The 288,358-nt window shown below is 44.8% G+C and overlaps 1 protein-coding gene across 1 annotated transcript; it reads left to right on the top strand.

Moving 5' to 3' along the window:
* Positions 1 to 50,308: 50,308 nt before the first annotated feature.
* Positions 50,309 to 219,185, top strand: LOC143928262 (flavin-containing monooxygenase 5-like). The gene is made up of 9 exons (XM_077453026.1): positions 50,309 to 50,450; positions 87,705 to 87,870; positions 116,465 to 116,653; positions 119,449 to 119,611; positions 125,818 to 125,960; positions 159,046 to 159,242; positions 190,500 to 190,855; positions 216,594 to 216,666; positions 218,552 to 219,185. The coding sequence occupies exons 2-9, from the start codon at positions 87,739 to 87,741 to the stop codon at positions 218,895 to 218,897; spliced, it is 1,599 nt and encodes a 532-aa protein (XP_077309152.1). The 5' UTR covers positions 50,309 to 50,450; positions 87,705 to 87,738; the 3' UTR covers positions 218,898 to 219,185.
* Positions 219,186 to 288,358: the final 69,173 nt, after the last annotated feature.

Raw genomic sequence — 288,358 nt, 5'->3', positions numbered from 1 at the left:
CTTACAGCTCCACTCCATACAAAGAACGGAGCTGTCGATGTCACATACGGTTTTCGTTTAGCTCACGAATTCCGGAAGTAACCTGTCAATTTAAACAACAATGCTCCCGCCCGTAGTTATTCTACGGGCGGAAGCTAATCGGCGCTTTAGATTGCGCACAAGGCGGGTTACAAGCCCGCAAATGAAGCGCCACATCTGCAATCTTGTGATTTCATCGACATGGAGCTTTCCATAGTGCACTGCGTCCGGCGCCCGGACACAGTGCATTTAGTTAAATTATTTTTTTTTTAATTTTTGGGGATTTTTTTTTTCTTAAAGGGCAGTTTTAAAAAAAAAAAAATTTTTGGGGTTTCCACAGGAGGGGGGCGGTGCCCGAGCACCCCCTATGGACGGACCGCTGCTGCTCCAACAACCACGCAACACTATCATTAGCTCTGTCAAATGGAGAGACCGCTCGCTCCCCCCGGGCCTAAGCTTAATGAGAGCGATCCGCAACTCCACCCTTAAACCAATACTCCTGAAAGGATGAAGTCCCAAGATGGGGCATTTCTGTTGAAAAATAACCTCTCTGTCACAAGGGTCCTGAAAACACACAAAAAAAAGAGGGGGCGGGAGGGGAAAGGGGGGACCAAATGCCGCAGAACACCATCTCTAAGCAGACATATATCTCTACATAATATTACAACTGAACAGCCATATATTGTACTAGAACTCTAGGCAGGTGGAGGAGGAGGGCACCTAGCGAGCCGGAACTGAGTCATGAACAGGGTGACCTGCACCTGTCTCCAGCCTGTTGCTGGAGGTTGAGTCGAGGCCTTTGGAGGTCTGCCAGATGAGTTTACCGCTGGACTATTGTTGCTGGAGGCCAGGACAAATGCTAGCCAATTGGGTAGTGACATCAGTGGCAGCCCAAGAGAGTTGAGGAAGGCGGGAACATCTGTGGAGTGCCGAAGGGTGTATGTACGGCCTCCCTTATGTACGATCAAATGAAAAGGATGACCCTACTTATGTGTGATTCCCTGTTCGCCGAATTTCTCCAGCAAAGCTTTTATGCAGTGGTGCATCTGTAAGGTCCTCCGAGAAACATCTGACAGGAGAGTAACCTGGGCTCCGTCAAAGTCAATATGCCCTCTGTGCCAGGCCCGTTGAAGAATGTCCTCTTTGATAGAGTAGTTGTGTAAGCAGCAAAGGACATCTCTAGGTCTGTCTTCCGATGCGTTTCTGGGGCCGAGGGTTCTGTGGACTCTGTCGATGGCAATAGGTGCCTCCATCGGGCGCTTCAAGCAGTCATTAAATATGGCAGTCACAGTCAGCTTGAGGTCTGCTTGCCGGATGGCCTCTGGCAAACTGTGAATCCTTATATAGACATGTATGCAGCTGTATTGAAAAGGAAGCTTAGAACATACATGACAGGGTGCAAGGAACTTAGGGGATATAACAGGTTAAGGTTAGAGGGGGTGGTTAGAATGTAGCAGTACTTACCCTATTGGAGGATGGTTACAGATGGGAGGAGTGTGGCAATTCATTCCATGTGCTGGGGTGGAGCAAAGGCAGCAGTTGGGGGTCAGCAAGCGACGAGAAACGTTCCCTCCCTCCATAATAACAGGTTAGGTTTGTTGGGCTGGATTGTAGCAGGGGATGGTGGCGAACGAAAAGGGATCACAGGCTCAAAAGTAATAAGGGGTCGTCAGGGACCAGCAGCCAATTACTTGATTTTTTGTAGCTGGAATATTTTGAATGTTTGAAAATTGTTAAAGAAATATTTAAAATAAAATTGTTTTTTTTTATTGGTTTTGTTAATAAAGGCCGTTAAGGTCATTTATATCCAAGCAGGTGTCCATGTATTCATTTAGTACAACAGTAAGTGCATGCATGTATTGGTGGGGCAGCAAGGTATCTGGCTACCCTAGTCATGCGCCTACGGTTACGATTTTCCAGATCATCCAATAATAAGTGTAGCTATGCGATTTGGTCTGTCACCTCCTCATGTGTAACTTGTAAGGCAGTGACATCTTGGCAGAGGGTTGCAGTGTCGGATTCCATTGAGGTAACTCGTGTAGTCACATTTACCACTGTTTGTTTAATTCCCCCGATTTCTCCGCAGAGTGCTGCCTCCATTCTGGCTGCTACAGAGTCTAGGTCATCTCTGGTGGGCAGTTTTTGTAAGAGCGCCCATAGTGCCTGCTCTCCATTAAATATGGATGGGGGCTAATGTAATCGCAGAGTCAGGAGCGGCACTCATTGAAGCTTGTAATTATTGTGAGAGGGGCAGAGGCACAATGAGTGATAAGCTCTGTTGCTGGGAGGGCTGGGTACCCTGTGAAGCCCACTGTAAAGAGCCACTGGGTTCCCCTCCAGGGCTGCCAAGAGATGTAAGGGACAGAGAATGGGGAAGACAGGGGGAGAGGTTGCTAGATGGGAAGAATGGTAGCATGTCATTACCACGCTCCTGTCTCTCGCCTCCTCCTGCAGGCGAATCAGGCTCTGTCCTCGTGGCTGACACTGACGCCATCTTGATTGGATCCAGGGTTGATTCCGCTGGCTGTTTCGGTATAAGGAACTATTCCATATGAGCTCTGGGGCATACAACACAAAGGAGTAGCCTTCCCAGCTATGTAGGTAGTGCTGTGAAGCCAAAATACTCGATAAAGCTGTGTGGGTGGTCGTTAAGGAGATGCGATCCGGGAGCCCTGGGAAGATACGGCTTCACTCCTCCATGCCGAGACCACGTCCCCATCAGGATGGTTTCCAATGAGAATAGCCAGGGGCTCCATCAGGAGGTTAAAAATCAAGGATGATAACGGACACACTTGTCTAGTTCCATTTGATATGGTAAAAGGCGTGGATAGAACTCCAGATACTCTGGATGATGGCTTGGAGTACAGGGCCATTATGGCTGTAAAGATATTGCCATCAAATCCAAATGACCACAACACCCTGGCCAGGTATAGCCAGGCCCGCTGTTAGAAATCATGGGACCCCGTACAGCCTACCCGACTGGGCCCCCTTTAACCCCGCCCTTGACCCCATCCTAGGCTCCTCACCTGACCCAACCTCTGCAGATTTGTCACCGTTTACATATGCACATGTGTTCCTTATTGTGCATGAATACAGGGGGACAGAGGCAGTTTAATAATGTTTTCAATTTAATTTTATTACAAAAAAAATGTACACTGTATCTTTCATTTGTATCTCTTTTATGAACAACATCCCTTCTGATAGCATAGGGCAGTGACAGGTCATCCTTCTGGAGAGGTCTGGGGTCTATTAGACCCCAAATCTCTCCTCTGGCCTCCAAAGCAGTTGATCAAACAAATATCGATTTGATCAGATGTTTGTTTAAGCCAGTAATGGCTTGCTTATATGAGACCATGTAAGTAGGAAGCACATCATCAGCTCCTCTCACTGTGTCCCAGGAACTGGATGTTGCTGCCCACATCCTTAATGGGACCCTGCTGCCTGCGTGAGTATCAAAATGCTGATAATCATGACCTGCTATGCTGTGTGTCAGTGTGTAAGCCTACCTGCGTGAGACAGTGAGGATTCTATCTGCTGTTCTCCACTTACTCTGCAGTGCAGGTCCAGCCACGCTGTCCTCCAGGTTCTTGCTCCCTCTCATCCACTGAGCCACCTGTCGCCTCACCTCAGTCTCGGCAGTCGGCATGGGAGGCGGAACTAAGTGGAGCCTCGTATTATCACTCCGCCAGGGAAGGCAGTGGGCAGTGGCAGCCGGATCTATTTAACTAGCAGAGCAATATGCGGTGAAGCTTTATGTACATGCGCCCGAAAAAGGAGAAATAGTCCAAGCGCTGTGCTCACCCTCTGGGCCCCTCTGTAGAACAGATGGGGCCCAGCAAAATGTAATTACAACCCCCCCCCCTTTCTCTAAGCAAGTATTAGTGGGGGAGAACTTAGTTTAGAAAGCTCTAGTTTTTAATTTGAAGAAATTAACTGTAAAGCTGACCGGGCCCCCCTGTGGAGCTGATGGGGGCGGGCCCAGTACAACAGGGCTGGCTGTACTGCCCTATCAGCGGCCCTGGGTATAGCCAGTGTATTTACTCAAAGGCCTTCTCTACATCTAGCGTCAGAAGCAGAGAAGGCCTGTTTCAGCCATGTGAATGATATTCACTAGTCTTCGAGTGGCATCCAAAGTTTGTCTGTTTTGGGTAAAACTCATTTGATCAGGGTGAATGAGTGTAGGTAGAATGGTGACGAGGTGCACAGCTACCAGCTTAGCATATAGCTTTAAGTCAATGTTTAAAAGCAAGATTGGTCTGAAGTTTGCAGGTGTGTCTGGGTCCTTCCCTGGTTTTGGCAGAGTAATAATTAATGCTTCCAACATTTCAGGAGGAAAAGAGGCAGAGGCTGCGGCGGAAACAAAAATTTGGAGTAAGTGTGGGGATAGAAGAGTCATAAATTCCCTGTAATATTCCCCACTGAAGCCAGCAGGCCCTGGTGATTTATTAGAAGGAAGTGATTTTATGGCTTTATGGATTTCTGATATTGTAAAAGGCTGGTTTAGAGACTGGAGCTGGTTAGGTGACAGTTTGGGTATATCTATTGAGGTAAGGAATTTGTTAATTACTTTGGGGTTTGGTTGGTGTGTATCGGGGTCGTCTTTTAAGTTATACAGAGCCCTGTAGTAGAAACTAAAAGTATCTGCTATCTTTTGTGGGTGATATTCTCTTTGTTTGGTGCCTGGGTGAATTATGTGGGGTATTTTAGTTCTATATCTGTGTCCTTTAAGGTGCTGCTCTAGGAGTTTACCAGTTCTATTACCATGCGCATAATTCATTATTAATCATCGTGATGCTTTTTCAAAATTGTCTAGTAGTAACAATCTGAAGTCCTGCCTAAGTTGTGTTAATTTTTTGGATAGAATCGGTGTAGTTGTAATTTTATTTTGAGCTTCTATGATTGAAATTTCTTTTGTAAGTTTTTCTAACCGCTTTAGCCTCTGCCTCTTTGCTCTAGCTCCTAATTGTACCAATATGCCCCTCATGAATGCCTTATGGACGTTCCACAGGATAAAGGGGTCTTGAACCAAGCCCACATTGTTAGAAAAAAACTCTTCTAATTGAGTTCGGAGAATTGTCTTTGGCTCTTCCTGCAATAAGTGAGGCCGCGTACACACGGGCGGACTGTTCGCTCAACTTTGTCCGCTGAACAGTGTTTCAGCGGAAAGTCCGCTCGTGTGTGGGCTTCAGCGGACAGTTTCAGCGGACTGTTTGACGGACAAAGTTTTTCGGAAATCCCGAAAAACTGTCCGCTGTAACTTGGTTTGAGCGGACAGTCCGCTCGTGTGTAGGCTTGTTCGTCAAACTAAGTTCCGCGCATACTCAGAAAGAATTTACAGGGCGGAAGCGCTCGGTCTTGTAAAACTAGTGTTCGTATTGAAGCTAGCATATTCGTCATGCTGCTAATTTTGTGTTTTTTTAATATAGCCCGTTCTTTTCTTCTTCGTAATGCAAGAAAAGTGAAGTAGCTTTGCTGCTTATATTCACACAGAGTTATACCACATGTTTTTATTCATCCTCATCCTATGATTAATCTTCCAATTATAGAAAAAATATATTCCAAATTAAAAAAAAAAAAAAAAATAGAATTTATCTATTACTATATATTTTTGGAACTACTATTGTCATTTTTTTTTTTTTGGGGGGGGGGGGGGGTTTGAAACAAGATGGACTTGCATTTTTTTTGGCCAAGCAGGACTATGCAAGTAGAGATAGATAGATAGATAGATAGATAGATAGATAGATACCCAAACGAGCATTTTAGCTTACACATGATTGCATGTTCAAAATCAGCAGAGCTTCCCCTCATTTCAAATGTTAAGCCTCAAATTTACAGCGACTGCACTTCCAAGTGCACTTGCAGTGCTTTAAAAATTGCACTTGAAGTTAGCATATTTACATGAACGTGTGTTTTGTAAATAACCCCCAGAGTCTTTTGACATGTATCTGCCTACTCACAAATAAACTTTGTTTTTTAAGCCAAAATTATCAAAAAATATTAAAAAAAATAAAAAATAAAAAAAACATACAAGATTTTTTTGAAATAATAAATTTTTATTTTTCCTCAGAACAAACATAAATCAAGAGGGAGGCAACACTGGAGACAATTTTGACGTTTGTGAAGCCTTTTGTCCCCCAGGCACACATCAAGTGAGTGGCCACCAAAATTCCAAACCTGCGTAGCATGTAAATAGGGAGCACAACCAGGTCCTAGAATCCCAAAGACCAGGAACAGCAGCAGATGAGATCTATGTCCCCAGACTGTGGTACTACAACAGCCTGCGTCTTCTTTCAGAGCAGACTGAAGCCAGGCAGTCACATGCGACTCTTCCCTCTAGCCTTCCCTCCACGCGTCGCTGGAGGCTGTGCCTCTGGTGGTGGAGTTGTGGTAGGAGGAGGAGGAGGAGGAGGAGGAGGAGCAGTAGGGTCTGTGTTGTAAAGCTTAGTGGTGGGTGTGAGCTCACCCTTCAGACCCCGTTGGATGGCATCAAAAAAGATTGCTTCACACAAGTTTCGCTGTGGTTTGTCCATTTCTTGTAGCTTACTAGCCAGATAAGTGGCATAGGCCTCCTCCGGATTGGGGGGTTTTGACAAAATTTGTGTGGCTTGGCGTATAAGCACCAAGGACTCCTCCTCTGTACGGCTCATCCTCCTGGGCCTTTTGCTGGCTAGGCGGAGGGGAGGGACCTGGCTTTCCGTCCGACTCCTGCTGGGCCCAGCTAGCTCTTGTGTGTGGCTGGTCCCGGCCTCCTCCTCCATACCACTGGTCCCGGCCTCCTCCTGGGTGAGCTCATCCTGTGTAAAAAAACAAAGAAATCAATAACTAAAATATGTCTATATTTAGAAATCATCAATCACTAACAATTTTACAGTTCTCACTTGCAAATACATTTGTCTAGGGAAGCCCGGAAACGCAGGCTAGACGTAGGTGCAGGGCTGGCATGACAAATGCGAGGTAGCCCCTTATAGGGTTAAACTGAAGAATAGAAAGAGGGAGGGGTGGAGCGGCAGGAGAGAGAGAGGAGAGGGCGGAGCGCCATATAAGGAGGGGGAGGAGCTGCAACAGGAAGCGTGGGTCACAAGTGTGGAAGTTGCCTGGCTGGAGGACGCACAGGTACAGCGCGGGCTACACGGCGGCATTGCGGGCGGGACGGGTGGTATTTTTGGCTGCCAGGGACTTCGGGAGGACATTGCCTACGATGGGGGACATGGAGGAGCTTTTTGAGCGGCTCCGTGCGGCGGCGGGAGCGCGAGGGACAGACTGGCTGCAGGAGCAGGTGGCGGCCATTACACGTGCGGCGGCGGGGGGGCCTGTAGAGGGGGGGGATGCCACACCACGCGCTCGGCGGTCCAGGCCACCGGAGCGCTTCTCTCCTGGCCCCTCCACCAGAGTCCAGCGCCCTACCAGGAGCCCGATAGCGGACCCGCCGGCCCCCCCCGCGAAACGGTCATCTGCGGGGGCTAGGGGGGGGTCCGGGCGGAATCCTTTTCATGGGCGGGGCTCGGGGAGTGGGGGTTTGGAGCCTGCGGTCACCCCCTCCCCACCGGCGCGGTCAGTTGACGGAAGGAGCACGGTCCCCCTTGCGGCCGCGGTGCTGCCGCCGCACGGGGAGACACGGCGGAGGAGTTCCAGAGCCACACCTGCGCGTAAGCTACCAGACGCGGCGGGCAGGTCGGAGAGGAGTGGAAGCGGAGCCCTGAGGGTGGACGGGAACAGGCCTACGGGGCCCGCACGGGTGCGCAGTGCGGGTGCCTTGCTCGGCAGGATGGTTGGTCGGGCCTATTGCAACGACGGAGCGTCTACCAGCAACGCTGCTACACCCCCGGGCTGCCCAGCGGCCGGAGGGTCTGCGACGCCTATGCCATCCGCGGCAGATGTGCGTTCCGAGGGGGAGCTGTCGGGTTCCGAAGAGGAGGTCCTTGGTCGAGTGGAGACGGCTGGAGGTTCCGGAGGGTCGGCTGACGGGAGGGGACCCACGCAGCCAGGTAAGGGGCTTCACTTTCATGCTAATGTTTTGCCTGATGATGTGGGGTGTCTGTCAGGGGGAGTGGTTGGGAGCGGGGCGTGGGGCCGCGCGGGGGTGGTGCCGCGGGAGGCGGGCGGGTTGCCTGCCTCCGGCGGGACCCAGGAATCGTTGCAGGCGTTGTTGGGGGGTTTGAAGGATCTGCTGCAGAGGTTTGCTGACGGGGCTTCTGGGGGCCCCCCGCAGGTGGCGCCTTGGGTGGGTGGTCTGGGGTCTGGGTCCAGTTCGGGTTCACTTCTGGGGGGTGGGGTGCCCCAGGGAGGGGGTGCCTTACTAGGGCCAGGGGATGGGGCATTCGGGTCGCTGGCTTTGGGCTCGCCCTCAGGGTTGCAGGCGCCGGTGGCCGGGACTGTGGAGGTAAGTTCGCAACAGGAAACGCCGGTGGCGGGAGCATCCTCGGTAAGTATGGGGGAGGAGGTGGCAGCGAAAGAGGCCGCGGCTCGGGTTGATTTGGTTCGGCTTGCCGACGCGGCTAAGTGTGAGGTTTATGTCTGTTATGAGGGGCCGTTGGGGGCGCATCTCAAGCAGGAGGTAAGGGACAAGATCAAGAAGGGTGAGTATGTGGAGATCTTTTCGTTGCTTCCCCTGGAGAAGTTCAATTTGGACAGGGTCAAGCCTGATAGCTCTAAGAAGGACGATGAGGAGAAGAGGCGGTATCGGCTGATACCGCGGACCTTCCCTAATTGGCTGCAGGCGTTTGCCATTTTGGCCAGCGTGATTGGCGAGACAGCGCCGGAGCACTGCTCGGCTCTGTTTTGTTACATGGACGCTATCGGGGAAGCGCATAGGGTGTATGGGGGTACGGCTTGGCTGCGGTACGACGAGCAGTTTCGGCAGCGGCGGGCGGTGCGGCCTGATATTCGGTGGGACCACAAGGATATCAGCCTTTGGATGCGGTTGATGGCGTCGGCGCGGACGCCTTCGCAGTTTTTTCAGGGGGGGGCCGGGGGTACCCCCGCCTCTGGACTTCCGGCCGGTAAAAAGATGGGCGTGTGCTGGCAATTTAACGAAGGGGCCTGCAAGTTCGGGGGGTCCTGTCGATTTAAACATGAGTGTTCCGGTTGCGGAGGCACTCACTCCCTCTCCCGTTGTTTTAAGAGGGGCAAGCGTACTGGGGACCCTGCGTTCAAGGGGAGCAACCCCGGTGAGGGTGGAAAGGATGCGTCCTTTTCTAAATAGGTATCCGGACAAGGGGGCTGCGCGGGTGCTGGGGGAGGGGTTTGCGGTGGGTTTTCGGATTCCGTGTTCGCTGGAAGTGGCTCCCCCGGTGGCTAGGAACTTGAGGTCCGCCTTGCGGCATCCGGGGGTGGTCAGCGACAAATTGGCTAAGGAGGTTTCCTTGGGGAGGATGTGTGGACCGTTCGTGGAGCAGCCTTTGCCGGTCTTGGTGGTGTCGCCGTTGGGGGTGGTGCCTAAGAAGGAACCCAACAAGTTCCGGCTTATCCATCATCTGTCCTTCCCAAAAGGGGGGTCGGTGAACGATGCTATCGATCCCGAGGCCTGCACGGTTTCTTACACGTCGTTCGATGCGGCGGTAGGCTGGGTGCGGCGGTACGGTAAGGGGGCCCTTATGGCAAAGTCTGACATTGAGGCGGCGTTTCGGCTGTTGCCCGTGCACCCGGAGAGCTTTTGGCTCTTGGGGTGTTATTGGCAGGAACGGTTTTACGTGGACAAGTGCTTGCCCATGGGCTGTTCCGTGTCCTGTGCCTTGTTTGAACTGTTTAGTTCATTCTTGGAATGGGTGGTACGCGATGTGTCGGGCTGGGCGTCGGTGATTCATTACCTCGATGACTTTCTGGTCGTGGGCCCCCCGTCCTCCAATGTGTGTGCGATCCTTTTGGCCACGTTGCAACACATTGCGGATCGCTTTGGGGTGCCGTTGGCGGCCGATAAAACGGAGGGGCCGGCCACGGTCTTGAGTTTTTTGGGCATTGAAATAGACACGGAGGTTATGGAGTGCCGCTTGCCGGACGACAAAGTCGAGGGACTGAGGCAGGAGCTGCGGGAGTTGGTCGGCGTGCGGAAAGTGCAACTGCGGAAATTGCAGTCGGTCCTGGGTAAGTTAAATTTTGCCTGCCGGATCATTCCGATGGGGCGGATATTTTGCCGCCGGCTGTCGGGGGCTACGGCGGGTGTCCTGGTTCCAACCCACTTCATTCGGTTGACACGGGATCTTAGGGAGGACTTGCGGATTTGGCAGACTTTTTTGGAAGACTTCAATGGACGGTCGGTGTGGATGAAAGGGCCGGTGAGTAATTTTGACGTGGAGTTGGTGACGGATGCGGCGGGGTCCGCGGGCTATGGGGCCTTTTTTCGGGGACAGTGGAGCGCAGAGGCGTGGCCCAGGTCGTGGGTGGAGGCGGGGTATGCGAAGAACCTGGTGCTGCTGGAATTGTTTCCGGTGGTGCTGGCGATGGAGCTTTGGGGGGGGTCGTGCAGGGATCTGAAGATCAGGTTGCACTGTGACAACATGGGAGTGGTGCAGGTGATCAATCGGATGTCGGCTTCCTCGCAGCCGGTGATCCGGCTGCTGCGCCACCTGGTGCTGCGGTGTTTGCAGGCTAACATATTTTGTATGCCGTTCATGTGCCTGGGGTGGACAATAACGTGGCTGATGCCTTATCTCGATTCCAGTGGGAGAGGTTTCGGGCGTTGGCTCCGGAGGCGGCGAGAGATGGGATCCCCTGCCCGGGGTGGCTCTGGGAGGTTGCGTTGGACTCGCCACGGACTGGATCAGGAGGTCGGTGAGCAAGGCGACCTGGGCGGCGTACTGTAAAGTATGGAAGGAATGGCTGGATTTTACACGGCTAGCGGACGCTGAGCTGGGTGGGAGTGGTGAGCAGGGGCTTTTGGTGTTGTGCTTTGTGGCTAGGGTGATGGAACGCGCGGGGCGGTGTCCTTGATTGAGCGCAAGCTTACGGCACTGGCGTTTTGGTTTAAGTTGCGGGGGGAAGTTGATCACACGAAGGATTTTTGGGTCAAGCAGGCGGTTAAGGGGTACAAAAAGGGCAATCCGCGGAGGGATATGCGGAGGCCGGTGACCTTCCAGGTTCTACAGGTTGTCTGCGGGCGCTTGGGGGAACAGTGCACTTCGGGTTACGAGGTGCGGTTGTTCCGAGCGGCTTTTTCGTTGGCCTTCTTTGGGGCTTTTCGGGTTGGGGAATTGGTCAGTCCTGCTAAGACGGTTGGGGGGGGTTTGTTGGGTCAGGATGTGACCTTGGGGGCTGATAGGGTGCGTTTGCGCCTGCGTAGGTCCAAGACAGATCAGACTGGGATTGGGGTGGATGTATGGTTGTTTGAGCTGCCGGGGTCGGGGTTATGCCCAGTGAGGGTGGTTTCGGAGTTCCTGAGGGTTCGGCCGCAAGGGGCGGGCCCGTTGCTGGTGCATCAAGACGGCACCTTTTTATCCCGTTTTCAATTTGTGGCGGTGTTTCGGAGGTGTCTGCGGGCTGGGGGTTTGGATTGCACTCAGTTCGCCTCCCACTCCTTCCGCATCGGGGCAGCCACTGAGGCGGCCAGGTGCGGGTTGGACGAGGCGGTGGTCAAGAGGATTGGGCGCTGGGAATCTCGGCGTTTTCGGTCGTACGTGCGACCACATCTGACGTAAGGGGTGTTCAGGGTTTGGGTTCATGTTTTGTAGCAGGCGGGGGGGGGTGGATGTTTTGGTGGGGTCGTGGTTGGGATTGGTATAGTTGCTCTAGTGTTTTTGTTTTTCCTTTCAGATGGAGGTCGCGAACGCCTCGTCTGGATATTGGGGCACTCCTATGTTTTTTGGGGTGCCAGGAGAGCAGATGTCAGGCCGGAGGGAAGGCAGCTGGGGATTTCCCGGGGGGAGGCGAGTGTACGTTGGTTGGGGATTCCTGGGCTTAAATGGAACAGGGTGGTGCCGGAATTTCTTCGGTACGCCAGGCTAGATAGGCCCCCGGATGTGTTGGTGCTGCATGTGGGGGGTAACGATTTGGGGGCCCGGTCTACCAGGGACATTGTGTCCGATGTAAAACGGGATTTTCTCATGCTTCGGAGAGATTTTCCGAGCATGGTGGTGATCTGGTCGGACATCGTTGCACGGACCGCGTGGCGTATGGCTCGCTCTGTGGTTCGAATTAATAAGGCTAGAATTAAGGTTAATAAGGCCCTGGGGAGGTTTGTGTCCCGGAATGGGGGGTTGGTGATACGGCACACGGAGTTGGAGGTAAATGTGGGCATGTACCTCAGGGGGGATGGTGTGCATCTCACGGCGGTGGGTACTGACCTGTGGACTCTGGGAGTGCAGGAGGGGATTGAGCGGGCTCTTCGGGTGTGGAGGGGCCCTTAAGGCTAAGGGGTCATCCTTGCGGGCTGTGGCGGTGTCTTTGGTCTTTGACGGGGTAAAACAAATTAGGTGATGGAACGGTGTGGGGGGCTCATAGGTCGTATGTGCCCCTTTTGGTGTATCCCAGCGGAAGGGTAGGCTGGGATACGGGTTTGGTTACACTGCGGGAAGGTGGGGTTGTCTCCGGGCTGTTAAACGACCGGAGGCCTTGTATGGTACAAATTTGGTCCCGCAGTGGGTTTTTGGTTTTGGAAAATAGTAACGTTAAATGGAACCGAGGTACCGTCAAAGACCAAACGACTGGGAGTTGTAATTGCTGTTGCAATATGTATATAAGTATGTTTCTATTATAACATTAAAGTTATTTATTTTATTTTGGTTAAAGTTCTGGTTAAATAAAAGGCTGCTATGGCCAATTTATACTCCAAAACTCCGGTGTGGTCTATTTATTGGGAATGGGAAAAGGTAAAAGGGTATTGATACAGGTATGGGTAAGAAAACTTACGGAAGGGGTAATTACCGAATGCATAGGTCAAGGGAAGCCCGGAAACGCAGGCTAGACGTAGGTGCAGGGCTGGCATGACAAATGCGAGGTAGCCCCTTATAGGGTTAAACTGAAGAATAGAAAGAGGGAGGGGTGGAGCGGCAGGAGAGAGAGAGGAGAGGGCGGAGCGCCATATAAGGAGGGGGAGGAGCTGCAACAGGAAGCGTGGGTCACAAGTGTGGAAGTTGCCCACCCACCCGCCCCTTTTATTTTGAGTTATTGTACTGTTGTTTTCCGATTGCTGTCGGGTTTCTCATTTTTCTTGCAGGTTCGGTGGTGGAGGTCGTCATAGCAGTGGAAGGCGGTGTCTTTGGTCTTTGACGGGGTAAAACAAATTAGGTGATGGAACGGTGTGGGGGGCTCATAGGTCGTATGTGCCCCTTTTGGTGTATCCCAGCGGAAGGGTAGGCTGGGATACGGGTTTGGTTACACTGCGGGAAGGTGGGGTTGTCTCCGGGCTGTTAAACGACCGGAGGCCTTGTATGGTACAAATTTGGTCCCGCAGTGGGTTTTTGGTTTTGGAAAATAGTAACGTTAAATGGAACCGAGGTACCGTCAAAGACCAAACGACTGGGAGTTGTAATTGCTGTTGCAATATGTATATAAGTATGTTTCTATTATAACATTAAAGTTATTTATTTTATTTTGGTTAAAGTTCTGGTTAAATAAAAGGCTGCTATGGCCAATTTATACTCCAAAACTCCGGTGTGGTCTATTTATTGGGAATGGGAAAAGGTAAAAGGGTATTGATACAGGTATGGGTAAGAAAACTTACGGAAGGGGTAATTACCGAATGCATAGGTCATGAAATACAAAAGGCTATCATTTTGACACCATCATTTTTCCATCAGTTCACCAAGATTTGAGCCACATTTGTGTAAACTACTGTATCCTTCTATCTAATTTAATTTGTGATGAAATCCTAGATTTGGAAGCAATTCAAACATTGGACTTGACATCATTAATATTTGAGCAATCCAAACTTTAGAAAATAAAATATACCTGGCTCCAGCTGGGCGCATCAACTTCGTCCAGCAAGGAAGGGTCTGGATCTTCCAGGGATGGCTCACCTGAGGTGGAGGGAAGGGTGGAGGGACGGGTAGACGGAAGAGTTGAAAGTGACTGCCTGGCTTCTGACGTGTCATCCAGAAAACGCAGCCTGTCATAATACCACAGCTTAGGTACATAGACCTGACCTGCTGCTGATCCTGATGTTTGGGACTCTAGGATCTTTCTTTGCTCCCGCCTATACCCGCTATGCAGGTTCTTAATTTTGGCGTTCACAAAGTCAGTGTCTGCCTGGGGGACTCGGGTTTCCACAAACGCCAAAACTGTCTCCAGTGTCTTCTTCCGGGCAGCACGGCTTGAATATTGGGGGTGTTTTGAATCCCAAAGATTGCTGTGCGACTCCACTAAATCGAGAAATGTTGAGAGGAAGGCCTCCTCCTTAAAGGGGTCTGCAGTATACCTTTGCATTTTCTGAAAAAAAAGAAAAGAAAAAAAAAGTCAGACCAAATGCACACACGCTACCCCCCACACACACACTACCCCCCCCCCCCCCCACACACACACACAAACACACACACACACTACACACACACTACTGCCCCATACACATACACACACACACACACACACACACACACCACACACACACCACACACACACACACACTACCCCTCCCACACACACACACACACTACCCCCCCCCCCCCCACACACACACACACACACACACACACACACTACCCCTCCCACACACACACTACCCCTCCCACACACACACACACACACTACCCCCCCCCCCCCCCCCACACACACACACACACTACCCCTCCCACACACACACACACACACTACCCCCCCCCCCCCACACACACACACACACACACACTACCCCTCCCACACACACACTACCCCTCCCACACACACACACACACTACCCCCACCCCCCCCCACCCCCCTATACACCCACCTCCACCCCCACACTACCACACAAAACACCAACCCCACTCAACCACCAACCCACATAAAAATCAATTAAACATCAATAAGAATAAAATTCAATATGCACATCCCTAACGCAGGCTTTAAATTAAACGAAAATAAAACGATAACTATCTTACCATCGCGTATAGCACTCACTGCTTCCGTTCGGACAAGCGTACGGCCTCGTGGTAACGCTTTATATACAGCGCATGCGCTCAGGCTTCGCCTGCGTCGTCCGCCCCTGACGTTTCTTGTGACCGTGTTTCCCCGCCCCTTTTACCCTCGTTCCGCTGTGGGTGAATGATAGGAGAAAATGGCGGACGCAAATTCTATGAGCAGCGTGAGCAGCGCGGAGGAAAGCCATGGGCCCCATGCTTCCGGAGCAAGGAGGAGATATAAGGCCACCAATATGGCCTTTGAAGAGATGGTGGAGATGGTGGCTATCTTAAAAGGGAGGATTATGATAGGGAACATGGCCCGTACCCCAAACCTAATGTTCGGAAAAGCGCCATCTTGGATGAGGTAGTCACAACCTTGGAGACCAAATTTGGGGTACGAAGAGGCAAGGACCAGCTCCGGAAACGATGGTCCGACATCAAGTCCAGGGAGCCGGACCAATATTACCGCATCAAAAAGGTCATGAAAAAAAGTGAGTAAACTCCGCGTTTCTCGTGACTGTCGGACATAATCGTTCGTGTAGGCATTGAAAATCTGGCGGATTTGATCGTAATCGTTCGTGTAGATAGTGTATGTAAATCTGGCGGATTTTATCGTAATCGTTCGTGTAGGTAGTGTATGAAAACTGGCGGATTTGATCGTAATCGTTCGTGTAGATAGTGTATGTAAATCTGGCGGATTTTATCGTAATCGTTTGTGTAGGTAGTGTATGAAAACTGGCGGATTTGATCGTAATCGTTCGTGTAGGTAGTGTATGTAAATCTGGCGGATTTTATCGTAATCGTTCGTGTAGGTAGTTTATGTAAATCTGGCGGATTTGATCGTTCGTGTAGTTAATAGTTCATGTAATGAGCGCATATGGTTGTTCGTATATGTGGGCGTAAATAGCATGAATTTGTGTATGGTGTAAATTTATCTGGTGTTGGATTAGATTTTAATTAGTTATTATTTTTTTTGTATTGTTCATGATAAACTGAATTGTCACGCTCAGTTTATAGGATATAAATTTTTACTAAAGTTTCATAAATTTATTCAGTGCAATGTAGACTCAATTAAAAAAATGAGATAGATAGATAAAATGCTGGTTCAACATCTGGACTAGGAAACTTTTATAAGTGTAGTTTGGGCCATCATAGAACATTTTTGACATAATCACACACAGGTACTCCAGGCGATGATTCGAGTGTGTCCGTCTTTGAAACTTGGACAAAAGATATACAGTATCACAGTTTGGTTAAAGGCTAGGTTTACATTGCTGCAATGTACGAGATCAAATGTGATTTGCACCGCACTGCAGTGCAAATCACATGTGATCTCTGTGTGATGCGATTTCAGCCATGCATATAGTATGGCTGAATTTGCATCGCATCCGGACCAAACTTGTACATGGCCCTTTTTTTAGTCCACAGCCGAATCGGATCACATGGGTCTTCACACCATGTGGTCCGATTCCTGTCTGAGTTTAAAGATTGCACTGTGAAATGAGAACTAATTTGGAGGTGTCAATAAAACTTTACACTGATACTCCCAGCAGGTCACATAGGGCAGTGTGAACTGCGCATGCGATGCGTGAAACCACAGTAGATTTGCAGCGTTCGCACATCGCAGCAGTCTGAACACAGCCTAACTAAAAAAAAGTAATTTTAAGGATGTATTAAACTAGGATCTTGTAATAACCAGCTAATAATTTTACACCACTTCAAACCAATGTTTCATATTCAAATTTCTGAACTCAAATATCACTATGCTTAAAAGTTTTTTTTTTTTTTTTTCTTCATTCTCATAGGGGAACAAAGACTCAGACAAGAGGCGGAGCAGCCCAGGACCCCCCGACCTCGTCAGCCTGATTGGGCACTTAGCCCCAGCCCCGCATCAGTATTGGAGCTGCCCAGCCCAGTGTCCGAGAGGGAGCAGCCAAGCTCGGTATCCTCCGCTGGACCAAGCTCCGTAGCTCCACTGGATGAGCCCAGCCCAGGGCTAGATGTGGAGGAGGAAGAGCAGGTGGAGTTACACACCCCACAAAGTGAAAGTGAGTGTCTGACAACCCAGCTTAAGGTAAACAATTAATGGCTGTATATTTAAACCAATTTTTTATCTACACATGTTTTTAGGTGATGATCTGGTTGTGGTAGGAGAAGCCGCGGAGCCATTTTCAGCAGACAGTGCCCACAGGCTGATAGGGCAGATCATGGCCTGGAATGCCAGGATCGATTTAATGGAGAGCAACATCCAGGCCATGCAACAACAAATCCTGGCCATACAACAGCAGCTGGTCCCTATGAGGCAGGAAATGAAGAACATGATCGATGTTTTAGGGAGAATCTAAGCCCCTTTTCCCCTAAAACACAATCGATCATGTTCTTCATTTCCTTGCCAAAAAGTTTTTAATGTTTTTACAAGATTTTTAGAGGCCAAATTTTGAAGATGCACACGGTGTGTCAACATGTGCTATGTGCCATCAGAGGATCGCAATGGACGCATTTGGTGTTTGCAAACCCTTCCTCATTCTAGTTGTGAGAGGAAGGGATTGCACACACCAAACACGTCCATTGATCACTCATGATGGTACATAGCACATGTTGACATTACCAATTTTTGGTGTGCATCTTCAAAATTTGGCTTTACCCCTTGTTTTATGTAAATAGTTAAAAATCTGATTGAATTTTTTTATTTTTGTGATAATTGTATTTTTGATATATCTATATATTTCTATGTTTACCAAAAAAGAAAAAAAAAAAAAAAAAAAAGAATTTATAAAAAAACAATTTCCCCAAAAAAAAAAAAAAGAATTTATAAAAAAAAAAAAAATGACACAAAAAACAAAAAAAAGATCTAAATAAGAGGCACTGGTTGGAATGTGCACTATTAAAAAATCAAAAAAAAAAGATGTGTGTGTGTGTGTCTACTTCTTTCAATACTCAATACCAGTTTGGGAAGTCATTTTGTGTTTTCTGTCACAAAGGGCCTTATTTCCTATTGTCAAAAATCACTTTGCTATACAAATGCACTAGGACAGGAATATGCAATTAGTGGAAATCCAGCTGTTGCAGAACTACAAGTCCCATGAAGCATAGCAAGACTGACAGCCACAAGCATGAGACCCAGAGGCATGATTGACTTGTAGTTTTGCACTAGCCGGAGGTTGGCCAATTGCATATCCCTGAATTAGGACAATGTAGGATACAAGCAACGTGAAAAGCAAACAAGAACCAAACTTCAAAATTTGAACAGACAAGACATATTTCAAGAAAAATACATTTTTATTGGTCAGCTGGCATTGGAATAGCCCCCCTACCATTAAAATAGCTGACATAGCGGTCACGCACCTCACGTGCTGTTTGGGGGGCTAAGCCAGGAAGGGCAGGATCCAGCCCTGTCAGTTCTGGAAGCCTGAGTCCGGCCTCAGGCCCAATAGGCTGCAGGTACTGGTTACCTGAAAATTTCCTTAGAAAATTGTGCAGAATGCAGCAGCACAGAATAACATAGTTCAGTTTATATTCTGCCAGGTTGATGGCTGTCAGTAACAGACGGAACCGGCTGGCCATAATGCCAAAGGCACTCTCCACAACCCTTCTTGCTCTGGCCAGCCGGTAATTAAAAATCCTCCTCTCCGGGGTGAGGGTCCTTTGGGGGAAGGGTCTCATAAGATGTTCACTCAGACCGAACGCTTCATCAGCCAGAAAAACAAACGGGAGCCCCTCCACATTCTCGGCATCTGGTGGCAAGTCCAGGCCACCAGTGGTAAGACGGTGGCAGAACTCGGTCTGCCTAAAGACTCCTCCGTCAGACATCCGGCCGTTCTTCCCCACATCCACATAAAGAAAGTCACATTGTGCCGACACCACCGCCATTAGCACCACACTATGGAACCCCTTATAATTCCAATAGTAGGACCCCGAATGGGGTGGGGGCACAATCCTCACATGTTTCCCGTCGAAGGCCCCTCCGCAGTTGGGGAAGTCCCAACGGGCAGCGAACTGGGAAGCCACAGTCTGCCATTCCTGTGGCGTGGAAGGAAGCTGGGGAGTCAAACACATGAAACAAAAAAAAATTTGTCATTAAATAAAAACAATTCATAACAAATAAAATTCAAAAACATTTTGGAACAACAGTTAAACAGAAATATTGCAAATTTGTTTTCTGGCAAAAAAAAAAAAAAAAGTAGGCGGACCAATTCACAGATTAATCAGCCCTCTGATGAACCAGGGGACATAAATTAGGTGGGTAAGTGGGGTGGGGGGACTAATTAATAAGTATCCAACACCTGCAAGCAATTTGAGTGGGGTGGGGGGACTAATTACTAAGTATACAACACCTGCAAGCAATTTGAGTGGGGTGGGGGGACTAATTACTAAGTATACAACACCTGCAAGCAATTTGAGTGGGGTGGGGGGACTAATTACTAAGTATACAACACCTGCAAGCAATTTGAGTGGGGTGGGGGGACTAATTACTAAGTATACAACACCTGCAAGCAATTTGAGTGGGGTGGGGGCAGCGAACGGACAAATTAAGCTGAAGTCTGAAAAGCGCGAATCGTCTCTAACCAAACTTCTACTAACGCAAAGTCAGCAGAAGGAGCCCAAAGGGTGCTTTGCTGTGTCTTGGACTTCCTATTTCTAGTCCCGTCGTACGTGACGTACATCATCGCGCACGGTTTCAGCGGACTGTTCGTTCGTCGTGTGTGGCCAAGTCCGTCCATGCTAATTTTGAGCGGACTGTTGCGCCAGCGTGACCAATTCTCGCATATGTCTTTACTCCGTGAGATCCGTGAGAATAATCCTGATGATTTCAGGAATTATCTCAGGATGACGGACCCCGTTTTTCACCGTCTGCTGGCTTTGCTGACCCCTTATATCAGCAGGCAGGATACCTGCATGCGGCAAGCCATCACTCCGGAGCAGAGGCTCGTCACCACGTTGCGCTACTTGGCGACAGGGAGAAGCCTTCAGGACCTCAAGTTCTCGACAGGCATCTCCCCCCAGGCTCTGGGGATCATTATTCCAGAGACCTGTTCTGCCATTATTCGGGTCCTGCAGAAGGAATATATGAAGGTAAGTTTGTTCTTTTAATATTGCATTATATGCATTATATGCATTGTATGTTTGTATTCATTTCATCATGACTTTTAATATCCATGACAGGAATATGATGTGAATGTCCCCTTTATATGAATGCATGCATTTTTTTTTTTTTTTTTTAAATGGGTTTTTTATATATATATATATATTTTTTTTTTTTTGTGTCATTTTTTTTAGCTTTTTACCTTTTTTGTGTCTCACATGCATATTTGCTTTCATTAACGTCCTCAGCATTCAATCCTGGGCCCCATATACACCCACAGCCGAGACTGTTTGTTTTTCTCTATAATTCATATTGTCAGCTCCATTGTACTATTTTACTTGCCCCCCCACCCTTTGTATACTCTTTGTATACACCCTGTGTGTGTAGAGAGAGAGAGAGAGAGAGAGAGAGAGAGATAGAGATATAGAGATATATAGAGATATAGAGATATATAGATATATAGATATATATAGAGATATAGAGATATATAGAGATATATAGAGATATATAGAGATATATAGAGATATATATAGATATATAGAGATATATAGAGATATATAGATATATAGATATATAGATATGGATTGTCAACTCATTAATTATTCCCCCCACTCAAATTGGTTGCAGGTGTTGGATACTTAGTAATTAGTCCCCCCACCCCACTCAAATTGCTTGCAGGTGTTGTATACTTAGTAATTAGTCCCCCCACCCCACTCAAATTGCTTGCAGGTGTTGTATACTTAGTAATTAGTCCCCCCACCCCACTCAAATTGCTTGCAGGTGTTGTATACTTAGTAATTAGTCCCCCCACCCCACTCAAATTGCTTGCAGGTGTTGTATACTTAGTAATTAGTCCCCCCACCCCACTCAAATTGCTTGCAGGTGTTGTATACTTAGTAATTAGTCCCCCCACCCCACTCAAATTGCTTGCAGGTGTTGTATACTTAGTAATTAGTCCCCCCACCCCACTCAAATTGCTTGCAGGTGTTGGATACTTATTAATTAGTCCCTCCACCCCACTTACCCACCTAATTTATGTCCCCTGGTCCATCAGAGGGCTGATTAATCTGTGAATTGGTCCGCCTACTTTTTTTTTTTGGCAGAAAACAAATTTGCAATATTTCTGTTTAACTGTTGTTCCAAAATGTTTTTGAATTTTATTTGTTATGAATTGTTTTTATTTAATGACTAATTTTTTTTTGTTTCATGTGTTTGACTCCCCAGCTTCCTTCCACGCCACAGGAATGGCAGACTGTGGCTTCCCAGTTCGCTGCCCGTTGGGACTTCCCCAACTGCGGAGGGGCCATCGACGGGAAACATGTGAGGATTGTGCCCCCACCCCATTCGGGGTCCTACTATTGGAATTATAAGGGGTTCCATAGTGGCTGGCCAGAGCAAGAAGGGTTGTGGAGAGTGCCTTTGGCATTATGGCCAGCCGGTTCCGTCTGTTACTGACAGCCATCAACCTGGCAGAATATAAACTGAACTATGTTATTCTGTGCTGCTGCATTCTGCACAATTTTCTAAGGAAATTTTCAGGTAACCAGTACCTGCAGCCTATTGGGCCTGAGGCCGGACTCAGGCTTCCAGAACTGACAGGGCTGGATCATGCCCTTTCTGGCTTAGCCCCCCAAACAGCACGTGAGGTGCGTGACCGCTATGTCAGCTATTTTAATGGTAGGGGGGCTATTCCAATGCCAGCTGACCAATAAAAATGTATTTTTCTTGAAATATGTCTTGTCTGTTCAAATTTTGAAGTTTGGTTCTTGTTTGCTTTTCACGTTGCTTGTATCCTACATTGTCCTAATTCAGGGATATGCAATTGGCCAACCTCCGGCTGGTGCAAAACTACAAGTCAATCATGCCTCTGGGTCTCATGCTTGTGGCTGTCAGTCTTGCTATGCTTCATGGGACTTGTAGCTCTGCAACAGCTGGATTTCCACTAATTGCATATTCCTGTCCTAGTGCATTTGTATAGCAAAGTGGTTTTTGACAATAGGAAATAAGGCCCTTTGTGACAGAAAACACAAAATGACTTCCCAAACTGGTATTGAGTATTGAAAGAAGTAGACACACACACACACACATCTTTTTTTTTTGATTTTTTAATAGTGCACATTCCAACCAGTGCCTCTTATTTAGATCTTTTTTTGTTTTTTGTGTCATTTTTTTTTTTTTTTTATAAATTCTTTTTTTTTTTTTTTTTTTTTGGGAAATTGTTTTTTTATAAATTCTTTTTTTTTTTTTTTGTTTCTTTTTTGGTAAACATAGAAATATATAGATATATCAAAAATACAATTATCACAAAAATAAAAAAATAAAATCAGATTTTTAACTTTTTACATAAAACAAGGGGTAAAGCCAAATTTTGAAGATGCACACCAAAAATTGGTAATGTCAACATGTGCTATGTACCATCATGAGTGATCAATGGACGTGTTTGGTGTGTGCAATCCCTTCCTCTCACATACTAGAATGAGGAAGGGTTTGCAAACACCAAATGCGTCCATTGCGATCCTCTGATGGCACATAGCACATGTTGACACACCGTGTGCATCTTCAAAATTTGGCCTCTAAAAATCTTGTAAAAACATTAAAAACTTTTTGGCAAGGAAATGAAGAACATGATCGATTGTGTTTTAGGGGAAAAGGGGCTTAGATTCTCCCTAAAACATCGATCATGTTCTTCATTTCCTGCCTCATAGGGACCAGCTGCTGTTGTATGGCCAGGATTTGTTGTTGCATGGCCTGGATGTTGCTCTCCATTAAATCGATCCTGGCATTCCAGGCCATGATCTGCCCTATCAGCCTCTGGGCACTGTCCGCTGAAAATGGCTCCGCGGCTTCTCCTACCACAATCAGATCATCACCTAAAAACATGTGTAGATAAAAAATTGGTTAAAATATACAGCCATTAATTGTTTACCTTAAGCTGGGTTGTCAGACACTCACTTTCACTTTGTGGGGTGTGTAACTCAACCTGCTCTTCCTCCTCCACATCTAGCCCTGGGCTGGGCTCATCCAGTGGAGCTACGGAGCTTGGTCCAGCGGAGGATACCGAGCTTGGCTGCTCCCTCTCGGACACTGGGCTGGGCAGCTCCAATACTGATGCGGGGCTGGGGCTAAGTGCCCAATCAGGCTGGCGAGGTCGGGGGGTCCTGGGCTGCTCCGCCTCTTGTCTGAGTCTTTGTTCCCCTATGAGAATGAAGAAAAAAAAAAAATACTTTTAAGCATAGTGATATTTGAGTTCAGAAATTTGAATATGAAACATTGGTTTGAAGTGGTGTAAAATTATTAGCTGGTTATTACAAGATCCTAGTTTAATACATCCTTAAAATGACTTTTTTTTAGTTAGGCTGTGTTCAGACTGCTGCGATGTGCGAACGCTGCAAATCTACTGTGGTTTCACGCATCGCATGCGCAGTTCGCACTGCCCTATGTGACCTGCTGGGAGTATCAGTGTAAAGTTTTATTGACACCTCCAAATTAGTTCTCATTTCACAGTGCAATCTTTAAACTCGGACAGGAATCGGACCACATGGTGTGAAGACCCATGTGATCCGATTCGGCTGTGGACTAAAAAAAGGGCCATGTACAAGTTTGGTCCGGATGCGATGCAAATTCAGCCATACTATATGTATGGCTGAAATCGCATCACACAGAGATCACATGTGATTTGCACTGCAGTGCGGTGCAAATCACATTTGATCTCGTACATTGCAGCAATGTGAACCTAGCCTTTAACCAAACTGTGATACTGTATATCTTTTGTCCAAGTTTCACAGACGGACACACTCGAATCAACGCCAGGAGTACCTGTGTGTGATTATGTCAAAAATGTTCTATGATGGCCCAAACTACACATATAAAAGTTTCCTAGTCCAGATGTTGAACCAGCATTTTATCTATCTATCTCATTTTTTTTAATTGAGTCTATATTGCACTGAATAAATTTATGAAACTTTAGTAAAAATTTATATCCTATAAACTGAGCGTGACAATTCAGTTTATCATGAACAATACAAAAAAAATAATAACTAATTAAAATCTAATCCAACACCAGATAAATTTACACCATACACAAATTCATGCTATTTACGCCCACATATACGAACAACCATATGCGCTCATTACATGAACTATTAACTACACGAACGATCAAATCCGCCAGATTTACATAAACTACCTACACGAACAATTACGATAATATCCGCCAGATTTACATACACTACCTACACGAACGATTACGATAAAATCCGCCAGTTTTCATACACTACCTACACGAACGATTACGATAAAATCCGCCAGATTTACATACACTATTTACACGAACGATTACGATCAAATCCGCCAGATTTTCAATGCCTACGCGAACGATTATGTCCGACAGTCACGAGAAACGCGGAGTTTACTCACTTTTTTTCATGACCTTTTTGATGCGGTAATATTGGTCCGGCTCCCTGGACTTGATGTCGGACCATCGTTTCCGGAGCTGGTCCTTGCCTCTTCGTACCCCAAATTTGGTCTCCAAGGTTGTGACTACCTCATCCAAGATGGCGCTTTTCCGGACATTAGGTTTGGGGTACGGGCCATGTTCCCCATCATAATCCTCCCTTTTTAAGATAGCCACCATGTCCACCATCTCTTCAAAGGCCATATTGGTGGCCTTATATCTCCTCCTTGCTCCGGAAGCATGGGGCCCATGGCTTTCCTCCGCGCTGCTCAAGCTGCTCATAGAATTTGCGTCCGCCATTTTCTCCTATCATTCACCCACAGCGGAACGAGGGTAAAAGGGGCGGGGAAACACGGTCACAAGGAACGTCAGGGGCGGGCGACGCAGGCGGAGCCTGAGCGCATGCGCTGTATATAAAGCGTTACCACGAGGCCGTACGCTTGTCCGAACGGAAGCAGCGAGTGCTACACGCGACGGTAAGATAGTTATCGTTTTATTTTCGTTTAATTTAAAGCCTGCGTTAGGGATGTGCATATTGAATTTTATTCTTATTGATGTTTAATTGATTTTTATGTGGGTTGGTGGTTGAGTGGGGTTGGTGTTTTGTGTGGTAGTGTGGGGGTGGAGGTGGGTGTATAGGGGGGTGGGGGGGGGGGGTGGGGGTAGTGTGTGTGTGGGAGGGGTAGTGTGTGTGTGTGTGTGTGTGTGTGTGTGTGTGTGTGTGGGGGGGGGGGGTAGTGTGTGTGTGTGTGTGTAGGAGGGGTAGTGTGTGTGTGGGAGGGGTAGTGTGTGTGTGTGTGTGTGTGTGTGTGTGTGGGGGGGGGGTAGTGTGTGTGTGTGTGTGGGAGGGGTAGTGTGTGTGTGGGAGGGGTAGTGTGTGTGTGTGTGTGTGTGTGTGTGTGTGGGGGGGGGGTAGTGTGTGTGTGTGTGTGGGAGGGGTAGTGTGTGTGTGGGAGGGGTAGTGTGTGTGTGGTGTGTGTGTGTGTGGTGTGTGTGTGTGTGTGTGTGTGTGTGTGTGTATGTGTATGGGGCAGTAGTGTGTGTGTAGTGTGTGTGTGTGTGTGTGGGGGGGGGGGGTAGTGTGTGTAGTAGTGTGTGTCTCGCCTACATTGTCACAATATAGTGTGCATTTGGTCTGACTTTTTTTTTTTTTTTTCAGAAAATGCAAAGGTATACTGCAGACCCCTTTAAGGAGGAGGCCTTCCTCTCAACATTTCTCGATTTAGTGGAGTCGCACAGCAATCTTTGGGATTCAAAACACCCCCAATATTCAAGCCGTGCTGCCCAGAAGAAGACACTGGAGACAGTTTTGGCGTTTGTGAAAACCCGAGTCCCCCAGGCAGACACTGACTTTGTGAACGCCAAAATTAAGAACCTGCGTAGCGGGTATAGGCGGGAGCAAAGAAAGATCCTAGAGTCCCAAACATCAGGATCAGCAGCAGGTCAGGTCTATGTACCTAAGCTGTGGTAATATGACAGGCTGCGTTTTCTGGATGACACGTCAGAAGCCAGGCCGTCACTTTCAACTCTTCCGTCTACCCTTCCCTCCACCCTTCCCTCCACCTCAGGTGAGCCATCCCTGGAAGATCCAGACCCTTCCTTGCTGGACGAAGTTGATGCGCCCAGCTGGAGCCAGGTATATTTTACTTTCTAAAGTTTGGATTGCTCAAATATTAATGATGTCAAGTTCAATGTTTGAATTGCTTCCAAATCTAGGATTTCATCACAAATTAAATTAGATAGAAGGATACAGTAGTTTACACAAATGTGGCTCAAATCTTGGTGAACTGATGGAAAAATGATGGTGTCAAAATGATAGCCTTTTGTATTTCAAGACAAATGTATTTGCAAGTGAGAACTGTAAAATTGTTAGTGATTGATGATTTCTAAATATAGACATATTTTAGTTATTGATTTCTTTGTTTTTTTACACAGGATGAGCTCACCCAGGAGGAGGCCGGGACCAGTGGTATGGAGGAGGAGGCCGGGACCAGCCACACACAAGAGCTAGCTGGGCCCAGCAGGAGTCGGACGGAAAGCCAGGTCCCTCCCCTCCGCCTAGCCAGCAAAAGGCCCAGGAGGATGAGCCGTACAGAGGAGGAGTCCTTGGTGCTTATACGCCAAGCCACACAAATTTTGTCAAAACCCCCCAATCCGGAGGAGGCCTATGCCACTTATCTGGCTAGTAGGCTACAAGAAATGGACAAACCACAGCGAAACTTGTGTGAAGCAATCTTTTTTGATGCCATCCAACGGGGTCTGAAGGGTGAGCTCACACCCACCACTAAGCTTTACAACACAGACCCTACTGCTCCTCCTCCTCCTCCTCCTCCTCCTCCTCCTCCTACCACAACTCCACCACCAGAGGCACAGCCTCCAGCGACGCGTGGAGGGAAGGCTAGAGGGAAGAGTCGCATGTGACTGCCTGGCTTCAGTCTGCTCTGAAAGAAGACGCAGGCTGTTGTAGTACCACAGTCTGGGGACATAGATCTCATCTGCTGCTGTTCCTGGTCTTTGGGATTCTAGGACCTGGTTGTGCTCCCTATTTACATGCTACGCAGGTTTGGAATTTTGGTGGCCACTCACTTGATGTGTGCCTGGGGGACAAAAGGCTTCACAAACGTCAAAATTGTCTCCAGTGTTGCCTCCCTCTTGATTTATGTTTGTTCTGAGGAAAAATAAAAATTTATTATTTCAAAAAAATCTTGTATGTTTTTTTTATTTTATTTTTTTTAAAATATTTTTTGATAATTTTGGCTTAAAAAGCAAAGTTTATTTGTGAGTAGGCAGATACATGTCAAAAGACTCTTGGGGTTATTTACAAAACACACGTTCATGTAAATATGCTAACTTCAAGTGCAATTTTTAAAGCACTGCAAGTGCACTTGGAAGTGCAGTCGCTGTAAATTTGAGGCTTAACATTTGAAATGAGGGGAAGCTCTGCTGATTTTGAACATGCAATCATGTTTAAGCTAAAATGCTGGTTTGGGTATCTATCTATCTATCTATCTATCTATCTATCTATCTATCTATCTATCTATCTATCTATCTATCTATCTATCTATCTATCTATCTCTACTTGCATAGTCCTGCTTGGCCAAAAAAAATGCAAGTCCATCTTGTTTCAAACCCCCCCCCCCACAAAAAAAAAAAAAAAAATGACAATAGTAGTTCCAGAAATATATAGTAATAGATAAATTCTATTTTTTTTTTTTTTTTAAGAAATAAATATATATATATATATATATATATATATATATATATATATATATATATATATATATATATATATATAAATTTTTTTATTTTTTTATTTTATATATTTTTTTTTAAGATAGACACATATATATATAATTTCTTTTTTTTTTTATAGGGTTTTTTTTTGTTTTTTTTTAAATTTGGAATATATTTTTTCTATAATTGGAAGATTAATCATAGGATGAGGATGAATAAAAACATGTGGTATAACTCTGTGTGAATATAAGCAGCAAAGCTACTTCACTTTTCTTGCATTACGAAGAAGAAAAGAACGGGCTATATTAAAAAAACACAAAATTAGCAGCATGACGAATATGCTAGCTTCAATACGAACACTAGTTTTACAAGACCGAGCGCTTCCGCCCTGTAAATTCTTTCTGAGTATGCGCGGAACTTAGTTTGACGAACAAGCCTACACACGAGCGGACTGTCCGCTCAAACCAAGTTTCAGCGGACAGTTTTTCGGGATTTCCGAAAAACTTTGTCCGTCAAACAGTCCGCTGAAACTGTCCGCTGAAGCCCACACACGAGCGGACTGTCCGCTGAAACACTGTTCAGCGGACAAAGTTGAGTGAACAGTCCGCCCGTGTGTACGCGGCCTCTGACGAACAAAGTTGAGCGAACAGTCCCCGCGTGTGTACGCGGCCTGAGGGTTTATTCACCATATTGGTTTCTGTCTGGTAGATGACAGGTCTGCTATAGACAGGATAATAGAGGCATGGTCAGACCATGTTATCGTGTTGATGGTGGCAGATTTAATTTGGAGTAGTACTCATTGGTCTATTAAGAATAGGTCAATTCTAGTATTAACTTGATGAGGTGGAGAGAAGTAGGTGTAATCATTTTCCCTGGTGTGTATTGTAAGCAAGGCCATGCATCATATAGATTGTGGTTGTGAATAGAAGGAAGCAGCTTGGAGGTATGACGGTTAAGTTGGGACGTGGAATCCAGTGATGGGTCTGGTGTGACATTAAAGTCTCCACAGATCACCAACAGACCTTTGAGGTGGTTTTGGACCTTTTTCATTAGTTTGTTGAAAAAGCGAATCTGGTGTTTAGATCACAAGTAAGTATTAGAAATCTGCCTTGTGGATCTTTTATTTCCTCATGAAACTTGAACGTTATTGTGTCTCTGATGGCTATCTATAAGAACTCCCTTGGTTTTTGTGTCTGTGTTTGCAGTGAAGATAAAAGGGTAATTCTTATGTGTATATTATGTGTATGTGTATCTTTATGTGTTTATGTGTTAATTTGGAGCCCATGAAGTGAAATGAGTCTCTTGTGCACAGAAGATTTCACTATTATGCAGTAGAGCTTCTTTCCAGAGACTTAGGCTTTGCTGGGTGGTTAAGCCCTTTGGCATTAATAGATAAACCATTAAGTGCCATCTTTTGCAGGAAGTATGAATGCTAGGGTTCTATAAGAATCCTTTGTTGAGATTTGTGCTCTATATCCATCATAAGTAAACATGGTAATATATTCTCTATGTATAGTGTGATTACTGACCATACCTCCATAGGTTGTCCGAGGGGAAGATCCACCTTGGTAGTTTGTGGTTGTAGCCGACCGGTGTCAACATCCCAAAAAGCAGAAGAGAAAATTGGAAAAATAACCAAAAAAAACACAATAAAACAAATATGACAAGTTTGAGGCACCTAACATGGTTCAACAAGTAGAACGGGTGCAGGGCACCTATGGGCAGCTAATTGCTGCTAGATTATAATGGGGGCTTAGTTCAACCTGACCATCCCTGGCCTCACTTCCTCAGGACTAGGGAGCTAATAGGAACCCTCCAGTCCTATTCACGAGTGCGATTTCACATTTTTGGCAGACTTCCTTCCACTCACACATGACTTGCCGCTGTGTGCTGGTATTGGGGTTATCGCCATCCTGTTTCGGGAGAATACCCCATTCTTGCAGGAGAGCAATTCCCTTGTCCAGGGAAGATATAACATAAGTGTGGTTTTCTCCGGTTACAGTGATTTTTGTTGGGTATGCCCATCTGTATGAGATTTTGTGGTTTCTTAACACTTTGGTTACTGTATTCAGATTTTTCCTTTTTTGGATCGTGTATTGTGAGAGATCCACAAAGAATTGTAAGTTCTGGTACTATATAAACAGAGAAAATGCGGCGCAAAAAGCAAAAAATATAAACGCATTTAAAGTAACGCATTCATGTGTAAAAGTCCAAAACAGGTACTGAAAGTTCAGTGAATCCACAACAGATCTCCCTCCACCTCATTCAGCAGAGATAAGGATAGTAGGGGTCCCATCACCATCACCCAACACGACAGACCCTTACCATCAGTGCAATGATAATGCACAAATAGAAAAAGCCGCTTTGCTCCACTACTCCTCACAAGCAGTACACTGGAACCAGAAATCTCTCCAATCATGAACAGGTATTAAGATTCCCATGCAGTTCAGCAGTCATGTGGATAGAGGAAAATAACAACGCTCATTGCGCAGATATCTTAAAAAACAATGCTCAATTTATTAAGAAAAAACAATTCCACTCATATTTACTGTAAGTTGATTAAAATAGGCAAAACAACTGAAGCGTCCAGCGCTTCAGTGATAGTCGCTGTAGTGCAGTCTGTCCAGGTCCTACGTTAAGCCAGGCTCTGCCCAACGTTTCGTCACTCAAAGTGCATCATCAGGGGCATGGCTAAAGCGTCTATAGAGACAAAGTTAAATAGACAGACAGACACGGAACAGGAAGTGCCCTGCGTTCCACACATCAAACAGGAAAAACCAGCAAGACAGGAAGTGATCTCAGTCAAGAGTCACAGTTGTTTAACCGCAAAGAAAAACCCCAAAAATAATAAAAAAATGAATAAAAAAACAAGGTACCATAAGTACTTAGTGATAAACTTAACACATGCCCCATAAAAATAAAGGCGTCATGTATAAAGTTCTTTTAAATTGCTTAAAGTGGGATTCCACCCTAAAGTGGAACCTCCGCTGATCGGAAACCCCCCCCCCCCCCTCCGGTGTCACAATTGACACCTTTCAGGGGGGAGGGGGGTGGAGATACCTGTCAAAGACAGGTATTTTCACCCACTTCCGGGCATAGACTCCCACGGGAGTCTACGCCATTTCCTGCCCTGCCGCGCTGTCTGCTGGGACACACACGGGTCCCAGTGACAGCGCAGAGATTTCCTATTGCGCGGCGCAGCTCGCGCATGCGCAGTAGGGAACCGGGAAGTGAAGCCGATTCGCTTTACTTCCTGATTCCCTCACCTCGAATGGCGGCGGCAGCAGCCGAGGCCCGAGCGGTCGATCGGCCTCGGCTGCCGGCATCGCTGGAACCCGGGACAGGTGAGTGTGCATTTATTAAAAGTCAGCAGTAGTGATGGACGAACTTCCGACGGGACGTTTCGCGAACGCGAAACGCGAACGGACACAAACGTTCGCGAAAACGACCGTTCGCCGCGGGCTCCATTGACTTCAATGGGAGGCGAATTTCGCAAACCTTTAGGTCGAATTTGCGGCCACGGGGTAATTATTAGGGGGTAGCACGTAGTCCCACCACCTGGACAATAGCATAATACATGTATGAGGTGAATTTGGGATCGATAACTACAAGCATTTTTTTTTTATTTGGGAAATTGTTCTGACAATTCAGGACTATGGAGCTAATGAAGGCAATGGAGGAGAGGGAAGGTCAGGGACCAGGGTAGGCAAACAAGAGGGTGCAGGAGATACAGAGCACTGACAGCAGCACCGTAATACAGAGCACTGACATCAGCACCGTGACATACAGCGCTGACAGCAGCTCCGTGACATACAGCGCTGACAGCAGCTCCGTGACATACAGCGCTGACAGCAGCTCCGTGACATACAGCGCTGACAGCAGCTCCGTGACATACAGCGCTGACAGCAGCTCCGTGACATACAGCGCTGACAGCAGCACCGTGACATACAGCGCTGACAGCAGCTCCGTGACATACAGCGCTGACAGCAGCTCCGTGACATACAGCGCTGACAGCAGCTCCGTGACATACAGCACTGACAGCAGCTCCGTGACATACAGCGCTGACAGCAGCTCCGTGACATACAGCGCTGACAGCAGCACCGTGACATACAGCGCTGACAGCAGCTCCGTGACATACAGCGCTGACAGCAGCTCCGTGACATACAGCGCTGACAGCAGCTCCGTGACATACAGCGCTGACAGCAGCTCCGTGACATACAGCGCTGACAGCAGCTCCGTGACATACAGCGCTGACAGCAGCTCCGTGACATACAGCGCTGACAGCAGCTCCGTGACATACAGCGCTGACAGCAGCTCCGTGACATACAGCGCTGACAGCAGCTCCGTTACATACAGCGCTGACAGCAGCTCCGTGACATACAGCGCTGACAGCAGCACCGTAAGCAGCCCCAGGAGGAAGTCAGCACAGCACAGGGATGGTGTGATCCCCTCATAATAAGAACCCCCAGGAGGAAGTCAGCACAGCACAGGGATGGTGGGAGCCCCTCATAATAAGAACACCCAGGAGGAAGTCAGCACAGCACAGGGATGGTGGGAACCCCTCATAATAAGCAGCCCCAGTAGAAATATGACACCGCTCAACCTCTTCAAAGAGGAGGGTAGGGGCATATAGTACGGTGTGCTTTTTTGGGTCAGGGAAGTGAGCCAAATGAATTAAGAAGGTCTGTGTGCTTGATTCCAAAAATTGTTTATAGACATATACATGGTCTACTGATCACATGTGTTGAATTCCTCCGAGATCCATGCCTCATTCATTTTTAGAAATGTGAGGTAGTTAACACTGTGGTGAGCTAGGCGAGTACGCTTATCGGTCACAATCCCCCCTGCTGCGCTGAACGTCCTTTCGGACAGGACACTGGATGAGGGGCAAGCCAACAGTTCGATTGCAAATTGGGCAAGCTCTGGCCAGAGGTCAAGCCTGCCCACCCAGTAGTCTAGGGGTTCATCACTCCTCAGAGCGTCCACATCGGCCGTTAACCCAATGTAGTCGGACACCTGACGGTCTAGGCGTTCCCTGATGCTGGATCCGGATGACACCTGTCGATGGGTCGGCTGAAAGAATGACCTCATATCCGAAGTCACCAACACATCTTCAAACCGGCCTCTTCTTGCAGGCGCTGTTGGATTGGTACCCGCAAATCCTTCTCTGGGAGTGGGAATTGCTCCTCTGCCAGCGCACGCAAAAGCAGAATGCAGCATTTCTCGAAGCAAGGCCTGGAAGTGCTGCATTCTGACAGCCCTCTGCGACGGCGGTAACATTTCCGCCATTTTGTGTTTGTACCGGGGGTCTAAGTACGTTGCCACCCAGTACTGGTCCTTGACCCTCATGCTTTTTATACGGGGGTCCCTATTAAAACACTGGAGCATGAAGGCCCCCATTTGCACTAAAGTGGAAGCGGTGTGGTGGCCTGGCTCCTGCTCATCATCCAGGATAATGTCGTCCTCTTCATTCTCCTCTCCCCATCCTCGCACAACAGGGATCCCAGAAAGGTTTAAAGCATGCTCTTCTTGCTCCTGCTCATCCGCCCCGGCACCATCCTCCTCTGACTCCTCATCAGACTCCTGTTGTTGACTTGTCTCAGATAGAGTAGCCCCCCCTGGGAATTCATCCAGCATTGCGACTTCCTCATCTTCCCGCTCCTGCTCCTCCACAGCCTGATCAATGACACGACGCAATGCACGCTCCAGAAAGAAGGCATAAGGTACCATGTCACTGATGGCGCCATGGCTGCGACTGACCAGTTTGGTGATCTCCTCAAATGGCCGCAGAAGTCTGCATGTGTCGCGCATGAGCAGCCACTGGCGCGGTGAAAAAAAACCCAGCTCCCCAGAACCGTTTCTTTCGCAGAGTTCATACAGGTAGACGTTAACTGCACGTTTCTGCTGGAGCAGCCTATCAAGCATATAGAAGGTTGAGTTCCATCGCGTCGGGCAATCGCAAATAAGACGTCTGACCGGCAGATGGTGTCGCCGCTGAATGTCAGCAAGGCGAGCCATGGCCGTGTAAGATCTTCTGAAATGGGCCGAGATTTTCCTTGCCTGCCGCAAGATGTCCTGGACCCCAGGGTATTTGACAAGGAATCGCTGCACGACCAAGTTTAAGACGTGTGCCATGCACGGCACGTGCGTGATTTTGCCCTGTTTCAATGCGCTAAGCAGATTGGCACCGTTGTCACACACCACTTTACCAACTGTCAAATTGAGCGGTGTTAGCCACTCATCTGCCTGTGAACGCAAAGCTGAAAGGAGTGCCGGGCCAGTGTGGCTCTTTGCTTCCAGGCACAACAGACGCAGCACGGCATGGCAACGTCTCACCTGGCATGTGGAATAGGTTCTGGGGAGCTTGGGCGGTGCAGTGGAAGAGACGCTAGCAGCGGAAAAGGAGGAGGCAGCTGAGGAGGAGAGGGAGGAGGATGGAGTAGGAGGAGGAGAAGAAGAGTCAGGCCTGCATGCAATCCGTGGCGGTAAAACCAAATCTACACGGGTGCCACGGGTTACATGCTTGACGGCCGTCAGAAGGTTCACCCAGTGGGCAGTAAAACTGATATACCTTCCCTGCCCGTGTTTGCTAGACCACGTGTCTGTGGTCAGATGTATCTTGGCACCGACACTGTGTGCCAGAGATACATTCACTTGCCGCTGAACATGGCCATATAGCTCTGGGATGCCCTTCTCTGAGAAATACTTCCTTCCTGGGACCTTCCATTGTGGTGTTCCAATGGCCACAAATTTGCGAAAGGCCTCCGAGTCCACCAGTTTATATGGCAGTAGTTGGCGGGCTATGAGTTCTGACAAGCCAGCCGCCAACCGTTGGGCAAGAGGGTTATCCGGCGTCATCATTTTTTTACGCTCAAACATTAGGCCCACGGAAGCCTGCCTTTTTGCAGAAAAATGTGAGCTTGGCGTGATGGAAGGTGGAGTGGAGGACAATTGTGAGGAGAGAGGAGAAGGAGAAGTAGAAGACGAGGCTGGACGGTGAGAGCCTGCAGTGTGGCTTTGTGTGTTCCGTTGCTCCCACTGGGCTCGGTGATGGCTGCTCATGTGCCTTCTTAAGGCGGTCGTCCCTAGGTGAGTATTGGGCTTACCGCGACTAACGCGTTGACTGCAAAGATTGCAGATGGCAACGCTATTGTCAGCAGCGGACACGTTAAAAAAAGCCCACACTGCGGAGCCATGTGCCGGTGTCCTGGGAGCGCCAGATGTGACCGTACATGGTCGATGACTCGCTCCTGATACATTTGCAGTCTGCTTTGTCCCTGCTGTGCAATGTAAGTCATTGCTGCTTCTCCTCCCTATCTGCTGGTCCATATCTCCCTCTGAACTCCCCTCCTCTTCCTCTCTTGTGGGCACCCACGTGACATCACTAGACACGTCATCATCAACGTCACCTTCCCCACCGCTATAAGTAGAGTAGGCAGCAACACCGGGGACCAACCTCCTCCTTGGGCTGATCTGGGTACTGGCGTCAGACTGCTGAGTAGCGCTTGTTGCTACCTCCTCTTCCTGATCCAATACCAAGAGTGGCTGCGCATCAGAAATGTCCTCTTGATATGGATCGGAAAATAATTCCAGTGACTCAAGCGGAAGGTATGTGGTGGTGGTGGTGGTGGTCGTGTTGTTGGTGGTAGTGTCTTTGGGGGTGCACATAGCAGAGAGTGAAGAAGAGGGTGCAGATCGAGAGGATGAGGAGGGTGCAGAAGAGTAAGGCTGAGCGAGCCACTCAACCAAGTCTGGTGCATCCTTTAAAGTAATTGAACGCACCTTCTGCAACTTCCCACTTTGGCTCAAGCCTGTTGCTCCTGCCCTACCCCTACCACCCCTGCGGAAGGGCCTGCCTCTTCCTCTGCATGTCATTTTTTAAATGACCCTGTGACAAAACTCTTAGTCCCTATACCGCTGAAGGACTGCTGCAGTATAGGTGAGCGGTCAGCAGTGGTGCACGTCAACCCTATCTATTGTGGACCTATAGCGGTCCTTACAGAACAGCAGACTGTACCGCACTCAAGCCTATGTACCGTAGCACCCTATACCAAGTTACCAGTCCTTATAAGAACTTTTGTGGACCAAGCAGGTTGTGTATTAGTGTTTAGCAGACTGTACGTCAGTCCCTATACCGCTGAAGGACTGCTGCAGTATAGGGCAGCGGTCAGCAGTGGTGCACGTCAACCCTATCTATTGTGGACCGATAGCGGTCCTTACAGAACAGCAGACTGTACCGCACTCAAGCCTATGTACCGTAGCACCCTATACCAAGTTACCAGTCCTTATAAGAACTTTTGTGGACCAAGCAGGTTGTGTATTAGTGTTTAGCAGACTGTACGTCAGTCCCTATACCGCTGAAGGACTGCTGCAGTATAGGGCAGCGGTCAGCAGTGGTGCACGTCAACCCTATCTATTGTGGACCGATAGCGGTCCTTACAGAACAGCAGACTGTACCGCACTCAAGCCTATGTACCGTAGCACCCTATACCAAGTTACCAGTCCTTATAAGAACTTTTGTGGAACAAGCAGGTTGTGTGTTAGTGATTAGCAGACTGTACGTCAGTCCCTATACCGCTGAAGGACTGCTGCAGTATAGGTGAGCGGTCAGCAGTGGTGCACGTCAACCCTATCTATTGTGGACCGATAGCGGTCCTTACAGAACAGCAGACTGTACCGCACTCAAGCCTATGTACCGTAGCACCCTATACCAAGTTACCAGTCCTTATAAGAACTTTTGTGGACCAAGCAGGTTGTGTATTAGTGTTTAGCAGACTGTACGTCAGTCCCTATACCGCTGAAGGACTGCTGCAGTATAGGGCAGCGGTCAGCAGTGGTGCACGTCAACCCTATCTATTGTGGACCGATAGCGGTCCTTACAGAACAGCAGACTGTACCGCACTCAAGCCTATGTACCGTAGCACCCTATACCAAGTTACCAGTCCTTATAAGAACTTTTGTGGACCAAGCAGGTTGTGTATTAGTGTTTAGCAGACTGTACGTCAGTCCCTATACCGCTGAAGGACTGCTGCAGTATAGGGCAGCGGTCAGCAGTGGTGCACGTCAACCCTATCTATTGTGGACCGATAGCGGTCCTTACAGAACAGCAGACTGTACCGCACTCAAGCCTATGTACCGTAGCACCCTATACCAAGTTACCAGTCCTTATAAGAACTTTTGTGGACCAAGCAGGTTGTGTATTAGTGTTTAGCAGACTGTACGTCAGTCCCTATACCGCTGAAGGACTGCTGCAGTATAGGGCAGCGGTCAGCAGTGGTGCACGTCAACCCTATCTATTGTGGACCGATAGCGGTCCTTACAGAACAGCAGACTGTACCGCACTCAAGCCTATGTACCGTAGCACCCTATACCAAGTTACCAGTCCTTATAAGAACTTTTGTGGAACAAGCAGGTTGTGTGTTAGTGATTAGCAGACTGTACGTCAGTCCCTATACCAATGAAGGACTGCTGCAGTATAGGGCAGCGGTCAGCAGTAGTGCACGGCAACCCTATGTATTGTGGACCGATAGCGGTCCTTACAGAACAGCAGACTGTACTGCACTCAGGCCTATGTACCGTAGCACCCTATACCAAGTTACCAGTCCTTATAAAAACTTTTGTGGACCAAGCAGGTTGTGTGTTAGTGTTTAGCAGACTGTGCGTCAGTCCCTATACCGCTGAAGGACTGCTGCAGTATAGGGCAGCGGTCAGCAGTAGTGCACGGCAACCCTATGTATTGTGGACCGATAGCGGTCCTTACAGAACAGCAGACTGTAACGCACTCAGGCCTATGTACCGTAGCACCCTATACCAAGTTACCAGTCCTTATAAGAACTTTTGTGGACCAAGCAGGTTGTGTGTTAGTGATTAGCAGACTGTACGTCAGTCCCTATACCAATGAAGGACTGCTGCAGTATAGGGCAGCGGTCAGCAGTAGTGCACGGCAACCCTATGTATTGTGGACCGATAGCGGTCCTTACAGAACAGCAGACTGTACCGCACCCAAGCCTATGTACCGTAGCACCCTAGACAGACCAAGTTACCAGTCCTGATAAAGAGCTTTGTGGAACAAGTGAGTTGTGAATGATTAGCAGACTGCAGCAGAAGGGCAGCAGTCAAGTATAATATTCTTTCTATATTTGGAAGAAAGAATATTATACGTGTACAAGCCTATTACCGTACCACTGATACCAGTCCTGAAAAGAACCTTTGTGGAACTAATAGTAACAGCAAGTCTTTAAAATTATCCTCACTGCCTGACACACTGCTTCCTGCCTGTCCCTATACAAATTGGCAAAAAAGAGTAGGCTGGAACGATTAGCTGGAACAGCTCTTTTGTGGACCTGATAGTAACAGCTAATGATGATGATGATGATGATGATGAAGAAAGACTAATCTGGCTGAGCTGTCCCTAAAATAGCAGCATACAGCGCTCTGTCCCTTTATCTAAACTGACAAAAGAAACTCAGGCTGCTGACCTAACACCTATACCAGTCCTGAAAAGAACTTTTGTGTACCAAATAGCTAGCGTTTTCTCTGTCCCTACTCCACACAGGATCCTTTCCCTACAGTGACAGAAGAAAGAATGTAAAATGGCCACCGGATCGGGTGTATTTATAGGTTAGGGGGAATGTCCAAGTGTCCATGAGCTGTCATGTCTCAATTGGTTGTCCTGTAACACATGATAAACGTGTCACGAAAGGTTAAAGTTCTTGTATACATTAAACACGTAAGTCCGCCGGGGCGAACGACGGAAAAAGGCGTTCGAACCCGCGGACGGCGAAAGTCGGAAATTCGCCGCGAAACGACCGCCGGGCGAACCGTTCGGCCATCACTAGTCAGCAGCTGTAGTATTTATAGCTGCTGGCTTTTAATATTTTTTTTTGGGCGGAATCCCTCTTTAAAAACTTTGTCAAAACAACCAGATTAGCATGGGATATAGACTGACCACAGAACAGCGACATCTTGTGGTGAAATAGCAAATTCATACACAAAACATTAATCACCAACAGATTATATATACAAACAGAGCATATAAAAAGATGGGAATATTCCACTAAAACAATATGAACACAAAATAAGTACGTCAAGAAATTATACATACTACAAAAGAAAATCCGAAAAAATAATGAATATAAAGAGGAAAAAATAATAAAAATGATACTGAGAAGAAAAATAAATAAATAAATGTACAAGAATAATAATACATAATAATAAACAATGCAACTAAAGTGAACACCATAATAATGAGAAAAAACCAACAGGGCTAATATAGACAGAATCCATTAATAACATTCCATCACACATGGAAAAAATTCAGCTATTATTGATAAAGGCATTTTGATCCCATTCAATGTTCATTCCATGTGAATGGTATGTCTGGGCCTGATAGATCCACTTGGTTTATAACTGTGAGACCCCCCGAATGTTGCTGCCACCCCTCCAATGACCAACAAACTTGTCAATACCCAAAAAGGTGGTATCCTCCGGGTTGCGATTATGTTTTAGCGCATAGTGTTTTGACAAGCTATGCTTCGGGTACCCCCTCTTAATATTACCCACATGTTCGCCAAGCCTGACGTGTAACATGTGTATCGTGCGTCCAATATTTTGCAATCCACAGGGGCACCTAATCACATAGACCACATTCTTTGAAGTACATGTAATGAAGGGTCTTGTAGTAAAGGTCTCCTGAGTGGAAGTGGCAACAAAAGACTGGGTACGCCTACATTTGTTGGCCTTAATTCTACAGATAGGGCACCTTCGACAAGGAAAGAAACCCTCCATATTCTGAAAAAAATACATTTTTTGTTTAGGTGGATCCACAACATTCGGGGCTATTTGTAAGCCCAATGGGGAAACCCCCTATACACCATCCAAGGTCTGCCTGGTAAATTAGGGCCTAAATAACGATCCCCCTTCAAAACTGTCCAATGCCTCTGTATGATCTTGTGAATATCATAGTGTTGAGCGAAATAGGAAGTTATAAATGAAAATTTAAATGAATCGTCAGTCTTTTTGGGCTTAATAGTCAACAGGGAATCCCTATCCCTATCTGTGGCAAACGTGACCGCAGCATCCAATGCCTCTACAGTGTACCCCTTTTCCAAGAACCGGTCCCTGAGAACCTGAGATTGAGATACACAGTCATCAAAGTTAGTACAATTTCGCCTGAGTCTCAGGAACTGGCTCTTGGGTATTGACGCTAACCAAGCTTTATGGTGACAAATTTTAATGTTAATGTAGCCTTAAAAAACGTGGAGGTAACTAATTGTCCTTCTATAATCCTAATTCTCAGGTCAAGGAAATGGATCTCAACCTTGTTTGCCTCACATGTCAAGCAAATACCCCTATCATTTAAATTGAGGCTGGAGATGAATGCAGACAGTGAATCCGAATCGCCATCCCATAGGAGGAGGATGTCATCTATATATCTTTTCCAGAGTACCAGTTCCTCCCTGGACTCATGATAGATGACATCCTCCTCCCATTTAGCCATGAAAAGGTTGACCATACTAGGGACAAACTTAGCCCCCATGGCCACACCCCTATTTTGAACATAATACGATCCCGTATACCAAAAATAGTTGTGTTGCATTGCATAATCCAACAAAGTGAGAATGAATGGATTGCTGCTGAACATGAAGTGTGTCTGTTTTTAAAAAAATGTTCAACTGCTTCTCTACCATGGGCATGAGAGAGGACAGTGTACAGTGAAGACACATCTGCAGTAGCGAGGATATACAAATCTTTCCACTCTATGTCTTTCAATAAGTTAATCACCTGTGTGGAGTCCCTCAAATATGATGGAGTCTCCACAACGAGTGGTTGCAAATAATGGTCTATGTATTTGCCTACCCTGGAAGTAACCAAGTCTATACCACTGACAATCAGCCTTCCAGGGGGGCAAACTGGATCCTTATGGACTTTCGGCAGGTAATAGATTACCGGGACCCGAGGAGCGGAGGGGACCAAAAAGGCCCTTTCCTTCTTAGAAATGATCCCACTTGTATGACCTCTCTCCACTATAGACATGAGATCTTTCTTGTATCTACTAGTGGGGTTCCCTGTCAGTGGGACATAAGTATCCTGATCAGACAATAGCCTTTCCATCTCATGATCATAGGCTACCTTATCCAAGATTACGATCCCACCCCCTTTGTCCGCAGGACGTACAATAATATCATCCCTATTTTTTTATTTTTCCATACCCTTATTCAAAATATACTCCCTCCTAATTTTTTTAGTTTGTAACGCAAGTAAATCCTTGTTCACCAAGTCCCTGAATACAGGGATAGCAGGGGCTTGGGGTCCTGGAGGATTAAATAGAGAAGCATTTCTCAACCCAGAGCTTCTTGTCTCCATTGAAACAATAGTATTGGAATGGTAAGGGTTCGCAATAAAGTGGCGCTAAGTACTAATTTTGCGCACAAATTTTTGAACGTCTATAAACATTTGAAATTTATTCAAAGGTTTGGCCAGTGTGAACTTAAGCCCATGGTTCAAGACATGCTTCTCTTCATTAGAAAGGCTAGCTGTACTTAGATTAAACAATCCAACATCCTTCATACACGCCTCCTTTTTTGCGCGGACCCACAGCCCCCCTCTGGTGCCCATTTTAGATCTATACCCCTTTTGTTTTGTTGACCCTCGGGAAAAAAAACGTAATTGAAATTGCCTGTACTTGGACCCTCCCTCCCAAAATTGGTGGCCTCCGGGGGACAGTCAAATCACTGCCACCAGTTGCCATTGGCTGGGGTTCTAGGAAGATAATTTGGCTGGTAATATGGAGGTCTCCACTTGTCGTGCTGTTCAACCATGTACCTATCATCTATAGAGGTATTCGCCAACCCTCGTAAAGGCTCAAAGCGATTATGAGTCAACACCAGAGTTGGGACATGTATTTTTTTTTGAGTCAGCGCAATAATTTTTATTTGTTAGTTCTGCTACTGTGCTGGTATTTGTTCTTGCTTCCGCATGCATGACATTAGATTTTATTTCATGTGGAAGAAATGTAAACGTAGGAGTACATCCCTTGGAATGTGGTCAGACAGGTGAGAAGGTTTGGGCAGGAGATGGATCCTGTCAATCATAACATCTAAGTCAGTGAGACTCAGTATGAGATTTTTAAACAAGGTCGCTGCATAGGGGCCTAGGTCGATTTGTTGCACTGATTCTGGTATCCCTCTTATTTTCAGATTGTTTCTTCTCGACCTGTCTTCCATATATGCAAATTTTTCCTTTATCCACTCATTCTCCCATTCCTTTTCTTCATAGGCATCAACTAGGTAATTCATGGTGTCAGCGTATGCTCCCATCTTAACGTCAATGTGATCCACTCTATCCCCCATTGCTTGGATAACTCTATTGAATCTATTCATACATGAGGCCACATCTGCCTGGATCATGCTCCTTAAAGACAGTAGCATGTCTTTCAATACTGTATCAAGTACAGGTTGTTTCTGTGTGGGAAAGGATTCAGTAGATTCTGGCATCTCCCTTGTGTCTTCCTCTGAATCTGGCGATGGGCTCAGTGCTGGGCTTAATCTGATGCCATCCAGCCTGGGTCTGAAATTAGCTGGCCTATTTGATGAAGGGGTAGAAGGGTAGGAGTGTTGGCTGCTAGGTGATGTCATTTTGGGAGGTTGATTGCCCTTTTTTGTGGCTTTTATGTGAAAGAGGCTGCCAGAGGAGTGTAGGCCTCGGCACCATCTTGCCTACCTCTAGAGTCTTTCAGGGAATAGAAGTCCGTCAGACGATGTGAGCGTCTATCGTGGCACCGTTTATTGAGCATGTTCCCGGTGGTGTCCCGGTCTGATCTGCCATGAAAATGGGGTGAAGAGGTGCCTTGGAAGGGCTGCTGTATGCCGCTGAGTCCCTGTAAAGACCGAGCTCTGGGATTATGCGACTATCTGGCTCTGCTGCAGGCCATGCCCCACGAACTATCTTGTTAACCTGACATTTGTGTGTTTATTCTGTCTCATACAGGTCAGTGAGGCGTGGTCCTACTACAGATGAAACTTCTTGCCAAGAAGAAAATAGCATAGTGAGTCTAGAGCCCAATTAATGAGCCAGGCATCCCCGCTTCACTACGATGTAATTTCTCTCAGCAACTGTTAACCTTCTACTAAGAAAGACTATGGGGTGTTCCTCCTCATTGACCCCTTGGGGCAGAACTGTTCGTAAACTCACAATGGAGAAATCTGTTTGAACGATAAACTATTTTGAAAAATTTGGAGCAACCAGAACAGGAGATTGGTATAAGGCTATTTTAAGCTTGCAGAAAGCCTCCTCAGCCTTGTCATTTCACTTGAACATAACTTATTTCTTACCCTCTGTCAAGTCAGTCAATGGTGCCATAATAGTGGTGAAGTTGGGGACAACCCTTCAATAGTACCCAAAGATGCCCAATAAAGCTAAGACCCGTTTCTGAGTGATATTACATTGTTAATCTGGAGTATCACCAAATCCCTGCCAACAATCTACCGCAGGTACTTGGTCTCTTCCATTGCAATAGCACATGCCAGATTTATGGTAAACCCCTCCTTCTTTAAACAGCCCAAGACAGACCAAGACAGATGGGACTCCCAGTCTGTACTAAAGATGACAATATTGCCCAAATAAATCAAGGTGTATTTTTGATGAGGGCTCAAAAACTTATCCATCACCATCTAAAAAGTAGCTGGAGCAGAAAGTAACCCAAATTGCATTCTTTTATATTGGAAATAACCTTCTGAAGTAGAAAATGCAGTCTTTTCTCTGGCTTCCTTTAATACAGGTATCTGCCAGTAGCCTTTGGTGAGGTCTCAGGTTGTAATGATGAACCAAGCTGGTCTCAACTTCTCTATCAGCTCATCAACTCAGGACACCGTGTATGTACCCCATTGAGGTTTCTGAAATCATTAAAAAATACCAGTCCCGCTAGCTTTGGTACCAGCACAATCAGACTCAACCATTTGCTCTGCGATTCTTCAATGATCTTGAGTTCAAGCACTTTCTCGAGTGTCCTCCAACACCGCTTTCCTGTGCCTCCAAGAATGTGATAGAGATTTACTCGGACCTGCACATAACCATTTCATGTTTGACTACTCTGAAAGGACCTGGAAGTCCTAAAAAACATCTCCCTATTCTTCTGTAAAAACTGTTTTACTTGCTACATTTGTGGCTTGGACAGGAACATGGAAACTGGAATTAAATTCTCCCCTACATGTTGTTTGGAATTAACCTCAGCCAGGGCAACTACCTGCTCTAAGTGTTTCAAGGGCTTTAATAGATTTGCATGGTAGATTTTATATGGATTTTGCTTCCTATGTTAATGAATTTTATAATTTAATTCACTGACCTTTTCTAACACCTTGAATGGCCCCTGACACCTGGCCAGGGGCCAGGGGCTTATATCCACTACTCTAAATAGTGGATATAAGCACAGCCACCCTATTCCCACCTGTCACTGTCTAAGCTTGGTGAACCTGTTTTACACTCTGTGTTTTCTTGTGTCTTCTGCAAATGCTCTTTTACCAGAGGCATTACTTTCTACTAGCCTCAAGGCATTGCTATCATCTCTCTCATCTGGGTGATATGTTCCACCATAAGATGTTACACTATTAGAAGGAAGTGATTTTATGGCTTTATGGATTTCTGGTATTGTAAAAGGCTGTTTTAAAGACTGGAGCTGGTTAGGTAACAGTTTGGGTATATCTGTTGAAGTAAGGAATTTGTTAATTGCTTTGGGGTTTGGTTGGTGTGTATCGGTTTAGTCTTTTAAGTTATACAGAGCCCCGTAGTAGAAACTAAAAGCATTTGCTACCTTTTGTGGGTGATATTCTCTTTGATTGGTGCCTGGGTGAATTATATGGGGTATGTTAGTTCACAAAACCCCTGTCAACAATGTACTGCAGGTACTTTTCTCTTCCATTGCATTAGCACACTTTTCCAGATTTATGGTAAACCCCTCCTTCTTTAAACAGCCCAAGACAGACCAAGATAGAGATGGGAATCCCAGTCTGTACTAAAGATTACAATGTTGCCCAAATAAATCAAGGTGTATTTTTGATATGTTCCACTGTTTTGGACCAAACCAGAACTATCTTGTTTAGAGAAGATTCACTTCCCAAGGTTTTTTTTACCAGGTCAAAAAAAAACCTCAGGGATTTCAACTCAAATGGGGAAAACCGGTGGATGCTTAACCGCTTCGCGCCCGCCCTATAGCCGAAAGATGGCTTCAGAGCGGACACCATCTGCCGGGAAGCCGTCCCTGGACATCCTCCTGTTTACTTCCGCAATGCGCGCTCCCGGGAGCGCGCATCGGGGAAGTTCTGTGCTGGCCGTGTCCCTCGGACACAGCCAGTCACAGATCACTGTAAACGGCCAATCACAGCGGCCGTTTACAGCGCGATCGGCCTATCCAAAGAGAGATGATCTCATATGTAAACATATGAGATCAACTCTCAGCGCCGCTCTCCCTTCTCACACAGACAGCGTGTGAGAAGGGAGAGATGAACGGCTGCAGCGGCCATAAGTGAAAAAAAAAAGTAAAAAAAGTGCCATCCTCCCCAAGTGCCATCCTCCCCCCAGTGCCATCCGCCCCAATACCATCCTCCCCAGTGCCATCCTCCCCAGTGCCATCCACCCCAGTGCCATCCTCGCCCAGTGCCATCCTCCCCAGTGCCATCCTCCCCAGTGCTATCTGTCCCCAGTGCCACCTGTTATTGCTATCTGTCCCCAGTGCCACCTGTTAGTGCTATCTGTCCCCAGTGCCACCTGTTGTCAGTGACATTTGTCCCCAGTGCCATCTGTCATCAGTGCCACGTGTCATCAGTACCACATAGTGCCATCTGTCACCAGTGCCACATATTAGTGCCATCTGTCATCAGTGCCACGTATCAGTGCCATTTGTCATCAGTGCCACCTGTCAGTGTCACGTGTCATCTGTTGTCACTGTCACGTGTCATCAATGCCACTTATCAGTGCCATCTGTCATCAGTGTCACGCGTCATCGGTGCCACGTATTAGTGCCATCTGTCATCGGTGCCATGTATTAGTACCACATATTAGTGCCATCTGTCATCAGTGCCACGTATTAGTGCAATCTGTCATCAGTGCCACGTATTAGTGCCACGTGTTATCAGTGCCACGTATAAGTGCCATCTGTCATCAGTGCCACATATTAGTGCCATCTGTCATCAGTGCCACGTGTCATCAGTGCCACGTATAAGTGTCATCATTGCCACGTATCAGTGCCATCTGTCATCAGTGTCACATGTCATTGTCCTGGTGCTCCAGGGCCTTCAAAAGTGTAATAGGTAGTCAACAAGTTAGATGTGTAATTTATGGTCCTAGAACACGTGATGGCGCTCCCTGCATGTTGGGCCTCTCTATGTGGCCAGGCTGTGAAAAAGTCCCACACATGTGGTATTGTAATACTCAGGAGGAGTAGCAGAGATTTTTTGGGGTGTCATTTGTGGTATACACATGTCATGTGAGAAAAATAACCTATTACAATGACAATTTTGTGGAAAAAAAAAAAAAAAAAATCTTAATTTTGCAAAGAATTGTTGGAATTAATGACAACATCAAAAAGCTCACCATGCATCTTACTAAATACCTTGGAATGTCTACTTTCCAAAAAGGGGTCATTGGGGGGGTATTTGTACTTTCCTGACTTGTTCGGGACACAAGAAATGAGATCGGTCACCAGTGCATCAGATGTGATCAATTTTGTATGATTCGCACCACAGTTTGTAGACTCTCTAACTTTCACAAAGACCAAATAATATCCACTAATTTGGGTTATTTTTTACCAAAGATATGTAGCAGTATAAATTGTGACCAAAATTTATGACGAAAAATTAATAATTTGCATAATTTTGTCACAGAAACAAAGAAATATATGCGTTTTTGTCAAAATTTTCGGTCTTTTTTCATTTATAGCGCAAAAAATAAAAACCCCAGAGGGGATCAAATACCACCAAAAGAAAGCTCTATTTGTGGGAAAAAAAGCACAAAAAATTCATTTGTGTACAGTGTTGCATGACTGAGTAATTGTCATTCAAAGTGTAAGAGCACCGAAAGCTGAAAATTGGTCTGGGCAGGAAGGGTGTTTAAGTGCCCAGTAAGCAAGTGGTTAAGGTACCTCCCTGATGGCAAACATGAGTGCTGAGAGCAAGCAATTATAATCCTTTCCATCTTTTTCTTCCACCCTCTTGAGCATAGATTTTAAGGTCTTATTGAACCTTTCAACCAACCCATCTGTCTGCGAGGGGTAGACCGAGGTATGCAATTGTTTAATCTGGAATAATTTGCATAAGTCTTCCATCAACTTTGATATATATAGAGTGCCTTGGTCCATCAAGATTTCCTTAGGGAACCTCATCCTTGAGAACATGTTGAATAATTTTCTACTGATTGCTTTGGATGAGGTTTTCCACAAAGTGACAACCTCTGAATACATTGCGGCATAATCAGGTCCCACTAGGATGTATTTGTGTCCCTGAGCCAATTTCACTAAGAGGCCCAGGGTTTTATTTACAGAGTCCACTCTCCTAGCCACCCTGGTATGGACCAGAGTCACCATACTATCTGAGCAAATGAACAGAGGGACATCAGTGATTGATAAGAACCTGGCATGTGCAGGCACCCACTGCTTTCTAATCAACCATTTATAGCAGGAAGCTGTAATGTTTGTCCATGCTGAACAACCTAAATGCTCAGCGTTTGGTGAGAACACTCAGCTTCTCCCTAGTTTTCATAAATCTTTTTAACTTGCAATAAAAGCTCAGCGTTTGGTGAGAACACTCAGCTTCTCCCTAGTTTTCATAAATCTTTCTAACATGCGATAAAAAAATAATGAAATGAAATATATTTTTGTGACTTTCTGTGCTACTTTTTCACTCTGTTAGTTCACTTTAAAGTTCACTTTAAATGAACACTTAAACATGTCAAAACATGTTACCTAATCTAAGCAGAGAGTCTGAATGTCATGCCAAAGAATACAAGACAATCCCCCCGTGTGTAGCCTCCGGCATACTTTTTTTACCCGAAAGTACGGCAGACTTAGAAAGTAGTTTTGCACTCCCGGGAATCTTCCCGCCGGACTTGCATTTCGGCGGACAATCCGGCCCTGCGTATGCCAGTCCACCGTACTTTCGAAATGAACTGACTTTTCCCGCCCGGAGAAAAGTCCGCTCATTTTGAGCACGTCTCCAGGTAGGCGGGGCCCGTGAAGGATGCATCGCTGGCCCCGCCACCTGGTATGGACTTAAAGGGGAACCCCAACGCCGAAAAAAATCGGCATGGGGGTCCCCCCCAGGTCCACATCAGACCCTTGTCCGAGCACGCTACCCAGCCGGCCAGGAAAGGGGGTGGGGACGAGCGAGCGCCTCCCCCCTCCTGAGCCGTACCAGGCCACGTGCCCTCAACATGAGGGGTGCCTTGGGGAAGGGGGGCTGTGCGGCCCCCCACCCCAAGGCACCTTGTCCCCATGTTGATGAGGACAAGGGCCTCTTCCCGACAACCCTGGCCGTTGGTTGTCGGGGTCTGCGGGGGGCTTATCGGAATCCGGGAGCCTCCTTTAATAATGTGAATGAGTATGGGGTACAATGTACCCCTACCCATTCACCTGTGAAAAAAAGTACAAAAAAAAAACACAACACAGGGTAAAAATAGTTTATTGCACAGCTCCGGGGGTCTTCCGTCTTCGGGGATCTTCTCGCCCGACTCCTCTGCTATCTTCTGCTAGCTCTTTTGCTAGCGGAGGAGCCCGGCTTTCTTCCTCGCTGCTGCCCTCTTCTTCCGACTTGTCCCCCTCTTCGGTTCTTCTGCCGGGCCACCGCGCCTTCTTATAGCTCTTTTACAGGCAGTGGCCTGGTCTTCTGTCATCGTCGTCGCCACCTTCTGTTCTTCTGTTCTTCTCTTCTCTTCAGATGTTGACTCGTCGCTCCCTCCGCTCACAATGATGGGGACCGGACGTGCGGCGACTTATATAGGGACATCACCGGATTATGTCCCCGCCCATTATGGTGTCACAGTCCCAGAGGATGCTGGGACTGTGACATCATAATAGGCAGGGACATCATCCGGTGATGTCCCTATATAAGTCGCCGCGCGTCCAGTCCCCGTCATTGTGAGCGGAGGGAGCGATGAGTCAACATCTGAAGAGAAGAGATGAACAGAAGAAGAGAAGAACAGAAGGCGGCGACGACAACGACAGCGGCGACAGAAGACCGGGCCACCGCCTGTAAAAGAGCTATAAGAAGGCGCGGTGGCCCAGCAGAAGAACCGAAGAGGGGGACAAGACCCCCGAAGTCGGAAGAAGAGGGCGGCGGCGAGGAAGAAAGCCGGGCTCCTCCGCTAGCAAAAGAGCTAGCAGAAGATAGCGGAGGAGTCCGGCGAGAAGACCCCCGAAGACGGAAGACCCCCGGAGCTGTGCAATAAACTATTTTTACCCTGTGTTGTGTTTTTTTTGTACTTTTTTTCACAGGTGAATGGGTAGGGGTACATTGTACCCCATACTCATTCACATAGGGTGGGGGGCCGGTATCCGGGGGCCCCCCTATTAAAGGGGGCTCCCGGATTCCGATAAGCCCCCCGCCCGCAGACCCCGACAACCAACGGCCAGGGTTGTCACGAAGAGGCCCTTGTCCTCATCAACATGGGGACAAGGTGCTTTGGGGGGAGGGGGGCCGCGCGCCCCCCTTCCCAAAGGCACCCCCCATGTTGAGGGCACGCGGCCTGGTATGGCTCAGGAGGGGGGGATGCTCGCTCGTCCCCCCCTTTCCTGGCCGGCCGGGTAGCGTGCTTGGACAAGGGTCTGATGTGGACCTGGGGGGACCCCCACGCCGATTTTATTTGGCGTTGGGGTTCCCCTTTAAGTCCATACCAGGTGATGGGGCCAGCGACGTCTCCTTCGCGGGCCCCGCCTACCTGGAGACGTGCTCAAAATGAGCTGACTTTCCTCCGTGTGTGTGGGCGAGTTTGTTCATTTCAAAGTACGGCAGATAGTGCGGCAGACTTAGTACGCCGTATTAGTCCGCTGAAAAAGTGCCGTGTGTGGGCAAGTAGCCCGTTCGGAAAGTCGGACGGACAATCTGGCGGGAAGTCCGCCAGACTAAGTCCGCCGGATAGTCGGCTACGTGTGTACGCGGCATGAGCGAACCCTTGTGGACAGTGTGCAATGAGGCAGCCTCTTGCATGAAACCTAAACAAGCAGAAGACTGTGGCTATTACTGTAGCAGTGTTGGCTACTACAGTGATTTCCACTTTCCCCAGCGGCCCACTGGTTATATATTTGCATTATGCCAAGCTGGACCAATGTAACTATGCAATGCAGGTCATTCCTGGAGTTTAGCTTTAATTACTTTGTCCATTTATTGTTTAGAATCTTGGGATTATGCTATTGTGCAGTGGTGTGGGGTTAATAGGAAAAAAAGAAGCTTGTTTTTAAATGTTTTATCTGCAAATGCTATTACTGCCAATGCTGCTGTTTATTGGCTTATGGGACATTAACAAGGAAAGTTCCAGCTGCCAAGTTTACCCAACTTAACAGATGTCCTCAGTAAGGGCGGGAGATATATTAAAAGCCCACACCTCTCTTACACAGACACTCATTCAAGAACTAGTCATTTTTGGGATAACTCAGGCAAGTTATTGCGTTTTTTTTACCATTTATATTGTTTAGAATTTCCAAAGAAACACACTATCTGCAATATTTGCATATTATATTTGATGCTGGAAATTCTAGATTAACATCCTTGATATACATAATCTCTAGAAGCAGATGGTGTATTTTAATGTTTAGCTTATTCTCATTACAATTGTATTTTTTTGGGTTGTTGTAGCTTCTATGAATACAGGAAAAAAGTCCTCATTCATCTATTTGTTTGCAATAAACTGTAGCCAAATATTGCATGCGAATGTTATTCATAACACATACTAACCTATGGATCATAAGCTATGTTCATTTTCATTCAAAAATGTAAATTATTTTAAACATGAAAGGTTTATTGTACTTTAGATTAGTAATTATGTTGGTCATGCACCCTTGCGTTGATGTTTTTAAAGGAAAACTTTAAACACAGAGGCTGCTGATTCTCTGACCTCAGTGCTTTCGAAATCGCTGACTTGGAATAGTGGCATATCCCTAATGTGTGTAGTCCCCCCCGGGACCCACTTCACAGCTGGATATGTCTGGTGCAGACCCTGGGGGCATATATAGAAGGCCCTATATAGAAGGCCCCCTAAAATTGCCTTTTAAATACACAACCATTCTCCACAATGGTACACCTTTAGACAAAAGAACAGTTGTTACATGTAGCAAATACTCTACAAGGGTTCTGTTTTCAGACTTGGAAAGGATGAACAATGGTCCAAAGTATTTAAATTATAAGGGGTAATTTACATCACAATACATGTGCACTAAGGATGCATTCACGCTGCTGGGACTGTTCACAACACGATCGTCGATAACAGGGGACTGAGGCTTGGAGTACATGCGAGAAAAAGGTTACCTGTTGGGAAACACATGCTGGTCTAAAGCGTACCCTGTATACATGGCTAGATAAGCTTAGTGTCGGCTCACTGACACTGCAATATGTGAGTGCAATCTGTTTTTAATTATCTTTTAAAAAACAAATTGAGATGATTTACACTATGATGGTTCCACATGTTTTCTTATGACCTTGAATAATCAGTGGACCACTAACTGTAGAGAGATCGTATATAAGGAGTGGGTATCCGTTTAATGAGCCAAAGGCGAGCTTCTATTTTTGTATCTGGTGAGTGGCCATTTCATAAGGTGGTGGTGGCACGAAGTGTTGTTGTGGAGCAACGCACGTGTATATAGGAGCACCTGATAATCCACAAATTAACTTTTCTCTTCACTTTGAATTGTGATGAAGAAATTGTATCTCACCTCGCCAATATACTGGAATTAATGTTATATATGAACTGTCACTATCGTGGGGTTTGTATAGATTTAGAGTTGTTTTGAGCATTGAATAGCATTTAATTGTGTTAAATAGCACAGGTGGTATTATTTGTGGTTTGCACATTGCATTTGAGCATAGTTATATATGCATAATTATTTATATTTTGGGTAGTTAGTGCAGACCATATTTTGTCATATAAGGATGCATTCACACTGGAAATTTAGACCAGTGCGAATTGTAGTGGCAGGATTCAGAGATTCCAGCTGCCGCTCTGAGTGGCTAGGTGCAGCTGCCTTCCTATTAACTAATTTGTCAGGTTAACAGCGACTGCAGCTATTCGCTGCTGTCCACACAGCCAGCAACTACCTGCAGTGATCGCTGCTGGATGCACGTAAAGTGCATCCAGCAGCGATTACTGGAGGTAATCGCTGGCTGTAATGTGAGAATTGCGAAAGCTTAACAATAGCTAGATCCATAGCCAGTGGCCGGGAGGTCTGTTCTGCATAGTATGTGCTCTCACAGTTGTAGAGAAACTCCTGTAGGAGCCGCTGAAAATTTCTTCCCCAGTGGATTGCCCCGCAGCCAGGCACAAGATCTCAGACACACTTTTCATCTATAACCAGTCTAGAGGTGTTGTTATTGTTTTGTTTTTTGAGAACTTGGTTAGGGTTGAGGGAATTAAGTGGAATACTCCAAAAACAGAAAATACTGTATGTACAAGTTGAGCACAATGAACTCCTTTCTGAAAAGCTGAAGCAGAAGTCCTTGTTTGTCGCAAAATGTGGACTTGGCTTTGTAATAGAAGCGGTTAACAGCTCACAAACTTCTTACTTTAGAGCAACGAGAGCAGAGTCTTTTCACAGAGACCTAAATAGACTAAGCTCTTCAGGACGCCAGCAATGTCCCCATTAGCAAACACAGCTGACTCTTTAGCAAAAGAGGGGTGGCAGCAGCCCAAAAGTCTTTTAAGATCTCTCACAGCAGTCTGTACTCACAAAATTTCCAAGGACAGTTGGTTGTCTCCTTCCAACTTTAAGGCTGAGTTCATACTATTGGGAATTGGATGTGGGTTTCGCCGCATCCAATTTACATAGCAGGAGATTGTGACCGTCTCTCTATGGAGCCGGTTCACACTTCTCTGCAGCAGCTCCAGTGCGAATTGCACAGGAGCCGTGTGCATCTTTTGGTCCATTTCAGGTCTGAATTCAGACAAAGATTTGGCCTGAAATCGGACCTGAAATGGTGAATGGAGACAAACCGGACTCCTGCTGTGAGCCGCTGCATTCTCCAGTGTGAACCTAGCCTTAAGTGACACCTTTCTCCAGTGATACCAGAATAGATCTTCAGCAGACAGCACCTTAGCAAGACAGCAAGCACATAACAGCATGGACCTGTAGGGCTGCTGGTCTGATCCTCTTCAGGAAAAGACACAGTGTGCTCAGAGAATATTTACATTCTTCAAGCAATCTTCAGGGACTTGCTCCTTGGGATTGGCCAGGGCCAGGGCCAGACTGAGAATAAAAAACAGCCCTGGAAAAAATTTCATACCAGCCCCATAGCATTATTATACCAGCCCAACAGCATGTCATTATTTTCTTGTTCATGAAAGGGAAAACCATACATTTTAAAGCACATTTGATGAAGAGAGTATTATATATAGATATGATATATATATATTCAAATTCCAGACTCCCTCAGAGACTGCAGACATGATACAGGAAATGGTCAGAGACTGCAGACATGATACAAGAGCTCAATGCAGCCCCCCCAGTGCCCATCAAATGCAGCCTCACAGTGCCCACCATTGCAGCCTCACTGTGCCCACCATTGCAGCATCACTGTGCCCACCATTGCAGCCTCACTGTGTCCACCAAATGCAGCTTTACTGTGCTGTGAATGCAGTCTCACTGTGCCCATCATTACAGCCCCTCCTGTGCCCCATGTCCCAGTCTGCAGTCCCTGTCTGTGGGAAGGTGTGTTGTTGATGCTCGGTACGGTACCTTGCATGCCAGTAGGATATCCATTATGGCCAGCAGCAGGCAGGGTCTGTTCTTGTTTTGGATGGGATGGTTCTCCTTCCAGAGGATCTGTTTGCTGTGAGATGGAGTGGTCCCTGACCGCCTTCAGCCGTCCCCAAAGAGCAAGCGGGAGTGGAGATCACAGGGGTGAGGAGCAGATAGCACTGGGGGGGACTTGAGAGCATTGGGGGGGCCAAAAAGAACAGGGGTGGAGAGCACGGTTTGCTGAGAGCACTATGAGGGCTAAGAGTGTGGGGTGGTGAAGAGCACTGGGGGGGCAGAAAAACAGGGGTGTAGAGCACGGGGCTGGAGAGTACTGGGGGGTACAAAGAGCAGGGGGGAGTGGAGAGCAATGGGGGGGAGCTTGAGAGCACCAGTGAGGGCCAGAAAAAACAGAGGTGGAAAGCACAGGGGACTGGAGAGCACTATGGGGGGTGGAGAGTACATGGGTGGGGGCAAAATGCAGAGGGGAGTGGAGAGTACAGGGGTGAGGAGTGGAGAGTGCTGGGGGGAGCCAAAAAGAACAGGGGTGGAGAGCACCGGGGGTAGAGAGCACCAGGGGGCCCGAAATAACAGGGGTGGGGAGAATTGGGGGCTGAAGAGCACTGGGGGGGGGCTGGAGAGTGATGGGGAGAGCTGAAGAGCACTGGGGGGGCGAAAGAACAGGGGGGAGTGGAGAGCTCTGGGGGGGGTAGAACAGGGGGAAGAGCACTGGGGGGGGACGGGGGAGAGCACTGGGGGGGAAAAGAACAGGGGGGTGGAGAGCACTGGGGGGGAAGAACAGGGGAGAGATCACTGGGGGGGAGAGGAGAGCACTGGGAGGGAGAGGAGAGCACTGGGGGGGGAAAGAACAGGGGGAGAGCACTGGGGGGAAAGAACGGTGGGAAAGAACGGGGGAGAGCACTGGGGGGAAAGAACGGGGGAGAGCACGGGGGGGGGGAAAGAAGGGGGGCATGGGGGAAAGAAGGGGGGGCACTGGGGGGGAAAGAATGGGGGGAGAGCACTGGGGGGAGTGGAGAGCACTGGGGGGAGCACTTGGGGGAAAGAACAGGGGGGAGAGCACTGGGGGGGGGGACAGGGGGGAGCACTGGGGGGAGTGCAGGGGGAGGGCATTGGGGGAGTGGAGAGCACGGGGAGAGAGCACTGGGGGGAGTGGAGAGCACTTGGGGTGAGAACATGGGGGGAGAACACTGGGGGGGAGAACAGGGGGGAGAGCACGGGGGGGAGAACAGGGGGGGAGATCACTGGGGGAGTGGAGAGCACTGGGATGGTGGCTATAGAAGGATGGGGAAAGCTGGAGAGCAGGGGGGGCAGCAAGAACAGGGGAGGAGAGAACTGTGTGGGGGGGGCAGGAGAGTGTGGTGGTGGAGGAGAGCACGGGGGGCAGGGAGCACAAGGTGAACTGGGGACAGTAAAAGAAGTTGGATGGGAGAATCGGCAGCCCCCACCCCGCCGATCCTCCTATCCAGGCAATGTAGCACAGAGGGCGGGCTGTACCTGCAGCATTTCCTCCTGCGGATCACAGAGCTGGCTGGCTCTGTGTTCGGCGGCTGCTCTGTAACATGGCCTGCCCCCTCAGACCTGCTCGTGTGATAGGCGGAACGTTGATTCTATCTACTATCACACGAGCTGGTCTGGGGGGGCCGGGCCATGTTACAGGGCGGCCGCCGAACACAGAGCCAGCCAACTCTGTGATCCACAGGAGAGAGCGGAGGATGCAGCCACAACTAAAAGTTGCCCCAGGCAGGGGCGTAACTAGAAATCACAGGGCCCCATAGCAAAATGTTGTATGGGCCCCCCCCCCCACCCAGGGGCGGATCCAGATTCTAGTCTCGGGAGGGGCACTGATAGAAAATACTTTTATGGGGGCAATTTATTGGGGCAATGGCTGATGTTGGCGCTTCAATTATCACGGCACCATTTGTGTTATGGTGTCAGGATGATTGAAAGACATTATTTCTATTATTCCATTGTTATAGAAAATTAAATAGTTCAACTCACCATAATGCAGAATCAGTGGGAGCCTCGAGTGTGTCACCTGCCACCAGATGCAGATTGTCACTTGTCACAAGTTGCGGATTGTCCACCTGCCACCCATTGTGGATTGTCCACTTGCCACGTGACCTGCCACACATTGCAAATCGTCCACTTTCCACGTCACCTGCCACACATTGGGGATTGTCCACTTGCCACGTCACCTGCCACACATTGCGGATTGTCCACTTGCCACGTGACCTGCCACCCATTGTGGATTGTCCACTTGCCACATCACCTGCCACTCATTTCAGATTGTCCACTTGCCACAAGTTGCAGATTTTCACTTGCCACACATTACAAATTGTCCACTTGCCATGTCACCTGCCACTCATTGTGGATTGTCCACTTGCCACGTCACCTGCCATACATTGTGGATTGTTCATTTGCCACGTCACCTGCCACACATTGTGGATTGTCCATTTGCCACGTCACCTGCCACCCATTGCGGTTTGTCCATTTGCCACGTTACCTGCCACCCACTGCGGATTGTCCATTTGCCATGTCACCTGCCACCCATTGCGGTTTGTCCACTTGCCACGTGACCTGCCACACATTGCGGATTGTTCACTTGCCACGTCACCTGCCACACATTGCGGATTGTCCATTTGCCACGTCACCTGCCACAAGTTTCAGATTGTCCCCTTGCCACGTCACATGCCACAAGTTTCAGATTGTCCCCTTGCCACATCACATGCTACACATTGCAGATTGTCCACTTGCCACGTCACCTGCCACACATTGCGGATTTTCCACTTGCCATGTCACCTGCCATCCATTGCGGATTGTCCATTTGCCATGTCACCTGCCACACATTGCGGATTTTCCACTTGCCATGTCACCTGCCATCCATTGTGGATTGTCCATTTGCCATGTCACCTGTCACACATTGCGGATTGTCACTTTCCTGTTAAAGTCGCTCTGTTTGCCAGTCTGAGTCAGGCAGCAGAGAGAGGATGTAATCTCTGCTGCCTGCACAGTGAGTGAGAGCGGAGCTGGCAGTTTGCAGGGCGGGCGCCGGGCGGTGAGAGATGATGTCATCTCTCTGCCCCGCCACCCGCTGATTGGCCACCCACTAAGCCTCCCCGCAGCTTCCCCAACAACCCCCCGCCGCCGCCGAGTCACCTGGCTGTGTCCGCTCGTACAGTCAGTGTGACTGTACGAGCGCCGAGCGGACAGGGAGCTCGGCGGCTCACCTGCCGCCCGCTCACCGGGCCCTCCTCAGCTGCGGGCCCCGTAGCGACCGCACGGGTCGCTATGGTGGTAGTTCCGCCACTGGCCCCAGGGCAGGCGGTCTACCGGGAAATCTCCCAGTATCCCGGTAGGCCATTCCGGCCCTGGCCAGGGCTGTATAAATATAGATGCTGCCATTTGCATAGATCAACACCTATAATGCAGGAAGTTTTCACAGCTCACAAGAAAACAGAGGGAGCCATCAGACTGGCAGCAGCTGAAAACACTGAGCAGAGCTAACTAGTCAAAGACAGCTGCACTGAATACAGTAAGCAACACTGCAATTGCAGCCAAAAAATACAGAAGGCCAACACTGATCTATCTATTTAATCTTCGCACCTATCTAGGACAGTGCTACACAGTGCTTTAAAAATCCCCATTATTAGTATATATATATATTTATATAAGGACCTGTGACTCAAGTGTGTGTGTGTGGGGGGGGGGGGGCAACTTCCCCTCTCATGCACCATGGGGGCAATCCAACAGCATTATAAAACAGAATACGAAGAATAAAAAAGACAAGGAAAGGATTAGGGGAGAAAGAATATAGTGACTCACAAGCCGATCCAGGAGCATTGCACAATAAAGAAGTTCTCAGGAATTTCCTGCCAAGTATTTTATCCAGAGGTTCCAGTTTTTTTTTTAAAGTTTGACTTTTTCTTTCAAGATTGCACAGAGACTCTCCTTAGCCATTATACAATACAATAAATAAACTAAAAATAAAAAAAACACTGCACTATTGACACCAATATCTGCCCTATTGACACTGTCCACTACTCTGCTGACAATAGCCACTGTCTTACTGACACCAACTTCTGTCCTACTGACATCACCCATGTTTTTATACATTTAACAAAAAAAAATACATTTATTTATAAGAGTGTGTGTGTGTATATATATATATATATATATATATATATATATATATATATATATATATATATATATATATATATACAGTATTACAACATTTTGTACACCCCTCACATTTTTGTAAATAATTTGCTATATCTTTTTATGTGACAACACTGAAGAAATTACACTTTTCTACAATGTAAAGTAGTGAGTGTACAGCTTGTATAACAGTGTAAATTTGCTGTCCCCGCAAAATAACTCAGCACACTGCCATTAATGTCTAAACCGCTGGCAACAAAAGTGAGTACACCCCTAAGTGAAAATGTCCAAATTGGGCCCAGTTAGCCATTTTCCTCCCCAGTGTCATGTAACTCATTAGTGTTACAAGGTCTGGGGTGTGAATGGGGAGCAGGTGTGTTAAATTTGGTGATTATCGCTCTCACTCTCTCATACTGGCCACTGGAAGTTCAACATGGCACCTCATGGCAAAGAACTCTCTGAGGATATGAAAAAAAGAATTGTTGCTCTACATAAAGATGGCCAAGGCTATAAGAAGATTGCCAAGACCCTTAAACCGAGCTGCAGCACAGTAGCCATGACCATACAGTGGTTTAACAGAACAGGATCCACTCAGAGCAGGCCTCGCTATTGTCAACCAAAGAAGTTGAGTGCACGCACTCAGCGTCATATCCAGAGGTTGTCTTTGGGAAATACTTATGAGTTCTGCCAGCATTGCTGCAGAGGTTGAAGGGGTGGGGGGGGGGCAGCATGTCAGTGCTCAGACCAAACGTCGCACACAGCATAAAATTGGTCTGCATGGCTGTTGTCCCAGTAGGAAGCCTCTTCTAAAGATGCAAAAGACCGCAAACACTGGGGAGCTACTGGGGAGCTATAGTTCATTGAGGGAACCATGAATGCCAACATGTACTGTGACATACTGAAGCAGAGCATGATTTTATATATATATATATATATATATATATATATATATATATATATATATATATATATATATATATATATATATATATACACATATACACACACTATATTGCCGAAAGTATTTAGATGCCTGCCTTTACACACACATGAATTTTAATGGCTTCCCAGTCTTAGTCCATTGGGTTCAATATTGACTTTACCCACCCACTTCGCAGCTATAACAGCTTTAATTCTTCTGGGAAGGCTGTCCACAAGGTTTATGAGTGTTTTTTTTTTAACTCTTTATTACAAAAATGTTGTTCTTTTCTTCCAGAATTTTAACATATATTTCTATTTTCATATCGATTCACTCTTACATCTCATTCTTCCCACTCATCCCTCTTAGTCACTATTTCCTTTATTCACTTTATACTGTATAGTCAGGTCTTCCTGCATCTGTTGTTAAGTATGATCTATTCAATTTTTCCCAAATGTTTTCATATTTCTGCAGATTTCCCCTTTGTTCATACATTATTCTTTCTTGTGGTACAACCTGGTTTACTGCTCTCACACATTGACTTATTGTCGGTGGGTTTGGCTGAATCCATTATTCCACTATCTGTTTTCATGTCAGGAATAATACTTCTTGCACAAATATCCTAGTATATCTACACCCTCTTTCTTTGTTCATAACTCCCAATAAGCATAATTCCACTGTAGCTTTAATAGTGTTATTTAAGACTTTTCCTACTTTCCCAATCGCCTGCTGCCAGTACCTCCCTATACTCCCACACTGCCACAACAAGTGAAGGAAGTCCGCCCCCCCGCCCACATCTTGTGCAGTTTGGTGCGGGCATCCTCCCCATCCTATTCAGTCTATTTGGGGCCAGGTATGTCTGATGTATTATATTTAATTTTATTAACTTATTATTCATTGCTAGAGATACTTTTAAGTGGGAGGAACATATTTCATCCCACTCCTGATCACTCATATCTGAGATGACTGCCTGACACTTCTCTCTCACTCCCATTGGTTCTCCACTTATTTTATTCTGTAATTGGTATGAATATAATTTGGATATTAGTCCCTTTGGTCCCTGTGATCTTAAAATGCCTATAAGTGGATATTTGGACATTTTTAATTCCTTTCTTCCAAACTGCACCTCTAAAACATGTCTTTCCTGGCCTCAACAGCATCAATGTGGATATCTGCCAGTTTATTTTTAACCCAGAAAATGTCCCATATGTTTCTATTATTTTCATTGCTTCCCCCAGTGAAGTATGCACATCTTCCATATATAGTATGATATCATCTGCATATAGACATATATGTTCAATCTTTCCCCCCAATATAATCCCGTTATACCTTTTGGATTGTCTAAATCTGTTGGCCAATGCTTCTATTGTCAGGGAGAATAATTGGGGAGACAGTGGGCAGCCCTGTCTTGTTCCTCTAACTTTATTGTGGGGGTTAATATTCCATTTATTAATAAGTTGGCACATGGTTGCTTATACATTATTCCCACCCATTTTCTAAATCCTTCCCCAAATCCACTTTTTTACAAAACTACCTGGAGAAACTCCCATTCTATAGAGTCAAATGCCTTGGCTGTATCCAACGAAGCCAAGGCACTTGACTCCGGGAAAAACTCCCCTAACTGTACCATAGGCTGAGTTCTCCTAATATTATTTGCAGTGGACTTCCCTGGCATAAATCCTGTTTGATGATCTGATATAATAGCTAGAATAAAGCCTTTTCGCCAATATTTTCTAATCGATATTTAATCACGATATAGGTCTATAGGACTCACACTCACTCCTTTCTTTATTTGGCTTCGGTATCAATATTACTGTGTCGGGGCCATAATATGCACATACCGCTGATACATTTCCAACGGTATGCCATTCGGTCCAGGCGACTTGCCCTTCCCCATCGACTCAATAGCCACTTTTACCACCTACTTGTATATCCTATTCCATCTCGACCTTTTGCTCTTCTGTTAACTTCAGAAATTCGAAATCTTCTAAGTATTTCTCTATTTCCTCTCGTGTGCATGTCAATGTCGATGTATACATTTTATCATAGTATCTATGGAAGGTTTCCAAAATATCCTCCACTGTGTTGGCCATCTCCCCTTTCTCATTTCTCACTTCTACTATAGCTAATGTTGACATTTGTTGTTTTGTCAGATAATTTACAATCTTATTGGCTTGGTGTCCTTGCTCAAAGTTTTTTTGCTTTAACTGAAGCTTCCTACATTTAGCCTTAACTATCAATTGATTTTTATATTGACGCTGTTCCTGCCCATCTTATTTGATTTATATTTGAAGGGTTTTCAATAAACTCTGCTTCCACCTGCCTGCATAAGCCATTTCCTCTTCTTCCTGTCTATTAGTGCGTTTGATATATGATATTGTACATCTCACTATCCCTCTTAAATATGCCTTGAAAGTATCCCAGGTTGTACCATCCATTATTCTATCCCCATGGGTTTCAAGGAACACCTCCATTTGCTCCTGTATTTGGTCATTTGGTCCAATCTGGGTTAACCAGTAAGGTTGTATTCTAAATCCTTGCCTTCTTCCTCCAGAGCCTATCTTCAAGTCAAAAATCAGTCCAGAACGGTCAGACACCCCTTAAGTGTATAAGTAACTGACTGCACCATTGGAAGTATTTTTTCATTCCCTAGGGCCAGGTCTATTCTAGACATGCATCCTTTGCCTGGTGCATGCCACGAATAGATTCTGTCCCCTGGGTTTCTAATCCTCCATATGTCCACCCACCCTACTTCCCTTATAAAATGTTCTAGAACTTTAGACCCTTCTCCTTCCCTTTGGGGTTTTTTCCCAAATCTATCCATCTTTGGATCTAACCACATTTTAAAATCTCCCATACATATTACATGTGCATCTGGACATTCTGCCATAAATAACAATGCTTTCTTTAGTACTCCCATTGTAGCTGGGGGGATATTATATATCCCCATTATAACAACTGGCAGTGAGTGCACCAGGGCAAAGACAAAAACATATTGCCCCTCTGGATCCCTCTTTGCCCTGATGCACTCCCATGCCACAGCCGGTGCACCATTAGGGATACTCCTCTTGAAAAGGTTGTATGACATGAATGGTATGACCATTGTATCCAGGGCTTTCTTAAGTAATCAATTCTTTCTTTAACCATATGCATTTCTTGGATGCAAATTGTTTTAACCTGTCATTTTTTAATCTCTGTGAAGACCTGTGTGCGCTTTGACCTCTTACATTCCACGACAAAAAAGTACACTGACTAGTCATTTTTACCCGTTCTTATCCATTTTAAACAAGGACACCTTATTTCATCTGTCTCGTCTTTTCCTTAGTGACCATTCCCTCATTTCCCTTCCACTCATCCATTCATCTTTCTTCCACTTCAACATTTTTAGTGCATTACCAACATATCGCATCTTCTCTTATATAGGTAATTTGTTTTGTTTCAGCCTCTCTACTCCACAATCCTCCCCCAGCCTCTAAGGATAAGATTAGTAAGAGAGTACAAATAAGCTTCTCTCCAGAAAGGGGGATGAGGTTACCCTCTGAACTCATATCATGTCAGCGAAGGACCTCCCACCACCAGACTCATTCGTTTTTTTCTTTAATCCCCACCAAGCTTACGGATCTCAGTAGCAATTGTTAGTTGGGGTACTGATTCAGCGGAGGACCACTCACCGGCAGGCTCTTTCATTTATTGGTCACCGACAGGCTCGCTCGTTTTCCTGGTTGCGGTTTACGGGTCTCGGAAATAGCTGTTAATCAGGGTACTGTCGGAAAATCAGGCTGAACTCAGAGCTCCTGCTAATCACATCTGGTGGTGTCAACGGAAGTCACGCCCTCCCCCTGTTATCACCATTTATTGTGGGGTTTATGAGTGTTGTCTATGGGAATGTTTGACCATTCTTCCAGAAGCACATGTGAGGTCAGGCACTGATGTTGAACAAGAAGACCATGCTCGAAGTCTCCGCTTGAATTCATCCCAAAGGTTGTCTATTAGGTTGAGATCAGGACTCTGTCCAGGCCAGTCAAGTTCCCCCACCCCAAACTCACTCCAGGAGGAATTTGGGGGGGGGGATTTGTGCTGGGAGAGGGGATGGAGGGGGCAGGGTTTGTGCTAGGAGTGAGGATTAAGGAACAGGGAGGTTTGTGCTATGAGGGGGGTATATGGAGGAGAATTTTTTTTGGGGGGAGGGTTGTGCTAGGAGAGAGGATTGGGGAGATATTGAAGCGGGGGTTTGTGCTACTAGTGGGAATTTAGGAGCAGAGGGGTTTGTGCTAGGAGGTGGGATTTGAGATGGGGTTTGTGCTAGGAGGGGGGATTTAATGGGGGTTTATGCTAGAAGTAGAAATTGGGGACTTTGTGCTAGGAGGGGGGCCTTTTGCAGTCACTCATGGGTGCCATTATTTCTTAGTGGATGTAAACCCAATTCATGAAATTTGACCTATGCACATATATCTGTAGTATTTTCTTATCTCTCTTCAAAGCACTAAGTCCTGTGTGTTTCTGCTGTTCCATTGCTCTGTTATAAGCATGATTAGCTAGAGATTAGTAGAGAGCTTGTCTTGTCACAGCACAGCTCTGAAAGTATCTTGGTTCTTTTACCTTTTTGCAAAGGGGGGGGGGGGTGGAAAGCAGGAAAAAATGCAGGTGTAGGTGAATAGATCAAGGTTGGGTGGGTGGGACTCCTCATGCATGTGCACGCCTTGGCTAGCCTGCTTTGAATAGGCTAATGTAAAGAAAATGGCTGCACACCAACGTAGTGAAAGTTCATTTATTGGCCATTCCATAAAAGTGCATAACACACACCAAAAGTACATCAGCCAGTACAGAGGTTGACACGTTTCACACAACTACATTGTGCGCACTCATAACCCGGAAGGGGGTGCCTTTGCTCCAATCAGCTGTCTCTCATTGTAAGCCAGGACTACACACCCAGTGCTGAATGAGGAAGTGAAAAAATTCTTACCCGATGTAAGAATTCGAAAGAATATAGTAAGATGAAGACAGCAGATATGCAAGTGAAACGTATGTAGGGAGATTTATTCCATCCTTGTGTATCATCTGAGGCTGTTCACTTCACTGGGCATATGTGGGGGCTTACATCCCCTTTAATGACACCCCCATACATCTAGCAAATGTTAAAAAATATGATGTGTGCGAACACACGAAAAAAAAAACACATGTTCAGATGCACCTCCTGGTATGAACAAACCCACAGACTGGTGTGTCCTGGGATTGTGCACAGTTCTGAAGAGTGCTTTGTCTGAAAAGAGGGTGAAAAACACTGTACTATACTATGCAAGCAGTCTGAGACTCTATTTAACCACATCTCTTTAAGATATGCCCAATAACACAATGCAAACCATGCCTAATTTTTGCCGCAGTGCTTGCATTTTCTATTTTTTAATGATAGGGGCCCAAAGTTCACCTTTGATATTACACACAGGGCCAATACAATCAGAAAATGCCCCTGGCTTGGAGTAAATATGACTTTTCTCTTATCTCTCTTGCTGAATGCTTGTTATTGGTCAGAGATTCTGAAAGTAATTATATTAGAGAGAAAAGCAGCAATGGCAGCCCTCATATTTTACTCAGGTCAGTTTTCCTTTAATATACAAGTATTATGGCGCTCATAAAAACACCCACCCGCCTATCACTATTTTTCACTTAATAAACACAATATTTAAAAAACATATTTAAAAGGCATAATGATAATGCTGCAAGTAATAATGCTATAGGTGCAATCAGCACAAGAGGGGGAATGGAAAGGGACGGGGGAATGGGAGTGAAAGGGGCGGAAGTAAGGAGAGGACCCCTTCCTTAACTAGCTTGATAAAGGAGCGCAGCCGTCCTGTCATACACGGTCTTGCCAGCTCAGGAAACGCGTTGCATCCCCTGTGACATCATCTCCCGTCGCCCGGAGTTCCTCGTGCGTCCCACGCCTCGAACTAACGCTCACTGCTCTACATCGGCCGGCTCTGCACATCTAACACAGCCACCAGGAGCGGACACACGCCGACAGGACTCCCCCAGCGCAAGGGATACAGATGACACATCGAGGGTCTCCCTCCGGTTTGGAATCTTTACATTGCCTGTTAATGTACTACTTAATGTGAGTGTTTTTAACCACCTGTGCATTAAATAAGAATTTTACAGTCTACACTCAGAGGCGCCTCTCTCTCTTATCTTTACAGTTTTCCTTTAAAGCTGGATGATGGTTATGAATATATTGGTATCTTTTGGAAGAATTTTGGAAGTTTGATAGCAACATAATATATAAGAATATACAAAGCAAGTTGTAGTGTGTGATTCAGGCTAATCTACTAAAGTCAATGGAACTTGATAACATTTTCCACAATCATGAACACGCATTGTTCATAGGTTGGACTTAATGGACTTTTTTCGACCTCACCTACTATGTAACTATATTGTCATCATTACATGCAATAAATCATAATCAATTGAGTTTATTTGATGTCTTATTTTATTATCTCTGGGTGTAGCTGGTACGAATTAAACTTGCATTATTTTTACAACTCTGAAATAAGTTGTGTAAATGCGGACTAGAAATGGGATTTAGCTTGTTTGTATGGGTTTAGGATTTCATTACAGTTACAGAATCAGTTTTTGGAGAAATTGAAAAACAATTTGTGTGCAGTTGATGCAATGTGCAAATATCTTTGTGAGATTGTGGTTACTCAAATACACTATATTGCCAAAAGTATTTTCTGGGAAGGTTGTCCAAAGGTTTAGGAGTGTGTCTATGGCAATGTTTCACCATTCTTCCAGAAGCACATTTGTGAGGTCAGGCACTGATGTTGGACCACAATCTCTGCTCTAATTCATCCAAAAGATGAATTAGAGCAGATTACCTTAGGCAATATAGTATATCTGCTATCACCACTATATCATATTTATTTATTAGCAAAAGTGTGCCTGTTTGGTGACCAGGATGGACATAATTAGAGGCGGAATGAGATTGGAGAGCAGCCAGGGAAATTTAACTCTTGGGGTCAACCTGACTAACCCATCAAATTTTTCAACATTCCTGATAATACACCGTTACACAAGACAATTATGCTTTTCATTATATTTACAGCATCACCCAATGGTGCAAATACAGTATATACAATATGCAATATACAGTGAAGAAGAAATTTTTGTTTCTTGAAAGTATGCATGTTGTTACAGGTATACAACACAAAACATTTGCACTTTGCGGTTGTTCGCATTACCTTAAAGATAGTCCAAAAATGAAACGTGCAATTGTGTTTTAATTTTCCCCATCGCCAGATGGCAGGCACATAATACAGGTAGATGTAATCCAACTTCATCGATCTAACAGCCTCTCGCCTTCCTATACTGTCTTTAATTCACCTTGAATTATGTGCTGGGAGCTAAGAAACCATTATGTCAACCACAAGTCCCCCTGTAAGAGGGAGGTATTGTGGATTTTTAAATTCCAGATCTGGATACCAAAGAGGTTGAAATATGAGAGGGACGTCACACAAGATTATGAGTAGTGATGTGATTGAGGTTCACTCAGTCAGCCCCTTCTCATATATATATATACAGTGGTGTGAAAAAGTGTTCATTTCCTGTTCCTTTGCATGTTTGTCACACTTAAGTGTTTTGGAACATCAAACCAATTTAAACAATAGTCAAGGACAACACAAATAAACACAAAATGCAATTTGTAAATGAAGGTGTTTATTATTAAAGGTGAAAAAAAAATCCAAACCATCATGGCCCTGTGTGAAAAAGTGATTGCCCCCTAAACCTAATAACTGGTTGGGCCACCCTTAGCAGCAACAACTGCAACCAAGCGTTTGCGATAACGTGCAATGAGGCTTTTACAGCGTCCTGGAGGAATTTTGGCCCACTCATCTTTGCAGAATTGTCCTAATTCAGTTACATTAGAGGGTTTTCGAGCATGAACGGCCTTTTTAACCACTTCAGCTCCGGACCAATAAACACCTTAAGGACCAGAGGTCTTTTTGCAATTTCGCACTGCGCTGCTTTAACTGGTAATTGCGCGGTCATGCAATATTGCACCCAAACAAAATTTGCGTCCTTTTCTTCCCACAAATAGAGCTTTCTTTTGATGGTATTTGATTGCCTCTGCGATTTTTTTTTTTTGCGATATAAATGGAAAAAGAGCGAAAATTTTGAAAAAAAAAGATATTTTCTTCTTTTTGTTATAAGAAAAATCGAATAAACTAAATTTTAGTCATACATTGAGGGCAAAATTTATTCAGCCACATGTCTTTAGTAAAAAAAATGTCAATAAGCGTATATTTTTTGGTTTGCGCAAAAGTTATAGCGTCTACAAACTAGAGTACATTTTCTGGAATTTACACAGCTTTTAATTTATGACTGCCGATCTCATTTCTTGAGGTGCTAAAATGGCAGGGCAGTACAAATCCCCACCAAATGACCCCATTTTGGAAAGTAGACACCCCAAGGAAATTGCTGATGGGTATGTTGAGCCCATTGAATATTTATTTTTTTTGTCCTAAGGGATTGAATAATGACAAAAAAAAAAAAAAAAAAAAAATTTTACAAAAAGTTGTCACTAAATGATATATTGCTCACACATGCCATGGTTATATGTGGAATTGCACCCCAAAATATATTCCGCTACTTCTCCCGAGTATGGGGATACCACATGTGTGGGACTTTTTGGGAGTCTAGTCGCGCACGGCACCCCGAAAACCAATCACCACCTTCAAGATTTCTAAGGGTGCAAATTTTTGATTTAACTCCTCACTACCTATCACAGTTTCGAAGGCCATAAAATGCCAAAATAGCACAAAACCCCCCAAAATGACCCCATTTTGGAAAGTAGACACCCCAAGCTATTTACTGAGAGGCATGTTGAGTCCATGGAATATTTTATATTTTGCCACAAGTTGCGGGAATATTACAAACTTTTTTTTTTGCACCAAGTTGTCACTAAATGATATATTGCTCACACATGCTATGGGCATATGTGAAATGACACCCCAAAATACATTCTGCTGCTTCTCCTGAGTACGGGGATACCACATGTGGGGGACTTTTTGGGAGCCTAGCCACGTACGGGACCCCGAAAACCAAGCACTGCCTTCCGGATTATATATAAAAAACAAACTAACCAGAGTCACCCGTAACACTTATACGGTGATCAGTGGTGAAAGGGTTAACTAGGGGCAATCAGGGGGTTCAAATTTTTATTAGGTAGTATATGGGGGTCCCTGGCGCTATATAAAAACCTGACGGGGAACCTAAATAACTAACTGGCTAACCAGCGTCACCAGTGACACTTATACTGTGATGGCTGGTGAAAGGGGGTGAAAGGGTAAACTAGCAGCAATCAGGGGGTTAAAACCATTATTGGGTAGTATATCGGGGTACCTAGCGCTATAAAAACCTGGCGGTGAACCTAAAAAAATAACTAGCTACCTAGCGACACTAGCGACACTGATGCAGCGTTCAGAAAAATTATCGCTTAGTGACACTGGCAAAAGGGGGTGAAAGGGTTAACTAGCGGAAATCAGGGGGTTAAAACCATTATTGGGTAGTATATCGGGGTACCTAGCGCTATAAAAACCTGGCGGTGAACCTAAAAAAATAACTAGCTACCTAGCGACTGTAGCGACACTAATGCAGCGATCAGAAAAACGATCGCTTAGTGACACTGGCAAAAGGGGGTGAAAGGGTTAACTAGCGGCAATCAGGGGGTTAAAACCATTATTGGGTAGTATATCGGGGTACCTAGCGATATAAAAACCTGGCGGTGAACCTAAAAAAATAACTAGCTACCTAGCGACACATGCAGCGATCAGAAAAATGATCGCTTAGTGACACTGGCAAAAGGGGGTGAAAGGGTTAACTCTAGGGGCAATCAGGGGGTTAAATCTTTATTGGGGGGTGATAGGGGGCTACCCTGGACCTAACACTAACTGTCCTGACAGTTTTTACTGTCACAACTGACACTGAATGCATTGATCAGTAAAGAAATGATCAATGCAATCAGTGACACTGTGACTGGGGGGGGAGGGGGGCGGGGGGCGATCGGGGGGGGATCGGGGGGGGTTTGTGTGCCTGTGTGTACCTACATGTCAGTGTAGTGTTGGTGCACACTTACTATTAGTCTTCTCCTCGTAGTCCGGTCAAAAAGACCGCCCCGAGGAGAATGACATCACTTCCTCCTTCCTGTGTAAACAATACACAGGGGAGGAAGCTTCTCATTGGCCAGGAGCGATCCAGAGGGGATGGCCGAAAACCAACGGCCATCCCCTCATCACGGAGCGCTCCTGGACCGAATCGGACCGCCGTAAACAGCGGGAGGGGGTCCGATCGGACCCCCCACCCGCTGGAAGGCAATCACGTAAATCTACGTGATTGTGCCTGCCTGTGCCATTGTGCTGACGTACAATGGCAATACGGCGGTCCTGAAGTGGTTAAGGTCATACCACAACATCTCAATAGGATTCAGGTCAGGACTTTGGCTAGGCCACTCCAAAGTCTTCATTTTGTTTTTCTTCAGCCATTCGGTGGTGGACTTGCTGGTGTGTTTAGGATCATTGTCCTGCTGCAGAACCCAAGTTCGTTTCAGCTTGAGTACACGAACAGATGGTCGGACATTCTCCTTCAGGATCTCTTGGTAGACTTCATAGTTCCTTTTATCACGGCAAGTCTTCCAGGTCCTGAAGCAGCAAAACAGCCCCAGACCATCACACTACCACCACCATATTTTACTGTTGGTATAATGTTCTTTTTATGAAATGCAGTGTTCCTTCTACGCCAGATATACTTGGACACACACCTTCCAAAGAGTTCCACTTTTGTCTCATCGGTCCACAGAATGTTGTCCCAAAAGTCTTGGGGATCATCAAGATGTGTTGTGGAGAAATTGAGATGAGCTTTGATGTTCTTTTTGCTCAGCAGTGGTTTTCTCCTTGGAACTCTGCCATGCAGGCCATTTTTGCCCAGTCTTTTCCTGATGGTGGAGGCATGAACGCTGACCTTAACTGAGGCAAGTGAGGCCTGCAGTTCCTTGGACGTTGTTGTGGGGTCTTTTGTGACCTCTTGGATGAGTCGTCGCTGCGCTCTTGGGGTAATTTTGGGCGGCCGGCCACTCCTGGGAAGGTTCACCACTGTTCCATGTCTTCGCCATTTGTGGATAATGGCTCTCACTGTGGTTCGCTGGATTCCCAAAGCTTTGGTAATGGCTTTATAACCCTTTCCAGACTGATAGATCTCAATTACTTTCTTTCTCAATTGTTCCTGAATTTCTTTGGGTCTCGGCATGATGTGTAGCTTTTAAGGATCTTCTGGTGGACCTTACTGTGTCAAGCAGCTCCTATTTAAGTGATGTCTTGATTGTGAACAGGTGTGGCAATAATCAGGCCTGGGTGTGGCTAGAGAAATTGAACTCAGGTGTGGACAACCACAGTTAAAGTATGTTTTAACAAGGGGGGCAATCACTTTTTCACACAGGGCCATGATGTTTTGGATTTTTTTTCACCTTTAATAATAAACACCTTCATTTACCAATTGCATTTTGTGTTTACTTGTGTTGTCCTTGACTATTGTTTAAATTGGTTTGATGTTCCGAAACACTTAAGTGTGACAAACATGCAAAGGAACAGGAAATGAGGAAGGGGCAAAAACTTTTTCACACCACTGTATATATATATATATATATATATATATATATATATATATATATATATATATATATATATATATACATATATATACATCACCTGTGGGAAAAGATAGTATTAATAGAATTAGATAGTATTCATTTAGCCCTGATAATTTGCCATCATATTGTAATACTTTAGCCCTGATAAATCACCATAATATTGTTTACCAGGAAGATCAAACATATATTACAGGCAACTTTCAATATCCAAAGTAGAATTGTAAAACATTGAATGAGAAAGAAAAGTTCAGAAGAAAACTGAGTCCTTCTAGATGTACAATTCGTGCTTTTTGAAAGAGATGTTCATGCTACAGTTTCGAGAGCCCCCCTGTAAAAATGGAATGGGTGGCTATAAACATCACAGATATATTATATAGCATTCTGGAAAATCATTTTTATGATAAAATTCACAAAACAATACTAAGTACAGAGAAATGCCGGAGTTGGGAACTTGAGATGTGAGATTGTTGCCTTGGAGATTGTAATGATAATTTGTATTACACAAGAAAAGAATGCAAACTTTGAGCAATGGACAAACCATGGATTATGTTTTTATTGTGACTGTATGAATTAACAACAAGGACAAAACAATATAGCTAACCATTTTTATATATGAAAATGTGAGATCTTTTGCATGCTTTACCGTTTGGAAAACAAAAAAAGGTGATATTTACAGAATGATAATTACTTATCTAATTTACCCAATAAACAGAGGTTTATTGTACCGCCCTCAGTCTAAACTTTGTCCTTTTGTGTAATTCTTGGCATTGCCATGTGTATCATAGGTAAAGGTAACAAAGGCAGACTATATTTTTATGTTTTGCATGCTTTTGTTAGATAGATAATGTGCTTCCTGAAAGTGAACCTGTTGGGTTTTATTCATAATAATCTATCTGTGGGACTGTAATAATGCCTGTACCCTGAAAACAACTTGCATCTATGGTTAGTCCCTTCCTGCTCTTTTTATCCCTCTATTGATTGCAGAGTGTAAGAGGCAGTCTTACTAGCCATTAGAATGGTGAGAAGACCTGGTTGAAGCAGGCCACAGCATGTAATGAGAGCTGTGCTTCCTGTTTTTCTGTAAAAGGTTCTTAGCAGTCAAATAGAAGAAAATTGCATTCAAAAACTGGTAGATGCCTGAATGAAAATCCTACTGATGCATAGCTCCCAACTGTCCCTGATTTCAAGGGACTGTCCTTGATTTGAAACAAAGTCCCTCTGTCCCTCTTTCCTTCTCATTTGTCCCTCATTTTGGTCTGATCTATAAAATTGTATATAAAATTCACTATTTATCTTTCAAAAAGTGATTCAAAGTGCTAAACCATTCCTCCAATTTCTAAATTTCAAAAGCCAGTATAAAGGAATAGTAGTGGTAAAGAAAAAAGAAGAAGGCTGGCTTTCAGATAAAATTGGTCTCTGCGGCAGATTTGCAGCAAGATCGCTTTTATCGGCAATTATCCTGCCATACTCCAGTCCTCTCCGACCATTTACCAGAGCCATCGGTATCGGCGAGTTGACTGGATCCTTTCCCCTCACTGCCTGGATGCCGAGTGAGAGAAAAATGGCCCCGCTCAGCTCCATAGCATTGGAGGGCAGAAGCGATGTAATTATATACATATAAATATATATATATATATATATATATATATATATACACATACAAACACATACACACACACACACACACACACACATATACACACCCTCACCCCCTCCCCCCAAAGTAATATAAAAACCCCAAATACTGTCCCCCTGAAACACAGGCTTATTTTGTAATAGGGAGGACTTTCAGAAAAATGAAATAAATACAATTTATATGGTGCTATGGATGGGACAGCAGCTAACCTCAAATAAAATTAAAGACATAAAGTCCCCATAGACAAAAACAACCAAAACAAAGAACTAGCACATAGACTTAAATTACATTATCCTAACTAACCCTAATTTCTCACTAAACAGTTTGTTAGCTTTCCTCAACCCTTTCACTACAGCAGTATATTGACAATATGGCTACTTTGTGTGCCCTCTTTTATAGTTAGTGGTGTGGCTTAACCAAAAGCCTGATAAGGGTTTTCAGGGACTGTATAAAAGCTAATAGAGTAGGAGATAATCAGACAGATTTGGGTAAGGCATTTTCCTGCGGCCTGCCAAGTTGCACGTTCAGATAAGGGTCTGGTATGGATTTTGGGGGGGACCCCTACGCCATTTTTTTAAAACAAATTGACGCAGGGTTCCCCTTAATATCCATAACAAACCTGAAGGGCCTGGTATGGGTTTTGGGGGGACCCCATGCAATCTTTTAGAAAATTTTGGTTTGTGGTTCCCCTAATATTCATACCAGACCCGCAGAGCCTGGTAATGGACTGGGGGGAACCCAATGCCATTTTTTATCAATGAGTTGTATCTATATTGCCGAGACTCGATAATACATTACAGCCACGATCAGTTTTAAATGACCTTTTTTCCTTTAGAAATGTAATTTTGCTGTGGTACTGTTCTAAACACGGGAAAACTGTGCCACTTTACAGGCATATTATAGACACCCCCCAGGCACGATATTTAAAAAAATATTTAATTTTTATTGTTTCACTTTAAGCATTATTAATTGATTCAGCCCTGGAAGATTCTACCCCCTTCCTGGCCAGGGCACTTTTTGCGATTCGGCACTACGTAGTTTAACTGACAACTGCTCAATCATGCGATGTTGCACCCAAATAAAAATGACGTTCTTTTTTTCCCACAAATAGAGCTTTCTTTTGGTGGTATTTGATCACCTCTGCGTTTTTTTTTTTTTTTTTGTATCAATAGTTTTTATTCAAGAAATTTTTATAATTAACAACAACATAGGGTTACAAAATGAGTGTTACGCATTGCATAGAAAATGATAAGGAGAAGGACAACAAAAGCACAATTGACAATCTTGATGACCTACAAGGACTATGCCGATTGTAGAGTAAAAGCATATGTAGTCTCAGATCTTATACTGTGTTACTTCCTGTAGTTACTGATTACATGACCTTATTCGCTAACACACAGAGTTCTTCTCACCCAGGGGCGCCCCAACTGGGAACTAGCTGCGCCTGTGTTTGCGAGAAGATCCGGTTGCCAGTTATTCGCAAGTCAGAAGATCCGAGTTGGCAACTTCAAGATTCAGATTGACTAGTAGTTCCATAAAGAGAACCATTCAATAATACGGTAACCCAAAAACAAACAAATAAAAGTAACAGGGGTGGGAAAAGGAATAGGGGTAGGGGTTGGAGCTGTCAAAGGACTCGAGGGGAGGGGAGGTCTGTCCTACGAGAATAGCTAATCAGAAAAAGCATGCATAGATTATTCTTTAGAACAAATTGTGAGAGTTATACCAATCTACCCAAGGTTTCCAATCTTCCAAGAAAGCTGCTCTTTTCCCTAAGTTAGTTGCTATAGCCAGCTCATATGTGTAGTGAATAGACAGGAGTCGCAGAGCCTCCCGCAAATTCGGGGGGTCCGGCGACTTCCAGATTCTAAGAATAGTAAGTTTAGCTGCTAAGAACAAATGGGTTGTGAATTGTCTAAACGGTGGAGGAATATCCTCGATGCCTACGTTCAATAATACCAGGGAGGAGGGGTGGATCAATGTTATTCCAGTTACCTGATGAAATATCTGAAGTGCCTCTGTCCAAAATCCAGCCAACTTACTGCAGTCCCATAGAACATGTATCAAAGTGCCAGCCTGGGAACACTGTCTCCAGCAAAGGGGTGAGGCTGAAGGGCTAAATTTAGCAATACGATGCGGGGTTAGGTACCATCTATGTATGAGTGTGTGTATTGAATAGCTTTGCTCCATTGTGAATTGGAAATGGGGATGCCTAAGTCTCTCTCCCACGCTAGCATGGATTTGGTTTTTTAGAAAACTGTTTTATCCTGTAGGCTATTATAGAATAATGAGATACCACCCCTAGACTTTTCATCAGTAGTTAAATATTTCTTAACTTTCCAATGTATTTCATAGGGTGAGATGGTGGTATTATTGAGGAGTGACTGGATTCATACATATGAGAAGAATTCCGTTTGTGGTAACCCGTATTCCCCCTGCATAGCTGCAAAAGATTTAATCGTATTGCTGTTGTATAGGTCATGTACCCATATTATTCCTGATGCAAGCCATCTGTCTAGGGATAAGTCTGGAATCAAAAGGGTAAGAACCCTGAGAGAAATATGCATAACCGAGGCCAACCCTTCTAATGGTTTATGGGAAGTTAAATACGACCAGGCCTGTAAAGAGGCTACCACAGGAAGTGGCACCTCTCTCGGGGTCTTCGACATATATGGGAAAGCCATAGCGTAGGTAGAGAGATTACCCCCCGGTATGGATGACTGCTCCAGTTCTCCCCACAGCGAGGAGGGATGGACAGCCATCCACTCCTTGATCTGTGCAAGGATAGCTGATCTGTAATAATCCGCTATCACTGGTAGACTCACACCTCCTGCTTTCCTAGATTTAATCAAGGTGCCAAATGTGCACCTTGCTCTCCTACCTTCCCAGAGGAACTTCAATTAAAGTGATTGCAGTCTCGCAAAGAAAGATTTACTAGCCGGTACTGGGACAGTGCAAAATATATATAGCAACTGTGGTAAAATCTGCATTTTAAATGCCGCTAGGCGACCCGACCATGAAAGAAAATGCTTTTTCAAGGTCTGAAAACCCATCCGCAGCTTGTTTTCTAATGGTAGATAATTAGCTTTAAAAAGTTGGCCGGGACAAGAGGTAAGCGTAATCCCCAGATATGAAATCCCAGAGTCCTGCCAGATAAAGGGGTAAGTATTTTGTATGTAGCTTTTCTCCTGTGTGGACGTGCCTAAGTCTAGGATATAAGATTTAGCGCTATTGACCTTATAGTATGAGATTTTGCCATATTGAGTCAGAAGAGCTGTTGCATGGAGTAGGGAATTCCTTGGGTGTGTAAGCATAAGTATCACGTCGTCAGCGAACAGACTTATAACGTGCTTACGGCCTCTTACATCAAATCCCTGTATATTGGGATCTTGCCTGAATTTCGCTGCTAAAGGTTCCATAAGCATATTAAAAATTAAAGGGGACATTGGACACCCTTGACGGGTGCCGTTCGTGATGCTAAAGGGCTTTGATAATATCCCGGAGGTATATACCCTGGCGGAAGGTGAAGTGTAGAGTGCAAGTATGGATGTGAGGATATGGCCCTCAAAGCCAAACTTTTCCAATACCCTGGCCAGGTAGACCCAGTGGACCCTGTCGAACGCCTTCTCTGCATCCAACGCTAGGAGCAGAGAAGGCGTTCGCTGTCTCTTTGCTAGACTAATGACATCAATAACTCGTCTGGTGGCGTCTGAGGTCTGTCTACCCTTTGTAAACCCTGACTGATCTGGATCTATCAAGGTAGGTAAAATTGACACCAGTCTAAAAGCTAACACTTTGGCATACAGTTTCAAGTCGTTATTCAATAATGATATAGGCCTAAAGTTCTGTGGTACATCTGGGGTTTTACAGGGTTTAGGCAGTGTCACTATAAGAGCCTCCAGCATTTCTGAAGGGAAGAGAGATGAGGCAGCGGCATCCCGGAAGACCCCAAGCAAATGGGGCCCCAAGATAGGCATGAATGCTTTGTAATATTCCCCAGTCAGCCCATCGGGACCGGGGGATTTGTTATTCGGTAACGATATAATAGCTTTAAATATCTCATCCACTGTAAAGGGTAGGTTTAGCTCATCTAACTGAGAGGGACTCAGCTTAGGAAGATTCACTGTCGACAAAAAGTTATCAATATCATCTCTAGAGGGTTGCAGGGTGGACTCGTCATCAACTAGATTATATAAAGACGCGTAGTAATCGCTAAAGGCGTCAGCAATTTTCTGGGGGCCCTGCTCTTTAGCCTTAGAGATTGAGTCAACCAGATACGGGCCAAGGCCTTGCCAGCCCTGTTACCGGTAGAGTAAAAGGACAGCTTCAGCCTTCTTTCCTGTTGTTCAAATTTTTGCAACAAGAAAAGTCTAAGAGAATGACGTAAATTGGTAAGTTTGACATGGAGATCAGGAGAAGGCTGTGTTTTGTGTAGGCCCTCTATATGTTCAATTTTCCTCAATAGCTCCTCTAGTTGCCGCTGCCTCTGTCTCCTCGCTCTAGCCCCTAGTTGAATGAAAATACCACGAATTTATGCCTTATGAGCGTTCCACACCGTAGATGGTGCGACGTCAGGAGTGGCGTTGATATTAAAAAATTCGGAGAGGTGGCTTTCCAATATAGATTTAGTATGAGGGTCTTGAATTATATGAGCATTCGCTCTCCACAAATAAGTGGAGGGTGAGAGGTTGTTATCTGTGATCTGGATCAGGACAGACGGATGATCTGACCATGATATCGCATTAATTTTGGATTTGGAAATTTTTTGCAGAAGCCACCTGTCCGCCAAAAACAAGTCAATTCTATAAGAGCGATGCCTGTGAGAGTAGAAAGAATAGTCCCTCTCGCAGGCATGTCTACAACGCCAAACATCATACAATTCATTAGATCTTAAGAAATTAGCTAAAGACAGTGCTCGTTTGGAGAAAGTAGCAGTAGAATCCACTGTCGGGTCTGGGGTAATATTAAAGTCCCCACATAGCAGCAATGCTCCATCTTTCACCTTGCGAATTTTCTTCATAAGAATATTTAAAAAATGTACCTGATGAGCATTGGGGACATATACATTAACTAATGTGTAGCGATGGTTATTAATGTCACAAATCAATATGAGAAATCGCCCATTAGGGTCTATGATTTGCTGATGTAACTGGAAGGAGACCGAGTCTCTGATGGCAATCATGACCCCTCTTTTCTTCTCCTGTGCATTTTCAAAATAATAGTGTTGAAATCCTCTGGACGTACATTTAGGAGGTGCGTCAATGGGGAAGTGCGTCTCTTGAACACAAAGAATGTCACAGTGTGATAACTGGGCTTCAGACCATAGAGAAAACCACTTAGCTGGATGATTAAGCCCGTGGGCGTTAATTGACAATATGGTGATTGGCATGATCTGTAGGAATGTCAAAGCTCAGAAGTAGTACTCGGGTGTACTCACGTATCCCTGCGGCCTGAGGCCTCCTTGACAATGAACAGAGTTCTGAAGCAGCCCGGTAGCGACATATCTTCTGTGATTCCCTGGCCAGGGATAGTGCACGACATAGGACAATGATATTTCTGGAAAGCAGTAAGTACATCAACAGCTCCTGGAACAAGAAAGGGAGGGAAATGGGAAACAAAACCAATAGTGTTGAGAAAACAGTTAAAAAGAGGGTCATCATAACCCGTGTGCAGAATGGATCCGCTCAAGAAAACGGGGTAATTGGACCAGCATGAGGCTCCTAGAAGCGGGGCCTATTGGATAGGCTGTGTCTTACAACAACCAGGTCACTAGATGAGCAACATGTAGCTGGTGACAGGCGGGCATCATTCATGAGGTAAATTCTTTGACATGTCAGGCATAGGTGAGTTTAACGAGTCTTCCAGAAGGATCTTCCATGATTTGAGGAGTTGAAGTCCTTTGGAGGGAGAGGAGATTATATAGTTAGTCCCTTCCTTGTGCACAATTAGTTTAGTGGGGAACCCCCATTTATAGCTAATGCGGTGGTTTCGCAAAACTTTGGTGATATTGTTGAGGTTTTTGCGAAGTTGCAGGGTGTGCTGCGAAAGATCCGCATAGAACTGGAGGCCGGAAAATTCTGTATTGTGGTGTTCCCCCTTCCTCGTCATCTGCATAAGACGGTCTTTGGTTTGATAAAAATGCATACGGAGCAAAACATCTCTAGGTACAGGGGCTGGAATGAAGGCTGGCTTTGGGATGCGGTGTATCCGATCCATAGAAATCTCAATAGGCGTGAGATCTGGCATGAGGGTGGATAGCATTTTTGAAACATAGGCGCGCAGGTCTGCATCTACAACTGTTTCAGGGATACCCCTCAGCTTAACATTATTTCTCCTGGCCCTGTCTTCTAAGTCTGCTAATTTTGCTTTCACCCAGCTCTGTTCTTCTTCCACTGTGTCATGTGCATCTATCAGATCATTAATCGTAGAGGCATATTCCCCCATTTTAGTCTCTATATGGTCCACTCTTTGTCCCATATCTTTTAAATCTGTGCCAAAACTTCTCATGCAGGCCATCATGTCAGTATGTAGAGAGCTGCGCAAAGAAATAAGCATGTCTTTGAGAGTAGTATCGAGGACAGGTTGATTAGTGGTTGGAAAAGTCATAATGGAGTCAGGGAGTTCCCTGGTATCCTCCTGTGAATCAATAGGAGAGCTCACCTCTGCGTGTCGTGGTATCTCCTCTCCTTCCCTCTTGCTCCTTGCCTTGGCCGGGCTTCCACTCGACGGAGTGGAAGCCTGAGAGTCTGAGTACCGTCACTCAGGGTCCCGGATCAGCCCGCCGCTGCGCTCCGGGGATGTGGCGGCATGGCGCGGAGTGGAGGACGCGCCGGTGCCATCTTGGGCCTGCCGGCCTGGTGGCTGTAAAAAGTAAGCCGTCAGTTTCCTGGGCCTTTTGTCTGCTCTCTTCCGCCTGGACATGGTCGGTAAGTATCCTGGACCTGGTTCGCCGCTCAGGGGGAGAGTAAAACCGCCTCTGAGCTCCGTGAGCCGCTCCGTTGTCCCGCTGTGTGTCGGAGCTCCTGCGCTACACGTCCATCTTGGCTGAGATCAAGCCACACCCCCGGTTTTTATTTTTTGTGCTATAAACAAAAAACAAGGGTAAATTTTGAAAAAAAACATGTTTTTTTTACTTTTTGCTATAATAAAAATCCCCCAAAAATATATAAAAAAACTATTTTTTTCCTAAGTTTAGGCCGATATGTATTCTTCTACATATTTTTGGTAAAAAAATATCGCAATAAGCATATATTGATTGGTGTGCGCAAAACTTATAGCGTCTACAAAATTGGAGATAGATTTATAGCACTTTTTAATACTAATTTTGTTTTTACTAGTAATGGAGGTGATCTGCGATTTATATCAGGATTGCGACAGTATGACAATACACGTCGGACAATTTTGACACATTTTAGGGACCATTGGCATTAATAAAGCGATCAGTGCAATTAAAAATGCATTGATTACTGTAAAAATTTCACTGTCAGCGAAGGGGTTAACACTAGGGGGCAGTGAAGGGGTTAAATGTGTCCTAGTTTGTGTTCTAACTGAATGGGGATGGTGACTGTGCAGGGAAGATAACAGATCGCTGTTCATACGCTGTATGAACAGACGATCTGTCACTTCTCTCAGAGAACCAGAAACTGTATGTTTACACACAGTTCCGGGTTCTCCATGTCTCAGCGGCGATCGTGGGAGCCCACCGGTGATCAAGACCGCTGGGCACTCGCATCGGCTCGGGGGGTGAGCAGGTGGTGCGCATGTGTGTCCTTAGTGGGCCACAGGGCGAATTGACATTACCCAACATTGTTTCGCCCAGCCGTGTCATTCTGCTGCAGTACAACTGCAGTGGCTGGTTGGCATGTGATATACTGACATAAAATCACACACACAGATTGGTCTTGATGAGTTTGTATCTTTTTTCAACCTCACCTGCTATGTAACTATGTAACTATGTAACTAGGCTGTAAGGGGCAAGCAGTAGGCTGACACAGAGGGTTGTGTTGCAGCAGTCAGTGGGCTCTAAGAAGCAAGTCATACACAGCATGTCCTGCTGTATCATCTCTTCAAACTAGAGAGAGCCAGGACAGAGTGGAGAAAAGTCTGTATTGGGGTAATTTAGGGGGCGAGTAGTCTGTACTGGAAATGGGGGGAGGTAACCAATATTTGTTGTATACTGGCCAATGTGTTATCCACCTCTGAGCCAGTGGAGTATCATCCCTGGGTGCAACATATGCACCGCACCCATGAATGAGACATGTATAAGGCACTACAGCTGCACCTGTCACTAAGTACAGGGGTCTCCAACCCTAGTGGATGCCCAAAAGCACCCAACCCCCATGTGTAGGGCATGTGGCCTGGTATGGCTCTGGTGGTCATGTCTTGATTTCCTGCATCCTATTGCAATGTAAGTAGTCCCACTGTTATGCTTGGCATTGGTGAGTGAAAGGGGCAATGGAACGCATCACTTGTGGGAAAAGATATTATTAATTTAGCCCTGATAATTTGCCATCATATTGTAATAAATTAGCCCTGATAAGTCACCATAATATTGTTTACCAGGAAGATCAAACATATATTACAGGCAACTTTAAATATCCAAAGTAGAATTGAAAAACATTGAATGAGAAAGAAAAGTTCAAAAGAAAAGTCATTCTAGACGTACAATTCGTGCTTTTTGAAAGAAATGTTCATGCTACAGTTTTGAGAGCCCCCCTGTAAAAATGGAATTTGGTGGCTATAAACATCACAGATATATTATATAGCATTCTGGAAAATAATTTTTATGATAAAATAAACAAAACAATGCTAGATACAGAGAAATGCCAGAGTTGGGAACTTGAGATGTGAGATTGTTGCCTTGGAGATTGTAATGATAATTTGTATTACACAAGAAAACAATGCAAACTTTGAGTAATGGACAAACATCTATGGATTATGTTTTACTGTGACTGTATGAATTAACAACAAGGACAAAACAATGTAGCTAGCCATTTTTATATATGAAAATGTGAGATGTTTTGCATGCTTTACCGTTTGGAAAACAAAAAAAGGTGATATTTACAGAATGATAATTACTTATCTAATTTACCCAATAAACAGAGGTTTAGTGTACCGCCCTCAGTCTGAACTTTGTCCTTTTGTGTAATTCTTGGCATTGCCATGTGTATCATAGATAAAGGTAACAAAGGCAGACTATATTTTTATGCTTTGCATGCTTTTGATAGATAGATAATGTGCCTCCTGAAAGTGAACCTGTTGGCTTTTATTCATAATAATCTATCAGTGGGACTGTAATAATGCCTGTACACACCCAACATGTATTTAAAAAATACCCTTGCATCCTGAAAACAACTCTGTATACTGCAAGAAACAGGGGTTGCATCTCTCATGGTTGAGCTATGGCTCTATTGAGTACAGAGTGTAAGAGGCAGTCTTACTAACCATTAGAATGGTGAGAAGACCTGGTTGAAGCGGGTCACAACATGTAATGAGAGCTGTGCTTCCTGTTTTTCTGTAAAAGGTTCTTAGCAGTCAAATAGAAGAAAATTGCATTCAGAAACTGGTAGATACCTGCATGAAAATCCTACTGATGCATAGCTCCCAACTATCTCTGATTTCGAGGGACTGACCCTGATTTTGAGGGACTGTCCCTGATTTGAAACACAGTCCCTCTGTCCCTCTTCCCTTCTCGTTTGTCCCTCATTTTGGTCGGATCTATAAAGTTGTTTATAAAATTCACTATTTATCTTTCAAAACGATATTCAAAGTGCTAAGCCATTCCTCCAATTACTGAATTGCTGCATTTGTAAATTTCAAAAGTCAGGAATAGTAGTGGTTCAAAAAGCACTTGTGGGTTTAACTAATCATTTTTTGTTTTTACCACTGACGAACTGCCCACTGTGTATATATGTTGGTACTTTGACGTTAAATACCATTGTTATGACAGCAGCTAGCTGCCATAACCCTGGTATTTTTCTCCACAGCGGGGAGCTGGCTTTCAGATAAAAGTGGTCCCTGCTGTGCATTCACCGCAAGATAGCATTTATCAGCGATGGGAAAGGGCCCCCTTTCCACCATGCTCCAGTCATCTTCGCCACTTACCGGGGCCGTTGGTAGTGGCGGAGGTGATCAGGTCCTTTCCCCTCAATGCCTGGATGCAGAGTGAGAGAAAGATGGCCCCGCTCAGCTCCATAGCATTGGAGGTATATATATATATATATATATATATATATATATATATATATATATATATACAGTATCTCACAATTGTGTCAATATTTTGTGTGACCAACATTATTTTTCAGCACTGCCTTAACCCTCTTGGTCATGGAATTCACCAGAGCTTCAACGGTTGCCACTGCTGGAGTCCTTTTCCATTCCTCCATGATGAAATCACGGAGCTGGTGGATGTTAGAGACCTTGCGTTCCTCCACCTTCCTTCCAAAGGCATGACATTTTTTTTGAGGAGGGGGTGGTCAACCATATTGAAGGCAGCAGAGAGGTCCGGGAGTATCAGAACAGAATGGTGTCCCGTTGATTTTGGCCATTAGTAGATTGTTTGTTCGTTTTAGGAGGAGAGCAGGTTCTGTGGAGTGTTGAGGACAAAATCCAGACTGAAGGAGAGCAAGAAGGCTATTATCACAAGGTGGTCACTGAGTTGGTTGTAGACCAGACATTCAAGGAGTTTGGATAAAAAAGGGAGCAAGGAGATGGTGCATAGTTTGTTAAAGAGGAAGTAAACCCTGATGAGTTTACTTCCTCTTTCATTCCCTGCAAAGGCAAAGCATAATGGACTACTATGCATTGCATAGTAGCCCATTATGTGTCACTTACCTGACACAGGAGCCAGCGAAGTCACTGCTGTCCCCTGTAGTCCGGCGCATCCATCTTCTCGGTGGGGTCTCGCAGCTCCGCCGCTGTCATTCGGCGAAGCCGCGATGACATCACTCCCACGCATGCGCACGGGAGTCGACGTGCGTGGCATCGCGCGGCATCTTCGTCATTGACGAAGCCGCACTCAGTGTGCCTGCACGCCACTGTCTACGGCGCATGCGTCGTAGACAGCGGTGCCTGTCTTCGGGCAAATATCTCCTAAATCGTATAGGTTTAGCAGATATTTCTTGGACCTACAGGTAAGCCTTAATCTATGCTTACCTGTAGGTCAAATTGGTTTGTAAGGGTTTACAACCACTTTAAGATTGGATGAGTTCAGTGAGGGCTTTTTAAGTATGAGTCTGACAAGTGCATGTTTTAGAGAGCTGGGGAATATGCCAGAAGAGAGGGAGACATTGAAGATGGGGGTTAGAGAGTGTAGAATAGAGGGTGAACGTAGCATTTGCGAGGAAACAGGATCCAGAGGGCAAATGGTAAGATAGACGTTAGCAAGTAGTTTAGCACCCTTGTCTATAGTAGTGCGGTTGAAAGTAGACATGTGCAATTTGTTTAGTTTCCGAGTTCATTTTTTAACTAATTTTCACAAATTAGTGAATTCTGAAATTTCCGAATGTTTCAATTTCCGAAATTTCAAATTTCCGAATTTCAAATTTTCAAATTTCCAAATTTTATATTTTCGGAAATTTTGGAAATTTGGAATTCAGAAATTTGAAATAAGGAAATTCTAAATTTAGAAAATTCTAAATTTGGGAAATTCAAAATTTGGGAAATTCAAAATTTGGGAAATTCAAAATTCAGAAATTCTAAATTAGGAAATTCTAAAATTCTAAAATAAAAAAATTTGAAAATGAAAAAATTTGGAAACTTGGAAATCTAAAAATAAGAATGAAAATCTGAAAATTCCAAAAACCCTGAAAATCTGAAATAATAAATAAATAATAATAAATATTAAATTATAGGTATTGAAATTTTCTTTCAAATTTGGCTGTTAGAGAACGTAATGAGTACAAATTTATCCGAAGTTACAAATTATCTGAAATAATGAATGCTGTATCTAAACGAATGGAATGTAACAATATAATAATAATAAATAACAACAATAATAATAAAACATTTTTATTATTATTATTTATTACTCATTTGTTCCATTCCATTTGTTTAGATGCAGCATTCGTTATTTCGTATAATTTGTAACTCCAGATAAATTTGTATTTGTTACGTTCACAAACAACCAAGTTTGAAAGGAAATTCCATTACCTATAATTTAATACCGTATATACTTGAGTATAGGCCGACCCGAATATAAGCCGAGGCCCCCAATTTACCCCCAAAAAAACTGGCAAACTTATTGACTCGTGTATAAGCCGAGGGTGAGACATGCCTGTCCATCCCTGTGTGTGTGTCCGTCCCTGTGTGTCCGTCCATCCCTGTGTGTCCGTCCATCCCTGTGTGTGTGTGTGTCCATCCATCCATCCATCCCTGTGTGTGTGTGTGTCCATCCATCCATCCATCCCTGTGTGTGTGTGTGTCCATCCATCCATCCATCCCTGTGTGTGTGTGTCTCCATCCATCCATCCATCCCTGTGTGTGTGTGTCTCCATCCATCCATCCATCCCTGTGTGTGTGTGTCTCCATCCATCCATCCATCCCTGTGTGTGTGTGTCTCCATCCATCCATCCCTGTGTGTGTGTGTCTCCATCCATCCATCCCTGTGTGTGTGTGTCCATGTGTGTGTGTGTGTGTGTGTGTGTGTGTGTGTGTGTGTGTGTGTGTGTGTCCAGCCTACCTGTGTCCCGAGCCTGTGTCCCGAGCCTCCGTCCCGTGCCTTGCCTCCTTGCCTCCGTCCCGTGCCGTGCCTTGCCTCCTTGCCTCCGTCCCGTGCCGTGCCTTGCCTCCTTGCCTCCGTCCCGTGTCGTGCCTTGCCTCCGTCCCGTCCCGTGCCGTGCCTTGCCTTGCCTCCATCCCGTGCCTTGCCAGGATCGCCGCTCTTCGTCGGCGCCTCGGCGGCCATTCTAAAATTCAAAAGCCGCGCCTCCGCCTTCGCCTGTGATAGGCGGAACACTGAATTTCCCAGCAGCCTGTGTTCCGCCTATCACGGACATCGTCTCATCCTCGTACTACGGACGAGGATGAGACGATGTCCGTGATAGGCGGAACACAGGCTGCTGGGAAATTCAGTGTTCCGCCTATCACAGGCGGAGGCGGAGGCGCGGCTTTCGAATTGTAGTATGTCCGCCGTCTGTCTGCTCGATACGCTGATCGAGCAGTCAGACGGCGATGACTCGAGTATAAGCCGAGGGGGGCACTTTCAGCCTCAAAAAAGAGGCTGAAAATCTCGGCTTATACTCGAGTATATACGGTAGTTAGTTATTATTAGTTAGCTATTATTTCGAACTGTACAGATTTTCTTTCTTTTTTTCAGATTTTCGAATTTTTGGATTTTCAAATTTTTAAATTTGAAAATTACGAAATTCGGAAAATCTGAATTTGGTAATTCGGAATTCGAAAACTCCACATTCGAAAATTCTAAATTTGGAAATTCAAAAATTCCAAATTCAGAAATTCTAAATTTGAAGTTTGAAGATTCGAAATTCAGAATTTGAAATCTGAAAATTTGAAAATTCGGAAATCTGAATATTCAGAAATCCAAAAATGTGAAATTTAGGAATTCAAAATTTTCGAATTTCCAAAAAAAGTAAAAAAAAAATGAAAATAAAATGAAAACTAACACATTTTTTGTCAGTGCACATGTCTAGTTGAAAGAGGGAAGTAATTATTGTACCTGTGGGCATAAAGTGTAAAAAGTGGAGGTTATCTGAACAGTAGTGATCTCCTTGCGAATTGTATCAATCTTCTGTTTGAAGTTATTGGCGATTTCCTGGGCAGGAAGTTAGTTGATGGGTGGAGGCAGTGGAGGGCGAAGTAGAGAGTTGATGGTAGAGAAGAGTTGACGAGGACAGGATGATAAGTTGCTAATGAGAGTAATAAAATAGATCTGCTTGGCAGTGTGGAGGCTGGAATTATATTTTTGGAGTGCAAATTTGTTTTGGTTGAAATCTTTCTGAGACTTAGTCTTATGTCACAGGCACTTATGAGCATGACAATGTTTTTTCAGACTTCTAGTATCATCTTTTTGCCAAGGTTGAAAGGGTCGGGGGCCTGATTCTGTGTAGTGAGGGGGGCCAGTGATTCCAGTGAGGCTAGAAGTGAAGCATTGTAGGTAGAAGTGACTAGGTCGGTACAGGATAGGGATGAGATTTTGTCATAGAGGTCTCGGTAGCAGAGTAGAGAAGAGAAGGGTTGAGATGGCGTAGGTTTCTGCGGGTAACTTTTAAGCGGTTGGAGGGAGAGGAGGAGAGGGGGAGAGTGAAACTAATAAGATAGTGATCAGATTGAGGGAATCGATAGTTGGAGAGGTTGCATGGCGTGCATAGGTTGGAGAAAACAAGGTTCAAGGGTATTGCCTTCAGAGTGAGTAGGAACGTGTATCCATTGCTTCAGGTCAAATGAGGAGGTTAGGCTGAGAAGTTTGTGTGTGGCAGGAATGTTAATATTCTAAGACTGTTATCCATAGTGCCATGCAGTGCATTATGGCTTTACAAAAAAAAAATTCTGTACATAAATTCACCAGTACAGCAAAACTTAAAACTGTATGATTCGCCTCCAGATGATGAACCAAACCTCATTCCTAGTTATAAGCCTTTGTTTGAAAGTGAAATGGATAATTCATTATAACTAGATAAAAGAAAATGAAGACAGTGGTGTCATTTCCTTTAGTGACCAATTAGAGTACATTTTTTTTCATAAATTGAAAGGTTGGTTGGTGATATCAATACCAGCACTTATTATGTTTTTCTCCAGGTTTTATAATTTTGCTTAAAGGGATTGTAAAGTAATTTTTTTTTTTTAAATAACAAACATGTTATACTTACCTCTACTGTGCAGCTCGTTTTGCACAGAGTGGCCCCGAACCTGCTCTTCTGGCATCCCTCGGCAGCGGTCTCTGCTTCTTCCCGCAGGTAGCACCCTCGCATGGTGAGAAGCACCTGCAGGCACGCTCCCGGGATACAGCCGGTGGCTATAGCCGCTCGCTGTATCACACGGCCCCGCCCCCCCAGCGTGGCGCGTCATTGGATGTGATTGACAGCAGCGCGAGCCAATGGCTGCGCTGCCTTCAATCCATCCACTCCAGCCAATCAGCAGCCAGGTTGAGCGGTGAAGAGGATGGCGGGGGCGAGCATGGGACTTTCGAGGGGTGAGATAAGTAAAACGGGGGGCTGGGGGCGTCAGCACTGTGAGATGTTTTTTCACCTTAATGCATAGAATGCATTAAGATGAAAAAACATTTACCTTTACAACCTCTTTAAGTAATTAATTTTCCTTGATATGGGGTATCAGCCCACCTACAAACGTCTGCCTTTCTGGTCCTTCATTGCTGGACAAATATAATGTGAATAAATATAATGCTCTCTACTTTTATCTTGCAGAACTAGTCTTTTTGACAAAAAACTGGTATACTGATTGAGTTTAGATTGATTCTTTATATATATGCTTTGCAAGTGGTCATTTGAACAAACCTTAAAATCATAGCACATTTTCCCTACTTCCAAACAAATAGCTTATGATATATATTTTGTTTTACAGAATTCCAGTTCGGCAGTTAAACGAGAATTCCATCATGGTTAAAAGAGTCGCAGTGATTGGTGCTGGTTGCAGTGGACTGACTGCTATCAAATGCTGTCTCGAAGAAGGTTTGGAGCCCACTTGCTTTGAAAAGAGTGCAGATATTGGTGGACTCTGGAGATTTAAGGTATTGTCAACACATTATGAATTTTTAATTAAATATATATATATATATATATATATATATATATATATATATATATATATATATATATATATATATATATATATATATATATATACACTATATTACCAAAAGTGCTGACGTCACAATGGGTGGGCTCTCCAGGTGATATCATCAGATGGCCACAACCCATGGCTATATAAGAGATGTCAGACCGCAGGGGATGTCACAACAGAGAAAGACAGCCTCAGGACAAGAGCGGCCTTTTTTGTTTTTAGCTGGTAACCAGACGAAGAAGACAGTGAGGAAGAATACAGCGGCGGCGTGGAAGAAGACTGCGGTGTGGGAGAAGATGGCACCGGAAGAAGACAGCACTGGGAGGAGACTACGCTGGGAGAAGACGGCTTTGGAAGAAGACAGCTCGGAGCTATTTTTTTAAATAAAGGATATGAATTCCGTCTCTTGTTTTTTTTTTTTTACATTTCACTGTTTTTTGGTGGATGAGTAGGGGTACAATGTACCTGATACCCATTCATATAAGGGGGGGGTCCGGGATCTGGGGGTCCTCTTGTTAAAGGGGCTTCCAGATTCCTATAAGCCCCCCGCCCGCAGACTCCGACAACCACCTGACAGGGTTGTCGGGAAGAGGCCCTCGTCCCCATGAACATGTCCTCATGCCCCATGTTGAGGGCATGCGGCCTGGTATGGTTCAGGAGTGGGGGAGCACTCACTCATCCTCTCCCTTTCCTAATCTACCAGGCTGCATGCATGGATAAGGGTCTGGTATGGATTTTGGGTGAGAACCATGCACTTTAAAAAAAAAAATTGCCATGGGGGTGTCCCCTCCAAATCCATACCAGACCAAGGGGTATGGCCTTTGGGGGGAACCCAATTTAAATTTCTTTAGCTGTCAATTTCTTTTTTTTTACATTCAGCTGTCAGCAGGGTCAGTAACCTGTACAGTTCTCTCTCTCTACAGGTCTCTGGTATTCATGCAACGTTCTCCCTCTCTCATTCACAGGCCTGATCCTTTTCTTGTCCTAATATTATTATTATACAGGAAATACAGGGAGCACTTTACAACAAGAGGGCAAACAGTAATCATCATAGGGATCAATACAACATGACCAACCTCCTGAACCTCCCCATAATCCATATCCATTGCACACCTGTAATGCTTGCATAATGTCAACTTTCTAGCAATTAAATTACTCACATCAGGCATATAAAATAAATCAAAGTGGTGATGCATAATTTAAACCTTTGGATAGAAGTTTTTTCTCATCTTTTGTGAGTTCATGTCTAAAAGAATGTAAGATGTTATTACAAAACTCCATCTCAGGACCATCTGGTGTTTTGTAACGGAGATTGTACAACAGATTAATGTAGAAGATTTTGGAACAACTAAACAAACTTAGCTAAATATTTTGTAGACACGCATGGTAGAGACACAAGACTCCTGAAAGAGAGATGGTTGAATGAATAGACAGACCCATTAGGAGAGGGGACAGATTTTCTATATTACTGTATGTCATTGTAAAGTATTTAAGAGTTGCACAATAAATATATAGGGAGACACTTTTAAATGGAATATTTTCAATCACCATAGATTTTTCATCAAACAATAAGTCTGTCTATGCTATGACGAAATGAGTTAGAAACGGCCTCAAGTTAGAGGTCTGCAGGGTGTGCTGTATGTTCTTTCTTCAGGCTCATTGAAACCTATTTTCAAAACATCATCAGTGTGCAGCCTGATTCTTTTAGCTTGAGTGCAGTGTGGAGCAGAAGCGGGCTTCTGGGCTTCAGTAACAAAGCCATATCTAAGGTCTTTATGTGTCAGATAGTAGATGCACCAACTAGAAATAAAGTGTTACTGGATCTACTGATTACCAACAATACAGACTTGGTCACGGATGTGAAAATATGGGGCAATTTAGGAATAACAGCAATAACAAGTCAATTGGCTTCAGTATAAATCACACAAATAGGAAACATAAGGGGAATACAAAGACACTGAATTTCAAAAGAGCCAACTTCCCTAAACCACAAAGCTTGCCAGAAGGCATAAATTGGGATAAAATCTTAAGAACAAGGAACATGGCGGAGCCAGAGATGAGCGTATTAGAACAGTAAGTAGACATGGGCGCTGTCAAAAATGTTTTTTCGTTTCGTTCCGTTTTGTATAAAAACAAAATGTATTTTTTCATTTGCGTCCGAAATTCAATTCGGATTGGTACGAAATACACATTTTTATTAGATTCATAAACTTTTCATTAAAATAACAAGTTTGTTATGATGAATTTATCATTATGAGGGGCTCCCACCATCCCTGTGCTGTGCTGACTTTCTGGGATTTTAACCTTTAGTTTTGTTAAATTTTTGCAAAAATAACGAATGTTCGTTGTGATGAATTTACCATTATGAGGGGTTCCCACCATCCCTGTGCTGTGCTGATTTCTTTTGATTGGTGAACAAAACACCAGTCACATTTCTGTTAATTTAGATCTGAAATTCCGAAATTCGTTAACAAAATTTCATATTTCGTATAAAATTCATAAGCATTGAAATTTCCATAGGGTTCACACCATCCCTGTGCTGAGTTCCCAGGTCTGTACACCTGCTGTGTGGCCATTATGAGGGGTTCCCACCATCCCTGTGCTGAGTTCCCAGGTCTGAGTTTACACCCGTTGTACCCATTATGAGGGGTTCCCACCATCCCTGTGTTGACTTCCTGGGGTTTTAACTTTTAGGTTTGTTAACTTTTTGTAACAATTATGAATTTTCATTATTAGTTTGGATCCGAAATTCGTAAATGAAATTTTGTATTTCGTACAGAATTTGTATGCTTAAAAATTCGTATTTCAGATTCGTATGATTGTACGAATTTCCAGAAATTCGTACGAATTTCTGATTTGTACGAAACTAATCGCACATGTCTAATGCCGTGTACACACGATCGGAATTCCGGCCAGAAAAAGACAGATGAGAGCTTTTCATCGGAAAATGTGACCGTGTGTTTGCTCCATCGGAATTTAGCTGTCCGAATTTCCACCAGCCAAAAATTGATAGAAAGTTTTTCCATTGGGAAAATTGAGAACATGCTATCGGAAATTCTGATCGTTTGTATGCAATTCCGACACTCCAAAAATTACGCATGCTGAGATTCAACTACGAGATGGAAGCTATTGGCTATCGGCTATTGAACTTCCTTTTTCTAGTCCCATTGTACTTGTTGTACGTCGCCGCGTTCTAAACGATCTAAATTTGGTGTGACCGTTTGTAGGCAAGACAGCTTGAGCGGAATTCCGTCGGAATTCTGTCGGAAAACCATCAGAGCTTTTTCTGACGAGAATTCCGATCGTGTGTACATGACATTAAATCTAGCAGGATCTGGAGCCAGAAGGAATGTCAGCCAAGCGAGTCTTTAACAGGAACACAGGAGAGCATATCTAGAGATGTGACCAAGATGAAGGCAGAGATCATCTGGACGGCTTAAGTAGGCAGGACCGACGAGCAGGATATCATCAACAGGTCAATGTGGAGAGATAGGAGCTGGCAATCAGCCGACAGCTGAGCGGCCAGCCCAAAGAAGAAAGGTCTGAGCCCAGCCCTGACAGTACCCCCTCCTCAATGATCCCTCCCCCCCTCCCGGAGGACCACCAGGCTTGAGGAGAAAACGTCTATGGAAATCACAGAGGAGGACAGGGGCATGTACGAGGATGAGACCTAAGAGCGTTCCTCTGGACCAAACCTTTTCCAATGCACCAGGTACTGTATGGGCCCACGGAACCTACGGGAGTCAACAATGGACTGTACTTCATTCTCCTCATGGTTCTCAACCTGTACAGGCACCAAGGTGGTAAAGCTGTTGCAAAGGTTTTACTAAAGAGACATGAAATACATTTGAAATACACATATTAGAAGGAAGGTTTAATGCATAAGTTACTGGGTTAATCCTGCGTAGAATACGTAAAGGCCCAATAAACCGAAATGCGAACTTTAGAGAAGGAGCACGAAGTCAGAGGTTGTGAGATGACAGCCAAACCCCATCCTCAACCTGGTAGGAAGGCACAGGTAGGCGTCCGCGGTCAACATGGAGTCTGTACCTATCATTAGCATGTCACAAAGCCTCCTGGACTTGTGCCCAAGTGGAACGAAGATCACAGAGATGCTCTTCCAATGCAGGAATACTCCGCAGAACAAATGTCAGGCAACATGGAAGGTTGGAGACCATAGTTTGCCATAACAAGCAGAATTCAAGGCATTATTGTGAGCAAACTCTGCCCACAATAAGGGGTCTGACCAGTTGTTATGATGGACAGAAATATAACAGCATAGAAATTGATCCAAGGACTGATTGGCTCGTTCTGGGGCCCTATTAGACTGCGGGTGATACAGGAGGAGAAAGCAAGCTGAATTCTCAACTGTGCACAAAAGGCTCGCCAGAACCGGGACACAAACTGACTACCCCTGTCTAAGACAATCATCTTGGGTAGCCCATGTAAGCAAAAGATCTCCTGAGCAAAAATGGAAACCAGTTCCTTAGAAGGTGGCAACTTCTTAAGTGGAATACAATGGGACATTTTTGAGAACCTGTCAACCACCATAAGGATAACTGTGTTGCCCTGGGAGTTGGGTAACTCCACAATGAAATCCATAGACAGGTGGGTCCAGGGCCTCTTTCCATTGGGTATGGGTTGTAGGAGGCCCACTGGAAGGTGTCGTGGAGTCTTACTGAAGGCGGTTACATCAGCACGTAGACTAGGCCACAAGAATTGTTGGGAAATGGCCCAAAAGAGTTGATTCTTCCCAGGGTGGCCAGCAGCCTTGGGAGAATAGTAGTCTGGAGCACGGCAGTATGGAGACTCTCTGGGACAAAGCAACGGTCAAAAGGATTCTCAGAAGGAGCATGGACCTGAGTAGCAAGAATTTTGTCACCCACAGGAGAAGTGAGACTGGTGCAAACCTTAGCAAGAATATGATCAGGGGGAATCACAGGAACCAGAACTGACTCCATCTTGGAAGTGGAGGAAAATTGTTGTGACAAAGTGTCAGCCCTTACGTTCTTAGTACTGGGTAAGAATGAGACGATGTAATTGTAACTAGACAAAAAAAGAGCCCATCGCGCCCTTCTGGCAGAGAGGTGTTTAGCCTCAGACAAGAATGTAAGATTCTTATGGTCAGTAAGAATGAGAATCGGTACAGTGGTACCTTTGAGGAGATGTCTCCATTCTTTCAGGGCTAAAATGATCGCCACAGATTTCTGTCACCAATCTCGTAATTGCACTCTGCAGGTGACAATTTCTTGGAAAAGTAGCCACAAGAATGCATAGCGATCTCAGAACTAGGATGTTGAGACAGAAGGGTGCCAACTCCAGTCTCAGAAGCATCAACCTCAAAGATAAAAGGTAACGTAGAATCAGAATGTGCCAACACAGGAGCAGAAACAAAGGCAGCCTTGAGACTCTCAAAAGCCTTTACAGACTCCAGAGACAAACTCTGTGGGTTACTGTCCTTTCTGGTCATATCAATCAGGGGCTTGACCAGAGACGAGAAGTTACAAATAAACTTCTGATAATAGTTGGCAAAGCCAAGAAAACACTGCAGAGGATGTAAACCCACAGGTCAGGGCCACTGTAGGACTCCTGAAATTTTCTCTGGGTCCATTGAAAAACCAGCAGTGGAAAATACATAACTCAGGAATTTAACCTGTTCACGATGGAACTCTTCATTTCTGAAGCACACGGCAGACATCTGTGTGGTGGCTCTCCAGGAACTTGGAAAATACAAGGATATCGTTGAGATAAACCACCACACATAACTGCAACAAATCTCAGAGGACAGCATTAATAAACTCCTAGAAAACTGCTGGGGTATTACAAAGACTAAACGGCATTACGAGGTACTCATAATGGCCTGTTCTGGTATTAAATGCAGTTTTCCACTCGTTGCCCTCCTTAATCCTCATGAGATTGCATGCCACTTTCAAATCAAACTTCGTGAAAAACGTTGCTCCCTTGAGCCAGTCAAATAACTCGGTAATCATTGAATCAGATAGGCATTCTTAATCGTGAAATGATTAAGAATGAGAAACCAGTACCAGTAGGGGATGAGGATTTACAGATGCAATCTCAAGAAAGTGCATCTGCAACATACTCCTCCATGGCCTTATCCTCCAAGACTGACAAAGGGTAAACCCACGAGGGGGTATGGCACCAAGTTGCACAATCATATGACCGTTGTGGAGGCAAGCTACCACCTTGACCTTTGACAAAGACATTGCGGTACTCCTCCAACAGGGAGGAGAGCGAAGAGGTGCACAGGACCTTGGCTACCTTCTGGAAGCATTTCTTACTGCATTGTGGCGACCAGGAGAGAACCTCAGCATGGAGCCAATCAAAAGAGGGGTTGTGCCTCTGTAACCAAGGATAACCAATAACCAGCAGAAACTTAGGTGAGGAAATAGCTTGGAATTGGATTATCTCATGGTGAAGAGCACCTATGGCCATGGACAACGGAACAGTCTCATGAGTCACATGGGTAGGCTGTAGAGGTCTTCCATCAAGAGCCTCAATGGCAAGTGGAGTGTCACGAAGCTGCAGCAGAATCGATGAACAAGCCTGCAGCCCCAGAGTTGATTAGAGCCTGTATCTCAATGCACAACGCAGCCCAAGAAACAATGCCACCTAAAGTCTGTCCATAACAGGACCTCAAGGTTCGGGCGTTCCCTGTACGTGTAGGACAAGACTTCAGAAAGTGACCTGCCTGGCCACAATAAAGGCATAATCTCTCCTTCCTCCCAAGGGTTCTTTCATCCGCAGAAAGACGTGTGAAGCCCAAGTGCATGGGTTCATCTTCACAGACCGACTTGGTACCAGGAGGCATGGGAAGTGAGGGAGGAAGGGCGGGACTGCAAAGTTTTGAGACAAATGTACAGGTGGCTTCTGCAAGCACTCCTTAAAAGGGAGTCTTTCTCTGAGTCTGGGGTCAATGAGGATAGCAAATGCGATCAACCGCTCCAGCTCAGTGGGTATATCTTGGTCTGCTATCTCATCCTTGATTGTATCTAAGAGACCATGAGAAAAAGCAGACACAAGGGCCACACTGTTCCAAGAAACCTCTGCTGCCAGAGAACATAATTCAATGGCATAATCTGCAACAGTTCTCATACTCTGTTTGATGGACATGAGGCACTTGGCAGCAGAAGCGGAGAGTGCGGGAACGTTAAATACCTTTTTAAAGTAAGTCACAAAATCAGGCTAACTCAAGACAACAGGTTTTTGTGTCTCCCATAGAGGGTTTGCCCAGGCCAAGGCTCTCTCAGAAAGCAAAGATATCACAAAACCTACTTTGCTTCTGTCCGTGGGAAACGCCTGAGGCAGCATCACAAAATATATCTCAACCTGGTTGAGTAACCCTCTGCATTAGACTGGATCACCCCCAAATTGCTGGGTAAATGGAGTGGAACCAGAAATATCTCTTATAGAGGTAATACACGAGGTGAGTGCCTGCACAGAGACTGGAGCAGCAGCAGGGACAGCCTGCAACACAGGTTGTACAAGAGCAGCAACAGTGTGAGATTCCAGGTGAGCCGTGCGACTCAGGAGCGTTTGTAACGCCATGGCAAATGGATCCATGAGGTGACTCTGCTCATCCAATCTGTAAAAAATTTTACCAACAAGTGGATTGACTGCATCTACTGAATTCATGGCCTTCGCCTACTGTCAGAAACCATGAATCAGACTGAGACAGAAGTACAGTTAAATCACACTTGTTTAATAATAATAAAAAAGGTAAACATAGTTAAAACATAGCCAGAGTTCAGGAACCAGAACTGATAGTTAGACAAGCCAAAATTTCAGGGAGCCAGAGATGAGCATAGTAGAACAGCAAGCAGAATGTGGAGCCAGAAGGAATGCTGGAAATAGAAAAAGAGGCACCACTCTAAGTGCAGTATTAAAAGAGTGCTTTAATAAAAACTTAAAATTTGGTACTCACAAAAGTACACTAGCAATAGGCGTGTAAACAACAAACTGCCAAACAACCATGGAGTGGAATCATTCTGTGAACTGGAGGACGGTGGTATTCAGTAGAGCAAGCTGGAACATACACCAGTGACACTTCCGGGCGGTGGAACGCACACCGACAACCAGGGGAACGACATCACTTCCGGGTGTTGGAACAGATGGACGTATAGGCGGTGCATTTGCGGAGCTACGCTCCTTCCTCAGGCCTAACATGGGCAGTGATTGGACCGGAGTTATATGGCCAGGAAAAGGCCCTGGAGCCAGAAGGAATGTCAGCCAAGCACATACAAGAACATACACCAGTGACACTTCCGGGCGGTGGAACGCACACCGACAACCAGGGGAACGACATCACTTCCGGGTGTTGGAACAGATGGACGTATAGGCGGTGCATTTGCGGAGCTACGCTCCTTCCTCAGGCCTAACATGGGCAGTGATTGGACCGGAGTTATATGGCCAGGAAAAGGCCCTGGAGCCAGAAGGAATGTCAGCCAAGCACGTCCTTAACAGAAGCACAGGAGAGTGTCTCTAGAGATGTGACCAAGGTGAAGTCAGAGATCATCTGGACTGGATGGCCTAAGTAGGCAGGACTGACGAGCAGGATATCATCAACAGGTGAGTCACTGTGGAGAGATAGGAGCTGACAATTAGCTGACAGCTGAGGGGCCAGCTTTGAAAAGGAAGGACTGAGCCCAGCCCTGACAATTAGCCAATGCACCCAAATGAGAAATACATTTAAAAGAGTGAACAAAAGTCCTGGATGGCTTAACTCCAATAAAATAGCATATAAAAGCAAAGGAGAAGGCCTTAAAAAAATACAAGGTTGAGGGATCATCATTAGCATTCAGACTTTATAAAGAATGCAACAAGAAATGTAAGGGTGAAATTAGGGCGGCTAAGATAGAACACAAAAGACATATAGCAGAGGAGAGCAAAAAAATACCAATAAATTATTTAAGTATCTAAACAGTAAAAAAGGGAGGACAGACCATATTGGCACCATAAAGAATGAGGAAGGACATCTGGTTACAAAGGATGGGGAGATGGCAAAGGTATTGTCATGGTTATGCAATAGTTTGTCTGCTTACCTGTTTCCATGTGTTCAACTAGAGACCAGCCGACCCTCACCTGTCTGCTTTTGTAATCCATCCTCTGGCATGGCTCCACCCTAGCTCCTATCAGGGAGCTCTATATTAAACTGTGCACTGCAGGCCAACCCTGCTGATCAACCTTTGTGTGTTAGCTTCCTGTTACCTGCCGTGTGCGCTTCTGTTGTTCCGTTACCGACTTAGGCGTGTCCTTGACTATCCCTGTTTGCCTGTGATCCTGACCTTTTGGCATGTCCCTGACTATTCCTGTCTGCTTGTGGCCCCGACCTTGGCTTTGTGCCTCACTATCCCTATCCTCCTGTTGCCTACTGTGGGTGTGAGCTGGGGGACCCTGGGGGTCGTGACCTGGGGCCAGTTACAGCCAAGTCCATCCTCACCACTAGAGGCGCTGGTGAACACCTGCTGGCTCTTAGACTCTGCGCCCCAGGGAATCTTACGCTCTAATCCCAGTGGGATCTGTCTCCCGTCCGCAGCAGTCAGCCGTAGGGTCCACAACCTTGCGGTGCACTCCTGATCCCTACGGTGTGCATCTGTCACCTCGCCTCAAGGTGACCTGACAGTTTGATCAGCCATGGACCCAGCTGATGTGCCGCTACCCGCAGATGATCCATTGCAGGGCTTAGTTCGCAGACTTGAGACCCAAGAATCGCATCAGACCCAGATGATGCGATTCCTTCAGGATTTGGTATCCCGTTTTGAACAGGTTCAGGCCTCATTAGGACCCTCGGTTCAACAACCGCTATCTGCTGCTGCACCTATCGCATCAGTTGCAGTCACACATTCATTACAACTACCAGCTCCGGCCCGTTTCTCTGGGGACTCCAAGGCTTGCAGGGAGTTCCTTAGCCAGTGCACAATTCATTTTGAACTTCAGCCCCAAAACTTCCTGTCCGATCGGGCGAAAGTAGCATATATTATATCCCTCCTGTCTGGCGAGGCGCTAGCTTGGGCTGCCCCTCTGTGGGAACTGAATGATCCAGTGGTTTCTAGCCTGTCTGATTTCTTGAAACTTTTTCGCAATATCTTCGAGGAACCGGGTTGTGTCTGCTCAGCGGCTAGCGCTCTTTTACGCCCCCGTCAAGAGTCCGCTTCTGTGGGACAGTATGCTCTTCAGTTCCGAATCCTCACAGCTGAATTGAGCTGGAATAATGAGGCCCTAGTTGCAACCTTTTTACATGGCCTCTCTGATAGAGTGAAGGATGAATTAGCAGGAAGATCCCTTCCTGCTGATCTGGACAGTGTCATCACCTTGTGTAACCAGATCGATATTCGCTTTCAGGAGAGGGCCCTGGAAAAAAGTCGCCAGCACTCCCCATTCTTTAGACAGCCTGAGCTCCCAATAACTTCTCTTCAATCCGAGGAGCACAACCTGCCTGCTGAGGAACCTATGCAGTTGGGCCGGACAAGGTTATTTCCCGAAGAACGCGCTAGGCGCAGAACTTTGGGCCTATGCCTCTATTGTGGGGCCAAAGGTCATTTCCGTGACACTTGTTCTCTTCGTCCGGAAAAACGCTCAGGGCTAATACATCTGGAAGGTGGAGTATTAGACCCTGAAATATCACCTTCACCTTCTCGTCTTCTTCTTTCTGTGTTGCTTCATGTCGGTGCTTCCTCTCGTTCGGTCTCAGCACATCTGGATTCCGGAGCCGCTGCCAATTTCATGGTTTGGGAAACTGCATCCTCCATGAGACTTACCCTTTTGCCCCTTACAACGCCATTGGTGGTCTTGGCGATTGATGGCACTGTTCTCCCAGGGGGCCCTATCCGCTTCCAGACCCTTCCTGTTAAGATGTCAGTAGGGACACTCCACCAGGAGTGGATATCTTTCCTTGTCTTACCTAAGGCTTCATCTCCTATCATACTAGGTCTTCCTTGGTACGGCTCCATTCTCCACACGTTGACTGGTCTGCTGGACAGATCCTGGCCTTGGGTTCCTCCTGTTCCTCTTCCTGCCTACTCAAGGGTACCCCAAAAGAGAAACTTCCTGTTACCACCATCCCAGTATCTTCTGCTCTTCCCGCTGTATATAGCGATCTCTGGGATGCGTCCTGCAATAGTCGGACTGATGCACTCTCTAGGTCATGTGGTACTCTGGATGAGGGGCCCACCTATGAACCTGAGTCGATCATTCACTCCAGTTTGCATAACCATTTACCTTTGCCTGTCCCTAATCTCCCTTGGATGCACAGCCAGGCTAACTTGTCTGCAAGTTCCACAGTCGCTATGCCCTGTGATGCGATTGAGATGGTCGCTACACCTGACAATACTATTCAGTCGGCCTCTGCACCAGTTATGCCAGTCCAGCCCATGCCCAATGAGCTTCCTGCTTCTTGTTCAGGACCTTCTGTGACCTGGCCTCACCCTACTGCTACTATGTCCGTTCAAACCCGTTTAAGAGGCTCAATCCATCCTTTGGATAGACTGCCTCATTCGGCCATGTGGGGTTTTCAATCTTTTTCTCAGGGCTCTCTGCATTCTGTTTGTGTTTCAGCTATCCAGCTTGACACTTGTGACATGTCACCTTCTAACCAACCTGACCTCAGGGATCCACTGACCTCTGCCCAGTCTGGTGGTCCTGGTCTGGATGCCCAGCTCATCTTTAAGGGTCTGGGGACCCTGCTCAGGCTCCTGATCTTCTCATGCCCTTACCCATTCCTAAAAAGCCTTTAGTCCTCAAGTCCTCTCGTCCTCTCCTTACCTCGGTTCCAGCCTCTGAGGATAATCTAAAATACGACGTTAGTCAAGTTTTGGATTCCCAGCTCCGTAAAGGCATTCTTCAGTACCTCGTACATTGGAAAGGGTTTGGCCCTGAGGAGAGGTCTTGGATCACTGCATCTGAGGTCTTTGCTCCTAGTCTGTTGATGAGGTTCCATCTGGAGTTTCCCTTTAAGCCTGGACCCAGGCGGGGGAGGGGGAGGCCTCGTAAGAGGGAGGGTACTGTCATGGTTATGCAATAGTTTGTCTGCTTACCTGTTTCCATGTGTTCATCTAGAGACCAGCCGACCCTCACCTGTCTGCTTTTGTAATCCATCCTCTGGCATGGCTCCACCCTAGCTCCTATCAGGGAGCTCTATATTAACCTGTGCACTGCAGGCCAACCCTGCTGATCAACCTTTGTGTGTTAGCTTCCTGTTACCTGCCGTGTGCGCTTCTGTTGTTCCGTTACCAACTTTGGCGTGTCCTTGACTATCCCTGTTTGTCTGTGATCCTGACCTTTTGGCGTGTCCCTGACTATTCCTGTCTGCTTGTGGCCCCGACCTTGGCTTTGTGCCTCACTATCCCTATCCTCCTGTTGCCTACTGTGGGTGTGAGCTGGGGGACCCTGGGGGTCCTGTTACCTGCCGTGTGCGCTTCTGTTGTTCCGTTACCGACTTTGGCGTGTCCTTGACTATCCCTGTTTGCCTGTGATCCTGACCTTTTGGCATGTCCCTGACTATTCCTGTCTGCTTGTGGCCCCGACCTTGGCTTTGTCCCTCACTATCCCTATCCTCCTGTTGCCTATAGTGGGTGTGAGCTGGGGGACCCTGGGGGTCGTGACCTGGAGCCAGTTGCAGCCAAGTCCATCCTCACCACTAGAGGCGCTGGTGAACACCTGCTGGCTCTTAGACTCCGCGCCCCAGGGAATCTTACGCTCTAACCCCAGTGGGATCTGTCTCCCGTCCGCAGCAGTCAGCCGTAGGGTCCACAACCTTGCGGTGCACTCCTGATCCCTACGGTGTGCATCTGTCACCTTGCCTCAAGGTGACCTGACAGGTATTGAATTTATTCTTCTCCTCAGTCTTCACAAGGAAATTGGTGGGCTTCAGTAACCAAAACTGCAGTGTTTATCCTCATGACACCTCACAGGAAGCACCTCCATGGTTAACAGAGGACAGAATTAAAATTACACTTGGGAAACTTAACATTAATAAATCAATTAAGGGGGGCGTGGCCTGACCTGACTGGAAGATGGACGCTTAGTTCCATAGCTCCTGCCGACTCACGACAAGCTATCAGCTTAACGGAGATATTAGCTACCCGCAGTACATTTTCTCATGAGGACTGCCTCGCGGAACTCATCAGCATCCCGGTCCCGTTCTCCCAGACGGAATTCGGGGACCCACAGCAACACGATCCCTGACTTGTTCCGCGCCAACAGGGGCAATATGGCGACCGCAACCAACAGGCCTCCACACAATCTAACGTCTACCTCAAGGGGCCCACGATCGTCTCCACCGCATTCTCCAGCATTAGCTCTAGTGGACGACGATTCACAACACCAAGCTCCTTTATCTTCTCAACCACACTTAAACATCCACGACCTTAAGACGATCGCTGCGGATATTAAGGACACGCTCTCGGCGGCCATTTCTGAGCTCCGCTTAGACATTCGCTCCCTGACTGAAAGGATAGGAGCGGTAGAGGATACAGTGTCCAAACAAGACTCACAGCTCCGCAAGACAACTCATCATGTGGACACTCATACCCTGCAACTCAGGGCATTACAAATTCACTTGGAGGACCTCGATAACAGAGGAAGACACCATAATCTTCGCGTCAGAGGCCTCCCTGAATCTGTCGGTGTAGATCAGATCATTCCCTCTGTGACTGAAATTTTCAATACCTTATTGAATAGGCCTCCTCGGACCCCCATACCCATGGACCGGATCCATCGAGCCTTGAAACCCAGAGGAAGGGACACCGATCCCCCACGAGACATTGTTTGTTGTCTCCCTGATTTTAAGCTAAAGGAAGAAATTCTCAAGCAAGCCAGGGAGACACCACAGATCACCCATGCAGGCTCCACGATCCAAATCTATCCAGATCCTACCAGCATTACCCTGCAACATCGAAGGGACCTGAAACCATTACTGGAAGTACTCCGCAGCAATGGCATTGCCTATAAATGGAAGTTTCCGTTCGGCCTCTCAGCAACAGTGTCGGGTCGCACGGCTCTCCTAAGAGTACCTGAAGACTTACCTCAGTTCTGCCGCACTCTCAATATTCCACCTGTGGAGGTACCCAACTGGTTCGCTGATTTCCGCCGCTCGGCGGTGAAGAAGGACACGCACCCAGTGTATCCTATGGAAGCCCAGGAGAGTGGCCTACGTCGGCGCAGATCGCCTTCTGCTTCAGAGGCCCGAGACACGCGCGGGGGACCCCGCCGCAGCCACAGTCCATATTACACCCAGAGCTCCCGGAGGGCTAGAAGAGACCGCTGACCGAACATCCGCATTACTCTATCCGGGACCCTAGCAGCTGCACTCTCCTTGGAGGTATTTTACCTACCATTCGGGCCTCCCTTTACCTTCTCCTGGCTGAAGTGTATTTCACTTTTCACTGAGCTGACCTGAACTACCTGCTGTTCGAGTTTCATTTCTTTTTCCTTTTTCCTTTTTAACTTTTATTTGAAAACTGTACTCGTTCAAACGGTATTGCTACCTATGGAAACCTTATTCTTTCCATATAGAATACGGACTGCATAAGTGGCCGGTGCACTTTCCCTCACTTTTTTTTATTTTACTCTTTGTTCCGCATACCCTGTGGGGGACTGGTAGTGCTTTTCACCCAACGGATCTTTCTTCTCAGAGTTTCCGCAACTGTCATCTGAAACTACATTCCCCAAAACCCTTTGCGGCTACAAATCCGTCCCCTACAGGATGTTGTCTCCGGAAGTTACATGGCGTTCTCATGAAGTTACCCGGCGACACGTCTGCCTATATATAGTTCCCAGTTTACTTGACCATGATCGAGGCTCTGACATCCTGCGGTAGTGCGGCTCTAACTTTTCAACGCCCCTACTTACTGCTGTTGTACTGTAGCTTCATTCGCCTCATTGTGGGATGTTCTTACGCCTGACTGGATACTCCGGACACTTGATATTATATGGGCTTTAGCCACTATGATTGCCGCATATCCCGTAGCCTTACAGGTACTTCAACTCTATTGTTGTAATAACTCCTCTCTTTTTCAACGTGAAGCATCCCCTTTCCTCTGGCCTGGAAATGTTTGTTCTGAGCCCTTTCCCGGCCTAGCATTACTATCACTGATGATTGCCGATTCTCTGTTAATTGCATATGGCAATATTTTATTACAATACTCTGCCTTTGGGCTACAAAAGTAAGTTTCTTTTTCAGTTTGTCCTAGAAGGTTTTTACGTTTTGCTGTACTTTCACGGCCTGTGTAACTTATGGGGGGGGGGTTTTTTTTTTTTTTTTTTTTTTTTCTCCTCGGAAAGTTTTTGCCTGGTTCTGTACCCCGCGGGGGGTCCACGACACTTATGACACCTCCGACGGAGTACTTAGCCAAGTCCTTCTGGCAAGTTTACAATGGTCCTCCTGCTTGTACAGTTATTTGTTTGTTCAGTTGGCAGTTTATCGGCTTCATATTTTTGCCGATATGTATCTCATTATTGTGCCTCGGGCGAGTCCTCCGGATCCCTGATTTTAGGGGTTTGCAGGACTCCTCTGACGAATGGTTTGCTCCTCTACTTATGTTGCCTATTCACTATCTGTATATTGTTTTTAAAGAGGAAGTAAACCCTGATGGGTTTACTTCCCCTTTTTTTCCCTGCAAAGGTAAAGCATAATGGACTACTATGCATCGCATAGTAGCTCATTATGTGTCACTTACCTGACACAGGAGCCAGCGAAGTCGCCGCTGTCCCCTGTAGTCCGCCGCATCCATGTTGCTTGTGGCGTCTCGCAGCTCCGACGAATCACAGCGGCGCAACCGCGATGACGTCACTCCCGCGCATGCGCACGGGAGTCGCGTCTCGCAGCTCCGCCGCTGCCATATGGCGAAGCCGCGATGACGTCACTCCCGCGCATGCGCACGGGAGTCGACAAATTTGGCAAATCCATTCTTGGATTTGCTGCATTTAGTGCGCCTGCGCGCCGCTGTCTACGGCGCATGCGCCGTAGACAGCGGTGCCCATTTTCGGGCAAATATCTCCTAAACCATATAGGTTTAGGAGATATTGCTTGGACCTACAGGTAAGCCTTAATCTAGGCTTACCTATAGGTCCAAGTTGTTTGGAAGGGTTTACTTCCTCTTTAAGTTCACATGATACAAATGTATATCTCTGTGATTTGTCCTATCGTCCTCCCCTCCTACATTCCTGTGTTTTCAGATTACTCACAATATGCTGTTCTTTCTGCTCAAACTCGACGTAGCCATACATCTCCCCCCTCACACACTCGGAGGTCGTGAGTCGGCTTACTAGCAGTATATTTTATTCCCTGTTTTCGGTCATAGTTGGGTTTCAACCCCCATACGGCGGAGGTGCCTGATAACCCTGTCCGATCCCGGATAGGCTTGCAGTCCCTACGCCGTACCTACACCGATTCACCTTACTTTGAGACAGTGAGACTTCCTTCTCTCACTGTCTCTTCGGTTAAGTTCGTAGTTTACTCTACACGTACTCCCCTCCCCCCTCCCCCCTTCCCTTCTTGGCCCTTCCCTGAGAGCATTAGATAGGCACCCCTATCACTACACGCGAACTCTCCCTCTAATAGTCATCATGCCCACCTCACCATCGCTGCAACCCCTGGCTACTCCCCAACGATCACTTAAGATATGCTCTATCAATATTCAGGGCCTCAACACACCTGAAAAACGCAAACATCTGTTATCCTACCTACAACATGGCAAATACGATATTGCTCTTATCCAAGAAACACACTTTAGAGCTGATTCCATCCCGAAATTGCACAGTACACATTTCCCCACAGTTCATCATGCCCCCAATAGTGAAGCTAAATCTAAAGGCGTCTCTATACTAATATCAAGACATTGTCCCATTCACATTCTTGATGTTAAGTCTGACATGCAGGGGAGATATCTATTCCTGAAAGGCTTATTGCATAACAGACATGTCACAATCGCCAACATCTACGCTCCCAATATACATCAGGTTACTTTCTTTCGTAACACTCTACAACACCTTACGGCATTTCAATCCGGCACCCTGATAGTGGGTGGTGACTTCAATGTTGCCCTCAATCCCCCCCTAGACACTTCCAACGGAACCTCCACATTGACATACAGGGCCCTTCGAGCAATCAAGACACAGTTTCAGGATCTATTGTTACACGACTCGTGGCGCACACTTCACCCCAACGAAAGAGACTTTACCTTCTTCTCCTCGCCCCACAATAAATATTCTAGACTTGACTACCTCTTCTTATCCCAAAATGACCTTTCTCTACTACTCAAAGCGACCATAGAACCGCAGTTTCTATCGGATCATAACCCGATCTCCGTAACTATATCAATCCCAGATTCGGCTACCCACTCCCATATTTGGCGCTTAGACAATTCCCTTCTCACTGACCTTGCCAATGTGCAGACGATATCCCAAAATCTTTCCAACTATTTCTCCGAAAATTCCACAGTGGATTCCCCTCCCGTTGTACTTTGGGCAGCACATAAATGTGTTATTAGGGGTGACTTTATTTCTCTGGCCTCAGCTAGACACAGATTTAGGCGAAAACGCATAAAGGATTTAACCACCAAAATATACAAGCTAGAAAAAGCTCATAAATCCTCCCTAGCTGCAGACGTTTTGGCAGATCTGACTGATGCTCGAGAAGAACTTCTAGGGGAATTGCACAAACGTGTGAAACGCAACTTCGCCCTATCCCGGAAGTTCTTCTATGAACACAGCAACAAATCCGGGAAATTGCTAGCCAGAGCCCTTCAGGTTAAAAAAGCATCCCACACTATCCATACCATTAAAACCGCTTCAGGGGAAACCGTGTCTAAAACGGAAGACATCATGAACAAATTTGTCCATTACTTTTCAGAGCTTTATAATCTCCCCTCTGACCCCCACCAACGCAAACCAATTGACAGGAAAGCTGCTATTCAGTCATTCCTTAACGATTACTCCCCTGATCCCCTCACTAATGAAGACGTCATTGGCCTTGATGCTCCACTATCAGTGGAAGAAACCCTAAACGCCTTGAAACAGATGAAGCCCGGGAAGAGTCCAGGCCCTGACGGACTTACAGTAAGCTATTACAAGTCTTTCCAGGAAATCTTGCTTCCCCGTCTGGTTGATGCCTTCAACAACGTCACGTCTTCCCTCGAAGCCCCTAGAGATATCCTTGAAGCTCATATCACCCTTATTCCTAAACCGGAAAAAGACCCTACGCTGATCACCAACTATCGTCCCATTTCACTTCTCAATGTAGATGTCAAAATATTTGCTAAAACTCTAGCAAACCGAATTTCACCTCTACTCCCACGTCTGATTGATCTGGACCAAGTTGGTTTTGTCCCTGGTAGGGAAGCCAGGGACAACACCACCAAAGCTCTCAATATACACCATTGGCTGACAACCTCATCTACCCCTGGTTTCTTTTTATCCCTCGACGCGGAGAAGGCGTTCGACCACGTAGCATGGGATTATATGGAGCCGGTGCTCCAGATGATGGGACTACCTCATCGTTTGCTACAAATGATCATGGTTCTATACTCGTCCCCTTCAGCTAGACTTAGAATAAATGGTCGCCTGTCGAACGCCTTCTCCGTCGCCAATGGTACCCGTCAGGATTGCCCCCTTTCACCATTGCTCTTCATTCTTACTATGGAGCCGTTCCTCCGTAAGTTGAGGGAAAACCCAGACATTAAAGGTCTTTCAATTAGCGGCAACATTTATAAGATAGCAGCATATGCTGACGACATTCTCCTTTTCCTATCTGATCCCATTACTACCATCCCCAACCTTCTTAAAGACTTTGCCCTTTTTCAGGCCCTATCTAATTTGAAAATTAATTTCTCTAAATCTAAAGCACTTAATATTTCCCTTGCGCCTTCCATAGTCGATCAATGTAAACAAAATTTTCCCTTTAGCTGGGAACCAGATTCCATTAAATATTTGGGTATACAAATTCCGGTCAATCTTAAAGACTTATACGCCAAAAACTTCCTACCGATTCTTCGCACTATTCAAGCTGACCTACACAAATGGCAAATAGGTCCATTCTCATGGTTTGGAAGACTGGCAATCTTAAAGATGAACATACTCCCTCGGATCCTTTACTTGCTTCAAACGATCCCTATATCCCTCCCACAGTCTTTCTTTGAATCTTATAAAAATTTATGCAGACATTTTATTTGGATGTCTAAAGCACCCAGACTGCGTTGGGAAAGGTTAATACTACCTAAACTCATTGGAGGCCTGGGGGTGCCTGATATCCATAGATATCACTTGGCGTGTCACTTGAATAGAATCGTCGACTGGCACTCCCAGGTGCTTCACAAAGATTGGATCCGACTGGAGCAGTCCTTTGTTCGGCTCCCTCTTACACACCTGCCATGGATATCTTCATCGCTCATTCCGAGAGATTCGTTACCCAACCCGTTCATTCAGGCCACTACACAGAGATTCAGGGAAGCTTGCAAATTCCTACAATTGACACCTTCCCCGGGTCCTTTGACGCCTTTGGACCATAATCCAGAATTCCCAGCAGGCATATCCCGACGTCTACCTCATACAGATTCCTCTACACTTAAACCAACTGCACACAATTTCTTCCAAAATGGGGAACTCCTCACGCATTCCCTTATGTCCTCAAGATTCTCGGAATACCACATTCCCTTCTTCAAATACCTACAAATTCGACACTTTCTCCGAGATCCAAATAGAAGCGGATGTTGGCATAGAAACCTCACACCCTTCGAAACTTTATGCACCAGTCAGGAACCCCAAAGACACGTCATCTCTCTGGTATACTCACTTCTTTTCTCCTCACATGCTATTAAACAAGACGCTTTAGTGAAACGTTGGGAATCAGATCTTAACTTGAACCTCACCACCGCAGATTGGGAAAACATTTTTTACAATACTCACAAGGCCTCGATTAATGCCACTACTCAAGAAAACAGATTTAAAATACTTTCACGTTGGTACAGAACCCCTGACAAAATTCACAAATTTCACCCCTCCACCCCTCCTAACTGTTGGAGATGCAATGGACCCATCGGCACACTTCTTCACATATGGTGGGATTGCCCACTCATTCAAGCATTTTGGACTGAAATACACAAACTGATTTCTCAAATTACAACATACACCCCGGACTTCTCGCCGGCACAGTTTTTATTACATCACACTCACACATCCAAACGAGCATACACTAAATCCCTTACTATTCACCTCATTAATGCAGCTAATCTGTGTGTTCCTGTACACTGGAGAAGCACAACACCTCCGTCTATAGCTGAATGGATAAAAAGAGTGGATACTATAGCCGAAATGGAGGAACTTATACACCAGGCACTTGATAAGCCCACTACTTATAGTTCAACATGGGCTTGTTGGACACATTTCCGTAATTCCATGTCATCCGTTAATCCTGGGAACACAGGGGTGCCCAGCTCACTGAACATTCCGACAACTCCACCTCACTAGGTCATCAGGTTAATTATCCTTCGAGGAGCTCTCCCAGTATTGCAGTTGACATTCTTATGATACATCTTGTATTGTCTCCCTCTACTTATCCTTCTCTATCTTCCACTACCCCTTCTCTGGTCGCAGTCAGAGCCCTCTAGGGGCGACCGGAGTCAGGTATATATTAATCTAACTTTCCCACGATACCCAATTTTCCCTTCCCTATATTCCCACCCCCTTCCCCCTAACTTTGGCTACTATGTTTCTCGAACCTCATTATTTGGCTTGTAAAGTACACGTTCCGTTTTTTCATTGCTTATTTTCCTAATTTTGAGGAATTGTTATATTACTAGCTGCTTATCCTGTTCAGACTGATTTCTGACAACAGTTATTATTCTGCCTTGTGTACAGTCGCTTATGCCTGTATTGCTTTGTATTCTGTATTGCTTTGTATTCTGAAAAACCCAATAAAATGCTTTTGAAAAAAAAAAAAAAAAAATCAATCAATCGGGGCCAGATGGCTTGCACCCAAGGGAACTTAGGGAACTCAGTCAAGTAATTACCAGACCATTTTTCCTAATTTTTACTGACAGTCTACTGACTGGAATGGTAACAGCTGATTGGAGAAAAGCCAATGTAGCACCAATATTTAAAAAGGGCCGAAAATACATCCCTGGGAATTACAGACCAGTTAGCCTAACATCAATAGTATGCAAGCTCTTAGAGGGGATGATAAGGGACTATATGCAAGATTTTAGTAATGAGAACGGTATCATTAGCAGTAATCAGCATGAATTCATGAAGAATAGTTCTTGTCAAACCAATCTATTAACCTTCTATGAGGAGGTGATTTGACATCTAGATAAAGGAAGGCCCGTAGACGTGGTATCTGGATCTAGATTTTGCAAAAGCATTTGACACAGTTCCCCATAAACCTTTACTGTACAAAATAAGGTCTGTTGGCATGGACCATAGGGCGAGTACATGGATTGAAAACTGGCTACAAGAGCAAGTTCAGAGGGTGGGGATAAATGGGGAGTACTCGGAATGGTCAGGGGTGGGTAGTGGGGCCCCCCATGGTTCTGTGCTGGGAACAATCCTATTTAATTTGTTCATAAACAACATGGAGGATGGGGTAAACAATTCAATCTCTGTATTTGCGTACTTTACTAAGCTAAGCAGGGCAATAACTTCTCCGCAGGATGTAGAAACCTTTCAAAAACATCTGAACAAATTAATGGGGTGGGCAACTGCATGGCAATTGGCAAATGTGGTTTAATGTAGAAAAATTTTAAATAATGCATTTAGGTGGCATTAATATGAATGCAATCTATACACTAGAGGGAGAACCTCTGGGGGAATCTAGGATTGAAAAGGACCTGGGGGTCCTAGTAAATGTGAGGCTCAGCAATGGCATGAAATGTCAAGCTAACAAAGCAAATAGAATATTGGAATGCATTAAAAAGTGGATTAACTCCAGGATAAAATTAAAATTTTCCTACTCTACAAGACTCTGGTCTGGCCGCACCTAGAGTATGCCATCCAGTTATGGGCACCAGTCCTCAGGAAGGACGTACTGGAAATGGAGTGAGTACAAAGAAGGGAAACAAAGTAAATAAAGGGTCTGGAGGATATTAGTCATGGGGAAAGGTTGCGAACATTGAACTTATTCTCCCTGGAGAAGAGATGCTTGAGAGGGGATGGTCAGTTTAAAAATACTGTACTGGTGACCCCACAATAGGGATAAAACTTTTTAGCGGAAGGGAGTTTAATAAGACAGGTGGCCACTCATTAAAATTAGAAGAAAAGAAGTTTAACCTTAACCACTTCAATACTGGGCACATTCGCCCCTTTCCTTCCCAGGCCAATTTTCAGCTTTCAGCACTCTCGCACTTTCAATGAGAATTGCGCGGTCATGCAACACTGTACCCAAATGAAATTTTTAGAATTTTGTTCTCACAAATAGAGATTTATTTTGGTGGTATTTATTCAGAAATCAGTTTTTTATTTTTTGCGATATAAGCGAAAAACAGAGTGGACATTTTGAAAAAAAAAAAATCCTACTTTCTGTTTAACCGCTTGCCGATCGCCTCACGCCGATATACGTCTGCAGAGTGCTCATACAGGCAAACTAACGTACCTGTACATTGCCCTTTAAAAGGCGGCCTGAGGATGTGCGCCCGCGGCAAGCTCTGTGAGTCGGGTCACAGGTCCTGTGGACTCGATGTCATGCGGGGATACCCACGATCGTCTCACGTAGAGGAAGAACGGGGAGATGCTAATGTAAACAAGCATCTCCCCTTTCTGCCTAGTGACAGTGTAACTGATCTCTGCTCCCTGTGAACGGGAGCAGAGATCAGTGATGTGCCACACGTAGCCATGCCCCCCCACAGTTAGAATCACTCCCCAGGACATACTTAACCCCTACACTGCCCCCTAGTGGTTAACCCCTTCACTGCCAGGAATCTGCATTTCTATAGCACTGATTGCTGTATAAATGACAATGGACCCAAAAATGTGTCAAAAATGTCCAATGTGTCCGCCATAATGTCTCAGTCAGGATAAAAATTGCTGATAGTGCCATTACTAGTAAAAAAAATTATTAATAAAAATTCCATAAAACTATCACCTATTTTTTAAACGCTATAACTTTAGCGCAAACCAATCAATAAACAATTAAGTTTTTTTTTTTTTTTGACCAATTTTTTTTTTTTGAAGAATATGTATCGGCCTAAACTGAGAAAAAAAAATATTTTCTATATATTTTTGGGGGATATTTATTATAGCAAAATGTAAAAAATAATGTGTTTTTTTTTTCAAAATTGTCTCTTTTTTTTGTTTATAGAGCAAAAAATAAAAAACGCAGGGGTGATCAAATACCAATGTGGGTAAAAAAAAAGGACATAAATTTTGTTTGGGAGCCACGTCGCACAATTGCGCAATTGTCAGTTAAAGCAATGCAGTGCCGAATCGCAAAAAGTGCTCTGGTCTTTGGCCAGCAAAATGGTCCGGGGCTTAAATGGTTAAAAGAAATCCAATAAAATCTAATTGAATCATAAATTTAAGCCAAAATGTATTCTGCTGCATGTCTTTGGTTAAAAAAATCCCATTAAGTGTATAATAATTGGTTTGTGTGATCAAGGACAGATGTATGCAGATGATCATGTACAGATGTGTGCAAATAATCACTGACATATGTGTGGAGATGATCATTGGGATATATTATTTTACTGTAACATACAGTGCCTTGCAAAAGTATTCACCCCCTTGGCTTTTTACCTATTTTGTTACATTACAGCCGTTAGTTCAATGTTTTTTTTTTATCTGAATTTTATGTGATGATCAGAACACAATAGTCTAAGTTGGTGAAGTGAAATTAGAAAAAATATATACATAAAACAGTTTTTCAGAAATTGAAAACTGATAATTGGCATATGCGTGTGCGTATGTTCAATACCTAAGCAAGAGGCACCACTAACCAAACACTGCCATGAAGACCAAGGAATTCTCCAAACAAGTAAGGGACAATGTGGTTGAGAAGTACAAGTCATAGTTAAGTTATAAAAAAAATCCAAATCTTTGATGGATCACCATCAAATCTATCATAACCAAATGGAAAGAACATGGCACAACAGAAAACCTGCCAAGAGACGGCCGTACACCAAAACTCACGGACCGGGCAAGGAGGGCATTAATCAGAGAGGCAGCACAAAGATCTAATGTAACCCTGGAGGAGCTGCAGAGTTCCACAGCAGAGACTGAAGCATCTGTACATAGGAGGACAATAAGTCGTACGTTCCATAGAGTTGGGCTTTATGGCAGAGTGGCAAGAAGAAAGCCATTACTTTCAGCAAAAAACAAAATGGCACGTTTTGAGTTTGCGCAAAGTCATGTGGGAGACTCCCAAAATGTATGGAGGAAGGTGCTCTAGTCTGATCAGACTAAAATTTAACTTTTTGGTCATCAAAGAAAACGCTATGTCTGGCGCAAACCCAACACATCACATCACCCAAAGGACACCATCCCCACAGTGAAACATGGTGGTAGCAGTATCATGCTGTAGGGATGTTTTTCAGCAGTCGGGACTGGGAAATTGGTCAGAGTTGAGGGAAAGATGGATGGTGCTAAATACAGGGATAGTCTTGAGAAAAACCTGTACCACTCTGTGTGTGATTTGAGGGTAGGATGGAGGTTCACCTTCCAGCAGGACAATGAGCCCAAACACACGGCTAAAGCAACACTTGAGTGGTTTAACGGGGGAAACATGTAAATGTGTTGGAATGGGCTAATCAAAACCCAGACATCAATCCAATATAAAATCTGTGGTCAGATTTAAAGATTGCTGTTCACAAGTACAAACCATCTAACTTGAAGGAGCTGGAGCAGTTTTGCTCGGAGGAATGGTCAAAAATCCCAGTGGTAAGATGTGTCAAGCTTATAGAGACTTACCTAAAGCGACTTGAAACTGTGAGCCCTTGTACACATGGTCGGAGATTCCGTCGGAATGTGTCCTATCGGACCGTTTTGTCGGATATTCCGACTGTGTGTGGTAGGCATCGGACTGTTTCCTTCGGAATATCCGTCGGACCAAATTTTCCAACTTACCGGAAATATTTTCCGACAAAATGCTCTGATAGGACATACTCCAATCATGTGTAGAGAATTCCGATCGGACAAAGTGCCACGCATGCTCAGATCAAATTCCTACATCAAAGCTATTGGCTACTAACCTGAACGTAGTCCCATCGTAACGAAATTACGTCATCATGTTCTGAAAGATCGGATTTTCCGACAACTTTGTCCGACCATGTGTATGCAACAGTTTCGGACAAGATCCGTCGGACAAAATCCGACGGACAAAATCTGACGGATTTGGGTGTCGGAATCTCCGACTGTGTGTACAAAGGCTAATAGCTGCATAAGGTGGCTTTACAAAGTATTGACTATTCACCCCCCTAGGGGGGTGGATAGTTATGCATATTGCCTTTTTCTGTTATTTTGTCCTATTTTTTTGCTTCACAATAAAAAAAATCTCCAAAGTTGTGGGCATGTTCTGTAAATTAACTGATACAAATCCTCAAACAATCCATGTTAATTTCAGGTTGTGAGCCAACAAAGCATGAAAAATGCCAAGGGGGTGAATACTTTTGGGAGGCACAGTATGTGGGGGACAGGTGTTTTTACTGTGTGGGGACATATGTGTGGTGACAGTGTTTTGGTGACACTATTTTGGGAACATTGTGTGGAGACACTTGGCCGGTGATCAGTGTAAAAAGCTGTAAAAAACAGCTCATACTCACTGATCACTGGCCGGTTGCAGCGATCCACTCTCCTCTCCTCACTGACAAATTCCGTGTGAGGAGAGGAGAGCCAATTGCCTAGCAAATGTCTCTATTTATGTCACATGATGGCTGTGATTGGACACAGCCTTTATGTGATAAGGAGGGCCAATCACAGAGCCCTCCTGCTGATCAGAGGCGTGCCGTGTCCAGGTGACATGAGCGCATTGGGATTGCGCTGCTGCGGGGGCACGCACACACGCGATCCTCCTCCTTCTGAAGGAAATTCCTGAACATCCACTCAACAGAAGGAAGCACCCACCCGGTCGTATATGTGCAGTGGCCAGGTGGGAGGTGGTTAAACTACGTAGAGGGTTCTTTACTGTAGGAGCCGCAAGGATGTGGAATTCCCTTACACATGTGGTGGTCTCAGAAGGGAGCATCAATAGTTTCAAAACACTATTAAATAAGCACCTGAACGACCACAACATACAGGGATATACAATGTAATATTGACATAAAATCACACATCAAGGTTGGACTTGATGGACTTGTGTCCTTTTTCAACCTCACCTACTATGGGATGCTTTGGAGTGGTGACGCATACTGTATATAGAGTGTCAAACTGTATCCATCATGAGTCTGGTTGTAGCTTCCTCTGGAGGACATCTGATGATGGTGGATATCCCATAGTCCCATTCTGCAAGCCCCTCTACTCACTGATTTCGATCAGTGGTTCACAATCCTATCCTCAACTACTCCCAACTTCAGGTTTTCCTTTATCTTGCACAGGTGCTTTAAATCAGAGTCAATGGCTTGGTGTTTTTTTAGACAGCTATTTTATCTAAGAGAAATTCCCAAAACATGGCCTATCTCTGCAACAAATGGACAAATGAAACCTTCAATATTGCTTTTACAATGGAGTGCAGCTCCCTTTTCTTTCATGTGAGATGCTCATTTTAATTACTGCAAGTATTTTTTTTCTCTGTGCTGGTGTCAGTGCAAATATTTGAACAAAGTCCTAGAAAATCCAATGCCCTAAAAACACTCTGATCAGATATTAAACAACATTTAATTAAACTGGGTATTTATTACAAAATAATAACACAAATAATAACATGTATTTTTATATGCAGCTAGTCAAAGTATTTGAATTTGAGACAGCCTCATGTAATCCTCCCTCTCCTCTTGTACAGCAGCCCTCAGACTGGGATAGGGAGTGGCAGCACTAGGAGCCAATCAGGTATCCTGCATGCACATGTACTGTCAATGAGACATGCTGATTGGAGGAAAGAACAGCATGATCAGGGGGTGAACTTCTGTTGCTCTTTCACTGTCTTGTGACAGACTAGGTGCTAGCAGCAAAGAAATGTAAGGTTACTAGCCTGGCTGTAAGTCTGGCAGGGTTGTGTAGGTTTCATGCCTGGATAGTTAGAAATACAAAGCTTCATAACTAATAACCAACCTTCATGGTATACTGTCATGCATCAGATGGATGACAGTGTACCATGAAGGTTGGTTATTAGTTATGTGTTTTCGGTTCTAATACTGTATATTTGATTTATATGCTTTCTTGTAGATCATATTCTGACCTTATATATTCCTGAAGAAGGGGGTAACCACGAAACATGTAGAGTGTGTAACTGGAAGAACAAATCTCTGTGTGTCACAGTGCAGAATTATTATTATATACATCTAAGTTCTTTCAAATTGTGTCAGACAAGTGGATGCTCCGTGATTAGTAGCATCTAATGTAATTTATCTACTATTGAAGGCTTTTTATGATGTGTGTATTTATGTATAATAAATATATATATTTTTGTAAATTGACTGTTGTAAGTTTATGCCGTACCATGAGAGTACATGTTGCCTCCACAACTGTCCAAATTTCTAATTAGTAATAGGACAAAAGTACATTAATTCTTTCATAACAAGTAGCATTTTCATATAACCCGACTTACAGTGTGACTTTGCAAAGCGATTTGGAGGCGATTTTAGCGTGACTTTGAGCAACTTACAACACAACTTAAATTTGTCTCCAGGACAGGTGACTTTGGCTGTGGCCAATCACAGAATAATCAGCTCTGTGGGGGCGAGAGAGGGTTGCCTGGTTAAACGTGGGGAGTACCTGGGTAAATTATTTTCTTTTTCCTGTAAAGTTGCTTCAATATAGATGAAGATCCTAATTGGAGGTGACCTCCATTGAAATCTATGGGTACAAGTCGCTGTAGTGTACATTAAGATGGCTCTCATTCACTTCCATGGCATTTCTTTCTTATGTCCAGCGACTTGGGGCGACTTGGGGACTTACAAGTTGGAGCCTTAGTCACTGTAGTGTGGACCGGCACTAATAGGCTTATGTTAGACATTTTTGTTTTGACACAAGTTCTATTTACTCCACTGCACTTGATATAATGAGTTAAGAGATGCCATGTACTGCCAGAAAAAGAAAAAAATGCTGAACGTTCAACTGAGGTCAAGCGTGGAATCAGAGCCCAAAATGATGTTGCAAGTCAAATTCCTGGCATTGTGTATGCATGATCCTGTGTAATAAATCCTTCATGGGTGTGTGTTTGTTAACTTGTTTTCTGAATCCAGTTATAACACTTGAAATCAACACAAAAGGCTTAATATTTTTACAGCACCTATACTGTTAATAAATAAAAAAAAAAGAACACCACTAAAGTGCTCAACACATTATAGAAACCATCAATGATACAACCTATCAATATTTTTGTTTTCAATTATCTGTTTTTGTTCTGCAGTTTATAAATTTGAATTCATGCTGTATGGTGTTAATTGCAGGAAGTTCCTGAAGATGACAGAGCCAGTATTTATAATTCTGTTATCATCAATACATCTAAGGAGATGATGTGTTACAGTGATTACCCAATACCAGACGACTACCCCAATTTCATGCACAATTCCAAGGTGCTGCAGTATTTCCGGCAGTATGGCGAACATTTTCAACTGTTTAAATACATACAATTCAAGGTAAATATTTATTACAAAACTCTATGTGAATAAAGTGCTGTAACTGCAATCCCCAATTGCATCTTAGTATACTGTCCCATCACCACATCACTGTAATATATATATAGTGAGTATGTATGTATGTATATATATATATATATATATATATATATATATATATATACTGTATAAAACACCATTCTTTTTTTACTATCTGCATCCCATTGTGAGGTCACATAGATGCAACAGGTAATGAGAGGGAAACGCCCTTGGAGACAGATGACACCAGAACCGCAGTCCCCCGTGGGAGGTTTCATCTTTTCCTGCTCTGGGGACAACTCAAAGTTTTGGATTTTCTATATTAGGGTCACTGGAACAAGGATCTCTTTGTCCTGGTGATCAAAAGTAAAAAAATGGAGTTGTCATCAGAAGGAGGGGGGTTCTAACTCTTCACTACTCCATCCAAAATAAAACTAAAAATATGGATTTCATTTTAAAATGACAAGTTTCTGAACATCTATTGTGTGATCCTGGGATATGTCACTGTGTTCATACACTGATGATTGTGTCCGTTAATTGCGTCTGTGTTGAATTATCCTCCTGGAAGAGGAGAACACGGGATGGGGGCTGGGACAGGGGGAGAAAGAGGACATGGGATTGAGGAGGACATAGAAGGGAGGAGTTGGGACTGGAGGATGAGAACATGGGATACAGAACATGAGATGTAGGACTTGGGACTGGAGGAGGATGACATGGGATATAGGACATGGGATGGAGGAGAACATAGAATGGAGGAGATGGGACTGGAGGAGGAGGAAATGGGATGGAGGAGATGGGATTGGAGGAGGATAAGGACATGGGACTGGAGGAGGAGAAGGACATGGGACAGAGGAGATAGGACTGGAGGAGGAGGGGGAGTAGGAGGCCATGGGATGGAGGAAGAGGACATGGGATGGAGGAGGAGGACATGGGTTGGAGGAGATGGGACTGGAGAGGGATGACATATGACGAAGGAGATGGGACTGGAGGAGGAGGAGAAGGATATAAGATCGGGGGAGATTAGACTGGAAGAGAAGGACATGGGATTGGACTTGGTGGGACTGCCAGTGGGTGGGCACTGGGGAATGTTGATGGCCTAAAACTATGTAAGGGGCCCCAAAATTTCTGATGATGGCCCTGAAAGTGTATGCAATGTATTTATTCTGGAATCCCCATAATATAAACACTTTAAAGCCTACGTGGGATTTTTCAAAGGATGTTAGAGGTTTTCTTCTTGAGTGTGAAACTTTATTTATTGTGACGTAAATGTTGTTAAAGCGAATACAAATTATAGCCTAGATAGGGGTTTCAATTAACAGCATTTCAGGGTTGTGTTTTGAATGGGGATAATTTTTATTTAGAATATGCAATGTCTTATTCCTGTTCATTGCTTGTGTTAATTGACATGTTCTATGACTAAGGCAACTAAGGCAAGTGTATCTAATCTAGAAACCAAACATATAATAAATTGCAGCATACCAATTCTTAGGTGTGAAGGCTGCATTCTTTTTGAAAAGCTTTTTTCATTATTTCACCTTTGTCATCATGTCCTAGAGTGACAACACTCTCTTGCTGTGCCGTATTTATGGAGAAGCAGCATTATCACCCTAGTATAGGAAGTTATTTTTGATCAGGGGTCTCCAAACTTTCTAAACCAAGGGCCAGTTCCCTGATTTTCAGATTTTATAAGGGCCAGACTGTGGCCAACGGGAGTAGAAAATGTTCCAGCTTCGATGGGAGTCCACAATGTTTCAGGCTTGGTGGTCAGCAGGATTTAAAAAATGTGGTCAATAGGAAGAATAATGCCCCATCGTTGGTATTAGTGGCAGTAACAGTGCACCATCATTGGTGTCAGTGGGAGGAATTGTGTCCCATCGTTGGTGTCAATGGGAAGAATGGTGCCCCATCATTGGCCTCAGTGGGATGGATAGTGCCCCACTGTTGGTGTCAGTGACAGCAATGATGCCTCATGGTTGGCGTCAGTAGGAGGAATAGGGCCTCAAGGACTGGACAAAGGCAAGCAAAGGGCCACGTCCGGCCCTCAGGCCACAGTTTGGAGATTAAAGTGGTAGTAAACTCTGTTCTACCACTTGTACCTATAGGCAAGCCTTTAGTAAGGCTTACCTGTAGGTACTGTGAACAAGTCCTAAAATTGTGCTCTGAAGGTCCGGACCTTCAGAGCACATAAACTGGTGATGTCATTGGCTGCATGCACTCTGAATATCTCCTAAACTGTGCAAGTTACAGCATACAGTGCCAGCCCTTTAGAGCCTGTGCTGTAAACAGCACCTCCCACGTGCATGAGCAGGAGTGATGTCATTGCGCCCACAGCCACTCATGTATCTGGAGGATGTGAACCCAGAAGCAAGACTGGGGGAAGATATCAGCCCTCTCAGCGGTGACAGCACAGCACTAGAGAGCTTTGTTCTAAGGTAAGTCTCTCATAATGTGCTAGTATGCAATGAACATTATGACATTGCTTTACAGGGGATTTTTTTTTCCCATCAACTGCAGTTTAGTTTACTACTTTAAAGAACATCTTTCCTTTTCCTCATCTCCATAGCATAGATGGGAGGTGTTCTGTAGACCACAGAGAGATCTTAAGACAACATTAAGTTATAACAGTACTAACTTCATTTGTGTTTGCCTCAATGGGAAGAAAAATGTATCAGTGACCAATGGCCCATTAAGGGTTAGCTTGTCCTGTTTTGCTCAGTTGTCATGAATACCAACAGGTGTAATGAAATTACTTCTGTCTTCTCCTGTCTTACATGAAGACGGCTGTTTGTAGCATTCAGAAACACCCAGATTTTCTCACCACTGGCCAGTGGGATGTTGTCACAGAGTCGGAAGGAAAACAAGAGAAACATGTTTTTGATGCCATTCTTGTGTGCATAGGTCACCACACACATCCAAAGTTACCCCTTCATTCTTTTCCAGGTATGAAACGTTCAAAAACATAAGGTATGCACATGGACAAGAAGATTTAATTAACATGTGAGAGATTTGCCTTTCCTTTTCAGCCAAGTAACCTTTATCCCTCATTTCACTTTGTGAATTAACCACTTGCCGACCGCCACGTGTACATATACTGTACGTCGACACAATGGCACGGACAGGCAAATGGGCGTACAGGTATGTCCCTTTAAATTTGCCACCGTGCCATTGAGTGCTTGCGCCGCAAGCTCGGTGAGTGTGACTGCGGGTCCCGCAGACTCGATGTCCACGGGGATACCCGCGATCGTCTCATGGAGAGGAAGAACGGGAAAATGCTGATGTAAACAAGCATTTCCCCATTTTGCCTAGTGACACTGACACTGATCACAGCTCCCTGTAATCAGGACCGGTGATCATTGTTGTGTCACACATAGCCCCCCCCCCCCACAGTTAGAATCAATCCCTAGGACACACTTAACCCCTACAGTGCCAACTAGTGGTTAACCCCTTCACTGCCATTCACATTTACACAGTAATCAATGAATTTTTAATCACACTGATCGCTGAGAAATGTTAATGGTTCCAAAATAGCGCCAAAAGTGTCCCATGTGTCCGCAATAATGTCGCAGTTACGATAAAAATCGCTGATCGACGCTATTACTGTAAAAAAAAAAATATATTAATAAAAATGCCATAAAACTATCCCCTATTTTGTAGACACGATAACTTTTGCGCAAACCAATCAATAACGCTTATAGCATTATTTTTTTACTAAAAATATGTAGAATACGTATCGGTCTAAATTGAGGAAAAAAAATATTTTTTTATATATATTTTTGAGGATATTTATTATAGCAAAAAGTAAAAAATAATGCGTTTTTTTTTCAAAATTGACGCTATTTTTTTGTGAGGAAAAAAGTACGTCAATTTTGTTTGGGAGCCACATCGCGCGACCGCGCAATTGTCAGTTAAAGTGTTGCAGTGCCAAATCGCAAAAAGTGCTCTGGTCTTTGGCCAGTCAAATGGTCTGGGGCTTAAGTGGTTAAGTAAAGCTATGTTCACTTAGGTCATCTAAATTATATATATATATATATATATATATATATATTTTTTTTTTTTTATTAATTCCCCTGCACATGACCAGATCTTTAAATTAAACACAGCTTTAGTTTATTTAATAAGCTATGCAGCATAAATAAATAACTTGGATACAACAGATGGCATCTGATCCATTAACATGTAGGAGATGCAATATTATTCCTACTATTACACTTTAAGCATTGCTATACCTCCTTAGACCCAGTCTTTCTGGAGAGTATGGTCACCTGCTGACTTGGTACAATCCACTGGCAGCTGAACTCTGAATAAGACACAGAAGTTGAAACTAAAACAACTTTACTTCAGACACAGTACAGAAGATGTTTTCCAGTCTTTTGAAATGTAAGAAGACAATGACTTTCCTGAGCCTTGCCTCTGTGAATAACTAGCATTGACTGAGGGAACATGAAATAAATGTGGAAGGTCTAGCGAGGAATAAACAAACTAGCACTAAACAGGAAGGGAGGGCAGAGGATGTCAGCATACTAAAAAACATAAATCTGAAGTATTTAAATACAACACAGAAAAATTACAAATGGAACAGAACATGTCTCAGCTGGAAAAACTGGTAAGTGGGAAGACTTCCACATTTAGAGATCTGATCATTAATTAGTTAGAGGCCTTACTGTCGTAATCTATATTGATAAAAAAAATGTGCTACCCATAATCTAATGATTATTATTTAGATAAAAATTTAGAGATCCAGTTTCAACTGGCCCTATATCCCCATCATTTTGTTTCTAAACCCCCTAAGAGGTTAAGAACTTGTAATATAAAGGAGAGGAAATATGAATATGAAGCTATTATTATTAAAAGATCCAAGATTCTCAGGATAGCTATCTTTATGTGGAGGTGGTTTAGTTCAAAGTGCATGAAACCCTTTTATGATACGGTTCATTCAAATGTGTTAGCCCTTGCACACACAGTCGGACATTCCGACAACAAAATCCGTCTGATTTTTTCTGACGGATTTTGTACGAAACTGGTGTTGCATACACACGGTAGGACAAAGTTGTCGGAAAATCCGATCGTTCAGAACGTGATGACGTTTGTTCGTTGCGACGGGGACTACGTTGCGGCTAGTAGCCAATAGCTTTGGTCTCGTAATTTGATCTGAGCATGTGTGGCACTTTGTCCGATTGGAATTCTCTACAAACGATCGGACAAAGTCCGATCGGACCATGTTGTCAGAAAATTTTATATCCAGCTCTCAAACTTCGTTGGTCGGACATTCTGACGGAAAAAGTCAGATGGAGCCCACACACAACACGGTCCGATCGAACATTTTCCGTTGGAATGTCCTACCCTTTGTACAAGGGATAAGACCTTTTTACTGAAAGATCTTAGGTGGTGAAAAGTACCAACATCACCTGGAGTTTTATTGGGCTTGTCAAAAACTTTATTTTTTTTTAGAATTTGTTTATAACTTTTTATTTTATTTTTTATTTTGATACATAGTTACAGTACATATGCTGTGTATTTTGTCATACACAGCATATACATACTTCCAATTACACCCCAAAATACATTCTGCTACTCTTCCCGAGTATGACGATACCACATGTGTGACTTTTACACAGCCTGGCCACATAAAGAGGCCAAATTATGACAATTTTGTGAAAAAAAAGTCTTAAGATTCCCAAGAATTATGGGAAAAAAATACGACTTCAAAAAATTCATCATGCCTCTTACTAAATACCTTTGATTGTCTACTTTTCAAAAAGGGGTAATTTGAGGGGTATTTGTACTTTCCTAACATTTCAGAGCCTCAAGAAATTAGATAGGCCGTCAGTGCATCAGGTGTGATCAGATGTGATCAGTTTTCAATGATTTGCACCATAGCTTGTAGACTCTCTAACTTTCACAGAGACCAAATAATATCCACTAATTTGGGTTATTTTTTACCAAAGAGATGTAGCAGCATAAATTTTTGCCCAAATTCATGAACAAAAATAAATTATTTGCAAAATGTTATCATAGAAATAAAAAAAAGTGAGTTTTTTCAAAATATTCGCTCTTTTTTAACTTATGTCGCAAAAAATAAAAAACCCAGTGCTGATTAAATACCACCAAAAGAAAGCTCTATTTGTATTAAAAAAAATGCTAAACATATTTTGTATTTTGTTGCATTACTGAGTAATTGTGAGAGTGCTGAAAGCTAGAAATTGGTCTGGGAAGGAAGGGTGTATAACCCCTTGCCGCCGAGCGTACGCAGATGTGCGTACTCAGCTTTTGGGGGTTATACCGGGAGCTGCAGGCATCATCCCGGTACTATTTTTTAGAGCCGGCGATCGGCTTTCCAGATATAACAACCAATGTGGCTAAAATTTCTTTTTTTTTTTTTAAACAATTTATTCATTTTAAAATAAATAAAAGAAAAAAGAAAAATATTTATTTTTAAAGCGCCCCCATCGGCGCGAGCTCACGCAGCAAAGAAAACGCATATATGTAAACGGTGTTCAAAATACACATGTGGGGTATCGCTGCGATCGTCAGAGCGAGAGCAATAATTCTTGCACTAGACCTCCTCTGTAACGCTAACCTTGTAACTGTAAAAAAAATTGAAAGCGTTGCCTATGGAGATTTTTAGGTACCGTAGTTTGTCGTCATTCCACGAGTGCGTGCAACTATAAATCATGGTATCTATTTACTCGGCGTAACATCATCTTTCACATTATACAAAAAAATTGGGCTAACTTTACTGTTTCATTTTTTTAAAATTCATGAAAGTGTCCCTTTTCCCCAAAAATTGCATTCAAAACACCGCTGCAAAATACCGTGTGACATAAAATATTGTAACAATCGCCATTTTATTCTCTAGATTCTCTGCTAAAAATATATATATAATGTTTGGGGGTTCTAAGTTATTTTCTAGCAAAAAATACAGATTGTAAACACCAAATGTCAAAAATAGGCTTAGTCATGAAAGGGATAAATGCTCCATATTGAAGTGGTTAAAAATGTTGAACTCTGTATTTTACATATAGTTTTTATAGTTATTTGATATATATTTATATATTTTTTTATATTGGCCATTGTAAACTACAGGATGCGTATGAGATATTTCCTGTCCTATCAGTATTGGTAGATCAAAAAAACCCAGTCTATAATGTAATTCTCTACTAAAGCACATGATGTTCCAATAAACAACATTATCCTGATAAGACAGGGGTGTATATTTATTTAAACAGAAATTAGCTTTAATGAATCAATATTTCTATGCTTTGACGGTTTGTAAGTAAGGATGAGCTCCGGCGTGTTCTCACACTACACGAGCAAAGCCCGCCAGGAAGTCGGCACAGCGCTGCGCTAATCATAGGCAGCGAGACATTTCCTGATGTGCGGCTGTAGAGATCGGGAAATGTCTCACTGCCTGAGATTAGCGCAGCGCTGCGCCGACTTCCTGGCGGGCACTTATTAAATGGGAGTACCCTAATATAAGAAATATTGTAATTTTAAATAAAACTTTTAAAGCAGTAATACACTATTCAGTTTCCTATGTTTTCCATATGGATATTGTTGCAAGCAACCATCCAAGGATCTGATTGCTGATCATAAACCCAGAGGTGGTTTAAAAACATATTTTGACCAAGCTTAGGTGTGAGGTCACACGCTCTAAGGTGAGCACATCCACCAAAGGGGCAACACAAGAGTGGACACTAGCACTTTACTGTTTTATCATCTGCAACGAGCACCAGAAGAATGGAGTAGTTATGAAAGGACTTCATGTTGCGATTCTGTGGACACAGATTAATGCATGAATTTGTTTGGCACAAGAGCACTTTAAGCACGGTTCACTTCATTTCTATATTGATTATTGTATATTGATGCACTTTTATATAGATTTATGTATATTACAGGTTGTCACTGCAATTATCGCATTTATCGCACAGGGTTGTACATTTCTCTATTGCATATGAATGTAATGTGTATATAGAGGTGTGTATGCTACAGTTTGTTATTGGGAGTATCATATAGGATTGCAATTTTTAACGGTTTATGATCGCAACTTGTAATTGCATAAGATTGCATTATTATGTTCACTAGATGTTTTACATAGGAATGGAATATCTCACCACCACTATTCAACTGCACTTAGTAATATTAGGATTTAGTACAATTACCATATGATTACATTTGGATAGCGCAGCATTATATTGGTATACATTTTTATTTGGCACGAGTATCTAGGACATGATTAAGGATGATCACCGGCGTGTTTGCATGCTTCACGTGCAGAGCCCGCCAGGAAGTCTGCGCAGTGCTGCGCTAATCACAGGCAGTGAGACATTCCCCCGATGTGCGGCTGCAGAGATTGGCAATGTCTCACTGCCTGTGATTAGCTCAGCGCGGTGACGACTTCCTGGCGGGCTCTGCACGTGGAACATGCGAACACGCCTGAGCTCATCCCTAAACATGATCAATGCTAGCAGCTGTCCTTTAAAGAGGAAGTAAACCCTGATGGGTTTACTTCGTCTTTGTCTCCCTGCAAAGGTAAAGCATAATTGGCTACTATGCATTGCATAGTAGCCCATTAGGTGTCACTTACCTGACACAGGAGCCAGTGATGTCACCGATGTCCCTCTTCTTTCAGGTATCGCTGCTCCGGCCACTCACAGCACCGGAGCAGTGATGACGTCACTCCCGCGCATGTGCACGGGAGCCGCCACTAACGGCATATTGCCGTTAGCAGTGCCGTGGTCAGTGCGCCTGTGTGTCGCTGACAGCGGTGCCTGTCTTTTTGTAAATGTCTCCTAAACCATGTAGGTTTAGGAGATATTTCTTGGACCTACAGGTAAGCCTTAATCTAGGCTTACCTGTAGGTCAAAGTAGAGTTGCCACCTCATGCCTTTAAACCCGAACACCTTTGAATTACACAGGTTCTGAGGCTAATTAAATTCAGGTAAGGCACTAATTGAGTTTAATTACCACCTTACCAGCCACAGAACCTGTGTAATTAATATGTGTTCGGGTTTAAAGGGATGAGGTGGCAACCATAGGTCAAAGTGGTTTGTGTTTACGACTTTCATCATCTCTAAATATCATTTGGATTTTCACGTGGTAGCTTGTAAGACTTTGTTTTTTAAATATTTCTATGCTGTTGTTTATAGGTATTGAAAACTTCAAAGGTCAGTACTTTCATAGCCGTGACTACAAATCTCCTGAACCTTTCAAAAACAAAAAAATAATAGTGATTGGTATTGGAAACACTGCAGTTGATCTGGTGGTGGAACTCAGCGCTGTAGCTAAACAGGTATGTATTCTGATTCTTCTTAGGGTGGGGTGAATCTTTTTAATTTCATATTATTTCTAGAAACTAACTATATACATCATAAATAATCAAAATGTACAAAGTACAAGTCAAAAATGTCACTGCCCTAAAAACAATTTGCTGCAAAATGCATCCATCCATAGCGTTCAGAAAGAGTGCTGTAATGCTCTATTACCCCAATAAATGAAGTAGCATGAAAATGAACTGTATGATTTGTTTGGAGCTTATTCTGTAGAAGGGGGTCACTGAACGTCCCTTGTGAGAAGAACTCCTAGAGAGACTCTTGTGGTTTTATTTTCTACTAGTGCCTTTTTACTGCATCTTGTATCTTTGCTCTCATGTGGTCTGTAATTGCAGTGGATGGCTGACATAGAACAAGGTGGCCAATCAGTTTGCATGCAGATTAGTGTTGATTTGTAATTACCATTAATAGAGATCTGTGTGTCTGTGTGTGAATGACTTCCTAGCAGACCAGTCAGCTGACAAACTACAGGTGGTGGCATTCGAGTTATACCCTGGTCTTGCGTAAGCACGTGCGTATTGGTTTTTGATTTGTTTCCTGTGTCCAGATTGGGGAATTTCAGGTTTTTGCTACTATTTGGCAGCGAGGATAGAGTGGGATTGCAGTAACAGCGATATCTTGCACATGTTAAAGCAGACTTTCAATCATTCCATCAACTTTCCATCTATTATTTCTTCTACCCTTGTTTTAACTTTGGATAGTAAAACATTTTTTTCTGCCATTAAATACTTTATACGGTCCACTTCCTGTTTCTTGTCTAGTAAAAAGCTTAGGCTTGTGACGAGGATTGCCACCTGTCCGGGATTCACCCGGACAGTTCGGGTTTGGAATAATGCTTTTGGGTTTCAGACCATCTGAAACCTGGACACATTATTCAGACTAAAATAAAAGGAGGATAAGATGGCGCAAAAGACCAATCACAGTAGAATCTCTTTATCACTAGAAAAAAAAGGGGGGGGGGAGGAATGAAGGGTTAAAAAGAAAATCGGGCAAAAAATATATATAGATATATTAATAGTCACTAAAAGTTCAAGGTCAATGCACCAGTGGCAGCAACAATCTTGAGAGGAGAAGCACCACTCTCTAAAAAATATAATGCCGGCTCCTGAAGAGCACATGCTATGTGTTTTTTTTTTCCTATTTAAAGTTCCTAAAACCACAGTTGCGTTTTGGAGTTAATTGTACCAAATTATGGTTTCGGTACCAGTCTAGCTGGATTGCGCTGGGTTCTCCTCGGCCATAGGTGTCGCTGTCAAGCTGGCAGGTGTGAGAACGCAGTTTGGCTAGGCGTATTGAATGCCATTCTTTCTCGGAACCAGCCCAGTGGTGTGTCATCCTGCTGTGCATTCTGGGAGAAGGTATTTAAGGTACTGACATCATGTGCTTCTGGGTTCTGGTCCAGAAGATCTTTCTGTCTGCTTGGTCCTGGTCCTCCTGACCAGCCCCCGTGGCCCCTATGGCCTTGGGTGCGGATCCATCCAATTTCAAGTCTTGGGGCTGGCCAGCCCGAGGCAACGTAACTGAGAGGAGGATTCAAAGGTGGTCCAGTGCCGTCTCATCTGTCGAGAGGCCCAGCAACTGGAGAAGCACCCAGGGGAGGACTCTTTGGGAGAAGGCCACGCACATGGCTGGCTTCTCAGAAGGAGCCTGGAGGCTCAGTTGAAAGAACACTAGGTGGATCTACACTCATACGGTACCGACGGACCAGCTGCAAGATACTGGTGCCGTGTGATAGCTTTCTAAATTTGTCTCCGTCCCTCAGTTTACATTCAAGTCTGTGGCGGAGACTTTGTTCAAGTGTTCTGCATCTATGTCTGTGGCAGAGACTTTGTTTTGCTTAAACACTCTATCGGCTGCTAGGCCTAGTGAGAGGAGGTCTATCCGGTAGCTGTGAGAATCCAATTGTGAACGGTAATTCTCTGGATTTCTATAGTGAGAGACTTCCTATGTTTGCAGTTCCAAGAGTACCTGAATAGTGATGGCCGAACGGTTCGCCCGGCGGTCGTTTCGCGGCGAATTTCCGACATTCGCGGTCCGCACGTTCGAACGCCTTTTTCCGTCGTTCGCCGCGGCGGACTTACGTGTTTAATGTATACAAGAACTTTAACCTTTGGTGACACGTTTATCATGTGATACAGGACAGCCAATTGAGACATGACAGCACATGGACACTTGTACATTCCCCCTAACCTATAAATACACCCGATCCGGTGGCCATTTTACATTCTTTCTTCTGTTACGATAGGGACAGGTTCCTGTGTGGAGTAGGGAGAGATAAACCACTAGCTATTTGGTACACAAAAGTTCTTTTCAGGACTGGTATAGGTGTTAGGTGTTGATAGGTTTGCTGTGCTGCTGATTCTTGCAGCAGCCTGAGTGTCTTTTGTTAGTTTAGAGAAAGGGAAAGGACGGTGTATGCTACAGGGACAGCCAGATTAGTCTTTCATCATCATCATCATCATCATCATCATTAGCTGTTACTATCAAGGTCCACAAAAGAGCTGTTCCAGTAACCACTAATCGTTCTCTTTTTTTGCCAATTTGTATAGGGACAGGAAGGAAGCAGTGTTGTCAGGCAGTGAGGGTAATTTTAAAGACTTGCTGTTATTATTAGTTCCACAAAGGTTCTTTTCAGGACTGGTATCAGTGGTACAGTAATAGGCTTGTACATGTATAATATTCTTTCTTCCAAATATAGAAAGGATATTATACTTGACTGCTGCCCTTCTGCTGCAGTCTGCTAAACATTCACAACTCACTTGTTCCACAAAAGTTCTTATAAGGACTGGTAACTTGGTATAGGGTGCTACGGTACATAGGCTTGAGTGCGGTACAGTCTGCTGTTCTGTAAGGACCGCTATCGGTCCACAATAGATAGGGTTGACGTGCACCACTGCTGACCGCTGCCCTATACTGCAGCAGTCCTTCAGCGGTATAGGGACTGACGTACAGTCTGCTAATCACTAACACACAACCTGCTTGTTCCACAAAAGTTCTTATAAGGACTGGTAACTTGGTATAGGGTGCTACGGTACATAGGCTTGAGTGCGGTACAGTCTGCTGTTCTGTAAGGACCGCTATCGGTCCACAATAGATAGGGTTGACGTGCACCACTGCTGACCGCTGCCCTATACTGCAGCAGTCCTTCAGCGGTATAGGGACTGACGTACAGTCTGCTAAACACTAATACACAACCTGCTTGGTCCACAAAAGTTCTTATAAGGACTGGTAACTTGGTATAGGGTGCTACGGTACATAGGCTTGAGTGCGGTACAGTCTGCTGTTCTGTAAGGACCGCTATCGGTCCACAATAGATAGGGTTGACGTGCACCACTGCTGACCGCTGCCCTATACTGCAGCAGTCCTTCAGCGGTATAGGGACTGACGTACAGTCTGCTAAACACTAATACACAACCTGCTTGGTCCACAAAAGTTCTTATAAGGACTGGTAACTTGGTATAGGGTGCTACGGTACATAGGCTTGAGTGCGGTACAGTCTGCTGTTCTGTAAGGACCGCTATCGGTCCACAATAGATAGGGTTGACGTGCACCACTGCTGACCGCTCACCTATACTGCAGCAGTCCTTCAGCGGTATAGGGACTGACGTACAGTCTGCTAATCACTAACACACAACCTGCTTGTTCCACAAAAGTTCTTATAAGGACTGGTAACTTGGTATAGGGTGCTACGGTACATAGGCTTGAGTGCGGTACAGTCTGCTGTTCTGTAAGGACCGCTATCGGTCCACAATAGATAGGGTTGACGTGCACCACTGCTGACCGCTGCCCTATACTGCAGCAGTCCTTCAGCGGTATAGGGACTGACGTACAGTCTGCTAATCACTAACACACAACCTGCTTGTTCCACAAAAGTTCTTATAAGGACTGGTAACTTGGTATAGGGTGCTACGGTACATAGGCTTGAGTGCGGTACAGTCTGCTGTTCTGTAAGGACCGCTATCGGTCCACAATAGATAGGGTTGACGTGCACCACTGCTGACCGCTGCCCTATACTGCAGCAGTCCTTCAGCGGTATAGGGACTGACGTACAGTCTGCTAAACACTAATACACAACCTGCTTGGTCCACAAAAGTTCTTATAAGGACTGGTAACTTGGTATAGGGTGCTACGGTACATAGGCTTGAGTGCGGTACAGTCTGCTGTTCTGTAAGGACCGCTATCGGTCCACAATAGATAGGGTTGACGTGCACCACTGCTGACCGCTCACCTATACTGCAGCAGTCCTTCAGCGGTATAGGGACTGACGTACAGTCTGCTAATCACTAACACACAACCTGCTTGTTCCACAAAAGTTCTTATAAGGACTGGTAACTTGGTATAGGGTGCTACGGTACATAGGCTTGAGTGCGGTACAGTCTGCTGTTCTGTAAGGACCGCTATCGGTCCACAATAGATAGGGTTGACGTGCACCACTGCTGACCGCTGCCCTATACTGCAGCAGTCCTTCAGCGGTATAGGGACTGACGTACAGTCTGCTAATCACTAACACACAACCTGCTTGTTCCACAAAAGTTCTTATAAGGACTGGTAACTTGGTATAGGGTGCTACGGTACATAGGCTTGAGTGCGGTACAGTCTGCTGTTCTGTAAGGACCGCTATCGGTCCACAATAGATAGGGTTGACGTGCACCACTGCTGACCGCTGCCCTATACTGCAGCAGTCCTTCAGCGGTATAGGGACTGACGTACAGTCTGCTAATCACTAACACACAACCTGCTTGTTCCACAAAAGTTCTTATAAGGACTGGTAACTTGGTATAGGGTGCTACGGTACATAGGCTTGAGTGCGGTACAGTCTGCTGTTCTGTAAGGACCGCTATAGGTCCACAATAGATAGGGTTGACGTGCACCACTGCTGACCGCTCACCTATACTGCAGCAGTCCTTCAGCGGTATAGGGACTAAGAGTTTTGTCACAGGGTCATTTAAAAAATGACATGCAGAGGAAGAGGCAGGCCCTTCCGCAGGGGTGGTAGGGGTAGGGCAGGAGCAACAGGCTTGAGCCAAAGTGGGAAGTTGCAGAAGGTGCGTTCAATTACTTTAAAGGATGCACCAGACTTGGTTGAGTGGCTCGCTCAGCCTTACTCTTCTGCACCCTCCTCATCCTCTCGATCTGCACCCTCTTCTTCACTCTCTGCTATGTGCACCCCCAAAGACACTACCACCAACAACACGACCACCACCACCACCACCACATACCTTCCGCTTGAGTCACTGGAATTATTTTCCGATCCATATCAAGAGGACATTTCTGATGCGCAGCCACTCTTGGTATTGGATCAGGAAGAGGAGGTAGCAACAAGCGCTACTCAGCAGTCTGACGCCAGTACCCAGATCAGCCCAAGGAGGAGGTTGGTCCCCGGTGTTGCTGCCTACTCCGAGATCTCTACTTATAGCGGTGGGGAAGGTGACGTTGATGATGACGTGTCTAGTGATGTCACGTGGGTGCCCACAAGAGAGGAAGAGGAGGGGAGTTCAGAGGGAGATATGGACCAGCAGATAGGGAGGAGAAGCAGCAATGACTTACATTGCACAGCAGGGACAAAGCAGACTGCAAATGTATCAGGAGCGAGTCATCGACCATGTACGGTCACATCTGGCGCTCCCAGGACACCGGCACATGGCTCCGCAGTGTGGGCTTTTTTTAACGTGTCCGCTGCTGACAATAGCGTTGCCATCTGCAATCTTTGCAGTCAATGCGTTAGTCGCGGTAAGCCCAATACTCACCTAGGGACGACCGCCTTAAGAAGGCACATGAGCAGCCATCACCGAGCCCAGTGGGAGCAACGGAACACACAAAGCCACACTGCAGGCTCTCACCGTCCAGCCTCGTCTTCTACTTCTCCTTCTCCTCTCTCCTCACAATTGTCCTCCACTCCACCTTCCATCACGCCAAGCTCACATTTTTCTGCAAAAAGGCAGGCTTCCGTGGGCCTAATGTTTGAGCGTAAAAAAATGATGATGCCGGATAACCCTCTTGCCCAACGGTTGGCGGCTGGCTTGTCAGAACTCATAGCCCGCCAACTACTGCCATATAAACTGGTGGACTCGGAGGCCTTTCGCAAATTTGTGGCCATTGGAACACCACAATGGAAGGTCCCAGGAAGGAAGTATTTCTCAGAGAAGGGCATCCCAGAGCTATATGGCCATGTTCAGCGGCAAGTGAATGTATCTCTGGCACACAGTGTCGGTGCCAAGATACATCTGACCACAGACACGTGGTCTAGCAAACACGGGCAGGGAAGGTATATCAGTTTTACTGCCCACTGGGTGAACCTTCTGACGGCCGTCAAGCATGTAACCCGTGGCACCCGTGTAGATTTGGTTTTACCGCCACGGATTGCATGCAGGCCTGACTCTTCTTCTCCTCCTCCTACTCCATCCTCCTCCCTCTCCTCCTCAGCTGCCTCCTCCTTTTCCGCTGCTAGCGTCTCTTCCACTGCACCGCCCAAGCTCCCCAGAACCTATTCCACATGCCAGGTGAGACGTTGCCATGCCGTGCTGCGTCTGTTGTGCCTGGAAGCAAAGAGCCACACTGGCCCGGCACTCCTTTCAGCTTTGCGTTCACAGGCAGATGAGTGGCTAACACCGCTCAATTTGACAGTTGGTAAAGTGGTGTGTGACAACGGTGCCAATCTGCTTAGCGCATTGAAACAGGGCAAAATCACGCACGTGCCGTGCATGGCACACGTCTTAAACTTGGTCGTGCAGCGATTCCTTGTCAAATACCCTGGGGTCCAGGACATCTTGCGGCAGGCAAGGAAAATCTCGGCCCATTTCAGAAGATCTTACACGGCCATGGCTCGCCTTGCTGACATTCAGCGGCGACACCATCTGCCGGTCAGACGTCTTATTTGCGATTGCCCGACGCGATGGAACTCAACCTTCTATATGCTTGATAGGCTGCTCCAGCAGAAACGTGCAGTTAACGTCTACCTGTATGAACTCTGCGAAAGAAACGGTTCTGGGGAGCTGGGTTTTTTTTCACCGCGCCAGTGGCTGCTCATGCGCGACACATGCAGACTTCTGCGGCCATTTGAGGAGATCACCAAACTGGTCAGTCGCAGCCATGGCGCCATCAGTGACATGGTACCTTATGCCTTCTTTCTGGAGCGTGCATTGCGTCGTGTCATTGATCAGGCTGTGGAGGAGCAGGAGCGGGAAGATGAGGAAGTCGCAATGCTGGATGAATTCCCAGGGGGGGCTACTCTATCTGAGACAAGTCAACAACAGGAGTCTGATGAGGAGTCAGAGGAGGATGGTGCCGGGGCGGATGAGCAGGAGCAAGAAGAGCATGCTTTAAACCTTTCTGGGATCCCTGTTGTGCGTGGATGGGGAGAGGAGAATGAAGAGGACGACATTATCCTGGATGATGAGCAGGAGCCAGGCCACCACACCGCTTCCACTTTAGTGCAAATGGGGGCCTTCATGCTCCAGTGTTTTAATAGGGACCCCCGTATAAAAAGCATGAGGGTCAAGGACCAGTACTGGGTGGCAACGTACTTAGACCCCCGGTACAAACACAAAATGGCGGAAATGTTACCGCCGTCGCAGAGGGCTGTCAGAATGCAGCACTTCCAGGCCTTGCTTCGAGAAATGCTGCATTCTGCTTTTGCGTGCGCTGGCAGAGGAGCAATTCCCACTCCCAGAGAAGGATTTGCGGGTACCAATCCAACAGCGCCTGCAAGAAGAGGCCGGTTTGAAGATGTGTTGGTGACTTCGGATATGAGGTCATTCTTTCAGCCGACCCATCGACAGGTGTCATCCGGATCCAGCATCAGGGAACGCCTAGACCGTCAGGTGTCCGACTACATTGGGTTAACGGCCGATGTGGACGCTCTGAGGAGTGATGAACCCCTAGACTACTGGGTGGGCAGGCTTGACCTCTGGCCAGAGCTTGCCCAATTTGCAATCGAACTGTTGGCTTGCCCCTCATCCAGTGTCCTGTCCGAAAGGACGTTCAGCGCAGCAGGGGGGATTGTGACCGATAAGCGTACTCGCCTAGCTCACCACAGTGTTAACTACCTCACATTTCTAAAAATGAATGAGGCATGGATCTCGGAGGAATTCAACACATGTGACCAGTAGACCATGTATATGTCTATAAACTATTTTTTTAATCAAGCACACAGACCTTCTTAATTCATTTGGCTCACTTCCTTGACCCAAAAAAGCACACCGTACTATATGCCCCTACCCTCCTCTTTGAAGAGGTTGAGCGGTGTCATATTTCTACTGGGGCTGCTTATGATATCCCTGTGCTGTGCTGACTTCCTCCTGGGGGTTCTTATTATGAAGGGATCACACTATCCCTGTGCTGTGCTGACTTCCTCCTGGGGGTTCTTATTATGAGGGGATCACACCATCCCTGTGCTGTGCTGACTTCCTCCTGGGGCTGCTTACGGTGCTGCTGTCAGTGCTGTATGTCACGGTGCTGCTGTCAGCGCTGTATGTCACGGTGCTGCTGTCAGCGCTGTATGTCACGGTGCTGCTGTCAGCGCTGTATGTCACGGTGCTGCTGTCAGCGCTGTATGTCACGGTGCTGCTGTCAGCGCTGTATGTCACGGTGCTGCTGTCAGCGCTGTATGTCACGGTGCTGCTGTCAGCGCTGTATGTCACGGTGCTGCTGTCAGCGCTGTATGTCACGGTGCTGCTGTCAGCGCTGTATGTCACGGTGCTGCTGTCAGTGCTCTGTATTACGGTGCTGCTGTCAGATGCCTCTATCACGGTGCATGTGTCATTCCGGTATGTCACGCTGCTGGTGATCATCTCCTGCACCCTCTTCTTTGCCTACCCTGGTCCCTGACCTTCCCTCTCCTCCATTGCCTTCATTAGCTCCATAGTCCTGAATTGTTAGAACAATTTCCCAAATAAAATAAAAATGCTTGTAGTTATCGATCCCAAATTCACCTCATACATGTATTATGTCATTGTCCAGATGGTGGGACTACGTTTTACCCCCTAATAATTACCACGTGGCCGCAAATTCGACATGAAGGTTTGCAAAGTTCGCCTCCCATTGAAGTCAATGGGGCCCGCGGCGAACGTTCTGTTTCGCGAACGTTTGGGTCCGTTCGCATTTCGCGTTCGCGAAACGTCCCGTCGGAAGTTCGTCCATCACTATACCTGAACTTCTTACCTAACCCTCTACCCTTCATTGAGAGACTGTCAGGGTACATATAAATAGCCATATCAATATGTAAAATAATAAAATAATAAAATTGATGACAAAAAAAACTGTGTATTAAAATTATATTATTTAAGAGTTGTTCATATGCAAATTAATGGGGAGAGGAAATAAGAGCTCAGGATATGGGGGGCGTGGCTAGCCGCGGAGCGAGATGGACGCTTGATCGACGAGCTCCGCTCCACAGCAGGCTTAATCCGCTACATCAGCGCAACTGACGACACTCTCTCGCCCACCGGAGAGGGGAAGTCACGGGACACACGGCGGTATGCCCGGACGCCGCCATCCACCGCCGCAACCGCGCCGAATGACCGAGTATTTCGGCCGCATGGAGCATGGAGGGATCCAAGATGGCGCCGACCAGGCCGCCCTCCACACAGGCTCCGCATCACACAATCCGACACCGCTCGATATGCCTTACGAGCGGCCCTGCACAAACAGAGGCATCAGAGGAGAACATGAGGAGATGGACAGTCTACCCCCCCTCCGCTCCACACAGGGGACATCCCGCAGAAGAGAGGTAAGAGATTGGCCTCTTCTCCCTGTAACTCTCCTCAAAAAGCACCCATAGCTAAAAAGCACCATGGCTCTGACCCAGGCCCTGTTCCTGCTACTTCAGCCCCCTTATCTACTCTGGCTACCATACCAGTAACTGACAACCCTGTATCTGAAAGCATGCTAAAATCTATGCTGCTCACTCTGCAGAAGGATCTCCACAGGGAGCTGCAACTCTCTCTATCCCAAGCACATGACAGGCTGGACTGCCTGGAAGATAAAGCAGACATGACAGAGGAACACCTCTCAGACATGGGCAGGGCTCATAATGAACTCCTCACCGCACGCGACCATCATACAGATGAGATTCAGAAAATAAAGCTGAAACTCGCAGACCTCGAAGACAGGTCCAGACGTAATAATATAAAATTTAGAGGTGTCCCTGAAACCGTGCAACCTAACGATCTGCCAAAGTACTTGCATCAACTCTTCCTTACCCTTCTTCCTGATCTCACACCCCAAGATATGACCATCGACCGAGCACATAGAATTGCGAAACCGGACCATCTCCCGGCTGACACACCCCGAGATGTTCTAGCCAGGGTCCATTTCTATCAGGTTAAGGAACAACTCCTTCGTGCGGCCAGGAACCTGAGGCCCCTTCCATCTCCTTACAGTAAAGTGTCACTTTTTGCGGACTTGTCCCCCGCCACCATGGAACTCCGCAGAGCATTCTCACCGGTCACATCCCTACTCCAAGAGCACAATATTGTTTATCGCTGGGGCTTCCCCACCAAGCTTCTGGTCACTTACCAACAAAAAGTGGTTCCGATCCTATCACCCAAAGACGGCTACAAGAAGCTAACCAACTGGGGACTGCTTCCTCTCCGACCGAAGTCACACAACTCAGCAAAACACCCTACAGATTCTCCGCCCTCTCCCCGGCGAGCCTCGAACAAATCCAACAAAACCTGATGCCCTTCATGACAAGCACTGTCCCTGGCATGTGAAGCCTGCCTGGGCGTCTTATCCAGTTTCACACCCCCGTTGAATTATAGTGTGCCAAGCACACCTCTATAAATACCTTCCTGTACTTCTATTGCCACAAAGGTAATTTATTCGTTTGTTACTTTTGGATATTTTTGATATTCCAGTTTTTTGCTCTTTTTCCTTTATTATTTTGGTTTTTATTTTATTTTCCTCCCTTCCTTTGTTCCATCACTTTGTTAGCCACTGGTGCCCAACAATCTTTGAAAGAACTTCCAGTCCCTGAAGCCAGACGCTTCCTTAACATAACAATATCTAAAGTCGCACATGAGATTTCTATCTTGTTGTTATTATAGTAATTACGGGCATCATAAAATGTAAATTGCATATGCTTACGTATCCTGTTGTACTATATAAAAATTGTACTACGCTGTTTTGTATTACCTGTGGTCGCGCTCAACACCTGTGCAATATCTACCATAAATAGCCACCATGCCAATTAAAATTGTTTCCCTTAACACCAAGGGGCTTAACTCCCCTTTCAAAAGAAACCTCCTCTGGAAAGAGGCGTGTAAGCAAAAAGCTGACATAATATGTGTACAAGAAACACATTTTACACAACAAAACCCACCCAAATGTACACATAAAAAGTATTCCCACTATTTTTTCTCTAATCACGCCCAAAAGAAATGTGGGGTAATGATCGCTGTAAGTTCCGATCTGTCCTTTAACCCACAACAAATTGACACGGATGAGGAAGGCAGGTTTATCATACTAACTGCGACGATCGACAACCAACTCTTAACATTGGTGAATGTTTACGCGCCCAATACTTCTCAAAATAAGTTTTTCAAATGCCTTAGGACCAAACTACAACTGATTAAACACAACCCCCTAATCATTTGTGGGGATTTTAATGATATCCCTGATCCCTTGCCAGATACAACCAACCCCGGTAGGAAGACTTCTTCCGCCCTCTCCAAGTTTATGACCAATGAAAACCTATACGATCCGTGGAGATGCACACACGATGTTGAGCGCGATTACACTTTTTATTCCTACCCTGGTAACTCCTACTCTCAGATCGACCTCTTTCTCACGAACCAAAAAGCTTTGCTATCCACCTCAGAACCCCACATTGGCACGATTACATGGTCAGACCATGCACCAATTTCCCTGACCCTATTCCCCTCTCAATGTCCCACTAACCATTCTGTGTGGCGCATGAATGCATCCTTACTCTCCAATCCTACTTATGAAAAGGAAATAGAATCCGAGATCAGGAGTTTATTCGAGCACAATTGTGCATCGGTAGACAACCAAGCTACAGTGTGGTTAGCACACAAAGCCTCGCTACGAGGGCTTTTTATGAAATTGGGAGCTCGAGAACGCAAGAGACGGGACACAGAGGTAAACCAGTTGTTACAACGTATTAAATCCTTAGAACTAGCCCATAAAACCAATCCCACTACTATGCTGCTAGATTCCCTTCGTGATCATAGAAGACAACTTACTGAGTTATTAAACAATAAATTTGACTACTACATCAAAAGACTAAAATTGAACTCATACGCCTTCAGCAACAAATCAGGAGCCTTTTTGGCCAAACAAATCAAAAAGCAACAATGCAAGACGAAAATCCCATATCTCCTAAACTCCCGAGGCATACGTATGACCGGTCCCCTAGACATAGCCAACACGTTCGCAGCTTTCTACTCGGACCTTTATAATCTCCAAACAACGAGGTCAGACACCCCGATAACTACCGACGCTATAGACTCCTTCCTTTCCTCAGTCCAATTACCAGCATTGACACCGACTCAACTTCAAGACTTATCCGCCCCCTTCTCACTTGCCGAAGTGCATTCAGCTATCAAATCGCTCCCACTACACAAAGCACCGGGCCCCGATGGATTTGTCAATGAATATTATAAGCACTACAATGACATCCTTTCCCCCCATCTCTGCAATGCCTTCAATCAATATGCCTCCTCTGGCATAATGCCAAAGGAGTGTCTGAATGCCCTTATAGTAACCCTACCCAAGCCGGGTAAACCTTCCGATACCCCAGGAAATTTTAGACCTATTTCACTCTTAAACACAGACACCAAACTGTACGCTAATCTGTTGGCTCTTAGACTCTCCACGGTGATGACACAACTGATTCATATAGACCAGGTGGGTTTCATCCCTGGTAGACAAACCTCGGATGGCACCCGTCGTTTTATTGACATTATTCAATGGACGGAACACAACAAAACGCCTTCTCTGCTCCTCTCACTGGATGCAGAGAAGGCGTTTGACAGAGTACATTGGATATACCTAGAAGCGGTCCTACGTAAGTTTGACATCTCCAACAAACTTCTACAAGACATCCTCTGCCTCTATTCCTCCCCCAGTGCACGAGTATGGACATCGGGAGTCATCTCAGATCCTTTTTATATCACTAATGGCACACGCCAAGGGTGTCCTCTCTCCCCTCTAATTTTTGCTATGGTCATGGAACCATTAGCCCAACAAATTCGTTCCAACCCCAACATTAAAGGTATTACAATAGGCCCAGTAGAACATAAAATAGGATTATACGCAGACGATTAGGGATGAGCCGAACACCCCCCGGTTCGGTTCGCACCAGAACTTGCGAACGACCCCCGCGTTCGGTACGAACGTTAGAACCCCATTGAAGTCTATGGGACTCGAACGTTCGAATTGGAAAGTGCTAATTTTAACGGCTAATATGCAAGATAGTGTGCTAAAAAGGGTTTGGCGATCTGCCTCCTGCCTCAGGGGACATGGGTCACTGCAAAAAAAAGTTTTAAAAACTACCGTTTTGGCGGGAGCACTGATTTTAATGACGATTAAAGTGAAAAAAAAAAGTGAAATATTCCTTTAAATATGGTGCCTGGGGGGTGTCTATAGTATGCCTGTGAAGTGCCACGTGTTTCCCGTGTTTAGAACAGTCCCTGCACAAAATGACATTAAACGGAAATAACACCATTTAAAACTGCTTGCGGTTTTAATGTTATATCTGGTTCCTGCAATATGGTTGAAAATCATTCAGAAAAATGGCATGGGTAGCCCTCCCTGCCCATTACCAGCCTATTTGGGTCTTGTACGCATATTAAGGGGAACCCCGTACCCATATTAAAAAAAAGGAAATGCGTGTGGCCCCCATTCCCTATATACTCAGAACAGCAGTATACAGGCGGTGCAAACAAGACTGTGTAGGTTTGTTGTGTTAAGTTGAATCTGTTTGTCATTTTCAACCGGTACATTTTTAAAGTGTAGCTCCAGTCAAAAAAACTATCTTTAAGCTTTTTGGAAAACATAGGGAAGGGTTATCACCCCTGTATAATTTGTTTTGTCGTCCATCTTTTTTCATCTCACTTGCTGTTGTCTCCTTCCGTTTGCAAGTAGGAGATGTTTGTAAGTTGGATGTTTGCAAGTAGGGGCCTGCCCTATATGCTCTGCAGAAATGGCGGAACAAGGTGTTGGTTTTGCAACAACATTGTAAGCCCTCAAAGTGACTCTTGGTGGCCGCTGGAGCGCCCTGCTGTGAACGATTATATCAAGAATTGTAATTACATGCCATTGTTGAACAGTGGTAGAAAAATTGACCTTTGGTGGTTGTGGTGCTGGTGCCACAACACTATAAGTCCTCACAGTTACTCTGGGTGGGCACAGGAAGGGGCCCTCCTGTGAAATATTATATCAAGAATTGTAATTACATGTCCCTGTTAAACAGGGGCAGAAAAATTGGGCCTTAGGCACTGGTGCCATCACACTGCAACCTCTGCCATACACTCTTTTTTTATTGCAGGAATTAGCCCTGCTGCAAAGCATTGCATCAAAAATTTTACTTAAACGCCCCTGTTAAACAGGGGCAGAAAAATTGGGCCTTAGGCACTGGTGCCATCACACTGCAACCTCTGCCATATACTCTAGTTTTATTGCAGGAATTAGCCCTGCTGCAAAGCATTGCATCAAAAATTTTACTTAAACGCCCCTGTTAAACAGGGGCAGAAAAATTGGGCTGTTGGCATCACCCAGAACCAAAAATGTTCTTCCAACATATCAGCGGAGGAGGAAGAGGATAGACAATCAACATAACAGGACAGTCACTCAGCATCAGCATAGGCAGTCTTGAAGGGATGTGGTATTTCAAAAAAAATTATTCGGTTACATCAGCTTCAGGTGCTTGGTAGCTGTGGGTGATCCAAGACTGATTCATCTTGATGAAGGTCAGTCGATCAACTGATTCGGTGGACAGGCGCACCCTGTGATCGGTAACGAAGCCACCAGCAGCACTGAAGGTGCGTTCCGAAAGAACGCTGGATGCAGGACAGGCCAGTAGCTCAATTGCATACTGTGCAAGCTCTGGCCAGTGATCCATCCTCAAGACCCAGTAAGCCAGAGGATTTTCAGTGGGAAAGGTGTCCAAGTCTGACCTTGCCCCTAGGTATTCCTGCACCATGTAAATTAGACGCTGGCGATGGGTGCTGGAACCAATCATACCTTGGGGCTGCGGACTAAAAAATTGTCTGAAAGCATCAGTCAGACGGCCACCTTCTCCACCGCTCCTTCTGACTGATGCCTCAGCAACACGTTGTCCAGGACCAGGAGTTTGTGACCTCCCAGTCTCTGGGAACGCGTTGCACAGAGCTTTCTGCAAGGCCTCCCGGAGATGTCTCATCCTCTGCTCCCTCTGCGATGGCAAGATAAGGTCGGCAACCTTACCCTTGTACCGTGGATCAAGGAGAGTGGCCAGCCAGTAATGGTCCCTCTCCTTGATCCGAAGAATACGAGGATCCTTCCGCAGGCTTTGCAGGATCAGGGAGGCCATGCAGCGTAGGTTAGCTGAGGCATTCGGTCCGGAGTCCTCTGGGTCACTAAGGACAACATGATCCGCAGCTACCTCCTCCCAGCCACGTACAAGTCCACGTGTTTCTTGGGACTGTAAATCATCCCTATAAGACTGCTGCTGCTGATGCTGAGTGCCAGCCTCCACCTCCATGCTGACACAATCATCCTCCTCCTCCTCTTCCTCCTCCTCACCCTCTTCCTGTGTGATGGGTGGCACAGCAGGAACACTGTCTGGATAAAGGGGGCCTTGAGAGGCAAGGAAGTCCTCCTCTTCCTGCCTCTGTTCTGCCTCAAGTGCCCTGTCCATTATTCCACGCAGCGTATGCTCCAAGAGGTGGACAAGAGGTATAGTGTCACTGATGCATGCACTGTCACTGCTCACCATCCTTGTGGCCTCCTCAAACGGTGACAGGACAGTGCATGCATCCCTGATCATGCCCCACTGGCGTGGTGAGAAAAAACCAAGCTCTCCTGACCCTGTCCTGGTGCCGTAGTCGCACAGGTACTCATTGATGGCCCTCTGCTGCGTGTGCAGCCGCTGCAGCATGGCCAATGTTGAGTTCCATCTGGTGGGCATGTCACATATAAGGCGGTTCTTGGGCAGGTTCAACTCCTTTTGGAGCTCAGCCAGCCGAGCACAGGCATTAAATGATCGGCGGAAATGCACACAGACTCTCCTGGCCTGTTTCAGGACATCCTGTAAGCCGGGGTACCTGCCCAAGAACCGCTGCACCACCAGGTTAAGGACGTGAGCTACACAGGGCACATGGGTCAGTTGTCCCTGTCGGAGGGCGGAGAGGAGGTTGGTGCCATTGTCGCAAACCACCATTCCTGGCTTAAGCTGGCGTGGCGTCAACCACCTCTCGGCCTGCCCCTGCAGAGCTGACAAAACATCCGCCCCAGTGTGGCTCCTGTCCCCCAAACAAACCAGCGCAAGCACGGCATGGCATCGTTTTGCCTGCGTACTTGCGTAGCCCCTGCAACGCCTACGGAGCACCGCTGGTTCTGAGGACAGAGCACTGGAAGAGGCCATGGAGGAAGAAGAAGAGGAGGGGGTGGAGGAGAGAGGTGTGTCACAACCAATAGTAGCATTTTGGAGGCGTGGTGGCGGAACAACCTCCAATACTACTGCACCTTGTCCTGCATCCTTCCCAGCAGCCAGAAGAGTGACCCAATGGGCCGTGAAAGACAGGTAACGTCCCTGTCCATGCCTGCTGGACCATGAGTCAGCGGTAATATGCACCTTACCGCTGACCGCCTTGTCCAGCGAGGCAAGGACATTGCCTTCCACATGCCGGTAGAGAGCCGGAATTGCCTTCCGTGAGAAAAAGTGGCGTTTGGGGACCTGCCACTGAGGAACCGCACATTGTACAAACTCACGGAAGGGGGCAGAGTCTACCAACTGAAAAGGCAGCAGTTGAAGTGCTAGCAATTTAGCCAAGCTAGCATTCAACCGCTGGGCATGTGGATGGCTGGGAGTAAATTTCTTCCGCCGGTCCAGCAGCTGGGGCAGGGACATTTGTCTGCTATAATCGGACGTGTATGTACCACTAGCAGAGTTCCCGGAAGCACTTGGCTGTGACACACCTAATTCTACACCTTCATTCCTCTCAGAGCAGGTTTCAGAGAGGACTGAAGGTCTAGTGGGGTTGGAGATGCCAGCTGATGAGGAGCAAGGAGAGGTCCGCTTTGTTCTTTGGTGTGGGTCTTTGAGGTATGCTTGCCAACGAGCTGCATGGCAGGTCAACATATGTCTGGTCAAGCATGTGGTGCCCAAGCGGCTGATGTTTTGGCCACGTGAGATACGCTTGAGACATATGTTGCAAATAGCAGCGGTGCGATCTGATGCACTCGTCTCAAAAAAGGCCCACACCAAAGAACTTTTAGAATAACGCGCAGAGGAAGCGCTCTGCGCAGAGGAAGCGCTCTGCGCAGGCGGAGCTCTGCGGTGTGATTCAGTCGGTGTGCTGCCCCTAAACTGGCCCCCGGAGGGCATCCTGCCTCGTTGGACATGTGCCTCCTCCTCCTCCTCCTCCTCCCTCCTTCCAGGCACCCACGTGGAGTCAGTGCCCTCATCATCCCCTCCCTCTTCATCGCTGTAGCAAACCTGGCAGTATGCTGCAGCTTGTGGAACATGACTGCCAGATTGCTGTCCTTCTTGAGCATCCCCTCTCTCTGTGCTCACGCTACTGCCTTCCTCTAGCTGAGTGTCATCATCAGAGCCCACCAAACACTGGGCATCCTCCTGGAGCATGTACCCAACACTGTGCTCAAAGAGTTCAGGAGACTCCTCAGGAGGACGTGGTGGGTCTAGGGAAGGAGTCACTGATGATGACATTGAGAGGAGGGACGACGATGTGTTGGCAGCTGCTTTTCTACTACCCTGAGACTGGGTGAGAGAGGATGAGGAAGATGAAGAGGGCTTGGTCATCCACTCTACCAAGTCGTTGGCATGTTGCGGTTCAACATGTCCAGCTGCAGAAAAGAAGGACAAGCATGTCCCATGGCCACGTGCTGATGACAATGCACCGCGTCCCCGACCAGCACTGTTGTCTCTAGACACAGAGCCTGCTTGCCCTCTTTTATCGGCTCGCGCCTGTCTGCCTCTCCTTGCTGGCCTTCCAGACATGGTAATGGCCTGAAGGGAGTTGGGTAAAACAGTAGTTGGGTAGTTTATATTGTGCTGGAGGCACACAACACCCACTAACTCCTGCAGATGCCTTTTTTATAGAACAGCAGAGTTAAAGGGGTATATACAGATGTATACTGTGCTGTGCTGGAAGCACACACAACTTCCAATAACTCCAGCAGATGTCAATCGGGCCCAAATAGAGAACAGCTATGTAGGTGGATAATAGCGGTATGTACTGGGTACAGAGCAGGCACACAGCACGCACTATCTCCTGAGTGACACTACTGACTGCAAGCTCTATTGTTAAAGATGGACCACTAGCTATATAGGTGAGGTGAATATCACGGTGTATACTGCGGTCAGGGCACGCAGACAATAACAAGAAAACAGCAGAGTTAAAGGGGTATATACAGATGTATACTGTGCTGTGCTGGAAGCACACACAACTTCCAATAACTCCAGCAGATGTCAATCGGGCCCAAATAGAGAACAGCTATGTAGGTGGATAATAGCGGTATGTACTGGGTACAGAGCAGGCACACAGCACGCACTATCTCCTGAGTGACACTACTGACTGCAAGCTCTATTGTTAAAGATGGACCACTAGCTATATAGGTGAGGTGAATATCACGGTGTATACTGCGGTCAGGGCACGCAGACAATAACAAGAAAACAGCAGAGTTAAAGGGGTATATACAGATGTATACTGTGCTGTGCTGGAGGCACACACAACTTCCAATAACTCCAGCAAATGACAATCGGGCTCAAATAGAGAACAGCTATGTAGGTGTATATAGTGGTATGTACTGGGTACAGAGCACGCAGACAGCACGCACTAACACTACTGACTGCAAGCTCTATTATTAAAGCTAGATCACTAGCTATATAGGTGAGGTGAATATAGTGGTGTATACTGCGGTCAGGGCACAGACAGTAACCACTACACAAGAGCAAAATAGTAAATCAGCCAAAAACGATTGGTGTGTAACTGTGTTGAAGGTACACAGAACACCCACTGCTTCAGATGCTTACAAACACTACACGAGGCCGCCTGAAAGGCAGCTTTATATAGTGTGGGGCGTGCACTACACAGTCTGAGCTATGATTGGCCACAGGCAAGATGCCTGTGGCCAACCATTGCTCTTCCCGCTACTGGCGCTGCGATTGGCCAAGCATGCGGGGTCACAGTGCATGCTTGGCCAATCGTGAGACAGCAATGCATTGCGCCATCGCAGTGCATTGTGGGCCACACGAATTTTGCCGCGAACGGCCCAAACGTTCGGAATTCGGCGAACGCACGAACGACCGATGTTCGAGTCGAACATGCGTTCGACTCGAACACGAAGCTCATCCCTACAGACGATGTAATAATATCGCTCTCCGATCCACGACAATCATTGAGGGAAGTTCAAAAAATTCTAGATCAATTCAGTGCAATCTCTCTTTATAAGGTAAATCACAGCAAATCCCTGATGCTAGCACTAGGTCTTGACAAGTCAACGGTCCAACATATATCCACAGAATCACCCTTTTCCTGGTCTACCTCTGCGTCTCTAACTTATTTAGGAATTCAATTAACCTCCTCCAGTACACAACTTCTGCGGTCTAATTACTCGGCCCTCGTGGCGAGGCTCCATCAGTTGTCCCATGGGATGAATCACCCGTTTGTCTCATGGGCGGGCAGGATTGCGCTAGTTAAGATGTTTCTGCTTCCCCACATTCTATATGTTTTCCGCACTCTCCCGATACCATTCCTACCGGTGCATCTGAGATCTCTTCAAACCATTCTCCATACCTTTATCTGGCAAGGTAAAAAACCCAGGATCAATAGGAAAACCCTAACAACCCCAATCTGCAGAGGAGGTATGGGTGTTCCCAACGTCACTTTATACTACAAAGCAGTCCTCCTAGAACAACTCAAGGTTTGGTGGAACTCATCTACTTCTTCTAACTGGGCACAGATAGAAACGGAAACACTACCTACCAAACCCAGGCTATTTTTGTCTGCCTACCTTCTCGCACCTGGAACACGACACTACCCGTTGGACACCGTGTCTGCCTCTATTAGAGTATGGACATCTCTTCCACAATTGTCGAAAGGCATACCTCACTCTATACTGCCCTTTATTCCTACTCAGTCGCTAACTCTAATTTTACCTGACCTGCCCATACAACCCTGGGTTGAAGCAGGCATCTCGGATCTAGGAAAATTATTTTCCGCCTCACGTCTGAAATCTTTTGCGGAGCTCCAATCCGCTTACCTAATCTCTCACAAATCCTTCTACATATACTTAAGGATCAGGTCCTTACTCAACAAGATCGAATGGACTCACCAACGTGGGATACTGCATACTACGGTCGCATACTTCACCACAAACAATCTTGCATGCAAAGGTATATCGTGTATCTACAAAGAGTTATCCCGACCCTCAGATGACCCGCTCCAAACTCATATCTTAAAATGGTCTAAGCACATCCCAACCAGCCCACCTAGCAATGTGTGGCTCCAGGCTCTCTCTCTTCCTGCCAAGCTTTCACGCTGTACAACACACTGGGAAGCGCTACAAAAATTATTCCATCACTGGTATTATACGCCCGACAGTCTTGCAAGAATTTTTCCAGATGTATCTCCTCTATGCTGGAGGGGATGCGGTTCCGTAGGATCGCCTTTTCATATCTGGTGGGAATGCCCATCACTAAAAGACTTTTGGTCCCAAATTCGAAACATTCTCCAAACAATCAATTGTGCTGCTTCAAATCTAACCCCCTTGGATATCCTTCTTGGGCTAGCGATCCCATCCTGGCCCAAAAAGCTACAAACAGTATCCACCCACGTTCTAATTGCCGCAAGACTGGCTATCGCTCGTAAGTGGAAGTCCTCGCAACCTCCAGACCTCCGAGAGGTGATATCCATTCTAAACTCCAATTTCGAACTGGAACATATCTTTTCCAAAGCTCACCTTTCAAAGAATAAATTCCTCAGGGACTGGAACCCTTGGATCAATGATCCAAGGAGCACACGACTAACATGATCTCTGGCACCAGAGTCGTTCAACGTAACACTCTGCTACGAACTATGCTCCTGTTGTTCTCCTTTCAGTTAAAGTTAGATAAACACAATCCTTATAATTGTCCTAAGCAACGTATGTATTCTGTGTTATACCCAAGTAAGTTGGCCACTCGGCCTCTCAATTGCATCTGTATCTATTTTGTTGCTATATGTTTGTCTGTTATCTCAACAATGTTGTTATCAGACTTAATGCCAATTGATGTCGACGAACATAACTATGTATCCAGGCTCTTCTCTTCTGTTCTTTTTACGTGATAAAATGCAATCACATCCTCCCTTCTGTAAAGCATGTATACACTTCTGTACTATGAAAATTATCAATAAAAATTTAAGTTTTAAAAGAGCTCAGGATATGCAAATTAATGGGGGATGATAATGAATAGAGGCTAGTAATTGGGAATGCCACATCGATCAGATATTATTAAGCAATGTTAATAATTATGAGATGTATAGGGATTATTGGATGAAAAAATGTTTTTAGTCTATTGGATGAATGGGGTATTTTTTATGAGAAGAAGAAACAATAACACCAAATGTAGTAAATATATGAAATGTTATTTAGGTGTATATTTATTATTATTTTTTTTTCTTATCCTTTCTTCTTTTTCACATTTATCTATATCTCCTTATTCTTTCTTATTATTTTTTTATCTTTATTTTATAATTTTTTCATCTCTATTATTAATTTTTAATGAATATACACCTAAATAACATTTCAAATATTTACTACATTTGGCGTTATTGTTTCTTTTTCTCAAAAAAAATACCCCATTCATCCAATAGACTAAAAACATTTTTTCATCCAATAATCCCTATACATCTCATAATTATTAAAAAAAATTAATAATTTCTGATCGATGTGGCATTCCCAATTACTAGCCTCTATTCATTATCATCCCCCATTAATTCGCATATCATGAGCTCTTATCATTTCCTTTACCTTTCCCCATTAATTTGCATATGAACAACTCTTAAATAATATAATTTTAATACACAGTTTTTTTGTCATCAATTTTATTATTTTACATATTGATATGGCTATTCATATTGAATCTCTTTATCAAATTGTCTTTTTTCTGTTTTGGTTTATATGAATCCACTCTGCTATTAATTAATTTATTGCAATTATATGTGTCATTCATTCTGTTACAACTGATGAAACAATGGATATTGTGAAACGCGTCTTCTGATTGGTTGATGCGTCACTTCCTGTCTACGGAGCTTGCGTTCCACGCTGAGGCGCACTTCCGGTTCCGGTTTTTCGGAGTGCCGGTGTTCTGGCAGATAGTGTTCTGCCATCATATAGTGTCCGCCCCGTACTGCGCATGCGCAGTACGGGGCAGAAGAAACTTTGGAAAATCTCCGAAGATGAATGGCGCCTGCGCCGTGAGTGGAGGTGGTAGCCCCACCATCCAAGCGGATATAGGGTTGGGAAAATTTGGGAAAGAATTTCAACTCTATGCCCACTTGGATGGTGGGGATAGAACCTGGACTCACGGCGCAGGCGCCGTTCATCCTCGGCTATTTTCGGAATCTGTGTGTGCTGTGTACTGTGCATGCGCAGTACACAGCTGACACTATCCGATGGGGGACCATATATGATAGGACACCGGACGCTGAACGCAATACAAACCATCACTACTACAGCATTCGCAAGGCGGCAAATTCAAAAATTACTGTAGAGATTGTACTGCCATAACACTTTTCTTCTCTTGGGCTCACCAGCGATGTATTATCTCCGCCTCTCCATTGGACTAGTGACTCTGGATACCTCCCCCTGTACTCTATAGATATGCCTGATTACAACCAGCTTTTTGTGAGTAGCCATTTGGCCGTGTGATTTTTATTTCATTAAACGTTTTTTATACATACTGCACTTAGGTCTGGCGCACTTCTCCTTTCTCTACATTATTCAGACCAGACTATGGCTTCTCAGCAGGGTTGCTGGCTGCACTTGTGTAAGCTGAGAGTGTCTGTTACATTCTCTTTCACACTGCCCAAAGCCAGCACTAACAATTAGCCCTCCCCCCGCACAGACAGAAGAAGAGAAAGGGCTTTATCTGCCCCTCTTCCTCCCGCCCCTACAATTTTGTGTCTGCCCACACTCCAATAGCCTCAGTTACATCTGGATAAAAGGGGCTGACTGCCAAGGGCTGAGTGAGCTCACCATCCATCCCTGTCTGTGACTGAAGTCTCCACCCTTCTCTCTCCTGCCTCTGAGTGACTACACTAAGGTAAACCAGGGTTCTCAGAGCACCCCTTACATCAGAGTTCCCCTTTACACCAGAAGCCACAGTGTCCCCCTTACATCAGAGTCCCGTCCATACATCAGAGTTCTCAGTGCTCCCCCTTAGATCAGGGTTCCCAGAGCATCCCTTATCTTAGAGTCCTCAGAGTTCTCCCTTACATCCGAGTCCCCCCTTACAGTGTAAGGGAACTCTGCAAGTTCAGAAGTAAAAGAGGAACTCTGTAGACTCTGATGTAAAGGGGGGGGGGGGGTCTTGTGATTAACTGTATTTGATTAGAAATGTTATTTAATTGCAAAATATATGTATAGTTCATATTATAAAAAAATATTGCTATGCGCCACTAAAGTGTTTGGGTTTTACTTGAAGAAAAGGTGGCAACCCTACTTGTGACGTCATGCACAGCTCTCTCTCACTCTTGTGAGAGTTTGCCAGGAAAGGAGGGGGTGAGTCATAAAAGGGCCAATGAGAGTTGCAGAGCTGGAGGTGTGCCTCTGTGTGTCTGCGTAAATCCAGAATGTGAACAGGCAGCAGCTTCAGCTGCCCACACATAAAATGGGTGCAGCCAGACGCAGGGGAGGGAGATGTATTTTTTCAGCATATTTGGCAAGTACAGAATCACAGTATATATAAAATAATAGGCAAATTGGTTGGAGGGAAGCTTCAGAATGACAAAGATGTTTTTATTACAAATTATGTGAGCAGACTGCAGTTCCTCTTTAAGGCCTCCTCGCTGTACCCCCGATCCATGACATGTGACCTCTGGCTCCCCCTGTTCTTTCCACCCTTCTAACAATATTGTGAAACTGCAGTGTTGCAAGTAGGGATGAGCCAAACACCCTTCTGTTCGGTTGGCAGCAGAAAATGCGAACAGGCAGAAAATTTGGCAGAACACACAAACACCGTTAAAGTCTATGGGACACAAACATGAAAAATCAAACGTGCTAATTTTAAAGGCTTATATGCAAGGTATTATCATAAAAAGTGTTTAGGGACCTGGGTCCTGCCCCAGGGGACATGTATCAATGCAACATTTTTTTTTTTTTTTTTAGTTGCCCGTTTTTTCGGGAGCAGTGATTTTTTTTTTTTTTTTTTTTACTGCTTAAAGTGAAATATTCTTTTAAATATTGTGCCTGGGGGGTGTCTATAGTATGCCTGCAAAGTGGTGCATTTTTCCCATGTTTAGAACAATACCACAGCAAAATGACATTTCTAAAGGAAAAATTGTCATTTAAAACTGATCACGGCTGTAATGAATTGTCGAGTCTCGGCAATATAGATAAAACTCATTGAAAAAAAGAGCATGGGATTCTCCCACAGACCATTACCAGGCTCTTTGGGTCTGTTATGATTATTAAGGGGAACCTCAAAACAAAATTATAAAAATGGGGGGGCCCTCTAAAATCCATACCAGGCCCCTCAGGTCTGATATCAAAAATTAAAGGGAACCCTGCACCAAATTTAAAAAAAACCCTTCAGGTCTGTTATGGATTTTAAGGGGAGCCCTGCTCCAAATTTAAAAAAATTGGCGTAGGGGCCCCCTCAAAATCCATACCAGACCCTTATCCGAGCACGCAACCTGGCAGGCCACAGGAAAAGAGGGAGGATGAGAGAGCGGCCTCCCCTCCTGAACTGTACCAAGCCACATGCCCTCTGACCCCAAAGCACCTTGTCCCCATGTTGATGGGGACAAGGGCCTCATCCCTGCAACCCTTGTCCGGTGGTTGTGGGGGTATGCAGGCAGAGGGGTTTATTGGAATTTGGAAGCACCCTTTAACAAGGGTACACCAAATCCCGGTCTCCCCCCTGTGTGAATTAGTAATAGGGTACCCAATCGTACCCTTTAATTTCACAAAAAAGTGTCAAAGTGGTAAAAAAAAGACAAGAGACAGCTTGGGACCTAAGTCCTTTATTAAAAAATAAAAATGTCCACAATGTAAGTTCACGCCGCCCGACGGACCAAAAAAAAGAAGAAAAAAAGCCGCAACCGATCCGCCTCCTTGGGAGGCTCCTGCCAACTGATGCGTCTTCTTTGTGACAGCTCTTATATAACTGAGAGCAGGGCCACCTGGTGACGAACCGGGTGACCCCTGCCCCCTCTGATGCCACGGTGGCTTCCCTGTGGCATCAGAGGGGGGCGGGGTCATCCGTTTACGTCCTATGCAAAATTAAAACAATACAAACAGGTTATTCAAACAAATTCACATTAAACCAAACACAACACAAAAAAAAAACAAAAAAAAAAAACAAGCCACCCCATCCCACCACAACAACCCCCAACCCCACCCTACTCTTGGAGTATATAGAAAAAAGTAAAATAAGAAAAATAAAAAAGAACAGTATCTAATATTGCACAGTACATAATACATATTGGTTTACAGTAATGCCTAAGTCATGGACTGGAGTCACCTTGACTAGGTAGCATCAAACGTACTCATAGAATTCCTTAAGGAATATGTATGTTTTTCAAAAAGAATAATCCTATTGATATCTAAAATTCACTCAGATACAGTCAGCAGGTAGGGCAAAGTCCACTTAAGAGCAATCTGGGCAACAAAAGTGCGCGTCTTATAGTGTTACCCATAGAAGAGGTATAAGTAGACGTGTCACAGTAGCCCAGTAAACATATAAGTGGTTCAGCCGGAATGTTAATATCCAATAGCTCGTTTAAGGTACTAATCCCCTCCACCCAATATCTTTGGAGCTTCGGGCACCGCCACAGAAGATGTATTAGTGTACCTGTGTTACCACATCTAGCACAGGCTGGCTCAGATCTCAGTCCAATTGCATACAGAAATTGGGGAGTTCTATAGACTCTATGGAGGATAAAAATCTGTGTCAGTCTGTGTGATGGATAAAGAGACACCCGGGGCAAGGACCGGGTAATACCATCCCAGACCTCCTCCAGGATGGGACTGATATCTTTTTCCCAACCAGCCCTGGAGCAGATGGTAAAGTTAAGTAAGAATCTGACAATACCCTATATGTAGCAGAGGTAAGACCTTTTGTTGACCTTGCTTGTACTATCATGTCAAGAACAAAGATGGGGGGAAGAACATCCTAGCAGAAGAGAATTGGGCATGTAAAGCATGTCTTAGTTGAAGGAATTGATAAAACCATTTTGACTGTAGAGACAACTCTCCCCTGAGCTCTTCAAAGGATTTAAGTATACCATTCTCATATAGCTGAACTAAAGTTGTTATTCCAAATTTTCCTCATCTCTGAAAGCCTCTAAGAGCCAAAATTTGAGGAAGTTTATCATTTTCCCATATTGAAGTGTATCTGGTAGGATAAGAGACACCCAGCCTTTTTTTTAACTGTATCCCATATTTTAGACATTAACGTACAGGTGGGCATATCGGCGAGCGAGTCATCCCCTCTTGCACCATCTAAAACATGAAGTGGTAGCCGACCCTTAAATGCATATCTTCTCAGACTCCCATCGGCAAAATGCTGTAGTTGGGATGCAAAAAAGTAAATCCTTGGATTAGGAACTGCCAGTCCACCCGCATTTTGGGGTGTTGTAAAGTCTCCAGTTTAATACAAGGGGTTTTGTTCTGCCATATTAATCGCCTGAATATGGTGTTAACCTTGATTAAAATCCACATGGTTATCCAAATTGCAGTTGCCTTGTGTAAAAGCTGAGTCATCCATATCATCCTGATTAAGTTGATACAGCCCAGGTTTTACTTTGGTTTTCAAATCTAGAAAGTAATGGAAGTATATTAGCCACAATATATGACTGTGGGGAGTCAGAAATAGTTATACCCAAATATTTTATGGAGGACACAACCTTAATCACTTCCAGACAACCGCACGCTGATATACATCCTAACTTTGAAGTGGGATATCAATATTATGGCAGAAGCTAGCTGCCACAACCCTGGTATCCTCTTCTTCAGCAGGCGGTGCAATTTCCGATAATAGTGGTTGCTGTGGCGAATTCATCACAAAATCACTTTTATTGGCGACGGGAGAGGCCCCCCTCCCGCCGATCTCCGGTGCCTGGAGGCGATTAGATCCTTCTTCTTCCTTGGTATGGAGACGAGTGAGGGGAAGATGGCCCCCACTCGTCTCCATACAATTGCGGGGCGGAAGTGATGTCAAAATATCACTTCCACCTATAGCTCTTAAAGGGACTTTTTTTTTATTTTTATTGTATTTTAGTGTAAATATGAGATCTGATGTCTTTTTGACCCCAGATCTCATATTTAAGAGGTCCTGTCATGCTTTTTTTTTGTATTACAAGGGATGTTTACATTACCCCAAGGTCTAAGTTCTAACTTGATCGTCAAGCCAGTCCTGTGCTTCCTGGGGAGTTTGAAGTATTTGTACATTACCTTCACAGACCACTCACAGACGAGCAGGATATAACAGAGTATTTTAACCCCTGGAGTAACAAGGGCTTTCATCACTTCTTGAAAATGTGCCCTTCATTTCTGAGCCTCTGGTGAAAAGTTGGGAAAAAATATGATTTTCGATCCATTATATTTAACATAGTTTAGAGCCCGTGCCTGTCGCAGAATATTTTCCTTGTCTCTATAATTTAGAAGACGTATTACAAAAGGGGTATATTTCCCATTTTCTGAGGGCGGCTAGGGACCCGATGGGCACGTTCTATTACAAGTAGACATGTGCATTCGTTTTCGTCCGAATGCATTTTCGTCCGAATTTCAGCTATTTTCGTTTTTGTTTTGACAAACGATAACGAAAGCACAAAATCCGAAAAGCGAAAGATCCGACATAAATAAATGCTTTATTTTCGTTTTCATTGTTACAACAGTTCGATATAGAATAGGAGATTCGACATGACTCTGACAATAACAATCTGTCTATAGAACCTGTGGTCGAATGTGCCTAACCTTACCTCTATTAGTCCAAGATTATATAGAGAAAATATTCGACAGAGAAAAAAGATTTGGCAGAGAGAAAAGATTCTGCAAGTTACTGCCCTAAAAAGTGTTTGGGGACCCGGGTCCTGCCCCAGGGGACATGGATCAATGCAAAAAAAAGTTTTAAAAACGGCTGTTTTTTCAGGAGCAGTGATTTTAATAATGATTAAAGTGAAACAATAAAAGTGTAATATTCCTTTAAATTTCGTAGGGGGGGGGGGGGGGTGTCTATACTATAGTATGCCTGTGAAGAGGCTCATGTTTCTGGTGCTTAGAACTGTCCCTGCACAAAGTGTCATTTATGCAGGAAAAAAAGTCCTTTAAAATCACTCGCAGCTATTATGAATTGTCGGCTCCCGTAATACAGAGAACACTCATTGAAAGTCATTGATAAAAAAATAAATAAATAAAGCGTGGGGGTCCCCCAAATTCAATTACCAGGCCCTTCAGGTCTGGTATGGATATTAAGGGGAACCCTGCCTCAAATTTAAGAAAAAATTTGACGTGGGGTTCCCCCTAAATATCCATAACCAGACCCTTCAGGTCTGGTTATGGATATTAAGGGGAACCCCGCGTCAAATTTTAAAAAAAATTGACGTGGGGTCCCCCTAAAAATCCATACCAGACCCTTTATCCGAGCACGCAACCTGGCAGGCCGCAGGAAAAGAGGGGGGGGACGAGAGAACGGCCCCCCCTCCCTCCTGAACCGTACCAGGCCACATGCCCTCAACATTGGGAGGATGCTTTGGGGGTCTGTGACCCCTCAAAGCACCTTGTCCCCATGTTGATGAGGACAAGGGCCTCATCCCCACAACCGTGGCCGGTGGTTGTGGAGGTCTGCGGGCGGGGGGCTTATCAGAATCTGGAAGCCCCCTTTAACAAGGGGACCCCCAGATCCTGCCCCCCCCTGTTTGAAATGGTAAGGGGGTAAAAAAGTACCCCTACCATTTCACAAAGAAAGTGTAAAAAATAGTTAAATAAGACAATCACACTTTTGAAAAATTCCTTTATTAAAAATAAAAAAAATAAAAAAAAGATTCCAGCGGTGGTAATCCACTCTTGCTATCCAGCGACGGACGGTCATCTCTCCAGCGATGGCTCATCTCATCCAGCGCAGCGAATCCATCCTTCTTCTGTCTCCATGGAGGAGACACTGCAGGGATTGCGGCGGCCTGACGTTTCTTATATAGGGAGGGCGGGGCCACCCGTCACCTGACCCCGCCCCCCTCTGACGCAAGGGGAAACCCGGGGTTCCCTGTGACGTATGGTAGTCAAGGACAACAGACATACAGTGGTGTGAAAAAGTGTTTGCCCCTTTCCTCATTTCCTGTTCCTTTGCATGTTTGTCACACTTAAGTGTTTCGGAACATCAAACCAATTTAAACAATAGTCAAGGACAACACAAGTAAACACAAAATGCAATTTGTAAATGAAGGTGTTTATTATTAAAGGTGAAAAAAAATCCAAACCATCATGGCCCTGTGTGAAAAAGTGATTGCCCCCCTTGTTAAAACATACTATAACTGTGGTTGTCCACACCTGAGTTCAATTTCTCTAGCCACACCCAGGCCTGATTATTGCCACACCTGTTCACAATCAAGGCATCACTTAAATAGGAGCTGCTTGACACAGTAAGGTCCACCAGAAGATCCTTAAAAGCTACAGATCATGCCGAGACCCAAAGAAATTCAGGAACAATTGAGAAAGAAAGTAATTGAGATCTATCAGTCTGGAAAGGGTTATAAAGCCATTTCCAAAGCTTTGGGAATCCAGCGAACCACAGTGAGAGCCATTATCCACAAATGGCAAAGACATGGAACAGTGGTGAACCTTCCCAGGAGTGGCCGGCCGCCCAAAATTACCCCAAGAGCGCAGCGACGACTCATCCAAGAGGTCACAAAAGACCCCACAACAACGTCCAAGGAACTGCAGGCCTCACTTGCCTCAGTTAAGGTCAGCGTTCATGCCTCCACCATCAGGAAAAGACTGGGCAAAAATGGCCTGCATGGCAGAGTTCCAAGGAGAAACCACTGCTGAGCAAAAAGAACATCAAAGCTCGTCTCAATTTCTCCACAACACATCTTGATGATCCCCAAGACTTTTGGGACAACATTCTGTGGACCGATGAGACAAAAGTGGAACGCTTTGGAAGGTGTGTGTCCAAGTATATCTGGCGTAGAAGGAACACTGCATTTCATAAAAAGAACATTATACCAACAGTAAAATATGGTGGTGGTAGTGTGATGGTCTGGGGCTGTTTTGCTGCTTCAGGACCTGGAAGACTTGCCGTGATAAAAGGAACTATGAATTCTGCTGTCTACCAAGAGATCCTGAAGGAGAATGTCCGACCATCTGTTCGTGTACTCAAGCTGAAACGAACTTGGGTTCTGCAGCAGGACAATGATCCTAAACACACCAGCAAGTCCACCACCGAATGGCTGAAGAAAAACAAAATGAAGACTTTGGAGTGGCCTAGCCAAAGTCCTGACCTGAATCCTATTGAGATGTTGTGGTATGACCTTAAAAAGGCCGTTCATGCTCGAAAACCCTCTAATGTAACTGAATTAGGACAATTCTGCAAAGATGAGTGGGCCAAAATTCCTCCAGGACGCTGTAAAAGCCTCATTGCACGTTATCGCAAACGCTTGGTTGCAGTTGTTGCTGCTAAGGGTGGCCCAACCAGTTATTAGGTTTAGGGGGCAATCACTTTTTCACACAGGGCCATGATGGTTTGGATTTTTTTTCACCTTTAATAATAAACACCTTCATTTACAAATTGCATTTTGTGTTTACTTGTGTTGTCCTTGACTATTGTTTAAATTTGGTTTGATGTTCCGAAACACTTAAGTGTGACAAACATGCAAAGGAACAGGAAATGAGGAAAGGGGCAAACACTTTTTCACACCACTGTATAATAGGGTAAACTTACATTTGTCAGAGCGGTCGGCCTGCGACAATAAATCCCAATCTTCATAGGACAGGCGGCAGATCTCCAGCCATGCATTGTCCCTCTTCTGCTGGTCTCTGTATATTTTTTCAGTTTTGGCATATAAGCATCTTCTCTCCCTTATATACCGGATGAGAGACTCGTTGTCCACAGCCTCTCTTCTGTTCACTGCCCTGACTCTGGTAGACATTTTAAAGTATATAGCAGAGAGCTTTTGCAGTGTATAGAAGACTGAAAAGGGAGCAAAACGAAACTAAAATGTGTATGGGAAGGAGGGGCTGCCTGCAGCGGGGGCTGGGTAAATTCCTTTACTTCCTGTAAAGTAGCCTGCAATATGAACAAGGGAGGCGACTTCCATAGAAAACAATGGGTACAAGTCGCCTAGAAGTCGTTTCAAAGTAGTACAGGAACCTTTTTTTCAAGTCGGAGCGACTGCGGTAGTGTGTATTAAGACAGCTCCATTGACTCACATTAATTTTATCAACAGCGCGAATTGGAGGCGACTTGAGGCGACTTGGGGCGACCTGAAGTCGGATCGCAGTCGCCCCTGTGTGAACCGAGCCTAAGGCCGCGTACACACGGGCGGATTGTCTGCCCAACTAAGTTCGTCAGACAATCCGACAGACAGTCCGTTCAAAATTTGCATGAACGGACTTGACCACACACGATGAGCAGACAGTCCACTGAAAGTGTGCGCGATGACGTGTACAGCACGTACGATGGGACTAGAAAAACGACTTCCTATACACTGCAATGCAACCTTTGGCCGTGTAAATCCTTTCTGAGCATGCGCCATACTTAGTTCGTCCAACTTGCCTACACACGAGCGGACTGTCCGCTGAAACCAAGTTTGGACGGACAAAACCAAGTTTGAACGGACAAAATTTCGGAAATTCCGTAAGACTTTGTTCGTTAGACAGTCCGCTGAAAAAGTCCGCTGAAGCCCACACACGAGCGGATTGTTCGCTGAAACACGGTTCAGCGGACTAAGTTGGACAGACAATCCGCCCGTGTGTACGCGGCTTTAGTGTACTGCTTAAGTTCAATTAATATTTCTAAGCATTCTCTGACTCAAAACACAGCAAATCTTCAAATTTGAATTCAGGTCCACTTTAAGGTGAATCTTTGACAGTCTATTTGTAAGAAATAGTGTTAGGTTAGTCAAGTGTGTTTCTAGCTCTTCATACGTCACCTTGTTGGTTATATCTAATGCCGCGTACACACGGTCGAACTGTTTGACGTACTTAGTCCGTTGAAACACATTTCAGCGGACAATCCGCTCGTGTGTGGGCTTCAGCTGACTTTTTCAGCGTGCAGTCTGGAGTACTAAGAATTTCGGTTTTTCCAAAAATCTGTCCGTCGTACTTTGGTTTCAGCGGACAATACGGTCGTCAGTATGCTAGTTCGATGGACTAAGAATGGCGCATGCCCAGAAAGGATTTACACGGCGGAAGGGTGCTTTGCTGTGTCTTGGACTTCCTATTTCTAGTCCCGTCGTACGTGCTGTACACGTCATCGCGCAAGCTTTCGACGGACTGTTTGTGTATCCGTGTGTGGTCAAGTCCGTTCAGTGGAAACTACGACGGATTGTCTGTCGGATTGTATGACGGACTAAGTACGCCATACAATCGGCTCATGTGTACGCGGCATAAGCCTTCCAAAGCTACATTACAAGAATTTCCAACATTTTCTCCACTGTTTTTTAGGTATTCCTCAGCACCAGAAGAGGGGCCTGGTTGATAAATCGTGTTTGTGATAATGGATTTCCATTCGACATAGTTATGACCACTCGCTTCAATTCCAATATTCTAACTGCTTTTCCAAAGTTTAGTAACAATTTCATGGAGAAAAAAGTAAACAACAGAGTTGACCACGACAACTTTGGTCTAAAACCTAGACACAGGTAATGAGATGTTATTTTCTTTATTCAGGACATATTCTTAAAAAGGTCAAAATTCGGAAAAGTGAAACTAGAGATGGATGATATATATATGTATTACACACACTATCACAAGCATGAAACTACAGACATGGCTGGCTTAAATCAGGTTTGGTCTCCACCATGGTTTGGCCACATCACAAGCAGGCAGAGAGTCTATGGAGCCAAACTGGACAGTAGTCAGAGAACCAGTAACATCAGGCTGGATAGGAAATGACATGTCACTGGAGTCAAGCTGGATAGCTAGAATGCAGGCTGGATACAGAGTGGCTTGAAGAAAATATCGAAGGCCCCACCTGGCAGAATGGGGCAGTCTAGCAAAAGGATGGATGGGAGTTCATAGACAGATTTGAGCAGATGTAGTTGCAGTAGGGTGAGGCCAGGTTACTGAAAGCCAAATATGAAAAGGCAGGAGGTTCAATTGGCCTGGGCTGGGCTGGACCGGAATAACTGGTGTAGAGGCAGACTGGACAGCACTGGCGGGTGTGGAGGCAACAGAACTTGAGGACAAGTTAGCCTGGATGTGTAACCCAAAGGGCTTGACTTTTGAGGACTTAGAGTGAACACAGGTTTTTCAAAGTTTTACATAGGAACAGGAGTCCTTATGGAGAGAAGACCACCAAAGCCTGCGAGAAACCAAAGAAAAAGTTTTAGTAATCCCTGTGTGCCCGGCCATCTTAGCGGCATTTGTGTTTCTTAAAGCACTTTAAGCTTAATTAATGGGGACAAGGACCTCTTCCCCCACAACCTTCGCTAGTGGTTGTGGGGTTCTGTGGTTGGGGGGCTTATCGGAATCTGTAAGCCTCCTTTAACAAGCTGACCCCCAGATCCCGGCCCCCTCCCTATGTGAATGAGTATGAGGTACATAGTACCCCTACCCATTCAACTAAAAAGTGTAAAAAGTGAGTAAAGACACAGCACATGTTTTTGACAAGTCCTTTATTAAAACATTTTTAAAAATGTCCACCGAAGTAGACCCAACATCAATCACAACACCTGCTGCTTTTGTTGAAGGCTGTCGCTGTCTGCCTGCTCTGCCAGCTCACATTTCTTAACCATTCTCCAACCGGTGCACGCCGATGTAGGTCGGCAGAATAGTAAGGACAGGAAAATGGGCGTACAGGTATGTCCCTTTAAATTTGCCGCTGTGCCATTGTGTGCGTGCCGGTGGCGGCGCGCGCGCCGGTCGAGACCTCCATGAGTCCGATCGCCCGTGATCATCTCACAGGGAGAAAGAACAGGGAGATGATAAAGTAAAGAAGCAAAGCAAGCATCTCCCTGTTCTGCCTAGCAACAGTGACACTGATCTCTGCTCCCTGTGATTGGAGCAGAGATGTGCTGTAGAATACCTACTGTGCAAAAAAAGTTTGGTGATAGTAGGCGGTGCTGTGGTTGTGAATTAAATAAATTGCTATATAGACCAATAAGTGAACAATTGCAATGGAGCATGAAAATGACAACATATATATGAACCACAGTGATTCTAAAAAAAGTATAGTCCATATTCTTCAGTGAATATTTCAAACCGAAACTTGATTGTTCAATCAAAATGTGCAGTTATCCTTCACCTTTTGTAAACATCCATCAACACCCAACGTGTTCATATAAAATATATCAATTACTTTTTATTAAAGCGGAGCTCCACCCGATTTAAACATATAATCTAAAATGCATATACTAACTTTCAGCTATCCAAAACGGTAGTTTTTTTTTTTTTTTTTTTAACAGTACCTTTTTTTTTTTCTGCTGACATGCTAGACTTCCGTTGTATGTGATTGCGGATATGGACGGGGATATTGCGGCTATTTCGCAATATCCCCTACCCGCACTGTCTCCTGGGAGCTGTCATAGTTCCCAGGAGTCAGTGCGGCGGCCTGAGCTGTTGTCTGCGCTCCGAATTGAAGTCACTGCGCATGCGCGAGATCAAAAGAACAGAGCGCAGTGCATGCTGACTCTATAGTGACACATTATCCCAGAAGAGGATGCCTGTGGGCTTCACATGCAGATGAAAACCGCAGAGCAGATGCTATAACTTCATTTATATAGCTAAAATCGATATGGTAAAGACTTATAAAATGGGACAAGTGAGTACTAATTATGATTAATTTAATCAATGTCATTGCATTTAAAAAAAAAAAACTATTTAGGCAGTGGAGCTCCACTTTAAGAAAATGCACTTACTTTCAATTCTTAAAACAACAGTACTTACCGTATTTATCGGCATATAACACACACTTTTTCCCCCTTAAAATCGGGGGAAAGTTGTGGGTGCGTGTTATACGCCGATCCCCACTGTCTGCGAGTCAAAAATACCGAGCGCGGCCGAAAAATACCAAGCGGAGCCAAAAAATACAGAGCGCCGCCGAAAAATACAGAGTGCGGCCAAAAAATACCGAGCCGATTGCTCGGCTCCGCTCGTAGTCCCGCCTCCCTGCTGTTTCTCTAGCGAGCGCTGCCGAAAAAGACCGAGCCGACTGTACTGTGTACTCGGCAGCGCTCGCTAGAGAAACAGCAGGGAGGCGGGACTACGAGTGGAGCCGAGCAAGTTGGCTCTGTCTTTTTCGGCGGCGCTCACTCGGTCTGTCTCGGCGGCGGGAAATTTAAACATGGCCAAGCTGCAAATGACACTGCAAAGCTGCAAACAGCGTGGGGCAAGCTGCAAATGACACTGATCATTCTGCAATGATGGACAAAGCTGCAGATGCACACTGATAAGGCTGCATTGACTGGCATTTAAATGTAAGTTTTTTTTTCCTTAAACTTCCCTCCTAAAACTTTTTTTCCTTAAAATGCCCTCCTAAACTTGGGGTGCGTGTTATACGCCGGTGCGTGTTATACCCCGATAAATATGGTAAGTGGTATTCACAATTCACAAATAGAAAAATAAAAAGAAGAAAGAAAATAAACCACATTCTCTCTTTTATCCCTCCACCCCTCCCCCCTTCTTCCCCTTTTCCCATCCTCTCCTCTCATTCATCCTACATTCTCCAACCGCTCTTCCGTCCCTTCATCATTTACATCCATCATTCATTAACTGAGGTTATTCCAACTCCAACCATCGCTTCCATATTCTCTCAAATTTCTTAGAATTACCTCTCTTCATGTATGTATATTTCTCCTTCCCAATCGTATTTTTTACCACTTTCATCCATTCTACTACAGTCGGGGGATTTTTTGCTTGCCATTTTTGTGTAATTAGTTTCCTCCCTTGGAACAAACATCTGGTTATTGCTGTCTGTGTATATGCTGGCATACCATTCTCTTCTATATTAGACCCAGTAGACAAATCTTGGCCTCTGTATCTAGCGATGTCCCAAATACAGAATGTATTTCATCCATTATTCCCCTCCAATACCTATGCAGCCTGGGGCATCGCCAGATCATATGTACCAAATTGCCCCTCCTGTCCGCACACCTTTGACACTCTGCATTGGGCCTCCTCCCAAACATAAACTACTTCAAAGGCGTGTTATATGACCTATATACCAGGTACAAATGGCATACGATCTGCGAGAGAGAGAGAGCTAAATTACACCGTCCAGCCACCGAGATAGGGAGGCGGTTCCCCACCCCGCTTTTCTGCTTCCAATTTGTCATATGTGGAACTACATTAACTGTTATATACTGCCCTGGGTCTCTTGTTATATTGACACCCAGATATCTAATTTAACTAACTACTCTTATTTGAGTTACTTGTTGCGGAAGAGGTTCTATAAGGGGATCTATTGGCAAGAGTACAGATTTTTGCCAGTTAATTACCAACCCAGAAAAATGTGCAAAACCTTTAACTATCCCCATGGTTGCCCCCAGAGAGGACTGCGTGTCCCCTAAGAACAGCAAGACGTCATTTGCGTACATAGCAATCTTTTCATCTTTTCCTCCCCCATTTTTCTTTTAAATCCCTGTACCTCTTGGGAGGGTCTTGCAATGGCTCCATTGCAAGGAAAAAGAGCAGGGGCGACAATGGACACCCCTGTCTCGTCCCCCTCTCCAACTGGATGCATTTGGAGCACTCACCGTTTATTCTCACCTTGGCCCTGAGTCTCTTATATAGTATTCTTATCCACTGGATGAAGTTGGAGCCAAATTGAAATTCTGCCAATACCTTCCACAAATAATGCCATTCAAGGCTATCAAAGGCTTTAGCCACATCCAATGACAAGACAGCTCTGTTCCCTCCATTTTCTATCTGCATGTTTCGATATACTCGTCTTATATTAAATCTGATTTTTCCATTATTTTGGTAATACAATTATTGTTGCTTCTGTCATAGATGATGGTAGTTTCCCTTCCTCAGCAGCTCCATTGAACATCTCCAAAAGTTTGGGGAGCAATAGGCCCCCATATCTTTTATATATTTCTATTAGCAGACCGTCTGGCCCCGGGGCTTTCTGATTCACATCTGCTGTTGCCTTTTGTAACTCTTCTAATGTCAATGGGGCATCCAGTCCCTCCCTGTCTTCTTTTTACAGTGAGGGAGTTTTCAGGCTTTCAAAAAAATCCCACATTTCCCCTTCTACATTTATTTGCGGTGTACTATACACATTTTCATAATAACTTTTAAATGTGTTCACTCTTTCTGGGGTAGTCATTTTAATTTTGCCTTCCTTATCCCAAATTGCTGGTATGGTGGCTGAGGGTCTATTTGCCTTAGCTATGAGGGCCAGGATTCTCCCCACTCATTCTCCCTCCCCAAAGAAACTCTGTGTCTGAAACAATCTTTTATTTTCCACTTTCTCCAAAACTAGTTTCTTATATTCTTCTTGTCTCTCCACCCACTCCCCGTATCTGTTTAGGGTCGGTACTTCCATGTACCGCACTTCTGCCCATCTCACATTCTCTCTTGCTGTAATTTCTTTCACCTGTGATTGCCTCTTAACATGGAAATTTTCTGTATCAGCACTCCCCGAAGAAACGCCTTCAGGATGTCCCAAGTTATTCCAATGGAGTTGACCCTGAATTTAGATTTATAAACTCCTCTAGGCTGGCTGCAATTTCCCCGGTATCCTCAATTATTTTGAGCCAAAAGGGGTTTATTTTCCAATCCCCTCTATGATAGCTTGTCCTTATTTTTATTGAGAAGACTACGGGTGAGTGGTCCGAGATCCCCCTTGGTTCATAATCTACCTCCTCCATTATCTTCAGAGCTTCGTCGTTACATAGTATAAGATCTATTCTGGACAAAGTGGCATGTGTCCTAGAGTGGCAGGAATACTGTTTTACCCCCGGATGCCACCTCCTCCAGACATCCACAAGTCCTGTCTCCTCACAAAATCAGAACAGTGGGCCACTGAATGCGTCATCAACAAGGGCCCTCTGTGGGAACCTATCCATGTTCTTATTCATAGTCATATTAAAATCCCCTGCCACTATAACCGGCACCCCTAGCTTGTCCACAATAAATTTCATGAAATCATCCAGGGTCTCCGTGCCAAATGCAAGAGGGATATAGACATTAGCTAACACGCACTATCTATCTTCAATTACACAAAAAAGAAAGATATACCTTCCAAACAGTGGATTTTAAACAGTATAGGCATTTTTTTTTTACTGTGTTTCATAGTTATACCTGCAAAAGGGGTCAGCCTCAAGTGATCCTGCAGGAATTCATTTTCTGACTAAAGTTCCACTTTAAGGCGTTGAAATAATAATACGTATGACATATATAACAATATAAAAATGGTAATTCTCTACATACAGAGTATCACATACAATTATTTAGAATTGTCCATTACTGAAATACTTCTAATGTCCTTTGCTGCAATGGTCTCTTCTATGCATTCCACTTACACTTATGTGAATAACACTCCTGCTAATCTCACTCAGACTGTGACTACTATAGAAATTACTATGTTCCTACTTATCTGAAAGAAGACAATAAAACCTGAAAACATTAATCAGTGTTATCACCAAAGATGAAACAATGCCTAGATCAAAATCCTACAAACTTAAGATATCTAAATATTTGACTAGCAACAAATACCACTGTTTATGAGCGAAAGAAAGCTTCACTTTTTTATAAGACACAGTTTCTGTTGTCAGCAAAACTTTATAAATTTAAGATTAAAATGTAACATGTGTTACAAGGTCCATAAGTATATAGAATGTCATTACAGTTTATTTAATTACACTTTACACATGAGCACATTGTGCTCATGTCTCCATAAAACATTTTTCCCCACATCAATAAATGTAAATTATAATTGGTGACCAAAAACAAGCCATATATCTGGGATAAGGCTAAGCCAATGTTTAATAAAGTAACAAAGCTGTAGATTGATTCCACACTATATATCTATATCTATATATATATATATATATATATATATATATATATATATATATATATATATGCACACATACTCCTTGTACATATTCCATTGTACAAGTATTATACTTAAATGTTTGGTTGCAGATTTACATCGCATGCTATTACTGTGTATGATCCCCAAAAATCCCAATTTTAATATAATGTTATTAAGGAGAGCCCCTCCTAAAATATGTCTCATGTATAATGTATATTGCACCTATAGCTTCCAGGTCTTTCAAAATGTTATTAGTTATCTAGAGTTTCTGTCAGGAAACCACGAGTGCTCATTTCCCTGTGCCAGCTGCCAATCTCCGTTCCTCTAATGCTAATATGTGTGCGTCAAATCTTAGGCAAAAACAAGTGAGGTCCGGAAACAAGCATGCGCAATGGCGCATCCATATAAGCAAGTGAGCGTTAGTGTGCGCATGCGCACACACCAACCAATCCCGGAGCATGGCTCTCTATTTAAATGAGCAGCTTACCCAGTGTCAGTCCTGGATTGTCTTCAGCTCGTCCCTGTGTTCCTGTTTGCTGTCTTGCATGATTGATCTTGATCCTGAACACCTGGCTTCCTTTGACCATTCTCTTGGATTATCCCTGCATCCTTGTCTGCCTCTGCTCCTTGCACCCTGGCTTGGACTTCTGGCCATGGCTCTTTCTCCTGATCTTGTACCACACTGCAAGTCTGTTGCCAACCTCTGCCTGTCCCCAACTACGAGTCTGCCTTCTGATTGTGTACCTTGCTGCCAGCCTGCTGCCAACTTCTACCTGTTCCTGACTCTGCAAGTGATTCTGCTAAAGACTTCTCCTGAACGAGTCCAGGGACCAGTATCACATTCCCTCAATGAAGGTTCTGGTATTCCTGATCTCCAGTCACCAGTCTGCGAGCATATGCACCCTTCAGTTGCCCTAACAATTCCTATCTCAACCTCCAGGGGTGCTAGGACCGGGACCGTGCAAGAGGCCACCATCGTCATTTCGGGCTCCACTGTAAGGTATGTGGCAGTACAATCCAGCCACATGGAGTCCAAAAGGGGGGCCTCAGCTATGGAAGCACTGTGCCAACAGATCGCAAACCTCACCCAGGCAGTCCAGGGCCTGCAAAATGGCTACCAGCGACTTGATCAAAGAATGGAGTCTCTCACCCCAAGCACCCCAATACACCTGACAGCCACAGCACCCGCACCACCTGCTTCAGCATCCACACCCACAGTAGTGGTACCACCCCCAGAGCCATGGGTTCCGGCTCCTGAGAGGTTTACAGGGGACCGCAGCAAGTTCCGTGCCTTTAGGAATGCCTGCCAGTTGTATTTCCTGCTGCAACCCTGCACCTTCTCCTTGGAAAGCACCAAGGTGGGGGTCATCATCTCGCTGTTTCAGGGTGAACCCCAAACCTGGGTTCACCACCTGTTGGAACAAGCCAGCCCTTTGCTGAACACTATGGACTCCTTTTTGAATGAAATGGCAACATTTTATAATGACCCCCAGCAGACCACCACAGCCGAGGCCAGCCTCCACACACTCCAGCAGGGTCATAGGCCTGTGGAGGACTATATGACAAACTTTAAACAGTGGAGTTCTGATACACAATGGAACGACGCCGCTCTCCGCTATCAGTTCCGCCTAGGACTCTCAGAGGCACTTAAGGACTAACTGGACCGTGTTGGGATTCCCAATTCTTTGGAAGATTTGATCCAACTGTCTATTCAGATCGATTGCCGGCTAAGAGAGTGAAGATCTGAGAGGACCAGCCAGTACCGACCCATCTGGATGCTACCCAGGGTACCTAGCAACCCACCTATTCCTGCTTCTCCACTACCTACTGCCATTACTGAGGCTCCAGAGCCAATGCACATAATGCCTGCTTCATTTACCACTGACACCGGAGGAAAAGCAGCGCCGCCTAAATAATCTCTGTCATTATTGCGGAGGAGCCAGTCACTGCGCAAACATGTGCCCCAACAAGACTCATAATTTTGACTCTTCTCCTCATGATCCTTGTACATTGACTCTATCAAGGTCTGCTCACATTGCTGTTCCTGTCTCTCTACAGCTTCCAGAAGGGGCATTCCAGGTCCAGCCAATAATTGATTGAGGCGCCTGTAGCTGTTTTATCGATCATGCCTTCATCCTGCAACACAATGTTCCTCTGCAACCCAAACAACAGAGACTGTCCATACGATTAGCTGATGGGCCAAACATAAAATCTGGGCCCATCACCCACAAGACTCAACCTCTGCCCATTGACATTTTACCAAACCACCAAGAACTGTTATGTCTGGACGTTATCTCCTCCCCACTTTTCCCAATCATTTTGCGGATGCCATGGTTGCAAGCCCATAATCCTCAGATTAATTGGACTACCAGAAAGGTAGTCTTCCAGTCTTCCTACTGTCTCCGCAATTGCCTCAAGACCCTACACCATTCAGCCCCAGATATTGTCTAAAACCTGTGTCCGAATCCTAAGAACTTGTTCCAGCCGTATACCATGATTTCCTGGATGTTTTTGACAAACAGAAGGAGGACACTCTTCCCCCCCTCATCGGGCTTATGATTGCCCGATTTAACTTTTACCAGGGGCAGAAATTCCATTTGGAAGGATTTTCCCCCTTTCAAAGCCTGAACTCCTGGTTATGAAGGATTATGTCAATAAGAACGTCAGGAAGGGGTTCATCCGACACTCCTCTTCACCGGCTGGTGCAGGCATATTCTTTGTTGAGAAGAAAGATCACTTGTGTGGATTACAGGGAATTGAACCGGATTACCATTAAAAATCGTTACCCCCTTCCTTTAATTCCTGACCAGCCGGCAAAAACTTTGAAAAAACAAAGTTTTTGCCAGCTGGTCTGAGCGAGTGCTGTGAATGGTGGGCAATACTAGGAAGTGGGCAGGCTTGTGTGGTTAGTTCCTCCAACGAACACCGCCAGCTCCTGTGAGCCTATGGACTGCTGTAGACCAGGAGAGGAGATTTTTTATTGATATGTCTGAATACGCTGGACGTCTGTTAGTGTAACTTGATCTCTTTTTAAAGACTTTTTATCAATTAGAATTACACTAGAGCTGGCATGCGCTCTCCCTTGTTTTATGTTCACAGATCAGTGTCTGCTACCCAGTGGATTTAATGGAGAGCTGCAACACCTAGAGAGGAGTACATACATATAGACTGCTGATTGCTGGATCAGGAATATTGGGGACAGCACTCAATTTGGTTTGTTGTTGATGAATATCGCCTACATGCCCGGGCCCAAGAATGTAAATCCCAACACGCTATCCTGCATGTTCACATAAGTCGAAGTTGCACCCCAACCGAATACCATCCTATAGGCTGGAAATTTTCTATTAACTCAATCCGATTTAATATTGCAGATCCGTCAAGCATCCAGGGGAGTTTCTCTGCCCCCGGACACGAACTTTCAGGAAAATGATGGTGTGACGGAACCAATCCCACACTCCGATTGAGTGCTTCCATCAGTATACCGCTTTCTAAGTCTGAATATCAGATATTCCAACCACTCACAAGCACAAAACAAGACGACACTTGCTTAGCTGCTCAACATGGACTCATTTATTAGAACCAAAATGACAAGTATTTATAATACAGTAGAAGACTAAAACCTAACCTAATTAGCATGATCTAATTATCTAAATCAACACTCAAACTAGCTGACTGAGGGATAAGACTTTTCGGCTCCTAGCTCACTAACAATTTAATAAACATTACCATAAACATCAACACAGGGTTACTTAGCCCAAACAACAATGTGTGGAATACTATTACAAGCCAGACTAGACTAATTTACATTATACAAGCCAACAGACAGGTGGCTGGAGTTCATGACATTAGCATCTGACAGTGTGTGTCCCTACAGCATGAGGCAACACACATTATATATACATATATACAGCATTGAATCTGACTAGCACAGATTATAATGGGATTCCCATTCACCCTGTGCCCCTTAAAATCCAAGGCCCATAATCAGTCAGCAAGAGGCTCGCATTCAGTCCTCTCAAAAAGCCTGTGTCCCGGCTAGGTCTGTCACAGATGGACTCTACTGGCAGGATAATAAAGTTTTTTATACCACAGAATCTGCGCACCACCATCTTGAAAATGTGCCATGACTACCCTTTGGCTGCCCATTTCGGGGGATACAAGACCATGGACTTGGTCCAAAGACATTTCTGGTGGCCCAACCTAGCAAGGGATTGCAGGAAATATGTCAGTTCTTGCCTAACCTGCCTCAGGAACAAGAATAGTAAAAACAAAGCATGGGGATTACTAAGGCCACTGCCCATTCCTGAGAGACCCTGGGATAAAATCGGAATGGATTTTATTGTGGAGCTTCCCCCTTTTGAAGGGTTTTCATCCATCTTTGTGGTGGTTGATCGCCTCTCCAAGATGGCACATTTGATCCCCATGAAAGGGACCCCATCAGCAACGGAAAATGCTAAAGTTTTCATCAAATAAATTGTTACACTGCACGGAATTCCTAGTGACATTGTCTCAGATTGTGGATTGCAGTTCACTTTGAAATTTTGGAAAGCACTGTGTGAAGCCCTGGGTATCAAATTCAGTTTTTCTTCAGCCTACCACCCTCAGACCAATGGGCAGACTGAGCATACTAACCAGACACTGGAACAGTACATACGTTGCTTCACCTCGTTTACCCAGGAAGATTGGGCCTTACTGCTATCTTTGGCAGAATTCGCATTTAATAACTCTGCCCATGCGGCCACTAACCAATCACGTTCTTCTCCAATTATGGGTTTCACCCCTCTTTTTTAACAACACTGATTCTGGACTCTCCTTTTTAAGCTGTCCAGGATAGACTGAACTTCTTAGCTACCAATAATCAAGTACTGAGAGAGACCATTTCCAGGGCACAAGAAAATAACAAAAGATTCTTCAACAAGAGGAGGAGGGGGGAACTGGATTTGAAGGTTGGTGACCATGTGTGGCTTTCTACAGTGAACCTAAGATTAACATGTCCGTCCAGGAAACTGGGAGCTAGATACTTGGGACCTTTTCCAATCAAGAAAAAGATCAACCAAGTGGCTTATGAACTTGAACTTGCTGACTCATTTAAGATTCACCCTGTGTTTCATGCCTCCCTACTAAAACCCGACGTGGTAAATCTCTTTCCGGGTCGTGAAGTGGGACCCCAGAAGCTATAATGGTGGATGGAGAGGAAGAGTTTTAGATCAAGACCTTTGTAGATTGCAGGAAAATGCAAGGATAGAATCAATACCTAATCAAGTGGAGAGGTTTTGGTCCAGAGGAAAATTCCTGGGAGCCTGAGACAAATCTCCTTGCCCAAAGACTTATACAAGCCTTTCATCGCTCCCATCCAGAAAAGATGGCTCAGATGGGCATCCGGGGGCTGCCCCTAGGGAGGGGGCAATGTAATGAAACCACTAGAGCAAGTGCTCATTTCCGTGCAGCAGCTGCCAATCTCCATTCCTCTAATGCTAATATGCGTGCGCCAAGTCTCAAAAACAAGGGAGGTCTGGAACAAGCATACGCAATGGCGCATCCATACTAGCAAGTGCACGTTAGTTTGTGCACACATGCACACATACACCAATCCCGGCACACAGCGCCCTATTTAAATGAGCAGCTTACCCGGTGTCAGTGCTGGATTGTCTTCAGCTCATCCCTGTGTTCCTGTTTGCTGTCTTGCTTGATTGAGCTTGATCCTGAACACCCAGCTTCCTTTGACCATTCTCTTGGATTATCCCTGCATCCTTGTCTGCCTCTGCTCCTTGCACCGACCCTGACTTGGACTTCTGACCACGGCTGTTGCCAACCTCTGCCTGTCCCCAACTATAACTCTGCCTTCTGATTGTGTACCTTGCTGCCAGCCTGCTGCCAACTTCTGCCTGCTCCTGACCCTGCAAGTGATTCTGCTAAAGATTCCTCCTGAACGAGTCCAGTGACCAGTATCACATTTCCTCAACAAAGGTTCCGGTGTTCCTGATCTCCAGTCACCAGTCTGCAGATATCTGCACCCTTCCGTTAGCCTAGCAATTCCTGTCTCAACCTCCAGGGGTGCTAGGACCAGGACCGTACAAGAGGCCACCCTCGTCATTTCGGGCTCCGCTGTAAGGTACGTGACAGTTTCCTTAAGAATAAATATATACACATTTTATTGTTAATTAGATCATATTAATGCGGAGTGACCCTAATCCAAAAACTGACTTTGCCACCTGTAGTACCATAAGTAGGAACTTGAATAATAAAAATCAAAAAGAAGAGTGACATTTTACAAAGTATAACTTTACATATGAAAAGGTGCTGGCTCCTCCTGGAATAAAGAAACAAATTATTACTTTAGTCAAACTAATAATCAGCCTGATGATCACTAAATATTGTAATCGGGTAGGACAAAATTTGTTATAGCCAATACCAATAAGGGACCTTGCCCACCAGAGCTTACAAGATAATATTACAACTTAAGACTCTATTTATCTAACTCACCCCCCTGTATGTGCTACACATAGCACATATAATAGGATGGTGGCACTGTTTTTACCATGGATCACTCTTCACTATTCTTTTTAGAGAAAAAGAGACAAATATAAATTTGGAGTTCCCTTTTACCAAATAAATAAATCCCATTGCTATCTTTGTTAATACTATAAATATGTAAATATATAAAGATGACAGTATACATAATACTGTACAATAAGATACTACTGCATAATATAAAATACAGAATACCTATTATAATGTACAATTTATATTCTAATAAAATGGAGACCTATTCTCATGATAGACATTTTCCTTTTTATAAGCATAAAAAATAAAAATTAACCAATGTTTAAGAATAAAAAATTATTATTCTGCTCAGCTCATGAAGTATCTGTCTAAAGTCTATATCTAAAATAGTGGCTATATCTTCTACTCTCCTACACACATACTGAAATAAATAAATTATCTTGTCTAACATGTAAAACTTACAACTGTAAACATTTTTTTAACCACTTCAGCTCCGGACCAATAAATACCTTAAGGACCAGAGGTCTTTTTGCAATTTCGCACTGCGCTGCTTTAACTGGTAATTGCGCGGTCATGCAATATTGCACCCAAACGAAATTTGCGTCCTTTTCTTCCCACAAATAGAGCTTTCTTTTGATGGTATTTGATTGCCTCTGCGATTTTTTTTTTTTTGCGATATAAATGGAAAAAGAGCGAAAATTTTGAAAAAAAAAAGATATTTTCTTCTTTTTGTTATAAGAAAAATCGAATAAACTAAATTTTAGTCATACATTGAGGGCAAAATTTATTCAGCCACATGTCTTTAGTAAAAAAAATGTCAATAAGCGTATATTTTTTGGTTTGCGCAAAAGTTATAGCGTCTACAAACTAGAGTACATTTTCTGGAATTTACACAGCTTTTAATTTATGACTGCCGATCTCATTTCTTGAGGTGCTAAAATGGCAGGGCAGTACAAATCCCCCCCAAATGACCCCATTTTGGAAAGTAGACACCCCAAGGAAATTGCTGATGGGTATGTTGAGCCCATTGAATATTTATTTTTTTTGTCCTAAGGGATTGAATAATGACAAAAAAAAAAAAAAAATTTTTTTACAAAAAGTTCACTAAATGATATATTGCTCACACATGCCATGGTTATATGTGGAATTGCACCCCAAAATATATTCCGCTACTTCTCCCGAGTATGGGGATACCACATGTGTGGGACTTTTTGGGAGTCTAGTCGCGCACGGCACCCCGAAAACCAATCACCACCTTCAGGATTTCTAAGGGTGCAAATTTTTGATTTAACTCCTCACTACCTATCACAGTTTCGAAGGCCATAAAATGCCAAAATAGCACAAAACCCCCCAAAATGACCCCATTTTGGAAAGTAGACACCCCAAGCTATTTACTGAGAGGCATGTTGAGTCCATGGAATATTTTATATTTTGCCAAAAGTTGCGGGAATATTACAAACTTTTTTATTTTTTTGCACAAAGTTGTCACTAAATGATATATTGCTCACACATGCTATGGGCAGAAGTCAAATTACACCCCAAAATAAATTCTGCTGCTTCTCCCGAGTATGGGGATACCACATGTGGGGGACTTTTTGGGAGCCTAGCCACGTACGGGACCCCGAAAACCAAGCACTGCCTTCCGGATTTGAATATAAAATGCTACCAAAAAACCTGTTAGCGATGGCAGGGATCAGGCCTGACTCTGCGATCGCTGCAGTTATGTGTTTAGTGTTTTGTAAGTGACAGTGATCGATCGATACTGCACTTGGGTGGGCTGGGCAGAGGGGCAAAACGCAGGTGCCAGCAGGTATTTGGGCTGATCCCGCTAACAATGCGTTTTTTTGGAACCCTAAACTGCTGGTGACGCTAGTATAGATCTGATCAGATCAGATATTGATCTGTTCAGATTCTATACCACTACGGGAGGTGTATGCTTTGCGTGTGGGTGTTAGCGGTACTGGCACTAACCTAGCGCTGCCTGGGGCGACGCAGACCCTGACCCTAAAACCTAATTGATATCACCCGCCGGGTGATCAGGGGGTTAAACCTTTATTGGGTAATAAATGGTGGGTGCCCTGATGCTATAAAAAACAAACTAACCAGAGTCACCCGTAACACTTATACGGTGATCAGTGGGGAAAGGGTTAACTAGGAGCAATCAGGGGGTTCAAATTTTTATTAGGTAGTATATGGGGGTCCCTGGCGCTATATAAAAACCTGACGGGGAACCTAAATAACTAACTGGCTAACCAGCGTCACCAGTGACACTTATACTGTGATCGCTGGTGAAAGGGGGTGAAAGGGTTAACTAGCAGCAATCAGGGGGTTAAAACCATTATTGGGTAGTATATCGGGGTACCTAGCGCTATAAAAACCTGGCGGTGAACCTAAAAAAATAACTAGCTACCTAGCGACACTAGCGACACTGATGCAGCGTTCAGAACAATTATCGCTTAGTGACACTGGCAAAAGGGGGTGAAAGGGTTAACTAGCGGAAATCAGGGGGTTAAAACCATTATTGGGTAGTATATCGGGGTACCTAGCGCTATAAAAACCTGGCGGTGAACCTAAAAAAATAACTAGCTACCTAGCGACTGTAGCGACACTAATGCAGCGATCAGAAAAACGATCGCTTAGTGACACTGGCAAAAGGGGGTGAAAGGGTTAACTAGCGGCAATCAGGGGGTTAAAACCATTATTGGGTAGTATATCGGGGTACCTAGCGCTATAAAAACCTGGCGGTGAACCTAAAAAAATAACTAGCTACCTAGCGACTGTAGCGACACTAATGCAGCGATCAGAAAAACGATCGCTTAGTGACACTGGCAAAAGGGGGTGAAAGGGTTAACTCTAGGGGCAATCAGGGGGTTAAATCTTTATTGGGGGGTGATAGGGGGCTACCCTGGACCTAACACTAACTGTCCTGACAGTTTTTACTGTCACAACTGACACTGAATGCATTGATCAGTAAAGAAATGATCAATGCAATCAGTGACACTGTGACTGGGGGGGGAGGGGGGGGGGCGATCGGGGGGCGGATCGGGGGGGGGGGGTTTGTGTGCCTGTGTGTACCTACATGTCAGTGTAGTGTTGGTGCACACTTACTATTAGTCTTCTCCTCGTAGTCCGGTCAAAAAGACCGCCCCGAGGAGAATGACATCACTTCCTCCTTCCTGTGTAAACAATACACAGGGGAGGAAGCTTCTCATTGGCCAGGAGCGATCCAGAGGGGGTGGCCGAAAACCAACGGCCATCCCCTCATCACGGAGCGCTCCTGGAACGAACCGGACCGCCGTAACCAGCGGGAGGGGGTCCGATCGGACCCCCCACCCGCTGGAAGGCAATCACGTAGATGTACGTGATTGTGCCTGCCTGTGCCATTGTGCTGACGTACATTGGCAATACGGCGGTCCTGAAGTGGTTAAGCATGCCATTAATTACATTAGCAGCACTGAATTTATCTACAGATTTAAGCTATGCTGGGACTTGTTCATTAACTTCATTACCAAAATGTCATTATTGTCTGTTTTCTATATAGCAATACACAGTCATTACACCTAGCAAAGTATTCATACATATGAACACAAATTCCTGACTTTATATAAATATACAAAACATTTACAGAATGATTAAAATGGACAAGTTAGTTAGTAATTACTTATGGACAGCAGTGCTCAGAGGAAAGCCAATAGGCACCATACGCGCATAGGTCTCCTTACAAAAACGCTTGTCTCAAGACCAGACATGTGCAGAGTAAAATATTTCGTTTCGGAATTTCGTTTTCGTCTGAAAACTTAATTTATTTAGTTACTCCCGAAATTCGTTTTTATTTATTTCATTTTTCGTTCAAAAATTGCATTCGTCCGAAAATCCACATGAATCACGGTCGAATCTGTCTTTGAAGGCTTATGGTGTCTGTCGAATGTATAAAGAAGATTCGACGGAGCTAGTATATAGCATACTTTAGAACCCTATTAAAGTCTATGGGACTCCAACGTTCAAAATCTAAAGTGCTCATTTTAAAGGCTAATTTGCAAGTTACTGTCCTAAAAAGTGTTTGGGGACCTGGGTCCTGCCCCAGGGGACATGGATCAATGCAAAAAAAAGTTTTAAAAACGGCCGTTTTTTCAGGAGCAGTGATTTTAATAATGATTAAAGTGAAACAATAAAAGTGTAATATTCCTTTAAATTTCGTAGGGGGGGGTTGTCTATAGTATGCCTGTGAAGGGGCGCATGTTTCCCGTGCTTAGAATTGTCCCTGCACAAAGTGTCATTTATGCAGGAAAAAAAGTCCTTTAAAATCACTCGCAGCTATTATGAATTGTCGGCTCCCGTAATACAGAGAACACTCATTGAAAGTCATTGATAAAAAAATAAATAAATAAATTTAAAAAAAAGCGTGGGGGTCCCCCAAATTCAATTACCAGGCCCTTCAGGTCTGGTATGGATATTAAGGGGAACCCTGCCTCAAATTTAAGAAAAAATTTGACGTGGGGTTCCCCCTAAATATCCATAACCAGACCCTTCAGGTCTGGTATGGATATTAAGGGGAACCCCGCGTCAAATTTAAAAAAAAATTGACGTGGGGTTCCCCCTAAAAATCCATACCAGACCCTTTATCCGAGCACGCAACCTGGCAGGCCGCAGGAAAAGAGGGGGGGACGAGAGAGCGGCCCCCCCTCCCTCCTGAACCGTACCAGGCCACATGCCCTCAACATTGGGAGGATGCTTTGGGGGTCTGTGACCCCTCAAAGCACCTTGTCCCCATGTTGATGAGGACAAGGGCCTCATCCCCACAACCCTGGTCGGTGGTTGTGGAGGTCTGCGGGCGGGGGGCTTATCAGAATCTGGAAGCCCCCTTTAATAAGGGGACCCCCAGATCCCGGCCCCCCCCCTGTTTGAAATGGTAAGGGGGTACAAAAGTACCCCTACCATTTCACAAAGAAAGTGTAAAAAATGTTTAAATAAAACAAACACACTTTTGAAAAATTCCTTTATTAAAAATAAAAAAATAAAAAAAAGATTCCAGCGGCGGTAATCCACTCTTGCTATCCATCGACGGACGGTCATATCTCCAGCGATGTCTCATGTCATCCAGCGCAGCGCAGCATCCTTCTTCTGTCTCCGTGGAGGAGACACTACAGACATTCCGGCGGCTGACGTTTGTTATATACGGAGGGCGGGGCCACCCGTCACCTGACCCCGCCCCCCTCTGACGCAAGGGGAAACCCGGGGTTCCCCGTGACGTAGGGGTGACCCCGCCCCCCTCTGATGTAACGGAAACCTGCCTGTGTTACATCAGAGGGGTGCGGGTCACCCCTACGTCACAGGGAACCCCGGGTTTCCCCTTGCGTCAGAGGGGGGCGGGGTCAGGTGACGGGTGGCCCCGCCCTCCGTATATAACAAACGTCAGCCGCCGGAATGCCTGTAGTGTCTCCTCCACGGAGACAAAAGAAGGATGCTGCGCTGCGCTGGATGATATTAGACATCGCTGGAGAGATGACCGTCCGTCGATGGATAGCAAGAGTGGATTACCGCCGCTGGAATCTTTTTTTTATTTTTTTATTTTTAATAAAGGAATTTTTCAAAAGTGTGTTTGTTTTATTTAAACATTTTTTACACTTTCTTTGTGAAATGGTAGAGGTACTTTTGTACCCCCTTACCATTTCAAACAGGGGGGGGGGCCGGGATCTGGGGGTCCCCTTATTAAAGGGGGCTTCCAGATTCTGATAAGCCCCCCACCCGCAGACCTCCACAACCACCGGCCAGGGTTGTGGGGATGAGGCCCTTGTCCTCATCAACATGGGGACAAGGTGCTTTGAGGGGTCACAGACCCCCAAAGCATCCTCCCAATGTTGAGGGCATGTGGCCTGGTACGGTTCAGGAGGGAGGGGGGGCCGCTCTCTCGTCCCCCCCTCTTTTCCTGCGGCCTGCCAGGTTGCGTGCTCGGATAAAGGGTCTGGTATGGATTTTTAGGGGGAACCCCACGTCAATTTTTTTTTGAATTTGACGCGGGGTTCCCCTTAATATCCATACCAGACCTGAAGGGTCTGGTTATGGATATTTAGGGGGAACCCCACGTCAAATTTTTTCTTAAATTTGAGGCAGGGTTCCCCTTAATATCCATACCAGACCTGAAGGGCCTGGTAATTGAATTTGGGGGACCCCCACGCTTTTTTTTTTTTTATTTATTTATTTATTTTTTTATCAATGACTTTCAATGAGTGTTCTCTGTATTACGGAGCCGACAATTCATTATAGCTGCGAGTGATTTTAAAGGACTTTTTTTCCTGCATAAATGACACTTTGTGCAGGGACAATTCTAAGCACGGGAAACATGCGCCCCTTCACAGGCATACTATAGACAACCCCCCCCTACGAAATTTTAAGGAATATTACACTTTTATTGTTTCACTTTAATCATTATTAAAATCACTGCTCCCGAAAAAACGGCCGTTTTTAAAACTTTTTTTTGCATTGATACATGTCCCCTGGGGCAGGACCCGGGTCCCCAAACACTTTTTAGGACAGTATCTTGCAGAATCTTTTCTCTCTGTCAAATCTTTTTTCTCTGTCGAATATTTTCTCTATATAATCTTGGACTAATAGAGGTAAGGTTAGGCACATTCGAACACAGGTTCTATAGACACAGATTGTTGTCAGAGTCATGTCGAATCTCCTATTCTATATCGAACTGTTGTAACAATGAAAACGAAAATAAAGCATTTATTTATGTCGGATCTTTCGTTTTTCGGATTTTGTGCTTTCGTTATCGTTTGTCAAAACGAAAACAAAAATAGCTGAAATTCGGACGAAAATGCATTCGGACGAAAACGAATGCACATGTCTACTCAAGACACGAAAAACCACCAAGCTCTGCTTGCCACAGTGATCAGGAATGTCTCAACCTGATCTTCAGTTAGTACCCAGACAACAAAGACTGTTATAACAGATAAATATAAACATATTTACACCTATATTACAAAGATGATACATAGCCTTTTAACTTTGTTAACACATATTTGTCTATGGCTTTACCCATTAAAATACTTGTATAGAGACAATATGACATCCAGTCATGTTAAATCAAACCCTCCTTGTCTTGATAAGAATTCACTAACTCAAGGATAACAGATTTACAACTTTGGGAAAATGAACTTGCACTAACCCCACTTTATGTGTTATATGTCCTACAGTTTTTAATTATGCAATCCTATATGTATGTATTCATATATTGGTTTCACAAAAAGGTACAGTATTATTTACTATATATATATATATATATATATATATATATATATATACACACACACTTACAAAGCTAACTGCTTTATTCAACATTGTCTAATTATTAAATTATTAACCACTAGGCATCCGCGCTATAGCCGAAAGATGGCTGCAGCGCAGACGGCAATTGCCAGGAGGCCATCCCTGGACGTCCTCCTGTTTACTTCTGTGTTGCACGCTCCCACTCCCGTGCATCAGGGAAGTTCTGTGCTGCCCGTGTCCCCTGGACATGGCCAGTCACAGATCGCTGTAAACGGCCAATCACAGCGGCTGTTTACAGCGCGATCGGCGTGCCCAATGAGAGATGATCTCATGTGTAAACATATGAGATCATCTCTCATTGCCGGCTCTCCCTCCTCACACAGACAGCATGTGAGGAGGGAGAGATGAACAGCTGCAGTGGCCGTGTGTAGGCAAAAAATAAATAAATAAATAAAGGTCCCACAATGTCACTGCCACCTGTCCCCAGTGCCACCTGTCCCCACTGCCACCTGTCCCCAGTGCCACCTGTCGGTGCCATCTGTCCCCAGTGCCACCTGTCAGTTCCATCTGCCCCCAGTGCCACCTGTCCCCAGTGTCAGCTGTCAGTGCCATTTGCCCCAGTGCCACCTGTCAGTGCCATCTGTCCCCATTGGCATGAATAAGTGCTATCTGTCATCAGTGCCACATAGTGCCACGTGTCATCAGTGCCACATAGTGCCATCTGTCATCAGTGCCATATCAGTGTCACGTGTCATCAGTGCCACATATTAGTGCCATCTGTCATCAGTGCCACCTGTCAGTGTCACGTGCCATCTGTTATCAGTGTCACGTGTTATCAATGCCACGTATTAGTGCCATCTGTCATCAGTGCCACGTATTAGTGCCATCTGTCATCAGTGCCACGTATTAGTGCCACGTGTCATCAGTGCCATGTATAAGTGCCACCTGTCATCAGTGCCACATATTAGTGCCATCTGTCATCAGTGCCACGTGTCATCAGTGCCACGTATTAGTGGCATCTGTCATCAGTGCCAATACACTTTCACCCAGTAAACTTGTGACTGTCTTATAAAAAATACCAACATCCAAAGTTCAACATTTAAACATGAAGGCTTTCTTTATATTTATGGAATAACATAGTATACATTAAAAAGATTAATAACTATTGCTTTACTATTGAATAATAATATTGATAATACCACTACTATATAATAATAATAATATCAATAATAATGAATAATAATTATATTATCAAGAAAACATATGCAAATGAATATGAATAATATAGAACATATTGTTTAATATGAAATTCTACTACAATGCATCATAGCCAAAAACAGGATTCTGGAATGAGACCAGCAACTGTCAAAGAACAGGAGTGTTTACACACTCTAATAGAGGAACAGTATAATCCAGCATCTTTAACCACTTGCCGACCGCCGCACGACGATGTACGTCCTATTTTTGAAGAGGGATATCTCGGTAACGGCAGCAGCTGCTGCCACAACCGAGATATCCATCTCTTCAGGCGGCGGTCGGCTGTACGATAACAGTGGTAGATTCGTAGAACTCCGTGGCAGATTCGCCGCGAGATCACCGCTCTCGGCGGCGGGAGAGGTGCCACCCCCCCTCCTGCCGCCCTCCCGCACCTTCCGCCGCTTACCGGAGCCGTCGGTAGCGGCGGAGGCAATCGGGTCCTTTCATCTGCTGGGCATAGAGACAAGTGAGGCTAAGATGGCCCCCACTCGTCTCTATACCATAGGAGGGCGGAAGCGACGTCAAAACGTCACTTCCGCCCATACCTCTTTAAAGGTATATTTTTTTTAAATGTCAGATTTTCTTTTTTTTTATTTATTTATTTTTTTTGTTGCATTTTAGCCCAAATATGAGATCTGAGGACTTTTTGACCCCAGATCTCATATTTAAGAGGACCTGTCATGCTTTTTTCTATTACAAGGGATGTTTACTAGTGATGGCCGAACGGTTCGCCCGGCGGTCGTTTCGCGGCGAATTTCCGACATTCGCGGTCCGCACGTTCGAACGCCTTTTTCCGTCGTTCGCCGCGGCGGACTTACGTGTTTAATGTATACAAGAACTTTAACCTTTGGTGACACGTTTATCATGTGATACAGGACAGCCAATTGAGACATGACAGCACATGGACACTTGTACATTCCCCCTAACCTATAAATACACCCGATCCGGTGGCCATTTTACATTCTTTCTTCTGTTACGATAGGGACAGGTTCCTGTGTGGAGTAGGGAGAGATAAACCACTAGCTATTTGGTACACAAAAGTTCTTTTCAGGACTGGTATAGGTGTTAGGTGTTGATAGGTTTGCTGTGCTGCTGATTCTTGCAGCAGCCTGAGTGTCTTTTGTTAGTTTAGAGAAAGGGAAAGGACGGTGTATGCTACAGGGACAGCCAGATTAGTCTTTCATCATCATCATCATCATCATCATCATTAGCTGTTACTATCAAGGTCCACAAAAGAGCTGTTCCAGTAACCACTAATCGTTCTCTTTTTTTGCCAATTTGTATAGGGACAGGAAGGAAGCAGTGTTGTCAGGCAGTGAGGGTAATTTTAAAGACTTGCTGTTATTATTAGTTCCACAAAGGTTCTTTTCAGGACTGGTATCAGTGGTACAGTAATAGGCTTGTACATGTATAATATTCTTTCTTCCAAATATAGAAAGGATATTATACTTGACTGCTGCCCTTCTGCTGCAGTCTGCTAAACATTCACAACTCACTTGTTCCACAAAAGTTCTTATAAGGACTGGTAACTTGGTATAGGGTGCTACGGTACATAGGCTTGAGTGCGGTACAGTCTGCTGTTCTGTAAGGACCGCTATCGGTCCACAATAGATAGGGTTGACGTGCACCACTGCTGACCGCTGCCCTATACTGCAGCAGTCCTTCAGCGGTATAGGGACTGACGTACAGTCTGCTAATCACTAACACACAACCTGCTTGTTCCACAAAAGTTCTTATAAGGACTGGTAACTTGGTATAGGGTGCTACGGTACATAGGCTTGAGTGCGGTACAGTCTGCTGTTCTGTAAGGACCGCTATCGGTCCACAATAGATAGGGTTGACGTGCACCACTGCTGACCGCTGCCCTATACTGCAGCAGTCCTTCAGCGGTATAGGGACTGACGTACAGTCTGCTAAACACTAATACACAACCTGCTTGGTCCACAAAAGTTCTTATAAGGACTGGTAACTTGGTATAGGGTGCTACGGTACATAGGCTTGAGTGCGGTACAGTCTGCTGTTCTGTAAGGACCGCTATCGGTCCACAATAGATAGGGTTGACGTGCACCACTGCTGACCGCTGCCCTATACTGCAGCAGTCCTTCAGCGGTATAGGGACTGACGTACAGTCTGCTAAACACTAATACACAACCTGCTTGGTCCACAAAAGTTCTTATAAGGACTGGTAACTTGGTATAGGGTGCTACGGTACATAGGCTTGAGTGCGGTACAGTCTGCTGTTCTGTAAGGACCGCTATCGGTCCACAATAGATAGGGTTGACGTGCACCACTGCTGACCGCTGCCCTATACTGCAGCAGTCCTTCAGCGGTATAGGGACTGACGTACAGTCTGCTAAACACTAATACACAACCTGCTTGGTCCACAAAAGTTCTTATAAGGACTGGTAACTTGGTATAGGGTGCTACGGTACATAGGCTTGAGTGCGGTACAGTCTGCTGTTCTGTAAGGACCGCTATCGGTCCACAATAGATAGGGTTGACGTGCACCACTGCTGACCGCTCACCTATACTGCAGCAGTCCTTCAGCGGTATAGGGACTGACGTACAGTCTGCTAATCACTAACACACAACCTGCTTGTTCCACAAAAGTTCTTATAAGGACTGGTAACTTGGTATAGGGTGCTACGGTACATAGGCTTGAGTGCGGTACAGTCTGCTGTTCTGTAAGGACCGCTATCGGTCCACAATAGATAGGGTTGACGTGCACCACTGCTGACCGCTGCCCTATACTGCAGCAGTCCTTCAGCGGTATAGGGACTGACGTACAGTCTGCTAATCACTAACACACAACCTGCTTGTTCCACAAAAGTTCTTATAAGGACTGGTAACTTGGTATAGGGTGCTACGGTACATAGGCTTGAGTGCGGTACAGTCTGCTGTTCTGTAAGGACCGCTATCGGTCCACAATAGATAGGGTTGACGTGCACCACTGCTGACCGCTCACCTATACTGCAGCAGTCCTTCAGCGGTATAGGGACTGACGTACAGTCTGCTAATCACTAACACACAACCTGCTTGTTCCACAAAAGTTCTTATAAGGACTGGTAACTTGGTATAGGGTGCTACGGTACATAGGCTTGAGTGCGGTACAGTCTGCTGTTCTGTAAGGACCGCTATCGGTCCACAATAGATAGGGTTGACGTGCACCACTGCTGACCGCTGCCCTATACTGCAGCAGTCCTTCAGCGGTATAGGGACTGACGTACAGTCTGCTAATCACTAACACACAACCTGCTTGTTCCACAAAAGTTCTTATAAGGACTGGTAACTTGGTATAGGGTGCTACGGTACATAGGCTTGAGTGCGGTACAGTCTGCTGTTCTGTAAGGACCGCTATCGGTCCACAATAGATAGGGTTGACGTGCACCACTGCTGACCGCTGCCCTATACTGCAGCAGTCCTTCAGCGGTATAGGGACTGACGTACAGTCTGCTAAACACTAATACACAACCTGCTTGGTCCACAAAAGTTCTTATAAGGACTGGTAACTTGGTATAGGGTGCTACGGTACATAGGCTTGAGTGCGGTACAGTCTGCTGTTCTGTAAGGACCGCTATCGGTCCACAATAGATAGGGTTGACGTGCACCACTGCTGACCGCTGCCCTATACTGCAGCAGTCCTTCAGCGGTATAGGGACTGACGTACAGTCTGCTAAACACTAATACACAACCTGCTTGGTCCACAAAAGTTCTTATAAGGACTGGTAACTTGGTATAGGGTGCTACGGTACATAGGCTTGAGTGCGGTACAGTCTGCTGTTCTGTAAGGACCGCTATAGGTCCACAATAGATAGGGTTGACGTGCACCACTGCTGACCGCTCACCTATACTGCAGCAGTCCTTCAGCGGTATAGGGACTGACGTACAGTCTGCTAATCACTAACACACAACCTGCTTGTTCCACAAAAGTTCTTATAAGGACTGGTAACTTGGTATAGGGTGCTACGGTACATAGGCTTGAGTGCGGTACAGTCTGCTGTTCTGTAAGGACCGCTATCGGTCCACAATAGATAGGGTTGACGTGCACCACTGCTGACCGCTGCCCTATACTGCAGCAGTCCTTCAGCGGTATAGGGACTGACGTACAGTCTGCTAATCACTAACACACAACCTGCTTGTTCCACAAAAGTTCTTATAAGGACTGGTAACTTGGTATAGGGTGCTACGGTACATAGGCTTGAGTGCGGTACAGTCTGCTGTTCTGTAAGGACCGCTATCGGTCCACAATAGATAGGGTTGACGTGCACCACTGCTGACCGCTCACCTATACTGCAGCAGTCCTTCAGCGGTATAGGGACTGACGTACAGTCTGCTAATCACTAACACACAACCTGCTTGTTCCACAAAAGTTCTTATAAGGACTGGTAACTTGGTATAGGGTGCTACGGTACATAGGCTTGAGTGCGGTACAGTCTGCTGTTCTGTAAGGACCGCTATAGGTCCACAATAGATAGGGTTGACGTGCACCACTGCTGACCGCTCACCTATACTGCAGCAGTCCTTCAGCGGTATAGGGACTAAGAGTTTTGTCACAGGGTCATTTAAAAAATGACATGCAGAGGAAGAGGCAGGCCCTTCCGCAGGGGTGGTAGGGGTAGGGCAGGAGCAACAGGCTTGAGCCAAAGTGGGAAGTTGCAGAAGGTGCGTTCAATTACTTTAAAGGATGCACCAGACTTGGTTGAGTGGCTCGCTCAGCCTTACTCTTCTGCACCCTCCTCATCCTCTCGATCTGCACCCTCTTCTTCACTCTCTGCTATGTGCACCCCCAAAGACACTACCACCAACAACACGACCACCACCACCACCACCACATACCTTCCGCTTGAGTCACTGGAATTATTTTCCGATCCATATCAAGAGGACATTTCTGATGCGCAGCCACTCTTGGTATTGGATCAGGAAGAGGAGGTAGCAACAAGCGCTACTCAGCAGTCTGACGCCAGTACCCAGATCAGCCCAAGGAGGAGGTTGGTCCCCGGTGTTGCTGCCTACTCCGAGATCTCTACTTATAGCGGTGGGGAAGGTGACGTTGATGATGACGTGTCTAGTGATGTCACGTGGGTGCCCACAAGAGAGGAAGAGGAGGGGAGTTCAGAGGGAGATATGGACCAGCAGATAGGGAGGAGAAGCAGCAATGACTTACATTGCACAGCAGGGACAAAGCAGACTGCAAATGTATCAGGAGCGAGTCATCGACCATGTACGGTCACATCTGGCGCTCCCAGGACACCGGCACATGGCTCCGCAGTGTGGGCTTTTTTTAACGTGTCCGCTGCTGACAATAGCGTTGCCATCTGCAATCTTTGCAGTCAACGCGTTAGTCACGGTAAGCCCAATACTCACCTAGGGACGACCGCCTTAAGAAGGCACATGAGCAGCCATCACCGAGCCCAGTGGGAGCAACGGAACACACAAAGCCACACTGCAGGCTCTCACCGTCCAGCCTCGTCTTCTACTTCTCCTTCTCCTCTCTCCTCACAATTGTCCTCCACTCCACCTTCCATCACGCCAAGCTCACATTTTTCTGCAAAAAGGCAGGCTTCCGTGGGCCTAATGTTTGAGCGTAAAAAAATGATGATGCCGGATAACCCTCTTGCCCAACGGTTGGCGGCTGGCTTGTCAGAACTCATAGCCCGCCAACTACTGCCATATAAACTGGTGGACTCGGAGGCCTTTCGCAAATTTGTGGCCATTGGAACACCACAATGGAAGGTCCCAGGAAGGAAGTATTTCTCAGAGAAGGGCATCCCAGAGCTATATGGCCATGTTCAGCGGCAAGTGAATGTATCTCTGGCACACAGTGTCGGTGCCAAGATACATCTGACCACAGACACGTGGTCTAGCAAACACGGGCAGGGAAGGTATATCAGTTTTACTGCCCACTGGGTGAACCTTCTGACGGCCGTCAAGCATGTAACCCGTGGCACCCGTGTAGATTTGGTTTTACCGCCACGGATTGCATGCAGGCCTGACTCTTCTTCTCCTCCTCCTACTCCATCCTCCTCCCTCTCCTCCTCAGCTGCCTCCTCCTTTTCCGCTGCTAGCGTCTCTTCCACTGCACCGCCCAAGCTCCCCAGAACCTATTCCACATGCCAGGTGAGACGTTGCCATGCCGTGCTGCGTCTGTTGTGCCTGGAAGCAAAGAGCCACACTGGCCCGGCACTCCTTTCAGCTTTGCGTTCACAGGCAGATGAGTGGCTAACACCGCTCAATTTGACAGTTGGTAAAGTGGTGTGTGACAACGGTGCCAATCTGCTTAGCGCATTGAAACAGGGCAAAATCACGCACGTGCCGTGCATGGCACACGTCTTAAACTTGGTCGTGCAGCGATTCCTTGTCAAATACCCTGGGGTCCAGGACATCTTGCGGCAGGCAAGGAAAATCTCGGCCCATTTCAGAAGATCTTACACGGCCATGGCTCGCCTTGCTGACATTCAGCGGCGACACCATCTGCCGGTCAGACGTCTTATTTGCGATTGCCCGACGCGATGGAACTCAACCTTCTATATGCTTGATAGGCTGCTCCAGCAGAAACGTGCAGTTAACGTCTACCTGTATGAACTCTGCGAAAGAAACGGTTCTGGGGAGCTGGGTTTTTTTTCACCGCGCCAGTGGCTGCTCATGCGCGACACATGCAGACTTCTGCGGCCATTTGAGGAGATCACCAAACTGGTCAGTCGCAGCCATGGCGCCATCAGTGACATGGTACCTTATGCCTTCTTTCTGGAGCGTGCATTGCGTCGTGTCATTGATCAGGCTGTGGAGGAGCAGGAGCGGGAAGATGAGGAAGTCGCAATGCTGGATGAATTCCCAGGGGGGGCTACTCTATCTGAGACAAGTCAACAACAGGAGTCTGATGAGGAGTCAGAGGAGGATGGTGCCGGGGCGGATGAGCAGGAGCAAGAAGAGCATGCTTTAAACCTTTCTGGGATCCCTGTTGTGCGTGGATGGGGAGAGGAGAATGAAGAGGACGACATTATCCTGGATAATGAGCAGGAGCCAGGCCACCACACCGCTTCCACTTTAGTGCAAATGGGGGCCTTCATGCTCCAGTGTTTTAATAGGGACCCCCGTATAAAAAGCATGAGGGTCAAGGACCAGTACTGGGTGGCAACGTACTTAGACCCCCGGTACAAACACAAAATGGCGGAAATGTTACCGCCGTCGCAGAGGGCTGTCAGAATGCAGCACTTCCAGGCCTTGCTTCGAGAAATGCTGCATTCTGCTTTTGCGTGCGCTGGCAGAGGAGCAATTCCCACTCCCAGAGAAGGATTTGCGGGTACCAATCCAACAGCGCCTGCAAGAAGAGGCCGGTTTGAAGATGTGTTGGTGACTTCGGATATGAGGTCATTCTTTCAGCCGACCCATCGACAGGTGTCATCCGGATCCAGCATCAGGGAACGCCTAGACCGTCAGGTGTCCGACTACATTGGGTTAACGGCCGATGTGGACGCTCTGAGGAGTGATGAACCCCTAGACTACTGGGTGGGCAGGCTTGACCTCTGGCCAGAGCTTGCCCAATTTGCAATCGAACTGTTGGCTTGCCCCTCATCCAGTGTCCTGTCCGAAAGGACGTTCAGCGCAGCAGGGGGGATTGTGACCGATAAGCGTACTCGCCTAGCTCACCACAGTGTTAACTACCTCACATTTCTAAAAATGAATGAGGCATGGATCTCGGAGGAATTCAACACATGTGACCAGTAGACCATGTATATGTCTATAAACTATTTTTTTAATCAAGCACACAGACCTTCTTAATTCATTTGGCTCACTTCCTTGACCCAAAAAAGCACACCGTACTATATGCCCCTACCCTCCTCTTTGAAGAGGTTGAGCGGTGTCATATTTCTACTGGGGCTGCTTATGATATCCCTGTGCTGTGCTGACTTCCTCCTGGGGGTTCTTATTATGAAGGGATCACACTATCCCTGTGCTGTGCTGACTTCCTCCTGGGGGTTCTTATTATGAGGGGATCACACCATCCCTGTGCTGTGCTGACTTCCTCCTGGGGCTGCTTACGGTGCTGCTGTCAGTGCTGTATGTCACGGTGCTGCTGTCAGCGCTGTATGTCACGGTGCTGCTGTCAGCGCTGTATGTCACGGTGCTGCTGTCAGCGCTGTATGTCACGGTGCTGCTGTCAGCGCTGTATGTCACGGTGCTGCTGTCAGCGCTGTATGTCACGGTGCTGCTGTCAGCGCTGTATGTCACGGTGCTGCTGTCAGCGCTGTATGTCACGGTGCTGCTGTCAGCGCTGTATGTCACGGTGCTGCTGTCAGCGCTGTATGTCACGGTGCTGCTGTCAGCGCTGTATGTCACGGTGCTGCTGTCAGCGCTGTATGTCACGGTGCTGCTGTCAGCGCTGTATGTCACGGTGCTGCTGTCAGCGCTGTATGTCACGGTGCTGCTGTCAGCGCTGTATGTCACGGTGCTGCTGTCAGTGCTCTGTATTACGGTGCTGCTGTCAGATGCCTCTATCACGGTGCATGTGTCATTCCGGTATGTCACGCTGCTGGTGATCATCTCCTGCACCCTCTTCTTTGCCTACCCTGGTCCCTGACCTTCCCTCTCCTCCATTGCCTTCATTAGCTCCATAGTCCTGAATTGTTAGAACAATTTCCCAAATAAAATAAAAATGCTTGTAGTTATCGATCCCAAATTCACCTCATACATGTATTATGTCATTGTCCAGATGGTGGGACTACGTTTTACCCCCTAATAATTACCACGTGGCCGCAAATTCGACATGAAGGTTTGCAAAGTTCGCCTCCCATTGAAGTCAATGGGGCCCGCGGCGAACGTTCTGTTTCGCGAACGTTTGGGTCCGTTCGCATTTCGCGTTCGCGAAACGTCCCGTCGGAAGTTCGTCCATCACTAATGTTTACATTCCTTGTAATAGGAATAAAAGTGAATCATTTTTTTTTTAAAACAGTGTAAAAATAAATAAAATCAATTAAAATAAATAAGAATTTTTTTTTTTTAAAAACACCCCGTCACGATGAGCTTGCGCACAGAAGCGAGCGCATACGTGAGTAGCGCCCGCATATGAAAACGGTGGTCAAACCACACATGTGAGGTATCGCCGCGATCGGTAATAATTCTAGCCCTAGACCTCCTCTGTAACGCAAAAAATGCAACCTGCAGAATTTTTTAAATGTCGCTTATGGAGATTTTTGAGGCTAAAAGTTTGACGCCATTCCACGAGCGGGCTCAATTTTGAAGCATGACATGTTGGGTATCAATTTACTCGGCGTACCATTATCTTTCACAATATAAAAAAAAATTGGGCTAATTTTACTGCTGTCTTATTTTTTTATTCAAAAAAGTGATTTTTTTTCCAAAAAAAGTGCGCTTGTAAGACCGCTACGCAAATACGGTGTGAAAAAAAGTATTTCAATGACCGCCATTTTATTCTCTAGGGTGTTAGAAAAAAAACAATATAAAATGTTTGGGGGTTCTAAGTAATTTTCTGGCAAAAAAAACTGTTTTAAACATGTAAACACCAAGTCTGAAAAAGAGGCCTGGTCCTTAAGTGGTTAACCTGCTCCCCCCATCCCACTACCTTTGGACACTTGTTTTCTCATAGCCGATGGCAGCAGTGGTCAAAATACCCAAACAGTGGCTGCACCTGATTGGATGCAGCGTCTGTTTAGCTGACAATCTTCTGCCCATTTATTTTGCTTTTTAATTTCAAGGCTGTTGAGTGGGAGGAGACTGACAGGGCCAATTACAAAGTAAATTTAGTGAATTTGACAATTCTCACATTTGTCAAGTTCTCCTTAAACAATATCAGAATATGTTTAATAAAAAAGCTACCATTTTTAATAAAATATGTTTATGCTTATAAATATTTATATATTTACAGATTTTTCAGTCAGCATCCAACAATTAGTGATGATTTACCTAATCGCATTATCTCCGGTAAAGTGCAGATGAAACCTAATGTGGCACGTTTCACTGAGACAGATGCCTTTTTTGAAGATGGAACAATAGAAAAAGACATTGATTTGGTAATTTTTGCCACTGGATATAATTTTTCATTCCCTTTCATTGACGAATCTGTTATAAAGGTTGAACATAACGAAGTGCCTCTGTATAAAATGGTATTTCCTGCAAATCTGGAAAAATCAACAATGGCTTTCATTGGTTACATCCAACCAGTTGGGGCTATAATGCCAGTCTCTGAGATTCAGGCTCGCTGGGCAACAAGAGTCTTCCAAGGTAAAGAGTAATGCAATTATTCATGTTTTCATCAATGTTTAAATATTCTGTGATTTAAAATGCATTAAAATTAAATTAGGGCAGCTCTGTATATTTACATCAAGTATTTTTACATGTATTATTACATATACAAGATGTTTAAATACTTAAATTTGGTTTGGTATTGACCTATTTTAGTCCCTATACCAGGGGTCAGCAACCTGTAGATTGCGATCTACCAGTAGATAGCGGACAGGTAACTGGTAGATCGCGGTCTGGGCTTGCTGACCACCATTCCAGGGCATCAAGCAGAGTGCAACATGCAATGCAGAGGGGCTACTTATGAAGGTGGAGCTGTAGTAGGGAACAGAGGGACTACTTGTAAAGTTGGAGCTGTAGTAGGGATGAAGAGTCACATAAGCCAATGTCTCCTCTGTAGTGCCGGCTCCTGATACCAACAGAACTTCACCTTTTATCCTGGCTAGTAGTCTCCAGAGTGGTGCCAGCAGCAAGAAACAAGAGATCTTTGGGTCAGTGTGAAACAATACACTGGGCATAATTGCATAGGGCTGCTTTCACATTGAAGTGCTGCAGTTAACCCACACCGCAGGTGCAGTGTACCTGCAGCTTTCCTGCTGGTTTGCTGCTCTTAGCCATAGACATCTATTATATCCTGAGTGTTTGGTTCACTTTCTGAATGCAGGAGTTTTGGTGCACTTTCAGAAAGTGCACTATACCTGCAGGATGTTATACAGTAGAAGTCTATGGCTAAGCACAGCAAACCCAGGAAAGTTGCAGATGCACTGCACTGTACCCACAGTACAGGTAAACTGCAGCACATCAGTGTGAAAGTAGCGTTATAGGGGGCTCAAAACAGTAAGGGTTCATTTACATTTGCAGTTTCGGGGGTGGTAAAACCCAATTGGTAAAACATGTTTTTATCACTCCAACCACACCCCCTTTAGCTGCAGTGGCTAGGGGTGTACACATGAAACAGCCGCAGCAGAAGTTATACGCCCTGTCATGGTTGGTGGGTGTAGCACCTGCCAAGCACAACCCATTCAAGTGAATAGGGCCACTTCTCAACTCTGCATCCTTGTGCAGTAAAGGAAATAAGGGATTAAAGCAGGCAGCGTTGCATTGTCTTTTCACCACCTGCTTTAACCCCTTGGACACCGCAGAAACATGCAGGTGCTTGGCACCTGCAGAGTGGCCCCGTTTATTGGAATGGGTCGTGATTGGCAGGTAGCACCCACCAAAAGTAGCAGGGGGCTTAATTCCTGCTGTGGCATGTGTAAACCTTTGGCTGCTGTTTCAGTAGGAATTAGGTGCAGTAAAACTGTGACCCAACCACTGAGTTTTGTAACCCCCCCCCCCCCAATTTTACGTGGGAACGAGCCCTAAAGGTGCCATTGTCAAATGCAACTAAAGGTTAATTCATAAGTGTAGCAGGCACTTCTGCTCCTCTGAAAAGCAATCTGAGTGTGTTTGACAGGTGGTGAGAAGGTGATATGTTGCCTCCTCCCCACCTGATTTAAACCCATGGTTGCCATGCAATGCATGCGATTGTGACATGGTAGTGCGACAATTAGACGTTTAAAAATTACCTTTCCTTTTAAGTCTGCGGCTCTGTAATTTTCTGAGAAATGCAGTGCAATATGGCAACCTGGTGGCATTCTATACACAGATTGTATACAACATGCCTCCCAGAAATGTAATTTCATGAATGTGCGATTGGCTTACTTAGTCTGCACCAAGACGCAAGTCCAAGTTTAGACGTCCCCTGCAACAAAAATCACATTTTTGATGAGATACTTTAATCGCATCTAAAGGGATAATATAATAAATTATGTGGCGCTTCCTCATTATGTAAATAAAGTACATAAAAAAGCTTTAATAGCTGAAAATATACAGTGCAAAATGTGAATAAAGTTCAAACAACATCCAATGACTAATGATATGCTAAAGTACAGATGCTAAAACCAGATAAAATGAACCAAAAATATAAAAATATGTTTTCCACAAAAAGAGTTCCAAAAAAATCATAAAGTGCTCCGTGCAAAACTTGAGTGTCACCATCCAAAGTGCACAAACAAGATACATTTTAAATTCTTTCAAAGTGAAGAACTTTCACCATCCATGACCATAGTATGCCCCAGCCTCTCACCTCAAGGAAAGACCCCTACAGGTCTAGTCACACTAGTATCGCTCTCTAATGCTGTGTACACATGATTGGTCATTCCAACAAAGAAATCCTGAGATTTTTTTCCAATGGATGTTGGCTCAAGCTTGTCTTGCATACACATGTTGGCACAGATGTTGTCGGAAATTTCCGTTCATCAAGAACGTGCTGACGTACAACACGTATGACGACACTATAAAGAGGCAGTTCAGTAGCCAGTGCGCCACCCTTTGAGCTCCTTCTGCTAATCTCATGTTAGTAGAAGTTTAGTGAGAAACGATTTGCGCTTTTCAGCCTCGTGCTTTTCAGAACTTTACTGCTCTTCAGTTTGTCCTTGTGGGTTTGTATCTGGTTTTCAGTGCGTGTAGCCAGTTCGCATCTGGGTTTCAGTGCATGCTATTTATAGTATGTATTTGATTTTCAGTGCATTCTTGTCTGCTCGTTTCTGATTTTCAGATAGCTATTCTCAGGCCTTTCTGATTTTCCGTGCATTCTTTTAATTCGTTCTGACCAGCCGACCATTTTGAAGCCATGTTGCGGGTATGTACTCATTGTAGAGTTCGTGCTGTGCGGGGGCTTTGGGGTTCTTACTTTGACCCAAGCCCAGTCCATGAACAGGGCGAGGATGAGTTCATGGACGAAGAATTGGTTGCTCCAGCGTGACCAATTCTCTCATATGCCTTTGTTGCGGGAGATCCGTGAGAGTAATCCTGATGATTTCAGGAATTATCTCCAGAAGATGGACCCCGTTTTTCACAGTTTGTTGGCTTTGCTTTTCCCTTTATATTACCAAGCAGAACACCTGCATGCGGCGAGCCATCAATTATGAACAAAGGCTAGTCGCCACGTTGCGGTACTTGGCAACAGGGAGAAGTCTGCAGGACATCACGTTTTCGACAGGCATTTCCTCCCAGGCTCTGGGAATCATTATTCCAGAGACCTGTTCTGCCATCATTCAGGTCCTGCAGAAGAACTATATTAAGGTAAGATTTATCCTTTAACATCACCTTCTATGTATTTAATGTTTGCTAGTATATTATATTTATTTCATCATTCCCTAATTACCATGATTGTAATATGCTGTGAATGTCTTCTTTGTCCTCATGCATGCTGGAACTTTTTAATGCTCCTTTTTTGTCCCTCATGCATATTTGCCTTTACTAACCTCCCCAGCATGCTATCCTGGGCCCATACACACCTAGCATAGTCACTTAACAATGTATTTTGTCAGCTCCATAGTAGTTCTTTACCCTAAACACTCCCTAAAATGTGTTTAAATGTTATTTGTGTCTTTAAATTCAGCAAGAGTGCAAGAGGCTTTTTTGGGGGTCACAAAATCATTTGGAATCCTCCCTTCCCCCAACTGCTAAGTCAACTGATATCAATCCTCTATCTGCTGACTTTGCCAAACCCATACGCACTATACCTACCTCTTTTGTGTTCAGATTTATGGACGAATTCACCAAAGCATGTAGTGAAAGGGCCTACCTGAATACTTTCAAATTATAGTGATTAAAGTTTTGTTCTCATATTATCTTGATAGGTAATTGTATGTAAAAATTTACTTCAATTTGGACAGTATGTTTTCATATTTTTGGATTATGACACTTCTTACCTGTCCAGGGGGCTGCCAATAGTGTAAGTAAAGGAGGGACTGGCCAAAGAAACACACATTATTTGTGCATTCAGCTCTCAATGAAATGGAGAGGGTTACCTGTCCAAAACATCTCCCCCCCTCTAAAATGTTTACAATGGGCCATAAAAGGGGGTGAGGAATCTGATAAGTGGACCTTAGATTTTTTTTTTCTTTAAATACTCCTTCAAATAAATGTTATACTTATGCTGGCCAAGAATGTTTGTGTCTAATCTGCTTGCAATGTTATGTGCAAAAGTCCTAATTATTTTTTTTTCTTGTTTCACTCCACAGTTTCCTTCAATGCCACAGGAATGGCAGACTGTGGCTTTCCAATTTGCCCAGCGGTGGGACTTTAGATGGGAAACGTGTCCACATAGTCCCACCCCAAACTTGGGGTCATACTATTACAACTACAAGGGGTTTAATAGTATACGGTAGTCTAATATTCTACAGCAATATAAATATGCTCATTATTATTGTTGGCATTTCGTTTCTTTTTTTTTTTTTTTTTTTTTCGTTTCTATATAAATTATATTCATCATTATCTTTATTTGTTCAAATCGTTGATGAATATTTATTCATATCATTTCAGGTTCTTATGTGCTCCTCCTCTTCATTTTCCTTCATCCATATAATTTATTCACTATTTTCCTCCAGTCCTAGTAAATCCCCCCCCCCCCTTTTTCATCCTCTGTGTGTTTCCTTCCTTCTATTTTTCCATCAGGTGGGTAAGTAAATATAGTGGGAAATAGACATACACCTTCAAGATAGGGCCTTCCACTATACTAACTTATAATTGTAATATTCAGGTTTGTAGATATGTAAACATATATATATATATATATATATATATATATATATATATATATATATATATATATATATATATATATATATATATATACATGTTCAACAGACTACCAGACTATCTTATGTGCATGTTATTAGGCGCAAACTCACATGTGAGTGTTGTCCGATCCATGCACATGCATATATGTGCCTTCTATACATTTTACTTCCCATTTGTTTTTTATAGATAGATTTTACAGTCATATAGACCCTCACTATATAGATCTGGAATTAATATATACACACATGGGTATGTAATTAACATGCGCATGTGCATATTTGCATTATCGTCTAGTCACCTCTCTATTTTGAGTAGCATTTCTCTACCATAAATTTCCTCTCGTCTTATAAATGTCATTGTCATTGTCCTCTTAAAAATATACTTATGCGCTATGCATGTGCGCATATTTATGTGCATATGCATATACAGAAGTCCCTTTTCTTTCTAGATCCAATTAAAATAATTTTATATAATCATTCATCCAGAGTCCATTAGCTTATTAGTCTGCTCATCTGATTTGTCATCATCAAATACCATAACTCAATTCATTTTTCATGATTAACCTAGATTTAAAATGCATAGACGTATGATTAAATTAACTAATATTACATCTACTTATTTATCTATTCATTAGTAAGTCTCATGTATTTTTTATATTTTCATTCTACATGCTTTTCCTTTTCTTCATTTATTTTTCTTTATATCCTAAGGTATGAGTTTTTAAAATAATTTTTAATATTTTTAATATATTTTTTAACGTTCTACATGATTCTACATTATAAGCATTCATCTCTATGCAGTTTACTGCCATCGCCCTAGATGACACCGTTGCTTAGCAACCGGCATCAGCCTATATATGATTGATAGTGTCCATTAGCCTACTAGATCTGAAGAAAATGAAGATGCATTGAAACGCGTCATCTGATACGTCTAGATGTCATTTCCGCTGTCTAGCTTCCAGTGAGGTGTGCGTTCCACGCTGGTCCCCTTCTGGTTCCGGTTTCCGGTGTTTGGAAGTGCAAAGCCTTTGCTGACACCCGGGTTCTCCTGTACCCCCCATGGCAGCGCTCCTAACAGCCGAAGATAGCAGATTACAGACCACAGAGTGTGTACCATCACTTTTTGGACAGCTCTCTCCATATTCTTGGGATGCCCCACTGTGAACAGCTGCGCATGTCCTATGGACAGTTTACATGTTATTGCATGCCTAACTCTTATTGAGTAATTGTGAGTAGCCATTTGGCCACCTTTTATACCTACCTATTAAAGTTGTTTTTTATACTGCACTTAGACCAGCGCACCTTGTCTCTTTTTACATTTTTTAATAGCATTGTGATGTTGGCGGTGGTGTCGGCGACATATGATTTTCTTTATGTGGACATGGGGAAGAATGGCCAGATGTCAGATAGTGGCGTCATCGCCCAGGCCAAGTTCTACAGACAGCTCCAGAGTGCTGGCTTGCGATTGCCACCTCCAGAAAACAACGTGGCTGGTCTGCGATTCGTCTTTGTCGCTGATGAAGCTTTTGGGCTGGGTGAACACCTGATGCGGCCGTTCCCGATGAGGACCCTCCCCCTGGACCGGAAGGTTTTTAACTACCGGCTGGCCAGAGCCAGAAAAGTGGTAGAGAATGCTTTCGGGATAATGGCCAGCCAGTTCCGCCTATTCCTTACACCAATCAACATGGCGGAATATAAACGTAACCCTATAATCCTTTAATGCTGCATTCTCCACAATTTTAAGGGAGAAATTCTATGAAATCTTTGGCCTCAGTTGGGCCTGAGGCCAGATTTCAAGATCAAACCCTGACAGCGCTTGAAGCTGGCCATCCTGGCTTGCCCCCCCAAAGCGCCCGCAAGGTCTGCGTAAAAGGTACATTTCCAACAAACCTTTTTTAAATAAATTTTTATTTTAAAATGAAATAATATTTTAATTTGATTTACGGCTTGTTTCTTTTAGCTGTCTCCTAGGTTATCCGATGTGCTTTTTTTGCCGTTTTCTGCAATAGTGCAAACGTAATTTCTTTGATACATGAGATGACAATATATTCTTCAACTAACTATTATGTTGTGGGTCTGCTACACACACACATTGTTTTTGTTGTTAATGTATGTAATGCATAAATGCTTAAAATATTCATAATTTTTCCCACCATGAATTATGGAGTTACAAAAATGGCCTGATTGATGCAAATTATAAAGCACTGTGTGTGTTTTTTTACTAAAGGAATCCACTTTGAACTACAAGTGCACTGAAACTGCACTAAAAGTGCACTTGTAGTGCAAAGTGGATTTGCCTTTAGTAAATAACCACCATTGCCAATGTAAACAACAACTTAAGCAAAAAAACTGCTATTGAGCATTGAAAGAAGAAGCCACACATTGTTGAGTAGAAAATTTTTTACTCTGTGCACATTCAATTGTGCGTTTAGAAAAAATTTTTTTAGGGGGGGCGTGGCCGGCAGCCGAGGAGTATGGCCGCGTTGTAAGAGAGCTCCGTCCACCGCACAACTACTGGAGCTTCCTACCGCATACCTGGGCGGCGATCCACAGCGATTTTTACCTCAACGAGGTCAGGCAGACATGGGGAACATGTCCCGCCGAAGAAAAGAGGCAAAACGGCTGAGCAGGATGACGGATTTCTACCACCATCCCCGCAACACACAGGCCCAAGATGGCGCTGGTAAGAGGAATGACAAGGACCGTGGCAGGCAGGATGATGAACATTTCCCTAGCACTTAGCACACACATCCTCTGTCAGAATCTTCTCCAGGGGACAAGCTTATTCCCCCCCAGCATCCTCCACTTCCAGCCCAGTGAAGGCAAAGCAACCACATATGCAGGGGAGAGAGGAGGAGGATCCCAGCAATGCTTCCCTAAATGATACCAGAGAGCTCCAGGACTCCATACTGGAATTCCCTACTAAAAACCAGCCGGTAATAGACACTACTTTAAAAGATATGCTGGTGTCTCTCCGCAGTACACTGCATGCTGACATACTGTCTCTTGCAAACAACTTTAAAGAAGAGGTTAAGGCGGTAGGAGACAGAGTCTCTCACATAAAGCATAAAATGAGTGAATTTGCCGGAACCATTAATGAGGTTATTGATGCCCATAATGAGAGAGATGATGAGTTAACCTTAATGAAGGAAAAATTGGCCGACCTTGAAGATCGCTCGAGGAGAAATAATATAAAGATCCGTGGGATACTGGAATCGGTCAAACCACCAGATTTACAAGCTCCCTTTCAAAAAATCCTGCAGGACGCCTTGCCTGAAGCTTCTGTAAACGATCTTGCTATCGATTTGGATCCATAGGCTTCCTAAGCCCAGACATATCCCAGACCACTTGCCAAGAGACACTATTGTAAGGATTCACTTCTTTCAAACCAAAGAAAGATTCCTTCTACATGTGAGAAATCCTGAAAATTTGCCAGAGTCAGCACACGGCCTGTCCATTTTCCCTGATTTATCTGCATTCACAATGCAAAGGAGACGGAGCATGGAAACTATCATAAAACCTCTGAGGAACCACCGTATTCCTTACAAATGGGCATACCCGGCCAAGCTTCTGGTTTCCAAAGATGGGAAAACATTTGCAATCAAATCGGTGGAGGAAGGCATTCAACTTTTGCAAGATTGGCGAATCCTAGCAGGGGAAGAAGATGCACAGTCTTCAGAATCGTCTCCACGTCCAGGATCCCCCGCCTGGCCGAGGCCCATTTCAGAGTGACTGCCCAGGTACTCATTACATTACTTGAACATAGAACTCCGGGACATGGTGGAAATTTTCCAGCTCTCTTTAAGCCCTCCATTATCTAAGGGTTCACTTCCCTACAGATTCTCTTGAATCACCTGTTTTTACTTCTTTTTTCTTTTGCTTTTTGTTTGCACACTCTCAAGTGTACAGAGTGTTGGTTATTGATACGTGGCGCCTCAGTAGTAGGCCTACGGACTACCAATATATTTACAAGCAGCACAACAATTGGAGACCAGACTAGCTTTTCAGTGATATATTTATTTTCCTGTTTTGTTTTTTGCTCCGTTTGAATTTTTCTGCTCATATCCACAGCGGTTTAGTGTGGACCGATTCCTATAATCTCTGATATAACCCCAAACTACTGGGCAAAGCCCAACCTCGGTGCTCTGTACGATGGGTTTTAAAGTTACTTCATTTAATGTCAGAGGGCTGAACAGTCTGCATAAACGAGGTCTACTTTGGAAGGAAGCAAAGAAATTGCAGAGTGATATTTTGTGTCTACAGGAAACGCATTTTCGCGATTCCAAACATCCACAACTGCAAAATAGCCACTTCCCTACAGTTTATTGTTCAAACGCACAGAAGAAACATAGTGGAGTGGCTATCTTAGTCAGAAATTCGATCTCATTCAAATGTACTCATGTAGAAACTGACCAGTCAGGAAGGTATATTATTGTGATAGGAGAAATCAGTAACACAGTATATACTTTTGTAAATGTATATTTGCCTAATGCCAAGCAACTATCCTTTTTGCATAAGGTGTGGAAGAAGGTGAATGCAGTGCACAAGGGGTATCTGATATTATGCGGTGATTTTAACGCTATACCCAACCAATCTTTAGATGTATCTCTGAGTCCTTCTAGAGCCAGAGACAGGATTACCCTTGCGCGCTTCATGGCCTCTGAAAGCCTGTTCGATGTGTGGAGGTGTCAACATTCCACAGAACGCGATTATTCCTACTACTCTAGCCTCCACAAAACATACTCGAGAATCGATGTCTGTCTAACTGATAAATTCTTACTTCAAAAAGTCAGCCTGTCATCTATCCACAACATTACCTGGTCGGACCATGCTCCGATATCCATTGTGGTGGAGGGGTGGCGCACAGAAACTAGGGCCAATAGATGGAAAAATGACACTTTTCTTTTTTCAAATCCGAAATTTAATAAGGAAATTGCAGCTGAACTGAAAAGCTTCTTTGAGATCAATGCCCAGTCTGTGTCGGACCCCTTCATCCTCTGGAACTCTCACAAGGCTTTCGTGAGGGGAATTCTCATAAAAATGAGCAGTACGGCCAGAAAACAGACCAATTTGAAGGTGCAAACCCTTATCTCCCAAATAGAGCATTTGGAATCCATGAATAAAAAAGCACCTGATCATTCTACAAGTTCTAAACTAGACAACTTAAGACATGAGCTAAGATTATTACTGATTGCACAACAAGATCGGACATTTAAAAAATGGAAAGCTCGATTTTACCAATAAGGCAACCGTGCAGGGAAACTAGCTAGACAAATAAAAGAAAAATCAGTCCAACAGAAAATCCCCTTTATTTACCACCCAACTACTGGTTCTAAACTATCCAATCCAAAGGATATTGCCAATGCCTTCAGGGATTACTACAATGCCCTTTACAATTTAAAAGATGAATCGTCCATCCCATAACCGTCCCCAGATATGATACGTGAATTTCTAGAGAGAATATCACTCCCTAAAATTACTCAATTACAACTTGACACTCTAAATGACCCTATTTCTTTAAAGCGAATTATCTAAAACAATATTGGCCATGCCGCTAAACAAATCACCTGGTCCTGACGGATTCTCAGCGGAATGCTACCGGGCATTCTACCCAATTCTAGGCCGACATCTTCTTAAAACCTTTGAGAAAGCCACAGCGGACTCCTCCTTCCCATCGGAAATGTTAACCGCCACAATTGTAACACTACCAAAACCTGGCAAGCCATCAGACAAATCACAGAACTTCAGGCCTATCTCTTTATTGAACGTAGACCTGAAGGTCTTTGCAAAAATTCTGGCTAATAGATTGTCAAGCACCCTGACTTCATTGATCAGAAACGATCAGGTGGGCTTTATTCCGGGGCGTCAGGTGCCGGATGCAATTAGGAGGATCATAAATCTGATTCGTGCGGCAGAGGCTTCTGGTGACCCTTCTCTGCTTCTAACATTAGATGCAGAGAAGGCTTTTGATAGGGTCCACTGGGGATACCTGGGTCAGGTGCTTGACAAATTTGGTATTCTAGGGACTATTAATTCAGCTATCTCAGCCTTGTTCTCTGACTCCTTTCACATCACTAATGGCACACGTCAGGGGTGCCCGTTGTCACCCTTGATGTTTGCCCTTTTGATGGAACCTCTGGCAGAAACGATCCACACTCACCCTCATATATTAGGCATCTCAACACCCAAACATACCCATTCTATCTCACTATTTGCAGATGACGTGATCTTAACCCTAAAACACCCTTCCTCCTCTTTACAAGCAGTACATGATACCCTTGAGGAATTCAATAAGATATCATACTATAAGGTAAATCCTTCCAAATCTAATATATTAGCAATTAATGTTAAAGAAAAAACAAGATCGTTCTTGGCCTCACGATTCCCATACCCATGGACGGATAAACCCATCCAATACTTGGGTATATACCTATTGTCACCAAGCTCTAGTATTTTCAAAATCAACTTTTTGCCCCTTCTCTCCTCTATACAACAGGAACTTAATAGGCTAAAAAGTTTTACTTGTCTTGGATGGGAAGATTGGCAGCCTACAAAATGTTAATCCTTCCAAAGCTTATATACCACTTCAGGGCCTTACCAATTGCTATCCCTATGTCGTTCTTTAAATCGGCCCAAGCACAGCTAAATAAATTCGTATGGGGAGATAAAAAGCCCAGATGCTCCCATTCCTTTTTATTCAGAAAGAAAGACATCGGCGGTATGGGTCTGCCTATTCTAAAAGACTATTATATGGCGAGCTTATTAGACCAAATGAAGTACTGGATATGTCCTCCAGTGGAGAAACAGTGGGCTTTGATTGAGGGTTCTTGGCTTCTGCCTGGCACGCCATATTCCACTCTATTAGCGTCTTCTTTTGCCAATAAGACCTTCAAATCGGATTTCCCCATTGTACAACTCGTAGTGGACACATGGAGAAATTTTCTCAATAATGTAGTGCTATCTCACCCCTTAATTGACATCTCTACTCCACTTACATCCATAGGTACTTATGTCGAGAATCTGGATTTGGGGGCTTGGGTAAAAAAAGGTATTGCATTGGTCTCAGATTTAATGGAGAATGACAGGCTTATTACATTTGAGTCATTGGCGTACAAATTCTGCATCCCCAGGTCAGAGTATTTTACTTATCTAAGAATCGTATCATTTTTAACTCAACATCAGGGCACCTCCATATCAGTTCCTCACCAAGCATGGGCGTTCTGGTCTAATGTATCTAAAGTTAAAGGGGGAATCTCTTTATTTTACAATTTACTACAAAGCAAGAACCAATTTACAAAAACTTCCCCTTTTCATAGATGGGAAAATGAGCTTTCTGTGAAGTTCACGGACGATCAGTGGAGAAAGGCTATTAAAAGTAACGGCAGATACATCAGATCAATAATGCACTGGGAAGTCTCCCAAAAAACATTACTTAGGTGGTATTACACCCCTTTCATTACGGCAAGATTTATACAGGGCAGTTCCAATAACTATTAGAGAGGTTGCGGAAGAGTTGGCACTCTACTCCATATGCTTTGGGAATGCCCCCACCTCAGGAGTTTCTGGAGGGGGGTATTCTCCTTGATTTCTAAAGTTACTGGCATTCTTATGTCAGGTTCCCCTGAACTGGCAATACCAAGTTTAGACATTGATCAATACCCGCCACCCCTCACAATGATAGTTGTCCAGATACTGTCTACGGCTAGACTCATGATAGCTAAACAATGGAAAACCCCCTGTCCCCCCAATATGGGAGAATTAGTCAGAAGAGTAGACGAGACGTTTAAATACGAGCAGATACTGGCCAGTATGGAAGGAAAATATTCAAATTTTTATGCACAATGGTCACCATGGACTGATATCAGGAAAATTGTTTGAATTGTTGTACTATTCATCTGTTTTTTCCAGTTAAGGTGTATTAATAACATTGTTATTTAACTGTTTCTTTATATAATTTAAAATTGCAAATATAAATATTAAAGGTGGGGCTTGATACCCCTCTGGTGTCTAAAGGGTTGCTATGCATAATTCTACTGATTTACTGTAGACTATAAGTCGATACATAACTATCTGTGATTGCTAACCGATTGTCGGTTGTTTTTTGTATCACTCAAGCCTTTCAATAAAAAATATTTAAAAAGAAAAGGTTTTTTTCACAAAACAACATATTTTTGAAATACAATTTTTTTGTGACAGTATAAATATCCTTTTTTCAGTAAACAGGCATGTTTTTTTAAACCATACAACAATACGCAACTCAGGAACTTACAAAATGTAACTTTTATAAATTGAAGGCAATATCAGACATTAGTTGTCCAAACTGTATTGATATTGCCTTCATCAGCTGCTGGACAGTCGAAAGAAGTTCACTCCCAGCCATACACAGCCCAGCGGTTGAATGCTAGCTTGGCTAAATTGCTAGCACTTCAACTGCTGCCTTTTCAGTTGGTAGACTCAGCCTCCTTCCGTGACTTTGTGCAATTTGCGGTTCCTCAGTGGTAGGTCCCCAAACAACACTTTTTCCTCATGGAAGGCGATTCCAGCTCTCTACCGGCATGTGGAAGGCAATGTCCATGCCTCGCTGGACAGGGCGGTCCGCGGTAAGGTGTATATTACCACTGACTCATGGTCCAGCAGGCATGGACACGGCCCATTGGGTCACTCTTCTGGCAGCTGGGAAGGATGCAGGACAAGGTGCAGTAGTGTTGGAGGTTGTTCCGCCACCACGCCGCCAAAATGCTACTACTGGTTGTGACGCACCTCTCTCCTCCACCCCCTCCTCTTCTTCATCCATCGCCTCTTCCAGTGCTCTGTCCTTGGAACCAGCGGTGCGGGTTCAAAGGGCTACGCAAGTACGCAGGCAAAGAGATGCCATGCCGTGCTTGCGCTGGTTTGTTTGGGGGACAGGAGCCACACTGGGGTAGATATTTTGTCAGCTCTGCAGGGGCAGGCCAAGAGGTGGTTGACGCCATGCCAGCTTAAGCCAGGAATGGTGGTTTGCGACAATGGCACCAACCTCCTCTCCACCCTCCGACAGGGACAACTGACCCATGTGCCCTGTGTGGCTCACGTCCTTAACCTGGTGGTGTATCGGTTCTTGGGCAGGTACCTGGGCTTACAGGATGTCCTGAGGCAAGCCAGGAAAGTCTGTGTGCATTTCCGCCAATCATTTAATGCCAGTGCTCAGCTGGCTGAGCTCCAAAAAGAGTTGAACCTGCCCAAGAACCAGCTTATATGTGACATGCCCACCAGGTGGAACTCAATGTTGGCCATGCTGAAGCAGCTGCACACACAGCAGAGGGCCATAAATGAGTACCTGTGCGACTACGGCACCAGGAAAGGGTCAGGGAAGCTCGGTTTTTTCTCACCATGCCAGTGGGGCATGATCTGGGATGCATGCACTGTCCTGTCACTGTTTGAGGAAGACACAAGGATGGTGAGCAGTGACAGTGCATGTATCAGTGACACTGTACCTCTTTTCCACCTGTTGGAGCATAGGCTGCATGGAATAATGGACAGGGCACTTGAGGCAGAACAGAGGCAGGAAGAGGAGGACTTCCTTGCCTCACAAGGCCCCCGTTTATCCAGACAGTGTTCCTGCTGTCCCACCCATAACACAGGAAGAGGACGAGGAGGAGGAGGAGGATGATTGTGTCAGCATGGAGGTGGAGGCTGGCACTCAGCATCAGCAGCAGCAGTCTTTAGGCATGATTTACAATCCCAAGAAACCTGTGGACTTCTACGTGGCTGGGAGGAGGTGGCTGCGGATCATGTTGTCCTTAGTGACCCAGAGGACTCCGTAACGCATGCCTCAGCTAACCTACACTGCATGGCCTCCCTGATCCTGCAAAGCCTGCGGAAGGATCCCCGTATTCTTCGGATCAAGGAGAGGGACCATTAGGCCTCATGCACACGAGACGCAGATGAAACCTCTGTTAAAAAAAAGCTGAAACGCGCGTTTAGAAACGCGCGTTTTGCCGCGTTTGCATGCCGCGTTTAGACGCGTTTGCGTTTAAACGCGTTTATAAAGATAACATCATGTAGACCCCCCCCAAGCTCTCAAAGCATTTTTTTTAACTATTTCTGCTATTTTGATCAGAGTGAGCAGCAGCAGCATAGAGAGCAGTTGTACACTTGCATTTGCCGTGTCACTTGCCACGGCACCTGCCACAAGTTGTGGATTGTCCACTTGCCACGTCACTTGCCACAAGTTGGGGATTGTCCACTTGCCACATCACCTGCCACGTCACCTGCCACAAATTGTGGATTGTCCACTTGCCACGTCACTTGCCACATCACCTGCCACGTCACTTGCCACGAGATGTGGATTGTCCACTTTCCACGTCATCTGCCATGCCACCTGCCACAAGCTGTGGATTGTCCACTTGCCACGTCACCAGCCACATCACCTGCCACAAGTTGTGGATTGTCCACTTGCCACGTGACTTGCCACATCACCTGCCACGTCACTTGCCACATCACCTGCCACAAGTTGTGGATTGTCTACTTGCCGCGTCACTTGCCACATCACCTGCCACGTCACTTGCCACGTCACCTGCCACAAGTTGTGGATTGTTCACTTGCCACGTCACCTGCCACGTCACCTGCCACAAGTTGTGGATTGTCCACTTGCCACGTCACTTGCCACAAGCTGTGGATTGTCCACTTGCCACATCACTTGCCACGTCACCTGCCACGTCACTTGCCACGTCACCTGCCACAAGTTGTGGATTGTCCACTTGCCACGTCACTTGCCACAAGCTGTGGATTGTCCACTTGCCACATCACTTGCCACGTCACCTGCCACGTCACTTGCCACGTCACCTGCCACAAGTTTTGGATTGTCCACTTGCCACGTCACTTGCCACGTCAGCTGCCACGTCACTTGCCACGAGATGTGGATTGTCCACTTTCCACGTCATCTGCCATGCCACCTGCCACAAGCTGTGGATTGTCCACTTGCCACAAGCTGTGGATTGTCCACTTGCCACATCACTTGCCACGTCACCTGCCACGTCACTTGCCACGTCACCTGCCACAAGTTTTGGATTGTCCACTTGCCACGTCAGCTGCCACGTCACTTGCCACGAGATGTGGATTGTCCACTTTCCACGTCATCTGCCATGCCACCTGCCACAAGCTGTGGATTGTCCACTTGCCACGTCACCAGCCACATCACCTGCCACAAGTTGTGGATTGTCCACTTGCCACGTGACTTGCCACATCACCTGCCACGTCACTTGCCACATCACCTGCCACAAGTTGTGGATTGTCTACTTGCCGCGTCACTTGCCACATCACCTGCCACGTCACTTGCCACGTCACCTGCCACAAGTTGTGGATTGTTCACTTGCCACGTCACCTGCCACGTCACCTGCCACAAGTTGTGGATTGTCCACTTGCCACGTCACTTGCCACAAGCTGTGGATTGTCCACTTGCCACATCACTTGCCACGTCACCTGCCACGTCACCTGCCACGTCACTTGCCACGTCACCTGCCACAAGTTTTGGATTGTCCACTTGCCATGTCACTTGCCACGTCAGCTGCCACGTCACTTGCCACATCACCTGCCACGTCACCTGCCACAAGTTGTGGATTGTCCACTTGCCACGTGACTTGCCACATCACCTGCCACGTCACTTGCCACGAGATGTGGATTGTCCACTTGCCATGTCACTTGCCACGTCACCTGCCACGTCACTTGCCACGTCACCTGCCACGTCACTTGCCACAAGATGTGGATTGTCCACTTGTCACATCACCTGCCACATCACTTGCCACATCACCTGCCACATCACCTGCCACAAGTTGTGGATTGTCCATTTGCCACGTCACTTGCCACATCACCTGCCACGTCACTTGCCACAAGATGTGGATTGTCCACTTTCCACATCACCTGCCATGCCATCTGCCACAAGTTGTGGATTGTCCACTTACCACGTCACCAGCCACATCACCTGCCACAAGTTGTGGATTGTCCACTTGCCACACCACTTTCCACGTCACCTGCCACGTCACCTGCCACAAGATGTGGATTGTCCACTTGCCACGTCACCAGCCACATCACCTGCCACAAGTTGTGGATTGTCCACTTGCCACGTCCCTTGCCACGTCCCCTGCCACGTCACCTGCCACAAGTGGATTGTCCACTTGCCACATCACTTGCCACATCACCTGCCACAAGTTGTGGATTGTCCACTCGCCACGTCACTTGCCACATCACCTGCCACAAGTGGATTGTCCACTTGCCACGTCACTTGCCACGTCCCCTGCCACAAGTGGATTGTCCACTTGCCACGTCACTTGCCACGTCACCTGCCACAAGTTATGGATTGTCCACTTGCCACGTCACATGGCAGTCACCTGCCACAAGTTGTTGATTTTCCACTTGCCACGTCACCTGCCAAGTCACTTGCCGCGTCACCTGCCAGGTCACTTGCCACGTCACTTGCCACAAGTTGTGGATTGTCCACTTTCCACGTCACTTGCCACTTCACCTGCCACGTCACTTGCCACAAGTTGTGGATTGTCCACTTGCCACATCACTTGCCACCTGCCATGTCACTTGCCACAAGTTGTGGATTGTCCACTTGCCACGTCACTTGCCACAAGTTGTGGATTGTCCACTTGCAATTGCAATTGTTTAAAATATTTTTCTAATGGTTTTTCATCATTTGCAATCATTTTTGAGATTTTTAATGTAAAAAAAAAGGTCACCTTTAAAAACGCATATAAACGCAAACGCGGCTAAACGCGGGTGCCGCGTTTAGCCGCGTTTAGCCGCGTTTAGCCGCGTTTTGCGTCTGAAACGCAGAAATTTTTGTTTCTGAACGCATTTTTTTGCTTCTGGAAAAACGAGATTAAACGCAACTGCATATAAACGCAAAAAAACGAGACTGTGTGCATGGACACATAGGATAACATTGAATGAGTTCAGGTGCAGTTGAAAAAACTGTCCAACTGCATCTGAACGCGCGTTTAACTGCGTCTCGTGTGCATGAGGCCTTACTGGCTGAATGAATGAATGAATTAAATAATTTGTATAGCGCACAATGCGAACTGAATCGCCTCAAGGCGCTGAAAAGAGCTTTTGTTGTCCAGCTTCTAGAAGAGGAAGGTCTTGAGTTTTTTTCTGAAGGCCAGGTGGTTTTCTTCCAAGCGGATGTTGATGGGTAGAGCTTTCCATAGCCGAGGTCCTTGGACAGCGAATCTCCGTTCCCCCTTAGATTTGTACCGGGATTTGGGAACAAGGAGGAGGTTTTTGTTAGATGATCGAAGACTGCGGTTGGGTGTGTAGCGTTTTATTTTCTCACGTAGGTATTGAGGAGCGCCTCCATGCATGCATTTGTGGGTGAGGCAGAGGGTCTTAAATGTGATCCGATTCTTTATGGTTAACCAATGTAGGCTCCTCAGGGAAGGGGAGATTGATTCCCAGGTTTTTTTTCCCTGTTATCAGCCTTGCCACCATGTTTTGGATTAGTTCTAATCGGGCAAGTTGATATTGGGGTAATCCTAAGTAAAAGGAGTTGCGTGGTCAAGTCGTGAATTAATGACTGTTCCAACTACCACTGCTTTGTCATTCTTTGGGATGAAAGGGATGAGTCTGCATAGCAGGCGGAGCAGATGGTAGGAACCACTGTCTACTGCTCCTATTTGAGCATCCATTGACATTTGTGAGTCCAAAATGATGCCAAGACTCTTGGCCTTGGTCTTTGGGGAGATGGTCTGCCCAAAGATGGTGGGTGGTGTCCAGGAGGTCTTGGTTTCGGGAATTATGGTTTGCTTGTAGGATAAGAAGCTCTGTTTTTGATTCGTTGAGTTTGAGGGAGTTAGTGGTCATCCAGTCTTCTATCAAAGTGAGGCAATTTTCTTGTTGTTGATGATGGTCTCTTTGTCCGGTGATACGGAAGTAAAGTTGCGTGTCATCAGCGTACGAGTGGAAACAGAGGTCTGAAAATCTGATGATTTGGAGGAGTGGGCAGATGTATATGTTGAAGAGGACTGGCAACAAGGGAAATCCTTGAGGGACTCCGCAGGCGACTGCCCGTGTTTCAGAGGTGAATTCTGCTAGTTTCACTGTCTGTGAACGATTTCCTAGGAAGGACGCGAACCATTGAAGATCAGAGCCTATGACTCCTGCAACTTCTGTGAGGTGGCTGAGTAGAGTATTGTGGTCTACTGTATCAAATGCTGCACTGAGGTCCAATAGTACCAGGAGACATGAATCTCCGTCATCTGCTGCTTCGAGGGCGTCGTCCCATATCTTGAGGAGAGCTGTTTCTGTTCCATGGCCCGGGCGGAAGCCTGATTGCAGGAGTTTGTATGTATCCAGGTGGAGTTGTATCTGTTGTACTACCGCTTTCTCTGTGATCTTGGAAATGGTGTTGAGGCTTGTTAACGGCCTATGGTTGTTTGGGTCTTGAGGGTCGAGGTTAGGATTCTTTAGCAGGGGTTTGACAATGTCTTGTTTGAGGGCGCTAGGAACAATCCCTGGCCACTCTCCTTGATCCACGGTACAAGGATAAGGTTGCGGACCTTATCTTGCCATCGCAGAGGGAGCAGATGAGACATCTCCGGGATGCCTTGCAGAAAGGTCTGTGCAACGCGTTCCCAGAGACTGGGAGGTTACAAACTCCTGGTCCTGGACAACGTGTTGCTGAGGCTTCGGTCAGTCACAGAAGGAGCGATGGAGAAGGTGGCCAGCTGACCTTTGCGTTCAGACAATTATTTAGTCCGCAGCCCCAAGGTATGATCGGTTCCAGCAACCATCGCCAGCATCTGATTTACATGGTGCAGGAATACCTAGGGGCAAGGTCAGACTTGGACACCTTTCCCACCAAAAATCCTCTGGCTTACAGGGTCTTGAGGAAGGATCACTGGCCAGAGCTTGCACAGTATGCAATTGAGCTACTGGCCTGTCCTGCATCCAGCGTTCTTTCGGAATGCACTTTCAGTGCCGCTGGTGGCTTTGTAACTGATCACAGGGTGCGCCTGTCCACCGACTCAGTTGATCGACTGACCTTCATAAAGATGAATCAGTCTTGGATCATCACCAGCTACCAAGCACCTGAAGCTGATGTAACCGAATAATTTTTTTGGAAATATCACATCCCTTCAAGACTGCCTATGCTGATGCTGAGTGACTGTCCTGTTATGTTGACTGTATCCTCTTCCTCCTCAATAATCCCGCTGATATCTTGGAAGAACATTTTTGGTTCTGGGTGATGCCACCAGCCCAATTTTTCAGCCCCTGTTTAACAGTGGCGTGTAATTACAATTTTTGATGCAATGCTTTGCAGCAGGGCTCATTCCTGCACTCCAACTAGAGTATCTCGGAGAGGTTGCAGTGTCGGGGCACCAGCACCAGTGCCTAAGGCCCAATTTTTCAGCCCCTGTTTAACAGGGGCAAGTAATTACAATTCTTGATATGATATTTCACAGCAGGGCCCGTTCCTTCACCCGCCAAGAGTAACTGTGAGGACTCTATAGTGTGGTGGCACCAGCACCACCACCACAACCACCAACAGTCCAATTTTTCTACCACTGTTCAACAATGGCATGCAATTACAATTCTTAATATATCCGTTCACAGCAGGGTGCTCCAGCACCCATCAAGAGTTACTTTGAGGGCTTACACTGTTCTGGCAACACCAACACCTTAGGCTCCCATTTCTGCAGAGCATACTGTATAGGGCAGGCCCCTACTTTCAGACATCCAACTTACAAATGTCTCCTACTTGCAAACGGAAGGAGACAACAGGAAGTGAGATGAAAAAAGATGGATGGCAAAAAAAATTATACAGGGATGATAACCCTTCCCTATGTTTTCCAAAAATCTTAAAAATAGATTTTTGGACTGGAGCTACACTTTAAAAATGTACAAGTTCAAAATTACAAACAGATTCTACTTTACACAACAAACCTACACAGACCCTGTCTTGTTTGCACTGCCTGTATACTGCTGTTCTGAGTATATAGGGCCTGGGGGAACCACGCCTTTTCTTTTTTTTTTATAACAATATATTTTTATTGAAAATTTCCACAAGAACAGCAGCAAAATATTTTAACAACAAATATAATCTAACTGTAGTACAGAGTATAGTCATATTGCATTGTGAATTCAGCTCATGGAAGCAATAAACATGTAAGTTACATTATTTCTCTAATGGAGACCAGATTCCTGCTATAGCAATTATGCATGTTACTCCCTATGTGATATGAAACAATAAAGAGAGAGGGGAACAATGCCGATCTAAGTGTGTTCATATATAATAACCACTGGGTAGTCTCCAGAGAGTAGAAGTAAAACATTTAGATAGGGAACATGCGTTCCCCCAACCCGGGCGCCCCATCTGGGATCTGACTGCACCCGAGCTAGTGGACTGCACCCCCCCCCTTTGTTACGAGCCATGGATTCCTCCACCCTCAGGTATCTAGCAATGCACACTGACTAGTTAGCTACATAATAGGAATTCGTAGTTAAACTTTGTTTCCTTTGTACCAATTCAGCCACAGTTCCCATTCTTGGTAGGCCTGCCGGTATTTGCCCAGAGAAGAGGCAAACATCAGCTCGTAAGAAATATGTAAGTGCGTTGTCTGGAGAATTACCGAGAACGAGGGTGCCACTGTCATTCTCCACCCTCTGGCTATCTCCAGCCTTGCGCTCAAGAGAATATGAGTTATAGTTTTCCTTAAATGAGGAGGTAATTTATCTATACCAAGAGATAGAATGGCAAGACCTGGGCATGGATGTACAATGGTGCTCGAAAGTATGGATATTGTTTTAAATATGGCAGTCCATAGGGGTTGTATTACTGGGCATTCCCAAAAGATATGAATGAGTGTGCCTCTATAGCCACAGTTCCTCAAGCTTGCGGGGTATAGCAGGCAATCCTCGAGGGTGTGAGGTACCACATCAACAACAACTTCTGGTAAAGTTCCCACAAGTTGGCGCTTCTGGTGGTCTTGTAGGTAGAAGATATGGCAGTGCGCCATTGATCTTCGGTGTATAACTTGGATAAGTCTAACTCCCACGATCGCATGGAAGGGGTTTTAATAAATATTGTTTTCTGCTGTAGAAGACTATACATTAACGAGATTCCCTTGATAGATGTGGTAGGGTTATTGAAGAAAAGATAGACCCTCCACGGTAAAACAGTGGATGGGTTGGGGAGTGTAGCAAGTAGGTGGGAGACTTGATTGTAAGTAAAAATGTCATCCGGTTGTAATCCGAATTCCAATTGTAAAGCCCTGAAGGTTTTCGCTTTTCTTTTTTTTAATATGGGTACGGACTGTTCTAAACACGTGTCACTTCACATGCATACTATAGACACCCCCCCCCCAGGCATGATATTTAAAGAAATATTTCACTTTTTTTTCACTTTAATCATTAAAATCAGTGCTCCCGGAAAAACTGATGTTTTAAAAAAAAACAATTGGCATTGACCCATGTCCCCTGGGGCAGGAGCCAGGTCCCAAAACCCTTTTTAGGACAATATCTTGCATATTAGCCATTAAAATTAGCACTTTTTATTTTGAACGTTCAAGTCCCATAGACTTCAATGGGGTTCTAAAGTTCGTACGAATTTTTGGTCCGTTCGAAAGTTCTGGTGCGAACCGAACCGGGGGGTTCGGCTCATCCCTAGTCCTGGGTTTAGTAACACTTTCATTCACCTGAGAGCTCTTGAAATGTGTAACTAAAACGGCAATTCTGTTTCACCACTGCATCAGAACAAGGTCTATGAACAACACTAGAACTAGTGCTGTGCCTCATCCAGCCCCCACATATCCCATCAGACCCTTTACTGCTGTGCCATTCACAAAGTATAGTGATGATGTTGTGATGTACTTTGTAAATGGCATGGAAGACTGAGGGGTGCGAAGGCCCAACATTGGCACTATAGTCATTCATAGAACCTATTCCAGTGCAGTGGGGAGCTGGAACTGTACATATCAGGAGCTCTGAGATGAGCTAAGAGAGCCCTTGAATTAGTACAAAAGTGACAGTATTAATGAAAGCCCCACTCCAGGGTACCTTCACCAAAACTGCCAATCCTTCATATGGATCCCTATGCATACTATGTTTGTAAACAAACTTATAATTCACCCACAAACTCAAAAATATTTCTAACTGTGACGTCATCAGTATTCAGCTTTTCATTCATATCTCCTGGGCTATGTGGATGGGCAGATAGTGGAGTTTCATGTCATTTCCCATCTCTCCTTTTCCAGCAGTAAACTACACATCCCATCATGCAGTCTCCTATGTGGGCATTACTTAGTAGGTCTGTGAATGGTGCCCAAGTGAGTAACACTGGCACAACACAGTCATAATTACCAGTAAACTAATAAATACTGGCCAGAAATGGCAGCTGGTGCTCAATATTTTTTTTTTGGGGGGGGGGGGGGTCGACAGACGTGAGACAGACAGGAAGGTGGAGATCCCCCCCCCCCCCCGCGCACGTGGTAATCGGACGGGAAGGCATTCTTTCTTTTTAAGGATGTTCCAAACAGTTGATTTGGCCACACCTAATGTTTTTACTATCTCTCTGATAGTTTGTTTTGTTTTTTCAGCCTAATGATGGCTTGCTTCACTGATAGTGACAGCTCTTTGGATTCCATATTGAGAGTTGACAGCAACAGATTCCAAATGCAAATAGCACACTTGAAATGAACTCTGGACATTTTATCTTCTCCATGTCAATGGGATAATGAGGGAATAACACACACCTGGCCATGGAACAGCTGAGCAGCCAATTGTCCCATTACTTTTGGTCCCTTAAAACTGGGAGGCACATATACAACCTGTTGTAATTCTTAAACCGTTCACCTGATTTGGATGTGAATACCCTCTAATTAAAGCTGAAAATCTGCAGTTAAATCACACCTTGTTTCATTTCAAATCCATTGTGGTGGTGTATAGAGCCAAAACCATTAGAATTGTGTCGATGTCCCAATATTTATGGACCTGACTGGAAATCCTGTATTTTAATAATAATAAATGCAGTTGCTGCAATACAACTAAAATTATTGCTAGTTGTCTGTGTGCAGACAAATGCCCTGTACACACGGTCAGACTTTCTGATGGAAAATGTGCGATCGGTTCTTGTTGTCTGAAAATTCGATTGTGTGTGGGCTCCATCTGACTTTTTCCATCAGAATTTCTGACACACAAAGTTTGAGAGCAGGATCTAAAATTCTCAGACAACAAAATCCGACTTTTTGATTTTTGTGTTGTCATTTATTGGCACCCAAACTGTGGCAAGCAAGAAGTGTGTTCATGTGCGTGGGGACAAATGCTAAAAAAAACTGCAAAAGTCAGAAACTTGGAAATACACATAAGCTTCATGGCTGTGTTTGTTGTGCTGGTGTGAATGTTAATGAATATTAAGGTATTATATATATCCTGTATATAGAGATATATACACATTATATTGCCAAAAAATTTTTGGCACATGAACTTTAATGGCTTCCCAGTCTTAGTCCGTAGGGTTCAATATTGTGTTGGTCTACCCTTTGCAGCTATTACAGCTTCAACTTTTCTGGGAAGGCTGTCCACAAGGTTTAGGTGTATCTATGGGAATATTTGACCATTCTTCTAGAAGCGCATTTGTGAGGTCAGGCACTGATGTTGGACAAGAAGGCCTTGCTAGCAGTCTCTGCTCTAATTCTTCCAAAAGGTTTTCTATTAAGTTGAGGTCAGGACTCTGTGCAAGCCAGTCAAGTTACTTGACCCCAAACTCACTCATCCATGTCTTTATGGACCTTGCTTTGTGCACTGGTGCACGTCATGTTGTAACAGGTAGGGGCCCTCCCCAAACTATTCCCACAAAATTGAAATTGTCCAAATTGTCTTGGTATGCTGATGCCTTAAGAGTTCCTTTCACTGAAACCAAGGGGCCAAGCCTAACCCCTGAAAAATGACTCCACAACATAATCCCTCCACCAAACTTTACACTTTTCACAAAGCAGTCAGGGAAGTACTGTTCTCCTGGCCATCACCAAACCCAGACATGTCCATCGGATTGCCAGACAGAGAAGCGTGTCTCCAGAGAACATATCTCCACTGCTCTAGAGTCCAGTGACAGCGTGCTTTTATTTACTGCATCCAATGCTTTGCATTGCACTTGGTGATATAGGGCTTGGATGCAGCTGCTCAGCCATGGAAACCCATTCCATGAAGCTCTTTATGCACTGTTGTGCTCATCAGAAGGCCACATAAAGTTTGGAGGTCTGTAGCTATTGACTCTTCAGACAGTTGGCAACTTCTGCGCACTGTGGGCTTCTGCATGCGCTGACCCCACTCTGTCATTTTACATGGCCTATCACTTTGTGGCTAAGTTGCTGTTGTTCCCAGTGGCTTCCACTTTGTTATAATACCACTAACAGTTTACCGTGGAATATTTAGTAGCAAGGAAATTTCACGGATCGACCAATTGCACAGGTGGCAACCTATCATGGTACCATGCTTAAATTCACTGAGCTCCTGAGAGCAACCCATTCTTTCACAAATGTTTGTAGAAGCAGTCTGCATGCCTAGGAACTTGTTCTCTTACACATGATGCCATGGAAGTGATTGGAACATCAGTATCCAATGATTTGGAGTGGTATCCCAATACTTTTGGCTATATATTATATATATATACATATTTTTTTTTTTTTTGGAACATTGGAGCTCTGATGCTGGTTGTTCATAGGTTACATATTCAGTCTGTACTGTGGCTTTGTTAGACTGGAGTATCATTGGTTCCTGGTTAGAGCATTATAGCCTACTTTCTTAATGATATTTGAGCATACAAATAGCTTGAAATATTTTTAGCATAGTGATCATTTGGATTAATTGCATATACCTAAAGATGGCTCATGCTTATGTATCCTGTTGCTTTAGAGTTAAGTCTTCTGTACAGTATACTGTAAAAATGTTTTAAAAAATTAGTGCTTATAAAAGCACACATCTGTATTTCTGACCAATAAATCTAAAATTGACTATATATTGTACATTAAAATGTGAATGTTCATTCTCCTTAAAATTCTGTACTTTAAGTTTTGGGCTTCAAAGATTATGTTTAAATATGTCTGCATTTTGCTTAGGTCTAGCCAAGCTTCCGCCCATGGGTGAAATGAAGGAAGAGATCAACAAGAGAAAGGAAGACCTGCAAAACAGGTTAGTCAATCTCCTTAAACAGAACTTGTCAAAGATTTTTAGGCCTCTTGCATATGGGACACCTAACATTGTTTACATGATTGGCTCTCTGATTTTCTCAGAGGTCTACATTACCATCTAAGTACAATTTTGGGCATTCTGTGCATTATGAATTTAACTTATGTAAGATGCTCCCTGCAGGTTAAATACTTATAAGGGGATGCAGACACTGCAACTTTCCCTATTAGAACATTGAAACTGCCCCAGGTGCTTGTAATGAACCAGACCCTCCCATTCAGGAATCTGTGTTGCAAGAACATTAAAAGTTAACAGTAAAATTGTACATACTAATGCATCTTCTTAATGTATCTAGGTAAATTATACCTCATATTTTTCAGATTAAATTGGGCTTTCATTTGTTTATTAAATGGTAATCCATATTCCCTAACTATTATTTACTATCAATGTAAAAATGGTCAAAAATAATAAATAAATACATTTGATTTAAATTGGAAAATAAATAATCCAATAAAACCTTATACATCAATATTAAATATATGTTACCAAAAACCAATATATGCAAATAAAGTTCTTAAAAAAATATATAAGTGATGCCCATGCAAAAGTAAATAATAAAAATAAATAATAATAGAGTATCACACAATTGTGTATTCCACAGTAGTACTTATATTCAATCCACTTTCTTTCATGCTAAAAAGTAGTGCAGATGTAAATCACCACAGGTGCTCCCCCACCTCCAGACGTAATCTCACCTGAAGCAGTGTGACCACCACAACTAAGTAGGGTCAGTTACAGCTTTTTAGCCTCTCCAGGGCTACACCTTGGAAATCAGATCTCCTTGCCACCCCTTGCTTCCAGGTGGCCGGTAGTAGCCAATATATTTAAATAGAGAAAAATTGATAGTGCTTATATCATTTTAAAATGTTTTTTTTTTTACCAAATGGATATATACAGGGTACTCTCATTCTGCTGGTGCTTCCAGCGCACCCATCTACAAATAGCTTTATAAATCCATAATAGAAACACCTCTCCCTCCTCAAACAAGCCTTGGAAATGCTACCAAAGGGGCACAAACGATTACAATACCAGGACATGGCATGGAGCTGGTTGCCTTTGGGAGTGTTTGCGAGGCTTGTGTGAGGCGGGAGAGGTGTTTTCTATTACGGATTTAAAAAGCTGTTTGTAGACTGGTGCGGTGGAAGCACCAGTAGAATGTGAGTACCCTTTATTTATCATTTTTGTAATAAAATGTATTGATTTCAAGGAGTTGGCCACTATCTTCTTTTAATGAGTATCCTGTACCTACAAGTGATCTGACAGGATCACTTTAGATAGAGAGAACTCCATAACCAACTACACGATCCACATTGTGGCCTGCATTTTATGAATGGTCTGTAAAAGGCAGGCCATGGAGAGGAATAGTGCTGCTGTGTACAGAAACGATCAGATCGCTCTTTGCTATATACCAGTGATATGCAATTAGCAGACCTCCAGCTGTTGCAGAACTACAAATCCCATGAGGCATAACAAGACTCTGACAGCCACAAGCATGACGCCCAAAGACAGATCCCTGCAATATACAGATCCTTTATTGTGTTAAAGTATTGTGTTTCAATAACAATTTACTTTTTTTTTTTTTAAACTTATTTTTATTGTTTTTTGGTGTACTATGCCTGCATAATTTGTGTTTAAATAGTTAAGTGTAGTCTCCACTGGAAACCTAGGTGATAGGATGACAGCTCAGGAGCACAATGATAAAAAAAGGACAGAATGTTGTCCTTATGAATATATAAAGCCAAAAAATATAAAGAAGATATATTTAAAAAAAAAAGAAACAAATCCTGGAATATTCTTTTCACAATATTGTCCAAACTTCTTGTTTCAGGTATGTCAAAAGTGAGCGTCACACCATACAAGTGGATTATGTATCATACATGGATGAAATTGCAGTAGAAATAGGCTGCAAGCCCGACATTAAGCATCTTTTCCTCTCAGATCCCAAACTGGCCTGGGAGACATTATTTGGTCCATGTACACCTTACCAGTACCGTCTATATGGACCAGGTCAATGGAAGGGTGCCAGAAAAGCCATTCTAACTCAGAAGGATCGTGTCATAAAGCCAACGAAGACCCGCATCGTTGATACTGAAATGAACCACAGTTCATTTAATATGCTTTCTAAGCTTCTGGGCCTCTTGGTGATCTTTGCTGCCATATATGTCTTAATGTAAATAATCAAACAATGCTATGATTCAAAAAAGGCAGTTGTTAAAGAATTCAGTCTCTTGATCAAGACCTATTTGTTACATAATATATTCTTTAAATTTGAAAATGAATTTCAACTAATTGTGAAAATATCACACGTTCCAACTTTGATTGTAATGAGACTGTGCTTTTATTCTTGGTTACTAAAACAATATTCTTCTAAATGCATGGCTTATTATGTGCAATTCGCTACTGCAAAGTGTTTTTATTATTTTATTTTGTTCCCTGTAATAAAGAGAACCCTTGATTAAAAAGGTAAACCTCTTTTCTAGCTGATATATTGGCCTCAGACCAAATGTAAGCTCTTTTGTTAGTTCCACCGGAGCCTCTATACACACAGCCTTTTCCTCTGGAGAGAAATTTTACATTTAGAATATTTTTTTTTTTAGTTAGGTAGTTTTTTAAGTCAGTACCATCTCTGAAACTGGGGGCTTATAGCAGGGCGCATTAAAAAAAATGATGTTTCTGTGCTGATTCTATTTTTTCTTGCTAGCATCACCATAATTTATAACTATGACATTTTAGAATAGTGTTTTAGGGGTCAGGACAGCTTAACCACTTGCCGCCCGCCCTATAGGCAATTGACGGTGGCAAAGTGGTTTCATAATCCTGATCGGACGTCATATGACGTGATCAGGATTATGAGCCGCTGTGCGCCCCCGGGGGCGCGCATCGCGGCAATCGTTGTTGCGGGGTGTCAGTCTGACACCCGGCAACTACGATCTCGGTAAAGAGTCTCTGACGGAGACTCTTTACCACGTGATCAGCCGTGTTCAATCACGGCTGATCACAGTGTAAATAGGAACAGCCGGTGATCGGCTTTTCCTCACTCGCGTCTGTCAGACACGAGTAGAGGAGAGCCGATCGGCTGCTCCTCTGACAGGGGGGGTCTGTGCTGATCGATTATCAGCACAGCCCCCCCGAGGATGCCCACACTGGACCACCAGGAACGCCACCAGACCACCAGGGATGCCCAGCAAAAGGTAATCCTCCCTAGACCACCAGGGATGCCAGTCAGCACAATGGATGCCAATCAGTGCCCATAATGGATGCCAATCAGTGCCCACAATGGGCATCACTGATTGGCATGCATTATTGTTTGGCACTGATTGGCATCCAGTAGTACAGTATAACACCAATGCCGCCTATGAGTGCCCACCTGTGCCGCCTATCAGTGCCCACCCATGCCCATCTGTGCCGCCTATCCATGCCCATCTGTGCCGCCTATCCATGCCCATCTGTGCCGCCCATCCATGCCAATCTGTGCCAGCTATCAGTGCCAATTTGTGCCACCTATCAGTGTCCATCCGTGTCGCCCATCAGTGCCGCCTATCAGTGCCACATATCAGTGTCCATCAATGCCACCTCATCAGTGCCACTTCATTGGTGCCACATCATTGGTGCCCATCAGTGCCGCCTTATCAGTGCCCATCAGTGTAGCCCCATCAGTGAAGGAGAAAACTTACTTATTTACAACGTTTTGAAACTGAAACAAAAAAAAACATATTTTTTTTCAAAATTTTCTGTATTTTTTTATTTGTAGCGCAAAGAATAAAAACCGTAGAGGTGATCAAATACCACCAAAAGAAAGCTCTATTTGTGGGAAAAAAATGATAAAAATGTCATTTGGGTACAGTGTAGCATGACCGCGCAATTGTCATTCAAAGTGCGAAAGCGCTGAAAGCTCAAAATTGGTCTGGGCAGGAAGGTGTTTAAGTGCCCAGTATTGAAGTGGTTAAAGTTTGAGTGAAAGGGATTTTTTATGTCTTGATAAAGTGGGGAGGGGTTAGACCCCTTGTCTGTTTTTTATTGCTGTATGTGTTTCTGATGGTGAAATTCCTGATAACCATTGTCAGTGGAACCAAAAGTGAGAGAAAAGCCAGACATTTGAGTTGTCACTGAAGCATGCACAGAGCAGAGTTTTCCAATGGGGAAACATATTTCAGTCACAAATGTCTTAGGGATTATTTGTTTTCACTTTGGAGAGATTAGCTGCAGAATGGAGCTCCACATTTGACAGGAAACATGGGACCTCAACTCCACTCTTTTTTTAAAAAATTGTATTAATACTAATGTAACAAACATTCAATAGACACAACTCGTGGAAGTGGAGGTCACATGTTTCTTGGAAACCCCCCAAATACCATGCTCCCCCACTGACAGATCCCCAACCCCCATATAACCCTGCTCCCTCCACTGACAGACCCCCAACTCCCCAAGTACCACCTCCCTTCCTCTACTGACAGACCTCCAAACCACCCAAATACCACCCCTCCCTCCACCGACAGACCTCCAGCCCCCAAATTCCATCCTCTTCCTCCACTCTAAGACCTCCAAACCCCCCCAAATACCATGCCTTCCCCCCACTAACAGACTCCCAACCCCCCCCCCCCCAAATATCACCCCCTCTCTCCACTGACAGGCCCCCAACCCCCTCAAATACCACCCCCTTCCACCACTGGTAGACCCTGGATGTATCATTAAAGAGAATCTATCAACAAATAATCATCACACAGGGAACTTTTTTTAACTGTGAAAAAAGATGACAGGACAGAAAAAACACAAAGTCCTTATTTAACGATCACCCATCTATATAGAATCCATCACATGAAATGTGAATAGATTTCTTTCAATGTGTGTAATGAGCGCCACCATAATAAAGGAGATTCCACCACTGTCTAACGCCATTTAAAAAGAGCCTCTTACCAGATCAAATGGACCATCATATTATACATGGTCATACAAGGTCAGCAGGAGAAATCCAAAAGGGCTCCATCCTGGCAAACAGACGCTCACAACAGTCAATGTCACTCATGGATACTCTTTTGCTGCCATTTCAGTAATGGCAGAGAATTACAGATAGGTTGTCCAAAGAATTTTTTTGGCTCCTGGGTGAAGCTGCATTTACAAGGTCAATAATTTGTCAAGATTGCTTTAAAGAGGGTGACAGCAGCCCTTCTGCCCACTATTCATAGTCATAAAGGATTGCTGTGAGCCCTTGGTGAAGTTGACTTTACAAGATAGAGTGTTTCAAGTCTACCTTAATAAGGTAGACAGAACCTCTCCTGCGCTGCCTTCACAAGACAAAGTGTGTCAAGACTGCTTTCAAGAGGTAGACAGAAGATCTCCTGCCCACTATTCATAGCTGAAAAGGATTACTCTGAGCCTTGGTGAAGTTACCATAGCCAAGTTATTGTGAACGTCTCAAGCTGTATTCCAATACTGATGCTACCAATTGCATAAAGCCTCCCACAGCCGACAGTAGGTCAGCTTCTGCTGGGGCTTTGCCCCTGCTGCCATTTTCCTCATTGATAACTTTACACAATCTGGCCTCAGATTCCAGCTGTCTGGACCAGGAGCAATTTGCATCCCCATTTATGTATGAGAGGCCTAGAACTGAGGGTAGCCTAATGTGAGGCAACTCATTTGGCCTGGTTTCACCCTAGGCCTTTAAAGGCTTTTGTTCTTCAGGGGACAAGTTGACTCAGTATTTTTGATTTGCCTATCACTGAGGTTGAGGGGTCTGGCTCTGGAGCAAGGACGTCTTTACTTCTTGTTTAAAGAATCCCCACAGGGGGACAACACAGACAATTGATCAGTCTAGGGAAGATACTTAGACACCATTGATTTCAAGGGGCTTGGTTATCTTTGGTGTCTTGTTTCCCAAACTAACATTCAGAAGTTCTGAGCAGTTTTACTGTCCCTAAAGTATTAGACCTCCTTAGTGGAAAGGTACGCAATCTGAATTCAAACGAACAATGCCATGAAGATAGTGCACATCAATTTTCAGATGGATTCAAAGTTTTGATTCCTAGCCCTGGAGCTAATCCTGGAGACATCCCATGTAGGCAACATGTAGGTTGACTATCTGACCCTGAGGTCAAACTAAAGTCTAGGCAGTTTTGGCTCATTATTATTATTATTATTATTCAGGATTTATATAGCGCCAACAGTTTGCGCAGCGCTTTACAATATGAGGGCAGACAGTACACTTACAATACAAATCAATACAGGAGGGATCAGAGGGCCCTGCTCGTTAGAGCTTACAATCTAGAAGGGAGGGTCAAGTTGAAACAAAAGGTAATAACTGTGGAGGATGAGCTGATGGAGAAAATGAAAATACAGTTAGGTGTGGGTGGGGTAGGCTTCTCTGAAGAGAAGTGTTTTCAGGGATCGTCTAAAAGCAAATAAAGTAGGAGATAAGCGGACAGATTGGGGTAGGGCATTCCATAGGATTGGGGAGGCTTTGGAAAAGTCCCGGAGGCGAGTATGGGAGGAGGTGATGAGGGAGCTAGAGAGCAGGAGGTCTTGAGAGGAACGAAGAGGACGAGTAGGTTGGTATTTAGAGACTAAGCTAGTGATGTAGCTGGGGGCAGAGTTGTGGATGGCTTTGTATGTAATTGTTAGTATTTTGAATTTTATTCTTTGGCTGAGCAGAAGCCAGTGGAGGGATTGACAGAGAGGAGTAGCAGACACCGAGCGATTGGTAAGGTGGATGAGTCTGGCAGCGGCATTCATAATGGATTGAAGAGGTGATAGACTATGTAGAGGTAAGCCAATGAGAAGGGAGTTGCAGTAGTCGAGGCGGGAGATGACCAGCGAGTGAATTAAGAGCTTTGTTGTCTCATTGGTTAGAAAGGGGCGTATTTTGGAGATGTTGCGGAGGTTGAGGCGGTAGGATTTGGACAGCGATTGGATGTGTTGCTTGAAGGAGAGTTCAGAGTCCAGGACTACACCTAGAACCTTGGCATGTGGGGATGGGCTTATGGTTGTGCCATCAATTTTGACAGTGAGATCAGGGGAAGGGGCATATGGGGGAGGAAAAATTATAAGTTCGGTTTTGGATAGATTGATTTTGAGGAAGTGGAGGGATTGACAGAGAGGAGTAGCAGACACCGAGCGATTGGTAAGGTGGATGAGTCTGGCAGCGGCATTCATAATGGATTGAAGAGGTGATAGACTATGTAGAGGTAAGCCAATGAGAAGGGAGTTGCAGTAGTCGAGGCGGGAGATGACCAGCGAGTGAATTAAGAGCTTTGTTGTCTCATTGGTTAGAAAGGGGCGTATTTTGGAGATGTTGCGGAGGTTGAGGCGGTAGGATTTGGACAGCGATTGGATGTGTTGCTTGAAGGAGAGTTCAGAGTCCAGGACTACACCTAGAACCTTGGCATGTGGGGATGGGCTTATGGTTGTGCCATCAATTTTGACAGTGAGATCAGGGGAAGGGGCATATGGGGGAGGAAAAATTATAAGTTCGGTTTTGGATAGATTGATTTTGAGGAAGTGGTGTGACATCCAGACTGATATATCCGATAGTAAATTAGTGATACGTGAGGAGACAGAGGGAGTGAGCTGAGGGGTAGAGAAATAGATCTGGGTGTCGTCAGCATAGAGGTGGTATTGGAAGAAGTGGGAGTTGACCCAGGGAGGAGGTATAGATTGAAAATAGGAGTGGTCCAAGAACAGAACCTTGGGGGACCCCAACAGAGAAAGGAAGAGGAGAGGAGGAAGTAGAGTTGTAAGAAACGCTAAAGGTGCGGTTGGATAAGTAGGAAGAGAACCATCGTAAAGTACGGTCACGGAGAGCAAAGGTGTGAGAAGGAGGGGGTGGTCAACCGTATCAAAGGCAGCAGAGAGGTCCAGGAGGAGGAGTACAGAATAATGTCGTTTGGTTTTGGCCGTTAGTAGATCGTTTGTTAGTTTTAGGAGAGCAGTTTCTGTGGAGTGTTGAGGACGAAATCCAGACTGAAGGGGATCAAGGCTATTATCAGCGAGGTGGTCACTCAGTCGGTTGTAGACCAGACGTTCGAGTAGTTTGGATAAAAAGGGGAGCAAGGAGATGGGGCGTAGGTTGTTAGGATTGGATGGGTCCAGTGAGGGTTTTTTAAGTATGGGTTTGACAAGTGCATGTTTTAGAGAGTTGGGGAAGATGCCAGAAGAGAGGGAGAGATTGAAGATGTGAGTTAGAGAGTGTAGTATAGAGTCAGAGGGTGAACGCAGCATTTGTGAGGGAACAGGATCTAGAGGGCAGGTGGTAAGGTGGACATTACCAAGTAGTTTAGCAACTTCGTCTATAGTGGTGGGGTTGAAGGAGGGAAGTAATGATTGTGCCTGTGGGCATGATGTGTAAAGCGTGGAGGGTATCAGAACAGTAGAAATCTCCACGCGAATTGTATCAATCTTCTGTTTGAAGTGATTAGCAATCTCCTGGGCGGTGAGTGAGTTGGCGGGTGGAGGTGGTGGAGGACGAAATAGAGAGTTGAAAGTAGAGAAGAGTTGACGGGGACGGGATGATAGGTTGCTGATGAGAGTGATAAAATAGTTCTGCTTGGCAGAGAGGAGGCTAGAATTGTAATTTTGGAGGGCAGATTTATATTGGTTGAAATCTCTCTGAGACTTGGTCTTGCGCCACAGGCGCTCATGAGCACGACTATGTTTTTTCAGACTTCTAGTGGCATCTGTTTGCCAAGGTTGAAGGGGTCGGGGCTTAATTCTGTGTGTAGTGAGGGGGGCCAGTGAGTCCAGAGAGGCCAGAAGTGAAGTGTTGTAGACAGAAGTGGCTAGGTTGGTGCAGGATAGGGGTGAGATTTTGTCGTAGAGGTTGTCAATAGCAGAGTAGAGAAGAGAAGGCTTGAGATGACGTAGGTTTCTGCGGGTAACTTTAATGCGGTTGGCGGGAGAGGAGGTGAAGGAGGGGGAGAGAGTGAAACTAATAAGGTGGTGATCAGAGAGAGGGAATGGATAGTTAGAGAGGTTGCATGGAGTGCAAAGGTGAGAGAAAACGAGGTCAAGGATATTGCCTTCGGAGTGAGTAGGATCATGTATCCACTGTTTCAGGTCAAAGGAGGAGGTTAGGCTGAGAAGTTTGGAAGGAGCAGAGGTGTTAGAATTAATAGGGATGTTGAAGTCCCCGAGAATGATTGTGGGGATTTCAGAAGAAAGAAAGTAGGGTAGCCAGGCAGAGAAGTCATCAAGAAATGTTGATACTGGTCCAGGGGGCCTGTAGATCACGGCTATTCTTAATGAAATTGGAGTGAAGAGACGAATGCAGTGTGCTTCGAAAGAGGAGAGTGACAGAGAGGGAGGTGGCTGAAGTACCTGGAAGGTGCTATGTGGGGCTAGAAGGATTCCAACACCTCCTCCCTTATGTCCATTGGATCTGGGAGAGTGAGTCCAGAGAAGACCACCATGGGATAGGGCCGCAGGAGATGCAGTGTCTGATTCGTGGAGCCAGGTTTCGGTGATGGCGAGTAGGTTAAATGAGTTGGCGATAAAGATGTCATGTAGAGAGGTGAGTTTGTTGCAGACAGAGCGGGAGTTCCAAAGAGCACAAGAGAAAGGGAGTCTGGTCTTGGGAAGAATAGAAATGGGAACTAAATTGTGTTGATTGCGGCTGCTGCCAGAGGGTGCAGGGTGATGGGAACAGTTTAGTGATGGAGGTCCGGGGTTTGGGGATATATCTCCAGAGGTTAGGAGAAGCAGGAGGGTGAGGGAGGCAATATGGGAGTGAGATTTATATGAAGGGACATGCCCCAGAGATTTTTAGTGTGTGTGGATTTAGAATTAGCAGGAGTTGGTGGGTGCAGTAATAAGGAGAGGACAGAAGTGAGGGTGATATATATATGCTGTGGGGGGGAGAAGTGGGGTGGAGTTGAGATAATTTTAGTATAGAGGACAGAGCTGTCAGAAGGAGCAGTAGAGAATGCATGTTATAAGGAGAAAGGGCCTAAAGGGTTAAACGAGTTCACCTGCTGTCTTTGCGGTGTTTTTCAAAGTATTTTCTTGTGCACCTTCGCTTTGTGCATTCGCTGAAGTGCAGAGTCAGAAGTGCTTCCACTTATTGAAATCCCCCCCACTTGGCGAAAGACCCCCAGTTGCAAGTGTGCCCCCAGCAATGGGCAGTGATCCTCTGTTGGATGCAATGGAGGCTCCAGTGTTCCTCATTGTTAAGGTTGATCCAGGCATGTTTGTCAACCTAAGGCTCCATGCACACTGGACGTTAAAATAACATTATAAAAATGCCAGTAGCTTTCCAGTGAGTCTTTCAACTTTTTTTTAACATTCTTGCAATAGCATTTATTAGCGTTTTTTGCGTTTTTTCTGGGGGGGGGGGGGGATTTTTATTTTTTCAATGGATCAAAAACTTTAAAAAATGCTGGTGAGCTATGTTTTTGAGTGTTTATCAACGTTTATCAGAGTCTGAGTGTTTGGCATTTTTGTAGTCAGAAAAACTACTCCTGAACAAGAATTTATGGCATTCAGAAAACAGCCCATAAACTCCACTGCTGATAAACATCCAAAAATGTCCATGTGTGCATGGACACATAGGATAACATTGAGGGGAGTTTATGGGCTGTTAAAATAAATGCCCGAACTCCCAAAAACTTCAGTTTATGAGCTTCAATGTGCATGGAGTCTAAAGGGGAGCCAGATAGTTGCTTTGCTTTTTTTTTTCACAATAGTCCTTTATTAAAAGTAAGTAAAAGTATTACATTATATATGGTAATATATAACTTGTACAACAAAAGCGTATAAGAATGCAAACAATAACAGCATATATAAGCACAAGATATTCGTGATAGTAATGGTTAGAGTACCTGAATTAAATTTTGATTGTGGATAGAAAATAAATAAATAATAAGATATGGAAAACTTAATAACGTGGGGTAAAATACATAAACAATATCCAAATGAAATCAAATAAAAAAAAAATCATAAATGGCATCATTATTATGAGGTATAAATGACACATAAGTAAGAGACAATGTAATGTTGATAATATGATTACATAAATATATAAAGGAAATATGCTACTGGTGTCGGTGTTATATGTTCTCTTAATAGGAGTTCTTAAATAAATGAAAAAACAATCAAAGAGAGGTGTAATGACTGGAGAAGTGAGAGTGATGATACTAATGTGTGCCCTTCAGCTCTTATTTATTTATATTTTCTTATTCTTCAGACAAGGTGAACAAAAGCACTCCATGTATTCTGAAATCTGGTGGTGGACTCTTTTTGAATGGCCAGGGTTTCTTCCATATAATAGATACTTTTTACCTTTTCCAGACAATCTTTAATTGCTGGTATATAAGAGGATTTCCAGTGAATTGGAATTAAAGCTTTTGCTGCATTTAAAAGGTACCTAGTTAGTGACTAGGGATGAGCCGAACACCCCCCGGTTCGGTTTGCACCAGAACTTTCGAACGGACCCCAAATTCGTATGAACTTTAGAACCCCATTGAAGTCTATGGGACTCGAACGTTCGAAATGAAAAGTGCTAATTTTAACGGCTAATATGCAAGATACTGTCCTAAAAAGGGTTTGGGGACCTGGCTCCTGCCCCAGGGGACATGGGTCAATGCAAAAAAAAGTTTTAAAAACTGCCGTTTTGGCGGGAGCACTGATTTTAATGACGATTAAAGTGGAAAAAAAAAGTGAAATATTCCTTTAAATATGGTGCCTGGGGGTGTCTGTAGTATGCCTGTGAAGTGCCACATGTTTCCCGTGTTTAGAACAGTCCCTGCACAAAATGACATTAAACGGAAATAACACCATTTAAAACTGCTTGCGGTTTTAATGTTATATCTGGTTCCTGCAATATGGTTGAAAATCATTGAGAAAAATGGCATGGGTAGCCCTCCCTGCCCATTACCAGCCTATTTGGGTCTTGTACGCATATTAAGGGGAACCCTGTACCCATATTAAAAAAAGGAAATGCGTGTGGCCCCCAGGCCCTATATACTCAGAACAGCAGTATACAGGCGGTGCAAACAAGACAGGGACTATGTAGGTTTGTTGTGCTAAGTTGAATCTGTTTGTAATTTTCAACTGGTACATTTTTAAAGTGTAGCTCCAGTCAAAAAAACTATTTTTAAGCTTTTTGGAAAACATAGGGAAGGGTTATCACCCCTGTATAATTTGTTTTGTCGTCCATCTTTTTTCATCTCACTTGCTGTTGTCTCCTTCCGTTTGCAAGTAGGAGATGTTTGTAAGTTGGATGTTTGAAAGTAGGGGCCTGCCCTATATGCTCTGCAGAAATGGCGGAACAAGGTGTTGGTTTTGCCACAACATTGTAAGCCCTCAAAGTGACTCTTGGTGGGCGCTGGAGCGCCCTGCTGTGAACGATTATATCAAGAATTGTAATTACATGCCATTGTTGAACAGTGGTAGAAAAATTGACCTTTGGTGGTTGTGGTGCTGGTGCCACAACTCTATAAGTCCTCACCGTTACTCTGGGTGGGCACAGGAAGGGGCCCTCCTGTGAAATATTATATCAAGAATTGTAATTACATGTCCCTGTTAAACAGGGGCTGAATAATTTGGCCTTAGGCACTGGTGCTGGTGCCACCACACTGCAACCTCTCCCATATACTCTAGTTTTATTGCAGGAATTAGCCCTGCTGCAAAGCATTGCATCAAAAATTGTACTTAAACGCCCCTGTTAAACAGGGGCAGAAAAATTGGGCCTTAGGCACTGGTGCTGGTGCCACCACACTGCAACCTCTGCCATATACTCTTGTTTTATTGCAGGAATTAGCCCTGCTGCAAAGCATTGCATCAAAAATTGTAATTAAACGCCCCTGTTAAACAGGGGCAGAAAAATTGGGCCTTAGGCACTGGTGCTGGTGCCACCACACTACAACCTCTCCCATATACTCTTGTTTGATTGCAGGAATTAGCCCTGCTGCAAAGCATTGCATCAAAAATTGTACTTAAACGCCCCTGTTAAACAGGGGCAGAAAAATTGGGCTAATGGCATCACCCAGAACCAGAAATGTTCTTCCAACATATCAGCGGAGGAGGAAGAAGATAGACAATCAACATAACAGGACAGTCACTCAGCATCAGCATAGGCAGTCTTGAAGGGATGTGATATTTCAAAAAAAAATATTCTGTTACATCAGCTTCAGGTGCTTGGTATCTGTGGGTGATCCAAGACTGATTCATCTTGATGAAGGTCAGTCGATCAACTGATTCGGTGGACAGGCGCACACTGTGATCGGTAACAAAGCCACCAGCAGCACTGAAGGTACGTTTCGAAAGAACGCTGGATGCAGGACAGGCCAGTAGCTCAATTGCATACTGTGCAAGCTCTGGCCAGTGATCCATCCTCAAGACCCAGTAAGCCAGAGGATTTTTGGTGGGAAAGGTGTCCAAGTCTGACCTTGCCCCTAGGTATTCCTGCACCATGTAAATCAGACGCTGGCGATGGGTGCTGGAACCGATCATACCTTGGGGCTGCGGACTAAAAAATTGTCTGAAAGCATCAGTCAGACGGCCACCTTCTCCACCGCTCCTTCTGACCGATGCCTCAGCAACACGTTGTCCAGGACCAGGAGTTTGTAACCTCCCAGTCTCTGGGAACGCGTTGCACAGACCTTTCTGCAATGCCTCCCGGAGATGTCTCATCCTCTGCTCCCTCTGCGATGGCAAGATAAGGTCGGCAACCTTACCCTTGTACCGTGGATCAAGGAGAGTGGCCAGCCAGTAATGGTCCCTCTCCTTGATCCGAAGAATACAAGGATCCTTCCGCAGGCTTTGCAGGATCAGGGAGGTCATGCAGCGTAGGTTAGCTGAGGCATTCGGTCCGGAGTCCTCTGGGTCACTAAGGACAACATGATCCGCAGCTACCTCCTCCCACCCACGTACAAGTCCACGTGTTTCTTGGGACCGTAAATCATCCCTACAAGACTGCTGCTGCTGCTGATGCTGAGTGCCAGCCTCCACCTCCATGCTGACACAATCATCCTCCTCCTCCTCCTCCTCCTCCTCATCCTCTTCCTGTGTGATGGGTGGCACAGCAGGAACACTGTCTAGATAAAGGGGGCCTTGAGAGGCAAGGAAGTCCTCCTCTTCCTGCCTCTGTTCTGCCTCAAGTGCCCTGTCCATTATTCCACGCAGCGTATGCTCCAAGAGGTGGACAAGAGGTACAGTGCCACTGATGCATGCACTGTCACTGCTCACCATCCTTGTGGCCTCCTCAAATGGTGACAGGACAGTGCATGCATCCCGGATCATGCCCCACTGGCGTGGTGAGAAAAAACCGAGCTCCCCTGACCCTGTCCTGGTGCCGTAGTCGCACAAGTACTCATTGATGGCCCTCTGCTGCGTGTGCAGACGCTGCAGCATGGCCAATGTTGAGTTCCACCTGGTGGGCATGTCACATATAAGGCGGTTCTTGGGCAGGTTCAACTCTTTTTGGAGCTCAGCCAGCCGAGCACAGGCATTAAATGATCGGCATAAATGCACACAGACTTTCCTGGCCTGCTTCAGGACATCCTGTAAGCCGGGGTACCTGCCCAAGAACCGCTGCACCACCAGGTTAAGGACGTGAGCTACACAGGGCACATGGGTCAGCTGTCCCTGTCGGAGGGCGGAGAGGAGGTTGGTGCCATTGTCACAAACCACCATTCCTGGCTTAAGCTGGCGTGGCGTCAACCACCTCTCGGCCTGCCCCTGCAGAGCTGACAAAACATCCGCCCCAGTGTGGCTCCTGTCCCCCAAACAAACCAGCGCAAGCACGGCATGGCATTGTTTTGCCTGCGTACTTGCATAGCCCCTGGAACGCCTACGGAGCACCGCTGGTTCTGAGGACAGAGCACTGGAAGAGGCCATGGAGGAAGAAGAAGAGGAGGGGGTGGAGGAGAGAGGTGTGTCACAACCAATAGTAGCATTTTGGAGGCGTGGTGGCGGAACAACCTCCAACACTACTGCACCTTGTCCTGCATCCTTCCCAGCTGCCAGAAGAGTGACACAATAGGCCGTGAAAGACAGGTAACGTCCCTGTCCATGCCTGCTGGACCATGAGTCAGCGGTAATATGCACCTTACCGCTGACCGCCCTGTCCAGCGAGGCAAGGACATTGCCTTCCACATGCCGGTAGAGAGCCGGAATCGCCTTCCGTGAGAAAAAGTGGCGTTTGGGGACCTGCCACTGAGGAACCGCACATTGTACAAACTCACGGAAGGGGGCCGAGTCTACCAACTGAAAAGGCAGCAGTTGAAGTGCTAGCAATTTAGCCAAGCTAGCATTCAACCGCTGGGCCTGTGGATGGCTGGGAGTGAACTTCTTTCGCCGGTCCAGCAGCTGGGGCAGGGACATTTGCCTGCTATAATCGGACGTGGGTGTACCGCTAGCAGAGTTCCCGGAAGCACTTGGCTGTGACACACCTAATTCTACACCTTCATTCCTCTCAGAGCAGGTTTCAGAGAGGACTGAAGGTCTAGTGGGGTTGCAGATGCCAGCTGATGAGGAGCAAGGAGAGGTCCGCTTTGTTCTTTGGTGTGGGTCTTTGAGGTACGCTTGCCAACGAGCTGCATGGCAGGTCAACATATGTCTGGTCAAGCATGTGGTGCCCAAGCGGCTGATGTTTTGGCCACGCGAGATACGCTTGAGACATATGTTGCAAATAGCAGCGGTGCGATCTGATGCACTCGTCTCAAAAAAGGCCCACACCAAAGAACTTTTAGAATAACGCGCAGAGGCAGCGCCCTGCACAGGCGGAGCTCTGCGGTGTGATTCAGTCGGTGTGCTGCCCCTAAGCTGGCCCCCGGAGGGCATCCTGCCTCGTTGGACATGTGCCTCCTCCTTCTCCTCCTCCTCTCTCCTTCCAGGCACCCACGTGGAGTCAGTGCCCTCATCATCCCCTCCCTCTTCATCGCTGTAGCAAACCTGGCAGTATGCTGCAGCTTGTGGAACATGACTGCCAGATTGCTGTCCTTCTTGAGCATTCCCTCTCTCTGCGCTCACGTTACTGCCTTCCTCTAGCTGAGTGTCATCATCAGAGCCCACAAAACACTGGGCATCCTCCTGGAGCATGTACCCAACACTGTGCTCAAAGAGTTCAGGAGTCTCCTCAGGAGGACGTGGTGGGTCTAGGGAAGGAGTTACTGATGATGACATTGAGAGGAGGGAAAACGATGCGTTGGCAGCTGCTTTGCTAGTACCCTGAGACTGGGTGAGAGAGGATGAGGAGGATGAAGAGGGCTTGGTCATCCACTCTACCAAGTCGTTGGCATGTTGCGGTTCAACATGTCCAGCTGCCGAAAAGAAGGACAAGCGTGTCCCATGGCCACGTGCTGATGACAATGCACCGCGTCCACGACCAGCACTGTTGTCTCTAGACACAGAGCTGCTTGCCCTCTTTTATCAGATTGCACCTGTCTGCCTCTCCTTGCTGGCCTTCCAGACATGGTAATGGCCTGAAGGGAGTTGGGTAAAACAGCAGTGTAATGGAGTCACACATCACCCACTAAGCCCTGCAGATGGCTCTATTAGAGAACAGCAATAAACGGTAGATACAGGTGTATATTGTGCTGGAGTCACACAACGCCCACTAACTCCTGCAGATGCCTTTATTATAGAACACCAGAGATAAAGGGGTATACTGTAATTGAGTCACACAACACCCACTAAGCCCTGCAGATGGCTCTATTAGAGAACAGCAATAAAGGGTAGATACAGGTGTATATTATGCTGGAGGCACAAAAAACCCACTAACTCCTGCAAAGGCCTTTTTTATAGAACACCAGAGATAAAGGGGTATATACAGATGTATACTGTGCTGTGCTGGAGGCACACACAACTTCCAATAACTCCTGCAGATGGCAAGTGGGCTCAAATAGAGAAGAGCTATGTAGGTGGATATAGCGGTGTGTACTGGGTACAGAGCACGCAGACAGCACGCACAAGCTCCTAACACTACTGACTGCAAGCTCTATTATAAAAGATAGATCACTAGCTATATAGGTGAGGTGAATATAGCGGTGTATACTGCGGTCAGGGCACACAGACAACAACCACTACACAACAGCAAGATCGAAAATCAGCCGAAAATGATCGGTGTGTACTGTGTTGAAGGTACACAGAACACCCACTAACTGCTTCAGACGCCAACACACTACACTAGGCCGCCGCGCTGGCGGCCTTATATAGTGTGGGGCGTGTACTACACAGCCTGAGCTATGATTGGCCACAGGCATCCTGCCTGTGGCCAATCATGGCTCTCCTCGCTGCTGGCGCTGCGGGGTCACAGTGCATGCTTGGCCAATCATGAGCCAGCAATGCACTGCGATGACGCAGTGCATTGTGGGCCGTGAGCGCCACACGAATTTGGCGCGAACGGCCCATAACGCTCGGAATTCGCCGAACGGGTGAACAGCCGATGTTCGAGTCGAACGTATGTTCGACTCGAACACGAAGCTCATCCCTATTAGTGACCTTTTGTATTTACTATATGTATAGGAAATTACATGTAGTAGACATGCAGCAGGATTTAGATCTAATATAGTTTCAGTAATATGTCTGATCCATTTTTGAATATGTTGCAAAAAACTCAAAGATTGGGGGGCATGTCCACCGCATATGTAGAAAGGTGCCCTTGTTTTGTGACATCTCTAGCATGTGTCGGAAGCTGAGGGAAGCCAATTGTAGGAAATTTCCTGCATTTTTGTGCTCAGAGAACACTTGTGGTCAAAAACTTTGTCTTTGTGCCCTTCCTGTGTAAGCCATGAAAAAGCTAACAACTTAGTTTTGCTGGTATGCAACTTGTTATTGCAGGTAACTTCTAATGGTGTAATGGGTTTAGTAAAAAATGCTCTGTAGTGGTTATTTTGAAGAAAGTCGTGCAATTGTCGATAAGGCCAATAGTTAAAATAGCTACCCTCAAATTCCCTCTGGAGAGAGTTAAATGATTTTACTTTACCTTTGTGGAAGCAGTGATAAGCTAGTAGAGGTGTGTTCTGATCTATTCTAGATATATTTTTGTTGTGCATGCTTGGGGGAAAATCGGGATCATCAGCAATTGGTGTTAAGGGGTCGGTAATGGATGCTAGGTTATGTGAGGTGGCGACTTTATGAAAAATGTAGAGCGTAGTTTTAATTATTGGTATCGTTTAGTATTTCCATGGTGTTTTGAATCAAGAGTCCACAGCAGGAATTGTAGGCTGTGAGAGGAGCATGAATTTTCTAGTTTTACTCAGTATTTGTTATCAGCATGGCAGTGCCAGTCTATTACTCTTGTGATGTGTATGGCATAGTAGCATTTTCTAAAGTTCGGTAATCCCATTCCTCCTTTTTTTTTGGAAGGGTAAGTAGGTAGAAATTAGTCCTGGCTTTCTTGTTTGTCCATATGAAGTTACATTGTAAGCTGGTTAAGTGACTAAAAAATAACGTTAGGTACTGTATAAAAAAAGTGTGGGACTTAAATTATTGTAATGAACATATCTATGATATATAGTATATTATTTTATGGCACATTATTAATTCATTAATAACTAAACTTGAATTTTCAGTAAAACTCATACAGTATGTGTACACATAAATAGGTACCTGTATGGTGGGAAATAACTCTAATCCCTAACATTGAAGAGGGATGAGAAAATATACTACAATATAAACTTTATTTTACAGGAATAAATGCATAATTCCTCCATAAAAATAGACAAACACATGATGAATAATAATGGAACCCAAGGTCTATAAACTAGAAACAATTGATACAATAGAAATTATGCTGATATGACACATCATTGGAACATGACATCTGTTGGCTCAACACGTTTCACAACTTGACGTCGCTCCTCAGGAGAAAGTGTGTATTGTGTCTCTGCAATGACATAGATACATTTCTAACTGATCCAGTATATTCACACATTGGCAAGCAAAAACAGGGGGTCAGAACTCCAACTGGTACTTACAGGTATCCATGTACTAATGGCATAGTAGTATGGGCCATGCATTTCCCCATATACAGAAAACGTCTCCCCCTGGAGCTGAGATGGGGTGCTCCACGACGGACGGTCCACACAGGCCCCACCCAGGATGGACAAGCATCAGGCAGTGAATGATGTGTAGGCATGATACCAATAACAAACTGTAACTATAAAAAATGTGTGGTGAATGTTGAACCAAGGATGCATTGTATCTCCTGTCAAGATAGTGAGAGGTGGTGCAAGAGAGAAAAGATGTGACAAGTAAAACTTAAATTAAGCATGACCAATAGAAACACAGGTGAGGGCAGTCCTAAAAAGGAAAGGGAGAGGGACCCCTAACGAAGGCAAGAAAGTAGGAGGAATGGTGAAAGATGAGACAAGAACAGGGTGAAGAAGCCAAGGATGTTACCTGTCAACCAGGCTGAGGGGCATGTAATGTGTGCTGTCCTGTGAAGTGAAAACTAGCCAAGTGCCTGAGCCGTCCATGGATGGCGCCCATATATGAGTGCCGCCACAGAAAAACTCCATCAACATCACGCACATGAGCACTCAGGGAGGGGAGGCGCCTACATCAATTCTGAACAGCCGCCTGGTAGTTTGGCACCAAAACCACCTCCCATACCGCTCGTAGCTGGATGATCACCGGCATAACAGTGCCACAAGGAGTGATGATGCATGCCTGGCGTGAGAGGTATGACATCGACGCGCAGTGCACGCACACCCACTACCCACATGAATAGGGCAGGGCAAGGGAGCTCACGCAGTGCGCGTCGCAGCCCCCGGATTGAAACAAACCCGAGGGAAGCACAACACAGCCCAACCCCAATCCACCAGGAACACACAGGACCCACAAAAAGCCAATGTAAATAGACTGGAGAAATCAAAAAAGGAGGCCATGTTGGATGGACTATCAAATTACATGATTGGAAAAAAAAAGGAAAACAATATATAAATGACAAGTAATATATGCAGGAATATAAATGTAGAATTGGAACTAGGGATTATAACAGTGCCCAGCATATAGTCAAAGACAATTATTTTTATAATAAAAATGTAAATTTTATTACATAAAAAACAGTAAAAAAAACGCAATGCATAGGTGCATAATGCATAGGTGCAAAAAAAAAAAACAGAGTATTACAAATTCTAAATACTGGCCAAGGTATCCAAGTGTCAATGACAATTACTGGTAGCAATCCCTACATGTTTCACCAATCATTGGCTTCTTCAGGGGAGTATGTTACTGCCAGCGTACGGTGATAGCTCTGCTGGACAATAAATACAAAGGAACAAATAATTATCATGTAACACAGCAATATTATCACACATGTGTAAATGCATATGAACATGATTGATTAATACATTGATCATGGAACCTGGCTCCTAAACCCTCCCTCCAATGGTTAACCAAACCACCTACCTCCAAATATCACCAAACGGGCAAGGCACTCACCCAAACCGTGCAGAGGCATCAAAAGGGACACCACAAGTGTGGCTGCAGGGAGCATACAGAGAGCCAAGCTAAAAGTAGAATTAAAGATGGGAAGAACAATTAATTCATAATGGTGGACAATCTTATCCCACTCAAAAGGTCTAACATAGCCTCCATACTTACAAACACTCTGTAGAAGGGAATGAGAAAACACAGGCTAGGGGGCGCCAAAGGTGTTCACAACTTATGGAAATGGAGAAGAGGCCCTGTATAAAAAAGTGAGGAGACAATTGGAGAAACACTGATTGATAAAGAGGAGAGAAAGAAAGAAAAACTAAGGATCTAATAATAATCATTAAAAAGTAAGAAAATTATAATGATCGATTGAAACTAAAAAATGGGGAATAAAAAATTATTAGAAAAAAACAAGAAAGGATTAATATCCTGCTAAATAGCAAAAAATATATACACTCAAATATAAAGGCACATACATGTGCATATGTGCACACAAGCACCTACATAGTAAGTGAAATAGAATGTTAATCACCCTATATCCCATATATACCATCTATAGGTTAATGTCTCAGCACAGCTTTGGCCTAATGAGACTGGAATTGCATGGAGCAGTGTGGATCAAATGGAAAACACCAACAAAAAAGCATAGTGCAAAGCAGGGCTTTGGAGCTCAAATTGTGACGATATAACAGGAAGTGAAAGGACCCCGGCTTGCTTATACATTTGCGGGGCAGACCTGAGGACCATGACCTGGTACTAGCATGCAGGTAAATCTATCTCCACCATAAGGAGCTCTGGTGAACACTGGTTAGTACTTAGAGCTTTCAGCAGAAAACAAAATGGCACAATTTGAGTTTGCAAAAAGGCATGTGGGAGACTCCCAAAATGTATGGAGGAAGATGCTCCGGTCTGATGAGACTAAAATGGAACTTTTTGGCTATCAAAGAAAACGCTATGTCTGGCGCAAACTCAACACATCAGCTAAAGATCACAATCCCCACATTGAAACATGGTGGTGGCAGCATCATGCTGTGGGGATGTTTTTCAGCAGGTGGGACTGAGAACTGGTCAGAGTTGAGGGAAAGGTGGATGGTTCTAAATACAGGGATATTCTTAAGCAAAACCTGTACCACTCTATGTGTGATTTGAGGCTAGGATGGAGGTTCACCTTCCAGCAGGACAATGACCCCAAACACACTGCTAAAGCAACACTTGAGTTGTTTAACCACTTCAGCCCCACAAGATTTTACACCCTTCCTGACTAGAACACTTTTTACAATTTGGCACTGCGTCAATTTAACTGACAATTGTGCGGCCGTGCAACGTTGTACCCAAACAAATTGTATGTCCCTTTTTTTCCACAAATAGAGCTTTTTTTGGTGGTATTTTATCACCTCTACGGTTTTTATTTTTTGCGCTATAAACAAAAGAATAGCGAAAATTATGAAAAAAAAACAATATCTTTTACTTTTTGCTCTAATAAATAAAAAATAAAAAATAAAAAAATGTTTCCTCTGTTTAGGCCGATATGTATTTTCATATATATTTTTGGTAGAAAAAATTGAAATAAGCGTATATTGATTGGTTTGCGCAAAAGTTATAGCATCTACAAAATTGGGGATAGATTTATGGCATTTTTATTATTATTATTTTTTTTTACTAGTAATGGTGGCAATCTGCAATTTTTATCAGGACTGCGATATTGCGGTGGACAGATCGGACATTTTTGACACTTTTTAGGACCATTGACAATAAAAAAGTGCTATAAAAATGCTCTGATCACTGTATAAAGGTCACTGGCAGGGAAGGGAGTAACACTAAGGGGCGACTGTGTTAACTGTGGGTTAACTGTGTTGCCTAGGTGTGTTCTAACTGTAGGGGGAGGGGACTGACTGGAGGAATTGACAGATTGTGTGTTTATACTAAGTATGAACACCAATCTGTCTACACACACAGATCCCAGTTCTCGCTCTGTCACGAGTGATTGCGGGTGCCCAGCGGTCATCACGCCCGCTAGAAACTCGCATCAGCACCAGGTACACGCTGCGGGCGTGCTGCCTCCAATGGTCAAAAGGCAAAGCGACGTAAGGTAACGTCGTTTCTCTCAGCCATGTAAAACTGCGGCGGCAGGTCGGCAAGTGGTTAAGGGGAAACATGTAAATGTGTTGGAATGGCCTAGTCAAAGCCCAGATCTCAATTCAATAGAAAATCTGGGGTCAGACTTAAAGATTGCTGTTCACAAGTGCAAACCATCCAACTTGAGGGAGCTGGAGCAGTTTTGCCAAGAGCAATGGACAAAAATCCCAGTGGTAAGATGTGGGAAGCTCATAGAGACTTTTGCAAAGTGACTTGGAGCTGTGATAGCTGCAAAAGGTAGCTCTACAAAGTATAAATTTAAGTTATACACGCTTAAAAATTTCAGGCAAAAATTTGCGTAAAAACATCAATTCATGGTTCATATTTATTGTAACACATGCTCAAGCTGCCCAATTGTGTCAAAATTATCCCTATTCTACTATACAAAATTCCAAATACTTACTTGATTATTGTATATTTTTATAATCAATAGTTTTTATTAAAGTTTACATTTTTATCAAGACAAATGACAGAAATTATGAATAAATAACATATCAGTTACAGTATTTAGATAATAGTATCCAAAAATAATAAAAAATATAATATAAAGAAAACCATATTAATTTATCAATCATAATAGGGATAATAAAGGTAACGATTGGGAGGTTATCAATACATCCATTGTGGAGTCAATACACAAAAATAATATAAATATTATCTTCATATATTTATATACTGCCAATTCAAGTAATTAAAAGATGATGAACCTAAGTCGTTGAACTTATCAAGGGGAGAAGCATAACGTTTGGACTTAGCAGAAGAATCCATATCATTGTTTGGAATCAAATTGAAATCTCCACATTATTAAATGCATTTGCCTCATATTCAGAGCATAAATAGATACAAGGGTGTATTGAATATTGTTAATGGTACAAATCAAAAAAATATAGCGACCTTCAGGGTCAGTGATACAATTATCTAATTGAAATGTAATAGTATCTCTAATAGCTATTAACGCTCCTCTTTGTTTTTTGGAGAATTTTGTTTGAAAAATATGAGGAAAATGTTTATGTTGACATTTGAGAGATGCACCTTTAGCAAAATGTGTCTCTTGAACACATATGTCACAATTAAAGGATAAGGCAGTCCTCCACATAGAGGTTCATTTTTCTTGGTGATTCAGTCCCCTTGCATTTAGGGACAATATTTTGAAAGACATATTAATATATCAAAATTAGATGTTACTATAATTCTATATATTCCTAAAAGAATATTCTGTAGTTTCTATAACGCTTAAACTAAAGATCTAAGTATTTGTTATATGATCAGTTCACAGTTACTATTAAATCATGGACACAACAATGTAGATTTTTTTTTTTAAACCTATGAAAAAACTAGTTATTACTGTATTAGTAGTTATTTGGAAATATATATTGCAAGAGGAAAAATAAATAAAAAAATAAATAAATAAAATAAAAAGAGAGAAGAAAAAAAAAAAAAAAGAGTAAAGAAAAAAATATTTTCCAAGAGTCAGCAGTAATCCACTCAAAGGAATGCTGACCAAAATAGGGGGTGAAGTACAAGTAGTAAGGTATTGAGCATCAAACCAGACCATATATGTCAGTAATGCATATGAGTTAACAGGCAGGAGTAGTTCATTTGTATTTAATTCTATTTTGTTCACGTTTTTGTCCAAAGTGGAACAAATTTGGTTTTTCCTTCAAGGCAGGGGTGCTTTGTGGAAGATCAACTATAACATCCCAAGTTTGGAGTAATTGCATGCCATCTTCAATGGTAAATATAGCTAAATGTTTCCCGTTGTAAGTGGTCAAGATAGTGGCTGGATGTCTCCATTTGTATGTGATCTTATGATTAGATAATGCTTTCTTTACAGTTTTGAGCTGTCTTCTCATTTGTAGTGTAAATTGCGAGAGATCGGCGAATAATTGTATATCTGAGTATGGTGGTGGGAGAGTAGTTAGCTCCCTCGCTTTGGAGAGAATTTGCTCTTTAGCTTGATAGAAATGGATTCACAGAACAACATCTATGGGAATTGATTCTTCTAGATGTTTTGGTTTGGGAATTCTATGAATACGATTGTAAGTTCAATCTGCGATAATTCTGGCAATAATGTAGAAAATAGTGTATTTGCATAGTTACGTAAGTCCATAGGTAGAACTGACTCTGGTATTCCTCTCATTTTAATATTGTTTCAACGTGAGCGGTCCTCGAGATCTGCCAATTTCATCTTGACCCACATGGAATCATCTTTTTGTTCTGTACATGCATCCACTAGCTCATTCACTGTTTCAGTGCATTCCTCCATTTTGTTTTCAACGTATTGCAGTCTACCATCCATATGTTTCATATCAAGAGAGAATTTATGAATCATGGAGGATAGATTAGATATAATAGATGATTGTAATGACACAAGCATTTCATTCATTGTGGTATCTAGTACTGGCTGACCTGATTTTGGGAAAGCAGCTATAGATGTCTGTAATGAGGACATAGCATTATCACTATGCAGAGCTGTGTTCACAGTATAAGCTGCCTGATAAGATGAATCCAGCTTCATCCGCGATTTTGTGGGTCCCTGGGATGTTGGGGATAGATGAGAGGAGCCATTAGAATAGGAGGATGATAATTCCTCATCCATTTCAGGTGGACGGCTATCAGAAAGGTTTGTGTGAGTTTTATTAATTTTCCTCACAGCTCTGGCGGCGCCATCTTGGATTTTTGTCATCTCACCGTTCTGTTTAAATGTAAATGATGACAGCTTTTTTGGTCCCCTTTCTTGTCCTCTTTTGCAAGACATTGCCCCTACTGTCCCAGGAGTACTGCAGAGTATTTAGGCATGTTGTATTAGCAGTTTTGAAGAAGTTGGTTTTTTATTGTTTGAATTTCAATTTGTGGATTAAGGTCAAGTATATTCCAGGTAATATTGATTTTATTGCTGATTCTTTGTCACGCTTTCAGCTCGATCGATTTCGCAGTTTGGTACCCGAAGCGGATCCAATTGGTTGTCCTTGCCCGGAAGCGTTGTGGTCAGTGGTTTGCCCACCGTAGTTTCATCCATTACCAATTCTTTGGCACCTTCAACGCGGGCGCAATACAACGCTGCGTGGTCACTTTGGTGTTCCTTTTTAACTTCTAACCTCATTGATGTGAATCAATTTTCTGAAGCATTGGTTTTAGCCTTTGTTGAATTTGTGATGCTGGATTCTTATTCATATTCTCATCTCGTTAAGATATTAGCAGGCGTTTCCTTTTTTAATAAAATGAGAGGGTGGTCTCCTTGCAACCATTGTTTTTCGGTTGTTCAGGCACTCATGGGATATCGCAAATTGCGCTTCCAAGTTAATAACAGAGTACCTATTACCTTGATCATTTTACGACGTCTCTTGATTGCGTCATCTGACGTTTGTTTTTAGGATTATGAATCCATTCTTATGCGAGTTTCCTTTTGCCTTTGTTTTTTTGGTGCATTTCGCATTTCCGAATGGTTGCCTAAATCTTCTTCGGCTTCTGGAGGTCTGATGTTGTCCGATGTTTTTTATGAAGGATGATCACGTTAAAAATTTTATTATGCTTCAGCAAAACTGACCAGTTTGGGAAGGGTCGCTGGATTGCAATTCATAAAATGAGCGATTCCCCTCTTTGCATTTTTTCTTTGTTATCAAAATTCTTATTGTTACGTCCACTACACAGTAGCCATCTTTTGGTACATGCTTCAGGTATCCCACTTACACAATACCATTTCAGAGTTGTTTTGAAAAAATGCCTGATGTTTTTGGGATTACAGCATTTGAAAATCACCACTCATTCTTTTCGCATCGGAACGGCAACTGTAGCAGCTGCGCTAGGTTTTTCTTCCAATGCAAATAAAAGTTTGGGTGGTTGGCAATCTAACTGTTTCTAAATGTTTTTCTGCTTTGTAGGGACACCTTGTGTGGTGTGGATAATCGGACGTTCATTCGTTTTTTGGGCTGAAAACAGAGCTTCATTACGCTACTACGGCCTCAACCTAGGTCTGGATGATTCCTCCTATAAAGTAATTTGGTTTGGATGCAGAGGAATGTCGTGGTTCGAACTTCATTCGTCGATTCGTGCTCGGCTTTCTTCTCACACTCAACCATCAATTATTATTTTCGTGTAGCTGGTGATGATTTAGGTTCTGTTAAAACTTTGGATCTGGTTGTGCAAATGAAAACGGATCTTACTCATCTTCACGATATTCTACCATCAACTGTTTTAGTTTTTTTTTTCTGAAATTATCCCTCGGTTAAAATGGTTGGTTGATCCAACGCATTTCTTTTTAGAAAAAATTCGTAGACGTGTAAATAGATTTCTTGAGAAATGTATGCCTTTGATAAATGGACTGTCCTTCCGTCATGTCGATTTGGAGGGTGGTTTGCCTGGTTTATATCGTTCAGATCAGGTGCATTTATCTGATATTGGCAATGATATTTTAAATTTGGATTTTATTGCTTGTATTGAATTGGCCGTGGCCCGGGTGGGGTGCCAGGCTCCTTGAGTTTAAGGAGCCTGGCGTGTGGTATAGTGTTTTGTTATTACTTTATGGGTTCGAGCTTTCAAAGCTGAACCTTTTTTGGTATTTTATAATCTAAAGATGATTATAAAGGTTATATCGTCAATAGCGGCGCTTTATCGCCGACACCGCTCCAGCCCCAGTGTGAAAGGGGCCTAAATCTTGCTGAAACCTCTCCTTTCCTTCCTCATAATCTGTAAATACAACAATTACATTTTAGTCTGCCTGGGACAAAGGAGAAAAATATTTTGAGAAAAGAGGGAAACTGGGTGGTTTTTATGTAAGTAATCTCTGTTTTAAAGACTACATGCTTTAAAAAGTACGTGTTATCAATTTTCATACTGAGCAGCATGAGGAAGCATGTGTTGTCCATTTTTAATGATGCACTGCAATTCAACTAAAAATGAATGGCCAATGCAGTGTTTACGCAGCCAATTTTTTTTTTACAATTTCTACATCAGTAAAAGAAGCTTTGTTTGAATTTGTGATATTAGTAGAAACAATGCACTGTAACCCAACATGTAAATTCTTACAGAGGAGCGGATCGACCCTGGCCAAAGATTATATATTTCATGCAACTATTGCACAGACAAGAACAAATTGAGTTTTTGGTGTTTGTGTTTCACAAATACCATAACCCCAGAGAAAAATTCCTAAAAAGCAGAGGATGGTCCTTCAAATATTCACTATATCTGCAACTGTCACACAGCTGTGAGAAAATTGGGCTTTGAAGCGAGATGTACAGTATCTCACATAAGTGAGTACACCCCTCACATTTTTGGAAATATTTTATTATATCTTTTCATATGACAACACTGAAGAAATGACACTTTGCTACAATGTAAAGTAGTGAGCTTGTATAACAGTGTAAATTTGCTGCCCCCTCAAAAAACTCAACAGCCATTAATATCTAAACTGCTGGCAACAAAAGTGAGTACACCCCTAAGTGAAAATGTCCAAATTGGGCCCAAAGTGTCAATACCTTAACCCTTTTGGACATGGAGTTCACCAGAGCTTCACAGGTTGCCACTGGAGTCTTCTTTCGCTCCTCCATGATGACATTAGTGACCTTGCACTCCTCCACCTTCCGTTTGAGGATGCCCCACACCAGGGCCGGACTCGCCTACTGGGATACTGAGATATTTCCCGGTAGGCCACCTGTCCTGGGGCCGCTTTTAGTAGCAGCTGCACTGCTCCCCTCTCTCCTCCAGATCACAGAGCTGGCTGGCTTTGTGTTCGGTGGCTCCGCCACCCAGACAGGCTCATGTAATAGAATCAGTGTTCCGCCTACCACACGATTCAGTCTGGGGGGACCGGACGGTGTTATAGTGCGGCCGCCGAACACAAAGACAGCCAGCTCTGTGATCCGGAGGGGAAGATGCCGCCTGTACAGCCTGCTCTGTGTGCCTGTATAGGAGGATCAGCAGGGAGGTCGTATATAGAGCAAACGAGCCTTCAATATTCCTCCATGCAGCCGCTGAATGCTTGCAGGAGTGAGAGGAGGAGAATAGAAAGCTTGTTACCTCTATATGCGACCCCCCTGCTGATCTATGCCGATTCCCTGCTTCTCCTCATATCCAACTTCTTTTACCGCCCCCCCATCCAGTTCACCTTGTGCTCCCTGCCCCCCCCAGTTCACCTTGTGCTCCCTGCCCACCTCCAGTTCACCTTGTGCTCCCTGCCCCCCCTCCAGTTCACCTTGTGCTCCCTGCCCCCCCTCCAGTTCACCTTGTGCTCCCTGCCCCCCCTCCAGTTCACCTTGTACTCTCTGCCCCTCCTCCAGTTCACCTTGTGCTCCCTGCCCCCCCCCCAGTTCACCTTGTGCTCCCTTACTCCTCCAGTTCACCTTGTGCTCCCTGCCCCCCCCAGTTCACCTTGTGCTCACTGCCCCCCAGTACTCTCCTCCCCACCACACTCTCCAGTGCCCCCCACAGTTCTCTCCACCCCTATTCTTTCTCCACCCCACCCAATGTCTCTCCAGCTATCCCCATCACTTTCCAGCCCCCCCCCCAGTTCTCTCCAGCCCCCCATTCTCCCCACCATTGTTCTTTCTTGCTCCCCGGTGCTCTCAAGCTCTACCCATCGTTCTCCAGCCCCCCACGTGCTCTCTACCCTGTGCTCTCCACCCCTGTTCTTTTTGACTCCCCCCAAGCACTCTCCACTCCCCCCTCCATTTTGCCCCCACCCATGTGATCTCCAACCCCGCCAGTGCTCTCTGCCCCCCATAGTGCTCTCCAGTCCACCGTGCTTTCCACCCCTGTTTTTCTGCCCCCCACGCTCTTCACCACCCCACACTCTTAGCCCCTCCCAGTTCTCTCAGCCTGCTGTGCTCTCCACCCCTGTTCTTTTTTGCCCCCCCAGTGCTCTCAAGTCCCCCCAGCACTCTCAAGTCCCCCCATCGCTCTCCATTCCCTACCCCAGTGATCTCCACTCCCCCCTGCTCTTTGCCCCCACCCATGTGCTCTCCAACCCCGCCAGTACTCTCTGCTCCCCCTTCTCTCCAGCTCCCACCTAGTGCTCTCCACTTCCCCAGGACCAGAGGACAGGCTGACTGGGGCCGGAAAATGAGGACGGCTGAAGGTGCAGGTGGCCATGGACCACTTTATCTCACAGCAAACAGATCCTCTGGAAGGAGCACCATCCCCATCCAAAACAAGAACAGACCCTGCCTGCTGCTGGCCATCATGGATATCCTGCTGGCATGCAAGGGTACTGTACTGAGCATCAACAACACACCCTCCCACAGACAGGGACTGCAGACTGGGACATGGGGAACAAGATGGGCTGCAATGATGGGCACAGTGAGGCTGCATTCACCACACAGTAAAGCTGCATTTGATGGGCACAGTGAGGCTGCATTCACCGCACAGTAAAGCTGCATTTGATGGGCACATTGAGGTTGCATTGATGGGCACAGTGAGGCAGCAATGGTGGGCACAGTGAGGCTGCATTTGTGGGCACAGTGAGACTGCATTCACGGGCAGAGTAAATCTGCAGTTGGTGGGCACTGGTGAGGCTGCATTGAGCTCTTGCATCAAGTCTGCAGTCTCTGAGCATCTCCTGTATCATGTCTGTAGTCTCTGACCATCTCCTGTATCATGTCTGTAGTCTCTGACCATCTCCTGTATCATGTCTAATTGTAATGTGATTTCGTATCTATATAGAATACACTCTTCAAATGTGCTTTAAAATGTGTGGTTTTCCCTTTCATGAACAATAAAATAATGACGTTATGCTGTTGTGCTGGTATAATAATGCTATGGGGCTGGTATGACATTTTTTCCAGGGCTGGATTTTATTCCCAGTCCGGCCCTGCCCCACACATGCTCAATAAGGTTTAGGTCTGGAGAAATTCTTGGACAGTCCATCACCTTTATCCTCAGCTTCTTTAGCAAAGCAGTGGTCATCTTGGAAGTGTGTTTGGGAACATTATCATCTTGGAATACTGCCCCGCGGCCCAGTCTCCAAAGGGAGGGGATCATGCTATGCTTCAGTATGTCACAGTACATGTTGGCATTCATGGTTCTCTCAATGAATTCTCTGGATATAACGCCGAGAACGTGCAGTCAACTGAGTGGACCCTGTCCTGTTAAACTGCTGTATGGTCTTGGCCACCGTGCTGCAGCTCAGTTTTAGGATCTTGGCAATCTCCTTATAGCCTAGGCCATACAAAAGTGTAATACTGCGCTGTCCTAAAAAAATTTGGCAAATAATAATTAACTGCTGCAACAAAATAATGTGAGATACCCACACCAAAACAATTCCAAAACGTATTAGCTGCGCTGAAAAAACGTTACATAAATTATCTCAAAGTACCAATGAATCTAATGAGATAATTAAATAATGAATCAAAACATACAGTGAAATAACATTATCCAACAGTAAAATTAATTATTAATTAGAGCAATAAATAATAAAGTCCTGGAAAAACCAGTCAAAAAGTGAAAGTCCACCAAATGGGTTAAATCCTTAGTGATCCGTTAATCGTGACATCACACCAAAAACACCCGAGAAACAGTGATGAGTTCCAAAGAAAAAGCCCTCCACCTGTAATCACACTGACGCTTACCAGATTCTGAGATCTCTTTTCAGGGAGATCTACAAAAGCCTGCAATTCCTTTCCAGCCAAGGGTTCACTTTAAGAGTCAAGAGGGTGGTCCCCACTGTAAAATCCCAGATGGTAACAAGATATCGAGATATCCTAGGCAGTTTTCCTCCCCCACGTAAAAGACAGAAGAGCCTCCATAGTGTAACTCTCACACAGATAGTTTATTAAACAATAAAAAATTCCATTTACAAACATTCAATCACAAGAGCGCTTCTTTTAAAATCAAGCAGGCCGGCCTAAACGCTGCCTGTGTCTTCCAGGTCCAGCGCGGTATGCGGTGATGTCAGCTAGAGCAACAATTATTTTTTTCAGATCCTCAGAGTGTTCTTTGCCATGAGGTGCCATGTTGAACTTCCAGTGACCAGTATGAGAGAATGAGAGCGATAACACCACATTTAATGTACCTGCTCCCCATTCCCACCTGAGACCTTGTAATACTAACGAGCCACATGACACCGGGGAGGGAAAATGGCTAATTGGGCCCAATGTGGACATTTTCACTTAGGGATATACTCACTTTTGTGCTAGCAGTTTATATAATAATGGCTGTGTGTTTAGTAATTTTGAGGGGACATCAAATTTACACAAGCTGTACACTCACTACTTTACATTGTAACAAAGTGTCATTTGTTCAGTGTTGTCACATGAAAAGATATAATAAAATATTTTCAAAAATGTGAGGGGTGTACTCACTTTTGTGAGCTACTGTATGTCCCCAGCACACCAAGAATCTCCAGAACAGGTCCAAGCCTTTATTCAGTGATCTCATCATAGTTACAAAAGTGACCATTCGTAGCCTTGCAGGACCCCTTCATCAGACATGCGTCACATGCATTTACAGGTAAGTGGAGCTACCTCTCTCTCTCCCACTTGAGGAAAAAATAAATATATTCTCTACAAAGCAGAGTGACGCATCCCAGTTGGGCTTTTTACAACTTTAAAGATGTGAGTAACCCCCAAAAATTATTTTTGCCTTAATTTTATTGGTAATTAGCCAAACGTACATGGGTTTGGTTCAGGCAGGGCTCAGAAAACATTAAATATAGTAGGTTTGGAAACTAGATCCAATTCCTATAGGAGCTGAATTAAAAAACTGAAAAACTGAAATAAAATTAATAATAGCCATTTTGTTGGCCATTAGGTTAGGAAATGGCAAACAAATGGTATGGCTAAGGGGGGCCGAGTACCTGGGGGACACTAAAAAAATAAATAATAATTTATCTGGGAGCAGTGAGTTTAATAACGCTTAAAAATGAAACATTAAAAATGCCCAATTCCTTTAACCGCTTGCCGGCCGGTTCATGCCGAAATACATTGGCCAAAACAACGTATGGGCATGTTGATCCCTTTAAGAGCCGCTGGAGGCGCACGTGCACCTGCAGCACAGCAGGGGATCTGATGCGCATGGTCGGCGGGCGCAATCACCACTGGCCACATGTGATCGGGGGCATGAGAGCCAGCATGGGGATTTATGTGTGCAAACGCACAAATCCCTGTTCTATCAAGGAAGGGGAGACATATTGTTTGTTTCTACTAAGTAGGAACAATGATATGTCTCCTCCCTTAGTCAGTCCTATCCCCATACTGTTAGAACACATCCAGGAAACACACATTTAGCCCCTTGATCGCCCCCTAGTGTTAACCCCTTCCATACCAGTGACATTTACACAGTAATCAGTGTACTTTTAAAGCTCTGATTGCTGTATAAATGTCAATGGTCCCAAAAATTTGTCAAAAGTGTCCAATCTGTCCGCCACAATGTCGCAATACCACTGAAAATCGCAGCTCATCGCCATTACCTGAGAGTATCCTAGAAAAGATTGCAGCTATCACTGTAGTAGCATAGTCTGCTACAGTGATTTCAAACTTCTCAAACAGTCCATTACAGTACCTGTGCATGCCTACATTGTGCCAAGCCAATGTAAGTGAGCAATATACAGTAGATAAGAGTTCAGCTGTAATTACATTATCCATGTATTATGCGTAAATGTATGAGCTCATGCTGTTATGCAGCAGTGTTTTGTAATAAGGAAAATAAGCTAGTCTTTACATGTTATATCTGACAATGATATTAATGGCAATACTGTAGTGCACTTGGTTGGCTTATTGAACATTAACAAGGAACAAGCAAAGTTCCAGCTGCCAACTTTTCTTAAATTAACAGATGTACTCAGTAAGGGAGGGGGATACATATTAAAAGTCCATGCCGCTCTCACACAAACACATTCAAGACAAAGCTGTTTTGGGGATAACTCAGGCAAGTTATTAAGCTTTATGACCATTTATACTGTGTAGCATTTCCAATGAAGAACATTAATACATATCTTCAATATTTATATGTTATATCAGATGTTGGAAACCTCTGGATTAAAATCCTGGTTTAACATAAACTTCAGCAGCAGATGGGTTATTTTAATTTTTAGCTTATTCTCATTAGACTTGTGTTTTCTTGTTAGCTAATTTCTTGTTTAAGCTGCTGTGATTGCAGGAAAAAATTCCTTATTCATCTATTTGGCAGAAACGGTACCCAAATACTGCATGCAAGTGCCTTGTACAACTCAAATTAACCTACAGATATTTCACAGCCATGTTAATTTTCTTTTTTTTTAAACTTAAAATTTGTATTATTTTTGACAAAATACATTCCAATATAAATGAATACAATTAATTGGTATTGCTTATCATATTGCATAAAACAGATAATAACAAAAATTGTGGAATGAATAACAAGAAGAAATAAAAACTTTAGGATACAATATCTGAAGTTTGCTATCCCGCTACCGCCCACCCCAAGTGGGATCATACTGTAGGTGGGAGCTGGTCACCAAATATTAAAATTTTTAGGAATGAAAAGAAGAGTCTATAAGAAATTCAATATCTTGGTGTATCATATATATCGCTATTCTTTAAGTAATTGGAAGCTCTCGGATTGTTTATCCAAACTTGCCATTTTTTTTTTATAAAGTGGTAGAGACATTTTTAAATGCTAACATCAATTCGTATTGGGCCTGAGTGTTTAGTCTTATAATGACATTGGACAAGTTAGGAGCTTCTGTGCATTTCCACATATTAGCAATGGTAAGTCTCGCTGCAATCAGGATATGTGATACTATTGTTTTCTAGCAATGTGGGTATATATCTAGATTTAATCCTAATAATGCTGTTGCCGGTGTCAGTTCTGTCAAGTTTCCTGTAAGTTCTGCAATAAAGGAAGAAACCGAGTTCCAAAAACTTAAAAGATTCGTGCATGACCAAAGAATATGGTATAGGTTCCCCGATCATTTCTCACACCTTCAGCAGAGGGGTGAGGTGGAAGGGAATATTTTGGATAATATATAAGGTGTCAGGTACCATCTGTTAAGAATTTTTTGTGAATTATCCCAATGTTCTATACACAAGGATGCTGTACTAGTAATCAATAGCGCTTTATGCCATTGTTCATATGTAAAGTTTTGTGAAAGATCCTTTTCTCATTTTAACATGTTGGGATTTTTTTCCTCTGGGGAAGAAGGGGAGAAAAGGTTGTAGAAAAGCCTAATTCCTCTTACTTTTTGAAATTTGTGGTGTGTGAAATATTACCATATTTCTTTTGCGATATCAATTTTGTCAGAAAGGATTATATTTTTTAGATATGCACATTTGCTGAATTTCCCTTCCACTATGTTCTTGAAGTGTGCTGGTAGGCAATTATAAGTTTGAAAGCCTTGTTTGGTCCATTCTTTTGCTGATTGATGTATTTTATAGTAGTCTATTATTCTTGTGGGCAATGCTATTTTAGCGAACAAGTTTCTCTTTTTAGCTTTAGATAGAATATGTTTCCAAGTTACTAAAGTTGATTCAATAGAAAGGAGGTTTGGAACAATAATTTTTTTGGTTATTACAAGCTTCGCCATAGAAAGGGCAAATAGGCCATGACCTATAGTAGTCTTTTTCAATATTTAACCATAGTTTATCATTAGGAGAGGTAAACCAATATTTAATTTGGACTAAGAAGCATAATGAGAGTTTGTAATGTCTGGCAGTCCCATTCCTCCTAGATCTTTGTTGGCAGTTAGTATTGAGAATGCTACTCTTGGTTTTTTTCCATTCCATATGTAATTTTTTAAATTAGTGTTCATTTGTTTAAAGAATTTGGAGGGTAGCATAATTGGAAGAGTGTGGAAATAATATAGTATTTTGGGTAATATTTGCATCTTAAATGCTGCTATTTTCCCAACTCATAAAAGTTGAGCTTTATGGATTTGGTGCAGATCATTATTAGTTTGTTCTAAGAGTTTTGGAAAATTGACATCATATAGTTTGGAAGAAGGATATGTAAGTTTTATACCTAGATATGTTATAGTTGTCTTGTCCCAATTATATCTGTATTTCTCACACAGTTTTTCAGTTTGGGCTTTGTGGAGGTTCATGGATAGGATATAACATTAAGTTTAATTCATTTTATAATAGGACACCTTACTATATTGGTCTAATAATTTCTGAGCATTATAAAGAGATATGTCGGGGCTTTTCAAGGTTAAGATGGTGTCATCTGCAAAAAGGCCCAGTTTGTGATCATATTGTCCTATTTATATGCCACTGATGTCCAGATTAGTGTGTATATATATTCAGCTAATGGCTCTATTGCTAGGGAGAATATTATTGGGGAAAGTGGGCATCATTGTCTAGTGGATAAACTGAAGCTTTTGGAGATTAATCCTGAGGAGAGCATTTTTTCTGGGGGTTGGGAATATAATGACATAATAACTGAGCGTATGAATCCTTTCATACCAATGTTTGAAAAAATGAATGTTTTGGAGATATATTGCCAATGCATTCAATCGAATGCTTTTTAGGCACCTAAAGCTAACAGAAGAGTGGGTGTTTTGTTATTTTCAATATGGTTGATTAGATTCACCATTCGTCTAGTGCCGTCAGGGGCTTGTCTGCCTTTAACAAATCGTACTTGATCGGACCCAATGAGATATAATGTTATATTTATTAAATGATTGGCTATAATCTTAGCATACATTTTTATGTCTACATTTAGTAATGATATAGGTCTGTAATTTATGGGTGATGTTGGTTCTTTATCTAGTTTTTGGATGGTAATTATTAATGCTTCTAACATCTCTTTTGGGAATTGGCTAGATAATGCTGTTTGATTGAACATTTTGGTCAGATGAGGTGATAGTATTCCACTAAATGCTTGGAAATATTCTCCCGAGAGTACATCTATGCCTGGGGTTTTGTTTTTAGAGAGGGATTTAATAACTTTGAGAGTTTCTTGTAATGAGATTGGGTTGTTGGTTTGTTGTAGATCTTATGGGTATATTTTTGGCAGGTTGATATTTAGATAATCAGCTATATTTTGGGGTGAGGGTTGTGGGGTGGAATGATCTATTTTAAGGTTATATAGAGAGTCATAATATTCTGAGAAGATATCAGCTATTTCTTGGGGGTTGTAAATTGCTTTATTTGATTTGTGGTGAACTAACTTGTTCATTTTGTTTTTATTTTGACCTTGGTGTAGTTGGTTAGCCAAAAGTTTACCTGCTTTATTACCTTGAGTATAGTAATATAGTTTCATTAATTTAATGTATTTGTCATGGTTATCTATCAGCTTATATCTCAGTTCCATTCTTAAATGGTTGTGCTAATTTCATATCACTTGGTGATTTTTTGGTGTTGTTCTCCAGTTTCGGAAATGTCTTTTTGTATTTTATTTAATTCAAAGAATTTTCTTTTTTTTTTATCCCTATATGCTATTTGTATTAAAAGACCCCTATCAAATGTTCTATGACCATAGTGTGGTACTTGTTATCAAACCAGTATCATTAAATACAAAAAAATCTCTAAGGTTTTCTTTTATCACAGACAAATGTTTCTCTTGGGAAAGTATGTAGGTATTGTTCCTCCATAATTGGTTGTTGGTGCAAGAAAATCAGGTATTAATTTCTATTGATATTGGAGCATGATCAGGAAATCAAGAAATGTTGTGGATTTGAGCTTTACATATGTTCTGAAGTAATAATTTGTGCGTGATAAAATAATCTGTCCTTGAGTAGGATTACTGGACATGGGAATAAAATGTATAGTCCCTTTTGGTGGAGTGCAGACACCTCCAGGGATCATACAAATCTTCATTAGAAAATATCTTATTTAGTCCCATTCTTTTGGTGTGTCCTTGATTGGAGGTGTCTATAGCTGGATCCATCGGTGTGTTGAAGTCTCTCGCAAATTATGAGTTGACCTTTTTGCATTTTATTTGCCTTCGTTATAATTATCTTATTAAATTTATGAGGGTATTTGTTCGGGGCATAAATATTGACAATAGTAAAGTCTGTGTTTTCAGTGGTTTCTGACAGAATAATGTACTTACCTTGAGAATCAGTCTTAACGTTTAGAGGTTGGAAGGAAACAGAATCTTTTATTGCCAATATTACTCTTTTCTTATGCTGCGTACACACGACCGGACTTTCCAACAGAAAAGGTCAGACAGAATTATTCTGTCGGATATTACGATCGTGTGTGGGCTTCATCTGACTTTTTTCTTCAAAAATTCAGACGGACCTAGAAATAGAACAAGTTTCAAATCTGTCCGACAGAATCCATTTCTATCAGGAAAACCGTTCATCTGTATGCTGGTCCGACAGACCAAATACGACGCAAGGGCAGCTATTGGCTACTGGTTATTGAACTTCCTTTTCTAGTGCTGTCGTACGTCATCATGTTCAAAATGAACAGACTTTGGTCCGGTTTGGGCAAGTCCGTTTGGTCAGAAGTCCATCGGAACTCTGTCGGGAATAGTGATGGACGAACTTCCGACGGGACGTTTCGCGAAAGCGAAATGCGAACGGACCCAAACGTTCGCGAAACCGAACGTTCGCCGCGGGCCCCATTGACTTCAATGGGAGGCGAACTTTGCAAACCTTCATGTCGAATTTGCGGCCACGTGGTAATTATTAGGGGGTAAAACGTAGTCCCACCATCTGGACAATGACATAATACATGTATGAGGTGAATTTGGGATCGATAACTACAAGCATTTTTATTTTATTTGGGAAATTGTTCTAACAATTCAGGACTATGGAGCTAATGAAGGCAATGGAGGAGAGGGAAGGTCAGGGACCAGGGTAGGCAAAGAAGAGGGTGCAGGAGATGATCACCAGCAGCGTGACATACCGGAATGACACATGCACCGTGATAGAGGCATCTGACAGCAGCACCGTAATACAGAGCACTGACAGCAGCACCGTGACATACAGCGCTGACAGCAGCACCGTGACATACAGCGCTGACAGCAGCACCGTGACATACAGCGCTGACAGCAGCACCGTGACATACAGCGCTGACAGCAGCACCGTGACATACAGCGCTGACAGCAGCACCGTGACATACAGCGCTGACAGCAGCACCGTGACATACAGCGCTGACAGCAGCACCGTGACATACAGCGCTGACAGCAGCACCGTGACATACAGCACTGACAGCAGCACCGTAAGCAGCCCCAGGAGGAAGTCAGCACAGCACAGGGATGGTGTGATCCCCTCATAATAAGAACCCCCAGGAGGAAGTCAGCACAGCACAGGGATAGTGTGATCCCTTCATAATAAGAACCCCCAGGAGGAAGTCAGCACAGCACAGGGATATCATAAGCAGCCCCAGTAGAAATATGACACCGCTCAACCTCTTCAAAGAGGAGGGTAGGGGCATATAGTACGGTGTGCTTTTTTGGGTCAAGGAAGTGAGCCAAATGAATTAAGAAGGTCTGTGTGCTTGATTAAAAAAATAGTTTATAGACATATACATGGTCTACTGGTCACATGTGTTGAATTCCTCCGAGATCCATGCCTCATTCATTTTTAGAAATGTGAGGTAGTTAACACTGTGGTGAGCTAGGCGAGTACGCTTATCGGTCACAATCCCCCCTGCTGCGCTGAACGTCCTTTCGGACAGGACACTGGATGAGGGGCAAGCCAACAGTTCGATTGCAAATTGGGCAAGCTCTGGCCAGAGGTCAAGCCTGCCCACCCAGTAGTCTAGGGGTTCATCACTCCTCAGAGCGTCCACATCGGCCGTTAACCCAATGTAGTCGGACACCTGACGGTCTAGGCGTTCCCTGATGCTGGATCCGGATGACACCTGTCGATGGGTCGGCTGAAAGAATGACCTCATATCCGAAGTCACCAAGACATCTTCAAACCGGCCTCTTCTTGCAGGCGCTGTTGGATTGGTACCCGCAAATCCTTCTCTGGGAGTGGGAATTGCTCCTCTGCCAGCGCACGCAAAAGCAGAATGCAGCATTTCTCGAAGCAAGGCCTGGAAGTGCTGCATTCTGACAGCCCTCTGCGACGGCGGTAACATTTCCGCCATTTTGTGTTTGTACCGGGGGTCTAAGTACGTTGCCACCCAGTACTGGTCCTTGACCCTCATGCTTTTTATACGGGGGTCCCTATTAAAACACTGGAGCATGAAGGCCCCCATTTGCACTAAAGTGGAAGCGGTGTGGTGGCCTGGCTCCTGCTCATCATCCAGGATAATGTCGTCCTCTTCATTCTCCTCTCCCCATCCTCGCACAACAGGGATCCCAGAAAGGTTTAAAGCATGCTCTTCTTGCTCCTGCTCATCCGCCCCGGCACCATCCTCCTCTGACTCCTCATCAGACTCCTGTTGTTGACTTGTCTCAGATAGAGTAGCCCCCCCTGGGAATTCATCCAGCATTGCGACTTCCTCATCTTCCCGCTCCTGCTCCTCCACAGCCTGATCAATGACACGACGCAATGCACGCTCCAGAAAGAAGGCATAAGGTACCATGTCACTGATGGCGCCATGGCTGCGACTGACCAGTTTGGTGATCTCCTCAAATGGCCGCAGAAGTCTGCATGTGTCGCGCATGAGCAGCCACTGGCGCGGTGAAAAAAAACCCAGCTCCCCAGAACCGTTTCTTTCGCAGAGTTCATACAGGTAGACGTTAACTGCACGTTTCTGCTGGAGCAGCCTATCAAGCATATAGAAGGTTGAGTTCCATCGCGTCGGGCAATCGCAAATAAGACGTCTGACCGGCAGATGGTGTCGCCGCTGAATGTCAGCAAGGCGAGCCATGGCCGTGTAAGATCTTCTGAAATGGGCCGAGATTTTCCTTGCCTGACGCAAGATGTCCTGGACCCCAGGGTATTTGACAAGGAATCGCTGCACGACCAAGTTTAAGACGTGTGCCATGCACGGCACGTGCGTGATTTTGCCCTGTTTCAATGCGCTAAGCAGATTGGCACCGTTGTCACACACCACTTTACCAACTGTCAAATTGAGCGGTGTTAGCCACTCATCTGCCTGTGAACGCAAAGCTGAAAGGAGTGCCGGGCCAGTGTGGCTCTTTGCTTCCAGGCACAACAGACGCAGCACGGCATGGCAACGTCTCACCTGGCATGTGGAATAGGTTCTGGGGAGCTTGGGCGGTGCAGTGGAAGAGACGCTAGCAGCGGAAAAGGAGGAGGCAGCTGAGGAGGAGAGGGAGGAGGATGGAGTAGGAGGAGGAGAAGAAGAGTCAGGCCTGCATGCAATCCGTGGCGGTAAAACCAAATCTACACGGGTGCCACGGGTTACATGCTTGACGGCCGTCAGAAGGTTCACCCAGTGGGCAGTAAAACTGATATACCTTCCCTGCCCGTGTTTGCTAGACCACGTGTCTGTGGTCAGATGTATCTTGGCACCGACACTGTGTGCCAGAGATACATTCACTTGCCGCTGAACATGGCCATATAGCTCTGGGATGCCCTTCTCTGAGAAATACTTCCTTCCTGGGACCTTCCATTGTGGTGTTCCAATGGCCACAAATTTGCGAAAGGCCTCCGAGTCCACCAGTTTATATGGCAGTAGTTGGCGGGCTATGAGTTCTGACAAGCCAGCCGCCAACCGTTGGGCAAGAGGGTTATCCGGCGTCATCATTTTTTTACGCTCAAACATTAGGCCCACGGAAGCCTGCCTTTTTGCAGAAAAATGTGAGCTTGGCGTGATGGAAGGTGGAGTGGAGGACAATTGTGAGGAGAGAGGAGAAGGAGAAGTAGAAGACGAGGCTGGACGGTGAGAGCCTGCAGTGTGGCTTTGTGTGTTCCGTTGCTCCCACTGGGCTCGGTGATGGCTGCTCATGTGCCTTCTTAAGGCGGTCGTCCCTAGGTGAGTATTGGGCTTACCGCGACTAACGCGTTGACTGCAAAGATTGCAGATGGCAACGCTATTGTCAGCAGCGGACACGTTAAAAAAAGCCCACACTGCGGAGCCATGTGCCGGTGTCCTGGGAGCGCCAGATGTGACCGTACATGGTCGATGACTCGCTCCTGATACATTTGCAGTCTGCTTTGTCCCTGCTGTGCAATGTAAGTCATTGCTGCTTCTCCTCCCTATCTGCTGGTCCATATCTCCCTCTGAACTCCCCTCCTCTTCCTCTCTTGTGGGCACCCACGTGACATCACTAGACACGTCATCATCAACGTCACCTTCCCCACCGCTATAAGTAGAGATCTCGGAGTAGGCAGCAACACCGGGGACCAACCTCCTCCTTGGGCTGATCTGGGTACTGGCGTCAGACTGCTGAGTAGCGCTTGTTGCTACCTCCTCTTCCTGATCCAATACCAAGAGTGGCTGCGCATCAGAAATGTCCTCTTGATATGGATCGGAAAATAATTCCAGTGACTCAAGCGGAAGGTATGTGGTGGTGGTGGTGGTGGTCGTGTTGTTGGTGGTAGTGTCTTTGGGGGTGCACATAGCAGAGAGTGAAGAAGAGGGTGCAGATCGAGAGGATGAGGAGGGTGCAGAAGAGTAAGGCTGAGCGAGCCACTCAACCAAGTCTGGTGCATCCTTTAAAGTAATTGAACGCACCTTCTGCAACTTCCCACTTTGGCTCAAGCCTGTTGCTCCTGCCCTACCCCTACCACCCCTGCGGAAGGGCCTGCCTCTTCCTCTGCCTGTCATTTTTTAAATGACCCTGTGACAAAACTCTTAGTCCCTATACCGATGAAGGACTGCTGCAGTATAGGGCAGCGGTCAGCAGTGGTGCACGTCAACCCTATCTATTGTGGACCGATAGCGGTCCTTACAGAACAGCAGACTGTACCGCACTCAAGCCTATGTACCGTAGCACCCTATACCAAGTTACCAGTCCTTATAAGAACTTTTGTGGACCAAGCAGGTTGTGTATTAGTGTTTAGCAGACTGTACGTCAGTCCCTATACCGCTGAAGGACTGCTGCAGTATAGGGCAGCGGTCAGCAGTGGTGCACGTCAACCCTATCTATTGTGGACCGATAGCGGTCCTTACAGAACAGCAGACTGTACCGCACTCAAGCCTATGTACCGTAGCACCCTATACCAAGTTACCAGTCCTTATAAGAACTTTTGTGGAACAAGCAGGTTGTGTGTTAGTGATTAGCAGACTGTACGTCAGTCCCTATACCGCTGAAGGACTGCTGCAGTATAGGTGAGCGGTCAGCAGTGGTGCACGTCAACCCTATCTATTGTGGACCTATAGCGGTCCTTACAGAACAGCAGACTGTACCGCACTCAAGCCTATGTACCGTAGCACCCTATACCAAGTTACCAGTCCTTATAAGAACTTTTGTGGACCAAGCAGGTTGTGTATTAGTGTTTAGCAGACTGTACGTCAGTCCCTATACCGCTGAAGGACTGCTGCAGTATAGGGCAGCGGTCAGCAGTGGTGCACGTCAACCCTATCTATTGTGGACCGATAGCGGTCCTTACAGAACAGCAGACTGTACCGCACTCAAGCCTATGTACCGTAGCACCCTATACCAAGTTACCAGTCCTTATAAGAACTTTTGTGGACCAAGCAGGTTGTGTATTAGTGTTTAGCAGACTGTACGTCAGTCCCTATACCGCTGAAGGACTGCTGCAGTATAGGGCAGCGGTCAGCAGTGGTGCACGTCAACCCTATCTATTGTGGACCGATAGCGGTCCTTACAGAACAGCAGACTGTACCGCACTCAAGCCTATGTACCGTAGCACCCTATACCAAGTTACCAGTCCTTATAAGAACTTTTGTGGACCAAGCAGGTTGTGTATTAGTGTTTAGCAGACTGTACGTCAGTCCCTATACCGCTGAAGGACTGCTGCAGTATAGGGCAGCGGTCAGCAGTGGTGCACGTCAACCCTATCTATTGTGGACCGATAGCGGTCCTTACAGAACAGCAGACTGTACCGCACTCAAGCCTATGTACCGTAGCACCCTATACCAAGTTACCAGTCCTTATAAGAACTTTTGTGGACCAAGCAGGTTGTGTATTAGTGTTTAGCAGACTGTACGTCAGTCCCTATACCGCTGAAGGACTGCTGCAGTATAGGGCAGCGGTCAGCAGTGGTGCACGTCAACCCTATCTATTGTGGACCGATAGCGGTCCTTACAGAACAGCAGACTGTACCGCACTCAAGCCTATGTACCGTAGCACCCTATACCAAGTTACCAGTCCTTATAAGAACTTTTGTGGAACAAGCAGGTTGTGTGTTAGTGATTAGCAGACTGTACGTCAGTCCCTATACCGCTGAAGGACTGCTGCAGTATAGGTGAGCGGTCAGCAGTGGTGCACGTCAACCCTATCTATTGTGGACCGATAGCGGTCCTTACAGAACAGCAGACTGTACCGCACTCAAGCCTATGTACCGTAGCACCCTATACCAAGTTACCAGTCCTTATAAGAACTTTTGTGGACCAAGCAGGTTGTGTATTAGTGTTTAGCAGACTGTACGTCAGTCCCTATACCGCTGAAGGACTGCTGCAGTATAGGGCAGCGGTCAGCAGTGGTGCACGTCAACCCTATCTATTGTGGACCGATAGCGGTCCTTACAGAACAGCAGACTGTACCGCACTCAAGCCTATGTACCGTAGCACCCTATACCAAGTTACCAGTCCTTATAAGAACTTTTGTGGAACAAGCAGGTTGTGTGTTAGTGATTAGCAGACTGTACGTCAGTCCCTATACCGCTGAAGGACTGCTGCAGTATAGGTGAGCGGTCAGCAGTGGTGCACGTCAACCCTATCTATTGTGGACCTATAGCGGTCCTTACAGAACAGCAGACTGTACCGCACTCAAGCCTATGTACCGTAGCACCCTATACCAAGTTACCAGTCCTTATAAGAACTTTTGTGGACCAAGCAGGTTGTGTATTAGTGTTTAGCAGACTGTACGTCAGTCCCTATACCGCTGAAGGACTGCTGCAGTATAGGGCAGCGGTCAGCAGTGGTGCACGTCAACCCTATCTATTGTGGACCGATAGCGGTCCTTACAGAACAGCAGACTGTACCGCACTCAAGCCTATGTACCGTAGCACCCTATACCAAGTTACCAGTCCTTATAAGAACTTTTGTGGACCAAGCAGGTTGTGTATTAGTGTTTAGCAGACTGTACGTCAGTCCCTATACCGCTGAAGGACTGCTGCAGTATAGGGCAGCGGTCAGCAGTGGTGCACGTCAACCCTATCTATTGTGGACCGATAGCGGTCCTTACAGAACAGCAGACTGTACCGCACTCAAGCCTATGTACCGTAGCACCCTATACCAAGTTACCAGTCCTTATAAGAACTTTTGTGGAACAAGCAGGTTGTGTGTTAGTGATTAGCAGACTGTACGTCAGTCCCTATACCGCTGAAGGACTGCTGCAGTATAGGTGAGCGGTCAGCAGTGGTGCACGTCAACCCTATCTATTGTGGACCGATAGCGGTCCTTACAGAACAGCAGACTGTACCGCACTCAAGCCTATGTACCGTAGCACCCTATACCAAGTTACCAGTCCTTATAAGAACTTTTGTGGAACAAGCAGGTTGTGTGTTAGTGATTAGCAGACTGTACGTCAGTCCCTATACCGCTGAAGGACTGCTGCAGTATAGGTGAGCGGTCAGCAGTGGTGCACGTCAACCCTATCTATTGTGGACCTATAGCGGTCCTTACAGAACAGCAGACTGTACCGCACTCAAGCCTATGTACCGTAGCACCCTATACCAAGTTACCAGTCCTTATAAGAACTTTTGTGGACCAAGCAGGTTGTGTATTAGTGTTTAGCAGACTGTACGTCAGTCCCTATACCGCTGAAGGACTGCTGCAGTATAGGGCAGCGGTCAGCAGTGGTGCACGTCAACCCTATCTATTGTGGACCGATAGCGGTCCTTACAGAACAGCAGACTGTACCGCACTCAAGCCTATGTACCGTAGCACCCTATACCAAGTTACCAGTCCTTATAAGAACTTTTGTGGAACAAGCAGGTTGTGTGTTAGTGATTAGCAGACTGTACGTCAGTCCCTATACCGCTGAAGGACTGCTGCAGTATAGGGCAGCGGTCAGCAGTGGTGCACGTCAACCCTATCTATTGTGGACCGATAGCGGTCCTTACAGAACAGCAGACTGTACCGCACTCAAGCCTATGTACCGTAGCACCCTATACCAAGTTACCAGTCCTTATAAGAACTTTTGTGGAACAAGTGAGTTGTGAATGTTTAGCAGACTGCAGCAGAAGGGCAGCAGTCAAGTATAATATCCTTTCTATATTTGGAAGAAAGAATATTATACATGTACAAGCCTATTACTGTACCACTGATACCAGTCCTGAAAAGAACCTTTGTGGAACTAATAATAACAGCAAGTCTTTAAAATTACCCTCACTGCCTGACAACACTGCTTCCTTCCTGTCCCTATACAAATTGGCAAAAAAAGAGAACGATTAGTGGTTACTGGAACAGCTCTTTTGTGGACCTTGATAGTAACAGCTAATGATGATGATGATGATGATGATGATGAAAGACTAATCTGGCTGTCCCTGTAGCATACACCGTCCTTTCCCTTTCTCTAAACTAACAAAAGACACTCAGGCTGCTGCAAGAATCAGCAGCACAGCAAACCTATCAACACCTAACACCTATACCAGTCCTGAAAAGAACTTTTGTGTACCAAATAGCTAGTGGTTTATCTCTCCCTACTCCACACAGGAACCTGTCCCTATCGTAACAGAAGAAAGAATGTAAAATGGCCACCGGATCGGGTGTATTTATAGGTTAGGGGGAATGTACAAGTGTCCATGTGCTGTCATGTCTCAATTGGCTGTCCTGTATCACATGATAAACGTGTCACCAAAGGTTAAAGTTCTTGTATACATTAAACACGTAAGTCCGCCGCGGCGAACGACGGAAAAAGGCGTTCGAACGTGCGGACCGCGAATGTCGGAAATTCGCCGCGAAACGACCGCCGGGCGAAACGTTCGTCCATCACTGGTCGGGAAGACCGTATAACCTTTTCTGCCGGAAAGTCCAGTTGTGTGTACGCGGCATTAATGTTGTTGGATACAAATATATGAGGAAATTTGTGGTGGGAGAATTTTGGCTCTATGTTCATAGCAAAATGTGATTCTTGAATGTATACAATGTCACTTTGGAATTTTAATATATACAGAAAGCTTTCTGTTTAAATGGGCTGTTGAAGCCTTTTGCATTGAGTTGACATTAGTTTAAGACCCATGAAAATGTTTGTAAGCAATGTTAAAGAATATCATTAGTAGATTCCTTAAATGAAGTAAAGAGACATTGGTACTTAGAGAGTTAATTCCCTTTTCATCCAGTAGATTGTAGTAGTGTACCTTGTATGCCACTGAGTGGAAAAAATTGTTTAAAACCATAAATCATATTTATAACAGAATAATAAAAGGAGAAAATATATAAATTCCTGTGTACAGAGATGTGTACTGTCTGTGTGGGGTAATAACCAGTGTTGGCCATCTTACTTTAAAAAAGTAATTAGTTAAGTTACAAATTACCACTCCCAAAAAGTAATTGCATTATTAACTCAGTTACTACATTGGAAAAGTAATTAGTTACTCAGCAAAGTAACTGTGACTTTTTTTATATTCTAAGGGTCTAGTATTACTGTAAACAAGGGGCGCGTTCCCCCCTGCACGTCTATTTCCCCTCTGTACCCCCCTGCACGTCTCCCCCCCCCCCACACATATATCTGTTCCCCCTTTGTACCCCACTACACGTCTGACATCCCCCCACAAACATATATCTGTTTCTCCTCTGTACATCTGTCCCCCCCCCAAACTCACGGATCAGATCATTCCTTGGATCAGAGTCACGGATCGGATTATTTTTCGGATCAGCAGATAATAATTGAATTTGCAAAAACCTTTGAAAATTCCACCACCATATAGTCCCCACTGTAATATCCACAATCTCCCCACTGTAATATCCACGTCATCTCCCCCACTGTAATATTGGCTGAGTATGGCTGGGTACAGCTGAGCATCGCCGAGTATGGTTGGGTATTACTGAGTATTACAGAGTATGGCCGAGTATGGCTGGGTATTACCGAGTATGGCAGAGTATAGCTGGGTATGGCAGAGTATAGCGGAGTATAGCAGAGTATGGCTGGGTATGGCAGAGTATTGGCTGGGTATGGCAGAGTATTAGCAGAGTGTTACAGAGTGTTACAGAGTATTGGCAGGGTATTGCAGAGTATTGTCATGGTATTGCAGAGTATTGTCAGGGTATTGCAAAGCATTGGTAGGGTATTGGCAGGGTACTGCAGAGTATTGCATGGTATTGCAGAATATTGGCAGGGTATTGCAGAGTATTGGCAGGGTATTGCAGAGTATTGGCAGGAAATTGCAGAATATTGGCAGGAAATTGGCAGGTTACTGCAGAGTATTGGCAGGGTATTGGCAGAGTATTGGCAGGGAATTGCAGAGTATTGGCAGGGTATTGGCAGAGTATTGGCAGGGTATTGGCAGAGTATTGGCAGAGTATTGGCAGAGTATTGGCAGGGTATTGGCAGGTTACTGCAGAGTATTGGCAGGGTATTGCGGAGTATTGGCAGGGAATTGCAGAGTATTGGCAGGGAATTGCAGAGTATTGGCAGGGTATTGGCAGAGTATTGGCAGAGTATTGGCAGGGTATTGGCAGGTTACTGCAGAGTATTGGCAGGGAATTGCAGAGTATTGGCAGGGAATTGCAGAGTATTGGCAAGGAATTGCAGAGTATTGGTAGGGAATTGCAGAGTATTGGCAGGGAATTGGCAGGGTATTGGCAGGGAATGGCAGGTTATTGGCAGGGAATGGCAGAGTATTGACAGAGTATTGGCAGGGTATTGGCAGGGAATTGCAGAGTATTGGCAGGGAATTGCAGAGTATTGGCTGGAAATTACAGAGTATTGTCAGGGAATTGCAAAGTTTTGGCAGAGTATGGAGGGATGGCTGTGTGACTGCAATTGTCACAGAGCAGCGCTGTGGGCACTACAGATCCAGCCCACAGTGCTGCTGCCATCCGATTTCTCCCCTCCACTGTACAGATCTGTACACAGAAGGGAGAGAGGAACCGACGTCATCATAACGCCGGTTTGTTTACAAGTGATCGCTCCGTCATTTGACGGAGCAATCACATTGTAAACGGCCGACGGGTGCACCAAGTTGGCCATCGCTTTGGAGCCAGGCCGAAGCTGTGGCCTTTCCTAAGGCCAAGGAGTGCTCCGGATCGCCACGCATGTCAATCCGTTGCGCCCCTAGGGGCGGTAGATGTAATTGCAGCGTTACGGCAATTACATCTACCGCCCTCCCCCCCCGTGGCGGTAGATGAAATTGTGGTAACGCTGCCCAAGTAATGGGAATGCTGTTACCATAAGGGGAAGAGTAATCAGTTAGATTACTCGTTACCCTCTAAAGTAATGGCGTTAAGTAACGCTGTTTACTTTAACTCTGTTACTTACATCACTGGTAATAACTTGATGGAAGAGTTAAACTTGGAACAGAAAATTCCCCAAATGGGGGCTCCCTGAAAAATGTGGTACCTGAGGCGATTTACTATCATATACTGTTGTATATGATAAGTTAGTAAACAAGTAGCACTATGTGAGGAATTTGGGAAACCTCTTAAGAATGGAGAATCATATCGAGTAGGACTTTTTTCCATTGCTGTGAGATTTTCCCAAGTGTGGTTTTGTTAAGTGTGATTTCTTCATCTTTTGAAAACCTGGGGATTATTACCAAAATTTTTATACCGTCCTCCATGTTGGTAATGTTGTAGGTAGTTTCTTTCTCTGTCTATCATTATTTGTGTAGGAAATCCCACTTATAGAGGATACTGTGGTTTCTGAGGATTTTTTGATTCAATTTAAGTTTTTGCGTGCTAGGATTGTTGCTTGTGACATATCCGAATAAAGTATTATTCCTGAATAGGGATCTGGAAGCGGTGAATTATGCCTTGCAAATTGCATCAATTGATCTTTTACTTCTGTTAGAAATCTTTTCAGGGCAGTAGGTTTAATATTTTCAGGAATTCCGCAGAATTTTATATTATTGCTCCTGGACCTATTTTCCAGGTCTGAGACCTTCATTTTTAGATTTCTGATCTCATTTTCCACATTTCCACAAAATGTGCGTCAATTAATTCATTATGAGCTTCTGTGAAGTCACTCATTTTGTTTTTCATATATTCCACTCTGTCACCTAGTTCATCATGCTTTGACTGATTCATAAAATGTATCATGTCATGCTGAAGAGTCCCACTTAGTGACATTATGATGTCTTTAACCACTTCCCACCTGGCCAATGCATATATACGGCCGGGTGGGAGCCGTCTACTCCTGATAGGACGTTCAGGAACGTCATTCAGGAGTAGCGGGATCGTGCACGCGCGCACCCGCGCAGCGGCGCGATCCCGATGTGCTCGTGTCACCCGGACACGGCACATCTCAGATCGGCAGGAGGGCTCTGTGATTGGCCCTCCTGATCACATGACGGCCGTGTCCAATCACGGCCGTCATGTGATGTAAACAAACAGCCGGTTGCTAGGCAATCGGCTCTCCTCACACGGAAGTCACCGCTGAGGAGAGGAGAGCAGAACGCTGCAGCCGGCTGATGATCAGTGAGTATGGGCTGCTTTTCACAGCTTTTTACTCACTGATCATCAGTGTAGTGTAAACACACAACACACCACACAGTACAAACACAGTCCCCACACATGTCCCCAAAACACACATGTCCCCAAAACATACATGTCCCCAAATAATAAAAACACATGTCCCTAATAATAAAAACATGTCCCCCACATATGTCCCACTAAAATCACATGTCCCAATGATTATCTGCACACATATGTACGTGATCACCTGCACACATATGTACATGATCATTTGCGTACATATGTCCGTGATCACACAAACCAATTATTATACACTTAACGGATTTTTTTTTACCAAAAACATGTAGCAGAATACATTTTGGCTTATATTTATGACAAAATTTGATTTTATTGGATTTCTTTTCAAATAGAAAAAAGAAAATATTGTTTTTTTTCCAAATTTCCGCTATTTTTGCGCTTATATTGCAAAAAAAAAAAACGGAGTCGTGAATAAATAACACCAAAATAAAGCTCTATTTGTGCGAACAAAATGATAACAATTTCATTTGGGTACAGTGTAGCATGACCGCGCAATTGTCACTGAAAGCGCTAGAGCGCTGAAAGCTGAAAATTGGGCTGGGAAGGAAGGGGGCGAAAGTGCCCTGTATTGTAGTGGTTAATATTGGAATCTGATATGGGTTGACCTGTGGTATTGCATATAGTTTTGCATCAGAAGGGTTAATTCCCGGTATACTATTATGTTCATTTGGAGTTTCACTCACATTTTCCTCAGAGGATGAAATTCTTCTCCTTTTTATGGGGCTATCAATGTCAGCCTGGAGCTGTAGACTGTTTCAGCGCCGGTATCCTGCTGCTTTGTGCTGCTGTGAGGTTAGGAGGGACCAACACCATCTTTAATCTTCTGCAGTGTCTTGGCCGGGCTTCTGAATTTACCTAATTTGTGGGGTCCTTCTTTATTTTTTTGTTTCCCCATCTTCCTAGGATGTTCACCGTCACTTTTGGGCTTTAATTGTGGCATCAAGAGATATTTTTGTTGCTTTATTTAAGCTACAGGGAGCCCGTTACCTCAGAGTTCTATCAGCAGACCATCCTCTCAGCAGCCGGCCACATCCCCCACAGCCATGTTAATTTTCAACCAAAAAAGTTATTACTACAATTGAACTGACTAGTATACTGTAGTTAATAATTATGTTGATCGAGCACTATAGAGTTGAGGTTTTTAAAGAAAACCTATAAACACAGTGGTTGCAACTGCCAATCACCTTCTAAAAATGCTAGTTTCCTAACTATCATGCTGGACCTCTGACTTTAGATGCTAAAATCACTGTCTTTGAACTCAAGTATGTTCTTAATGTGTGTTCAGTGCATATAGCGCACATGGGCCCCAGAGGAGATGGGGCCGACTGTGTACTGACTATACAAACTGAAGATTGGAGGCCCGCAGGGGGGCCCTGCATGGGCCCAATGGGGGCTGCCAGTAGAATCTGTCTCTCACTTGCAGTCCTCAGCACTTGCCCCAGCATTCAGAAGTAGATGGAAGTCTACCTCTGTCTAGTCCAGCTTCACCCTCTGCGATGCTGCCATAGCATTCTGTAGTGAAAGTTGTAAGGTATTCCAACATTCCAGTTAGATCCATCCCTGGGGTCACAGAATCATAGGCCCTTTGATAAAGTCACATGTGCAGTGAGAAAACGGGTCAGTGGTGGGGCTTGTGACGTCTTTGCGTTGTCCTAGGAAGTATATGTTCACCCAGGAGGGCAGCAGAGCTGAGGACTTTTGGATGATTCTGTGACCCCTGGGACGGATCTGTATATGCTTATGTTCATCCCCTGTATGTACCAAGGCTAGTGCATTCTTAAATGTGAGTGGAACAGTTAGTAGTTTTACAACAGACCATACTTTTACAGTACTACAGTACTACACTATGTTAGTTCCTTCTTTACCCATATATTGCCATCTGCTATGAGAGACCACGCTTGTAGGAGCCCACTGATGGGAGCTTAAAAGACACCAGATTGTGACCCCAAGAGGGGAAGGTGATATTGGCCAAATTGGGGGTCATTCTGGGAGGTGAGCGCATAGTGTGACTGGTGGAGGGTCCACTTGGTGTTTGTCACTTACTTGCCATTCGGATTGCACCTGTTCACAAGAAGATTGCACAAATGTCATATTTATTACTGCCACTAGGGGTCATTGTTTTGCACTTATTGTTTATATTTCACAGTGAAGAATTATATTTGTGTCCTGGTGAGGTAGCGCTTCATTTTTTCTATAATTTTACTAGCATGCCCTACATCCTTCCTGGTGCCCTCCTCTCAGCTAGATGTGACTGAAAAAGACCCCAACTAGCATATGTTGAAGGAACCTAAAGCACCTGAAGTGACCCTTCTTGTAGCACCTGTTCTACTTAAAGGTGCTCTCACACAGAGAGATGGTTTGAAAAAGGGGGCTCCTGATGTTAAAGGGAGACAGGGCTCTGATGGATATGGAAACTCTAATGTGAAGGTGAAATTCTGATGTACAGGCAGGCACTGATGTAAGGGGAGACTCTGATATACAGGGTGAATCTTATGTAAAGGGGGGATTCTGATGTCTATGGAGCTCTGAGGTGAAGGGGGCTCCTAATATGAAGGGGGCAGTCAGGGTGTGTTTTTTGGCCATGTTTGCATATTTAAAATTCTGCGCTGTACATACCCTATTCTACACCACCTTATTCTGTACACTACACTGTCCATACCCTTTTCCACACCACCTCATTTTGTACACTGCTCTGTACAAACCATTTTCCAGACCACCTCATTCCGCAAACGACGCTGTACATACCCTATTCCACACCATCTCCTTAATTAAGCTATGCTGTACATACCCTATTCCACACGACCTCATTTTGTACAATGCACTGTAATACCCTATTCTACGCCACCTCATTCTGTAAACTGCACTGTACCCACCTTATTCCACACCACATACCCTATTCCACATTACCTCATTTCGTTCACTGCACTATACATAACCTAATCCATACCACCTCATTCCGCAAACTGTGCTGTACATAACTCTTCATTTCGTACAGTGTGCTGTACATACCCTATTCCATACCACCTCATTCCACAAACTGTGCTGTACATAACACTTAGTTTCTTACACTGTGCTGTACATACCCTATTCCATACCACCTCATTCCGCAAACTGTGCTGCACATAACTCTTCATTTCGTACACTGTGCTGTACATACCCTATTCCATACCACCTCATTCCACAAACTGTGCTGTACATAACACTTAATTTCTTACACTGTGCTGTACATACCCTATTCCATACCACCTCATACCGTAAACGGTGTTGCACATACCCTATTCCAGAACATCTCATTTCGTACACTGTGCTGTACATACCCTATTCCACACCACCTGATTCCATAAACTGCACTGCACATACCCTATTCCACACCATCTAATTTCATACACTGTGCTGTACATACCCTATTCCACACTACCTCATTTTGTACAATGTGCTATACATACCCTATTCCATACCATCTCATTCCGTAAATTGCGCTGTACATACCCTATTCCACACCACCTAATTTCCTACACTGTGCAGTACATAACCTATTTCACACCACCTCATTCTGTAAACTGTGCTGTACATACCCTATTCCACACCACCTCATTTTGTACAATGTGCTGTAATACCCTATTTGACACCACCTCATTTCGTAAACTATGCTGTACATACCCTATACCACAACCACACTACCTCCTTCTGTACACTGCACTGTAAACCCAATATTCAGTGCAATGTAAACGACACACACTTTATGATGTTACACACGCATTTTCTTTTTCTTGTGATCACGCAAACAGGCCAACTGTATTCAGACAAAATGAAAAATAGAGGTATGGGGAAAGGGGAAAGGGCAAGATAACACTTCACCTAATTAAATAATCGGTGATCGACTTTAACCCATTAGGGTATTGCTATCATAACCTTACAAGCATATATGAAAAGGAAAAGGGATTTTTTAGACCAATAGAACAGGTCCAGAGGAAAGGGGTTACTATTGACAGCAATAATGTATTGTTTATATAATAATACATTTTATTAAATATCAACAAGATCAAATTCTATGTACAACGGTGCAATTCCTTTAACCACCTCCCACCCTGGCCAATGTACATATACGGCCAGGTGGGAGCGCCTCCTTCTGACTGGACGTTCAGGAACGTCCTTCAGAAGGAGGGGGATCGCGCGCACGTGCCCGCGCAGCGGCACGATCCCGAATGATCACGAACCCGGACACGGCGCATTTTGGATCGGCAGGAGGGCTCTGTGATTGGCCCTCCTGATCACATGATGGCCGTGTCCAATCATGGCCGTCATGTGATGTAAACAGCCGGTTGCTAGGCAATCAGCTCTCCTCTCCTCACACGGAATTTGTCGCTGAGGAGAGGAGAGCAGATCGTTGCAGCCGGCTGGTGATCAGTGAGTATGATCTGTTGTTACAGCTTTTTACTAACTGATCACCAGTCTAGTATAAACCTACAGTGTAAACATACATGTCCCCAAAACACACATGTCCCCAAATAATAAAAAGACATGTCCCCAAATAAAAAAACACATGTCCCCCACATATGTCCCACTAAAATCACATGTTCCAATGATTATCTGCACACATATGTACATGGTCATTTGCGTACATATGTCCGTGATCACACAAACCAATTATTATACACTTAATGGATTTTTTTTTACCAAAAACATGTAGCAGAATAAATTTTGGCTTACATTTGTGACAAAATTTGATTTTATTGGATTTCTTTTAAAATAGAAAAAAGAAAATATTGTTTTTTTTTCCAAATTTCCTCTTTTTTTGCGCTTATATCGCAAAAAATAAAAAACGGAGTCGTGAATAAATACCACCAAAATAAAGCTCTATTTGTGCGAACAAAATGATAAAAATTTCATTTGGGTACATGTAGCATGACCGCGCAATTGTCATTGAAAGTGCGAGAGCGATGAAAGCTGAAAATTGGGCTGGGAAGGAAGGGGGCGAAAGTGCCCTGTATTGTAGTGGTTAAAAATGGTCTCAATAACCAGTCATTAACATATATTGCCAAAGACAAACTAGACATCAACAAGACAAACAAAACAACTCTAAACACACCACATGTGGATCCGGACCCGTTGCTAAAGCCAATTGAAACCACCAATCAGGCAAAACATGGTTACATGATTAATTTAAGGGGACAATTGTCCCATAATCAATGTATTGGTAAGTATTCAAATGACTAGATCAAACTTAATTCCAAGATTAGTGGGCTAGAATGAGATAGATAATTATTTATAGCAAAAATAATTTTTTCCCATTCAAACTCAGTCTTTTTATAAGCAGCAAATTGGTTAGTTCGAAGGACTGTTAATTGAGCATGGCAAAGCGATGTGCGGATTAATTTAAGCATGTTAATCAGGACTGCAGCAATAGTTACCTATGTATGGAAAAATCCAAAGAGCAGAGATAGATGCTATGTAACCTGTCTTTACTATTGTTTGGGCCCTGGGCAAAAAAAAAATTCTTGCCCCCCCCCCATGCACATTGTCTCTCCACCCCAACATTCGAAGAAACAAAACACACGTAAACGTATGTATTGCATTGTATTGTAACTGTACTGTCTGCCCTCATGTTGTAAAGCACTGCACAAACTGTTGGCGTTATATAAATCCCGAATAATAATAATAAGAATGATGGGGGAATAGATAGAGAAGTCCAGGTTGATGAGTGGGGGGGGGGGGGAGATAGTGGAGTCCAAGATGATGGGGGGATAGGGGAGTGCAGGATGATTGGGGGAGGGAAGAGATGGGGGAGTTCAAAACGATGGGGGGAAGGGGGATATAGGAGTCCAGGATGACACACATGGATTGGGGGGGTGTACTGTGAGGTGTTTGTATCATACAGGGCACAGAAAAAATCAGCACAAGGGGCAGTACTTGCATATCCTCCCCCCTCCCCCAAAGTAACCATCTATTGGTCACCTCTGCGCATCAATTTGCTTACCTCTGCTCCATCATCCACAGCTCACCTCTGTATTCCCTGTCTACCTCTGCCCCTCCCCATCCACAGCTCACTTCTCTATTCTCTTTCTATCTCTACCCCCCCTACCCATCCACAGCTCCCCTCTGTACCCCTCCATCCACCTCTATATCTTTCTGTCCACCTTTGTACCACCCCTCCACCTCTGTACCCCCATCCATGTTCATCTCTATATCTTTCCGTCCACCTCTGTACCCTCCAAGTCCACCTTTGTTTTCCCCATCCACCTCTGTATTACCCCCATCCATGTTCACCTCTGCATCCCCCCATCTACAGATCACCTCTATATCCCCCATCCACCTCTGTATCCCCCCCTATCCACATTCATCTCTTTATCCTTCCGTCCACCTCTGTACCCCCTGTCCCCCTCTGTACATCCCCATGTCAACCTTTGTACCCCCGTCCACCTCTCGGTTCATCTATGTAACCCCCTCCACCTCTGTACCCCCATGTCCATCTCTGTACCCCCCCATGTCCAGCTCTATACCCCCCCATGTCCATCTCTGTACCCCCCATGTCCACCTCTGTATCTCCTCCACCTCTGTACCCCCCATGTCCACCTCTGTACCCCCCATGTCCACCTCTATACCCCCCCATGTCCACCTCTGTAACCCCCCATGTCCACCTCTGTAACCCCCCATGTCCACCTCTGTAACCCCCCATGTCCACCTCTGTATCTCCTCCACCTATATACCTCCACATGTCCACCTCTGTACCCCTCATGTCCACCTCTGTACCTCCTCCATCTCTGTACCCCCCATTGTCCACCTCTGTACCCCCCATTGTCCATCTCTGTACCACCCCATGTCCACCTCTGTACCTCCTCCATCTCTGTACCCCCCATGTCCACCTCTGTACCTCCTCCATCTCTGTACCGCCCCATGTCCACCTCTGTACCCCCCCATGTCCACCTCTGTACCTCCTCCATCTCTGTACCCCCCCCATGTCCACCTCTGTACCCCCCATTGTCCACCTCTGTACCCCCCCCCCCCATGTCCACCTCTGTATCTCTTCCATTTCTGTACCACCCCATGTCCACCTCTGTACCCCCCCATGTCCACCTCTGTACCTCCTCCATCTCTGTACCCCCCCATGTCCACCTCTGTACCTCCTGCATCTCTGTACCGCCCCATGTCTACCTCTGTACCCCCCCATGTCCACCTCTGTACCCCCCCATGTCCACCTCTGTACCTCCTCCATCTCTGTACTGCCCCATGTCCACCTCTGTACCCCCCCCCATGTCCACCTCTGTACCGCCCCATGTCCACATCTGTACCCCCCAATGTCCACCTCTGTACCGCCCCATGTCCACCTCTGTAGCCCCCCATGTCCACCTCTGTAGCCCCCCCATGTCCACCTCTGTACCTCCTCCACCTTTGTATTCCCCCATGTCCACCTCTCACTTCTGCACCCCCCTCCCCCATGTCCACCCCTGTACCAGCAATTCACTGCAATCTGCACTTGCACTTACCTGATCACTCGGCGGTGCAACACAGTCTCCGGAGTCCGCTTATCAGACCCAGCACACAGCCAGAAAACTTCCATCAGCTGTGTGCTACACAGGTCTGCTAGGTGGGGGTGGAGGCGGGAGGAACACAGAGCGCTGCACTGTCATTGACCCTGGTCCGCAGCTTGTAACAGAGGGAGAAGCGGGACGAGTGGGCTCAAACACATGAAGCCCGCAGCTGTCCCGCTCTCCTGTATGTATAATAAATATGGCCAGAACTTGGGAGAGTGCGCGGGGGGGATGAAATGGGCTGCACGTGCTACTCCAGGAAAACTGCGGGAAGCGCAGGGCTTAAGTGGCAGCTTGCCTTGGGCCCCCCAGCAATGACAGGGCCCTGGGCAGCTGCCCCTTTTGCCCTGCGTTAAAGACGGCCCTGATGAAACCTATCTCAAGGCACATTAGTCAGTTCATGTGGACAGTCAATCAATAGTAGATTGTAGACAAACTCCCAGTACTCAGGAGAAGGTGAACTGCATAACCATGTAAACGATTCCAGCATTTAAATATCCATTCAATAATTGAATCAGTCACATCAGATCAACTTGTATTTCCTCCACAGGTTATGTAAACTGCCAGATCGCTGACTCAATTAGGTTTCAACCGTAGTAACCTTGCATTGTCACCTTCAATAAAAGTTTTAATAATCAAGGCTTACGACAGAGATCCACATTGAATCAATGAGTTTTCAAAAAGCAAGCAAAAGTAGTTTGCTATACTTTACCACTCTGTTTCATAAAGCGAGTGTTCCGTGCAAATCAAGGAGCCTTTCCTGCTCTATCATGTAAGAGATATCTCAGATGTCTGAGATGTCTAAGATGTTTTAAGGTTACCGGTATTAAGGTCCCATATGCAAGCCAGACTTCCATCAGCTTTGTCCATTCATTTCTATTCCAACGTTTGTAGCATCAGTGCACCGCTTGTTACTGTGCTCCAGCTCACTCAAAGCACACTCCGTGACAGGCAGTGGGTGCGGGTCACATGGTGGTGTGACGTCAACGCGTTTCGCTGGCTTCAATAGCGTAGCTTCTTCCCAGACCTGACCTGTAATAAGTACTTCAGTTGTTGCTTGCCTGTTGTTGGTCAGTGACTCTGAAATTATTTACACTAGAGAGAGGCAGCAAGCAGTTTAAAAAAAGGCAACATCCATATTTCTTTCTGGTCGCCTTTTCTTTAACATTGGAACTTAGGAAGATACTGGCATCTTTTTTTTTTTTTAACTGAATCATTTTGGAAGAATTTTGGAACTTTGATATCTACATAATATAAAAGAAGATCTACTGAGAGTTGTGATATGTATGTTTAAGTGTAAGATACTGAAATCACTGGAGCCTGATTCTATTTTCCACACCTGATCGCACAATTAGACTGTATATACGTGCATAATAGACATACATGCAATGATAGATTGAGGTATTCGCCATAGAAGCCTCTGTCTGTAGCTAGTACAGTATAAACACATGTGATTTACATTTCAGACTAGACGTAGGATGTAGTTTGTTTATGTGAGCTTGGGAATGTTATCGAAGGCTCAGAATCAGTTTTCAGTGTGGTAGTTTATGTGCAATTAATGCAATGTGTGATATAATTTAAAATAGACAGACTATTATATCAACACAAATATTATCTGCTGTCACTAATATATCAAAAATAAAGACTAGCAAAAGTGTACCCATTTGTTAACTGGGAAGAATTCAGTCACAGGCACAATGAAATACCGGGGCCTGCCAAGGAAAATAAAGCTGGTCATACGTAGTTCGAAAATTCATGAGGTTCAGCAGGGACTAGCTCAATTTCAGAATATAAACATAAAAGTCAATGCTACTACCCATACATCACATAGAAAGCCGTCGCTGGCTGAGTAGAGAAATTAAGAAAAGATGATCCACACTCTGGTGATTGCTCTTAAAATTTTTTGTATTTATTAACAAGCCACAGTGACCAAACGCAAATATGAAAGGTTGACGCATTTCAGCCTATAAGGCCTTAGTCATAACCACATTACAGACATGAAACTTTGAAATAAATAGTAGCTCTAAGGATCACTGGCTCCACCCATTAATTGTCTTAATTGACTGCAATTATCCAAAAAAGGGGGAATCAGCTACACTGCATATAGAGTTATCCATATGTATGCCACTATTTCTCACACACCTTATAGTGATAATAAGTACATGTATGCACACACTCATGCATGCACTCATGCACATATACATAATTAAAACACACCATGAAAAATGTTAAATACAAAAAATAAAAATGATAATCTAGGTATGTGAAGAAAGACATCAGAAGAGGAAAAGAGAGAGGAGTGTCATGTACCAGATAAGACCAGAACTGTGTGGACTGCAACAGAGGAAACCCAAACGTGTATAAGTGAAATATGAAGATTTATTAAGGGAAGTGAATATAAATACAACCACACAGTGCAATAAACCAACCAAACAGAGACCCCCAAATAACAACAGACAGATATGTACAATAAATGGGAAATACCAGGATCATAAACGATAGCCAGGCCAGGGTCATGCACAGTAGATAAACAAAGGGCAGTCCAGAATCAGAGACACAAGCCAGGCCAAGGTCATACACGGGGAGATCAGCAGATGGGGCAAGGAACATGACAGGGAGAGGATGGACGGATCAGACTGCAGGGCAGGGATGACGGTAACAGGTGGGACAGAGTAGGGACCAGGACAGGGAAACAGGATCAGAAACACGGGTCACAGGTTCAGGGCACAGGAACAGGTTCAGGATCAGGATCACAAGCAGCAGGTCAGGGCACAAGGACAATACCAAGGAAAACATGTGAGTGCTTGCCGGCTATTTATAGTCCTGTGATTGGCCTCAAGTGACACCTGATTGCAGGAGGTGCTGTCTGCTCCACACTACCAGGATCCATCCACTGGTGGACACCAGTACTGCAGCCCAAAGATGACATAACATCAGCAGGGAAAAGCTCTCCTGACAGTTCCAAACTGCCAGGAGACACCTGCTGGTGGACCTCAGTACTGCACGCCAAAAGACAGATATTATCAGCTGATGGAACATTTCCTGACAGGAGGCTCTGGGGAGAGGCATTCTTAGCTGAATTTCAATCCATATGTGTCCACTATGGTTGAACATAAGTTGATCTACCAATCAACTTCTGTTCAACTGCCCTGTCAGTATTTTTTTGCTTGATCAGCAGCACTGATATGTGTATTCTGATAATAGGGAAGTCTCCCCACTGTCAGAATACATAGACACAGAAGGGAGACGCCCCCCCCCCCCCTCAGTCCCGGCTCACACTGGTGTCATGCAGGAAACTCTGCCATTCCTGTGCAGGTTCCCGCTTTGCACCTGAATCACACACTGGTTCACACTGACATGTGCGAACTGCTGCAGGTGTCAATGTAAAGTTAATGACACCCCCAAATTGGTTCGCAGATGGCAGTTATATATGAAATGGTACAGGAATTAAATGTGTGGACGGGGGAATCAAGTCATGTGTGGCTAACTTTAAGACCTCTTTCACGCTGCCAGTGTTTTTCAGGCGCTACAGCGCTAAAAATAGCACCTGTATAGCACCTGAAAGAATCGGCTCCATTCACTCAATATGAGAGCCTAGAGCCGTGAGCTGGCAGGGCCTCACAAAAAGTCCTGCCAGCAGCTTCTTTGGAGCGGTGAAGGAGAGGTGAACTCAGTGCTCCTCCACCGCTGCTCCCCATTGAAATCAATGGGGTAGTGCTTCGATACCGCCAGCAAAACGCCGCTGGCACTTTGCAGGTGGATTTAACCCCTTTTCGCCCACTAGCGGGGGGTTAAACCTGCCCCGCTGGCGGCCAAAAAGCGCCACTAAAACTACGGTAAAATGGCGCTAAACATAGCACCACTTTACCGCCGACACCCCCGTGGCTAAGTCTGGTCAACCCATAAAAAATTTCATGTGACGTAATTATATTATTCATCCAACAACATTGCCTTTTATTATACTATTATAATTATACTTTGTCTTGTATTTACAGTATCACACAGTGAAAATATATACTGTAGTAAGTCTGCATATAAAGGAGTAGAAATGCTTGTTTCCAGAAAATATTAATGTCATTATGGTTATACAACACAAAATATGTGCATATTCCAATTGTTAGCATTACCGTAAAAATAGTTCAAAGCATTTAATACTGGTAGATGTAATCCAGCTTCAGTTATCTAACTTGACAGCTCCCCACCTGCTTATAATGTCCTCAACTCACCTTCCATTCAGCTGCTGGGAGCTAACAACCATTACGTGTACCACAAGTGCCAACTTTAAACTAGCTATTAATGCTCTCTTACAACCCCTATTTGACAATAGTGGATAAATGAGTGACCAATCACCAAGCATCAGTGCTGTCACACCCTGGCAGAAGTGTTGTGAGCCTCATGCTCCCCAATACCAGAATTATCTATTCTTTTTCTTTGATAAAGGACCCGAGCTATAAAACAGAGGAGGTACAAGAATGGCAGGAGAGTGGAGCCTCTTGGGAAATAGGTAGCAACATAAAACTGCATTTGCTATTTTATTGAAAGGGAAAGTGAGCTATTTAAAATCATGAAAAGCTTCCATGGCCCAACGATGAAAAAAGAAAACAACAAATATGTTCCTAGAATAAAAATATGGGAATGCAAAATATGTACCGTATTTATCAGCGTATAACACACACTTTTCCCCCCTTAAAATCAGGGGAAAATCATGGGTGCGTGTTACACACCGATCCCCCGCCAATTGTGAGTCTGTGGGCGGCATTCGGCCACCTTCGACCATTCTTTACCGCGGCAGGGCATCCGACTCTGTATCTTTTTAAATGGCAAAGCTGAAAAAGACCCTGACAAGCCTGCATCACAAGGCTGCAAATGACCCTCACAAGGCTACATGACAAGGCTGCATGACAAGGTTGTATGACAAGACTACATGACAAGGCTGCAAATAACACTGGCAAGACTGCAGATGGACACTGATAAGGCTGCATTTAAATGTACGTTTTTTTCCTTAAATTTCCCTCCTAAAAGTTTTTTCCTTAAAATTCCCACCTAAACTTGGGGTGCCTGTTATATGCTGACGCGTATTAAACGCCGATATATAGCCGATAAAATATGAGTTACGCTAACTTTTACATGGGAGTTCTGCACTGGGCCATACAGCTCTAAGCTTAAGTACAGCTCAGAACAGCATACAACAGCTGCGTATTTCAATATGTCATTAATTTTGACAGGCTGCTGGCAGCAGGCTGTATTCTGTACCTGTGCCTCCCTTGCACCAAAAGAGCCTGGGCAAAACCACCTGTTTATTCTTAAAAATGCTGTTTCCTCCTCTTCCTACTTATCCTGCATTGCCTGTATTAGAAAATACCTAAATATCTTTTTAATCTGATCTGGGCATGTAATCCAACATCTCTAAGCCCTTGTACACACGGTCGGAGATTCCGACGGAATGTGTCCGATCGGACCGTTTTGTCGGATATTCCGACTGTGTGTGGTCTACATCGGACTAAGTTTTCCAACTTGTTGGTAAAAATTTCCGACAAAATGCTCCGATCGGACATACTCCGATCATGTGTAGAGAATTCCGATCAGACAAAGTGCCACGCATGCTCAGATCAAATTCCTACACCAAAGCTATTGGCTACTAGTGTGGACGTAGTCCTGTCGTAACGATATAACGTAATCACGTCGGATTTTCCGACAACTTTGTCCGACCGCGTATATGCAACAGTTCCGGACAAAATCCGACCGATTTGGTTGTCGGAATCTCCGACCGTGTGTACAAGGGCTAACATAGCCAGAGCTGCTGATCTTGTGAACAGACCAGACTAGATTAACAAAAAACTGCTCTAATTTAGATATTGCCTTACAAGTTTTAGCTGATCCTTCATTCCAGCAACTTTTCCAAATGAACCAACAAACTTGATCTTATTCATTTCTCTTTACCCCTTCTTTTTGGGGGCCTTTGTTATCAGCCCACCAGGATTGGACATGGTGGAAGAACACGCCCTCCGTGTTTCCCCATTTTTCTTTTCTTTTATGTTTTGTTCATACCTACTGGTATACGTTAGTTTTGCCGATTTAATATTTGTCTTCCTGATGTGACTTAGTTGGTACATTTTGATGACCAGAAGGGATGAGCCGAACACCCCTCCGGTTTGGTTCGCAGCAGAACATGCAAAAAATATGTGCGCACACTGTTAAATTCTATGGGATGCGAACGTGAAAAATCTAAAGTGCTCATTTTAAAGGCTTATATGCAAGTTATTGCCATAAAAAGTATTTGAAGACCCAGGTCCTGCCCCACGGGACATGTATCAATGCAAAAAAAGTTTTTAAATCTGCTTTTTTTAGGAAATAATGCTTAAAGTGAAACAAAACAAATGAAATATTCCTTTATATATCGTGCCTGGGGGGTGTGCTTAATATGCTTGAAAAATAGTGCATTTCCCATGTTTATAACAGTGCCACAGCAAAATGACATTTCTAAAGAAAAAAATGTCGTTTAAAACTGCTTGCGGCTGTAATGTATTTAAAACCAAGAGGTTTAATAATGATATTAGAAAGAATATGACAGTGTGTGGTCTTCCCCACACAGCACAGTCTATAAGCAGTAGATGATAAAGCAGGACAGTTCAATCAGAAGGAAAAATGGTTTTGAGTGTAGACTCGAAATTATCCAGATAGTGCACCTTTCACCAAAAATAGTGAAAACAATCCACCTCGTGCTGCACACTCCTCCAGGGGGTCAAACTCACCAGACTCCTCTAAATGGGTAAGCATTCAAGACAACCTCATCATCATCATCAACAAGTATCCAGAAATACAGGGGTTCCAAAGTAATGTCATAAAATACAAGAGAATCGGCACATAGTATAATCTCGTTTATTTCAGACAAACCCCCCCTAAATGATAAGACTCCTTTGTAAAACTGCATATATCGAAGATAAAATCACAAGCATAAAATATATAAGACCCAGAGGGCGCTCTCACTATACTCAACCGTCCTAGGATGTCCTCTCAGACACTGCAATCACTGCCAGTTAGACAATGGAGGGCAATGGACAAAACCCCCTCAAATTACTCTATTTTGGAAAGTAGACACTCCAAGGTATTTGCTAAAAGACATGATGAGTATTTTGCAGTTCTCATTTGTTTTTGAAAATGAAGAAAGAAAAGAAAACATTTTTTTTTTCTTTTTTTAATTTTCAAAACTCTGTGACAAAAAGTACTCAACATGCCTGTCAGCAAATAGCTTACGGTGTCTACTTTCCAAAAGGGGGTCATTTGGGGGGTTTTGTGCTATCTGGGTATTTCATGGCCTCCGAAACTGTAAGCCCTTGTACACATGGTCGGAAATTCCGACAGAAAATGTTCAATCGGACTATGTTGTCGGATAATCCGACCGTGTGTGGGCTCCATTGGACTTTTTCCGTCGGAATGTCCGACCCACAAAGTTTGAGAGCTGGATATAAAATTTTCCGACAACATGATCCGATCGGACTTTGTCCGATCGTTTGTAGAGAATTCCGATCGGACAAAGTGCCAAGCATGCTCAGATCAAATCATGAGACCAAAGCTATTGGCTACTAGCCGTAGTCCGGTCGTAACGAATGAACGTCATCGCGTTCTGAACGATCTGATTTTCTGACAACTTTGTCCGACCGTGTGTATGCAACACCAGTTTCGGACAAAATCCATCAGAAAAAATCAGACGGATTTTGTTTTCAGAATGTCCGACCATGTGTAGAAGGGCTAATAGGCAGTGAGGCATGAATTCAAAAATGTACATCCTTAGAAAGCCTGAGGGCGGTGCTTGGATTTTGGGGTCCTGTACGTGGTTATTCTCCCAAAAAGTCTCACACATATGGTATCCCCGTACTCAAGAGAAGCAGCAGAATGTATTTTGGGGTGTAATTTCACATATGCCCATGGCATGTTTGAGCAATATATCATTTAGTGACAACGTTTGTGTTTAGTTTTTTGTTTTTTTTTTGTAATTTTTCAATCACTTGTGACAAAAAAAAAATAGAATATTCAATGGGCTCAACATGCCTCTCAGCAAATAGCTTTGGGTGTCTACTTTCAAAAATGGGGTCATTTGGGAGGGGTTTGTGCTATATTGGCATTTTATGGCAATGAGGCATGAAATCAAAAATGTACGCCCTTAGAAATCCTGAAGGCGGTGCTTGGTTTTCAGGGTCCTGTACGGGGCTAGGCTCACAAAAAGTCTCACACATGTGGTATCCCCATACTCAGAAGAAGCAGCAGAATGTATTTTGGCATGCAATTCTACATATAACCATGGCATGTGTGAGCAATATATCGCTTAGTAACAACTTTGTGTTTAGTTATTTTTTTGTAATTTTTTCTTTTTTTTTTTTTTATAGAATTTATTGAAGGATACATCATACAAGGAATAATATCAATAGTGACAGAAAATGTTTTGTACAAAATGCCAGTTATGACAAAAGTAGCAAAGTACATAAAAAAGTAAAACAAAAAAGTCTTGCACCCTAGGGGTGGCGAGCTTGAGCCCCCCCCCCCCCCCCCCCCCCTGTAGGGCTAGCAACATGTATGAGAATAACAGTTCAAAAGTATTAACCTTCCGATTAAAAACAAAGAAAGTAACTGGATGGCTGGAAAGGGGGGCAGGGAGAGGTGAAGAGAGGGTGGGGGGAGAGCACCAAGTTCATAGAATGGATGTAGAATGGGGGTATACAGTGAGAATGTGGCTTTGGTTTCAAGAGTAGCATTTCTCATCATTGTGTTTGAAGGGAGAGAAGGAGTCAGTGTGGTCTTGCACGGTGATTCACGACTTGACAGGAGTTGAGTTCCTTATGTTGTTGGTCTTTTAGTTTCAAGAGAACAGCTTCACCTGTGGTGTAGAGGGGCCCATAGTATGAAAATTTGAGTTTTTCAAAGTTTGCCATATTCACAGGAGTGCGTGTTGTGGTCATAAAAGCTTGCCATTTGTGGTAGAATTGTAATTGAGTCCTTTTGTTGGTTAAGTCCATATTAAGCTTGCCCTTGTAAAGTAGTTGTAGGAGGTCTCTTTTAACTTGTGAGGTGTTTGGGTGAACGTTGGAGATCCAATTTTTCAGGATAGATCTTCTGGCAAGTAGGAGGTAGATCAGGGTCCAGTCCTTGCCAGGGGGGTAGAGTTGAGTGACCAGGGTAATAGCTCCCAGTGGCCAAAGATGAGAAGTAAGGGGTCTTTAGGCAGTTGGAGATGAATGTACATGACCAGAAACGATGGGTCAGTGTAGGCCTGGGGTGCTGACAGAGAGGGCAGATGGGTACAGTATGGGTCTGTTTATTTGATAAGAAGGGGATGTGAGCTCAGTGTACAATTTTCAATTGTGTTTCCCTCCAGGATTCATTGGGGACCAGTTTGGATCAAAGCAGCTTGTTAGTGGTGGAGGATCCTTGCTCTTTTCTGTGGCACTTCTTCGTGGGTGTTGTGCTTAACATCACAGTGGAGACCCTATGGAATATTGTTTCACCTGAAAAGTGGACTAATTAACTCTTTACACCCAGGGCTTTTTTTTCAGAGACAATGTCCTGATCTTAGTGGTTGTGGTGTATGTTTTAAAAAAAATTTACATTTGTATGTAATTTCTCATATTTTTGCATTCAATCTATGTCACATGGGTTAGCACTATATGGTTAATTGAATAAGGCTTATCACATTATTTCTTATTTTCTATATTATGCGTTAGATATTATAAAGCTGTTCACTTATTGTAGTGCAGCTTTTTTTGGAAAATTTGTTGATATTATTGTGGGTATCTATCTCACATTTGAGTTGCAGCTTCCAATTTATTCACGTTTTATTTCAATGGTTTTATTTTATTCAGTTTTTCAAGCACAGATTTATTTTTCAATCATTGTTTAGACAGTGCTGTATTGCCACCTTTTTTTCTTTCTACTATGAGTCAGCTCCGCCCTCTCTGACCCCTCCAGGACCACCTTTTTCCTAGCCCATTAAGGGCGGCTGTCTGCCCACACCAGTGTTCAAAATATACCCACCTCGCGATGGATAAACTGGGTGGGAATCCTCCGGCTGACATGGGGAGGATCCAGGAAAGGAAAATTACGGTAAGTGTGCATAACAATTTTCCTTATTCCTGGACCTCTTCGTGTCAGCCTACTATGGGATGTACCAAGCAATATTAAAAAGGGAGGGAAGACAAAAAACAAGCCAAATCCTCAATGCAATGCTATTCAAATTTTTAATGGGCAGCAGCCGCCGTAATTACCATAGAGCCAAATGTTTCCTCAGGCGGACAAGCCAAATTAAGCCTGTAATGTCTAATAAAAGGTGTTGGGCGCGCTCCAGCTTGCTGCTCTCCAAACTACCTCAGGGGCAACCTTTGCGTATGCTGCCCAGGATGCTGCCATACCCCTCATCGAATGTGCTTTGATCTCTGAAGGAGGAGGAAGGCCCAGTGCTTTGTATGTGTAGCGCCGGTACACCTAATGAGTATGCACTATATTTCAAATGTAGTTTTTGCCCAAAACTGTAGTGGGTTTTGGGATAATTGTGTTAAATTGTACTTTGTCATCAGTTTGGCTGGGCTGTATAGAAGTTCTGCCTGGTCATAGATGGGGTTGTAAACCTGTGGGAGGCATTAGAACGCAGTCTGCTTGGACGCATTAGGTACCAATCTTTATCTCGGAGCCAATCAGTGGGCATGTTTGTCTCACTGCGTAATCAGGAAAGGGTACTTAAGGTGCCAAAGTCACGTGGTTCTGGGTTCTGGTCCAGAAGTTGTTGCTGACTCCATGGTCCTGGACCTCCTGACCAGTCCCGGGGGCCCTCATGGCCTGGGGTGGGGATCCATCCGTTTCCGAGCCTCGAAACTGGCTAGTTCAAGGTGCAGTAACTGGAAGGAGGATTCTAAGGTGTTCCGGTGCCATCTCAGGTTTGGAGAGGCCCAACAACTATACACGCGATCAGTGGATGACTCTTAAGCACAAGGCTGGTTGCTCGGTAAGAGCTTGGAAGCAGAGCTGTCATGGACATTGATCGAATCCACAATTCTTACAGTATTGCCAGACCGCCTGAAAGATTCTGGTACAGTAAGAAAGGTTCCTACTTCTACTCTTCCAGTTGTAACTAAGTTTCCAAAAAAGTCTGTGTGAGAGACTTTGAAAAGCTAGAATTACCTGTTGGCTGCTAAACCCAAAACTTAAGGATTTATCCAACAGTTAAAGGATCCAGTTGCGAGCGGCTGTTCCCTGGATTGTGTACATGGAGTGAGACTTTATTTTAAGTCAGCAGTTCCAAGCACCTGAGCTAAACATTACCTTGATACCTCTATTCCCAACTTAGAGACTGAGTTTGTTCATTTGTTTCATGCAAAATAAAAATCCTAACAAGGTATTCAAGTGTCGGTCTCTACAGTTACTGGGTTATCAACCCTGGGAACCCCTAGACAAGAACAACGAGTATGAGCTGGAGAAGGTAATCGGTAAGTCCAGACAAATCAGGAAGACACAACTCTGGATGTTGCCTGCATACCCTTTTAGGCCCCATTGGGAAAAACTACAGCTGATCTGCTTTTAGTCCATTTCAGGTAGGTTGAAACCACAGAGAACAGGTCTAACCTACTCCACTCATCATCAGCTGTATCCGCTGGAAAGGCTGGGAAAATGGCCTCCCAGTTCATACGAAATTATATGACAACCTTAGGTAGTAAGCTTGGTATCGGCCTAAGGACTATCTTGACTGGGAGCACCAAACAATATGGTTCTTTAGAAGAGAAGGCGCACAACTTGGAGACTCTTCTGGCCGAGGCAACGGCTAGTAAAAAAACAAAAACAAAAAAAAAACTGTTAAAAGAAATAATGAAAAAGAGAAAGCTTGATCAAACAGAGGAACCAGCGATGTTCCCAAGACTAGTGTTAAGTCCTCTGATTTCTATGGCCCTAAAAATCAGATCCCCAACAGATATAGAGCATATCTTGTACACGACATAGCCGACAAAGTGGGGATTTGACCCTTCAGGGAATTATAAGCTAACCCTTAGAGACCACTCTGCAGAAACTCCAAAATGTTAGATACTGAAGGAGATCCAAGGTCCAAACCCCTTTCTGTAGTATTCCAGATCTGGTGATAGGTTACATTCGTGGACCTCTTACAAGCCTGTAATAATGTCTCCACTACACCGCCCGAGAGACCCAAGCCAGTTAAACCCTCCCTCTCACTTGCAAGTTATTAACTTCATCCTCCTGCAGTTTGGGTGTCAGGCCCCACTCCGCAGAAGGAGATTTTGACAAGGAGGCAGTGGGATTGGCGAGCCCAACTTTATCCTCCAAGCCAGAGGAAACCACGGCTCCCTGAGCCAGTAAGGTAAGACTACTATTGCTGTGATCCTTTCTCGCTGAATCTTCAGCCGGATTTTGAGAGCCAATGGAAGCAGCAGGAACACATAAACCAAAGGGAAGTTCCAAAACCTGGACAGAGCACCCTGACCCAATACAATCTCAACGGCCGCAAACCAACCACGGGAACTGTTTAAACTGGTTAATCAATCAATGAATCCGGTGTGCCTAGAACCCCCAGAAAGCGAATCCCAGGATTACTGTGACAAACTGTCGGATTTTTTCATCGATAAAGTCAAAACCATCAGGGAAACAATTTGTCAGAAGAAAACATCCAACCTCAGCCAGCAAATACATAAAGAGGATGTCCGCACCAACATACCGCAACCGCCAAAATTTTCACTATCCCCAATTACCGTAGACACCGCAAAAAACATCATTAATAAACTGCGTGACAGTACCTCACCTATTGACATCATCCCCACAAAACTACTGAAAGAATGCTCCGACATCGTGGCTCCAACCATAACCCACCTCATAAACCGATCATTCCACGAAGGGATTGTTCCCAGCATCCTCAAACAAGGCATCGTCAAACCTCTACTCAAGAAACCAAACCTGGACCCTCAGGATCCAAACAACCGTAGGCCGATTACAAGCCTCAACACCATTTCTAAGATCATGGAGAAAGCTGTAGTACATCAGCTACAACTTCACCTGGATACTCACAAACTCCTGGACCCGCTGCAATCAGGCTTCCGCCCGGGTCATGGAACAGAAACAGCTCTCCTCAAGATTTGGGATGACGCCCTCGAAGCAGCAGATGATGGAGAGCCGTGTCTCCTCGTACTGCTAGACCTAAGTGCAGCGTTTGATACAGTAGATCACAATACTCTACTCGTCCGCCTCACAGAAGTAGCCGGAGTCCAAGACATAGATCTCCATTGGTTCGCGTCCTTCCTAGGAAATCGGTCACAGACAGTGAAACTAGGAAAATTCCTCTCCGAAACTCGGGCAGTCACCTGCGGAGTCCCTCAAGGCTCTCCGTTGTCACCCGTTCTCTTCAACATTTACATTCGCCCACTCCTTCAAATCATCAGATGCTCAGATCTCTGCTTCCACTCTTACGCTGACGACACGCAACTTTATTTCCGGATCAATGGAAAAAAAGATCACCAACAACAACTTGAAAACTGCCTCAAATCAATAGAGGACTGGATGACCACCAACTCCCTCCAGCTGAACCAATCAAAGACAGAGCTTCTTATCTTACACCCAAATCATAAGCCCGCAACCAAAACCTCCTGGTCTCCACCAACCGTCTTTGGGCAGACTATCTCCCCAAAGACCAAAGCGAAGAGTCTCTGGGTTATTTTAGACGCACACATGTCAATGGATGCGCAAATAGGATCTGTAGTCAGTCGATCTTACCATCTGCTGCGCATGCTTCGCAGACTCATCCCTTTTATCCCAAAGAATGACAAAGCAGTGGTAGTTGGAACAATCATTAATTCACGACTGGACTACGCAAACTCGCTTTACATAGGATTACCACAATATCAACTTGCGCGATTACAACTGATCCAAAACACAGCGGCAAGGCTGATAACAGGAAAAAAACCCTGGGAATCCATTTCTCCTTCACTGAGGAGCTTACATTGGCTAACCGTAAAAAAATCGGATCACGTTCAAGACCCTTTGCCTCACCCACAAATG

This window comes from Lithobates pipiens, unplaced genomic scaffold, assembly GCF_037356315.1.
Source record: "Lithobates pipiens isolate NorthernLeopardFrog02 unplaced genomic scaffold, aLitPip1_a1.2 Scaffold_23, whole genome shotgun sequence".
NCBI lineage: Eukaryota > Metazoa > Chordata > Amphibia > Anura > Ranidae > Lithobates > Lithobates pipiens.
This window is presented reverse-complemented; position numbering and strand designations above follow the sequence as displayed.

Bases quoted from the DNA above. Each gene is read 5' to 3' on its own strand.
- LOC143928262 (XM_077453026.1), top strand. From the start codon at position 87,739: ATGGTTAAAAGAGTCGCAGTGATTGGTGCTGGTTGCAGTGGACTGACT. The intron at 190,856-216,593 runs GTAAAGAGTAAT...CATTTTGCTTAG, and splicing joins GGCAACAAGAGTCTTCCAAG to GTCTAGCCAAGCTTCCGCCC. The intron at 216,667-218,551 runs GTTAGTCAATCT...TTCTTGTTTCAG, and splicing joins AAGGAAGACCTGCAAAACAG to GTATGTCAAAAGTGAGCGTC.